Source organism: Camelina sativa, chromosome 12, assembly GCF_030686135.1.
Source record: "Camelina sativa cultivar CO46 ecotype springtype chromosome 12, ASM3068613v1".
In the NCBI taxonomy this organism is placed as follows: domain Eukaryota; kingdom Viridiplantae; phylum Streptophyta; class Magnoliopsida; order Brassicales; family Brassicaceae; genus Camelina; species Camelina sativa.
In genome coordinates this window covers 19256370-19537336 of record NC_141891.1, presented here as the reverse complement: position 1 = coordinate 19537336, position 280967 = coordinate 19256370, and the positions used below count along the sequence as shown (strand labels likewise).

At 35.9% G+C, this 280967-nt stretch overlaps 32 protein-coding genes, 5 long non-coding RNA genes, 4 other non-coding genes and 5 pseudogenes across 51 annotated transcripts in view; 28 read left to right on the top strand and 18 right to left on the bottom strand.

The window, feature by feature from the left end:
- The window catches only part of LOC104732191 (nuclear transcription factor Y subunit B-3), a 1045-nt gene extending 402 nt beyond the window's left edge, over window positions 1–643 (top strand). The window contains exon 1 of the mRNA XM_010451725.3: window positions 1–643. This exon is cut by the window's left edge and continues 402 nt beyond it. Within this exon, the coding sequence (XP_010450027.1) occupies window positions 88–561 (474 nt within the window). The 5' untranslated portion in view covers window positions 1–87 and the 3' untranslated portion in view covers window positions 562–643.
- A 22674-nt stretch (window positions 644–23317) lies between these two features.
- Window positions 23318–25482, bottom strand: LOC147930759 (uncharacterized). The gene is made up of 2 exons (XM_087477016.1): window positions 24703–25482; window positions 23318–24616 (listed from the first exon to the last, which is right to left on the bottom strand). The coding sequence occupies exons 1-2, from the start codon at window positions 25480–25482 to the stop codon at window positions 23318–23320; spliced, it is 2079 nt and encodes a 692-aa protein (XP_087333142.1).
- Window positions 25483–28045: 2563 nt separating this feature from the next.
- LOC104732189 (auxin-responsive protein IAA14-like) lies at window positions 28046–30319 on the bottom strand. The gene is made up of 5 exons (XM_010451724.3): window positions 29652–30319; window positions 29305–29534; window positions 28805–28940; window positions 28418–28479; window positions 28046–28308 (listed from the first exon to the last, which is right to left on the bottom strand). The coding sequence occupies exons 1-5, from the start codon at window positions 29861–29863 to the stop codon at window positions 28271–28273; spliced, it is 678 nt and encodes a 225-aa protein (XP_010450026.1). The 5' UTR covers window positions 29864–30319; the 3' UTR covers window positions 28046–28270.
- Window positions 30320–35029: 4710 nt separating this feature from the next.
- Window positions 35030–36335, top strand: LOC104732188 (peptidyl-prolyl cis-trans isomerase CYP21-2-like). The gene is made up of 6 exons (XM_019233607.2): window positions 35030–35110; window positions 35211–35273; window positions 35351–35420; window positions 35735–35782; window positions 35884–35907; window positions 36033–36335. The coding sequence occupies exons 1-6, from the start codon at window positions 35030–35032 to the stop codon at window positions 36203–36205; spliced, it is 459 nt and encodes a 152-aa protein (XP_019089152.1). The 3' UTR covers window positions 36206–36335.
- A 33863-nt stretch (window positions 36336–70198) lies between these two features.
- LOC104732187 (auxin-responsive protein IAA1) lies at window positions 70199–71190 on the top strand. The gene is made up of 2 exons (XM_010451722.3): window positions 70199–70579; window positions 70669–71190. The coding sequence occupies exons 1-2, from the start codon at window positions 70416–70418 to the stop codon at window positions 71015–71017; spliced, it is 513 nt and encodes a 170-aa protein (XP_010450024.1). The 5' UTR covers window positions 70199–70415; the 3' UTR covers window positions 71018–71190.
- Window positions 71191–71229: 39 nt separating this feature from the next.
- Window positions 71230–76010, top strand: LOC109124643 (acylamino-acid-releasing enzyme). The gene is made up of 19 exons (XM_010451721.3): window positions 71230–71346; window positions 71432–71565; window positions 71856–72037; window positions 72126–72429; window positions 72514–72738; window positions 72818–73015; window positions 73109–73180; window positions 73405–73543; window positions 73712–73863; window positions 73951–74033; window positions 74138–74256; window positions 74346–74424; window positions 74510–74690; window positions 74784–74844; window positions 74927–75049; window positions 75132–75323; window positions 75404–75472; window positions 75575–75651; window positions 75765–76010. The coding sequence occupies exons 2-19, from the start codon at window positions 71432–71434 to the stop codon at window positions 75829–75831; spliced, it is 2457 nt and encodes an 818-aa protein (XP_010450023.2). The 5' UTR covers window positions 71230–71346; the 3' UTR covers window positions 75832–76010.
- Window positions 76011–83669: 7659 nt separating this feature from the next.
- Window positions 83670–85359, bottom strand: LOC104732184 (CBL-interacting serine/threonine-protein kinase 4). Its single transcript, XM_010451720.3, has one exon. It carries the CDS (start codon window positions 85051–85053, stop codon window positions 83791–83793), a length of 1263 nt encoding a protein of 420 aa, XP_010450022.2. The 5' UTR covers window positions 85054–85359; the 3' UTR covers window positions 83670–83790.
- A 6246-nt stretch (window positions 85360–91605) lies between these two features.
- On the top strand, window positions 91606–92154 carry LOC147930758 (uncharacterized). Its single transcript, XM_087477015.1, has one exon. It carries the CDS (start codon window positions 91606–91608, stop codon window positions 92152–92154), a length of 549 nt encoding a protein of 182 aa, XP_087333141.1.
- Window positions 92155–96710: 4556 nt separating this feature from the next.
- LOC104732182 (transcription termination factor MTERF5, chloroplastic-like) lies at window positions 96711–101350 on the top strand. Of its 2 annotated transcripts, none has more exons than XM_010451718.3 (5): window positions 96711–99174; window positions 99380–99517; window positions 99609–99658; window positions 99749–99967; window positions 100072–101350. In XM_010451718.3, the coding sequence occupies exons 2-5, from the start codon at window positions 99447–99449 to the stop codon at window positions 101202–101204; spliced, it is 1473 nt and encodes a 490-aa protein (XP_010450020.1). In that variant the 5' UTR covers window positions 96711–99174; window positions 99380–99446; the 3' UTR covers window positions 101205–101350. The 2 variants fall into 2 exon arrangements, with proteins under 2 accessions (XP_010450020.1, XP_019089737.1); XM_019234192.2 differs by having other exon boundaries at window positions 99044–99174; window positions 99435–99517.
- LOC104732183 (uncharacterized) lies at window positions 96794–98810 on the top strand. The gene has a single exon (XM_010451719.3). The coding sequence runs from the start codon at window positions 96794–96796 to the stop codon at window positions 98324–98326; it is 1533 nt and encodes a 510-aa protein (XP_010450021.3). The 3' UTR covers window positions 98327–98810.
- Window positions 101351–101418: 68 nt separating the features above from the next.
- On the top strand, window positions 101419–102932 carry LOC109128201 (uncharacterized). Its single transcript, XM_019234193.2, has 2 exons — window positions 101419–101689; window positions 102586–102932. The coding sequence occupies exons 1-2, from the start codon at window positions 101561–101563 to the stop codon at window positions 102685–102687; spliced, it is 231 nt and encodes a 76-aa protein (XP_019089738.1). The 5' UTR covers window positions 101419–101560; the 3' UTR covers window positions 102688–102932.
- Window positions 102933–107434: 4502 nt separating this feature from the next.
- Window positions 107435–109296, bottom strand: LOC104732181 (uncharacterized). Its single transcript, XM_087479772.1, has 3 exons — window positions 108459–109296; window positions 108145–108334; window positions 107435–108059 (listed from the first exon to the last, which is right to left on the bottom strand). The coding sequence occupies exons 1-3, from the start codon at window positions 108828–108830 to the stop codon at window positions 107548–107550; spliced, it is 1074 nt and encodes a 357-aa protein (XP_087335898.1). The 5' UTR covers window positions 108831–109296; the 3' UTR covers window positions 107435–107547.
- A 3407-nt stretch (window positions 109297–112703) lies between these two features.
- Window positions 112704–113866, top strand: LOC147930757 (uncharacterized). Its single transcript, XR_015573617.1, has 3 exons — window positions 112704–112742; window positions 112880–113448; window positions 113551–113866. It is a non-coding gene; the product is annotated as an uncharacterized LOC147930757 (long non-coding RNA).
- Window positions 113867–117351: 3485 nt separating this feature from the next.
- Window positions 117352–125054, top strand: LOC104732179 (calmodulin-like protein 8). Of its 4 annotated transcripts, none has more exons than XR_015575440.1 (5): window positions 117373–117572; window positions 117683–117840; window positions 118239–118319; window positions 121071–121283; window positions 124727–125054. XR_015575440.1 is itself a non-coding variant. In XM_010451717.3 (4 exons), the coding sequence occupies exons 1-4, from the start codon at window positions 117494–117496 to the stop codon at window positions 124862–124864; spliced, it is 456 nt and encodes a 151-aa protein (XP_010450019.2). In that variant the 5' UTR covers window positions 117352–117493; the 3' UTR covers window positions 124865–125054. The 4 variants fall into 4 exon arrangements, 2 of the variants coding, with proteins under 2 accessions (XP_010450019.2, XP_087335919.1); XR_015575439.1 differs by having other exon boundaries at window positions 121071–121420; XM_010451717.3 differs by lacking the exon at window positions 121071–121283 and having other exon boundaries at window positions 117352–117572.
- Window positions 125055–127475: 2421 nt separating this feature from the next.
- On the bottom strand, window positions 127476–129779 carry LOC104732178 (uncharacterized). The gene is made up of 3 exons (XM_087478022.1): window positions 129464–129779; window positions 128779–129381; window positions 127476–128702 (listed from the first exon to the last, which is right to left on the bottom strand). Exons 1-3 carry the CDS (start codon window positions 129495–129497, stop codon window positions 127693–127695), a joined length of 1647 nt encoding a protein of 548 aa, XP_087334148.1. The 5' UTR covers window positions 129498–129779; the 3' UTR covers window positions 127476–127692.
- Window positions 129780–133770: 3991 nt separating this feature from the next.
- LOC147930756 (uncharacterized) lies at window positions 133771–135063 on the bottom strand. The gene is made up of 2 exons (XR_015573900.1): window positions 134807–135063; window positions 133771–134645 (listed from the first exon to the last, which is right to left on the bottom strand). It is a non-coding gene; the product is annotated as an uncharacterized LOC147930756 (long non-coding RNA).
- Window positions 135064–142754: 7691 nt separating this feature from the next.
- On the top strand, window positions 142755–144761 carry LOC147930755 (uncharacterized). Its single transcript, XM_087477014.1, has 5 exons — window positions 142755–142980; window positions 143059–143297; window positions 143885–144187; window positions 144322–144438; window positions 144549–144761. The coding sequence occupies exons 1-5, from the start codon at window positions 142755–142757 to the stop codon at window positions 144759–144761; spliced, it is 1098 nt and encodes a 365-aa protein (XP_087333140.1).
- Window positions 144762–155408: 10647 nt separating this feature from the next.
- Window positions 155409–156819, bottom strand: LOC147930754 (uncharacterized). The gene is made up of 2 exons (XR_015575548.1): window positions 156603–156819; window positions 155409–156435 (listed from the first exon to the last, which is right to left on the bottom strand). It is a non-coding gene; the product is annotated as an uncharacterized LOC147930754 (long non-coding RNA).
- A 289-nt stretch (window positions 156820–157108) lies between these two features.
- Window positions 157109–158657, bottom strand: LOC104732177 (DNA-directed RNA polymerase V subunit 7 pseudogene; annotated as a pseudogene). Its single transcript, XR_015573875.1, has 2 exons — window positions 158497–158657; window positions 157109–157835 (listed from the first exon to the last, which is right to left on the bottom strand). The product of XR_015573875.1 is annotated as a DNA-directed RNA polymerase V subunit 7 pseudogene (transcript).
- A 5107-nt stretch (window positions 158658–163764) lies between these two features.
- Window positions 163765–167044, top strand: LOC104733648 (putative chaperone protein ClpB2, chloroplastic). The gene is made up of 5 exons (XM_019233606.2): window positions 163765–164968; window positions 165073–165254; window positions 165357–165979; window positions 166071–166548; window positions 166646–167044. The coding sequence occupies exons 1-5, from the start codon at window positions 163768–163770 to the stop codon at window positions 166928–166930; spliced, it is 2769 nt and encodes a 922-aa protein (XP_019089151.2). The 5' UTR covers window positions 163765–163767; the 3' UTR covers window positions 166931–167044.
- Window positions 167045–167266: 222 nt separating this feature from the next.
- On the bottom strand, window positions 167267–169348 carry LOC104732176 (ATP-sulfurylase 3, chloroplastic). Its single transcript, XM_010451713.3, has 5 exons — window positions 168674–169348; window positions 168145–168550; window positions 167793–168053; window positions 167614–167700; window positions 167267–167523 (listed from the first exon to the last, which is right to left on the bottom strand). The coding sequence occupies exons 1-5, from the start codon at window positions 169177–169179 to the stop codon at window positions 167386–167388; spliced, it is 1398 nt and encodes a 465-aa protein (XP_010450015.1). The 5' UTR covers window positions 169180–169348; the 3' UTR covers window positions 167267–167385.
- Window positions 169349–180409: 11061 nt separating this feature from the next.
- LOC104733647 (putative F-box protein At5g42430 pseudogene) lies at window positions 180410–181815 on the top strand (annotated as a pseudogene).
- Window positions 181816–183302: 1487 nt separating this feature from the next.
- LOC104732175 (early light-induced protein 2, chloroplastic-like) lies at window positions 183303–184314 on the top strand. The gene is made up of 2 exons (XM_010451712.3): window positions 183303–183712; window positions 183887–184314. The coding sequence occupies exons 1-2, from the start codon at window positions 183476–183478 to the stop codon at window positions 184229–184231; spliced, it is 582 nt and encodes a 193-aa protein (XP_010450014.1). The 5' UTR covers window positions 183303–183475; the 3' UTR covers window positions 184232–184314.
- Window positions 184315–190678: 6364 nt separating this feature from the next.
- LOC104732174 (early light-induced protein 2, chloroplastic-like) lies at window positions 190679–191704 on the top strand. The gene is made up of 2 exons (XM_010451711.3): window positions 190679–191138; window positions 191261–191704. Exons 1-2 carry the CDS (start codon window positions 190911–190913, stop codon window positions 191603–191605), a joined length of 573 nt encoding a protein of 190 aa, XP_010450013.2. The 5' UTR covers window positions 190679–190910; the 3' UTR covers window positions 191606–191704.
- Window positions 191705–196655: 4951 nt separating this feature from the next.
- LOC104732173 (early light-induced protein 2, chloroplastic-like) lies at window positions 196656–198028 on the top strand. Its single transcript, XM_010451710.3, has 2 exons — window positions 196656–197360; window positions 197547–198028. The coding sequence occupies exons 1-2, from the start codon at window positions 197133–197135 to the stop codon at window positions 197889–197891; spliced, it is 573 nt and encodes a 190-aa protein (XP_010450012.1). The 5' UTR covers window positions 196656–197132; the 3' UTR covers window positions 197892–198028.
- Window positions 198029–204017: 5989 nt separating this feature from the next.
- LOC104732172 (early light-induced protein 2, chloroplastic) lies at window positions 204018–204977 on the top strand. The gene is made up of 2 exons (XM_010451709.3): window positions 204018–204358; window positions 204542–204977. The coding sequence occupies exons 1-2, from the start codon at window positions 204131–204133 to the stop codon at window positions 204884–204886; spliced, it is 573 nt and encodes a 190-aa protein (XP_010450011.1). The 5' UTR covers window positions 204018–204130; the 3' UTR covers window positions 204887–204977.
- A 1592-nt stretch (window positions 204978–206569) lies between these two features.
- Window positions 206570–207811, top strand: LOC104733646 (putative caffeoyl-CoA O-methyltransferase At1g67980; annotated as a pseudogene).
- A 1369-nt stretch (window positions 207812–209180) lies between these two features.
- LOC104789235 (uncharacterized) lies at window positions 209181–212269 on the top strand. Its single transcript, XR_015574069.1, has 2 exons — window positions 209181–211490; window positions 211669–212269. It is a non-coding gene; the product is annotated as an uncharacterized LOC104789235 (long non-coding RNA).
- Window positions 212270–219073: 6804 nt separating this feature from the next.
- On the top strand, window positions 219074–220213 carry LOC104732171 (early light-induced protein 2, chloroplastic-like). The gene is made up of 2 exons (XM_010451708.3): window positions 219074–219546; window positions 219733–220213. The coding sequence occupies exons 1-2, from the start codon at window positions 219319–219321 to the stop codon at window positions 220075–220077; spliced, it is 573 nt and encodes a 190-aa protein (XP_010450010.1). The 5' UTR covers window positions 219074–219318; the 3' UTR covers window positions 220078–220213.
- Window positions 220214–220734: 521 nt separating this feature from the next.
- Window positions 220735–223164, bottom strand: LOC104732170 (acireductone dioxygenase 3). Of its 2 annotated transcripts, XM_010451706.2 has the most exons (7): window positions 222795–223164; window positions 222332–222443; window positions 222140–222234; window positions 221566–221680; window positions 221362–221486; window positions 221207–221277; window positions 220735–221086 (listed from the first exon to the last, which is right to left on the bottom strand). In XM_010451706.2, the coding sequence occupies exons 1-7, from the start codon at window positions 222813–222815 to the stop codon at window positions 221023–221025; spliced, it is 603 nt and encodes a 200-aa protein (XP_010450008.1). In that variant the 5' UTR covers window positions 222816–223164; the 3' UTR covers window positions 220735–221022. The 2 variants fall into 2 exon arrangements, with proteins under 2 accessions (XP_010450008.1, XP_019089818.1); XM_019234273.2 differs by lacking the exon at window positions 220735–221086 and having other exon boundaries at window positions 221124–221277; window positions 222795–223002.
- Window positions 223165–223276: 112 nt separating this feature from the next.
- On the bottom strand, window positions 223277–226057 carry LOC104732169 (protein TIFY 4A-like). Of its 2 annotated transcripts, none has more exons than XM_010451705.3 (9): window positions 225726–226057; window positions 225507–225646; window positions 225226–225389; window positions 224737–224827; window positions 224560–224647; window positions 224148–224207; window positions 223916–223979; window positions 223663–223847; window positions 223277–223576 (listed from the first exon to the last, which is right to left on the bottom strand). In XM_010451705.3, the coding sequence occupies exons 1-9, from the start codon at window positions 225841–225843 to the stop codon at window positions 223569–223571; spliced, it is 918 nt and encodes a 305-aa protein (XP_010450007.1). In that variant the 5' UTR covers window positions 225844–226057; the 3' UTR covers window positions 223277–223568. The 2 variants fall into 2 exon arrangements, with proteins under 2 accessions (XP_010450007.1, XP_010450006.1); XM_010451704.3 differs by having other exon boundaries at window positions 223663–223850; window positions 225726–226053.
- Window positions 226058–226822: 765 nt separating this feature from the next.
- On the bottom strand, window positions 226823–228558 carry LOC104732167 (acireductone dioxygenase 2). Its single transcript, XM_087479912.1, has 7 exons — window positions 228510–228558; window positions 228041–228154; window positions 227864–227956; window positions 227530–227644; window positions 227321–227445; window positions 227170–227240; window positions 226823–227055 (listed from the first exon to the last, which is right to left on the bottom strand). Exons 1-7 carry the CDS (start codon window positions 228525–228527, stop codon window positions 227013–227015), a joined length of 579 nt encoding a protein of 192 aa, XP_087336038.1. The 5' UTR covers window positions 228528–228558; the 3' UTR covers window positions 226823–227012.
- A 201-nt stretch (window positions 228559–228759) lies between these two features.
- On the bottom strand, window positions 228760–231972 carry LOC104733643 (protein TIFY 4B). Of its 3 annotated transcripts, none has more exons than XM_087479909.1 (9): window positions 231610–231972; window positions 231295–231434; window positions 230995–231167; window positions 230393–230483; window positions 230206–230302; window positions 229780–229839; window positions 229488–229551; window positions 229198–229388; window positions 228760–229111 (listed from the first exon to the last, which is right to left on the bottom strand). In XM_087479909.1, the coding sequence occupies exons 1-9, from the start codon at window positions 231725–231727 to the stop codon at window positions 229104–229106; spliced, it is 942 nt and encodes a 313-aa protein (XP_087336035.1). In that variant the 5' UTR covers window positions 231728–231972; the 3' UTR covers window positions 228760–229103. The 3 variants fall into 3 exon arrangements, with proteins under 3 accessions (XP_087336035.1, XP_087336036.1, XP_087336037.1); XM_087479910.1 differs by having other exon boundaries at window positions 230393–230480; window positions 231610–231901; XM_087479911.1 differs by lacking the exons at window positions 228760–229111; window positions 229198–229388; window positions 229488–229551; window positions 229780–229839 and having other exon boundaries at window positions 230159–230302; window positions 231610–231901.
- Window positions 231973–237374: 5402 nt separating this feature from the next.
- LOC104723708 (EPIDERMAL PATTERNING FACTOR-like protein 4) lies at window positions 237375–238295 on the top strand. Its single transcript, XM_010442102.3, has 2 exons — window positions 237375–237691; window positions 237879–238295. Exons 1-2 carry the CDS (start codon window positions 237604–237606, stop codon window positions 238112–238114), a joined length of 324 nt encoding a protein of 107 aa, XP_010440404.2. The 5' UTR covers window positions 237375–237603; the 3' UTR covers window positions 238115–238295.
- A 3444-nt stretch (window positions 238296–241739) lies between these two features.
- Window positions 241740–242662, bottom strand: LOC104718189 (uncharacterized). Its single transcript, XR_015573621.1, has 2 exons — window positions 242343–242662; window positions 241740–242247 (listed from the first exon to the last, which is right to left on the bottom strand). It is a non-coding gene; the product is annotated as an uncharacterized LOC104718189 (long non-coding RNA).
- Window positions 242663–247154: 4492 nt separating this feature from the next.
- Window positions 247155–249401, top strand: LOC104732165 (protein LIFEGUARD 1). Its single transcript, XM_010451701.3, has 4 exons — window positions 247155–247803; window positions 248233–248346; window positions 248742–248899; window positions 248995–249401. The coding sequence occupies exons 1-4, from the start codon at window positions 247560–247562 to the stop codon at window positions 249196–249198; spliced, it is 720 nt and encodes a 239-aa protein (XP_010450003.2). The 5' UTR covers window positions 247155–247559; the 3' UTR covers window positions 249199–249401.
- Window positions 249402–249455: 54 nt separating this feature from the next.
- LOC104732164 (VAN3-binding protein-like) lies at window positions 249456–253566 on the bottom strand. Its single transcript, XM_087478200.1, has 7 exons — window positions 252979–253566; window positions 252523–252633; window positions 251518–251962; window positions 251005–251253; window positions 250878–250927; window positions 250456–250513; window positions 249456–250038 (listed from the first exon to the last, which is right to left on the bottom strand). Exons 1-7 carry the CDS (start codon window positions 253285–253287, stop codon window positions 249830–249832), a joined length of 1431 nt encoding a protein of 476 aa, XP_087334326.1. The 5' UTR covers window positions 253288–253566; the 3' UTR covers window positions 249456–249829.
- Window positions 253567–259353: 5787 nt separating this feature from the next.
- On the top strand, window positions 259354–260625 carry LOC109127966 (uncharacterized). Its single transcript, XM_087477013.1, has one exon. The coding sequence runs from the start codon at window positions 259354–259356 to the stop codon at window positions 260623–260625; it is 1272 nt and encodes a 423-aa protein (XP_087333139.1).
- Window positions 260626–264521: 3896 nt separating this feature from the next.
- On the top strand, window positions 264522–265665 carry LOC104732163 (uncharacterized; annotated as a pseudogene).
- Window positions 265666–267222: 1557 nt separating this feature from the next.
- LOC147930753 (small nucleolar RNA Z157/R69/R10) lies at window positions 267223–267326 on the top strand. Its single transcript, XR_015576956.1, has one exon. It is a non-coding gene; the product is annotated as a small nucleolar RNA Z157/R69/R10 (small nucleolar RNA).
- A 156-nt stretch (window positions 267327–267482) lies between these two features.
- On the top strand, window positions 267483–267566 carry LOC147930752 (small nucleolar RNA R11/Z151). The gene has a single exon (XR_015576975.1). It is a non-coding gene; the product is annotated as a small nucleolar RNA R11/Z151 (small nucleolar RNA).
- A 49-nt stretch (window positions 267567–267615) lies between these two features.
- On the top strand, window positions 267616–267714 carry LOC147930751 (small nucleolar RNA Z152/R70/R12). Its single transcript, XR_015576962.1, has one exon. It is a non-coding gene; the product is annotated as a small nucleolar RNA Z152/R70/R12 (small nucleolar RNA).
- A 67-nt stretch (window positions 267715–267781) lies between these two features.
- LOC147930750 (small nucleolar RNA snoR80) lies at window positions 267782–267908 on the top strand. The gene has a single exon (XR_015576946.1). It is a non-coding gene; the product is annotated as a small nucleolar RNA snoR80 (small nucleolar RNA).
- Window positions 267909–268261: 353 nt separating this feature from the next.
- Window positions 268262–270490, bottom strand: LOC104733642 (uncharacterized; annotated as a pseudogene).
- Window positions 270491–272139: 1649 nt separating this feature from the next.
- Window positions 272140–273943, bottom strand: LOC104732162 (uncharacterized). Of its 2 annotated transcripts, none has more exons than XM_010451697.3 (6): window positions 273655–273943; window positions 273145–273288; window positions 272966–273052; window positions 272639–272764; window positions 272458–272556; window positions 272140–272369 (listed from the first exon to the last, which is right to left on the bottom strand). In XM_010451697.3, the coding sequence occupies exons 1-6, from the start codon at window positions 273758–273760 to the stop codon at window positions 272278–272280; spliced, it is 654 nt and encodes a 217-aa protein (XP_010449999.1). In that variant the 5' UTR covers window positions 273761–273943; the 3' UTR covers window positions 272140–272277. The 2 variants fall into 2 exon arrangements, with proteins under 2 accessions (XP_010449999.1, XP_010450000.1); XM_010451698.3 differs by having other exon boundaries at window positions 272140–272366.
- A 6249-nt stretch (window positions 273944–280192) lies between these two features.
- Window positions 280193–280756, bottom strand: LOC147930749 (uncharacterized). The gene has a single exon (XM_087477012.1). The coding sequence runs from the start codon at window positions 280754–280756 to the stop codon at window positions 280193–280195; it is 564 nt and encodes a 187-aa protein (XP_087333138.1).
- Between the last annotated feature and the right edge of the window lie 211 nt (window positions 280757–280967).

The window sequence follows — 280967 nt, the reverse complement described above, 5'->3', positions numbered from 1 at the left end:
TCACGATACGATTATTATCCTCTCTGATCCAACGGACCCAAAACATCTATCTCTCTTTCTCCCACCCTTTTGTCTCCTCGATCTAAGATGGCGGATTCGGACAACGATTCAGGAGGACACAAGGACGGCGGGAATGCTTCGACGCGTGAGCAAGACAGGTTCCTACCGATCGCAAACGTTAGCAGGATCATGAAGAAAGCACTTCCGGCGAACGCAAAAATCTCCAAGGACGCTAAAGAAACGGTTCAAGAGTGTGTATCAGAGTTCATAAGTTTCATCACCGGTGAGGCTTCCGACAAGTGTCAGAGAGAGAAGAGGAAGACGATCAACGGAGATGATCTTCTCTGGGCGATGACTACGCTAGGGTTTGAGGACTACGTGGAACCTCTCAAGATCTATCTGCAAAAGTATAGGGAGGTTGAAGGCGAGAAGACGACTACAGCCGGGAGACAAGGCGATAAGGAAGGTGGAGGAGCTGGTGGAAGTGGAAGCGGAGGAGCTCCGATGTACGGTGGTGGCATGGTGACGATGGGGCATCAATTTTCTCATCATTTTTCTTAATTATTATTTTTTAATTGTAAAATGATAAAAGCAAACTATCATTTGTATTAATTAAATATATATAAGTTTAACTTTTAGTATATATTTATAGATTTTTTTAATGTAAGTAGGTCATTCAACACCCACTTAAAAAAAACTGATAACATTTAAATTTAACTATGATTGGGAAGCTTATGGTGGAATCAAGAGGAAACATCAAGTGAGATGAACATAGTTATTGGTTTGAGATTTTAATAGAGTTTTAATTAAAAACTTTAAATGATTTTAATAGAGTTTTAATTAAAAACTTTAAATGTTATGTAGAATATGTTGTTATTAGATCAAAATTTTGTTAAATTCTATTAAAGTTTAATGTTATTAGTTTGTGATTTGTAAAAAATTATTTAAAATCTCAACAAATTTGGGTTATTGGATTTAAAAGTTTTGTGTTATTCATTTAAAATCTCAACAAATTTGGGTTATTAGATTTAAAAGTTTTGTGTTATTCAATTAAACAAAAGAATCTAGGATTGTTAATGAATTCAATTATTATGTTATTAGTTTATAATTTTACACACTTTCTTTACAAAATAAAGTCATAAAAAGTATCACAAAAATACGGAGTAGGGTTTAGGGTTTAGGGAGTTTAGAACTATATAATACTTTACAAGATTTTAGATAACTAATCAACAAAACTATATAATACTCTCTAGCAATCTTTAAAAATATTTTATTTATTCATTTTTGATGATTTTGTTGAAATTTTCAAAATTATTTATAAATTAAAATCCAATAACACCCCTAAGGGTTAGGCATGCATAAGTTTTTTAAATGTTAAGTTGATTCTCAAACTGAAGTTATACTTACGTTTAAGTCAATTCTAAACTGAGGTTAGAATTATAAAAACCGACGGTAAAATTGTTTTTTGTACGTGACCATTCTCCTCTAACATTAACATATATATATAATGATATTTTTTTTTATATAAAATGAGTTATTTTCTAAATGGGTATTTGTTGGCCCAAGACTTTCAAAGTGAGTATTTCTATCCATACTCTCAGAATTAGGCTTTTTCAAAATGAAAACGACATTTTTACCCCTGTCCTGTGTCAGTTAGTTGTCCTGTGTCCTATGAAATCAAAAAGGTAATACAAGGCTGACATTTTACTAGACAAGCTAACAACTAACTGACACAGGACATGCTCTATTTCTTACACACTAAAAAGGCACTTTTACTAGACAAGCTTAACTTTAGATAGTCAAGTTGCACACCTAAAGCAAAAGGTTTAATCATGACTTGAGGTTTAATTAAAATCTTCAAAAAGGCTGAAGGCATGGGAGCTCTTAAAGCAGCTCGTAATATCACCGCACAATCGCCAATAGTTCCACCTAATTAAAACACCTACACAAACTCATGATTACGTTTATTATTGACATGGATCATAGAAATTTATATAATAATGATTTAGAGGTTTGAAGGGACTCTTGCCTTTGTCATGAGCATCAAGCATCAAGATGTTTCCTTTCTCTTTCTAATAGCTCCGAAAGAAGCATTAGGCTCGTGGTCATCAACTTTTCAGAGGTTTGCTGGGAGAATTGAACATGGATCCTTTACTGAAAGTGAGTATCATCGTGACATCAACCGGTGAGGTTTCGTCGGTTGTCCCAAGACGACCTTAAGGGCACTAGCCAAATCTTCTTTCTTTGCTTGTTTTTTTCAAGCGTGAGTGATTGGGAGAGGGAGAGAGAGAGAGACGAAGAAGAAGAACAAGCAAGTGAAAAAAGAAAAACCATTACCAGCTCCCAATGTTGTTCTCTCTGCAATCATCCTTCTCTCCCAATTTTGATTTCCCAGAAAATTATGTTGATTGAGGTATACCGTATGTCTATGCACTTCTATGTCTTAAAATCGTACAAAATTCTACCTCATACCCTAGGATTTGATTAATCATATTTTTCAACTAAAAAAACCAACAAAGTCTCCTAAAATCATTTAAAGTAGCATTCCAAAAAAAAGTTGTGATATTTTGAATAACATTATATTTTAAGTGAATTCTATAAATTATTGATTGAATAATAAGAGATTGTACATGATTTTATAGATATTCTAAATTGAATAACATAGGATTTTTAAAGATTTTTAAAAATCATTAATTGAATAACAAGTGATTTTAAAAATCCTCTAAAATCCTTTAAATTGTCAAGTTCAATACCTCCCTCTAAATCTGTAAGTATGGACAGAAAATTCTAATTCTACAATACTAATGGGAAAAAATGTCAATCTCGCAATTAACTCTATAAAAATATGTAAAATAATTTCTGTATTTTAATGGAAATCAGAATATGGGATGTTTACTATTATTAACTAAAACTTTGACCAATTTATTACGTGTGAGAAAAAAATATAGTCAAATACTAATCATTAATTAATTAACATGTTTTATGACCAAAAAAAAAACAGGCAAAAAATCAAACATATTTAAAGTATTTCTCAATTTACCATGTTGACTGCTGAGAATGAGATAAAGCTTTTTCAAACATTAAAAGTCTATAAATCGACAAAGACATACACATATATAATTAAGTAGTAATTTGCAATCTATACTCTGATCCCAAGTATACTCAGATTGATACAATACAATACAATGAATCTTGCGTTAAGCATTCTGTTTCTTATATTTGTTTCATGTTTTGGGTCGAATCAAGCTAGTACATGTCATAAAAACACTGTAGCTTTTCAAAACAACCTTTTTTCAAGTCAAAGTGTTCTAAAAGTCCATTGCAAATCCAGAAATGACGATTTAGGTGATCATTTTGTAAAATTTCAAGGTCCTTCATACAATTTTAGCTTTCATGATGGTGTTATCTTCACGACGATATTCAACTGTAACTTGTGGAAGGGAGCACATATGGAGTATCAAAAGAATTTTACTGCATATACAGGAGATCCTATTTATAGTTGTGGCGCGTTGTACACATGGGATGCACGAGACGATGCTATTTACTTGTCAAAAAATGGTAAGGCGGAGACACTTATGTATAGTTGGATTAAAGATTGATGGTCAAGATGCTAAATTCTTATTTCATCTAATAAACTATAATCATGTTGCGTTTTTGTGTGTTTAAATTGACAACATAATGGATCTTATCTATGTTTTCTTCTAACATCGGTTTATGAGTCATATGTACATATACAATTAGAAAAAACATACATGCACATTAGAAAACTATCTCAAACGTGTTCTTTTTGTTAACATGGCTGTGTTATATTCAACAACCAAATGTAGCATTTTAAACCACTAAAAGATTGTAACATGACTATAGAACGAAATGAGAAGAAATCTGAGACGAAATTATTAACTTCTGGTCTAGGATTTTGGTGATAATAGAAAAAAAAATCATAATTTGAGCATCGTTCTACATGAGTAGAAAGATAATCAAGAATCATTAAAGGGATCTCAAGATGGCTATTTGAAATTTAATCTCAATCTGCCACGATTTAAAATTTGCGTCAAAACATGTGGTTACAAGAAAAACTAAACGTAAAGGCATCTCCAACCCACCTCTATATTTGCTTTTTAACTCTATTTTAGAGCAAAATCTACTCCAATCCATCTCTATTTCTACCTCTATAATAGAGATCTCTATTTTTTCCTCTATATATAGATGAACTCTATTTTTTCCTCTATAATAGAGTTGAACTTTTTTATTTATAAAATGGTCCTTGAACTTTAACACTTTTATATTTATGATCAAAATAAATAAATTATATATTTAATGGTCCTTAAACTTTTAACACTTTATTATTTTATATGATGCAATGTAGTTCTTTTAATAAATGTGATATTTAAATAATATTTATGAATATTAAAAATTTAAATAATATCATCTATATTATTACTTTCACAGCATTTTTGAAAATAAGGCTTGAATTTCAAAGGTATTTACAACCAATGCCATTGCCATTAAAATAATTTTTAAAAAATAAAACAAAAAATCAAAATATGCAAAAAATGTATGTTAATTAAATATGCCCCTCCGACAAAAAAATAATTAAATATTCTCTTATCAATCCAGTATAATTTTCCTAAATTATCCCACTCTGAACCTAATTTTCTGCAAAACTAAACAAAATTTTCGTTTTTACTCTATATTCATTTCAGTCAATCATATTCAATTGCTTCAAATTTTTAAATTTAAAAGAAAATTCCTCCAGATTTTCCAGTCTTTAAAATAACATTACCAAATAAAATCCCTAAAAAATACATAAAACAAAAAAAATCTTAAATTCCTAAACAGTCAGATTTCTGTATAGCAATTAATTTTTATAAATGTTTTAAATATATTATTTAATAAACTTTAATAAATTTAAATTATTATGGGACGGGTTATGATCGATATTCTTATAAATTTAAAATGTCAATAATTCTTCGCTACGACCATCGGTATTTTATACTAAAAAGTAATAAATTTCTATACTAAAAAGTAATAAATTTCTAAAGTTATAATTTATATAGAAAATATAGGGCTGTGGTGTACCGTTAAAAGATGGTCCTTACAATTAATTCTATCGAGATTACGGATTTTAGCAAGGTATGTCTGCGGTTGGCGGGTTGTCCCAAAAACTACAAATATAAGATTAAAATAAATATATTATATATAAATATATTTTTACATAGTTATGTGTATATAATACGTAAAATATGTGATAATGTGAGGAAATTTAATTTATACCAATTACGATATTTACAAAATATCAATATTAGAGTTATTTTAAAGTTTCTTTATTTTTTCTTTGCCACTAAATTTTTTAAAAATAATTAATATAAAATTTAGGTTGAGAACATGCTTGGGCATAACTTTAATGATCATGATCTTAGCGGGTTGACCCGCTGCGGTCCAAGAAAAAAGAAATGTGGACCGACCTATTTGACACATCTATATACATGATTATTATAAACAAACTGGTACAACTTAATAATATAAGTGGATATTAATAAGTTTTGTAATGAATTCTGGCTCATCCTCCGAATATTTTTTATCTTGGATTGGTGAAATTAATTTATAACAAAAACAAATTATTGTATTGTATATGAACCGTAGATTAAATTGTAGAATTAACAATCAAAATACAATTATGCAATCTTAAATTTAAAATAAAACATAAAAAATTAACTAATAATTACAATTTGAAATTTAATGATTTTAGTAAAAAAAATAATGCCGCGGTGTACCGCGGGTTAAAATCTAGTAATTTTATAAAAGTTTCACAAATACTAAAATAAATGGGTTAGTTTGCAACTTTTATAAGTAAAAGGTATTAATACTAAAATAAAAAGGAATCTCTACGAAATATTCTTTTTTAGAGGAAAAAATAGAGGTATCCATTGGAACAAAAGTCATTTCTATTATAAAATTCCTCTATTTTAGAGGTAAAAATAGAGAAAACCATTGGAGATGGTCTAAGATACTGAATTTCTTTTTCCCTCAAACATGAGCTATAGTGAGGTTTTTTGTGTGTGTTTTTGTGTAGATATATGTACTCTAATATATATAATTCATAAATCGACACCAAATACAAGAAAATTATTGTTAACTTTTTGGTGTATATATACTTTTGATAAAGTATATACTTTTGATAAAAACATGTGGTGTTTGTTATAAACAAAAAGACAACTAAGCTCCTCATAAGGTAAGATTGCAATAAGAACTCAACTTCATCAAAAATAATTAATGATTAGTCAATTCGTACTTGAGTTCTTATGGTGTATCATTTTTTTATTAATAAATCGCACCATCTCTAGCATCCCATGTGTGTCACTCACCACAGTTAATATATAACTCTGCTGTTTATGCCGGGAACGATTGATGATACTCCATCCAATCACCCTTAAACAAATTACAATCAAATACTCTTTGGAAGATGATATTATCATTGAAACTAAGACCGTGAATGGAGAACACATAAGCGGGGCATTTTTTGATATTTTATCAATTCCGCAAAAATTTCACCATTCAACATAATTATTGTATTTGAACGTTTTTCAAAAAAAAAAAGAAAAAATCTGCAGAATTGACCACTGCACAAAGGCATGGACCGCTTTTCAAATGAAACAAGTATTTTATCCAGTGGATTTACAAAAACCGCACACAAGATATTACACTTTTTAATTAATATAACTAATATCTTATTATATAAACCTTGACGACAATATTACTTATTAACAAGATCGTGACACGTGTCAATTATATCATTCAGATGTTGACACATGTCAATTCATTATTAAAATTTTAAAAAATAAAAATATAAAAATTCAAAACCTAACCTAAAAAGGTTTTATATAAAAGTAAATAGATAAAATAAAACCTAAATTTATTTAAAAACTAATTATAATATAAAAAAAAATATATATATATATACATATACCATAAAATTCAAAATTATAATATTGTTTACTTATTTTAATTTTTAGTTGCTATATTACAAGAAAAAGATTACTTTTTATATAAGATAAAAAAATGATTGTGAAACTTATACAATTAGTTACTGTTTCTAAAAAAAATGTAAATACTCACTTTTACATAAAAAAAAAAGATTGTTGAAGTAAAAAAAAAAATTGATCGTCTCATATTTTTTTCACCAATCAAATAATTTATTCAAAAGACTGCTATTGTAATATATATGATAGGAGTATGTAAGATTAAACGTATGCGTTTTTGTAACTATAAAAATGTTAAAGTGAAAAGACATATAATAGGTTATTTAATGTGTTCATAAAGATAATATGTTGGTAGTAGTTAAGACTAAAGAGTATATTTTAATAATAAAATATATTTACGTGTACAAATAAACTTTTAGTGGTAATGTAGACAGTACATTTGTAAATGGTATACATAAGTGTATTATAGCAAAAAAAAAAAAACAACTATTTTCTATAACTAAAAGTTCATCTCTTTACTTTTTATACATTGTTTTTTACTTACAAAAATTATTAAATATATATTCTTTGTTAAATTTAATTTAATTTAAATACTTTTGAACTCATCAACAACTATTTTCTTTAACTAAAAGTGTATCTATTTTTTTTTTCAAACAAACAATAAAGTAAAAGGAATTTCTTCGGTAATTTGCCCAAGCCAGAGGGAAGGGGTTTACAAAAGAACTTCAGAGATAAGAGAATGCGAAACACGGGCAAGATAATTCGCCTTCAAATTTGTCGCATGCGGGATCCAAGAGATGGAGAATAGTGGAAAAAACTCCAACGAATTAAACTCATCAAGCAAGTTGAAGAAGGATGGCCAATATTCAGGGAAATGCATCATAGTGAGTAAACTCAACACGTATGCGCTCCATAGCCCACAACAACGCTTCTAACTCTGAATGTAGGGGGGAGGGGCTCTGTCTTAGACACTTGGCCCCCAACAATGAGGTTCGCTCCTCACCAACGCAACACTTCCAGCCCAATCCTGAATGCTCATTGGTTGCTTTCCAAGAACCATCAATTTGACAACAAGGTGAAGAAACATCCGAGGACGGAGATGGAGCCGACATGACCGCCGTAAAAGATAGCGCCTCTTTCCAAGCTAACTTATCGCCCAAAGCCTGAGCAATTATATAATTTGTCTCGATCTCTAAACTTTAATTTTTTTTTTATGGCCTTCCAGATTGCCCATAAAAATCATGGTAATTGAAGAAGTTGATCAGGATCACCCTGTACATCCCTCCAGAAAACAAAATCCAAATTTAAGTACACCGACTAATATGGAAAATCCCCTAATGAGACCGGAGTTAAAGATAAATCCTAAACTTCCCACGAGTGAGGAAAAAAAGTAATTAATAGTCTCAACTACAGAGTCGCACCTTTTACATCAGATATTTACATTGGACACTTCAGTGTATCTATTTACTTTTATAGATATTTTTTACTTACTAGAAATACTTACTTTATATTCTTTGATAAATTTTATTTTATTTTTAAAATTTTAAACCCGCACATCGGACGAGTTGATTAGTTTGTATTTATAAAGAAGAAAACAAAAATTTCTTCCTTTGATACACTGCACGGAACTGCCGGTCATGCTGCATTTCTCGCTCATGAAACGGAAGCGGAAACAGAAACGCTTGGAATCGCTCGAAGTCGTCTTGGAATCAGAGTTGGAAGCGTAATGGAAGCGAACGGATCAGAGTTGGAAGCGCCATTGATGTAGATCAGAAGCGTTGGTGGTACAGATCTGAGAAAGAAGACGAAGGTTTCAATAACCACTCTATTGGGCCTATTATTTGTTTAGTCATTTTTGGCCCAACTTAGCTTAGTGATATCTTGTACGGTTAATTTTAAGACAAGTCTAATGTAGTTTAAATTAAATCATAGTGGTCAATGTTAATGTAGTTTAAACAAATGTTACATACCACTAAATTGATTATTGATTTTCCTTTAAACGCATATTTTAAGACATGCACTTCAATTTTGTTGGAATGTATAAATTATGAATTGGATAGTTGTTTAAAATAATTTATTTAGTATGATTTTATGTTTGTTAAAATAATATATATATATATATATATATTCACACTTCCTAAATTAAACTTATTTGAACTAGTAACTGATTCAATAATAAATATGTATTATTAGAATTTAATTTTCAATAAATTTTGGTATTTTAAATTCAGAAATTAAAATATTTATTTATTAATATAAAATAAATGAAAATATATACTTATACTAGTTATTAATAAAATAATATGAAATCCGCAATGCCAATTGTTTTTCACCAATCAAACATTATCTTGTAAACTTATTTTGCATTAACCGCGCTTGTCCCGTAAATGCATTTGTCAAGCACAGACCACAGTTAAACCGTACCGCACTATCAAATCGTTTGTCCCATACTACTAAATCCGCAGGTACCATAAATAAATATGATGGACCTTCATAATTTACAAAATGGTCGCCTAAATCGTCGTTTTTGGGTTTGCTATGAACTTTAAGAACACTGAGACTTGAAAAGAGATTGTTGTGAAAAATTATGACTAATAGCTTCACTCAAACGAAAGTACAAGAAAAACAAAACAACTAGATAAACGAAAATGTTATTTACCATTCCAACTCAAAAGGGTTTTCTAGAGGTAATAATAATAGTCGTGAGGGTCCAAGTACTCGTGTATGTATACTTGCAAAAAACAAGATTAGCATATTTATAGATCATGGGTTTTTCACAGTGTTTGTCCCAAAAAAAAAAGGATTTCTCACAGCAAATGTTAACAGTAATTGCTCCGTATCCTCGCTAAATAAATGTTGGGCAAGCTGCCAAGAATTCAAGATGGAATCCAAAAGAACTTACAATTAATGCATTTAATTAAGAAAATCGGATTAGGCTGCGCTTAGTCAAGAAAATCAGATTAGGCTGCGGTTAGACGTGAGGCCAATATTTTTTATTATTACTAGATAAAAAAAAATGGGTCATTTATAATGGAGACATATTTTGTGTGAAAATTTGTTCATTTAACACACTTTGTGACTATTAAACATTTTTTGCTAACTTTCTACTGTTCACATTTTTTTTAGACCATTTTAGTCCCAAATATATTTTTCCACTTTTTGCCAATATCATCTCTCTCTTCCTTTTCTTCTTCCTCCTCATTAATTTTTTTTTATTTCTCTTTCTATTTATTCATGTCCAACTCGAAATTAGATCACCTCATATCTGATTTAGATGTATTGTTGTTGTTATTTCTCCATTTTTTTGTTAACAAAAAGAAAATTGCACTCATGCTTCCTTTTTTTGTTTTATACAATCTTCAGGAAAGAAGATCTAGAAGCTTTCCTTACATAATGTGAGTTCAATTCGTTTTCTGGGTTTTGTTTTGGATTTCAATTTCGTTTTTTGGATTTTGTTCATGTCTCCCCTTAATCCACAAAACCAATGATGTCCACGAAACACTGACCATATGGTTAGTTTACATGTAAATTGACCACGTGATGTACACGGGACAGTGACAATATGGTTAGTTTCTTTGTGGCATCAACAATCAATTCTCATATATTGTTTTTTTATGGGTTGCCTACGAGACAATGACCATATGGTTAGTTTACATGTAAATTGACATCGTGATGTCCAAGAGACAATGACCATATGATTATTGTCTTTATGCCATCAACAACCGATTCCTATATGTTATTTTTCTTACGGGTTATCCAAGAGACATTGATCATATGGTTAGTTTACATGTAAATTGACCACATGATGTCTACGAGACAATGACCATATGGTTAGTTTTTTTGTGCCATCAACAACCAATTCTCATATGTTACCTTTCTTAAAGGTCCTCGTGGAGAGAACAACACAAGTGAGAACGATAACAATAGAAGATGAATTGGAGATCTATGGTTTTCTCTTATTTTTATTTTTATTTTATAGTGAAATGTTTTTCTTAATATTTGGATTTAATATTTAATTAAGATTAAAAGAAAAAGAAAAAACTGGATTTCACATTGATTCGGCCTTTATCCAAGTCAAAGATTGGTATTTGGAGTCTGAAAATAAATTAGAAATATGAAAAAGGAGGTAAGGCGGCATGTGTGAGAATTATATCATGGAGGGAGGGAGATGAATAGAGTATATAGAGTTTCCAATTTTTTTGTGGTGAAGATGTTTCCGGGAGAAAGATAAAGAGATGATGAAGATGATGGATCTGAAAAATTAAGAAATTAGAAAAGAAAAGAAAGAAGAAGAAGATATTGCTGTTAATAAAAGAAAAAGAAAAAGAATTGTGAGGTTTGTTGAACGAGAGATATGGTTAGGATGATATTTTTGTTTTCTAATTGAGTATTATTGTGTGCATAAAAATTGGTTGTGAAAGAGGTGATTTAGTTAAAGGGTGTTTTAGACAATTCAACTTAAAAAAGTGTGATGTCAGCAAAAGTGTGCTACTATGATATTAAAGTTTCAAAAAGTGTGTGAGACTGCTGTTTTTTCTAAAAAGATTTGCGCAACACGACAGGGTACTTTTTACAAAATAATTTTGTTGCAATGAGTATGATTGGAAAAGATTTAAAGATTTGATATCTTGCATTTATTCATACTTTAATAATTTTTACTTTATTATATTATTACATATGTATATATTAGTAATTATATGTTATATATTTCTTTTACAAAAGAAATGTACTTATGTACATAGTTGTTTGTTTGGTGATATAATTTCACACATAGTTAGTTCAAATTCATATTATTCCATACTTTTTTTTTGTCAAAACACTTGCTTTTCATTCAAACAAATAAAAAACAAGTACACATACATGGAAGACGATCTCCAAAGTTTAAAACAATATAAAAGAAGGCATTCCCCAATCCCACAGAAGGTAAGATAAAGTTTATTGATTTCATATCCAAGAGAGCTATGAACCAATGGCTTGGAAGTTCATTGGCACCTGTGAGGTCATGGTGAATCGAGAGGTCATCCTCAAAAGCTTTGAAGGACAAGAGCTTGGTCACGGTCATAGGATATGGTGACGTTGATATGGTCACAGCCAGAGCGAGGTTCACTACCCAAGGTAGCAAGCAAGCAAGGATCCGGGTGACTATGTTATTGTAGTCTCTCGAGGGTTGCTTTGAAACCCAAAGCATAAGGATTGGATCAAATCGATAAAACGCAATAAAACTCCTTCGTATTGGATTCGACTAATGGGAGTGGTTGGATAAAGATGCTTGATATCATCAGATGAATAGCTTGGGTGATAATCGTCATTGAACATATCTAGTTCAAGACTATGTTTACCACTTTGGCTATAACGATTCAGAATACTTAAGACCATAAATCTGCAGAATTAAATAATCATGCTGCAAGTCCCTAAGATCGACTAAAGCCAGGGTTCTTTCATGATAAATGGATACACAGAGCAGCATTGGTGATACCTTTCTCCAATGGAGTCTACAGCCATTGAGAAGAGGAAGTCGACGCAGAGCTTGGTTTTGGCAGAGCATAAACGTTGAAATAACAGACCTGTGATTTGTCGTTTCAGAAATTAGGTAAAGGTTTATTGACTTGGGCCTTTGGACATTTGATGGGCCGAGACATAAAACTAGATCCACTAGGGAAAACCCTAGTTTCACTGTCGGAGGCCAGAGGAGAGGTTGGATGTGGCGGCTGACTGGAAGTTGCAAAAAGATTTGTGTTGCAGGGTACGATTCCGGTGAGTAGAAGAGCGATGGGGAATAGCGGAGGCCTTGGCTTGTCCACTGGGAAAAACCCTAGTTTCACAAGCACTTGCCAAATTAAGAGGTGAGTGTACTGACTGTGAGAACTGAAAACGAGTTTCTCTTTCCGAAGTGATTTGAATGTGGAGGAGCTTACCGCCGTTAAGTAGTTCCGAACTGAATTGAGAGAGTTTTTGAGTATTTGAATTTGTATTGCTTTTTTGGAAAAAATATCGGATCCCCCACAAGTCATACCCCCCTTACATATTTATACCGACCAATTTATTACCCAATCAATGCACAATTAATAGGGCACGATTTGAGCGGTCTAATTAATTCTCTTGAATGCGGGAATCTTTGACCGGGCCCGAGCTGCGAGCTGACCAGCGCGAAGCATCTCCGCGCTCTCTCCCTTTCTCCGGGCCTAATGGGCCGATCAGTAATACGCTCTTGGCCCATTAGAAAAGCCCGACCTAGGCCTTCTTGCCTATTGTCAGAGATGACAGATCATGGGTACAACAGTTGTCCCCCAAGTCTCCCGAGCTGAATAGTTCGGGGGACTTTTAACCTTCAAGCGATCAATTTCGGGAAACTGAATATTTCCCATATCTCCACGATTTGATCGTGGTAATGATGGGATTTGCCTTCCCAAACAAGCCTCGGGGCCCCACTAGGTGGCTTGTTAACTATAAGAGAGAGAGAAAACGGTGCGAGGCCTTTCACTTCCCCAGGTAATCATCACCCCCGGTTCCGTGTATAAAGGTAAACTCGACTTCTCTCTTTCACTCTTAATCCCCAATTGTGCTTGTGTTTTCCGTTCCCCGATTTTCTCTATTTTCCTCTGTGAACTTCTTTACTTTCGCCGGAGAATCCTCCACTCTTCCTTTATTTCTTGCTACTTTTACCGGAAAAGCATGTCTCCGCTGAAATCCTCATCGGGAAAAACCGCAAAACCCTTGATTCCGGGCGTTTTTGGCCCCCACCAGCCGTCGATTCTATCTGCGGAGAGCATAGCCGAGATTAGAGGATCCACCGGGATTCCGTCAAAGGTCGAGATCAGGTTCCCGGAGGCTCATGAGTCTCCGGAGAACCCCCCTCCAGGGTAGTGCTGCGCGTTCGAGATATTCTTCTCTGCGTGCGGTCTGTCATTCCCCCTTCCCGAACTCATTGTGAAGATGATGTTCGAACTGGGCTTCGCTCTTCCCCAGATGTGCCCCAACTTTGTTCGGACTGTCTTGTGCCTTCAAACTCTGGGGGAGGAGTTCAACTACCAGCTATCGTTGGCCGACTTCCTCGAGGTGTACACGGTGAAGACTGGTCGTACCAAAGGCACGCTTTACGTAAGCCCACTTGCCGGGCTAAAGGTCTTTGACGACCTGCCCGAGAAGGATGAAAAGTGGCGGAAGTCCTATTTCTTCTTCCCGGTTAACGAACTCACTTTCGGCCACCGCGTGAGTTCGCACGTATCAAAGTGGACTTCGAAAATCGGTAGAATGGAGTTCCTTGCTAGGTCCGAGTTAAGTGTTTACTTGACTTTCCGTCTCACCTTTTAACTGTTTCTTTTTCAGATCACTTCGAGCGCGGATTGCTTTGCCCCACATTCGCAGAGTTCTTCTCGAGGTTCTGCAGCCAGGGACAGATCGCTTGGGATTCTTATTCTTGCGAAAGGATCAGAGAGTCCACGGCGAGGCTCGGAAGGCGTTCTCTCGTTTGTTCCACCCCCTTGAGCGTTTTGGAGATGAATTACAGGGAAGAAAGGGCGTGCCGAATTGCCGAAAAAGAGGCAAAGAAACAGATGGTGATGGCCCTCGCCGAAGGCAAAGTTCGCATTTCTAACAAGAATTCCTCCGGCTCCTCCGTTCCCGAGGTGAGCGGGACTTCTGTGCCTCCAACTGGCTCTTCCGAGCTTGGTACATAATCAGCCAGGGCTCCTGGTGGCCCGCTGATTCCTCCCGTGATTGTCATTGCTGATTCTAGCGACGAGTCACGGGAGGTCGCTGCTTCCCCCCCAGCGCCGAAGAAAACCTCTGCTGAGGCCTCCTCTCAGCAAACTGATTCATCGAAGAAGAGGAAGGAGCCTGAGACCGCCTCCTCTTCTCGTGAAAAGGGGCGAGCCCGGACTGGCCCATTAGGGGATGAGCGAAGTAGGTCTAGCTCGAAAGACAGGGGTCCCTCCTCGGAGAGGAGATCTAAGGAGGCCCCACCGCCTAAAGACTTCGGAGACTCCTCTGGAAGAAACCCTTTGAAGGAACAACGCCCCTTCGCCCGAGGTAAATTTTTCTAAAATGCTCTTAATTTTATACCTTTGACTGTTCGACAGTTGATGACTGAAATGACTTGCTCAAAAATCTTTCAGTCCCCCCTGCTTCCCCAGCCGATCTAATGAGGAGCTACATTCGGCCCGGAGTTCGGATCCCGGCATTTGCTGACATGACCGAGGTCAATCGTGCGAACTTCTTCCGCTTTGCGGATAAAATCGGCGAGGTAAACATCCTTTGGTCTTTATTTCTGTTTCTTTCTATCATTTTATCCATTTTTGACGAGCTGAATTTTTCAGCTTATGATCGAGTTCAACTCCTCGGTGGTGTCTTACGAGGACCAGCTGTTCGTCTCCCTGTCCTCTTCCGAGGTGAACCTTCTTCAGGAGAGGATCGCTGACCTGGAAGCCCAGGTAAAAGAGTACGCCGGGCTAGAGGCTGAGAATGCTAGCACCGTAGCGAAAGCCGAACAAATCCGAGCGCGGATGAAGAAGGCTGAAATAGAGGTACTCGACCTCGGGGTTGCCAATGAAGACCTGCGAGACAAACTGAAGAAGGTGGGGGACCTTTACTTCGAAGCGGCGGAGGATGCGAAGGCGGCCAAGAACAGGTTGCACGAGATCGAGCTCCGCAATCAGCTACTCGAAGCTGGCAACAGCTGCGAGATTGAGAGGGTGCAAAGGGAGGAGAGTCAGGCAATGAGGCGGACTCTCCGTCCTCTGGTTGAGGAGGTGAGAGTCACCTTCGAAGAGAGGGAGAAGCTAGCTCCGCTTCAGGTCCGAGCTGCTGAGATTAGGGCGAACCGGATGCTGATCGAGGAAATCACCAGAGGAGAGATCCAAGACATTGAGGCCGAGATCGGACTCCTGAAAGCTGACGAAGAGGAGGCGGACGAGAAGGTTTCGAAGGTAACTCCTCGTGAGCTCGACCTCTCAGTATTCTCAAAGTAGGGAATCCGCTAAGCGTCACAATCGACGAATCCGGCACTAATCTCGGGCAAATGTCAAAGCAGGGAATGGACAATTTTCTGGCGAACACCAGGCCGGAAGAGGAGCTCGCAGAGATGGGCTTGGCTGTAACGCCCCCGAACCGTCCTAGGACCACGAAGGCCATCGGACAGCCACGGAACGCCACATGCAGAATTGCGCCGAGGTGGTCCGGCCGAGGGACGGAAGCTGCAGACTTCCCGACCGATCCTCCCTAGCACAATCCCACCCGCAACCGAGGTTACTTAGGCTTTTCAACCCTCGCGGCCTGGTGCGTTGTGTTAGCCCGGACAAGGCCGAGTATCATTTGCAACTTGCCATGTTTTCCTGAAAACCGTATATATATTACTTTAGTAAAATAATTCATCACAAACAAATTATTAAAGCAATATATATTTAGATAGTCGGAAAAATATATACATAACCATTTGTAAAATTATAGGGTTTTACAAGGAACACATGAAAACCCTATCCGGTACCCTAAAGTTTGCTCCGGCTCTAGACTCACTTAGGCTTCCCTGCAAAACCACAACAACGGAGACATGAGTAATCTAAGATTACTCAGTGAGTCTGGGTACCCCTTTATCCTAAACAGGATTCTATTTCCCCAACCCGACTACCCCGGCAAGCAAAGAAAACAGGCAAGTAATCAAAGCAACACAGCCAGAAGCAATAGCGGAAGCAAATAAAATTACCATCAAACAAGAGAGGTTAGATCAACGTGACTCGACTCAACGCTCTAACTCTCTATACGCAACATAGAACGACTAAAGCTCACTTTAGACTCTTCATCTATACACAACTCGCAAGGACAACTAGGATAAACAAGGAATACTTTAACTACCCTAAACTCCTTAAGCGAACAACCAAACAAGACATCTAGAATACGACAAGGAACGCTTGACATATCCCAGACTCTTTTCACCTCGCCATACGCAACATGCAAAGACGCCTAGCCATAAACAAGAGACACTTGATTACTCTAGACTCTCTACACCTAGGGCCCTTCGATAATCTGTTCCGTTCCATCTCCTTCTCCATGCCGAGACCACAAAGTTCTCCGGCATGATCCCACCTTTAGCTACATCGTCATGTAGCGGTCACGCTAGTAGCTAGCCAGCCGTGACAATGTCCTCGCGCGAGTGGTCGTCGGGAACTCACGCGCGACATACACTTTTGGAAACAGAAATATCGTCACACTTCTCTAGCTTAAGACTCAAGAAACGAATTCAAGAGACTAAGCTAAAATAAAACACATAACCCCAAATTCAAGCAATGATAAATCAAGCACGTTAGCATGAAATCAAGCAAGAATACAACATGCAATAATCAACAAGAAGCAAGAATATAAATCAAGCAACTTAAGATTATTTTACCGGCATGCAAACAATATAAGCCACTTGAGCGAAATTATGCTACAAGTCCTATTACACATGCAACCATTTAAGATTTACCCATTTAAATCTTAAGTCCAAATTAACATGCAGCCTAACCGATTTACTCATTTAAATCCTTAGATTTATTTGTGCATGTTCTAACCTCGATTAAAATTATGCAAAACAATGCAAATTATTTAATCGTTTATCACGCATGCAACCGGATTTTAACAAGAAAATATTCAAGTTAAACCAACTCTTTTTAGCATGCAACTCTAACCAAGTTTTAAGTCCCAAATTTACTTAAAACGCAACCGTATTTAACATGCATGGGGATTCAAGTTAGATGTGTTCCTACACCTTTCACTGAAATGAATCCTACTCGGCATGCAATCAATTTCAACCAAAGCTACATGCATCCATCCAACATGCACTATCTCAGACTCACCTTTCGCGTATCGACGATGACTGCACAGACTCACGGCACCACACGATCAGACGGTCCTCGCTTGACAATCCTCCACTCCTTCAACCGTTCCCGTTCTCGACTTACTTAGTCCAACCGCGTCTCTCTCTCAACGGCCTCTTCGACAGAGACTCCCTTCTCTTCGACAGCTTGATATCAACACTAACACCGTGTTTTCTCGATGCTCACCAGCTAACAGCTCCGCTCCTTCGTCTATAAATACTTCGACGGCAACTCTTTCTTTTACTCGATGATCTCTCTCTCTCGATGATCTCTCTTGTTCCTCTCTTGTCTTTGAGAGAAAGCAAAGCTTTATGCGTTTGAGTGTTGAGAGAAATGTGAGAAACTTTTGGTAATGAGTCTCCATTCCTCTATTTATAATGCTCGAATCCTCTTCCTTTCCTTAGTGCAAATCGACATGTGTCTTCTCCTTTTCTTGTTTATGCGACAAGTGCTTCTCCTTCCAATCAAAGCTCGCCAATCAGCCTCCTAATCCTTCTTTATTAGTGCATAAAACTCCTCCTTATTAGTGCATGTCTCCTCTTTTATTAGTGCATGTCTTCTAATCTCCACAAAATTTTATAAGGCAAATGTGTGACTTGGCTCCATGTTACCCACATTTTCTCCCTTGAATTACTTGGCAAATATTGATGAAACTTGGCTCAATGTGGTTCTCTTCTTCTCTCTAAGTCTTCTTGGTAGAAATTAGTGAGACTTGGCCACCTTAACACCACTTCTTCCTTAATCACCTTGATTAAGCTTAATCTTCCACTAACTTCCTTAATCTTCTTGAATTTTTAATTCTCCCACTAACTCCTTTCTTAATGTCGCATGACTTGGCCTAATTTGCTCCACTTCTTCTCCTTGGTGTAAAATTGCATGACTTGGCCTCCTTAAACACCACTTCTTCCTTGGGAATTAATTTCCCATTAATCCCACTAAGCTTTCTTGAAAAATTAATCTCCCACTTATCTTGATTCTTATTGGCCGAAATTTTGAGAAAATAATAATTTTTCCCAAAACACTCCATCTTTTGCCTAACACCTTCGATGTTTCCTTCCGGTATTCTTTGATGCTATCGGTCCTCCCGTCCATTGGTTAGTCGTTAACGTTCCTCTTGATAAGTTTTCTCAGCAACCTTTTTTCGACTCCTCGACTAATTTTTCTCGACTCCTCGATCATCCTTAGGGTCCTGGCCATACTCCCGGTCACTCCGTCTTGGTTTGGTCATTTTTTCAACTCCTGGCTTTTTCCTCGGACTTCTTCTGGTCGTTCTTCTTTGTTTTACATCTTCTTTCTTTTCAAGCCTTTTCTGGTCCATTCCCTTGATCTTTTATTTTGGGATTTTTACTCTTGGTGAGGGTCATTACATTGGCCCTATCCGAAGTGGCGTCTGATCCCGTTCTTCCTAATCCTTAGTAATCGTTTTGGGGTTGTTTTGGCACGGGTAGCCCCCCTGTTTGTAGTACTTATTTTCATACTTGTTTTGGAGTGTTTTGGTCGTGGTGACCACTCCAAATTTTTTTTTGTTTTGTTATCTTAAATGCGAACTTAATTTCCGCAATCTTTTGTTTTAAAAGATGATATGAGCAGGAATAGACACGAAGTAAGAACTTCGGCTAAGTAGTTTGAAAAGATGACACCCCAACATTAATAAGTAAAGTTGAGTACGAAGTGGATACTTCGGTTTAGATAAGAAACTAAGTTTTGACTTTACTAAGTAAAGTGGAGTACGAAGTAAGAACTTCGGTTTAGAGTTTTCGCAACGTTAAGCTTTAAAGTAAAGCTGAGTACGAAGTGAAAACTTCGGTTTAGACCTGCGAAGACGAACCTTGGCTTAAATGATATATGCGAAGTCAGACTTCGGCTTTTTTTTTTTTTTTTTGGGAAACCAGTATTAATAAAAAAAAGTTTAAGAAAACTTTAAATTTTATTAATATGGATAGCTGGATCCGAAGTGGGCTACCTACGTATCAAACTAAATCGTAGTTCGATACAAATAAATTAACTGTAAAAGAGTTTAAGGTGCAAAGAATTCCAAGACCTCGGGACTGGTTTTCCCTCTGAGTCCTCGAGCTGATAGACTCCGTTACAGACTTCGCGAGTAATTCGGTACGGTCCTTCCCAGTTAATTCCCAGCTTTCCTGCATTGAGCTCCTCGGTGTTCTCGTAAACTTTCCGGAGGACTAAGTCGCCAACTGCCAAGGATCTTCTTCGGATTTTGGAGTTATAGTATCGAGCTACTGCGTTATGGTAATTCTGGATCCGAACCAAGGCCTGGTCCCGACGCTCGTTGATTGTATCGAGAGTATCCTGTAGGAATTCTTCATTCTCCTCAGCTCGGAGCGGGTTTAGCAAGGTACGGATTCCGAGTACTGCTATATCGGCTGGGACTACGGCATCAACTCCGTAAACCAGGGAGAAAGGTGTCTCATTAGTGGCCCGACGAGGTGTTGTTCGGATCGCCCAGAGGACGCCCTAAAGTTCGTCCGGCCAGCGCCCCTTGCGAGCATCGAGCCGTTTCTTCAAGTTGGCAAGTATGACCTTATTCATCGCCTCGGCTTGCCCATTACCTTGTGGGTAACGAGGAGTTGACTTACTGAGTCGAATTTTCCACTTCGCGCAGAACTCTTCGAACTTCGAGGAGATGAACTGTGGACCATTGTCCGTGACGATTTCACACGGGACGCCATACCGATAGATTATGCTTTTAAGCACGAACTGCTCTACTTCGTCACTTGTTACTTTTGCATAGGCTGCCGCTTCTACCCACTTGGAGAAATAGTCGGTAAGAGCGAGCACGTACTGAACTCCTCCTGGTCCTCGATGTAATGGACCGATGATATCCATAGACCACCTCATGAATGGGTAAGGTGCGGACACCGAAGACAGGAGCTGGGCAGGTTGATGAATTGACGGGGCGTGCTTCTGACACTTCTCACAAGCTCGAGAATATCTTTCGCAGTCCGTGACCATGGTAGGCCAGAAGTAACCTTGCCTTTTGATTTTAAAAGCCAGAGTCCGATCTCCAGAGTGATTTCCATTGGGACCATCGTGAACAGCTCGCATTAGCATCGCAGGCTCACTACCAGCCACGCATGTTAGATACGGACCAGCTACACTTTGGTGTAGAAGTATTCCATTGTGAACGCAGTACCGCGCACTGACAACCTTGAGTTTCCTAGCTGCCCATTTGTCGGCTGGGAGTTCCCCTTTTTCCAAGTAAGCCCAGATCGGGCTCCGCCAGTCATCTGCCCCCCAGCTGTTAGAATTCGTGCCGCCCAAAGTAGCATGTGGGATAACAGCTTGATTGGCAACCGGTGAGCTTGCCGGTTCCGGAATTTGACTCGCGTCTAGCTCTGCCAGAGGTGGGTGAACATCCATTGGAGTAGGCATAACGGGGGCTGGGTCCTTTGGTGGCAAAGAGTCCGCAGACGTCTTGCCAGCTGCCTCCTCTGCGGCCAGCTGCTTTTTCATTGCCCTGGTGACGACGTTTGAGTTTTCTAGTCGAATGCTCGGATATTGGATAACTTCGACGGGGATAATCCTGGTCGTCGCGGGATCCGAAGTGGACGCCAAAGATGCTAAAGCGTCCGCAGCGGAGTTTTCACTTCGTGGGATCTTAGTGATTTCAAAATCCTCGAACTTAGTGACTAGTTCCCGAGCTGTGGACAAATAAGCCTCCATACGACCATCCTTTGTCTCGTACTCCCCCAAAAACTGGTTGGTGACCAGCTGTGAATCGCAGAAAGCTCGGAGTTTTCGGACACCAATCCCTACTGCGAGGCGTAAACCAGCAAGGAAGGATTCGTACTCGGCTTCATTGTTGGACGCACCGAAAGCCAAGCGAAATGACTGCTCGATCACTTCGCCTGTAAGGGAAGCGAGGCGGACCCCAATTCCTGCTCCCGACTTGGAAGAAACGCCGTCGACATACAACGTCCATGGGACTTCGACATTGTTGCTAACCGAAGAGGCTAGTGGGAGTTCGATCAAGAAATCAGCCAGCACTTGCGCCTTTGCACAAGTTCGAGTCCGGAACTCGATGTCGTATTCACTCAACTCAACAGACCATTTACCTAGCCTCCCGGACTGGCTCGGACTATGTAATACCGTCCGTAGTGGTTGCGTCGTCAGGATTATGATTGTATGGGACTGGAAGTAAGGCTGCAGTTTTCTTGCCAAAGTGACTACTGCTAGGGCCAATTTTTCCATCATAGGGTACCTGGACTCCGCCCCAGTAAATGACTTGATGATATAGAAAATTGGTCGCTGCTCCCCCCTTTCCTCACGAACCAAGACTCCGCTGACCGCACTGTCCGATACGGCGACGTAAAGAAAGAGCGGCTCACCGAACTCAGGCTTAGCCAAGACCGGTGATTCAGATAGATAGGCTTTAAGCTGAGCGAACGCCTCCTCGCATTTCACATCCCATAAGAAGTTTTTTCCCCCTTTCCGTAACAGCTGGTAGAAAGGGAGGCATTTGTCCGTAGATTGAGAAATGAAGCGGTTGAGAGCTGCGATCCGTCCGTTAAGATGTTGCACCTCGCGCAAGGTCCTAGGAGAACTCATAGACAGGAAAGCATTAATCTGCCTTGGGTTCGCTTCAATTCCTCTTTCTGTGACGATGTACCCCAGAAATTCCCCTGATGGGACTGCAAATGTGCATTTAGTGGGGTTAAGCTTCATCCCGAACTGATTCAGGATGTCGAAGCAGACTTTCAGATCAGCGAGATGCGAGCTAGCTTCCATTGATTTTACCAGCATGTCATCGATGTAGACTTCCATGGTCTTTCCGAGTTGATGCTCGAACATTCGATTCACCAGTCTCTGGTAAGTTGCTCCCGCATTTTTTAACCCAAAAGGCATCACCTTGTAGCAGTAAATCCCGCGGTCCGTAATGAATGCAGTCTTCTCCTGGTCGTCCGGGTTCATAAGGATTTGGTTGTAGCCAGAGAAAGCATCCATGAAAGAAATCAGCTCTTGACCCGAAGTGGACTCAACTAGCCGGTCGATATGCGGAAGTGGAAAGCTGTCTTTGGGGCACGCCTTATTCAGGTCGGTAAAATCAACGTAGACTCGTGACTTTCCATTCTTCTTTTTGACTACCACTGTGTTTGCGAGCCACTTAGGGTACTTTACTTCGCGTATCTGTCCTGCCTTCAGTAAACGTTCAACCTCTTTATTAACGATTTCAGCTCGCTCAGGACCCAGCTTCCTTCGCTTCTGCTTTACAGGTCGGAACGTAGGGTCCACATTCAGCTCGTGGGAGATAACTTCTGGACTGATACCGGGCATCTCGTCTACCGACCATGCGAAGGTGGCCATACTTTCTTTTAGGAAGGTTATCAGACTGGCACGGAGCTCGCTATCCAATCCCACTCCAATCTTGATTTCCTGATCCGGGAACTTATCATTGATGAAAATGGACTCAGTGAGGTCGCCTTTTAACTGCTTCCGAACTGGATTCTTCCGGACCTCAAGCTGTGGTTGCTATTGGATCAGGAGCTTGTGACTTGCAAGGTAACAGCTCCTTGCCGTCCTTTGGCTTCCTAGAACCTCCCGGACTCCGTGCGGGGTCAGAAATTTGACGCACTGATGGTACGTTGAGGCCACTGCCTTCTTCTGGTAGAGCCAGGGAGTTCCCAAAATAACATTATAGGCCGCAGGTCGGTCGAAAACCGTGAACTCCACCATTTTAACCACTCCTTGAGTGGACACCGGTAATGTAATCGTGCCCAAAGACATTGAAGTCTCGCTAGTGAACGAGACCAAAGGTGAGGGCGGTCCTACGATGTGTTCTTTCCCGATACCCATTCTAGTGAGCGTTTCGAGGAAAATCAAGTCTACCGAACTCCCAGTGTCAATTAGGATTCGGCAGACCTCGTGGTTCGCCACGTCAAGTGAAATGACGAGTGCGTCATCGTGCGGAGTGTCCAGCCCCTCAGTTTTCTTCTCGGAAAAAGAAATTTTAGGTAGATCGCTTGCTGCTACCTTAGCTCGCTTCGGCTGGGGGCTAGTGAGCTTCCGCTGATGGTCTTTGATCGCAGTGATGGAGTTCCGAAAGAGACGCGATCCCCCCATTATCACGTCGATTCTTTTCTTGGGGGTTTCATTGCCGTCGAACTGCTTCGGTTTTTTCGAAGGTGGAGCATCTTCGTCCACCTCGGGAGTCGATTTCTGCTCTAACTCCTCGATTGTTACGTTTGGCATTTCCCCCGCCACATACTTCTCTGCGAGGAGGTGCATCAGCTTCTTACAGTCACGAGTGGAATGACTGTTGGTTTTGTGGAGCTCGCAGTACGTGTCCTCATCTCGGACCCACTTGTTACTTGGGAGTACGCCACTCTTGGACCGCGGTGAGAATGGCGGTTTGGACGGTGAATTCTTCGGAGAATTCTTTTTAGGAGATTGAACGATTGCGAACGTGCTTGGCCCGGACTTCGGAGTCGTAGGCGGAGTCTTTTTGGCAAGCGCTTCGAATCGTGGTTTTCCTGTAGGCAGAGCGTTTTGCTTTTGCGCAGCGGCGATTTTGTCTTCTTCCGCGACTATCCAGTTCGAAGCTCGGTGTAATGCATCCTGAATGGTTGGGAACCGATTCGCGGACAGCTCTTCGCGGAAACGAGATTCATGCCAGAGGCCGTTCTTAAGCGCGGCCAGGGCGGTGGAGTCCGAGAGTCCTGGAATCTTGACCTGGATCTCCTTGAACTTTGTTATGTAAGACCGGAGAGACTCTCCAGCCTTTTGGTTTAAGTTCCAGAGTTGAGCATCTGCACCGCGGTTTCGATCAAGCTAGAATACTGCTTGACGAACGAAGTCGACAGCTCGGTGAAAATTGTTATGGAACCAGCTGCTAAAGACGCGAACCAAAGCAGTACCGGTCCGCAAAACGTCTCTGCGAACAGCTTGCAGTATCCAACGTCTGATTCATGGGGTTCGAGGTCCACCCGGCTAGCTGTCAGCAAGAAAGTCTTGAGATGATTGGTCGGATCTCCTTTTCCTTCGTAGCTCGAGAATTTAATTTTGCTAGTATCTCTGATGCGGACTCGGGCTATTTGATCGGAAAAAGGAGTTCGCCTTGATTCCTCGATTACTCGACAGATATCCGGAGCCGAAGTGGTTGCACTGTGCATCACAGACCGCATATCCCGGATTTCGCTCTGCATGCGGAAGATCTCGGGATTGGTAACATACCCCGGAGTCGGAGTGTTTCCATCTACAGGGAGAGGAAGACGGACTGGGACCTCGGAAGATCTGATGACGCCGGGCTGAACCGGAGTGTGACCATCGCCAACCAATGGTGGCGCTGTTTGCGTGTTGATTTGATGCGGGAACGAATCTCCCGGGGTGACATTTACTGCTGCCACCTGCGAGGTGGATGGTGGAGTTACACCGGAGAAATCCAAAGCACGTCGTCGTGGGTTTTGGTCAGAGGACAGGAGATCGACCCGATCAGCGTACGCGCGGTGGGAGGCTGAGAGGTCTGCTACGGTCGTCGTGACTTCCTCCAGACGAGCGGAGACTTGACCCTCCAAGCTGTCAAAACGTTCAGTAAGAGCGGCGGAGGCGGCTTGCTGACGGTCGGACTTCTCAGACAAGTCCTGCAGGAGCTTCTGGATCACCTCCAAGGATGCCTGATTGGGAGAGCTGGTTGCCATAGCGGTAGTTGTGTGGAGTGTGTTTGTGTATGAAATCGGAACTAATGAGAGTCAGGCGATAACTCCCCTCCTTCTAGCGCCAAATGTGAGAACTGAAAACGAGTTTCTCCTTCCGAAGTGATTTGAATGTGGAGGAGCTTACCGCCGTTAAGTAGTTCCGAACTGAATTGAGAGAGTTTTTGAGTATTTGAATTTGTATTGCTTTTTTGGAAAAAATATCGGATCCCCCACAAGTCATCCCCCCCTTACATATTTATACCGACCAATTTATTACCCAATCAATGCACAATTAATAGGGCACGATTTGAGCGGTCTAATTAATTCTCTTGAATGCGAGAATCTTTGACCAGGCCCGAGCTGCGAGCTGACCAGCGCGAAGCATCTCCACGCTCTCTCCCTTTCTCCGGGCCTAATGGGCCGATCAGTAATACGCTCTTGGCCCATTAGAAAAGCCCGACCTAGGCCTTCTTGCCTATTGTCCGAGATGACAGATCGTGGGTACAACACTGACTGCCCAAGATTGACGGAGAGATTAATGGTGCTATCAGCAGGAGCAGACGATGGCCGTGAAATGAATCAAAATCAGAAACTATGTCTACTGGGGAAAATCCTAGTTTCTCAAGCAATTGTCAATATGAAGGAAAAGTGCAGCGGCTACCCAAGCTATGTAGAGAGATTTGCTGCTGAGGAAATATCATCTTCGGTGAGTGAACAATCGGCAGGAGCAGACCATTGTCGAGGTTTGGTTCGGGAACATAGGTCAAGAGAGTTTCAAAAGGGTTAAACAAGGGAAAAAACTGGGGAAAGAAATTGCAAAACAGGAAACGAAAAGAAGTAGATCGGAGCATTAGCACCGCCAGCGTCGAAAAGCTTGGTCAGAAGAAAGTTCTAGAAAATCATACTTGGGAGCCTTTTTAGACTCTTTTTTTTTTGGCTATCCTTTCATGTTATTCCATACTTATTCAAATTAATATAATATGAAAACTAAAGTTTATGCAATAAGATAAGAAATTAATTTCTCATTTACGTACAAATTTTCATGTAACCATAATTCAAAAAATTTCTTGAAGAAAATCTAATTTTACGTTATCTTTTGCTTTTATGATACATAATTATATTGTTCTCTTTCTTTGGTTGCATCATTACAAATTTTGTGTTCAAGACCAAGTCTGATATCACAAAAGCATTAACCAAGTCGCCTTGCTCCAATGGTAAAGAGAGAAAAATTCCGTCACTTGGATTCACGTAATATTGGCCACGGAGCTTCGAAATTTAATATGGTTTTTCCCAACCCCAGGAAATTAGTCTTTGGGTCTAGCTAGAAAGCCTTTAGAATCACTACTGAGTTATAAAAAAAAAAATCACAATAGTGTTGATTTACTCGCAAATTTATGTCTGGATTTCTCCGTTTCAATCCAAATTTTCTTCAAATGGATTATTAGTTCCATTTTCTCCGTTTTTTTTTTTTGGTTAAAACGTTTTCATGTATAAAAAGGAAGATACTAAAACTAAAAGTAGGATAACGATTAACGAACATAGTAAAAACTAAGCTTACATTACGAAAACATAAGATAAGATAATTAAGAGTGATATGACTATATATAACCATATCAACCTGACCCATGGTCTCCATCGTTTCGACGTCCTTTATTGCTTTGTTCCTTCTTGGACTGTTATCCATTGCATCTCTCGAGCCTTCTTTGATGGATTAGGTTTTAGATAATCGGCCTCTTTAGGGCACTTCGACTGGACTTCACTTCGACAACGATAATGAATTTTCGGCTTCACCATGGAGCTTCCTAGCGTCTATCACTTCGACTACACTTCAGTTCAACCATAATGGACTTTTTCTGGGTTGAACCCAACTACCCAAGTGTCAGATCCAACAGAGCTGCAAAATTTTACGTTGCTACTCTTTTGTTCATGTCATTATCAGTTTATTGCACCTTAGTTCGCGGTTTACTATTTTCTTTACAATAAACCGATCAGGAATATGATAAATTTTCTTAATTGATATAAGAGAAATCATTTATAAATAAAAGAAGAACTATATATATAAAAAAAAGTTTCCTTATAATAGAGGAAAAAGGGTGCCACAAACATAATGGGGATGAATTGCAATACCCATGAACATGCACATGCTCTTGTTCCCTACTGCCTTCATGGGTCCTGAATTTAATAAATTCTTCCAACATAATTAGAGAATAAAAGAGTAAATTGTGTTACGATGTGGATCCTAAGTTTCACCATTAAAAAAAAAATTATAACATATTATGTTTTCCTTGTTTTTCCAATTTACTAGTGATAAAGGAATTCAAAGTATTTTTTCTTTTCTGTTTTTGTTTTAGTTGATAGAAAACAACCAAAAGAAAAAAATGAAATAAGAAAAAAATCTTTTGAAACAAAATATGATTAAATATCCAAATACTTTTAATAAAAAAATTTATAACTACTACAAATAACTGTTTTACCGCTTTGTTTCTATCTCCTTCTCCCCCCACATCGATATGATAGTCTAGGCCGATCGGTGTCCGATACGATTGCTTCCACCGATCAAACTGAATTTTCTTAAACTGATATGATTTCAACTTAAGAGATGAAACATAAACACATACATATTTAAACTTTTGACTTCTGATCAAATACCAATTTGTGACTTCTTTTTCGTAAGCAATTCTATTTCCCTATATACTCCTTAATATTAAAAATTACAAACACATATGATCACAACAATACAAAATATAAAAAAATCAAGAATCCATTATTGTCCTCTTTCTTTTTTTTTTGTTCAGGATCTGTTCTTGCACTTCTCCATTGCTCTTGGAGCTGAAACCCAATTGGGTAAAACAAAAGCAAGAACCATATATTGGATTTATGATTTTTTAAGGAAAAATATATATGACACTCAAAGAAACGAACAATGAACAAACCGTACCAAGGCCAATTGCTTCGGATCCTTTCATAATGCGCAAACGTTTGCACGACTCTACAAACATCCTGAAATCGATAATATGGGTTGGTGGCTAAAAATAGAAATCTATTGAAAGCAATATATAATTACAATAGTGAAAAGAAATTGATGTGCCAGCTACAAATGAGCTAACATATAAAATTTAAACATCTTCTTTCAGTTCTGTCCCATGCCAACTTGTGCGTATTTATAACACATGGATTTTGATTGTCCTTTGGTATTTTCTAATGATTAATATCAATAATAATGGTCTTATCAAGTTACGTTAGAGAATACTTCTTATATTTTGGATGGAAAATAATTATAAAGAGTAAGGCAACTATTGAAAGCAAGAGGATAAAGGAAACTCACGGCCAGGGGACATCACCAACGAGCATCCAGTCACCATCTTTGTCCTCGTAGCTTGGAACATACTCAGAGCTGTTCAACAGATCCATCACTTTACTCTCGTTCATGAAATCTATCATCCCTTGTGCTCCATAACTCTCTTTAATTAATCCATATCCAAAAGTTTATCATATTAGTTTAATAGCAAATAAATAGTACGACCTCACTGCCGACAGAAAAAAAAAAAAAATCAAGAGTATTGACTTCAACTGTTTGTATTTAAATATTTTGAGTTTACATGTAAATTTAGGTTTTAGAAAAACTTAAAATCAAATTCTTTATCAAATTTTTTTTTTTGTAAACTATTTTACAAAGTGTAAACGCTAAAACGTCATGTAAACGTTTAATTTCCGTTTGAAACTAACAATTTGTGTGTGTATGTAAGATGGTAAAATATAGACGTACATCGTAAACGCAAAAGCAAAAAATATAATAATCTAAGACCTATGTTTGTAAATGCGTACCCATGGTAAAGGAGCTGAACATTTTGGCCAAGGCATCAGAGAGATCCTTGTAGCTGTTGTACATCTTAAGGTCAACCTTCCGAAGATAAGGAGCTCCATCCATGGAAACCTTCACAAAGGCTACGGTTCCTCCAGCACTGCTCATTGCCTCATCCGTTTCGCCGTTCTTCTGATTAGCCATAACATTTTTACGGTAGTTCCTCACAGGTGGCCAACCCACCACTTGTGCTCTACATACAATATAACAAACATAGACCCAATAATGTTATCATGTATGCACAGATGTCGTTAAAAAGTACTTTTAGTCTTCTTTTGAGAAATCTTGTAAATGTCTTAACAGAACTTACTTAGCAGGAGGCTTAGAAGGGTCTTTGAGGAGAGTCTTCTCTTTAATAGATCCAGCAACATTGAGATCCCCATGTCCTTGTTTGTTAGATTGAAGATTGAGTTTGAGATCAACGGTCTCAGAGAAGCCTCTCTTATTTCCAACACCCGACTTGGCCACGGTTTCAGTGCCTCCGGGGAGCCCAAGGCAGAGCTCCGTTTCCTTAAGGTTCATTTCTTCTCTCTTTCTTTGTTTTTGTTTCTTTCTCTCGTTATCGCTTTCTCTCTCTCTATTTTCTTGTTGGAGGTGAAGTTTGATAAGAGGGGAACAAGAAAAGGGGAATGAGAGAAGAGTCGATGATATAAGGAAGTGAGAGAGACTATAGCCTATCGGCGGTAAAAAACAATCTGCGTTAACCCGAGATTAATTACTCTGACTTTCTGTAAGCAATCATTTAGTTGGAATAAAAACAAAGAACAATAACAATAGAGAGGAGTGGTGTATTGCGTATTTTATGTGCATATAAAAACCCAACATTTTCTTGATATGAGGATTCCCAACACGTGGCCTTCTCCTAGATGTTATTATAGTAGGTTTTAGTAAATCTCACCATTTCTTGTCAAAAAAACCTGAAAAGTCTAAATTACGAATAAATAGGTGATAGATGATTATTGCGCCAGAGCTAAGCGTAGTGTAATGGAATGATAAAAGACGACCTATTGAAAACTGGTTCACGTCGAAGACAAATAGACAATAATATATGTCGTGGTGATGATTTTTATGGGTTGTAAACTTGTAAATAAGTTTTTTTTTTTTTTTTTTTTGACATAGCATATTGATTGTCAGATGAAAATGGAAACCATAGATGGTGACAGTTGGGGTGTCAACAAATAAGTATCAATTCATGTTTCTGTATATTCAACAATATATATATATATATATGTATATAAATATTTAAAGGAAAAATATGCTATAATATGAATTCTTTAGGGTTAATTAACTAAATACCACAGTTTTGAAAAGTATTTAAGAGAATACCACAGCAACTTTTTTTATTAGGAAAATACCATAGGGCCCACGTTTTTTTTGGTGTAAAAAGACAAAATCACCCTTTTTAATTTTAGTGTAAAATTAAAAAGTCAAAGAGTTGGTGATATTTTTTAAAATAGCATGTCATTTCATTTTAATTTTAAAATATAAACCCTAACCATTTCATTTGTGAACCCAAACCGACATATATTTTCGTTTTAATTGTAAAATCGAAACCCTAACCATCTCATTTGTGAACCCAAACCGACGTATAAACCCTAACCATTTCATTTGTGAACCCAAACCGACATATATTTTTGTTCTAATTGTAAAATCTAAACCCTAACTATTTTATTTATGAAGCCAAACCGACATATATTTTCGTTCTAATTGTAAAATTTAAACCTTAACCATTTTATTTATGAACCCAAACCGATATATAATTTCGTTCTTAAAAAAAATAACATGATATTTAAACGAATAACTTGTAATATATGTAATGGGTATAAAAGTAATTGTAAATGGAGAGAGAGAAATACACTGTACATTTGTGGTAGTTTCTTAATTAGTTTTGATTCTTGTGGCATCTACTACATATACCCAATTCTTTACACATATTAACATCTGCATATATTATATACAATGTGATTGTAACAATAGAGAATAAAATACAATTGAAGGAACTATTTCTCATTAAATTAGTTAAACTAAATAAAAAATTAAAAAATGATTTATCAAGAAGGAACAATTTTCTTTTTGTCCGATCCAAATTAAGCAACTAAAAACAAATATGTATATCCTGTTTTGTAAGAAGTCAGATATATATAACCTCTGACTCTGAAGAACTCATCTAGATATTCAACAAAATATCTAATAGACTCATGTATATATTAATTAGATATTTACATTTGTATGAATTCTCCTTCTTGATAAATCATTTTTTATTTTTTATTTAGTTTAACTAATTTTAATGAGAAATAGTTCCTTCAATTGTATTTTATTCTCATTAAAATTGTGACCTTCTTGATAAGGAACTGTTTCTCATTTATTAGTCATCTTACAAAAATGATTTATCAAGAAGGAACTATCTATATATACATTTTGGAAACATTTATGAAATAAATCCTAGAGTTAGAACTTATTTATAATCATGTCATTAATAATAATTTTACAATTTTTTTTTGTTTTAATAATATCAAACTTGGAATCTAACTTAAGAAGAATTTCTCCTATTCATATTTCCAAAAGTATTGGACCAACACCCATTACCATTAAATATTTAATATTTAATTAATTCATTCTCTAAAAAAATGTTGATAATAACGTATTTTCATGTGTTTGAAAATCAAATGATTAAACTATTGATAATAACTTTAATTTTTCAAAAAAATTGGGGACCGAACTGACACAAATTGTTAAAAAAAAATTTACTTCTTCACCGAAGTGTTTTTCAGTAGCTAATATATTAATATATAGATTTTTGATCCCTACTAATAAGAAACAATGGATATAAATCAAACTTTACAAAAAACACTCCACCATTTTAATCGACTTGCACAACTATAAATACAAAAGTGTTAAATGATATAGAGATAAAACAGCCAAAATTACAAAGTCAAATTATAACTCATATAATTATAAAAATAGAATATATTATGTAATACTATTATCTCTACATTGTAAATGAAAAAGAAAAATCACAAAAAGGTATATTTGTTGACTAAATTAAATTTAATGAATAATAAAGATATCCACTACATGTAGAATATATTATGTATATAATAAATCACTACATGTAGATAATGGAAATTATACACTACATAATGTATTGATGTAAAACTATAGATTATAAAATACAAAATATATTATATACATATATAGTTAATAGAATAAAGAAATTTTATTTTATATTTCTAAACAAAAATATATAGTCTCGCGGTGTACTGCGGGTGAATATCTAGTTTCTTATTATATTTCGTGTTTACAGTTACACTTATCCATGACCTTTCGACTAAGATGACTCTGTTTTTCTTAGATAACTGAATTGTATAAACTGACGTATAACAAGTCTGACATTAAAAATGATTGATATCACTATAGTTTGTAAGTGTGAATATAATGGGATAACACATTCTTTTTTTTTTCTTCTAATAATATCTTTTAATCGATAAAATTTAATTAATAGCTAACTTTTATTACATGGGATTAGTTGATTTAATGAACTCGAATAATACAGGTTTAATCTTGCTAAATTAATTACAGTACACAATATAATTTTCATATATATTTCAATTTTTTTTATAAACAGATATATTTATTTTTTCAAAATTCTATAAATTAGTTTAGACTCGTCGTTTTATCATAATATACATAAATATGTATGAGAGAAATATATGTATATAGTTAGATATATATCTATATACGTAACAGAAAAAAATATTTGACGTAAATTTATCAATCTCAAAGATTCGTGAAATAAATATTTAGGTTCTAAAAAACATGTGTACTTCTATCAACATGTCTATTAATGTCTGTATTCACTTCTATGATTAATGCTTTTTCTTTTCTTTAATTGCCTACCAATTTGTTAAACGTTGCCTCCATTGGTCAACTGTTCACGTATCACATCACATGTATAATTGTATACAGCAAGTAATATTGGGTGGTAAAAATTCCATTAATTGTATTTGGTCAACATTATAATATGGTTAGTCGTATTTGGTCCTCAATGGCGTTCATATTAATTCCTATACTTTCGAAGTCAGCATCCGTTAAAGAGTTATGACCAACTAGTTTAATCCTAATAAATTAAGTAGTATAACAAATAATTAATGATGAAAACAATCTTTGTAAATATTTAACTTCAATTTGGACCATCTCCTCTCAACATCCTCCTTATTGTCCGTGAAATGATGAGGCAATTTTGGGAAAAATATGCTTGTTCAGTTGTCGATTAAATCATTATTAAAGTGCGTAGTTAATTTTAAAATAAACTTGTTTGCCGAACCTTCCAATCATGTGGTTCAAGTATAACCCACATGAACGTATAATATATCCGACGGAAAGGGCGGGTTAGTAACTATATTTATTTGCATGCTTAATTTACTTTTTTCTTAGTTTAGACGTATTATAGTCATATACCATATCATTGAATCTAAGTTAATCATTAGATACCAAAAAGGAGAATAAGAATAAATAAAAAATATAATGAGCCGTTTACAACTTATATAAAATTAAAGTGCACATGGATTATACTGGCGACCTCAAATACTATAACTAGACCACACCCATTGTTTTGTGGTCATCAGGGGATGATTATTATTTTGGAGATAAAATGATGATTACTTTTGTCTTCAGATTACCTTATATATAAAACTCTCAACGATACCTAACCTAACCTTTTTAATAACCCAATAATGGATACTTTGCTTAAACAATATCCAGCAAAAATTGATATTCCAATCTGTAGACAATATTAAAAGTAAACATATAACTAAGTATTAATAAATCAAGGTCATGTCAATTTAACATTATCGGTGTAAAAATATAATTTGGATTATGATCAGATTTAATGCTATGGTCAGATTAAATCTGATTATATATACTTCTTCTTTTTTTTTTGTCAGTAACATCAGTTATATGTGTTTTGGATCCATCAATTAATTGTGTCATCACTAGAAAAATCATGCACCATATTTCAGTTTAGCATTAATACTTAAGACCACATCGAATAAGTTAAACTACATTGGAGATCTCTGGTACAATTTGTGTAATTTGTTGTTTTTCGATTTACAGAAAAATTTAATAAACTTTTTGTCAAACACTAGGCTATGAGCTTTTCAAAAAAATGGAACTAATTTAATTACTGTTAAATTGATGAGACAATTCAACAAAGACATATATATTGCTTTTGTCTTTCCCTTCTTCTTTTTTTTTTTCTTTTGCTAACCAGAACAATCTAATTACCAAAACGATACTAACATTTGAAATCGTTAGGCCATCTTTATAGGGACATCTTTATGGGTGATCTTGGGCTTAAATTTAATCAAAATAATCTGAAATTGGGCTTAGATCAGAAAACATGTTCTTATTTCGGAACTGTTGTTGAGGGTGTTCTTCTGTCACGTGTCGCGGTATTGGGAAGAAATATTTGGGGGTCGAGAGTTTTATTTCGTTTCTTTTCTTTGGTTTCATCGAGCTATGGTTTACATTTCCAGAGTGAACAAAGAGCGATTTTTGTGCCGATCTCTTCGTAACCGTCGCCGCTGTCTCGTCTGTCTCCGGCGAAAAGCCTTTAATGGGGTTGCTGCAGATTCATTGGACTCAAATCCAAAACTAAGAAGCACGAACCTACTTTGATTCGTACGTATTATGGCGATTACGGCGACTAAATTGGTATCCCTCACTCTCTTATGGATCCTCGTCCTGTTCGTCACACTTGCTCTCATTCAGGTTAATTTGATATTCTTCTTTTTAGTAGTTTCTTGATCTGGGTAACTATGGATGACTTACGTTTGTGGCTTCAATGTTTCAATTTTGGCTTCTTAGATAAAAATTAACTGATGTTGCGGATCCTAATGTCAGTGAGCAGATTGTTGATGCTAAGATTAATCAGGTGAGGTTCAGAACCTTGTTTGGTCTGTAAAGGTTAGATTCAGGTTTTTCTAATTTGGGGTTTTTGAGATTTTTGAGGTGGGAGAGGATTTAGAAGGAGTAACTCACAAAGTTTACTTTGACATTCAGATCAATGGTTCACCAGCAGGTAAACAAGTTCCCATCTTTTTCTATTTTAATTTGGAGTTTGAATTTTTAAGGTTTGATTTTTATATGTGAATTTGGGTCTATTTGGTTGTTTTTGATGCAAATAGTTGATTGAGGATGTTTCAACTTCCGGAATTAGCTCGGTTGCTTGATCATATAAGTGGATGCATTGTGTAACATGAAAGTATTAGTCTTAGAATTAGATAGTGATGTAGCTTACGGTGGTACTGTAACTGTTGGTTTGTAGCTTTAGAAACTTTCTGCAGCTCATGCAAATAGAGTTTATTAGTAATATTTGGATCTTGTCATGTACAGGGCGCATTCTCATCGGTCTGTTTGGGAAGATAGTTCCTAAAACTGCAGGTAATTTTTTTTTAATATAGATTGACCAAACCCTTCACATTGTCTTGTCTACTTGTCCCTGAGTTGTTTCTTACTTACTGAATCCCTGGTTTCTTTCGCAGAGAATTTTCGAGCACTTTGCACGGGTAGCCAAGTAACCTTTTGTTTCCCCTTTAAAACTCCTGGCCTTAAGTTTTTCAATCATGCCTTCTTCTGAGTTCTGAGCCAAGAGACTCTTTAATTTGGTTTGATGTTTATCCTCCCGGTGCAGGAGAGAAAGGAGTTGGAAACATGGGGAAATCTCTTTATTTCAAAGGAAGCATCTTCCATAGGATCATTCCTGGCTTCATGATTCAGGGTGGAGATTTTACACGAGGCGATGGGCGAGGTGGAGAGTCCATCTATGGCGATAAGTTTATTTACAATGTTTTGTTGTTTCATTAATATTTGGTATTGTATTATGAATTTTATTGTATGTTTTATAAGTTTGAAATTTAAATGTTATAATTGTAATAAGTTTTATTGTAATATTATATACTAAATTTATTAGATTTTATAATTTTAATATGTTTAAGAATATTTTATTATTAAATCTAATGATCTTAACCATGTTCTCCCTATAACTAAATTTTTACCAAAAGTTCTTAACAAGTGATCTTAGATTATTTTCCTAATATATTTAACCTAAGAACACTAAAAAGTGTTATCCCTTTAAAGATGCCCTAGGTCGGAATTTATGTCATTTAATGCATGGAGTATGACCAAAAAACACTAATAGTATATAGTCCTTGACTGGTAACTCGATCTCCGACCTATATCCACAAGAAAACACATCTCGCATTGTCAAAGAACTATTGAACTGGATCCGGTGAAGATAGTGAGACAAGTCACATCCAATTGGGGAAGAAATAAACATACCAAACCCTCAAAGGCTATGTTTTTGCCTTGTCAACTTCTCTCAGTCCCCCATATGAACCCAGTGTATCTATCACTCCCACCATTCATTTTCTCTTTTATTTTATTGTTTTCTTTTTAGATTTCTAAAAACGTTTCGTTAGTTTTTTTTTTCTCTCTCTCTTGGAGCATCTTATTCGTTGGCCATCTTCCCAACCACAAATCCCTCTCTGCATAAACACCTTTCAATAGATGCAACAACATATGCACTTGTCCCTCGAATTAATGATCCTCATCAAATACTTTTGTTTTCTTCTTAATTGATTAGTAAATGCGTACGATTAATTGTCTCCATGCATATATGAATTGGGTTTTGTCTTTTGAATCTTATCTATTTCAAATTCTAAAAACTCGAAGCTGTATATATGGTGAACTTCTGTAGTTTGTGGATACTACTGAAGTGGATATAATATGATGACGTGGATCTATTTTTCAGTGTGGTAGGCTTCCGCTTGACTTTTAGCCACTTATATATGTTCTTGTGGTAGTTGGCATGTATATCGCATTTAGTTGATATAGCGTACTGTACAAATGTTATCCTTTTATTGTTTTACTTATGTCTAAGCAAATGTAATTCTTACAAAATATTTGTGTGACTCATCTATGCTTTTAGTTCCAAAAAGGGTAAAGGTGCGGAATTTGGGATGTATGTATACAAAAATATTACCCACACATTATCCAAAAATCGAAACGAAATATTTAAAATATTTTGTTTATACATTTATAAATCCCCCTAGGACACCAGAAAATATCTACACCTAAAGTCCCCTCTATAATATACAATACATTGCAAGATGATTTCAGCTTCATCAGATCATTTCTCCCCTCCTTCACTTTTACCAGGATTCCACGTACGTCCTTCATCAGATCATTTCTCTCTTCTTTCACTTTTACCAGGATTTCACATACGTCAAATGTGAGGGCACATTATCTTGCTCGTTTTTTGAGATTTTTAGTTTCAGAATTATCTTTTGTAAACTATTATCTTCCGGTTTGAACAACCAATCTTGGAGTTATCTTCTAGTTTTATTGTTTGGTTGACAAAAAAAAATATACAGTACATTGTTTGGTTTAGTTGGTTGAAGGTTTATTTATATAAAAATTCGCTATATGGTATAATTTAGAATTTGTGATATTTTGGTAGTTTTTAAAAACAAAATAGAAGTTAGCATCTTTTTTCCAGAATTTCTTTAAAAATCATATATCATAGATCTTTTTATATAGAATAAGCAACTTAAATAATTTAGTTTGTTTGTCCAAAAAAAAAATTTATAAGTTTTAGTAGCATGCATACACTAAAAAGTAAAAGGATGGATGTCATGGAGTTATAAAAATAAAATAAAAAATAAGAAATAAAAACAATTACTTCAAAATAATTTTGAAGTTAGTATTACAAATTTTGTTTGAAAAAACCCTATAATAATGATTCTATCTAACTAATAATTAGAAAAGGAAACACATACATATGTACAAGGTTTAGGCATGATTCTGCTGTTTTCTGTTTTTCAATATATAATTTATCTCGGAAAAAGAATTGCTCAAGTGTTTACGTATGTGCACCATTATATTCGACAGTTTTGTTTGCCACGTGGAATTTGGAAACCAACTGACAAGATTAGCCAAGGTTCAAAATACAAATCAAACCATTTTCATGCAACTAAACATAATAATTCGAACTGATCTTCAGCATCAATCGGCGCCATGAGGTTCTACAAAATTGCTATGCGTTAGACAAATAAATGAGAGGCATATATAAGTATAAGACCGAGAAAACACATATATTCTTGGATCCTTAGGCACACCTAGAAAATGTTATCAATGGTTTACCACAAGACACAAATGCATATATGGGGAGTCCAAATTCATGAAAACCTAGCATATCTTTTTTTTTTGTTTTTTTTCTTTGAACCTTTTACATCGATACCATTTTGAATTCACTAGAAGAATACATAATGGGAATGAAAAGGAGAGCATATATGAGAGTACAACAGCTGAGAGTTTATATAGATATATGTTTCCAAAAGAGCGTTCCCTTCAAATTGCAAGCTCAAGGTGGTGGACTTGAAACTTGAATAAAGCGGAACCACGTGCAAAAAGAATCCTCTAGTCTGATATGGACTGTAGGATTTCCGGTGGGTTGAGAATCAAGAGAGAAAAGCTTCCCTCGGATCGTTTGCCTGATTTTCCTCATGATAGCAGTTGAAGAATTGGAAGATGAATTGTGAATACGGAAGTTCCTCTCCTTCCAGATCTCATAGACAATCGTTTGTAACAGGAGTTTACAAATAATGTTAAGCTTTCTCGATGGAGACTGAACCCATAGAACCTAGCATATCTTTGTGAACGCATTACGCATAGTTCCTAAGTTCTATCTGCTTAAACGAAAACGTTAGACCACTTAAAATGGCGTTAGCAGCAAAAACAATCCACGAGGCACGAGGTACTAGCTAGTGGCTAAAATTCGAGAAACTGCCTATGAACTACAAAAATGAAGGAATGGTCAGAAAAATCCATCCTTTTCATGTTCTTAATAGTGACGAATAATATAAAATAAGATGACATGATAAGACATATAACATACCACTCGTAAATTTAGTACAAATAAATAAATGTTCAGTATAGTATTGATAAGGCAAGACTAGACAAGACGAGACAGGTCCAAACAAATTAGTGAATGATTGGTAGGACGAGATTTATGAGATGGTCCGGGTTATAATGATAAGCCATTTTCATGAACATATACGTGTTGTTTTAATATGATATGCAAATCTCTTGTGGTCTCTCCGGTGACCACAACAGATTTCATTTGACCATGTGATCTTCTATATAGCAATCAATTCACGTTTGGTATACAAAGCCCTTATATATGCCAAACAAAACAATTAATTCTTACGTCCACCAAAATTAGATTTCAAACCAAGGTTCCAACTAATTTCAAGACTAACGTCCATTAGGGTTCATAGTTCATAGTAAATTAGTTATCAGTTATCACGTATTGGAAGATAGGTTAGTAGAAAGAGATCGTATAAATATTCAAATTAATTCATTACTTGAAATGTTATTCTTCATCATCCGAGAAAAAATATCATAAAGGATGAATTCATTAAATAAAAAGTGGTTCGGATCCTTTATAATACCCGATTGCATCTCGTCTTCAATTGATACCCATAAAACAAAACGAGTACCTTGATATACCTGAAGCCAAACTAAACCCATAACGCCTTTAACATATACTATTTTCCTGTGTTTAATTGGATAGTTCAGGTGTTTTCAGGTAATTTGAGTTTATTTCGATACAACGTAAACCAAACCATAGTACTCCATAGATTTTACTTATCATTTTACTATTTCCATTCGATCACAGGGCCGGCTCAACTTTTTTTGGGACCTGGTACCCAATTTTTATTTTTTTCCCCAAAACTAAGGTTATAGTTGCAAAATTTCAAACTTAATGATCCTAAATTACAAAATATCTAAAATATAGGGCCTAAAACCTTGAAGAAAAAAATTAAAAATTCAGGAGACATGGTGCAAAAGCACCTCTTGCACTGGGTCAGCGCCGGCCCTGTTCGATCATATTCAGAGTTTTCAGGTATTTCGACTAATTTCGAGTAGTTTGAAACTTGGATAGATTCACATTAAAAATACTCGTACCAAACAATATTTGAAAAAACTATTGATTCATATGTCCGTTCCTCAAACATCTTCACCTAAAATTAAAGTATTAAATGATTTTTTCTTTACACATTTACATATTTTTCCTCTACCAATATTATTCCTCATCTTGGAAAAAATAATCTAATTTTAAAAAGTTATAATATGAAAGTATATATGAACAGACAAGAATATGACATTTCAATAAGTGAATATTAATGATAGATTAGCTACGAATTTATAAAGTTGATTTCGATTCTTATTATTTCCTTAGCAGAGATTAATATTTGTATTCAAATAAGTTCTTTTTCTAATAGCTGATATGTTTATTCAAAAAAATAGCTGATATGTAGCGACGTAATTACAACATCTGAAATGTTTAATCAATATGCTGCTACTCCGTCACATTATGCAATTGTACTAACAGTTATATTTATTGTTTAGCTAGTGATTCAGTTAATTAGAATCACCTGTTCCAATAATAAATATAGAACATCACCAATAGTGTTCTTGTAAGTGAAGTGAAGTCCTCATTTTGGACCACTTTTAAGTTTCTTGGATCTGAAATATGTGAATAGAAACAACGCATTAATTAATCATACTTACATCAAAGTTTATATTGTTGTTTTTCAATATTATTTAATAATTAAAAATTCCTTACAAAGTCAAATTTTATTTTTATATCCTAGTGGTTAAATTTCTATTATTTGAAGATTAGTGTAAAGTAATAAAAAGGATTATAATGCAGAGAATTATAAACAAGGTCCTACATACGTTACAAACCATTGACATAATTAAGAGAATCTGGCACTGATAATATGATTCTTATTGTTGGTGGAACCAGAGACATCATATCACATGGTTATAGGACCATGGTAGGGGCTGACCATAGATAGGCACCTCCCTTTGCTTAAACATGTTTCAACGTATTATATACTTCTTCAGATAAAATTTCATATATTTTTTAATGACCGTGCATGGTGTAAACCACAACTTACATTGTCAATTTATGTGGAAAACCTGATATAAACGAGAGCCGGCCCTTGACACAGGCAGGTGAAGCACATGCTTGTGACCTCTAAATATTATATTGAATATTCGGCCCATTTTTCTTAAAAACTTCATTGGTTACTAGTTACTACTGGTTGAAAGGTAGGAGAATAGTTGTAAGGGTGAAAGGTTCGAATCTTATCTACTCATTTTTGTGGTTTGCATGTTAAAAAAAAAAAAAATATTAGGGGGTGTTATTGGATTGAGGATTTTAATAGATTTTAATTAACTCAGGATATTAGTGGATTTAAAAGTCTAATGCATTTGTGTAGACTTTATAATGCATATAAGGTGGATTTGAAAGTCATTGATAATGTATTTTTGGTGACTGTTATGGATTTTTTAAAAAGTTATTGTTAGAAAAAAATATATATATATTCATAAACTGTGTTATACACCAAAATTATATTAAATTAATAACACCCAGACTTTTACACATGTCATAGAAAACTTGAATTAAACTGTATTTGTTTTCAATCCAGATTTTTGGTGTAATTAAAGAACCCAGATGTCATGAACCCAGAAAAAAAAATTAAAGAATACAAAAAAACACAGATCTGATGAATAAGTGTGATTATATACAAAGGGTTTGAGGAGGAAGAAACAGAGATTGAACCCAGAAAAAAAAGTGTGATTATATCATAAACCAAAAAAAAAGTTATAGATCATGAACCCAGAAAAAAAAGTTAAAGAACACAAAAAAAAAGTTCTCAAAAATAATACATATCTGATGAATAAGTGTGATTATATAAAAAGATTGAGAAAAAAAATCAAACAATAATATGTCAAATGCTAGAGATCCATCTAAAGAGAGGAAAAGAAAATGAAATGATTGAGAAAAGTGTGGTATTGTGTTTGTTCATATTTTAGAAGCAAAGTACGTTGAAATCCAAAATCACACAAAATCCAGTAGATATTGAATAACACTAGATTTTAATGGATTTTTAAAAATACCCAATTGAATAACACCTGATTCTTAAATACATCAAACTCCTTTAAAAACCACAATCCAATAACACCCCTTAGTGTATAATTGGCCCCAAAAAAAAAAGCTTGTGGCCTTAATATTTTTAGAGACGGCTAAACACATAACTAAGAAGTCATATATATGCAAATAAATATATAGATTCAAATTCTACTTTACAAATATACTTCAAAATAAACTTTGCTGTCTATATTCAATGTTACAAAGACATATGATTTTAATTTCATATGCGTTTATAAAACATGAGGAGTACTTTGACTAGACATGAAAGTACCTTCCAAAGAAATCTTAGACTCGTGAGTCGTGTTCAAGTTTGTAGCTCAATGCTCATAGTCATATAATATTGCTTCCCAATTTATAATGGATGTACAGTGTTTGAAAAACAGACACATTAGAAGAAGAAAACGAAATTAAAGAGAAACTCTTATAAATGTTTACGTCGATTTAGTATATTACATTTTACCCTGAAGAAAGAAAAAACTGATTTTGTCGATCATTCCAAACTGTACAAAATTCATACGGCCTTTTATAAAACTAATATGGCCCAATGCAAAAATCTAATATGGCCTTTTATCCTCTGTTTGTCCCAAAAAAAAAAAAATGTAAGATATACTATGTTAGCATTATTCCAAATACCTTACCTTTTGTTTTCGTTTCCGTATATTTTTTTCTTTTCTTTTCTGAAAAAAGGTTTTCTTTGTTTTACAGTTAAAATCAACTGAATTACAAATGTTAAACAGATCAAACTTCGTGCCCAATATACATGAGGATTAGGTCTACTTAGATGAACCCACAACATTTTTGTTGAAAACGTCTTTTAACAATTGTCCTTCTACTTGCCCTTGGGCAGTTGAGCCACATCAGTGAAATAAGAAAGACATACTTTTTTTTTGGTTAATGTTAAATTTATATCAATAAAAAAAGGTCTACATTGTACAATGGAAACCCAAGAACACACCAAACTCTAGAAAGAGAGAACAATGGAACAGTTTAAAGATAAATACTAAGCTTAAGCTAGATTTAAAATCTAGCGAGAGATACAACCAAAATAAAAATCAAGTAGAGAGTCAATAGAGAGATCCTCCGGCAAGAAGTAAATGAGACGAATGCGCATGATGCGGTCAATGAAAATCCTGGTGGCAAAGACGGATGTTTGTGATGCTGAGAAGATTCAGTGATTCCGCTCCTTCCAGATCAAAATTCAAGCTTCTCTTGCAAGATTCAGTAAATTACAACTTGCAAGAGAAGCTTGAGAATTTTGCTAGCACCCAACTCGTTGCCGCCAAAAACGTAGAAGGAGGGTTCGGTGATATACGCCCCGCGAGATCAACCCATATAGCCTTTGAATACTCGCACTCAAAGAATAAGTGGGCATGAGAGTCCAGATCCGACTCACAGAGGACACAAGATGAAGAGACATTCATTCCCCATGTCCTGAGTCTATCTCTGGTCGAGGACATATCTTGGTGGCTTACCATCGGTTTTCTGTCAGTTAAGTATCTATCTATGGATTATGGTAAATTATTTTAAGTACTCTTTTGACAAATTTAAAACTCTTGGAAATTCCGTCAGTTATTCCTCACTTTGAAACTTGTTTTCTTTTTAGTCTAAGCTAAAAGTGAAAATAGACCAGATTGACACAAAATTGAAAAAATATTGCTAGATTGACACCCTCCGTTATAGGAAAACTAGATTGACACAATGTTATGTTTAAATTACCAAAAGGCCAACTAAAACTGAAATAGGAAATAAAAAATATCAAATTAAATACTAAATAAAATCTAATAATACAAAAAACATAAAAACAAAACCCGACCCTCAATTATTTAACACAAGACAACATCAAATACCTTGTTATCCAGCATGTAATCCTCATATACCAATCCTCAATTATTTAATTCAAGAAAATAATAGAGAAATCGATTATGAACCCCAAAAGTAAAGAAAACATGATTAAATCCACATTGGAGAGGAGGAAAAAAGAATTTATCGAAAAATAAGATGAACCCAAAAGAGAAAACAATTTCAGTCGATATAGAGGGAGGGGAGGCATGATACAAAAGAGAAAAAATAAGGTAAACCCTAGATTCTCGCCATATATGGCAACTGCTACAAAAATCTGTCGCTTAACTTAAAAAAAAACTGTCACAAAAGGCACTAATAAATCTATCATTACCCTGAAAAAAATCTGTTATCAAACTCGAAATAATAGATTTTTCATTACAGATAACAAATCTGCTGTCACTATATCAACAAAAAACAAATATGTTATCATTGTATTCATATACAATAAATCTGTTATCAAGCAGCAAATTTTTTAGTAGGAAAAAAAAACTGTCATAACATAAGAAACTCTGCCATAACGTATATTGTGCATGTGGGTCAATATAGCAATTTTAAAAAGACTTTCGAAAATCTGTTACATAACATAAGAAACTCTGCCATAACGTATATTGTGCATGTGGGTCAATATAGCAATTTTAAAAAGACTTTCGAAAATCTGTTATCAAACAACAGATTTTTCCTTCAATCCAAAAATCAGTCATAACTTAAAAAAAATCTGTCATCACTAGATGTCAAACTAGCAATTATTTTTACGTTTATAAATCTGTCGCAATGTGACAGATTTTTTAAGTGAAAAATAAAACTGTTACAACAATCATAAAAAATCTGCCACAAAATTCCTAGAAATTTGACTAAAACAATGAAAATCTGTCATAACTTTATAAATAAGTCTATCGCGTTAAGAAAATCTGTTGTTCACAAAAAATCTGTCGTTACACACTTCAAATAAATCTGCCATAGAAAACAAATCTGCCGTCAAACTCTGCAAATTAATCTGTCATCTAAAATAAGTCTACCAAAAAAAAACTGCCATCGACAATAAATCTCCCACTTACAAATTAATCTGTCATTACTTGTATGGCAGACTTTTATAAAAAAACAAAAAAAAAACGAAATTACAGGAATTTTTAACCAAGGGTAATATTGACTTCTTTTTTTTTTCCTAACAAAGCAAAAAGGGTATTTTTAGTATGAAACTAACCTAACTGACCTTCAAATTTTAGGAGCTAATCTAACAATTAACTGCTCAAATTGGGTCAAACTAGTAATTTTCCCAAGCTAAAATGTCTACTTTTATTTCACTACATAAAGAAAATAAGAAATGTCGATAGTTTTTATACAAATGAAATGGGGCAAGAAAGAAAGAAAAAAACTTAAAAATGAAATGGTTGGCCATTTTCGATATACCGAAAGCACTACTTTATTCATAATCATTATAAAGCATATATACAACCTTTAAAAAATCTATTTGAGTGTTCGTTTTCCACATCTATATATCAGTTCATTCTTATTTATTCTAGGCCCGTGTCCACGCTTGAGTGCAAGTTTCTTTTTCATTATTGTTGTACTAATTTTATGTTACGTTGATATGTAAATTTTTGATATTTCTATTAATAGGCCAAATTCTTGAAAATCTGAATCTGAAGTTTTTCTTAAATTTTTAATTAGCCAGAAATGGTACATAAAAACAACAATCACTCAATTAATTTTCTTTCTATATATGTATCTGAAATCCAAAAGAGATGATGTTATAAAGACTTATGTTAAATTAGGGTTTACTATCGATTTCCAACTCAAAAAATCAATTGACAATGAGTGGGGAAATCCTAATTATATACTCCACTTGATAATTTCTCAAACTACCGATGTGGGATATATTATACTAGGGTTTATTGTCAAATAAGGCATTTTTTTGTTAAAATCTTTGAAATAAGGAATTTTTGTCCATGCTTATGGATTTAGGTACTTTTATCATTGCGAATTGTTTATTCTAACCCTGCGAAATGAGCCATCAATACTTTCTTCTCTTTCGACCAAAACACATCTTCTTCTCTTTCCTCTCCTGACCAAAACACTAAACATCTCCACTACCACCATTTCAGATGTCCTACGAATTCTTCAAAGAATTGGATTATTTGTGTTTTGAACAAAAAAAACTAAACCCTAAGGAAATTATGTCTAGCGAACCCAAGGGCAATCATTGTAAACACTAAAATCTAACCAAAACTTCCAACTTGTTTTCAAATCTAAACTACACTTGAAAATTACAATCTAACAAATCTTGAAAAAATCACAGCAGGAACTATTAATAATCATTTTAAGTGAGGCGACTAAAGCGTTTAACGTCGATTACGCGACCGTCAGGCCGAGCTCACCATCATTGTCATTGGGCAAACTATCGTCGTCAGTCATCACCAGATCTCATTTACAGTGTCGTCTTCTTCGTCTCGTCTCCTCGTCACCACCAGATCTCATCATCTTCACCGCCATTGTTCATTGGATTTTATCATCACCACCAGATCTCATCATCATCCACCACTTAACTTGGCACAAATCGTCGTTGGCATTCATATAAGACTAATTCGTTTGGAGCGATCATGTTTGTGCAGTCAGAAAGAAAAGATCGAAGCATATCTTTTCGTCGTTTCATACATTGGCGACTCAAGAGAAAAAAAACAGAGGTTACGTCGTTGTGTGATAGGTTGAGGATTCCCTTGGCGTTTATGAAGAAGAAAGTGAGAACGAGTGGCAGAAAGGCTAGGAAGTGGGAGAAGAAACAAGTCGAGTTGAAGAAAAGTGGCTGAAGGAAGCTAAGTGTGAAGAAGACTCGAGTTGAAGTAGAGGGTTCTCTATATTCAATACTTTGTCGTTTTAATTATGGAAGAGTATTTAAATGGTACCTAAGTTAGGGTTTCCTTATCTTACAACATTGATATCTTAATCAAAGTCTTCTTTCTCTTATCTGCCTCCTTCTAGCTTATCTCATCTAATATGGGTACTGTTCTTATTATCTCTTCTATTTATCTCATTTATTATCACTCTTACTTCTCTAGATAGGCTCTGTCTTATCATTTGGTGCTTCTTCATTGTAGAGACATGGCGGCTACTCCAAATACGCGTCAAGGCACACCTGAACTCAAGACACGCGTGGTACCTCATACACCACAATAAGCTAAAACGGCGGAGCAACGAGAAGTATGAGAACTCACACCTTGTCCGTACAATGCATCTTGTCCGTACAACCACCTCATTGGGCCGTCTGTACAACTTGGAGGCTTTACGAGTCCAGCCCTTGAAGAGGAGACACTAATGTCTCACAAAACATCTAGATCCTTCTCCTATGTAGCTGTTACGAGAATAAGCAAGTGGGAGGCTGCATAAGTCAAACGTTAGTCACATGTTGAGTTAAGGGAAGGATGTCGCTTTCAACTATGTAAATCGTGTATAGGATCTTGTAGGAATATGCTTATTCCCCTTGTCTATAATTAGGATGTAACTAGGATTCATTTTTGGTAAGAAGTAAGAATTCTTCTTCTACAGTTCTCTTAAAACTCTCTCTACACTCGTTTACATTTCAACTCTCTCTCTCTCTCTCATTCTATACACTCGATCTCTACACTTCCACTCTCTAAAACTTACATGGTATCAGAGCCTTGTTGCTCCTTATTCTAAAGACTACATTCATCACTTACTTCCGCTCTTTCTTCCCTTTCTCATTTCTGTTTCAACCTCAAAGAGTTTTCTCTTTAACTGTTGGGTAATAGCATTGACCGGTGGACAATTCTCCATGGAAGGCACCAAGACCTTGATTGTTCCAGTTACTCTCAAAGGAGAGAACTACTTGTTATGGGCGAGGACCACAAAGACGGCACTATGCGGCCGAGGGCTTTGGACCCATATTACCACGAGTGAGGCTCCCAAGGAAGAGCCTACCAAAGACGGCAAAGAAGTGGTCACAAGCGGTGAAGACAAATGGTTTCAAGAAGACCAAAGTGTGCTTGCTATCATCCAAAACTCCCTTGATGCTCCAATACTCGAAGCCCACTCATATTGTGAGACGGCCAAGGATCTATGGGACACATTGCAAAATGTGTTCGGTAACACCACCAATTTAAACCGAGTATTTGAGATCAAGAGGGCCATTAAAAACCTAAGCCAAGAAGACATGGAGTTCACCAAACACTTTGGAAAGTTTAGGTCTCTTTGGGCTGAGCTTGAGATGCTCAGGCCGGCTACTCTTGATCCGGCTATTTTGAACGAGAGGCGTGAGCAAGACAAGGTGTTCGGCCTCCTCCTCACACTGAATTCGTCTTACAATGACCTCATAAAACATATCTTGAGGTCAGACAAGCTTCCTAGTATAGATGACGTGTGTAGCCAGATTCAAAAGGAGCATGGCTCCATGGGGCTGTTTGGAAACAAAGGCGAACTTGTAACCGCAAATAAGGTGGAGGTAGCAGCTGGAAACAAAGGATACTACCGACACGATGACAAGAATCCTCCGGTATGTGACCATTCTAAAAAGCCTGGTCACTTCAAGAGTCGCTCCTAGATTCTTTACCCTCATCTTCGGGTCAACCGAGGCATGACCAATCTTGGAGGTCCAAAAGCTCACAAAGCGGCCATATTGGGGGAAGCGGTAACAACTGAAACAAACCACCGTGTTACTGAAGGGAACGGTACTGCACTAGCTTCATCCTCGGAGTTGGTAAAGAAATCAGACCTGGACGCCCTCAAGGAGGCTTCCGGTAACTCATTTCTTGCTTTAAAACCGGATAATCCTCTTATAGTCGATTCCAGTGCATCTCATCACATGATTAGTGATCCTAAGTTAATTAGTGACATTAAACCTGCCTTAGGGAATGTGATCATTGCTAATGGTGAAAAAGTACCGATTAAGGGAATAGGAAATTTAAAATTGTTTGATAAAGTATCTAAAGCTTTTTACATGCCTAGTTTTACCTCTAACCTTCTATCGGTTAAAAGGGCCACAACTGATTTAAATTACTATGCAATATTTGGTCCTAATGAAGTTTATTTTCAGGATATTGAGACCAGTCAAGTTCTTGGACAAGGAGGTTCCAAGGGTGACTTATATGTTCTTGAAGACTTAAATCTATCTTCCTCTAATGCATCTTGTTTTAGTTCAGTTTCTATTAAGGCAAACAATGCTATATGGCATGCTAGATTAGGACATTCTCATTCTCGTGCCTTAGAACTTATGTTTCCAACTATTTCTTTTAAAAACAATGAATGTGAGGCTTGTATTCTTGGTAAACATTGCAAAACTGTTTCCCAAAGTCTTTAACTATTTATGAGAATTGTTTTGATTTGGTTCATTCGGATGTGTGGACTTCTCCATGTTTGTCTAGAGAAAATCAAAAGTATTTTGTTACTCTTATTGATGAGAAGTCTAAATATACTTGGTTAACCCTTCTTCCTACTAAGGATAGGGTTCTTGAAGCATTTATTAGTTTTCAAAATTATGTGACTAACCATTACAATGCTAAGATTAAGATCTTAAGGTCGGACAATGGTGGTGAATACACTAGTTATGCCTTCAAACAGCACTTGACCAACCATGGAATCATTCACCAAACCAGCTGCCCTTACACCCCACAACAAAATGGTGTGGCCGAACAAAAGAATAGACATCTTATGGAAGTCGCTCGGTCTATGATGTTTCACACCAACGTTCCTCGGAGGTTTAGGGGAGACGCAGTTCTTGCCGCTTGCTATCTTATTAACCGTATTCCCACCAAGATTCTACAAGATGTCTCTCCGTTTGAGGTACTAAATAAAGAAAAACCTACATTCGATCACTTACGTGTATTTGGTTGTACTTGTTTCGTGTTGAGACCAGGTGAATTAGGCGACAAACTTGAGGCTAAAAGCACCAAAGCAATGTTCATTGGATATTCTACTACTCAAAAAGGGTATAAGTGCTATGATCATGAAGCTAAAAGAGTTCTAGTCTCTCGAGATGTGAAGTTCGTGGAATCTCAAGGATCTCAAGGATATTACAGCAGGAAAAATTGGGAAGACCTACGCGATCTACCAAACTCCACATCTAATCGGGCAACGAATCTCCGGATCATCCTCGAGCGACTAGCGGTCACAAACGATCGGGATGCCCATAATACACCTGAGCTAAACCCACCAGGAGAGTGTCAACCTACTATCGAAAGCAGCTCCAGGGAACCTGAACCTCAACCCGATCCAACAAATCAATCAAATGATGAAGAGCTCAACTCACACAACCTTGATGATGTGGATCATCCGGAAGAAACCATTGAATCGCATGACGATGAAGCTGAAGAAGATGATCCTGAGGACAATGATCATGAGGAGGTCATTCCACTAAGTCGTAGCCAACGCCTGGCCGTAACACCATTACGACGCAGCCAACGTATTGCTTCGCAGCACAATCGGGTTTACTACAAAAACATGGCCGTTGCACACCCTATTCAAGCCGTATGTACACTCGCCCATTTTCCTATGGAACACCAAGTCTTCCTTGGACAAATTGATAAGCATTGGGTTCCACAAACATATGATGAGACCAAGGACCACAAGGTTTGGAGAGATGCGGTTCATGCGGAGACCACGACCATGGAGAAAAACCACACTTGGGATGAGGCTGACCTACCGGAAGGCAAGAAGGCCGTCACATCACGATGGATCTTCACAATCAAGTACAAAAGTGATAACGAGATTGAACGTTACAAGGCCAGACTTGTGGCTCGAGGGTTTACACAAACGTATGGGGAGGACTATAAGGATATGTTTGTTCCGGTGGCCAAACTACACACAGTTCGAGTTTTCCTATCATTGGCCACTAACTTGGACTGGGATCTATGGCAAATGGACCTGAAGAACGCGTTCTTACAAGGAGAGCTTGAAGACGAGGTCTACATGAGGCCACCGCCCGGTCTAGAAGACACCATCGGTCCGGGAAAAGTATTTAAGCTCAACAAGGCTATATATGGTCTTAAGCAATCACCTCGAGCATGGTACCACAAACTGAGTACAACCTTGCTTGGAAAAGGCTTTCGAAAGTCAGAATCAGATCATACACTCTTCACACTACCAAGCGATAAAGGGACAACTGAGTATCACCTTGCTTGGATCGAAAGCTGTGTCCACACCACTTGAGGAGAACTACAAGACAGCCGGAAAGGGGGAGCATGAGGCAGCTCCATTCGAAGATGTCACTCGCTATCGACGTCTAGTAGGTAAACTTATATACCTAACTATTACTAGACCTGATAGTTGTTTTGCTTTGAACCAGGTGAGTCAACATATGCAAAACCCGACTAGACATCACTGGAACATGGTGAATCCCATCCTCAAGTACATCAAAGGATCACCAGGACAAGGCATATGGATGGGAAGGAATGAAAGCACCGAACTGGTAGGATATTGCGATGCTGACTATGCCGGAGACCGTGGGGATCGTCGTTCAACCACCGGATACTGCACATTCTTAGGAAGAAACCTAGTCATATGGAAAAGCAAGAAACAAAAGGTGGTCTCACTATCTAGTGCGGAGTCTGAGTATAGGGCCATGAGGAAGCTGACTACCGAGCTCATGTGGCTTAAAGCCTTATTGAAGGATCTTGGAGTCGAATCATCAAAACCTATCACTATGCACTGCGACAATGAGGCGGCCATCCATATAGCCACCAACTATGTATTCCACGGGAGAACAAAACATATCGAAGTCGATTGTCACAAGGTGCGAGAGCAGATTCAACTAGGTGTCACCCTTCCATGCCATACCGACAGCAAAGAACAACTAGCCGACATCCTTACAAAGGCAGGCAGTCCACAAGTGTGTGAGTATATTCATCCCAAGCTCGGCCTTAAAGATCTCACTAAGCCGTGAAGTTTCCCTACCATGGCACCTACACTCTTTCTCCCTTAAGTATAGTTTTTCCCAAGTGGTTTTCTATACTACGGGTTTTTTAATGAGGTAGGTGCTCGTGAGTCCAAGCTTGATGATCATACTCGATCAAGCTTGAGGGGGAGTATGAGAACTCACACCTTGTCTGTACAATGCATCTTGTCCGTACAACCACCTCATTGGGCCGTCCATACAACTTGGAGGCTTTACGAGTCCAGCCCTTGAAGAGGAGACACTAATGTCTCACAAAACATCTAGATCCTTCTCCTATGTAGCCGTTAAGAGAATAAGCAAGTGGGAGGCTGCATAAGTCAAACGTTAGTCACATGTTAAGTTAAGGGAAGGATGTCACTTTCAACTATGTAAATCGTGTATATGATCTTGTAGGAATATGCTTATTCCCCTTGTCTATAATTAGGATGTAACTAGGATTCATTTTTGGTAAGAAGTAAGAATTCTTCTTCTACACTTCTCTTAAAACTCTCTCTACACTCGTTTACATTTCAACTCTCTCTCTCTCGTTCTATACACTCGATCTCTACACTTCCACTCTCTAAAACTTACAAGAAGCTCGCCGTGACAAAGAGATGGCTTTGATGCGTGAGTCGATCCAAAATCTGAACAACATGATGCAGACGATGATGTTTGGCAACAAACGCAGCTCAATGGCCCCGATGTTTGCGAGCCCTGTCACAGGGGTTTTACCGCAGACTCCGGGAACAGCTTTGGGAAGCTGCGAGCAGATGCGACATGAGAGGGTTTTACCCTTGGCGACCCAGCGACCTTCCGATGGGTTGTTACCAGCTCCAACGGTGGCTCAACGAATAGAAGGGTTGTTTCCAGCTCCGATGGCAGTGCAGAAGACCGAGAGCTTACTTCTGGCTCCAACGGTGGCTCCAAGGTATGAAAACCCATTTCCCAGGGTTGAAACACCACGAAAACGGGTCGATCTACTCTTGTTTGAAGGCCAGAATCCGGATGATTGGCTTTTCCGGATGGAGAAGGGTTTTTCCATGAACCAAACACCTGAATATGAGAAGATTGATGAAGTTGTAGCTTGTCTAACGGGTTCCGGAATAACCTGGTGGGGAAACTCTCAGGGAAGGCTGAGAATCACTACCAGGATAAGTTTAAAGAAAGGTTCAAACCTAGTCGGGGCTGTTTGGCTTTGGATCGTTTGCTCACTATTAGACAACAAGGTTCAGTAGATAAGTATCGAGATCAGTTTGAGGAGTTATCGGTGGAGTTACCTCAGGTTACTGATGATGTTTTGGAGTCAGCATTTTTGCAGGGTTTGAAGAAGAGTTTGAGGGATCCAGTGCTTCGCAGTAGACCGGTGGACATGAATGCAATGGTTGATATGGCGCGAATGGTGGAGTTTCAGGAGAGTGAGAACTCAGGCTACCAAGTATGCTCCCAACCACGAACAACCGGGTCCACCTCCCACACCTACCAAGGACAGACTCCCAGGAAACCATTTGAGGTAAGTAAGACGGTGAGTAAACCTAACACAGGAAGTGGTTTTAATCCTTGCAGGCACTGTGGTGAAAGATGGTTCAGTGGCCATCGTTGTAAGCAGTAGCAGCTGAAATATTTGGAGGTTGATGAAGGGGATGGCCACAATGAAATGGTAATGGAGAGCTGGATATGGTGACAGAAACTCTCGGGTCAATGTCAGGCTTTGACGCAGAACAGTCAATGAGATTGCTGGGCAAGATGAAGGGTAGACAGGTTATGATCTTCATCGATTCTAGCGCTACAAGAAACTTCATTTCAGACAAACTAGTACAGGAGTTGGGATTGAAGGTTTCAGAAGATAGAAAGTTTGGTGTGCGAGTTGCTGGAGGTCAAATTCTCAGAGGTCAAGGGAAGTGTTCCGGTTTAACAGTGGACATTCAAGGGGAAGTTATCACGGAGGATTTCCTGTTGTTTGATCTGGGCCACACGGACGTAATACTTGGGTTCTCTTGGTTAGCAACTCTTGGAGATACGAGGACAAATTAGGGACTGCAGAAATTGAGCTGGCAGATTGGTAATATATGGGTAATCATTGTTGGGGATCCATCATTAAGCAAGTACCAAGTCTCTATTAACTCCATGGAGAGGATGGTCAGGAGGAAAGGAGAGGCCTACCTATTGGAGTTATCGTCCTTGTTTGAAAATGAACAACAACAACAACAACCGGTGGTGGAGTCGGCAATAAAGAAGTTGTTGGGAAGTTATCAAACAGTATTTCAAATGCCGCAGGGTCTTCCTCTGATCCGGAATCGGGAACATGCTATCACTCTCAAGGATGGAGCTTTACCAGTCAACTTACGACCCTACCGGTATTCTTTTGTGCAGAAAAATGAGATAGAAAAACTCATACAGGAGATGTTGATGGCTCAGATAATCCGACCAAGTGTTAGTCCTTATTCCAGTCCTGTACTTTTGGTCAAGAAGAAGGATGGAGGATGGCGATTCTGTGTTGACTATAGTGCCTTGAATACAGTAATAGTTTCTGACCGCTACCCCATTCCAGTCATTGAGGAGCTTCTGGATGAGTTAAATGGCGCAGTGGTGTTCTCAAAGCTGGACCTTAAGTCGGGTTACCATCAAATTCGAGTTAAGAGCGAGGATGTGGCTAAATTTGCTTTTAAAACGCATCAAGGATACTATGAGTTCTTGGTAATGCCTTTTGGACTCACTAATGCTCCTTCTACATTCCAAAGTGTCATGAACGATCTCTTCCGACCCTACCTTTGTCGGTTTGTGCTAGTATTTTTCGATGATATACTAGTCTACCGCCCGAGTTTGGAGATGCATGCGCAACATCTAGAGCTAGTCCTCCAGCTTTTGCAACAGCACCGGTTATATGCAAACTTAAAGAAATGCTCTTTTGGCCAAACCAATGTTTCATATTTGGGGCATGTGATTTCAAAGGAGGGAGTCGAGGCTGATCTAGAGAAAATCATAGCAATGGTGGACTGGCTTGAACCGCAGTCAATCATAGAATTAAGAGGGTTCCTCGGGTCAATGGGGTACTATCGTAGGTTTGTCAAGAACTATGGTCAGATTGCCCGACCTTTGACTGAACTTTTGAAGAAAAATGGATTCCTGTGGACACGTGCGGCAACTGACGCTATTCTAGCATTGAAGAAGGCAGTAACGTGTCTACCCGTGTTAGTGCTAGAGACTGATGCTTCAGGTGCTGGTATTGGGGCTGTGCTACCTCAAGACAAGCGGCTGGTGGCTTTCATCAGCCAAGCTTTCTCATTTCAAGGACGCATCAAATCAGTTTATGAGAGAGAGTTGCTGGCAATTGTTAAGGCAGTAACCAAATGGAAGCACTATTTGACCGGGAAGGAGTTTGTAGTCAAAAAGGATCAAAGAAGTTTAAGACATCTCCTGGAGCAGAAGGCAATCTTCACAGTTCAACAGAGATGGGCAGCTAAGTTGATCGGACTCAACTATAGGATAGAGTACAAACCGGGGGTTAAGAATAGGGTGGCAGACACCCTGTCTAAGCGTCCTCCTACTAAAATCTTACTTCAGTTGACCCTGGTGGCACCTCTAACCGTGGATAAGAACGAATTTGTGGAGCAGGTGAAACAAGATAAGGAGTTAGGAGAAATACTCGAAAGGTTGGAGAGGGGAGAAAAGGTAAAGGATGGGTATAGTTTGGAGAAAGACATGTTGATGAAAGAAGGGCGAGTAGTAGTGCCCTGCGGATCTGTTTTCATTCCCCGACTCCTTGCACAATTTCATTCCAGTGTTATCGGAGGCCATGAAGGAGCCTTAAAGGCTTTTAAATGCCTGAGTCAAGAGGTTTACTGGAAGGGAATGAGAAAGGATGTGGTCGAGTATATTACCAAATGTCAAGTCTGTCAAGAAAACAAGTATTCCACTCTATCTCCAGCAGGACTGCTAGCTCCTTTACCGATCCCGAAACAGGTATGGTCCGACATAAGCCTCGATTTTGTGGAGGGGTTGCCTAAGTCGAAGGGGTTTAATGCAATCCTAGTAGTGGTCGATAGGCTCTCTAAATATGGTCATTTTATCGGCCTCAAACACCCATTCACAACGAAAACAGTGGATGAAGCTTTCATCTGAGAAGTGGTTAAACTGCATGGATTTCTTGAGACAATGGTATCAGACCGAGACAGGGTGTTCCTGAGCAGCTTATGGAGTGAACTTTTCAAACTGCAAGGCTCTGCACTTCACAAAAGCACAGCCTACCATCCACAAACGGATGGTCAGACTGAAGTAGTTAACCGTTGTCTGGAAACTTTCCTTCGCTGTTTTATGAGTAGGAGACCAGCCTCTTGGGCACAATGGCTACCCTGGTATAATACTTCTTATCACACCTTTATCAAAAACACACCATTTTTTGCAGTTTATGGCAGGGATCCACCCAAGTTGTTGCATTATGGGGACGTTCCTACTGCTATTGCTCATGTCGAGGAACTGCTGAAAGATAGAGACAGCCTTTTGGCGGAGTTGTGAGAAAACTTGGAAATGGCACAACATGGATGCAAAGAGAAGTAAACAAGCATCACAAGGATGTGCAGTTCCAGATTGGATATTGGGTCTATCTCAAGTTGAGGCCATATCGCCAACAGTCTTTGGTTCGAAGAAGGAATGAGAAGCTAGCTCAACGTTACTTTGGACCATATCCGATTGAAGAGAAGGTGGGGGGAGTTGCTTACAGGCTGAAGCTGCCGGATCACAGTCAGATTCATCCAACATTCCATGTTTCTCAGTTGAAAGGAGCTGTTCCTAATTCTCACACAGCACCGGATTTACCATCCATCCTCACTCCTTCGCTAGAGTGGGCCACGGAACCGGAGACTTTCAAGGATATCTGATATATCATGGTTTTTAGGTGTTTTTAGCCATGATATAAGTCTTATCTATAGAGTCTTCTTGGTATTTTTAGAGTCTTTTGAGTCTTTATAGGATTTAGCATGCATGGGAGCATAATGGAGCTAAATAGGAGGATTTAGAGTATAATCAAGCATTGAGGCTGAGCTACAAAGTTGGGAGACGTGTTGAGAAGGATGCATCGATCGACACAGCATATACATCGATCGATGCTAGGCCAAAGTCGAAATCAGAAATTTTCCTCACAAGTTTTGAAGATTTACAAAGCTGCCCCAAAGTTTTCCCTATTTGCATCATTAGTCCCTGGACGTGTTTAGGAATATAAATAGGATTTTTGGGTCATTGTTTAGACCTAAGCTTTATTTTTCCCTGCAACTTTTGAGAGCAAAACCCTGTGAGAGATTTTTAGAGAGCTTTTGGAGAGAAGAATCAAGACTCCTTCAGAGAAGATTCAGAACTCCTTTTCTTCTCCCTTTAATCTCTTACTGCTATCTATTTTATTCATGATTTGTGTTCTGACAATTATGTCTGAGTAGATCTGCTTGTTAGGTTTAGGGTTTCTCATTAGGGATTTCATGGATTGTTAGATCTGTTTATTTAGGATTCATTATCTTTCTTGTTCTTCACCATAGGTTGTTCTTAATGCTAGATCTTTGATTAGTCATCTGGATTTAGATCTTAGGATTATTGACTGATATGAGAATATAATTGCTTTTCCTGATAAAACCTTTGGTGAGCAAAATTACTTTTTTACAAAGAGATTTGAATTAGTGATTTTGTGAACTTATCTAAACTTGATTTTATTGCTGGTTTTTAACTTGAATTTTGCAAAGAGATTTGGATTTTTGGGTTTTAAAACTTAGATAATATTTGCAGTGAGAACTGATTTATTTTACAATATTGTTTAGAGTTCAAGAACGGTGCTTAATTATTGAATCCTGCTTGCTTAATTAATTGATCTGATTTTCCATGATTTCCTGAGAATTTCTCTAAGTCTAGCGTTTATTCCTATTGATTTACAACTCTTTTATTTTCTGTTTAATCTTGCAATTTAATTATAATATTTCTGTTTAGCATAATTAAAAGATTATTAAATCTATTGTGTGAATCTAGAGTTTTTGTGGATTCGATCCCTAAGTACTACAACTGATCTCTTAATTTGAGAGAGTAGCTCAGGGTTAAATTTGAGCATATCAAATTTTGGCGCCGTTGCCAGGGACTCTTTTGATTTACCATTAGATTAAAGTCTTTGATTTTGTCTAGATTTTTATTTTTCTATTTTACTCACACGCTTTTGTTTCTTTTATCTTGTGTGTTTCAGGTACATGCCTAAACCTAGCACCAGGAAAAATCCTACTGGTCCAGTTGTGAAGCTTACAAACCAAGAGTTAGGACAACTAGAACGTGCAAACACAAAAGCAGCCAAGTCAGTGAAGATGGTCAAAACACTCATATTGAGACCTGATGAGGCTGGAGTTTTAAGGGATCAAGAGGGTCATGCGTACAACGAGCAAGGCCAAAAACTTGATGCGGATGGACGGGGTATTCAGGAAGAACTCGTCGTGGTTGAGGATGATGTACGTGGCGTCGAGCACGCAACGTCGGCAACGATTGACGCAACCAGGACGGCATCGATCGACGCAATGCTGGCATCGATCGATGTTATGCCAGAGCTGATGCGGAGAATGTTCAGAGGCGACGGGACAACAATAGAGAGCTTGTCAAGACTCTTGCGGACTTTAACAGGCCAGACTTATTCTATGAGAACCATTCCGCAATTGTCCCTCCTCCATTCCTAAGGAATGATTTTGAGCTGAAGCCTGCCTACTTTGCTCTTGTTGGCCAGAGACCATTCCAGAACTTGCCACATGAGAAGCCTCTAGACCATATTGAGCACTTTGAGGACATAGTCACAAGCATCAAGGCTAATGGAGTCACAGAGGACTATCTCTACTGCAAGCTTTTCCCCTACTCTCTTGCTGGGGAAGCTTCTCATTGGCTAAGGCAGCTCAAACCAGGATCTTTGACAACCTGGCATGACATCAAGGTGGCATTCTTGAACTACTTCTACGATGATGTGATGTCTGATGAGCTGAGGATCAAGCTCTCTACCTTTAGACAAGGACCAGCTGAATCTTACAAAGCTGCTTGGGTAAGGTTCAAAGCATACCAGAGAGACTGTCTACATCATGGGTTCTCAGAGGTGCAGCTGATTAGTATCTTCTTCAGCGGGATTGACTGGAGGTATCAGATGGCTATGGATGCTGCTAGTGATGGGAACTTCAAGAAAATGTACCCAGATGACGCTGAAAAGTTGATAGAAAGGCTAGCATCAAGCAACAGTACCAAGAATGCAGACTTAGAGCGGAAAAGAGCACATGAGGGCAATGGTTCAAATCAGTTTGCTGCGGTAAATGCTAAGTTGGATTCAGTGCACAATCTTCTTGTGGGAAAAAAGTCTGTCCATTTTGCTGAAGATGTTGAGACTTTTGAGCCGAAGCCAGAAATTATAGCAGAAGATGTCAACTATGTGTATGGAGCTGGGTATCAAAATCAGAGATTTGGTCAGAAGAATTCCTTCACAGGAAACCCAAACAACAACTTCACTAGGAACTATGGTTCTTCTTCTTACCAACCCCTCCCTCCAGAGAGCAAGATGGAATCAATGATTGGCCAGGTTTTGGAAGGTCAACAGAAGTTAACAGTAGACTTCAATGGGAAGATTGATTCTGTATACACTGAGCTGACTGGGAAGTTTGATGCATTAAATACTCATGTCAAGAAGCTAGAGAGTCATGTGATTCAGACTGTTGGGTCTGTTAAAAGACAAGAGGAATTTCTTTCTACAAGAACAGAGATGGATCCAAGGCATGCTTGTAATGCGATTTTTGTGAAGGAAGAAGACAACCATCCGGTAGCTGATGTTGCATCGACCGATACACAGGAGCATCGATCGATGCAATCTCAATCAAGCGTCGATCAACACAATGTCAGCATCGATCGACACCCCCCCCCCCCCCACAGAAAGCTACGGTTTCTGTTCCAGTTCAACCATCTGATTTAGAAAAAGCATACAAGCCTAAGGTTCCTTTTCCTAAGCCTAGGAGGTCTAAGCAGGAGATTAAAGAAGCTAGAAGCAAGGCTATGATGGATAAGGTAATGATTGAGATGCCATTAATTGATGCTGTCAAGTTTTCTCCTGGGATTAAGCGGTATGTCAAGAGAATGGTCACCAATGGTTTGAGTCCTGAAGAAGGAGCACTGCTTACAAAGGATGTAAGCTCAATTTTGTTGAAGCAGCCTCCACAGAGGAAGAAGGATAAGAAGCAGGAAGTGGTTGTCTCTAAGGAAGTAAGTGCAATGATTCAGAGTAGAATTGAAGAGAAGTTACCAGATCCTGGAAGTTTTGTGTTAGATTGCTCTATCTCCACAGGAAGGTTTTCTCACTCTCTTTGCGATCTTGGCTCTAGTATCAATTTAATGCCACATTCTGTTGCTGTGAGACTTGGGATGACGGATTTCAAGCCAACTAAGATCTCTCTTATCTTAGCTGATCGATCTAGAAGGATTCCTGAAGGTGTCTTAGAAGATGTTCCGATTAAGATTGGAGAATGCATGATTCTCACTAACTTTGTGGTGCTGGAATATGACAAAGAGCCTAGTGATCCTCTCATCTTAGGACGCTCATTCTTGGCTACAGCTGGTGCCATCATTGATGTTAAGAAAGGACACATATCTTTGAATGTGGATGATTTGGTCATGAATTTTGAGATGGACAAGCTGAGAAGAGCTCCCACTATTGATGGTCAGACATTTTTTGTGGAGATTGCTTCTGATGATGATTTGATCATAGAGCCTCATGGGGACATCACTGCTGGGTATGTCAAAGAGTTGGAGACTGTTGAGAAAGTGAGTAAGCAAGCTGTTGAGCTTGAAGATTGGAGTGGAGAATATCTAATCAGTACTAGAGATCATGATGAGGTTCTGATGCATGACAAGTTGCTGGTAGATGACGTTTTTGTGATGGAAACACAGAGGTTAGTTGCAGAATCGTTGAAGAAACACGAATTGCAGACCAAGCATCAATCGATGCAGCTGTTGCATCGATTGACACTCCTTCCAGAGACGGCTCGGACTTGTCCACAACCACATATTCTCGAGTTGGTTCTTTAGCTGCAAGTCCTAGACCAGTTGTCAAGCTGAAATCTCACCATTCCACAGTCCAAAACCTAGAGGTAAGGCCAAGGTATGCATCTACTTCACCTAAACCTTCTCCATTCATCAATAAGAATTTGAAAGGTACAAAAATTGTTGTGTAGTTAACCAAGCCACGAGATTATCGTAGAGCGCTTGTTTCTTCTATTGATGATTTTGCAGGACCTAAAAGGAAGCCACCCATACCTAAATCCCGCCCTGGTCCTGTTCCTCACATCCTTGGCAGACCTCATGCACTTAGAGCTTATACACCACCTTGGATGAAGAGGACATACTCTCGGAAGCATTCACTGCCATGTTCCGATCCACCGGATGCCTGAGATCCGACACAGTCAAGCTAATGACTGAAAACAAGCGCTTAGTGGGAGGCAACCCACTGGTAGGTTTTTTTGTTTTTCATTATTCTTTTGATTTTCATTTATTTTTATTTTATTTTATTCGCCAGACTCTTACTTGATAGCACTGGGGACAGTGTTGTTTAAGTCTGGGGGAGGCAGTTACTAACTACATTTTTGTTTTTGAAAAAAAAAATGGTTTTATTGAGTCAAAATTTTGTTGGGAATTCTATGATTCTTCTTTTTAGTGTACTGTCTTGGTTGATTAATGCTGCAGATTGAATCCACAAATCCGACTAATGAAAAATCCAATGGCTGACCAGTGAACCAAAGACATCCAAATTTCCAACAGAATCCATAAAAGCTTGAGGTAATTTATGTACTATTCTTTTTACCTCATCAAGGAGATTGATATTCATAGAGCTTGACTCCTTGTTCATACCTGACAAGTAAGACTTCAGAAAAGAAAATTTTGGTACTCCTCTCCCTTATTTAAGTTTAAAATATTTTTCCTGAGAGCTTTGTAAAGAAAAGGAGACTAAAAGATGAGATGATTTTGATCAGTTTAGAGGGTTAGGTAAATTACCTGTGATCCCATTATTCTACTCTTGAGTCAAATGATCACACAAAGCTTGGAAGCGAGGGGTAGGTAAATTACCAATGACCCCGGTATTCGCTTACACCTTTGAAAAGAAAAAAAAAATAATAAAAAAAGCAAAGCTCTAAGGAAGAATAAATAGAATATGTCTGGGGGAGAGAAAGAGTACCACATATGGTAAAAGATATGTCTTGCTTGTTATGGTATTGTACGGGAATGAGTCTAGAAGGTTCTTGATATTGATCAAATTGATGAGACTCACCGATGAAAGCTTTATGGAGGAAGTAGTGGAATTTGGTTTGAATTTGGGATGCTATGAAAGTCAACAGAGAAGTACATGGTGGTTCGATTTGGATTTATCTGCTAAGCATGTGGATTAAAGTTTGGATTATCATGGCATTACTTTAAAAAGAAAATGAGTTCCTGTGTTTTCAAACCTCTTTTCACAGGTCTAAGTTTATGTTTTGCTTGAGGCAAGCAAATGCTAAGTCTGGGGGAGTTGATATATCATGGTTTTTAGGTGTTTTTAGCCATGATATAAGTCTTATCTATAGAGTCTTCTTGGTATTTTTAGAGTCTTTTGAGTCTTTATAGGATTTAGCATGCATGGGAGCATAATGGAGCTAAATAGGAGGATTTGGAGTATAATCAAGCATTGAGGCTGAGCTACAAAATTGGGAGACGTGTTGAGAAGGATGCATCGATCGACACAGCATATGCATCGATCGATGCTAGGCCAAAGTCGAAATCGGAAGTTTTCCTCACAAGTTTTGAAGATTTACAAAGCTGCCCCAAAGTTTACCCTATTTGCATCATTAGTCCCTGGACGTGTTTAGGAATATAAATAGGATTTTTGGGTTATTGTTTAGACCTAAGCTTTATTTTTCCCTGCAACTTTTGAGAGCAAAACCCTGTGAGAGATTTTTTGAGAGCTTTTGGAGAGAAGAATCAAGACTCCTTCAGAGAAGATTCAGAACTCCTTTTCTTCTTCCTTTAATCTTTTAATGCTATCTATTTTATTCATGATTTGTGTTCTTACAATAATGTCTGAGTAGATCTGCTTGTTAGGTTTAGGGTTTCTCATTAGGGATTTCATGGATTGTTAGATCTGTTTATTTAGGATCTATTTTCTTTCTTGTTCTTCACCATAGGTTGTTATTAATGCTAGATCTTTGATTAGTCATCTGGATTTAGATCTTAGGATTATTGATTGATATGATAATATAATTGATTTTCCTGATAAAACCTTTGGTGAGCAAAATTACTTTTTACAAAGAGATTTGAATTAGTGATTTTGTGAACTTATCTAAAATTGATTTTATTGCTGGTTTTTAACTTGAATTTTGCAAAGAGATTTAGATTTTTGGATTTTAAAACTTAGATAATATTTGCAGTAAGAACTGATTTATTTTACAATTGTGTTTAGAGTTCAAGAACGGGGCTTAATTGTTGAATCCTGCTTGCTCAATTAATTGATCTAATTTTCCATGATTTCCTGAGAATTTCCCTAAGCCTAGCGTTTATTTCTATTGATTTACAACTCTAATATTTTCTGTTTAATCTTGCAATTTAATTATAATATTTCTGTTTAGCATAATTAAAAGATTATTAAATATATTGTGTAAATCTAGAGTTCTTGTGGATTCGATCCCTAAGTACTACAATTGATCTCTTAATTTGAGAGAGTAGCTCGGGGTTAAATTTGAGCATATCAATATCCGTAAAGGCATGGGGGAGAAGAGTGAAACTGAAGTTTTGGTGCAGTGGAAAGGATTGCCAGATTCAGAATCCACTTGGGAGCCTTTGACAATGCTAGTGAACCAATTTCCAGACTTTAACCTTGAGGACAAGGTTAGTCCACTTCGGGAGAGTATTGATAGGTTGAGGATTCCCTTGGCGTTTATGAAGAAGAAAGTGAGAACGAGTGGGAGAAAGGCTAGGAAGTGGGAGAAGAAACAAGTCGAGTTGAAGAAAAGTGGCTGAAGGAAGCTAAGTGTGAAGAAGACTCGAGTTGAAGTAGAGGGTTCTCTATATTCAATACTTTGTCGTTTTAATTATGGAAGATGTATTTAAATGGAACCTAAGTTAGAGTTTCCTTATCTTACAATATTGATATCTTAATCAAAGTCTTCTTTCTCTTATCTGCCTCCTTCTAGCTTATCTCATCTAATCTGGGTATTGTTCTTATTATCTCTTCTATTTATCTCTTCTAATTATCTCTTCTATTATCTCATCTATTGTCACTCTTACTTCTCGAGATAGGCTATGTCTTATCATTGTGACAGGGAAGAGACAATCAATTGTCTCAGGGGTAATTATGTCTTTTTAATATATGAGAAATACCTAAATCTATAAGTACAGGAAGAAAGCCCTATTTCTACAATACCCATGGAAAAAGTACCGATCTCATAATTAATTCATTACACTAGCATCCCCTCCCTCTTCACGCTCATGCATGATCATCTGAAACGTGAACATATGTGGTGATATATCATGATCTTATTCCTTCTAAATTTACAAAACTTTTATTTACTTTTGCATTGCAATTTAAATACAAACTATTTTGTTTAGCATAATCATAAAACTCTGCAATTTATTATTTGATTTTGAGTCTCTGTGGATTCGACCCCCAAATACTATAACTGCAAAGCTGTTAGTACTTGTAGGGTATTACAATTTGAGTTTATCATGTGGCAACAACATCCACGAGATGACCCAATAATCGGGTAGTTCTAGTATCATGTAAAATTGTTAAATTAGGGTGTATTGTAGGTTTCTAACGCAAAATCAATTGGTAATAAGTGGAGAGGCTCTAATCCTTTATATATCACTTGATAATTTATCTAACTACCGATGTGTGACGTATTACACTAAGAAATTCTATAGCAACGTAGTATAATATCCGTAGCAGTGCCATTAATGACTTAACACCACTTTCTTAAATGCAACTCATAGATCTCGTTCAAAGGATTGTCTTTGATAAAGTGAAAGACCAATAGTCTTGGTCAAGAAGATCCCTTGCGTTCACCTATTATTATTAACTAGGTTAGACCCGCGCGATGTCGCGGGATGTTATTCTATACATTTTGAAATACAAATGATATTCAAAGTATGATTATTAATTTTTTGAAGTTATATTAATCATGAAAATTATGGTTTACACAATGCTAAGATATAGAAATGAACCAAAAAAACCTACAATGGTTTGTCCTCCGTAGTATTTGTTATTACAATCATTTACTCGTATAATTGGCTTAACTCTGTTATATGCTATGTTTTTCTCTTATTATTATGGAGATATATTAGTGTAGTGTTATTTTGTGGTGTATTTTTTGTAGTTTACAAATTTAATCATCTAAGTTTATATAGATTGTGTTGTTGTTAAGTTATTATTTGTTTGTTTCCTTTTGTAAATTACCTATTCTTTTTTATAACAAGTCCACGTATGTCAAAGTAAATAGACATATTTTTACTTTAGTTTGGTTTTGTGTTATTATTTAAATATTATACTTATGTTAAACTGTATACAACATTTATAAGGATTATGTTAATTGTGAAAGTTATTTTAAAAGTTATAGATGATTTAGTTTTCTTAAATTAAAACATTTGGTTTTTGATCTTAAACATTGTTTAATTTATTACTGGTGTTCTTATATGTAAATTTTGAGAGGCAAAGAACCTTTGTTTTCACACGCCAAAATTCAAACATTGCAATCATCACAGTGAAAAAGAATCACATAGTAAATGCATTAGCAATAAGATAGATATATGAGAGTTTTTGTTTTATAATATGTAACTAATTTACTCTAGTTTGTATGCTTCAGAAAGAGAGTTTATCCTCCAATCACGCTTGAGAGATTACTCTAGTTTGGTTCATATCCCTTATATGTATAAGTTTTCTCACAAAAACAAAAAAATACTGACACGTTGCGCTCACAAAGCTCGAGAAATGATTTATTTATTTGTCCTCAGTTTTTAATAGTATTTCTATTTACATACCATTGTATATATTTTTTAAATGACACCCAAATTTAATTCTTTTATTTTCTTTATAACTTAATTGTATCACTTACTTACATTTCCATAAAATTTTAAGAACTTTTGATTCATATGGTGAGCTAATATAAAATTCATATTATGATAATTTTCATAAGTTAAATCTTAATTATTATACAAGAATTTTATATATTCAAACAAAACTAAAACATATATACTATACAAATAAATTTTAGATCCCAAATAATAATTTTACCAATAAATATTATAGATTTTGTATATATAAATTACTGTAAAATTATTTATTAACTATGTTATTCTGCACATGGTGCGGATTGTTATTTAGAATAAAATAAATTGCCAAAATGATGTTAGATTACAAATAATACGTAACCAAGATTTTTAAAAAACCTTGTGTCCCTTAATCGTCACCTTCCTCAGTTGCCATATACATGTTAATTTAGGTTTTTTTACTGTTTTTTTGGACACTATTGTAATTGGGCTGGACCCATAACAGAAATCAGAAAGAATAATGTGGAATAGAAAAAAATTATTATTGACAAAAATATTAAGTTGTATTAATCTTTATAATTTAATTGGCTAACTGTTTTAACTGATGTGTCAACTTCTCTTTCAACTAAAAAGCTGAGATGTCAACTCTGGAAAGAATCACATTTAGTTTTTATTGTATTGATAAGCCTTTGGGGTTTAGAGTTTCCTCGAAATTTTCAAGATGGTACATTGGCTTCTCGAGCTGCCCATAGAAGAGTTGGCAGTATACAAAACCGAGTATAGAAAAAGAGGTTTAAATATGACACGTGCATTTCTTAAGGTATGGTGTGTAGATGATTTGAATTATGACTTGGATGTTCGTGGCTAAGCTTTTTGTCCTTTCTATTATTTTATTTGGACCATACCTTTTCAATACATTCCAAATTTTTGCGAAGATATCACACGAGTGCAAAATGTACCTTATACATCTGTAACATGTCACATGCATAGTTTATAAACGAGTGCAAAACTACACACTTATGCTTCTATCTCAGTTCACACAACGAATTTGTGAGAAAGAAAATTTAAAACTAAAATTCTTTTATTATACTTTCTTGGTTTGAGAGTTTAAGTTTTTTCAAATTAGAATAACAGAAAACTATGAAGATAGTCTACATTTTAATTAATATAAAAGTAGTCTCTATTTAAATACTAAACTCCAAATATTAAACCTTAATTCCTAAATATTAATAACTAAACCATAAATTTAAGACATGACCTCTAAAACTTAATTAAACTTAACGTGTTAAACATGTTTAACTAACTTATTACTTTAGATGTTTGAAGGACCTTTTTCTCAACCACTCTTTCAATTCTTATCTACGAAGTACACAAGACAAGAACAAGTAAAAGAAGAGAGAACACGTAGGATGAATGAGAACCAAGTGAGTGCATTTCACATCAAAATTGAGAGAGCATTGGCATGTTCATTGTTTACCCAACGATCCTAAAACTGTCCACTGGTGAATCGTGTCCCATTCCTCTGACTTTTGCACGCTCTCAAGTATAACATATAGCATGTAATTTCCAAAAGAAAAAAAAAACTATCTACGCAATTTTTATTAATTACATTATATAACGATTTTGATTATGTTGTAAAAATGCTAATTCTTATACATTTTTGTCAGTTATTAATGCAAAGATAATTACAAGATATAGTACTAAAGTACTAACATAGCATATTAGCATTAGCATGCGTCCCACCATAAATAATGTAAGAATGCTAATGCTTATTGGAAAAATAACCCCATATATTGTGATGAATATTTTATGATTTATCCATGATATAATAGTTTTTGGTGTATAAACTTTTATTAGTCAACATAAACATCAAATTAAAGTGCATGCGGATTGTAAGTTAAATGGACATAGTTATACGTAATTCTGAGAAGAGTTTAATTGTATTACTTAGCCTTTTTTTCTTTTTCTTTTTTAAAGTAATTGTATTACCTTCCTTGACATACCACGTGAGCGTATCCCCAAAAATCTATTTATAAAATATTTGTTTTAATAGAAATTAGACGTGCCCAAACTAAAACAATATTTATCTCCTTTGTCCCACAAAAATTGATGTTTTGGAATATTTTTTTGTCCCACAAATATTGATGTTTTGTGAATTTCAAGAAGTAATCATTAAAAATATTTAAAATTTTGAATTTTTATTGGTTTAAAATTAAATAATATTTCTTTAGTAAAAAAAATATATTTAAACTCAATAATCATTGTTTTCTTAAAATGTGTAAAAGCTTATAAACATCAATTTTTTAGGTACAGAGGAAGTAGTTTTTTTTCTTTTGGAAAAGAAAGCAATAAACTATTTTCAACTAATTTTTCAGCACACACACACTTTAAACTTTAAAGTGATAAAAATATTGGTCTAAGTCATCGATGTAAATGAAACAAAAAATGGGTAAGACATTTAGATATAAAAATAATTTTTGTAGAAACTATATGATCTTATTAATATCATAAATTTATATTTCTATAAATTTACATATATATATATATATATAAGATATTACACTAATATTACACTATATTTTTCCTTAGAACTCATCACTAACACTAAATTTATTATATAAAACAATTGTAATCTTGTATATTCATACAATCATATTAGAGTATCATCTATACTTTTTTCATAAAAATATCAACTTCTGAAAATGCATTATTATCATTTTAGTAGTATTGTAAGCTGTTAAAATATACAACTCATATCATCCATTATAGATTTGAATTTTATGTATATCGTGTGTATAATTTAATTCATATATAATTTTTGTTATTTAACTTCAAACTATTTTTTGTAAATATTAAATTTTCAAATCCAAAACTACAAAAATATACAACACCCAAAACATACATTTTGTTTGTATCAAATTATGTAAACTCATATTTTGTAAAACAATTAAAACAAATCTTTCTATAAATTAATATAAAATATCATGATACTAATATTATTAGTTTTTAAAGATTTTACTAGATATATATATATATATATAATACTCCCTCTGTTCTAGTTTAACTGTCGTTTAAGGTTTTGCACACAAATTAAGGAAACTATTAAATTTTATGTTTTGCCCTTCATTAATATATTTTATAATTTTTTTCATTGGTTAAAACTTTAAAATAGCAGGGATAAGATTAGAATATTCATCAAACATCTGCATTGTAAATCTAAAACGATAACTAATATGAAACAAAAATTAAATCCTAGAACAACAACTAAACTAAAATGGAGGGAGTATATAATAATAATAATAATAACTAAAATAAAATAAACAGAAATATTTTTATTTGAGACGGCATATCACATGGCCTTACCATTCCTGATTATGTATCCATTTTCCACTACGAACACTCTTCACCCTTATCCACATGCATCTCCCTCCTCAATTTATTATTTATAGATCATAATTGTACAAACCTACTCATAAAAATAATACATGTCTACGAGAAAATAATTTATATTTTTGTAAAATTATATATATATATCTATTATATTAATCTTTATTAGATAAATCATTTTCACATTATTCAAAACTATTAATTCTTTGATAACCATTTGACCATTAATATTGTATCATCTACTATACCACATTGTCTTACCGGTGTTGTAATCTACAATTGTACTAGTTTTCTTTCCTATCCCATTATATATGCCCCAGAAGATTCATACTATCCAATATTCCAATCTAAAACTTTACAAAATATAAATTAGATATTTATTGAATCAAACCGAATTAACGAATAGTTGCGAAAACCAAAAACCTAGCGTGATCGTGTGGTATAGAGAGGTCAAGAAGTCATCTTTACCTTCTCTTTACTCGTTTGACCGTAAGAGAAAGAAACGGCTAGGATCTCGCGTACGCAACTGGCGGAGACAAATCATGACCGTTGAAAATAAGAAAGAAGCCGCGTCCAAAAATCTTCGTGTCCCACCTTTGTCCCCTTGCCTCTAGCTTGCCTCCTCATGCTCCCCGACAACGTCATAATTCCCATCTCTCTCTCTTCAACCCTAATTCCAAAGCAACTTCGTTATATAAATCTCTCTCTCTCTCTCACCATTTCACAAACACACAAAGCAAACTTCATCACATTTCAAGGATCTTATCCCAACCCCAAGAACAAGAGAAGAACAAGTAGATCAAGAGTTAAAGAAGAGATATTCTTTGTTGAAACAACAAGTGTAGTGAGATAATATGGCGTACGAAGAAGTCATGAATGGGCTTAACCTTAAGGACACCGAGCTTCGTTTGGGATTGCCCGGAACGGAAGAACAACAACTGGAAGTTTCTTGCGTCAGAAGCAACAAGCGCAAGAACAACGACACAAGAGAAGAATCTGCTCCTCCTCCTCCTTCCAAGTAAGTTGAGATCTGAAGTATTTTCATTTAAATCTCTTAATATAGGTCTCTCAGTGTACTAATGATGAATCTTGTTTTGTAAATTTCAGAACACAAATCGTAGGTTGGCCTCCAGTGAGATCTAACCGTAAGAACAACAACAAAAACGTTAGTTATGTGAAAGTAAGTGTGGACGGAGCTCCATATCTCCGTAAGATAGATCTCAAAATGTACAAAAACTATCCAGAGCTTCTCAAGGCACTCGAGAACATGTTCAAGTTCACAGTAGGTGAATACTCCGAGAGAGAAGGCTACAAAAAGGGATCTGGATTTGTACCGACTTATGAGGACAAGGATGGAGATTGGATGTTGGTCGGTGATGTTCCATGGGACATGTTCTCTTCATCTTGCCAAAAACTCAGAATCATGAAAGGATCTGAAGCTCCTTCTTCCTTATGATCCCTGCCCTTTTAGTTGGCTCTGGTCATCAAGTTTCCTACTTTAATTTTAGAGATCTTTTAGACATAAAAAAATGTAAAGAAAGAAAAAAGAGAAAGAGAGAGAGAGAGTTATGTACAATAGGGATACAAATACTATATAGCTTGTTAATTATGCAAGATCAGTTTTGATTATACAAATGCTCAAGATAAACCAAACATTATGCACAGATCTGTCTATGTGACTAATGAACCATTTACACATCAAACTCAAAGCTTCTAAAGATATATGCTGAAATGTTCTCTATACTATACTAACATTAACTAATAAAGTTTGGGACATAGTGAAAGGTATAAAATTTTGGATTAAGAAATGTGGGAAATAAAATGGATATTATCAACATCGAAAGTTTTGGACTTTTTTGTTTTAATATAGATGGCGAGAATCTTTACACACCCACCAATCAGTTGCTTCACCAAATTGGGGTTTGACTTGAGCTCTTCTCATCGTCATATTCGTCGCCTTCATTTCCGACCTACGTTCATCACTCTATCACCCACTCAATCGCCGTAAGCTCTTCTTCTTCTTCTTCTTCTCTTTCAATCTCTGTGTTTTTGTTTGTGTTGGCACGGATTTATGAATCATTGATGGTGTTGCTTTGATGGGTATCGTCTATTTGATCGTTTTCAATCCGAAAGTTCACTCCTTTGATTGTTTTATCGTATGTTCTGTTTAGACGGAATTTGCAGCAAATTTTATCTGTTACGAACTGGATAGGTTTGAAATTATAAATGATTAATCTGATTACTGGACTCGTTTTGCAATCATTTATTAGAGATTTATGAGATACTTGTTTCAGTTGCAAGAATTGGATTCGGAGATTTGTAGCCATGGATTCTTCTGGAACTGATTCGGCTAAAGAATTGCATGTTGGTTTGGATTCAACTACTGAGGAAGAGTATGCCACACAGTCAAAGCTACTTCAAGAGTTCATAAATATTCCCAGCATTGACAAAGCTTGGATTTTCAACTCTGATTCTGGTACTGACTTTAATATTCAAGTTGGGAATTTTGAAATCGAGATTTTGTCAAGTCTTTTGTTGAATTCACTTTGATGTTTTTACTGCAGGTCCTCAGGCAATGTTGGCCTTGAGTCAAGCTAACCTTTTGGCTAATAAAAGGAAGAAGTTTATGTTGTCGGGTCATATCTCGAAAGAAAGTAACCAATCTGTTAACTTTCACTGGGCGCCATTCCCCATCGAGATGACTGGTGCATCAGCTTTTATCCCATCTCCATCCGGTCTGAAGCTCCTTGTAATTCGAAACCCTGAAAACGAGTCTCCTACCAAATTTGAGATATGGAATTCGTCTCAGCTGGAGAAGGAGTTCCATATTCCACAGAAACTTCATGGCTCTGTATACGTTGACGGATGGTATGTCACCTTTTTTTTGGCTGATTTTTAAAGACAAGTTCTTTTAGAAGTATAAAAATTAGTAAGGCTTATATATGATTGTAGGTTTGAAGGGATCTCATGGAATTCAGATGAGACTCGTGTTGCATATGTTGCTGAGGAAGCATCTCGTCCAAAGCCTACATTTGATCATTTAGGTTATTACAAGAAAGGGAACTCGTTGGACAAGGATATTGGAAGCTGGAAAGGTGAAGGAGATTGGGAAGAGGAATGGGGAGAAGCATATGCCGGAAAAAGGCAGCCTGCACTATTTGTTATCGATGTTGACAGGTATTCCTCAATCTCTTCATAAGAAAAGAACATTTACTTATACTTTATCTGATGGTTGTTTCTCTTCTTCTATTAACAGTGGAGAGGTCAAGCCAATCAAAGGAATTCCTAGATCGATAAGTGTTGGACAGGTTGTTTGGAGTCCAAACAGTAATGGATCAGCTCAATATTTGGTTTTTGCTGGGTGGTTGGGAGATAAAAGAAAGTTAGGTATCAAGTACTGCTACAACAGACCTTGTGCCATATACGCAATTAAGTTCATACCGGGTGAACCGAAGTGAGTTGGTGACTTCTATAACTACTAAAAGACATCTTAATCATTCCTAATTTCCCATAACTACTATAGAGTTTATGTTTACTTGTGTTTCAGAGATGATGCAAACGGATTCCCTATACATAATTTGACTAAGAGCATAAGCAGCGGTTTTTGTCCTCGGTTCAGGTTTACATCTTATGAATATCTTTTTCCTTGCTTTTTAAGTTATGTATTTGCTAAGAGTATTTGTTTTCCTTGTTACCCTGTTTATAACTGAGCGTTCTTACTCAACTTTTGCTAAACATTTCCCTTATATATAGCGGTGTTGATTTGCAATGTTCGTTTTAGTTATGACCTGTTTTAACTTACAAACTTACTCTAGTCACCATACATTTTTCCTTCCCTCACAGCAAAGATGGCAAATTTCTTGTGTTTGTATCTGCAAAGACCGCTGTTGATTCTGGGGCGCATTGGGCAACCGAGTCACTTCACAGGATTGACTGGCCAAGTGATGGGAAACTTCCTGAGTCAACAAATATCATTGACGTGGTGAGGTTATCCGGAACGTTTTCTCTCTTTATAAGCCGATAAGAGCTTCAAATATTTTTGGGTTGACCACTTTTTGTTTGTTAGAAATGCATAACTCTTTCCACATGATCAAATTATTTAATTTGTTATATGTTATTTGATGATATTCACATATATATTATATTGCAGATTCAAGTTGTGAATTGTCCTGACGATGGTTGTTTCCCTGGGCTCTATGTTACTGGCCTTCTGAGTGACCCGTGGCTGTCAGATGGACATAGCCTTATGTTGTCTACCTACTGGCGCAGTTGTCGAGCTATACTCAGCGTAAATTTGCTAAGGTGACTGTTGAATTGATATGGAAAGTTTCAAAATTTCCTGCTGCTGCTGTGCTAACTGATGAAATATATATCTTGAGAATATTACAGCGGTGAAGTGTCACGTGCTAGCCCTGATGATTCAGATTATTCGTGGAGCGTTCTTGCTCTAGATGGTGATAATATTGTTGCTGGTAAAATATTTTGAGCAAGTTCTTAATCTCAGTTACTAGCTGAATTTTATCTTGGTGACGCACCAAACTTGTAACAACATTACGTTTTCTTTTTTTCTGACTAGTGTCTAGCAGTCCAGTGAGTGTTCCTGAAATCAAGTATGGAAAGAAAGTTGTCGATTCAGCTGGGAAGCATTCATGGCAGTGGTCGAATATCCAAAACCCGATCAGATGCTCTGAGAAGGTCAAAGCATATATTGCCGCCAGACCTTTTTGATTTGAACGATGTTAGGCTTTTTCCTCATATATATTTTTTTGTTTTAATTGCGGCAGGTTATGTCAGAGCTTTCATCTCTTCAGTTTAAAATTCTAAAAGTACCAATTAGTGATGATTCTGAAGGTCTTACAAAAGGTAATTTACACCTAATTTTGATTTTGACAAAAACTATTTGTTTTCTTGACTGTGGCCCTGAATACTCTGTTATTGTTTATGGCAGGGGCCAAAAACCCTATTGAAGCTATATATGTATCATCCTCCAAGTCTAAGGAGAATGGGAAATGTGATCCCTTAATTGCTGTTCTTCATGGAGGTCCTCATTCTGTTGCACCTTGCAGCTTCTCCAGGAATATGGCCTATCTCTCCTCAATTGGATACAGTCAGCTGATTGTAAATTACAGGTTTACTTACGAGAGCGTACAGCTCCAAATTCCACTAGTTCATCAACCTTTAAAAGATCCTAACTTGGTATTGGTGAATCATTTGAATTGAAGGGGTTCATTGGGATATGGGGAAGATGCTTTGCAGTCTCTACCTGGCAAAGTTGGATCGCAGGTATTTACTATATACGCCTGTAATGCCATTTTTCTTCTTTATTACCTGCATTCTGCTTAATGGATAAGCTTCTCTGACGCAGGACGTGAAAGATGTGCTCACGGCTGTAGATCATGCCATCAAATTGGGACTCGCAGACCCGTCTAAAATAACCGTGCTAGGTGGTTCTCATGGTGGGTTTTTGACCACTCACTTGATTGGCCAGGTACCACTGCAGTTACTTTACCTCAGAATTGATGGCACTGGATTAGTAATCATCATCCTTATACCAAACTTTTTTTCTGTAGGCACCGGATAAATTTGTGGCAGCAGCTGCAAGGAATCCTGTATGCAACTTAGCATCCATGGTTGGGATTACAGATATACCTGATTGGTGTTTCGTTGAAGCCTATGGGGACCAGACCCACTATACAGAAGCCCCCTCACCTGAAGATCTTTCTCGGTTTCATCAAATGTCTCCTATATCACACATCTCAAAGGTAAGACCAACCTTGTTTATCCGGTTCTTCAGGACGTTTGAAAACATTTAATGATTCTTCTTGTGTATTTACTTCTGCAGGTGAAAACACCTACATTGTTTCTTTTGGGAACTCAGGATCTCCGTGTTCCTATATCAAACGGATTTCAAGTAAGATCCTTTTTAGTTTTGGAAGAATCTTCAACTTGTTCAAGTTTGCAAACTCAAACTCGTTGGTAATGGTGTTTAATCTGGTGTTCTTGATTTGTATAGTACGTGAGGGCGTTGAAGGAGAAAGGAGTTGAGGTTAAAGTTCTAGTATTTCCCAATGACAATCATCCCCTAGACAGGTAAAAAACCAAAGCGTGCCAATTTTGTTATTCGTAGTTTAAACTTAAATCGTCTCTGTGTGAAAGTTTTGAATTTTGAAACATGTGTTTGCGTCTTGTGATTGATAATGCAGACCACAGACGGATTTTGAAAGCTTTCTCAACATTGCTGTCTGGTTCAACAAGTACTGCAAGCTGTGAACACCTGATATTTTCGAATACTAAGTTTGTATTCTTACAAAATCGGAATGGAAAGAGTCAAACTTTTAAAGAATAATCATTTGGTTTCACCAATCTTAGATTGCTTGCAGCAGCGACTTTATGGTTTCATGTCATAAACGTTGGAAAATAAAGTTGGTTTAAGAGGTTCTTTTGTGCAATGAAAACACATGAGGGAAGAAAAATAAACGGCAAAAAACTTTAAGGCTTTGATTTTGTTTACACACAATGCATGAGTTTGCAGAAACGGAAGGTTGCGGTTAGTAACGTACGGTATTGAACTCAACTGACTATAGCAGCCGGAAACGGATGTAATTGTATTATTGAGTGGCACTAGCATGTGTCATAACATATAAATAAACACGAATAACATAGTATTGTGATTAAATAATCAAATAATGTAATGCTTTCATCTTTGAAAAAATTATCAAGAAATGGGATGGAATACAAGGTACTTGTTCCAACTTGTAGAGTTTTCAGATTGATTCTTCTTCAATCTAAACGATATTTTTGCTGATGTCGAACCCAAAAGAACTCCTGATTACATATTCTTACGAACTATTATATGTGTATGTAATTATGTATATGTATACATATATATATACATTTTTTTAAAACTACTTTCATTTCATACTTTAAACCAAACAGGGTACCGGTTACAACAGGAGCGTCTCCTTAAGAGTAACACCTACAAAACAAAACACATACAACAACCGCACAGCACCAAACTACTACCAGAGCACATTATTCTGAAAAGTCCCAAACCATGTCACTAGTTCGGTATCTCCTGGAGGCCTTGAAACACGACCTGCTCCTTGAGTTCTTGAGAATGATTCAAGTCTGCTTTCTAATGATGAGTTTGATAGACATTCCGGAGGCCGTACGTGATGAAGCATTATGCAAGTCTTGAGTTCATTTCCTTCCAGAGAATGCATAGGCTAAACGAAGAATCATAGCCACATTCTTGTCTCTACAAGGACTCACTTCAACCATATTAAGCCATCCTGAAACAATATAGTAATAATATCTCCAAACTTCTGTAAGAAAACCACAATCAAAGAACTCATGTATGAGTTTGTCTCTCGTAGTTAACCTGTGTCTTGCCACACATATTCATACCAATCCACCGTTTTCCCTGAGGGATTTAAATATTCCCACCAGATTCTGGCCGTTGAGAACCTCTGTGAAGCTTCACTTTGTCCCACTTTCCATAAGTACAAATCATCCTCCCCATCCTCATGCAGGTTCACCACAGCATTTTTTTTTTTTTGACAGCATGTATATATACAAGTACAGTATTTATATAGAGAGTCATTTATATATACATAATTGTGTGTGTGTCAGTGTGTGTGTGTTTAATTTGGTAATCAAGTTGACATGAATATATGGTAGGGAAAATATATATTGTTATTTTACGTCAACAACATAAGATGCATCGTGAATTACATGTAAATATTCTGTTTTTGAATTAGCTTCAAGGATGATTAGAAACTTTGTAGTATATCCCTATTAATTCTTATTTTTGTATATTTATTTGTGTCAACAACATAAATAAAACTAAAACCATTACTTAGATAGATGTATTAGTTAATTACTATTACTTAAATATTTTAGTGATATTATGAGGCGAACGAGTGCGACAAAGAAGCTGACAAAAAATTACAAGAGAAAAATGCTTGAAGAGAAATTGACTAATGCTCAAAGCATCAGATACATGTATGAACATGACTAAAGTAAACTCATTCATATTTCATTCGCTATGTGAGAAATGAATGAATGTTAATGTTTTAGATTAGTAAACCAGATTATCATATTTAAAATCGGATTGAATCGTTGGGCTTTGTAAGCGTGGTAAAAAAGATAAGATAGTGACATTCATGATTTCGCTGAAAGTTTCTTTAAAGCACGATGGACTTGCTTTTATAAGTAAACCGAGCACCCATGGATGTTACATTTATACATTTCCTTTAATTGATGTTCAGACTTGGCAATTTTGTATTTAATATGGGGTACGATTAGGTCAAAACCTCAAGAAAAAAATATACTAACAAGATCTTACCATAGACGAATGAACTCTCTCTGAGATAAAAACATCATGGATGGTTGCCGAGACCAATTCATCTTATATAAACTAGCCGATTTTGGACTCTCTAGATCTTCTCCGGTTGATGGTGAATCTTCTGTATCAACAATCGTTGCAGGAAATACCTGGTTACTTAGACCCTGAGTGAGTAATCAATCAGTTATCTTAATCATAAAAAATTATGAAATGTAATATCTATAGTTAATATTTATTTTTAGGTACTATGGAACAAATTTGCTAAGTGAGAAGACTAATGTGTATAGCTTTGGGTAGTTTTATTAGAAATCATCACAAACCAGCTTGTGATTGACTCAAACCAGGTGAAAGCGCATATTACAGAATGGATTGGATTCATACTCATGGAAGGGGACATAAGGAATGTTATCAACCCAAAATGATGGGAGAATTCGATACAAACGGTGTTTCGAAAGCTGTGGAGTTGGCTTTGGCTTGTGTAAACCCTACCTTAAACCGTAGACCAACAATGACACATGTTGTGATGGACCTAAAAGAGTATTTGGACTCTGAAAATGCCAGGAAACAGGGGAGTCAAGAGATATATTCAAAAGATTCTATAGAATTAAGCTTCTCTCCTACTTCTAGACTCTCACCTGGACCGCGGTAAATTGAGAATAATCCATTGAATCCAATGATGTCTTATTGAATTTGAAGTCTTATAAACTTAATGATTGTTTAAAGAATCCATTGAAGTGTTTAGTTATCTGGAACTGAAAACACATTCTTTCTTTTTTTTTTGTCAACCATTGGGCCACAACTGGCCGGCCCATTAGCCAAATTCCTACATTCGTAGGAGCCGGGACTCGATCTCGGGTGTGATGGTGTCTTCTACAAATGGACTTACCTCCTGCCACTGCACTAAGATCACTTCACGAAAACACATTCTTTATGAATCTAGCAAGTGGTTTATTAGGTAACAAGAAATCGATATATGAAAGTACTCCACAAGGCACAAGGTTGACCTATACTTGTTTGATTTGCTTTGTTTTTGTTTAATTTATTTATGTGTTTTTAAAATGTTTAGTGGTCAGAAAGATTTCTCTTGAAATGATGATAGGAAAAGGAAATCATTTTTTTTTAATTTCATTTTTTTTAATTTCATTTTTTCACTTTCGTAGAGATATTATTAGATTTAGGATTCGACGTTATCCTTGCCGGTTAAATTATCCAAATAGAAGATGTTGGGTATAATTTTAACCATATAAATTATAATAGATAAATTGTATTGTAAATATGATAATTTTATATATAAGAAGAATTCTACATTCTCTAGAATATTGCATCAATACGGGTCATCACGACAAATGTGAGTCAATACAGGCCGTAACGACAAACGCCAAGCCAATACGAGCCATAACGACAAACGTCAAGCCAATACAGGATGTAGCTGGACTTTGGGGCCGACTCTGATTTGTTAGGATATTATCAAGAAGATATTTAACTTAATCTCGTGGAGAGAATATTTGGAACGACCTTATCTCATGAAGAGGCGGTTATCCAAATCCAAATATCATGAGTATTAGGATAAAGAGACTTCTCTATAACAAGATAGCGATATCGACATAACAGGGACGAAATCGAGAGCAAAACAAGAGACCTAAAGCAAAAGACACACAACTCAATTCTAACGCACGGGTTAAAGATTGATTCGTTATGCCTTAAATTCTTGTATTTGAGTTCGATACTTTGATCAATAAAAACAACTATTCAATATCTATTTCTTGTTTTCCATTGTCTCTAAACAAATCAATTATTTTTGTCCAAATAGAAGATTTATTAGAAGAAAAAAAAATAATATAATCACAATTATTCTATAATTATATACATCTTTCTAGAATGTAATGGATATTGTCACCACCACCCATAATAAAGTTATCTAGTACATCAAATTATATATTTCCTGAAAGATGTATAATTTGGCTAAAACAAATCTACAAATTTTCTCTATTGTAAATCAAATCAATTATTGTAATATATATATATATATATATATATATATATATAGAGTTGTAATTTTAGTTACATTATCAATTTTAGTCATAATCGCTGATTAAAAAAGGAGTTGGAAATAAACCGCCATGGCCACTTTCTTAATGTTTCTATAAATCCCCATCATCCTTCAGGTTGCTAGCTGCCACGTACAACACAAACTCAGATTCATCATGTTTGATTCATTGTTCTCTCGTTGATGGCGAACAACTTCCACATGCGAACAGTTGTTGCAACAGCTTCAACATCGTCTTAAGCTACTCATAAACAAGAAGCACGCATTAGCAAGAGTACGTTCGTACATCGTTATCTTTATCTGATTCAATGATAGCAATCAATAACAGTTGTGATTTATCGTCGTACATTTTCGTAACAAAATATGTTGTAATTTAAAATATATATATATATATATAGTTGCGTAGGTTCATTGTAGACATGTGTCTTTTCACCATATTTTTCATTTTATTTAATCACTACATTTTTTTTAAATAGTTGTGTCTATTCATTATTCATGTCTTTTGAACTCTATATAGATTTGTCTCTTCTTTAGTTACTAACAAATCATTGTTCGTTGAAACATGTTTTGTGTTTTATGTTAAATCAAAATAATTTAAAAATTAATATATTAATATCTAGTATCCAATGTTATTCTATAATCTAACTTAGAGATTTTAGAAATGATTATAGCAATATAAAATTTTAATTTTAAAATATAATTTAGAGTTGCGTCTATTTATCTTAACACTTGTAAAAATATGTATTTTATTTTTAGAAGTTGTGTATTTTTACTATAATTTTCTTTGATACATTTTCACTAAAGACTAAATATATTTTGTATTTATAATTATTTTATTATAAATTTACATTTACTCACTACAACCATTTGTTCGATATCTTCACTTAAGATCACTTTTTTAATATAGTTTTTTTACTAATAATATAAATATTAATAACTGTTATAATAGTTGCAATTTTTTTGTCATAATTCTTTATAAAATATCTTATATTTATAATACATTAACAATATTTTTGACAAGATTGCCTCGATTCAGTATACTGACTTTTCCCTGTATAATTTTTTTTTTGAGTTGTCTCTTTGCAAAATATTTTTTTATCATGAACAAAATTTTTGGTTTTCATTTTGATGGTTGTGTTTTTAACACTTTCTATTTAACATTTGTGTAGTTTTTTTTTTTGAGTTGTCTCTTTCCCAAAATATTTTTTTTATCATGAACAAAATTTTTGGTTTTCATTTTGATGGTTGTATTTTTCTAACACTTTATGTTTAATATTTGTGTAGTTTTAGTACTATTTATTATTTTCTTTTTTTTAGGATCATATACTCTTAAACTATTCTATTACTTTCAAATAAATATATAATATATAAGTTTAAATTTAATATTATTTTATTTTTTTTTCTTTAAAATTATTTCTCTTCGATATCACGGGGAGTCTGAGTCCTAATTATAATAGTTCGTAAATCTTTAAAACTCAGATGAAAAAAAAATTGTCGATATTTTTGGTGTCCGAAGGTTTGAAGTTTAGACTATTGGATGAAATAGCTAAGCAGTATGTTCACCGCTTAAAAGTTTTGAGGCATAAATATACATGTACCTGAGATTGATAAACAGGTAATGTTATTTATCTTGTTATTAGTGTAATAATTAAATATCACTAGATATTGTTTTTTCTTGGAATCACAATTAATTTTGTTGGACTAGTGTGTGTGGGTTTTTTTAGGTGAATAAAAAGGAAGAGAAGAAAGTAATGAATTCGGAATTGAATTGTTGTTCAGACAAGCAATTACCACACGAAGTTTATAAAATTTGCCTCAAGGATTACGAAGAAGAGATAAGAAAGGAAGATAAATTATTGGAGGATGATTATACTCAGATCTAGAGAGAGTAATGAAGAAGAGAGAAGAGCACCATCATCATCACTATTGGGTGAAATAGCTATGGAGTTTAGTCACCGTTTAGAAGCATTGAGATTTGAATATACACCTAAAATTGATAAACAGGTAATGTTATATTTCTTGTTATTGGTGTAATAAAAAGATCACTAGATATTTATTTTTTCTCTTTGAATCATAATTTTTTTAAACTGGTGTGTGTTTAGGTGGATAAAGAGGAAGAGAAGAGATTAATGGCTTTGAATAGTTGCTTTGGATAAGAATTCACCAGACGGAGTTTATAATTTCATCAGCAATTTTGAAGATATAAGAAAGGAAGAGAAGAGATTAATGGATTTGAATAGTTGCTTGGTTTGCAAGCAATCACCAGACGGAGTTTATAAATTCAGCCTCACGGATTTTGAAGAAGAGATAAGAAAGGAAGAGAGATCACTGGAAGATGATTATATAGAAGAGGCTCAAATGGGAGAAGATCAAAAAGTATTCAGATTCAAAGAAAGATGTGATCAAGAAAAAAAGAAGATCATCATCATCGTCTTTATCATCAATAAAAGAGCTTTGTGACATGGAGAGTATAACGTATTACAAGATGCCAAAAAGGACTCATCATAGAAGAAGAAGGTCATCAAAGAAGGAAGGACAAGAGGATAGACAAAAAGCAGTAACTAATCAACACGTTCATCATCCTGATTATGATCAGATGAAAATCATATTAAGGCCGTGAAGGCAAAAGAAGAGGAAGAACTACAAAGACTAGTTCAACCAAAGCTTCCTGATGAAGACCATATGGTAAATCAGATTAAGGCTGTGAAGGCAAAAGAAGAAGAACAATGAAGATTAGCTACTCCACACGTTCATCCTAAGCTTCCTGATTATGACCAACTTGTAACATATTTTACAGACCTTAAAAAATAACATTGCATGCGTTGTTAACAATTACGTCATACTCGAATTGTCATGAGTTTTGATTTGTTTTTGTAAAGATGTTCACATACTTATATAATACTTCTTTCTTTCTCTATTCAATTGTTTTGTTTTTTTAGATTCTTAACTTGATTACGTCAAGAAAGAAGTGTTGTATGTTTTTTTGAGATTCTTATATAGAACTTTTGTTATTACGATATACCTAGCATATATTTTTTGTAATTTTTGCGTTGTAAATTGCTTGGTAAAACAAATATGAATACATATATTCTTTTAGCAATTTCCATGACTATAATTATTTTAAACAATTTGTAATGCTAACATTTTTAATTTGTAATCTAGCATAACTCACATGTGAATAAATCTAGTAAATATTAAATAAGGGATTATTTGGCTACCAAAATGGATCCAAAAACACTTTTGATTTAAAACCGTTTAAATTCACACATAACCGTTTTAAAATTTGATAGTAACGATCAAACGTTTACGCGGGAAACCTAATCGAGCTTTCGTAATAAATTTTAACCATTTTACGAGGGAAAAATTATATGTTTGAAATTTGATCTTATATAATACAATTTTACGCGCGAATCTCAGTCAAACTCTCATAGTAATATTTTTAACCATTTTACATGAAAAAATTATATGTTTGAAGTTTGATATTATATATACAATTTTACGCTGGAACCCCAATCAAATTCTAATATTTTAACTAATTTACGTTAAAAAGTTATATGTTTGAAATTTGGTATTATATATACGATTTTAGACGGCAAACCCAATCAAGTTCTCATTATATCTTCGACTATTTTACGTTTGTCTCTTTGGTATCAATGGTATGGTAAGAAGAGAGGTGACACTCAAACTCAAAGTGACATAAAAAAAAAAAAAAAGTGAATCCACTAATCTTCATAATATTATATATAAACTGAACCTTGAAAGCAAAGCTAAAGTCATCTTTGAGATTTCTACACAAACTAAAGCTAAAAGATAACCAACTCTAGCTAAGATGACGTCAGTTGTGCCATGAGTGCACAATCTCCTCAAGCTCTACAATTAGCTCCGACCAATGAGACTCCTCCTCCTCCTCTTCACCTTCAGCCACCTTCACCTCCGCAATAACCAACCCCTCCGCCAGCTCCACCACCTCAACCACCACAGCCGTTCTTCCTTTTCCCAATCCAACCACCTTAGCCTCGTCCTTCTTCTCCACTCTAAACCCTAACTTTTCCCCTATCATCTCTGCCTTCTCCACCACTCCTTCCGCTGACACTTTCGCCGTAAACCTCTTCTCCTTCCTCTTCCTCCTCTCGAACAACCCCGAAAGATCCAATCCCGATGACAACGAGATCAAATCAAAGGCCGTAACAGCATCGCTCGACTTCGCCTCTTTCTCAAGAAACCGATCCAACTCAATCACGTTAGACTGAACCTCAAGAGACTTTTGAAACCAAGCCGTTTCAGTCACAGCTACGATACTCATCCTCGTCTCCGGATTCGGATCAAGCAACTTATAGATGATAGACCGAGCCGGTTTAGAGATCCAGCTCGGGAACCGGTACTCTCTTTTATGAATCTTCCGGTACATCGCAACAATGTTGGAATCATCAAAAGGCACATAACCTGCAAGAAGAACAAAGAGAAACACACCACACGACCACGCATCAGCTTTAGTTCCGTCGTAACCTCTCTGAGCAATCACTTCCGGCGCTGTGTAAGCCGGCGTACCACAAGCTGTATGAAGCAACCCGTTACAGCTACGGTGCTCCGGCAAAGCGGACAAACCGAAGTCGCAGACCTTGAGGTTCCCGTTCTTGTCCAAGAGGAGATTCTGCGGCTTCACGTCGCGATGAGCGATCCCGTCGCGGTGGCAGAAGCTAAGCGCGGAGGCGAGCTGCTGGAAGTAACGACGCGCCGCCGATTCGTTGAGTCGACCGAATCGGACGAGTTTGGTGAAGAGCTCGCCTCCGGCGGCGTATTCCACGACGAGGTAGATCTTGGATTTAGTGGCCATGACCTCGTGGATTTTGAGGACGTTCGGGTGGTTTTGGAGACGACGCATCGCTTCGATCTCTCGGATGATCCTCGGCTCCATAGCGGCGTCGATGGTTCTCTTCTTGTCGATGATTTTGATAGCTACGAGTTCGCCGGTGGAGATCGAACGAGCTACATGGACTTTTGCGAAGCTTCCGCTTCCGATTCGACGACCGAGTTCGTATTTTCCGAGAAGAACAGTCCCTGATGATTTCTCCGATGATTTTGAGGATGGAGATTCCATCGTTTATGGTGGTTGTTGCGGCGGAGATGCGCCGGAGATATTTTTTAAAAAAAAATTGAGAGGCTTCAAGGGACGGTTAAAGAGTGGTGTGGTGGAGACTGTTGTTTTTTCTTTTTATAGGGAAAGCAACAAATCACTTTTGATTATTTTTTTTATTTCCGAAACTACCCTTTCTTTCTTTTTATTCTTTTTTTTTTTTTCCTTTTGTTCTCACTTGTGTATATTTTTGATTAGTAATCTGAAATTGATTTTGATGGGAAATGTATTAGCGATGTAAACAGTAACATGATAAATGGGGTTTTTTTTGTTTCCTTTTATAATAGCATTAATAATTATACTGTTTTTTTGGAGTTTTTGACAGCTGTAATGGGTGAGGTATTAGTTTCAATTTTATGGTATTATTTTTAGAAAATTTTTCTATATTTAAATTCAGAAAGTTTTAAATTTTTATTTGAGCTAATATTTATAGATATAATTTTTTCTGTTTTTTTGTTATTAATTATGTACATATATGTATATGGCAAAAAAAAAGTTATCTATATATTGTCATTTATGTATCTAATTCAAATTTTGGTGAAAATACACATAAGGATGAGCTAATTAATACTTTTTACCTTTAATTAAACACAGCCAAAAACTATTTTCTAGTCTGCAAAAACATGTTAAACTCCTCAATGGTACCAATAATTATAATTCTTCTAACATCCATCTGCATCTGAAAAACAGACATTACCATACTGTGAGAAAAAAAAAACAACAAAAAATAATATAGAAAATGTTAGAGATGTGTTTGTTTGCTGTAAATATGGAATTGTCAAGGTTACCTTTTGTTGTGTATACTATAATTAATTACAGTAATATACTCTCTTTTTCGCTTACATTATTGTTTCCTGTATATTATATATATCATGTTGTTGCCGACATTGAACTATAAATACTTATATCAGTAGTTCGTTGATATATAATTTTTTGCTAATCCGCACGTGAAGAAATGTTTTCATAAAACTGTGAAGTTATTATATAGTCTGATGTAAGATGTAAAATTGTTATCATCAAAATCCCGTACGCTTCACAAGTCTTTTAAAGTCTAACAGATAATTAACTCTGAGAATTCGAAGACAAAACAAAAAAAAAATTAGTTATGATTCTCGCACTCTCGACTCTATACTAATCAAACTAATATTAGTGCACTAAATTAGTTTTTGCAATACAGCCGCTAAAATAGATTAAGGATTTTAAGACCGCAAGGCTTTTTCAGTTTGGACTCAAGATATATATTGGTAGTAAATAGTTTATAAAATAAATTAAAATCACAAAAAGATAGACCATAGTTTTTTTTTGCTTAATAGTATTATTTATTGGTCTATACGTGAAGATTAATTGTTAAATCTGAAGCCAATATTCAAAGTCGATAAATTTATTATTCAATTTTTTTTTTTCCGACAAAGTACATGATCAGCTTAAACAAACCAATTGAAAGAAAAATTGTTTACATGTAATTAGATGCGAATTTACACGAGCACTACGTGTTAGCTTATCCGCTTTATCATTGCGATCTGGGGATTAAGATGATAGAGAAGGAAAAAAATTCTTAATTGTCAGCTTTGATCTCATCCAAATAAGTTTTTAATGCAGGCCACTCAGAGTGCAAAAACACCATTTTCACCAAATCAGAACAGTCGGAAATTTACATTCAGTTGTAATAAACTTATCATTAATAGCAAATTTATATTCAGTTTTCCAAATTTGTACTCACAATTTATTGATCCTCTATTCTTCTTACAAATTGTTCATATCGAGTTTCGATAATTACAACTAGATATGAAGGAAAATAAGCTGGTTATATAAATAAACGTTTGGAAGACTTTCAAAATTTGTTGGATTCCTCAATTTTTTAAGAAATCTGCAAATGAATTTGCAAAAAGTTTGATTCCGAACTGGAAAAGCATGATTCTCATAGTAATCTGTACCTAGCTAGCTGTATTTCTTCCCATCTTTATCAGATTCTTGTAACTTTGTTATTCATTAATAAACGTTATTTAGATACCAACAAAAAAACGAAGAAGTAACTTGCCTTATCACATACGTTAAACGTTATAAACCAAGCTGTATTTTCTTAAGAATACATTGTAGAATATAAGTGAATAAATATTATAAGCATTATTCCCAAGAATAATGATTCAAAATTTACGAGCAAAATATCTCGTTGCTACTATTAATCATGCGTTATAGAGAAAAATAATATCAAACGGTCCGCATCGGTGGGACCTAAAACTCCTCAAGATATTCTCTAGTACATGCAGTTCGCGGTCAAGATTTTTCTACCTGATAGGTTAAAAAACACTTCATAGATTTTGTCTTAACCACTCAAATGATAAATGTATAATATAAAACTGATTTGTACAAAGGGTATTTAAGTCACATATAGATTCCAAAGGTCAAATTGAAACTGATCATTTGGTAACGGCTCTCTCCGCTCCTTCCTCGTGTGAGCAGCCTCAAAGGCTCACACCAACTCACCAACATGAGAGAAACTGTTTCAAGACAACAACAACACCTACCGTCAAGATTGTTTGATACTTGTCGATAGTCAGACAGATCAAAGGCTCTCACTACGCCATGTCATCGAATGTTATGGTGGATTCAAGACTCAATGTAACGGGAAATTAAAGTAGGCAACGAAGAAGGCATGCAAATTGACGTTTTAATTATTCTTTTTTTTTTTAGTGACTTTTTTGGATTTTTTCTTCCACTAAAGACTTGGCATATTCGTCCTTACTACAACGCACTTATATAAGTCCGTATTTAAAGAACTATTTCATCATGGAAAAAAGTTTTCTTATATTATTTTCAGTATACGGAATCTTATCATGATGTAGTCAAAAATATCTCAGAAATTGTATTATATTGAAAGCCTTTAAAAGAAAAAAAATGTATTATATTATTGATAGTGGAAATAGTAATATTGTTTGTATCATATAAATATGCTTTTATAGGTGAGGGTGAGTCACGTTGATTTTCATTTTGTGATTTTATAATGTAAATGGATGCACAAGATTCAACCTAGGTAAATAGTATCAAACAAAATATTTGTAACGCCAACCTATAAGGAGTTATGTGCAAAAAAAATTAATTGATGAATGTTAAACTTATCAGGCAAATTTGCGAAAAAGTCTATTTACACACGTTGAGTAAAAATAAAAATATTGTATAAAGTGTTGTTGGGACATGTTAATTTTGTCTCTCAGCCTAAAATCATCGTTAAAGTCTTAAAGAAGGTTTTCAAGTAGAGGTGTGTCTTGTTAGTGCAAAGCTTACTACTAGCATTCCAAAATAGAATTTTAACTAGGTAACAAAATTGTAAGAATTATTTTCTTTTAAATCAAAAAATATTTGTTCATTACAACTAAACATGTATTTGATAGTAATATTTTGTTTTGGTCAAAGTTAAGTAATTTATTTTAGTGTCGTCGTTATATAACCATTTAAATTTAAATATTTAAATCTAATTAATGAATGTTATAGAATATTGACCAAAACAAAACTTTATAAAATTTGATATAATGAATTAGGCCGAAGCACATGATTACTTGAAAGATAAAGAACCATTTTAATTAAAAACTTTGTTTTCTTTCAATGCATTTGTGGTTGTATGGTGTGTGTGTGTTGTTGTTGTTGTCCCATCTCAAATCATGTAGGTGGAGAAGGTGAAACGTAAGGCGCCAATGAAATGGTACGTTTAAATTATACGTTATAACATATGATTTGTCAATAAGATAATCAAAATCGATAATAAAATTTGTGATTATAATTTCATAAGACAAGTTAGGCGAGGCTGTTCATGGACATTTGGACATCTGGAGATGGCCACCCGAAAGTTGGGTTTTTCATTTAATTGGTGGGAAGCAATACAATCATATGCAGTTCAATGAGAATTGTCTATATGTTTTCATATGTAATAGGATGTCACAGACACAATGATTTCTTTATATACTAAAGAAAATTAGTTTCATCATATGTCTTAATAATAGAATATTAGTGAGACTTGACTATACATTAATTAATTAAAGATTTCAGAGAAACAATTATTCCTTATAAAATTAATAACATTATAATCGTATGTCTTAGCAGTATACTAATGAGACTTGACTATGAATTTTTATATGTATTTGGCCTATTTAAAACCAGTCACATACTATATACAGATTAATTCAATTACGATTATGGTTTTTTAGTAAAATCTTAAAGAACTTAAATCTTATTGAAACAAATATAAATACTAAAGAGAAGCAAGAGCCAAAAATAAAATAAAAAACGCTCTCAGGCACATTAACCGAAGTTTAGGATGAAGCTTATTGTCCAGATCTCATCCACCCCGGTCTCACCAATACAAACTGGTCAATAGCTTTATCCAACGGCTCCCCTCCCCTTATCTCTTCTTGAATGGCTGTTCTTCATGTTCTTCAAGCTGGATCCCAAACAACAACAACCACATTCAACAAGCATTCAAGCCTCTTCTAATCTGGTACTAACTTAATCTCACCCTTCATTTACTGCATATTACTAACCTGCTTAGAAACTTTTACTGCCTGGCTGTTTTTCTCAACTTTAAAACCGAAAACTTCTGCTTATCCCCTGTTACTTGGATCATGCTCTACTGCTGCCTTCTTTGAGCCCCACCACCCATGATGAACCGTATACCTCACCACATGAAAGGATAAGAGTTAGCAAATGATTATTCCCCTCCCCCTAGAAAGAGAATCAAAGCTCCAGAACTTGATATTCAGATCTGATACTAGAAAATGCACTCACCTTAATAGGAAGACTCTCTAACCCCGCGGGACATAGAATGTGGGCTATCTTCCCCTTTCTCCTCAACAGATGGAACTTGCACGGAAAAGCAACTGGTGCAGACCTAGGACAAGGCGTTTTCCAATTTAAGTTTGAACTCGAGGAAGACCTTCGTCAAGTCCTAGCCAACCGACCCTATCATTTTGACCAATGGATGGTCATAATACAACGTTGGGAACCAATCATCTCACCATCCTTCCCGTCCATGATACCTTTCTGGATTGAGGTACAAGGATTACCAAAACACTATTGGAAAAAAGAAATAGTACAATCTATTGGAGAAGCTCTGGGGAATATCCTAGACATGAACATCTCCACCACAAAGATCCAGCTAAAGGTTCTTATTAATGTCCTAGAGCCCATTACAAAAGAAACCATCATAGAGTTTCCGGATGGTAGTGAAGCCCTACTCTACCTAGAGTACAAAAACTTGAAAAACCATTGCACACACTGCCTGCGACTCTCTCATGACAAATACTACTGTCTTGGCTTGAAAGACCTTAGGAAAGCACCGCTGAGACAATCTAACAGAAAGCCACCTCGAGAACCCACTATCTCGGTCTCAAGGAACTACTATACACCTCAAGACAACTTCCTACCGCCTAAGCATCAAGGACCAACCCAGAGTCTCGAGAGAGCCCCTCTGCATCATCAAAGAACAGAAACTCGCAAACAAAATTATGAGCTTATGACACAACGCCCTACCTCCCCCTCTGACCAGAGATATCATCCCCGAGAACATAAAACTGGTTACAGGCAGCGTACTCATTCCCGAACACCTTCAAAGTCATACTCGAGAAGAGAGAGATACTTTTCGCAGAGACAGAGGAGCCCCCCTTTACCTCCTCCCCCAAACCGTAACCTCCAATGGAGAGAGAAATCAAACTCCTCGGCTGAACCCCAACGGGAACCCTCAGTCTCCTCGAGAGCGAGACACCCACCACTAGAGAGAGTTGCTGTGAGTCCGGAACCTCAAGCATCACCATCAGTTCCAAACCAAGCTCAAGCTACCTTACTAATCCAGGAAAACGAAGTACCCCTTCTAGAGCTCCCTTCTAGAGAACAAGTCCTGAGTGACTTACGTGAGGTAACAGTCCAATATATGGCCTGCCCAGACCCAACAGAGAGCGCAGTCAGACGTTTGAGGGTACTTCAGGGTGAAACGGAAAACTTAATGGAACAAACAGCTAACTCTATCATGGCTGCTAACCTGGCTAATGCATCTCTCATTAGTACGCCCACCCCTGCAACAAACCCTGATTTCCTTCACCTTGTTTCATCAGCGAGGGCCTCCTCCCCAAGAAAATCAACTGTAGGAGAAGCTAGCAAGAGAGGAAGGGGTAGACCACCTACACAAAAACAAAAGTTACAAGGAAACCAAGTGTTACTAGGGGCACGAACACAAAAAAGGAACTTCACAAGGAGCTCTCCAAGAAAAGAGACTGATCCAAAGGGAGACTCAAGGTCTGACAACTCAAAAACAGGAACTAAAAAAGCATCAAAGGCATCCTCGGGACCTAGCTTACCTCCCCCCAGAAACTTTCTAACCAATACGGATACGAATCAAGCTAGAGCCCAAACCAGGGAAAGTGAAGCCTCTCACACCTTGGTTCCTGCACAAGCACCACAAGTCAGACTCTTCCCAGCTAGTAGAAGGAAGAAGGCGGATTTTCAGAATTGGCCGACCCCTCTTCCTTAAGAATGGTAAGCTGGAACTATTATGGGCTGGGGAATCCCATAACAGTCCAACGTTTAAAGGACATAAAGAGGAAAGTATGTCCTGACCTTATATTCCTCATGGAGACCAAAAATCAATCAGAGAATGTGCTACAAACGTTACAATGGCTGGATTATCCATCTCATCACCTGATTCCTCCACACACACCAGGGGCAGGAGGCTTAGCTCTATTCTGGAAACAAACATTGGAACTTGAGATCATTAACTCTTGTCAAAACTTCATTGATACCAGAATAAAAGCTAAAGGAAGATATTTCTACGCTACCTTTGTATATGGCGAACCAGACAGGACCAAAAGGATAGAAGTCTGGAATAAACTGAAAGCACAAGCAACCTCTCGATCTGATCCCTGGTTTTTAACTGGTGATTTCAATGACATTATAAACAGTAATGAAAAATCAGGAGGACCACCCAGACCGGAAGGATCATTCACTGACCTGAGATCACTTATGTCCACATGTGATCTTTTTGATCTTCAACACACTGGTAATTTTCTGTCATGGAGAGGATAACGCCATTCCCACCTTGTTAGATGCAGACTGGACAGGGCAATGGCGAATAGTGAGTGGACTGTTGCCTACCCATCGGGAAGATGCGAATACCTCCGGTTTGAAGGCTCAGATCACCGACCAGTTGTCACATCCTTTGACCCTGTTAAGAGAAGAAGAAGAGGTTTGTTTAGGTATGATCGACGTCTAAAACATCTACCTGAGGATAAAAAACTTATCTTGGATGCATGGAATGTGCAACCAGATGCTGATGTGGAGATGAGATTGCACCACTGTCGCTCTGCGATCATTACCTGGACCAAAAAGCAACAACTTAACAGCCAACAAACCATCAATGACCTTAAGGAACAAATTGACGAAGTGATGTCTTCTGACTTGAGTCCCCAGAGCTTCCTAGAAGATTTGAACCAAAAGTTAACAGAGGCTTACCGTAAAGAGGAGGAGTTCTGGAAGCAAAGGAGCCACCAACTGTGGTTAACCCTTGGAGACAAAAACTCAGGGTACTTTCATGCTGCCACAAAAAACCGCAAAGCCATCAATAACATATCAGTACTTGAATCAGACCAAGGTCACCCTGTTTATGAAGAACAGGAAATTGCTGCCACTATTACCTCTTACTATCAGGACCTGTTTACCTCTGAAGAAGGACCTAGGAACAATGTAGTCAAGGAAGCAATCTCACCATGTGTCTCGATAGAAGCAAATGAGGAGCTCATCAAAATCCCATCTGCAGCTGAAATCAAATCTGCATGCTTCGACATTCACCCTGACAAAGCACCGGGGCCTGATGGTTTTTCTGCAAGTTTTTTCCAAACAAACTGGGACACAATCCACAACAAGATCATAACAGAAGTGCAAAACTTCTTCTCGTCTGGTTCGCTTCCCCTGCAAATCAATCACACTCACGGTAGATTGATCCCAAAGATCACCAATCCAAAACGAGTTGCGGACTACCGTCCCATAACTCTCTGCTCTGTTTTTTACAAAATAATTGCAAAGATCATTTCAAAACGCCTTCAACCAATCTTACAAACCTGTATCTCCTAAAACCAATCAGCTTTCGTACCGGGTCGAGCTATTACAGATAATATTCTCATTACCCACGAAGCTCTACACTACCTGAAATCATCTGCTGCAAAAGAAAAAGTTTACATGGCTGTGAAAACAGACATGAGCAAAGCCTATGATAAACTAGAGTGGAATTTTATAAGAGATGTTCTTACCAGACTGGGATTTCACTCACAATGGATAAACTGGGTTATGCAGTGCATTACAACGGTTTCCTACTCCTACCTGCTAAACGGTCAGGCAAAAGGAAAAGTTAAACCTACCCGTGGAATCAGGCAGGGTGATCCTTTATCCACGTATATTTTTATCCTCTGCAGTGAGGTTCTCTCAGGATTATATAATAAAGCACAACTACATGGAAAGTTACCTGGGATTCGTGTCTCAAGAGGCAGTCCAAGAGTGAATCATCTCCTCTTTGCTGATGATACTATGTTTTTCTGCAAGTCAAACAAGAATAGTGGTAAACAGCTAAAGAGTATTCTACAAAAATACACGACAGTATCAGGCCAAAAAATAAACTAAGACAAGTCCTCTATCACCTTTTCTTTTCCCATAAAACAAAGGCTGACATCAAGGAACGGGTCAAAGAAGAGCTTGGTATTTGCAAGATAGGAGGTCAGGGGAAATACCTGGGTTTACCTGAACTATTTGGGAGAAAGAAGAAGGACCTTTTCAGCATGATTGTGGACAGAGTTAAACAACAAGCACTGAGCTGGTCCTCCAGGTTTCTATCTTCGGCTGGCAAACTAACACTGTTAAAGTCTGTTCTCAGTGCAATACCGTCTTACACAATGTCGTGCTTCAAACTCCCAAACTCCCTCTGCAGCCGCCTCCAATCTGGTTTAACTTGATTCTAGTGGGATGAAAAACCTGATAAGAAGAAGATGTGTTGGATAGCTTGGGAGAAAATGACCAAATCCTCAAAGGATGGAGGTTTAGGGTTCCGGGACTTACAAGCTTTCAATGATGCTCTCCTAGCAAAGATCAGCTGGCGTATCCTCATCCAACCAAATTGTTTTCTAGCAAAGGTCCTCCTCGGGAAGTATTGCAAGTCCTCCTCGTTCCTGGAAAGTCAAGTTCCAAATCATGCCTCACACGGCTGGAGAAGTATTTGTATAGGATGAGACTTACTAAAAACACAAATTGGGAAGCTAGTGGGAACCGGGGAAAATGTACCTATTTGGCGGACCCCATGGCTCTCCCTGGATCACCCGGTAGCCCCTCTTGGTCCCCCCACAGAAGAAAACCAACACCTGAGAGTTGCGGATCTTCTCTTACGCAAACCATGGAGTGGAACATGCCAATGATCCGCAAAACCCTCCCATCGTATGAGGACCAGATACTCAAACTAAAACCAAGCAGAAAAGGGGGTTTAGATTCATGGGCCTAGCTTCCAACTCCTGATGGAAAGTACAGTGCAAAATCCGGTTATCATGAGGCCATACATCTGAAAAACTCGAGCAAATTACCAAACCTGCCAGTTAGTGATCAATCCCCAAACCACACCTTTACTTGGAAAAAAGAAATTTGGAACCAAAAGATCTCACCAAAGACTAAACTCTTGCTGTGGAAAGCATCTCAGAATGCACTCCCTGTAGGCACTAATCTGCAGAACAGAGGCATCAACCCAAATGCTTCATGCCCATATTGCCACCAACCTGAAACGACAGCCCACCTCTTCTTCCACTGTCCGTTTGCTGTATCTGTATGGAACCTAGCACCTTTCCAACGCAAGCTCACGATGGATACAATCACTAGTTTTAAATCGGGCCTGTCTGCCTCAAGTAAGCTTCTCTGTCTCCCACCGACTGGACTTGCACTAGGACCACTCTCACCTTGGATACTATGGACCATCTGGACAACCCGTAACCGCCTCATCTTCGACAAAACCACTCCTCAGCCCAAAGATGCCCTCTCTTTAGCCATCTCCCGCACTAGGGAATGGCAGGAAGCCCAATAGGCTCACCTGCAACAAAACCCCAATCAGACTCGATCTTTGGCCACGGAAGTGCGACCAACCTTGATATTATCGGACCAGATTACCTGCTTCACAGATGCATCCTGGAGGGAGAATGGACATGCAAGATGTGGCTGGATCTTCAAAGACCAATCGAATGATATCATCCTTCAAGGAACCACGGCTGCTACATCTACCCGATCCCCTCTGATGGCCGAAGCAATAGCAACTCTCACTGCGATGGGAGTTGCTATTGAATCGGGTTTCAAAAACGTCTTTTTTGCTTCATACTCGTTATAGCTTGTCCAAGCCATCAATCGGAAATCCTCCCCAAAGGAGCTCCATGGGATTCTATATGATTCCCAAAACCTTTGTTTTCAATTTGATTCGTGTAATTTTTCTTATGTCTCTCGAAAGCTCAATCACCAGGTTGATGCCCTCACAAAAAACGCTTTACTTTCCCTTTGTAATGAGTTGTTAGGTAAAGTTAATGAAATATTATGTTTGAAAAAAAAAATGGAAACAAGTATAAATATCGTATGAGAGTATTTTATAAATTATATAACACATATATATTGTCAGTGTCTTGCTTTGATTTAAAAGTTGGAGTCGTTTTCTCTAAAAATAGGCAAACAAATGAATTGAAATCGATGGTTGGACTTAGATTCTCTTATTTAATTCTGAAAGCTACATGGCCGTAGGAATGTTGCGCCTACTTGCCTTCACGGTGATGTATGCTCCATCATTATTAAGAGTCACAATTTAGTTAGTAATTTATTTTTTTGTCGATACTAACATCAAAATGAGACATTACAATATAATTAACTCGTCTCTCCGAGCCCTTTGGTCTATTGGTCTATTGGTCTGATAATAATATTTAAGCGTCGTAAATTCTAAACCCATATATTATTTTCTTTGTTAAACAATTCAAAATTCGTCATCATGGCAATGATTTTGAGTATAGGTTTATTGCATCACGGGCTCACGGCCAACTATTTTCTTTTAAAATTTGTTGTATCCAATCATGAGGTTGACATTTGCTTCTTTGTACTTGCTTTAGCTTGAATGAATGAACAGCAGCTAAATTAAACATTACATGTATTTACGTAAAAATGTTATCTGCATTTATTTAAGGTCTAAATCGTAACACATATATTGCAAAAAATGTTGGAAAAGTAGGAAAAAATGTTATGAAGAATCAGGAAAATTTTAAAGAATGGATTTAAAAGAAAAAAAACAACTACGAGGGATGGAGGATTCAATAAAACTTATAAATTTTGAGTATTTCTGATAATAAATTAATTTAAATAAAAGTATTTGTAATTTCAATATTCGAAATGGTTAGCAAAAAAAAATATAAACTACTTCAAAAAAATGTGAATTTGGAATGGGTTAATTTAATTAAATTACTTTATTACAGCAACAAAACGACAAAGGTCTGTGTCGTTTACAATCTATAATAAGCGCAGATAAAAGTCAAAATTAGAATCAAACCAAAACTTTAAAAGTCAAAATTAAAAAACCCTAAGATTTTGTTTCCGGCAAATCTCACAAAACAAAACAACGATGATGGTCTCTTCTCTCTCGTTTCTCCTTTAAGAATCGACTCTCAATCCAATGGAGAATGGAAACCGCATTGCTGCATCGAAACTGATTCGAGTCTCTCTACACGAAGTCGAGAACCAACTCGAACTATCACTACGCCAAGCCTTCGAGTCTCTCGAGCCGAAACTACGTCCACCGTTCTCCTTAGATATCCCAGACCCACAAGAGTATCTTGACCTCAATAAAGCCATCGTCTACGGAGTTTTATGCGAACCCGATTCATGTAAAACCCACATCAAGCACTTACACGCTCTCGTCACTGATGGGTATGCGCTTTTCACTAGTTTGCTTGTTGGAATCGTTGTTGAATTGTACGTTAAGCTTGTTGATTCCGCTAAGGTTCAGCTGGTTTGGGTAACGAAGGAGATGATCGATGTTTCGAGTGTTGGGATTGAGGATTTGATTGTGTCATTGCTGAGAAGAATCGGAACTGGGGATTATGGTGATCAGAATGTTTGGCTTTGTTCTGAATTAGTGGGTTTGTTTCTTGAGAAATGGGATTGTTTGCTTGATGATTTGCCCTTGGTGTTGACTAGTGCTCTGTATAGTTTTCTTCGTTTGTTAGCTGATCATTGTAGGGTTTTAGGCGTTGTGAAACTTGATTATGTGAAGAGGTTGGAGATTAGATTCTGTGTCAAAATGTTTAGAGAGCAGATGCATTTGTGTTTGAAGATTGGTAGGGATCTTGTCCGGTTGTTGCAGGATCTGTCTCATGTTTCTGAGTTCATGGAGATATGGAATGATTTGGTCACAAACAAATGCTCTGAGATATACCAGTTGAAGACTTCGAGTAGATACTTCCTTCTTCGAATCGCTCCTGAGATGGAAACCCAGTTAAGGTTTTTGCTTGGATATGTGAAACTGGGAAGCCATAAGCGGCATCAGATTTGGTTCTTGAAGAAGTTTCTTTTGGGTCCTGAGAAAGAAACGCTTTTGATCGACATAGTGCGGTTCATTTGCTGTGTTATTCACCCTACAAACGAAATCATTAGATCAGAGATCATGCCAAGATGGGCTATCATAGGTTGGCTTTTGGAACTGTGTAGGCAAAACCATCACATCGAGCGGAGTGTTAATCTGGCTCTGTTTTACGACTGGCTCTTTTTCGATGAAAGAATTGATAATATTATGAATGTTGAACCTGCTGCTCTCTTGATGGTATGGTCGATACCACAGTATCCACACATCACTCACTCGTTACTTGAGTTCTTACTTCATATTGTGGAAACTTATGACATAACCCGTCGGGATATGATTGTAAGAGGTTTGACATCAGCGTTTAGAGAGATTGAGCGAAAAGGAGTTATTCGGTCGCTGGATATATTCCTAACGAATCCTGCACTTGCGCCAGATTTGAAGAAGAAGCTAGCAAATCTGTTGTCATGTCATCAGGAGAAGGTTCCTGTGAATCTTCATCAACTTAGTGTTCCTTCTAAGCAAGCGTTTCTGTCTTCAGGTGCTAATTTAAAGGAATGCAGCACCAAAATGGTTGATACCCCTCATCAGGGGTTGGACAAGTTGGTTGAAAATGTAGCAAAACACTAGATCCCAGGTTGAACCATTTTCAAAGAGTTTATAAGACCTTCATGGTGAACAATACATAGCACTTTGTCTATGTTGCAAATCTTGCATCAAACTACAGCCGCAATCGACTCTCACTACTTATGATTCAAGACAGTCAGTACTTTAGGAGACAAACAATTGAACACCTTAAAGAGAACAAGAACAGAGGAACGGAGGTAGAAGAAGAAGAAGATGGTGAGACGTTAAGTTTATAAGCATTAAGTTGATCCTATCTCTCTAATGCCAGAACCGAATTTACAAGATGATGGAGAGCTCCACAAAGATGTTTATCTGTTTTAACAAATGTTCTAAAAACTCTTGGCTGATGATATCAGTGTTTAAAGCTGATTCTTTCCAGCAGTTCTCTAGACCTCTACATGTGGTCCAAGATGTTCAAAGGATGAGAGACACATGGTATTCGTAAAAACAAAACCTTGATGAATGAATGTTCATATGAACCGGCCAAGAAGGGAGTCTAGCAATCTACCATCTCAAGTTTAAAAGGTCATAAAAAATTATAGAATGAACACAGCTTTTAGTTTTGTTTTGACAGTCGTAACACAATATCTTTAGTCGATAAACCAATCAAAATCCTAGTATATGATGTTGACTTACGTAGGCCCAATGGGCCTTGAAAAAGTTACGAAATCTCGACGACCAATTGGAAGTTATTACCCTCGTCGTTCCTCCAATCATGTCGTCGTTTCAAAATCCCAGTTTCTTCTCACTGAAGAAGAAGCTCTTGCTGGGGAGTTCTTCAAGTTGTTTCCTCTTCAATCGGATTGTAATTTTGTCGGGAAAAGTTAACACCATCCACGATTCGCAACGAGGTGATTCGTCAATCTGATTTTGATTCCTCTCTCTGCCACAATTATGTTTCTCATCCTCTGCTAATGTTTACCATATCTAGTTCGCATCAAATCCCTAGGCATTAAGAATTTGCAACATAGTACTGTTTCATAGCTGGAAATTTTGTTGATGCTTGATTCCTATGCGTTAATTTGATTTAATTGCTTCGATTTCGATGCTCTACAGGTGTATTGAAAAGTTTGTGTTTTTAATGCTTCTTTGGTTTCACCAACTCCATTAGCAAGGAACAAGAATGCAAAGTCTTAGTCAACTTGGACCTTCGGAGATTTTCCTAGTAGCCAGAAGAGATCAACCCAGTACGAGGTTTGTTACTTCTGTGTTTTCTTCTATTTAATCTGGCTCGATACCGTCTGTACTGTAGTAACATTTCTGTTTGATTCTATAAATTTTACAGGGCACAGCTTTGGTTCACGGGAAGACTCTCTTTTCGACAAGAAACAAATGGTTAGTAAAATCAGAATGATACGTTAAAGAAGAATCTATCTTCTTTGTCCCAAACTTTTAAAAACAATAATGATGGGTTGTTTTCTTTAGGGGTTCGTTTAAAGAATAGAGTAGAGTTTAGTCCAAGACCTGTGCCTCCAAACCTGATTGCTGCAGAGAAAGAAGAAGCTAAAGCTGTTTTAACTCTATTCTTCAAGAAGCAAGGTCTTAGCAACAGTCTCTCCTCTCGGTTAATCAACAAGTCTGATCAATTCATTGACCATTTAGTCTCCAGGCTCCATTCTGTTCATAAAGCAAGATACCTCGTAGGTTCGATCTTTCTTCGTTTTAAACATTTTTTACTATGTATTGAGAGGAGCTCAGATGATGAACTTTAAAAGTGTGATTTATTTGATTGTTTTCAATTGTAACAGGAAGAGAGCTTACTACTCTTGAGATCCGAGACTCTCTTGAACCTTACCTTGAACAGCTTCATGAAGAACACGGTGATCTCCTCTCTGACCTTGTTGTGAGCTACCCAGATCCACCAGCTGAGCCTAGACCTCTTGCCTCATCTCCACTTCCGGTCTTACAACCTCGTGGTGACACAAATTCTGCTGCAGACACTCGGAAACTCAGAGCTGTGTCTCGAGTCAGTGAACTTGATCCAGAAGGTGCATTACGTCCTCAGACTCTTTACCTTCTTGACCTTGGTTTAAACCTAGAGCAGATCAAAACGATCACTCGCAAGTTCGCTGCTTTTCCTTATTACAGCCTTGATGGAAAAATCAAACCTGTCGTTGAGTTCCTTCTAGGCCTTGGAATTCCTAAATCAGACATCCCCACAATCTTATGCAAACGCCCACAGATATGCGGAATCAGCTTAACCGATAACCTCAAACCGACAATGGTCTTTCTCGAGACACTTGGCATTGATAAGACTCAATGGGCAAAGATCATTTCCCGTTTCCCAGCAATACTCACTTACAGCCGCCAGAAACTTACTTCAACTGTCGACTTCTTAACCCAAGCCGGTCTCACAGAAGAACAGATTGGGAAAATCCTAACCCGATGTCCTAACATCATGAGTTACAGTGTAGAAGACAAGCTCCGTCCAACAATGGAGTACTTTAGATCGCTCAACGTGGATGTTGCGGTTCTCCTTCATCGATGTCCGCAAACGTTTGGATTAAGCATAGAGTCGAATTTGAAGCCTGTAACAGAGTTCTTCCTTGAAAACGGTTATAGTTTAGATGAGATAGGGATCATGATCTCGAGATATGGAGCTTTGTACACATTCAGCTTGAAAGAGAATCTGATGCCGAAATGGGATTACTTTCAGACAATGGATTATCAGAATTCGGAGCTGGTGAAGTTCCCGCAGTTTTTTGGGTATAGTTTACGAGAGAGGATCAAGCCGAGATATGAGCTGGTGAAGAGAAGTGGAGTGAGACTGCTGTTGAACCAGGTTTTGTCGCTGTCGGGAGTAGAGTTCGAGAAAGTTGTTAAGAAGAAGATGATGAAACTTGCGTCTGTAAACAACGTAAGTAGTGGTGATTTGTTGTGAATGTTCTAGTTTTAGACTAATTAATTTGCCGGAGTTTAGGATGATCAATCAGTGAGTGACTTGACTCTCATAAGACCAAAACAACTCTTTTGTTGGGCCTTACTTGAATAGGCTCGCATATATATATTTCGTATTCACAACTCCAATTTTAAGAAATGTCCAAATTGACCCCAATTCTATCGCGAACCACTAATTTTAAGTCGGTTCATCGCTTCCGCGAATCCCAATTTTCTCTCGATCGATAAACCCTAAAAAGCTCATCACCGTTCAATCTGAATTTACATCGATCTTGATCTCTGGGCATTGTTGTTCCAAATTGATCTCTCTATCTCTCTCTCTCACTATCGGGAAAGAAAATGTCGTCTGTAGGAACATCGAAAGGGGTACTGGAGATCGTAAAGTTTGGTGTCTACGTCGCAGTTCCGATCGTCCTTATGTATACATTCGCCAACAACAGCACCAATATCAAGAAATTCATGGGCAATGTAATCATCATCTCACTCTCTCTGTTATCTTCTGATTCACGAAATGATCATCACTGACTTCGAATTTTTTTGGAAACTGATGCTTGTTGAGTTCTCTATTTGGCATATATTTTGATTAGGAAGTTTGTTTACTCTGGCATATATTGTTAGGAATTCTCAGAGCATGAGTCACTGTAGGAAAAATAGAGTTGTTACTACCAGAGGATCTCAGAAACATGTGTCGTGTCGTGTCGGTGATTCTGAATAAATATTTTCTAACTGAAGCTGTTTTTAAAACCTGTTTGTTTCAGTTAGGGCTTTTGATGCTTGGTTATTAAATTAACTTTGTTAAGTTGTTGTTGTACACTGTTAGGAACATAGATTGATTGGTTAGCTGTGAATAATTAGGAATCCTATCTCTCAACTTGGTAAACGCCATTGTTGCTTAAATCACTGTAACACTGAGAAATATGGTTTATAATCTCCTTGAATTGTCAATGATTCTTCATCGTAGTTTTCAATTTGCTTTCATTCGAAGTTTCGATGGTAGTTACTAGTTAGGGAGTTTTCTGGGTCTGACTCCATACAACAAACAGTCTGCGATGTTTCATTTGCCCCAGGTTGGCTAGTTTGCGAGTATTGTATCACCTTCGGGGTTTTGCTGAATAGTTAGGAAATGGTAAGTCTACAATGAGTATTTGTTGTTCTTGACTGATATATCAATCACGGATTGAGATCTTTAAAGCACTCACGATCTGATTTGTTTCCGTCTTAATGTTGAATGGTTCTACATCATAAGTCCTTTTGACTTCATTCAGAATTTTGCTAGTATTCTGGTTCTTTCCGGGTCTTACCAAAGCACAGTGTGCAATGGAGGCATTCCCTAATCTTCCAAATTTTGGCTATTTGTTGTGCAGCGTTCATATGTTGTCTATCCTGAAGAGGCACCTCGACCTCCTCCACCCGAGGAGCTAAGGGAGATGGCACGAGAGCTCGCCCGTAAGAAGAATCTCTCTTAAGAGTTGTGATCAGACGGGAAGGACTAAACAGAAGAGTTCGATGTTATCTGTAATAGTAAAATTGCTCAGCGTAGCAAACTGACATATAATAAGGTAATGTTATGTTGTTGATTCCTGTAAGATCAAAAAAATGGAATGTACAAGAAAAGCAATAATGACGAAGAGGTGGCATTTGTTTTGTTCAAGAACCTTGGTTACGTTTTGTGCTTAAATACACATAAATGGATACATCATTTGTAGTAAAATTACTGAATCAGAGATTCATAACTACAGTCTGATAAGTGTTTTGCTTTTGGGATCTTATTAGGGACATTCAGTTGTGTACCTTAGAAGAACTTTGAATATGAAGTACACGCACGATTTTAAATGAAACTTGTGTAAATTGTGTAATACTGTCTAACTTCACATAACCTTTACTATTAACACATTGGTGGACCATATTTTGGGCCTCGAAATTTAAAATAAAATAAAATAAACTAAAATGATATTAAAATTTAAATTATTAGAAAAAGTAATTTGAAAATAAGCTTTCTTCAAAAATTTCAAAGTTCTTTTACATTTTGAAAACGTTTTTTTTTTTTTACAACTAAACTTTGTATTAGACTGTTATTTCGTGAAAAATTCCTATTTGTATAATGAACTTTGTAAAGTGTCTATTTTCACAATATTCTAGTGAAAAAGTGCACATAATAATAGTATAGTGCTATAAAATTATAAAACTATAAATATCAGTATAATAAATAATTCCAAATTATCAACCAAATTCGTTCTACTTGCAAGATTTTTCTTTTGTATATTTCATTCTGAAATCAGGCCGAAATTATTAAATGTTAATGAGTTGTGTTTTGGGTCTCTAATTTTCAGCGAATGAAAATTCTAAAATTACGATAAAATTCAGCGAATAATTTTCTGAACTTTTAAAAAGAAAACTCCTATTTCTGTAAAAGATTTTGTTGTTCACAATTATTCTATAAAAGGCCTATTTTTGTATAAAACTCAATAAAATAGCTAGTTCTGAAAATATCACCCAAATCCATTGTATTTGGCTATTTGCAAGATTTTTCTTTGAATCCGCGTACTAAAGATTCTGACCTCTCGTTTTGGTACGTTTTTAATAAATTTAATTGTCAAAACTAATCTTCTATGAGTTTCTTATGGATAACCTCTAAATTATTTTAAATAGTGGTGTCATCATCTTTTCTTAGCTGTCACATGTTATTGCTTTTGCTTCTATTTCTATAACGGGTCATAGATTAGAGAAATTAATGATGCTTCTCAGCTTTAAATTACTTTCACATTCTATTTGTATACTTAATTGATTTATTTCTATATTGTTTGTTCTCTTAATCAGTTTATCCAAGCTGTCCGTCTTTGATTAACCCTTTTGGATAATCTAGCAAAATGTTTCAGTTAAGATAAGCCAAAACTAATCTTCTATGAGTTTCTTTTGGATAAACAGTCTTAATCAGTTTATCCAAGCTGACTTTAGGGCATCTCTAACTTCACTCTATTTTAGAGTCAAAACTCTTTTATAGAGCAACATTTACTTCAGATTGCTCTATGTATAAAGCAACTTTATTTTCACCTTTATTTTTTTTACACTAACTCATGTTTTATTATAGAGTTAATATATTTTAGAAGAAAAAAATAAAGATATACATTGGAAATAGTCTTAGTTATCTTCTCGTTAGAAAATTTCAAGTAGAAAAAATGTAGGTTTTGATGCATACCTAAGCAACACAATTTTTTTGTATATAGGATTTTTTTTTTTATGATTTACCTAAACCATTGTGTATTATTTTAATTTCAGAAACTCGTATCTGTTCTCAGTAGCTTTCATATTTACTAAATACTAATAAAGAGTTTAAACACGTAAGTGAAAAGAAAAAGGTTAAAAACAAAAGAACCAAAAGTCGTCAGTGTAACAAAACACAAGTTCTGTAAAAAGTCTTTGGCCTAGAAATCTCACATCTGTTTTACTTCTTGTTTCTATCATTTTGGATTAACAGTATTTATGAAGAAAAAGTTACTAGTTTTATTTACCTTTATTTACTTTATTAGAAGGAAAATATATACTACTAAAAAGAAGTATGGAAGAGAAAAAGAAAAAAAGAAATCAAAAGGAGGAAGGGACCACACTGGTCACCAAATATTCGGGGTCTAATCTCAATGCGGATAAGTCTCTCTGTATTTATGTGTTCTATAAATAGAGAAACATATATTTTTGTAATCTCAAAAAAAAAAAAGTTATTTATTGAAATCGACATTGTAATAATTGTATGCAGAAACTCACAAGTATAAATTATCTCTTAAAATATTTAATACTGCCAAAAAAAATTTTAGTGTTTTGGAAGGGAATGAATGTTTCACAATATAATCAGATATTTGACGAAATTGTGTAGAATTAATCATTTATATCTAAATATTTCATTACACATTTTTCATAAACAGCTGACTGCATCTTATTGAATTGTTAACCTTATTATTTTGTGGAATTAAATGAAAAATGAGAAGGCATGTCACATGCGAATAACAGAATAAGCCCATGACGATACGCCACACACAACTAATCACATTCCTTTTTTTTTTTTTGGACAAACTAATCACATTCATCTTTGGCTCTTTCTGTATTCTGAATTTTTGAGGGTCAATAATGTTAGTAAGACTTTAGGCATGTCAATGTAGATAGATAGGTCTCTTTACCATTAGCCATTAGGTTCGTCATCTTGCAGGTTGGTCCCCAAACATTAACACGCTCTATACGTAATCCCATCTCTCTCTCTCTCTTGCCTTAAATATATATACGTTTTACTCTACTCTTTTTAATTTAAATTGACTGAACACTCTAGAATATACTATTAATTATGTTTAGTTAACATAGCTTTTTTATCACTGAAAATTTATGTTAGTAGCTTATATTTCAACATTTTGGAAAGTAACCTCCATATGTCTAACGATTAAATATTAGTATCTCCATTGTGTATATAATACAGTACTATAAGATAATTCTGATTTGCAAATCATTATATCATGCATGTGTCAAAAGAGCCAAAGAGGTCCAATAAAATAATAACACTACTGTCACTAACACTATCACAAGTTGGCTGTGCGTAAATCTTTTATTCGTCTGACGACTATCTCACAAGTCACAAGGCAAAAAACTCAGGTGATAAAAAGCAAACAGACAATGAAACGAGTATCCTAACTGTTCATTCGAATGAGTGGGTGGAAGGTTGTTTTCCCAAGCCGATGGTTTTTGCTATATATCGTAAGTATTATTATGGTCTTTATTATTGAGTTATATACATTATTTTTGCTTCAGCCAAAGTATTTAGATATCCTTTTTTCTTGATGTAAAATGGTTTTGGTAGCGATCCCACAAGGGTGAATTAACTCCAAAATCCCGTCCTCAGTTTGGATTTGAATCTCTAAGTAACATCTAAAATATGAAGACTAATTACACGAACATCATCTATTGTATCTAGTATCTACATCTAAATGTTGTATTCGGATGCAAAAATGGGAAAAAAATATAAACTATAAACATTTTTCAAATTCACAAAATATATATCATAATTTGGTATCCTAATTGTATCAATCACACAACTGCCATAATGGTTCTTTTTAAATTTGTTATATTATAATGTGTAAGTTATATAACATCAAAAGAATATATAGTGTCTCATAATGGATTACAATGCCCCACAACAATGATTGTGATGCCATTACATATTGGTTTGGTTTAACCGTTTTCAAATCATAACACATCTTTACGGAAACAAAGTTAGGTCCATGTAAAAAGTTGGTCTCGGCTTCGACTAAAAATAAAGCAAACACACAAAAACTTCATCTTTCCATTTCAAAAGTCTAACAGAACATTACATTACGTCTTTATCGAACTAACCACTATTCTCTAATCTAGTTTTGATTTAGTCTAAAATAAGACAACTCCTCAATGTAAATGCAATAAAGGAAAAAAAAAGAATTTTTTTCTTGACCGTTTAAGAATAAGAAGGAAATATATATGCCTTTAAATCGTCACAAAATAGAATTGGATCATTTTTTGTATATTATGGTCCTAATCTATATTCAAGTTTGGATCTACCGTCTACGTTAGAACTACTCTATTTATGTATATGTAGCCAAATCCACCAAAATATTTATTTCACTGACATACGATATTAATCCAAAACGTCCTACAGAAAACATATATATATATATATATCTTTTTTTTCATAAAAGTAATGAAAAGAAAAGTAAAAAAAAATACAAAAGAGAATATTACACTGTTCAAGTGAACAGCTGTTACACTCCAAGATGATGCCACAGAGACTGTTTCTTTCTTCTCGAATGCTGCCGTCATCGGAAAAGATAATTAAAATATAAATTCTGATTACTACTTTTTTTTTTTTTTTCCTCCGATTACTACTTTATTAGTATCATCTTTACTACAGTATTTATTAAATTTTCTGACTTCCATAAATACGTTGTGGTAAATTTGAAGTTTAAAGTGATTAATAAAAAAACATGAGAAGTTTAAAGTTGTCATAAATCTTCTGTTCCTTTTGCGCCAACATATTTTTTAAACAGAAGTCGCAGTACAAATTTCAAGAAAAGTAATTAATAACCAAAACAGATTAGACTATTACCCGGGTAATATAATAATAATACGTCTCTGTTACTTTTACTGTGTTTTACATACCAAAACAGAAGTAGAAGTAGTAGTAAATGAGTAACTACTGTTATATTTTTGGGTAAAATATTGGGTAATCCTAATTTTATATATTTGTTTATATTCTGCAAATTTGTTTGTTTAATTCGAAAATTAGCAAAAACTAGAAAAATTCAAAATTCTAATTTTTAGGGTTTATCTTTGAACAGTAAAGCTAATCCCGTGACAACCTTCGCTTCTCTCTTCACCAGCTCTGCCACGTCATTATCATCATCATCCGTAATCATAATCATAGAAGAAGACTTCAACGGCGGCGGCGGCGGCGACAAGAGTTTCTCCTCAAAAACCAGCAGCTCCGGTTCAGCCACGGCGGTCGCGTCAGAAGTAACCGGCGACGGATCCTCGCCGTCGGAGGAGTTGTTTCGAGTGTAGGAAGATAGCCATTTAGCTCTCATGTAATCAGCTTTCCTCCATGGAGGGAAATGCATACCTTTCTTCTTCAAGCTCTGTTTCGCTGCTTCAGAAACCATTGACACGATCTGAAGAATCCGATCAGATTTTCCGACGAATATCAACGGCAGAGATTGAAGCAGCGCCTTGTAACCACTCGTCTGCCTTGCGATCTCGAACTCCGATCTAAAATCAACGTCGATTAGAATCCGTTCTCCGTTCACAATCACATCTATGTACTCATACTCACCTGAAACAAATCATCAATTAGATTAAAAAAAAACCAAAAAAAAAAAATCGAAGGTTGAAGAAGAAACCGGTTAAGGAGATTGTACCGGCCGGTATAGAGCGAGATTTATCCCATTTGGATTTACAAACCGAAGAATCGTAACCGAGAGATGAGAGTTCAACAACAACGATCTTTCTCAATTCATCTTTACGTTTGATTGATTTGTTCTTCTCTATAACCTTCACAGCTTCATTTAACAGAGTCTTCTCAACAACGCTCGCGCATGGAATCAAGCTCTGTAATAAATCAAATCAATACAGAGACTATGATGAACAGAACAAAGAGAGAGAGAGAGAGAGAGAGAGAGAGAGAGAGAGAGAGAGAGAGAGGTTTGAGTTTTTTTTTTTTTTTTAAATATACCTTGAAATGGTCATAAGCGTCGTTGAAAGAATCGACGAAACCATCATCGAACAAATCGAATTCGTCGTCAGAGCTATCGTTATAATTGTTCCCGTTGAAGCAATTACAACGATGATTGTTACGTCCGTTCTTAGTTTGCTTCTCGTTGTTCTCTTCCATGTAGCTTTGAACCATCTTCGCTAAGCTCGGCTCGAACTCTGTTCCATCGATTAGTAGCGATTTATCTGAGTTTGAGCTTCTTGTGAACGGTCGATCTAGTAGACGCTTGAGACGAGACTTGAGTACTGGTTTGCTTGGTGATTCAACTCGAGAAAAGTCTCTGTTCGCCGGAGAATCGTTGTTAATCGGTTGAATCTTCATCGGAAATGGCATTATCGATCTCAAAAGCAATTCGAATTTTCTCCAGATTTGGGGGAAAAGAGTCACAACAAAAAATCGCAAAATCTACTAAAATTTCTAAGCAACTGAGTAGAAGAACTAGAAGATATATGAGCTATACGATCTTCTGAAATCAGTGGAAAGAGAGAGAAAGAAGAAAAAAAAATCTAAGAAGACGGATCGGAGTTTTTACTTAACGCCGACGATTTTCACGGAAAACATGACGGCGATTGTCGGAAACAGCGTTACTAGAAACGGATACAGATGAAAAGGTAACCGGAGTATTCATTTTTCCGGCGATTGCAAGAAAAGGTTTTTTTTTTTTTTTTTTTTGGTTTTGGGGAAAGATTAAAAAGAATGAGATTGGTTGATTTTATAGGTGCAGAAGAGAGATGAGAGAGACGAAGCAGCTGAAGAGAGGGGAAAGAAGAATGCTGACTAGACGTGATGATGCCACGTCATATATTATTACGTGATAATCCCTATTATTTATATGGTTCAAAATAATTACTATTACGTGCTAGATTAAGAATTACAGTTTTAACCCTTCTTTAGTAGTGGGACGGTGTGGTTTGGCTTTTTACTGGTATTAGTAGTAATTGTTGTAGATTCTTCTTTTGGGAAAAAAAAAAAAAAACTGTCAGTGAAATTATTTGTAATGATGAAATAAATATTTACGGTTTTGTCCTCTCTCTCTATCTGTCCCATAGCTCCCACTACTGTGGCGTGGAAGATCGGGCATATCTTCCTCTCTCAGTAATCATCGGGATTTATTTTTTATTTTTATTTTTATTTTGACTTCTTGTGATTAAAAGGTTTAATTATGTTATAGTATAAAAAAAGTTAAAAATGTCGTCACATCGCAGGAAGACTAGTTGACGTTGTGCTAATAAGAGTGCACCACGTAGCGGGAGGAAGTTTGATACTGTATTTTTTTACTCCTCCGTTGTTGAACTTGAATGAACAATACTTGGGTTCACCCCTAGGGTAAACCTCTTCATTCACCTCCTTATAAAATAAGAAAAAAAAATCTGTATACATTATTATAAAGTTCAAAAACTTAAACCGCTCTTTAATAAACCCAAACCAACATATATAAAATCTAAACCCTAACCATATAATTTGTGAACCCAAACCGATATATAATTTCGTTCTACTTGTAAAATCTAAACCCTAACCATCTCATTTGTGAACCCAAACCGACATATAATTTCGTTCTAATTGTGAAATCTAAACCCTAACATCTCATTTGTGAATCCAAACCGACATATAATTTTGTTCTACTTGTAAATCTAAACCCTAATCATTTCATTTTTGAACTCAAACCGACATATAATTTCGTTCTAATTGTAAAATCTAAACCCTAACCACCTCATTTGTAAACCCAAACCGACATTTAATTTCGTTTTAATTGTAAAATTTAAATCATAACCACTTCATTTGTAAACCCAAACCGATATATAATTTTATTCTAATTTTAAAAATCTAAACCAATACAATATTTAACTTTTCTTAATTAAAAGTATACAGAATTTGTTTCCTTAATTTGGTTTGCTTTTTAATTTAATTTTGATTTATTTTTTAAATGAAATATTATATGGAAAATTCTGATTGGCTGAGAGAGGAGGGGGTGAATGGAGAGGTTCACCCCTAGGGGTGAACCTAAGTATTTTTCAACTTGAATTGTATATGAATCCCATCCCATACCAAACCCGATCATTTTAGTGAAAACCGTTGGTTTAATTTAGTAAACCGACGACAATTTTACCTCTACAATCGACCGAGCTCTAAATATTTTTGACCGTTTGATGATTTTGTTCAATAAATCAAAAAGTTAAAGTTAAAAAGGAAAACTTACAGAAATTAATGTAAAAAAAAATTAAAGAAAGTAAAAGTTAATGGCTAAATAAAATTAATGACACGTGTAGGAGGAAGCAAGTGGAATAGAAGAAGTAATAAAAGTTGAGGAGTCTTCGTTTGTACGCATGTCCGTAATTAACCCTGCCTGCTCGTTAATTTAAGGACACAACCAATTCCTACTTTTTTTATAGTAGTATGTTAGTAAATTTAAAACTATCAATTAGATTCATCATTTATTTTAACATCAACTAATATATATGTATATTTATATGGGATAATAACTCGAATAATAAGGACTATCCATTAGATTCATCACTTATTTTAACATCAACTAATATATATGTATATTTATATTGGATAAAAAAATCTTGAATAATAACGAATACACAACTTAAACTAAAATATTTTAGACATCAAAACTACACATTTTTGTGTTGTAAAAAAAACAATTACATTTTAATTTATATTTTAAAATCAGCAGTTCTTTTAACACAAACATATACATAGGTTTATTTGTTTCGGAATACAGTTTGAAACTTAACAAATACAACTCAAATTAAAAAATTTGTTATAAAAAATGACACCTTTTTTGTTTTGTACAAATCAAAAAATACACCTTAAATTTATTTTTATTTTCTTTTTAAAATCAGATAAAATGAATGAGATATATGAATAAATCATAAACATATAATCACAACCAAAATGGACAAGAATCAAATTCATGTTTAAATATTTCAGATAACTATATGGATACTTCTAATAATTTTTAAATAGTTTAGAATAAGTTTAATTTTTTGGCAAAACATCATAGCTATGTCAAAATATTATTTTAAATAATACTTTTACTCAACTTCATCGTATATTGATTAAACAACTATAAATCAATAGAAAAAATTATTAGATAATCTTATATCATCATATTATCATGTTAATTTTTGAAATTAATTTTCTAATTTTGCTTTGACATGTGTATTTATCTTGTTTTTTTCCTCAAATTTTAAAATGATCATTATAACGTTACTAACCCATTCATTTATGAATGTCTTTATTTCAAAACCCAATTTATAAAATATAAAATATTCCAACTGACATCAAATATTTTAAGGAAAAAACGTAAAACATGAAAATAATCTCATACATTATCAGTGACATTTATCATATCCATAATTTCTTTGTTCAACTCGTGAATTTATGAACAACCAAACCAATGCTCTTCTTTACTTCTCTTGGAAAATACTGAGACTATTCTGTACATTTTTTTTACTAACATTACTATAGTAACTGAAAAATTGGTACAAAATAGATAATATATATATATATATATACACTTAATTTTAGTATTTGTATGTTTTTTCGTGATGGTTTTTTTTATTTTATAGATTGATTGATGAGATTTTTTTCTTTTCAATCCATTATATGGCTTTTATCATTTATTGAAGTGAAAAAAGTATTTAAGCTTTAAAAGTTCAGTTCTACACTACTATTATTTTAAAATGATAAATCAACTATAACTATAGTTTTTTTTTTTTAAGATTTAGATATTTCTTTCTTAAAAGGGATTATTTTTCATAATGTCATTTTTTAGGTCACCATCTTTTTCAAAATTGTTATATTCCCAAAATTCTGTTAAAATTGCCATTTTTACCACTTCAAAACTAAACATTTGGAAATCTTTTTCATAAAGTACATACTTAATAACAAATACTATATCCAAATACTCTAATAGAACCAAATCAACCCAAACATCTTGTGTATAATTATGTTTTTGGACATAAAACAAATTGGAAAATTTAAAAGATTTTAAGAAAAATGACAAAATAAGCAAATCCAACAAAAAAAGTTATTTTCTCATAATTGATTCTCATTAAATTGTAGCTCACAAAAGTTTTTTTTTAACATATATTCCAAGGATTTGTCATTTGTCGGATCCGTGACTAATGATGGGCCAGGAATATCCGGCCCATATATAAACCAACTCTGTCAACATTTATATTCAGTACCACCGTTGGAAAACCATCGTTCCTCTCTCTCTTCCACCGCTCCTAGGTGATTTTCAACTAACAGTCTCTATCTCTCCGAATACTTATCTCATGACAGTTGATTGGAGAAGTTTTAAGTTCTAGATTAGAGAGACCTAACTGCGATTTTGTTTTGAGTCTGATGATATGATTTTATTTTTTAAGGTTGTACGATAACTAAATACGAGATGGTGCACGAGATGGCGTTGCAGGAGGTGAAAACTTTGGTGTGGTGGAACATTAACAGCTGTCCGATTCCTCCTGGTTATGATTCACGTGAGGTCGGTCCGAGGATAGTATCCGCTTTGAAGAAATCAAAAGTCTCTGGTCCTGTCACCATAACCGCCATTGGTAGACTAACGCACAACCCTAACGATGATGTCTTGCGAGACCTGTCTTCCACTGGAATTGCTCTTATACATGCGACAGGTTAAATCTTCTTCTGATCTCTTTTTAGTACCTTTTTTTTTATTTACACTACGGTTTCCATTGAACTCGTTGCTTCAATCGGATTTGTTTGAGTGGGTCGAGTTGAATCCAGCACCGGCTAATATAATGCTCATATCTGGTCCTAAGGAACTGGAATTCTTAGAACATACTCTTTATCGCCTAGATACTGAGGGATTCACAATTTTTCTGGCATATCCTCAACGCGAACCAGCTCCAGAGTGGCTCTGGAAGAGCTTTTTTTTCTGGGGTTTATAAAGAGTGGCTCTGAACAAGCTTACTAACAGGTGTTTTTTTCTTTACCTTCTCTCCCACACGCAGCTTTGAAATTAAATCAACCAGCAACGCGCTGTTTCTGAACTAGTTTTGTGTTTTTTTCTTTTCATCAGATGATATGGATTCAGGGTCTGCGGATGATAATAAACAGGAGACAACAAGGCTTGTTCTTCAGGACAAGTGCAGTGAAACAGGTGAATCTCCCTGGTCTTGCTCAAACTGCTCTTTTGCTGGCCAAAGCTTTGAAGATTTCAACACGCATCTCAAGAGTGACGACCATAACAAGCACCATCTCTGCTTCTAAAATTACGCATCCCTTTCCCTTTCCCACTTAGAATGAAAATATCTCTGATGTACATTTGGTTTGCAAGCAGGCTTTGGATGGTGAAGTTTAACCAATCATAAGTGATTAACTTGACCTGTGTTATCTATTAGTGGGTATCTCAAAGTGTAACGCATCATCGTTTTACACGGCTTAATCTTGTTGACTTAGCTGGATCTGAAAGGTAAAATCAGCAATGTAACTAAACTATGTTAGGAATCACTTGTGATAACCATCCACGACACATGTTTCAGCTAAAGTATTCTAGTTTGGCCTTAATCATATAAGTGTTTGTGTTTAAGCCGTTCGTGGATGGCTATCAAGTATTCAATTTCTCAAATTAAAACTTAACATGACATGTGTTAAATTGTAAGGTGTGACAAATGATAATAATTTATACTAATGAACATAAATTGTTGGCCCATTGATTCGCTTGCTACCTCTAATAGACATTATCTCTCCATCACTCTTGAATGAACTTGCCTCAACTTTTTTTTTTTGGTTTTGTGCATGATTTCATAAGTATTGATGTACCATTTTTTCTATTGCTTGCTTTTTTTATGACTCACCTCTGTATAATTAACTTTTATTTTGCTCGGTCCAAATGTTTGAAGTGCCTTTGATATGCCTCCATCTTCATGGATAGTGATTCTCCACAATCCAGCCTGGCCAATATTGTAATATGAAACAAAATCTCTTTCATCCAACAAAATGAAAATGTTGCCAGAAATCATAATCCGGCCTTCTTTCCATTTATCATTGAAAATTTTAAACACTATATTAGTTTAAAAATTATGTAGGACTGTATTAAATGGTTATATTAGACAATACTCCCTCTGTTCCTGATTAATCCATATTTTAGGATTTTCAAACATATTAGAAACTGACTTTAGTCGCATTATTTTTTTTGATTAACAAATTTCAACCAACAATTTTCAGTTTCTTTTTTGAAGTTTACAATTTGTCATTAATTACTTATTAAAAATATATAGAAAACCTAAAATTTGTTTTTTGTGCAACATTTTTGTTCTCTAGAAAATGGATTAATAAGGAATGGATGGAGTAGATTTTAGTGAGAAAAACATATTGTTTAATAGGACAAAATTATTTTAAAAAATGTACCTTGTCAATGCATCTATGTAAGTATTCTACCAAAAATAAAATGCGTCTACGTAACTGTAAAAGTTGAAAAAGACTTGGCCATGTTTTTCACTCTTCTTCGTATATGTGAAACACAGAACAAATGAAATATATCTTGATTATGGAGAAAAAGAGTAAATATATTTTGATTAATTATAAGGACCCCTTGCTAGACATCAAACCTCTGTTTGATCATCGAGGATTGGAGAAGAGTACCATCATATCAAGAAACTTGACGATCTGTTTTCCTCTTGCAGCGATGATGATATGTTAGAGCAGGTCTATAATTTGAGAGTAAATTTGAGTCCAAGTATTTAAGTAAATGTCTACATATGGCTATATATACGTACACTATTTGAATGTTAGATAGATGTTATTCTTAGGTTCAAAATATTTTATTGACAGTTACAAATTTGGAAATTATGGAATTTGGTGTCATAACTTTTGTAACATAAATATTTTCATTAGATTAAATACAGTTTAATGCCTGGTTATTGAAATTATAAAAACGCATCTCTCTTTAATGCATGGTGAAAGAAATTTGTAACCCACTACATGATATTAAATATAAAATTTCAATATATTTTCCATATAAGAAATAATCAAACTTAATGATGTAATTAATACTGTTTTAAATATGTCACTTACAATTGTGTAATGAAATAAATAGATAGAAAATCAAGAAAAGTCAACATATATCAAAATCTTCTTATATATATATGATTTTGAACATGACAACAATTCTGAAATACTCTTGACAGATCGATTTTATGTTGATATGTGCATTGATATTAAAGGAAAAGCTATTATTGTGTAATTTATACATTATTATGTAATTTATTATAATTTAATAGGAATTTAGTGGAACTGACTAACTTTATTGCCTACTCAATTAACAAAAAGAAAAAATATATGATTTTAAAATGTGTAATAATTAAAGTTTATAAAATTACATAAAGGCATAATCATAATCATATATTTAAACTATTTCATTTCTCATCCAAGATATGATTTTTATTATGATATTTTCTTTTATTATAAAATAGTGTGTATTTTTCACTTAAAAGGATGAAAGAAAAATTAAATAAAATGTAAGATAATTAACAGATGTATCAAATATCAGTTAATTTATTAGTAAATGTTAAAGAATATTAGATTTTGTATCAAATATATAATATGAGATCTTATTATAAAACAATCTGATTTTGTTTAACAAAAGAACTTAAGATATAAAAATGGATTTAAAAATTAATATATGTCAATTGTACCAACTGGATAAGAGAAGTAGGATTATTTGGAATTGAAAATGATATAAATTTGTTGAAAAAAAATTGAAATAAAAAATGACATGTGTCACTAAAAAAGAATGCAAAATGTTGCAATGTGAATAAGAGTTAGGAAAAACCTTCTCATATTATATAAGATATAAAAATGTTTTATATATCGTGTTTACGAACTTATAATGCAGACGATAAGGGTCAATATATTGATCAGCGTAGCATACATGCATTTTCCCTATTGTTAGAATACCAGATTCAATGCAAGTCTCTCCTAAAATCTTTCTTAGCAATGATTTCCCGATTACGATCTTTTAGCAGTAGCTAGATATTCTTATTAATTATGATATATGACATGGAAAACTATTTAAATCCGATTTATAAAAAGAGTCACAATTTCACAATCATTCAACTAAAAGTATAAAACACCACTTATTTCGATTTTCTACGTTCACTTCAGTCTGGATCTGTAATAAGTTATAATCCTAGAAAAGGTCATTGTATTAATTTTAAAAATGAAATGATTCTTTCAATATTTATTTAATCATGCTTCGTTAATAAACGACGTATCATTTTGTGGGGTCCTATGGATTTCACAAAGATCATGCTGGCCAAGTTAAGGTTCATAGGTTCATAGGCTCATAGCAGTTTTGTGATGCTTTCAAGTTTCACCCCTGGGGACCGTACTCGAGTTGATGTGGACACTCAGGAGCCTGGGAAATGTTCAAATTGCCCCTAATGTAAAAATGTTGAACAGTAATTAAGATGGCCGTTGATGCCATTACACAATCTAGGGAGTAGCCAAGATTTTTATATTAAAAATATAGAATCAGGCGTATATTTTATAAGAAAAAAAAAATTATAAGAAGAATGATTGGTGGACCAAATTTTGTGCCCATATTTAAACAAATTGTCCGGACAAACGTACAGACTACAGAGGATGCCTAGACGATTAAGAACTAGATGATTTTTAAACTAATCTTGTATATGCGATTTAAATTTTAAGTAACAGGCGACAATTCATATTATATGCGATTGGGTCATCCGGTCATGTGATCAGAATTAAATTCTTCAGTTCAGTAGTGCTAGAAAACAAACAATTTAAATTGTACTTGTCATTCAAATTAAAATAATATGATGACTCAATAAAAGGCTCTAAAGTAGTTGAAAAGTACATGAGTCCAATGTACAAAAAGGTCTTGTCACGAGTCTCACGACTCTACAAATAGACCACAAATCAGAGTACTTCAAACATTGAGCTCCCTCCTCTCTCTCTCTTTTTCTCTTTCTCCCTAAACAAAATTCTCAGAAAACAATATGGAAGAGACAGCACTGACAAAAGATCAGATCACTGAGTTCAAAGAAGCCTTTTGTCTCTTCGACAGAGACGGCGACGGTTCTATCTCTTTTTCTCTAACATGTTCATAAATAATATACTTAAGAAGAGATATATATATGTGTTGTGTGACATTTTTACTTATCATTTTTTTTTTTGGAATCTAATAGGTTGTATAACGGTGGAAGAACTTGCAACGGTGATCCGTTCTTTGGATCAGAATCCCACAGAACAAGAACTTCAAGAAATCATCACTGAGATTGACTCTGATGGCAATGGTACCATTGAATTTGCTGAGTTTCTCAACCTCATGGCCAAGAAACTTCAGGTTCCTCTCTCTCTTGATCTCTTTATGTATTACATGCTAAATAGTTTTCTTTAGAAATATACACTTTTACAATTAGTTACATCAAATGAACTATATATTGTTTTTTTTTAGAGACAAAAGAAAAAAGAAAAAACTATAAATTGTTTTTAAATCGTTGCCTCATTCGTTACACTTATGTCTTCTAAGTTGCTAACTTTTTTTACAATTAAGGAGATTTTCAATTTTGTATATATCACAGCAAGTTTTTCTTTCTTACTATGTTTTTACTTGTTCTCTACAGAGAAAAAAAGATTTGTTGTAAAGATCTGTGTTTATATTCTAAACAAAGACATTGTTTATATTATATTACAATTAGTTGTGTAATGTTAATTTGTTGTCGTGATCATGTGATGATATAGGAAAATGATGTTGAGGAAGAGCTGAAAGAAGCTTTCAAAGTCTTTGACAAAGACCAAAATGGTTACATCTCTGCCAGCGAGGTCTCTGACTTTTACTCCTTTTTTTTTCGCTCTTTTTAAATTTATTTATAGTTTGGTATATATCATATACTTAGATGTCTATATTATATATATGCTTGACTTATTAAAAAACTTATGCGGAGAAAAGAACTTATAATATAACAAATTAGTTCGATGCACAGGAATACTGGATTGCGTTTTTGTACAACGTTCTCCAATAATACCATGTACGGTCTAAAACTGTGTTTTTATTTGCTTATAAATGATTAGAGCTATAGTTCTATATATTTTCGTGTCTCCTAAATCCTTCCTAAATTGAGTTGTCGAATTTAAATACGGTACATGAACCAATTTCATAAATGTCTTCTCTGCTTAAATGGTTTATGCTCTATAAAGTGTCAAATCCAGGCTAAGCATAACAATAATGGTATTTGTATAGAAACCACTTGATATCAATTAATTCTGCATTAACTAGAAAAACGAGAAATCCAGCTAAAACACACTTTGATATATTTAGAATCAATATGACAAAAATCAGACAACAAAGCCAGACAATCTTCCAATTTAAAGAGATCCATAGTTGTTGTCTCATTTATGTTCTAAACATTTTTTTAACAAGACATGGCTATTTATTTATTTCGTTTTATCTTTTTCGAAAGTCTGTTTTCCAATCGTGAAGACTTAGAGCTAGCTGGCATTGTGAATCTATTAGAGATGAACAGGAGGAACAAAAAAAAAAAACAATTAATAGAAAGTAGTTAGATAGATTAATGATCAACAGGTCAATTAAAACATAATGTGTACTCCACCACGATCTAGTGGTGTCGTTGTAACACTTCAGGATCGAATCCACAGAGACCAAACAATTGCACTAAGAAATTATCAAGATCAAATATAGCTAAGACAATGGAAAAGTTTGTGAATCAAGTAACTATCTAAAAACAGAAAAGTAAACAAGTGTTTTTAAAGCAATAGAGAAATATTGGGCGCAAGGAATCTTTAGGGTTTATGATCACAAATTTAGATGATTAGATAGGGATGCATTAGACACCGTTCTAGAACTCAAATCACTGTTGTAAAGCTAACCTACTGTCGCAGCATTAGTTTTCTATGCAAGGAATTGAATGAATCCTAAACCGTCGTTTGAATCTAAACAATCCTAGCAAGCAATAAGTTCAAGTTTGATTTGTTCACAAGGTGCCCCAACTTCAACTGTCGTTGGCTGAGGATCACCTTGCTCACCTATGTTCTTTCAAGTAATTCAACAACACTTTTGATGCCTAGATGAATTAAACCTATGATCTTAATCTAGGTGATCAGTCTAGCTTAAGCATTAAGAATAACAATAGATGAAGAACAACAAAATCAATCCCTAATCTAACAAACCTAGCATCAATTAATCATATAAACCCTTCTGAAACCCTAAACCCAATTGAGAAACTACTCAGACATGGAGAAGCAGAAACAGCAAATCAATAATGAAGATAACATAATTGAATTGCAAAAGAATAGAAAATAGGGTTTAGAAATCTTCTCCAAAGTGTCAAGAAGGATTAGAGATCTTCTCCCTTTGCTCTCAATACAAAATAGTCTCAGAAAAATAAAGCTTATGTCTCTGGAGGCCGTGCCTCTAACTTAAATATCAAAATAAAACCCTAAAAGTCGGTTTAAAACAAAAAAGGAAAACTTGCGTCGGGGACTGGATTGGTCGATCTCGAAAGGATCAGTCGATCCGGAATGTATTTCTGCTCTCATTCCATCTGCCTTCTAGCTCGATCAGTCTTCAACCAATTGGCTCCAAATGCATGTTTTCATCCCCAAAACGCTCAGATTCCTTCCAAAGTCACCTAGGACCTGTAAAGACTCACAAAAGACTAAAAGGACTCTAAAAGCACACTTGGACCTAGGAAAAGACTCAAAACAATCCTAAAAACTATGGTTAAAACCCTATAAAATGCAGACACATCAATTCCCCCGGACTTGAATCTTTGCTTGTCCTCAAGCAAGAACAGACAAAAACTCAAGAACAAAGAAAAGGTTTGAAAGTGGAAACTCACATATTCTTGGGAACTTTTTCTTTGCACTCTTCATCACATCAAACTGAGAACTACTTTTTGTACCTTGCCCATGATTAGGATCAACACTCCCTACTCTGAACTCCACAGCCTTAGAGAACATTTAGTCTCCCCATCGTTGTCTCTCTACATCAGATTAGTAAAAAGGTGCGGTCTTACCATGGGAGTATCGATCATTGAACTTCTTCTTTGCACTCTTCATCACATCAAACTGAGAACTACTTTTTGTACCTTGCCCATGATTAGGATCAACACTCCCTACTCTGAACTCCACAGCCTTAGAGAACATTTAGTCTCCCCATCGTTGTCTCTCTACATCAGATTAGTAAAAAGTGGAAACTCACATATTCTTGGGAACTTCTTCTTTGCACTCTTCATCACATCAAACTGAGAACTACTTTTTGTACCTTGCCCATGATTAGGATCAACACTCCCTACTCTGAACTCCACAGTCTTAGAGAACATTTAGTCTCCCCATCGTTGTCTCTCTACATCAGATTAGTAAAAAGGTGCGGTCTTACCATGGGAGTATCGATCATTGAACTGTTGACTCCTTCAACCTCTTATCACCCAAGACCTCCTCTTATGCTCCCTTTCCTCTCTCTTTTCTCACTTCCAAAAGATTGATTTCTCCCTAATTTTCTAGGGTATCATTTTTTATTTATTTATCAATCCTTTGCTCTTTTCTTGTGGACAGGTTTCCATGAGTTCCGAAAGATGCACGGGTTTACGCACAACCCTCGGTTCACTTCTTTTATTACCTATATCCTCTTCTTCTTATATTTTTCTTTTCTCTTTTTTTTTACTGAGTACTGAAGGGAAGAGAGAGGGGAAGCATACTTTGTGAGGAGATGCACGTCTTGTAAGGCTTGAAGGGAGGAGTATTGTCCGATGTATACCAAGCCCCAAGGTAAGAAATTAAATCCGGTTAAGTCCTGTTAAAGCTAGAGACAACTTCTGGTTCAACTTAGTGTTCTCCTTGGCGAGTGTCTTTTGGGGCGTGTTGAGACTGCTCATGTTCATTCCAAGCTTCATTCCAAATCAGAGGTACAAAAGCAATCATAAGAGTGTTAGTTCAAAGCAAAAGATTCTTGGAAATGATCATAGTTTCCCATTTTGTTTTTTTTTGTTTTTTTAGACTCGACAAACTGACTCAAATAAAAGAAAAATCAAAGGAAATAACCACAGAAAACGACATTAGTAACTTGGAGACAGCCCTCCCCCGGACTTACTTCACACCGTCCCGGTGTGAAAGCAAAGCCAAGAAAAGAATGAATCCGACAAAGAAAATAAGAAAAATGAAAAAGAAAAAGAAAGGAAAAGAAACAAAAACCGGTGATCTCGCATCTGGTGGTGGAGTGGTGTTGGCAAGGGTGGGGACTACCGGTCTCAGGGTGGGATCGACCGATCTGCAACATTATTGAACTTAGAGACACCCGCAGAAAACCACCGGGATCAGTCGATCTTTAAGGAAGATCGATCGATCCGAAGCGCCTGGAACAAAAATATTCGCATCTTCTGCGTTTGGAACCTGTTCCTGAAAACACTTAACAGCAGACGTGATTTCACCGTAATAAATCCTAAAAACAAAACCAAAATCCTAAGATAAATAAAAATAAAAGGGTAAGCCAGCACAAATCCCATGGGTTGCCTCCCATAAGCGCTTGTTTAAGGTCTATAGCTTGACCACTCAACACAAAATGTTAATCATGTGTATCAAAAGGCTGAGCCAATGGACCTTTAGTCCTTCTCTTGTTAATGCAATAAACAATATGTGTCAAGTAACACACAATTATCCATGGCAAAACAATAAAATTCACATCTAGGAAGTTTACTACAAATGTAGCATATACTTTGAAATATTCCTTGATGGTTGGATGCTCATGAGGTTTAATGCATTTAATGGAAAAATAAAGTCAATTTCAGGTTCAAACGAGGTTTTCACAAAATAATTAACTTCATCCCCATTAATTTCATAGAACACAATATCCTCATTCATATAATCCACCTCAGGATCCTTTGTTTCATGCAAAATTGTATCAATATCAAGAACACACCCTAGGTAAGATTCTTCAAGAAGAGAGCTAGATACATCAGGCATTGAAAACTCAAACTCGAGATCATGAACATTCAAAGCACAATGATATTCAATATCAAAACATATTTCATGATAATCCCTAGCAAGTTTTTCTGCTCTTAAGATGTCTAGACGTTGAGACTCACATATCAAATCATAGCATTCATCAATAAGCAATGGAGTATCCAAACTAGAAGTTACATCTTCAATGCATGGCATGTGAATATCCTCAAAATCATAAATTTCAAGGGTGGAAACGAATGTACCTTCTATTTGGCTTGGTGGAACCCAATATATTACCTTTTCACAAGCATGAGCTTCCCTAATCTCTGTGAAAGTGGGCTCCCTCCCTTCAAGTACTGCTCGATGTGAGATGAGATTCAACCGGATCATTGCTGCTAAGTTCCTCCTTGTCGTTGTTGGATGCTCCATGTAAAGCTCATCCAACTTAACTTTTTGATCCGGTGTAAGAACACTCTCATCAACCAGTGGCTCCACATAAGGCTCATCTAAAATGTCTTCATCAAATGTGATCTCCTCTTCCTGTGGCCAGTCATCGTAATCCATGGCCCCAAAAACATTTTTCATTTTTTTTTATCTACAAAAAGAGAAAATAAAAATAATTAGTAAAAACAAAAATAAAATCTTAGACTATACTCAATTCTAAAATCTCAAAGGCAATCATTTTGGTCCCCGGCAATGGCGCCAAATTGATCAACAGGTCAATTAAAACCTAATGTGTACTCCACCACGATCTAGTGGTGTCGTTGTAACACTTCAGGATCGAATCCACAGAGACCAAACAATTGCACTAAGAAATTATCAAGATCAAATATAGCTAAGACAATGGAAAAGTTTGTGAATCAAGTAACTATCTAAAAACAGAAAAGTAAACAAGTGTTTTTAAGGCAATAGAGAAATATTGGGCGCAAGGAATCTTTAGGGTTTATGATCACAAATTTAGATGATTAGATAGGGATGCATTAGACACCGTTCTAGAACTCAAATCACTGTTGTAAAGCTAACCTACTGTCGCAGCATTAGTTTTCTATGCAAGGAATTGAATGAATCCTAAACCGTCGTTTGAATCTAAACAATCCTAGCAAGCAATAAGTTCAAGTTTGATTTGTTCACAAGGTGCCCCAACTTCACTGTCGTTGGCTGAGGATCACCTTGCTCACCTATGTTCTTTCAAGTAATTCAACAACACTTTTGATGCCTAGATGAATTAAACCTATGATCTTAATCTAGGTGATCAGTCTAGCTTAAGCATTAAGAACAACAATAGATGAAGAACAACAAGATCAATCCCTAATCTAACAAACCTAGCATCAATTAATCATATAAACCCTTCTGAAACCCTAAACCCAATTGAGAAACTACTCAGACATGGAGAAGCAGAAACAGCAAATCAATAATGAAGATAACATAATTGAATTGCAAAAGAATAGAAAATAGGGTTTAGAAATCTTCTCCAAAGTGTCAAGAAGGATTAGAGATCTTCTCCCTTTGCTCTCAATACAAAATAGTCTCAGAAAAATAAAGCTTATGTCTCTGGAGGCCGTGCCTCTAACTTAAATATCAAAATAAAACCCTAAAAGTCGGTTTAAAACAAAAAAGGAAAACTTGCGTCGGGGACTGGATTGGTCGATCTCGAAAGGATCAGTCGATCCGGAATGTATTTCTGCTCTCATTCCATCTGCCTTCTAGCTCGATCAGTCTTCAACCAATTGGCTCCAAATGCATGTTTTCATCCCCAAAACGCTCAGATTCCTTCCAAAGTCACCTAGGACCTGTAAAGACTCACAAAAGACTAAAAGGACTCTAAAAGCACACTTGGACCTAGGAAAAGACTCAAAACAATCCTAAAAACTATGGTTAAAACCCTATAAAATGCAGACACATCAATTAAAATGTGTATGATTCTATTGGTGCATTGGACAGGAGGGCACATGTTTTACCTAGTTTAATTAGATATCAACACATTAATCAACATCCTCAAAGTTACATTAATGCGTATACTTTTTTATATGCAAGCACATTTTTGCATGCACAGATAAACTATCTAAGTATTAAAAAAAAATCAAACTCAGGCCAAAACCAGCTGATTTCTTTTGTGTTCATGATTTTTCTTAATAGATCAGAAAATAATATTCATGTTAGGCTTGACCGAGCCCTACCGCTCTGATTGATACGCGTAGTTTTGATTTATTCTTGGTCGATCGATGGTGCCGCATTTGAGATATATATTAATGTGAAAAGTTGTGTTATTGCAGTTAAGTCATGTAATGATAAATCTAGGGGAAAAGCTAACAGATGAAGAAGTTGAACAAATGATCAAGGAGGCAGATTTGGATGGTGATGGCCAAGTCAATTATGATGAATTCGTCAAGATGATGATCAACATTGGTTGATCTCTTTTTCTTTATTCTCTTAATTATATAAGCCAATGATCCTTAAATAATTACCATGTTAGTTTTTTTTCTTCATTTTTTTCGTCAAAGTGATTTAGTTACCATGTTGGTTTGTTACTCCTTCGTGTTCTATCTCAACAAATTACATTATTCTACATTCAATGAAAATTTTCTGATCCAGTTTTTGTTACATCTCTTATTGAAGCTGTTACTATACCTTTTTCTGTTCTATTTTAGAAATCTAATTAGCAAATTTTTCTCCTTCTCTCACATCTTTGATATACTAATAAAAATAAAATCAAATAATTTTATGATAGACTAATTTATAAATATAGAATATGTTCTAATATATGAAAACACATAATATTCAATAATAATATATGTTCTATCAATTTGTTTTTTTTTTAAATCATCGTTTTGAAGTAAAATATATATCACTTATATATCCTCAAATACTTTAAATTAGCATTTAAATATTTTACATGTTATACAGTTTGGCTGTCTTTAAAACGTAGATACTAAAAAAAACAATTAAACAAAAATTGACCATAACTTACTTTATCAATACAATTGAATAATGTGGTGGATATGCTACTATTGAATAATGTGGTGGACTCATGGAAATAGTTCAATTCGTCTCTTCAATGCGTAATATTTTTTATTTTGTATTTTTGCCAAATTGTATTATAATTATAATTATATAATAATTTTCAAGAGTTTTGTACAAAAAAAACTTTTTTGTATTATTTACTTCCAAAAATACAAATTAATCATACAAAGTCAGAAAATAAGCAATATAAGTCTTATACATACTCTTTTAAATGATTTCACGGTGATTGATTTGCATTTTTTGTAGAGATGGAGGGTTAAATTGCAAAAATGACGATTTCCCTAATTTTCAATTTTGATTAAAAATTACAATTTAATTAGTCAATAATTTAATAAAATTCATATTTTAGTTGATTAGATTAAATTTAATTAGTTAATAAATTCATTTTGTATTACTTACTATTGTCATAGATGTAAAATTTTGCATTAACACTTTAAAAATTTGTTTAAGTTATATAAACTTATTTTGCATCAGTTATGATTGATACAAAATTTCAAATAAGTGATACAAATTGATGTTATTTATGTGAGATGAAGTTGTATATCGGAAATCAAGATACAAACAAGAAGACTATGAAGGAGTGAATGAGGTAGCATCCACATGATCCTACAAGGCTACATAAGACACATATTGAGTGATTGTGGATCTAAGAATATAATGCTACTTTCCAGTGATGCAGATTTTTCTATACTCTTAAATTTTGTGAATGAAAATGATATAAGATTTTTCTAGTCCAGAATATCTTAAAAAGAAGTACATACATCTTAAAAAAACTTAAACTTTTGGCAGAAATTCGGTTTTTAATTGATAATTGCAATATTTTTTTAAAAAAATATTAGATTTTTGGAATCAACTTCCCAAAAATTGGATTTCGTATACCAAAATCAATTGAAGTACGTAATTCATAATACCTAATATTTTTCTTATGGAAGATCTTTAAAAGAAACAGATTTTAAAACTGTACTCCTAAAAATCAATCCTCCATATCTTCTAGCTAAAATTCTCTCCACCAGATATATTATACTTATGTCACAAAAATACAAAAAATCATTATCTTCCTATTCTTCTTCTCACTTGAAAATTCTACATCCAAATCTTTTAAGTTTTACTCGCTACATATTCTTCTTTTGTTTTGTCTTGCTGTAATTATTTTCTTTGTTGCTACTCGATTATCTCTCAAACGAAAATTATAGCCTTGAATGGTAGTAGTTTTTGGCATGATTTTTTAGTTTTTTTTTTCAAAAATCATTTAACTAGCCAATCAAACTATATAAAAAAATAGTTTCCGTCAAATATAAAAGAAAACTACTTTGAGAGTTTTGAGATATTTTCTAATTTAAAAACAATTTAAAATCTCTTAACCATACATGGCTTTGCGTAATCTTACTCTAAGGGGGTGTTATTGGAGAGGTAATTTATAAATCCATATGGAATTGTAAATTCTAGAAATCAAAATACATGGATTTTGAAATAACATGTTTTATCCTTGGATTTGAATCCTTCTATTTTACACTTTCAAATCCATTCAAATCCATTTAAAACATAATGTGGATTCTGAAATCCAAAAACAAATCATTGAATGAATAACATGAGATTTTAACAAGTATTTGTAAATCATGGAATCATCATTTTGATAAGTATTTTAAAATCAATGATTGAATAACACATGATTTTTGTCTGGATTTCCAAATTCATTAAAATCATAGAACCAATAACCCTCTCTAAGAGAATTTGTCCCCAATTTCCAGAATTTTTTTGGTGAGAAATATGAAGTTTTCGAGTTCCTCTCTCTCTCTTTTTCTTCGTTCTTTACACACAATATAATTTTCTTGTTTAGTTCAATTACTTCTATTTTTTTATCAACAAAGAAATGCAATGGTTGAGTTTTGAAACCAAATTGCCAATAGTTGCATTGTTATTTTCGTCTTATTTATTTCTTGCGCTATTCAATGAAAAGTCATGTTGACTTTGCTGTCAGTCAGAGGAAATAAAAGTTGGGAGTGTTTTAAAAATTTATTTATTACTTAAAAATATGCATGTAAAATAGTACAGTAAAAATTAAAATTAAAGGCAGTAAAACTTTACCGAAACCCCTCAAAAAGAAAAGCCCATCTCAAAGTATACAGAACACCAAATCCACACGTTCACTTGTTTCCTCCAATTTCTCAAAACAATAATTAAAAAAAAAAAAAACCCATCAAATCACAAAATAATTTGTTTAATTCATGGCAGTGGTGCAACAAAGGCATGTTCCTAAGAGCGAAGATTTGCTCCGTTTTCTGACTATGCCTTTCATAGAACCCGATGAAGTTTTATTGTCCACCAAGTTATCTTCTGAGCCCTTGGTTTCTTTGAAGCTATCATTGTGTTTTTTCAACGACCCTAGAGACATGTCGATGCCTCTTGATTTCACAGACTCACTTCTCTTCAGCATCACAGTTTTCTCTTCCACGTCGATTGTTGCCTCGTATATCTCAGTCTTGTCCTCACAGATCAATGGAGTTTTCTCTGTTAATTCATCGCTTCTTGCTTCGATTCTTCGGTCATGACCGAAGCTAGGAGCTCGCATCTCAAGTCTAGCTTCTTCATTGCTTTCAGTAGTTTCTTGCGCTTTGTTGCTTTCTACGCAAGAAATGAGCAGAGTCTCAGATGTGTTAGCTTTCTCTAAACCCATCTTGTTTCTTGAAGGGAACGCAACCTCTGAAACTAACTGTTGAACCAGCGAATCCCCGATACTTCTACTATTCTGGCTCACAGGGAGCGATCTGCATCGCGACATACGTTTTAGGCTTGAATCTCTTTTGTCCTTGTCTTCCATATAAACTCCAAGACCGGTCTCTTGAATAGCATTTGACTCTTGTGGACCAAGTTGACTGTTAGAGATCGCCTTATTGACTTTTCCTTCATCATGAACAGCACGATAGTCGAGATTCAGAATCTCCTGTGGCTCGCTTTCAGGAAACCCTTCCCTTCCTGTTCTGTTTTCCATACCAGTCTCTTGATCAAGCTTTGCAACTTCCTCTGAATGAACAATTTCGTCCAGAGACTCATTCACCATGTTTTCTTCAGTTCCAACAGTTTCAAAAAAGCTTGCAGATTCAAAGACCATCTCATCAATCACACAGAGCTTCTCTTCAATATCAGACTCTCTCGAATTACTCACAACACTTTGAGTTCCAATCACAGAAAACTCTTCCACTTCTGTCGCCTGACTCACAGTTTCAAAACCTGTTCAGGAATAGAGAGAAAATTGCATTAGGTTAAGTTTCGAATATGAAGAGAAGAGAGAAAAATTAAGATCGACCTTCAGCAACTGATGTTTGTTTCTGGAGCTTCTCATCGGTTTCCATTACCAAGCTCTCCAAGCCACTCTGGTCTATCTCTTCTTTGAAATTCTTTACTTTCGATTCATCGACTGAGTCCTTGCTATGTGGTTCTGTTTCTTCAACACCATCAGACAAGCTCTCTTTCTCTTCATCTCCATCTCCATCTTTTACTTCACCTGCAAGAAACAACTGATCTTGTCTGGTATCTACGGAAATAGAGTCCAACTGAGACATTCCATCGGTTTCTAGCTTTGAGCTCTCTTTCTCTTTATCTACATCTTTGTCTTCTCCTGAAATAAACAACTGATCTTGTACGGTCTCTACGGAAACAGAGTCCAAAGGAGACATTACTTTGGTTTCAAGCTTTGAGCTGCCGATCTTTTTATCTCCATCCTTACCTTCACCTGCAAGAAACACTTGATCTTGCGTTTCTACGGAAACAGAGTCCAACAGAGACATTCTCTTGGTTTCTAGCTTTATGCTCTCCTTCTCTTCATCTCCATGTTTACCTTCACCTGCAAGAAACACCTGATCTTGCGTAGTCTCTTTGGAAACAGATCCTAGCTTTGGGCTTTCTTCTTCTGCAATTACACAGACATAATATTAAGTGAGAATACTAATAATACAAATACACATCAAAAAAAAGAAGATTTGCTGGTTTACCTGTTAAAATGGCGGTTGCGTTGGTATTGCCCATATCATTTCCTTTGTTCAACTTGCAATAAATCAAGATCTCTGGATAAATCTGAGAAATTGAAACAGAGAGCAATAAGAGGCGATTTTAGCTGAACGGAGGGTTCCGAGTACTGTTTGTGTCTGCTGGATTAAAGCATGTTTGGTGTTTTATTGAATTCTGTTATAAATTAGTTAAATGCTTATTAGTTGGCGTCACTTTGTTAGGACCCTACGCAACATTATGAGACCATATGATATGTAAATGTTTCATACAAAACCGTAAGGACAATTCTATTTCTAAGTTGGAGGCACAATACATCTAATATTGGACCATTTTAAAGTGAGAGGGCCAACCACTAAATTGAGAATTTTAGCTATAACTTTAGTGTTTCAAGAACTCACTAAATGTCTACATAAATTTGTGAAACAAAACACTTGATTTGTATCTACGAAAAATTTCGACTTGTATGAAACAATGAATATTATGATAGAGATGAGATATCTCTATAAATCAGAGTTAAAAATTAAAAGATAGATAAATATATAGTAAGAAAAAATATCACTAAAAAATTCAATTTTCATCTCATTCTATGAATAATCAAGTAAAACCTTTGGACCTGAAGATATAATATATGTCCATCTCATTTACAATATAACTAAACAGTTTTCGAATATCAAAAGCCAAAAGGTGTGGGTGTAGTTTTGTAAATTGTCTCTATAATTTGAAAAAAAAAAGTCATATTTTTCGCATTTTTGGTTTTTGTATTTTTTTTTCCCAATCCACAACACGCACAATATTTTATAGATTCTAGATATTTTGTTGTTTTCTTTTTGTGAATCATCAAATACCATTTTTTTTTTTTGGAAAAACAAATCATCAAATACCATTTAAAACCCACAATTATTGGTATTTTTCATTGTCACATCAAATTGAACTCGATGAAATTTTCCAAGTAATATATACTTTGTCTTTGTAAATGAACAAGAGGTAGATTCTAGAGTTTTTATATATTTACGAGTTCTATGGCCCAACCATTCATTTTTTTTTCTGAAAAACGAATTATTCCAACCATTCTTTAGCCCTTGGAGTTGGAATACATAATTTTTGTTAATGATTACATGTTTGGTGAGCTATGTTCATCCCTTTTTAAGTGAGGAAATTATTCATAAATATATAGTTCTAATATTTTTGATAAGAAAACTCTTATGGATCGGAGCCAATGGACCTCTCATCTTTAATAAATTTTCTTCTCTAACTTTTATCTTGGTTTATATAATTTAAATGATTTGAGCTACAAAATAGCCAATAATCAGCTTTCAACTTTTGAAAGCATTCTCTTTTCTTTTACGTTTAATTTAAACAAAAGAGGTCTTTTTTTTTTGCTGGAATTCCTCAAACCAATCCTTTTTGTAATACTTAATCTTAGAAAATATATTTAAGTAGTAAGATAAAAAAAGTATTGCATAGACATCATTTGAATTAGTTCACATTCGATTATTGGCTAGCATTTAGAGTGAGTTCGGCTGTTTCATCATGTGATGATTACAACAAATTGGTTCTTTCTTTTATTATTTTTTTCGAACTTTTTGAAGTCATTTTCATTTTCTATTTCAGTAGTATATAATTTGAAATTTGACCACTCTTAATTGTTATTTTTTATGCAGACACTGTTGAAAGTTGAAACTATAGTCTTTTGATGAAACCGGAGATGGAAGGTGTCTTAATGGTTATGAATAATCCAAATATAAGCTCTTGTTTGAAGCTGTTGAAGATGAGCTCAATGAGATACCTAGCATCGCTCCACTTTGAAGATACAAGATATATACCAAACCGATTTAACTTCTTATATCCTATGCTTATATATATAGATATCAATATATGTAATGTATAAACGACGACTATGTATAGAGAGATATTGGCTTAATTTGATTAACTTTGGTTAGAGATCTTTCTTGTTGATGACTTCTGGTTGAAGTTTGGTTGGAGTTATATGTCCTTTTATAACTACTCGAGTTCTTTAGTGGCAAATCTTGTCTGTTTAAAATTTGGCAGCTAACAAGAAAAAGTAATCACAGAAATCATTTTGAGTATTATAAACACAAGCATATTATGATATGACCAAAAAATATATGTTGAACAAACTCGAAATCCAAACGATGTCTCTATTCTTTTAATCACAGAAATTGAAACTTCGTACGCTACACCCACTTCGTTGCAATTCTAACCGTAGTCTCAACCTGAATCCAAGACATCTTCTCATTCACAAAGATAATATGAATTCCAGCATCTTCATGTATAAGAGAGGTAAACATTCTCAATAGGACCACGCCTCAGCTACCTATATATGCAATTATGTAGCTGGAGAACGGAAAACAAACCTGAGCGATTAAGAAGAAATAATCTTATCTATTCCTCTTTATGGTATGCAAGAAGCATATGAGAACAGCAGGAACATAAGAGAGAAACAAGACGCACAGTCCGGAGGGATCGGAAGAAAGATCCCGGCCAAGAACGAATATTAACCAATCCCGTGCCATCCACGAAACCAAAACATTGAATCTATTTGGGGGTTTAGAGACCTGCCAAGCAAGCGCACCTGTCAAGGCAAAGGTCATATACGTGTGTTTCTTTTCAGTATCAAGATGGATCAACGAGAGTCGATCAAATATTGTTTTTACACGTTTACGCTCATATAATTAAGGGAATTAGACCTGCCAAGCAAGCGCACCTGGCATGGCAAAGGTTAGATACATTCCTTTCCTTTTACTCTATGAAGATAGAATGGAAGCCCAAACAAAAACCTAAGCAAGTGTTAAATCTATGGGGATAGATTCAAGATATCAACGAGATTTGATAGTTAAGAGCATCAACGAGAGTTAGTTGATTAGGATCAACGAGGGTTGACCACTGGATCGTATCAACGAGGGTTGAACATTGGAGGATCAACGATGGTTGATTAGAATCAACGAGAGCTGATCACTGAAGTATCAACGAGGGTTGATCACAGGAGTATCAACGAGGGTTGATCACAGGAGAATCAACGAGAGTTGATCACAGGAGTATCGACGAGGGTTGTTTAGAATCAACGAGGGTTGATCACAGGAGTATGAACGAGGGTTGATAGGATGTTGTGTTTCAGTGTTTGTCGCAGTACGCTCATAATAATCCCTACAAGATATGTATAAGACCGGAAAGATTGAGAAACCCTAGGTATATGAAAGAAGAAAAGAAGAAGAAGAAAAAAAGCCTAGATACATAACTAGAACCACATACCTCGATGACAAGCCAAACCCTAACAAGAAGATGATCGGTCAGACAAGGAGCTTCGAAGGATAATCTGCAGAAGCTACAAAAAAAAAAAAAAAAATCTACACAAGAACTTACTTAGTCATAATTAGAAACCAGACTCACACGAAAATACCATGATCCATCCTTTTTACATTACAAGGTAACACACCGAATTCTTACTGTTGATCAGCAATGTTTGATTTGATATAGATCATGGTATTTTCGATGAAGAGGATCAACTAGCTAGATCTGATATATGAAGAGGATATAGATCATCGACCACATATAGAGGGAGCAAAAACCATAATCCCAAATTGGTTTCAGATTGAGGAGAGATCCTACGGTTGTTATTAAGTGTTAATTAATCGACGGTGCAGATCAAACACAATTAGGAAAGGCGGTGAAAAAACCACAAAACAAAAGTCGGTTAAGAAAATCTCATGCTCTTGAGATTGGTTCGGTTAACTTTGGTTAGATATATCATCTTATCAATCCGGTTTAGCGTTGGGTCCCATTCGAATATGAGCTTTTTCATAAGAAAATTCAATACCAATATAGTAGACACAGAAACTTCTAGGTTCTTCTCTGAAACGAACATCTCTAGATCATGTGCAACGTAAGATCAAATGTTCTCTCTTTATTTAAGAATCTGGATCACAATCTATAAATGCGTAGTAGGCTAAAACTAAAATTATAGCCAGCATTTTGATTAGTTCAATTAGATACCCAGCATCGCTCCACTTGGAAGATACAAGATACAAAGACCAATCAACTTCTTATATATTTTTCTAATATTCTTAGTTATATATATGTAATGTATAAACCACGAATATATAGAGATTGGTTTCGTTAACTTGGTTACAGATAGTTCTTGTTGATGACTTCTGGTTATATATTATAATATGCATATTGTAATTGAAGTTTTATGTCCTTTTTATAAAACTACGTACTCGGGTATATATGTCTTTAATGGGCGCCTAATCTGGTCTGTTTGAAATTTGGTAGCTAGCCAGAAAAAAGTAATCATAGAAATCATTTGAGTATTACAAGCACAAGCATATGACGATATGACCAAAAAAACAATATGTTGAAATTTTAAAATCCAAACGATAGTTTTCCTTGAATCAGTGGAAATTGAACTTGGTACGCTATTACATCCACTTCGTTCCAATCACCACAACTTGAATCCTAGACATCTTCTCATTCACAAAGATCATATTCCAGCATCTTCAAGTATGAGAGATGAGAGGTAAACATTCTCTCCATAAAAATTGATCCATGATTCTGACACGAACTAGAGCTATCTATGCAATTATGTAGCTGGAGAAGGAAAAAAAAAAGCAGGAAAATACGAGAGACACACAGTATGCATCCCCTTCTTTTTCAGTTTGGAAGCCCAAACAAGAAAGTAAATTTATGGAGATAGATTTAAGTTCCTTCTTTTTAAAAACTCAACGAGGGACGTTGATTAGAATCAACAGAGTTGATGGTGAGAGGGTCAACGAGGGTTGATGGTGAGATCAACGAGTGTTGATGATGAGATCAAGAAGAGTACTTGATCGTGAGAGCATCAACGAGAGTTGATGGTGAGATCAACGAGTGTTGATGATGTGATCAAGAAGAGTACTTGATCGTGAGAGCATCAACGAGTGTTGATCGTTAAAGCATCAACGATAGTTGATTAGGCTCAACGAGTGTTGATGATGAGATCAACGAGATCAGTTGATCGTTAAAGCATCAACGAGTATTGATGATGTTGATCGTTAAAGTATCAACGAGTATTGATGATGAGATCAAGGGTTGATCTTTAAAGCATCGACGAGAGTTGATATCACTTATCAGACGTTGCGTTTGTCCCAGCACGGTCATATATATTGATCCCTACAAGAATACGAAACAGATTGAGTCAATTTTACAAGATATATATGCAGAAGACCCGAGATATTTAGAAACAGAGTAACAACGAAACAGAGAAACCCTAGTCTACGCATGTAAGGAAAAATATAATAAAAACTCCTAGACATAGAAGATAACGTATATACCTTGATGACAAGTCGAACCCTAACAAGAAGAACATCGACTTCTGGTTGTTAATCAACGAGGGTTGATCATGGAGATCAACGAGGGTTGTAACAACGAGAGTTGATTAGATATAGATCAACGAGCGAGGGTTGATAATGGAGATCAACGAACGAGGGTTGATATGAAGATCAACGAGAGTTGACAACGAAGATCAACAACGAGAGTTGATTAGATATAGATCAACGAGGGTTGACAATGAGGATCAACGAGAGTTGATGAATTAGATGATGTTTAATTTGTCACAATATATAGAGAGAGCAAACCCCATAATCCTAGATTCCTAGTTGGTTTATGATTCAGGAAAGATCCTACGGTTGTTATTTATTCTAATCTTAAGTAGTCCACGGTGCAGATGAAACACAATGAGGAAAAGTCGGTTAAAAAGACATAACAAAAGTCGGTTAATATAATACAACTTAATCTAGATTGGTTCGGTTATCTTTGGTTAGATACTATTTCTTATCAATCCGGTATGACCTTGATCACGAAAGAGGAATGCAAAAAAACTCTAACAATATCAAATACCTTAATTAAACCAGCCTTAAATATTTCGAGGTCAGCGAGCTTAAATTTAAAACCCAAAATCGAGCTCAAACACTTTATCAAACAAGACAACAACCCATGAGGAAATTTGAGATTGACAAACGGTTCATCACTTATGTAAGCTAGAAGACCATACTTTTCACACATTTATTTTTACAAAACATCAAACATTCTCAGCATCAAATACAATAACACACCGAACCAAACTCTACTACTAAGACAAACATAACACTTCAAACATAAACAAACATAACACTTCAAACATATAAATAAGCTACATGTTCATCCCAAACACAAACTCAAACAAAACCTAACAACAACAAATGAAAGCTAACAAAAGTACCATATCTTTTCAAGAAGAGAATCCAACCGTTGTCTCCACTTCACCTAAACCACTCTTCACCATTCAACCGCTATATACAGTTGATGATAACCTCGCACAAAACATGACAAAAGAGTCAATATTAATCACATAATTACTTATACAAAACATAAAACTAAAACATTCTATTCCTAATAAGAACAACACACGGGTTCACTCTACAATCTATAACAAAACAGACAAACATAAGATAACAAGAACATCAAAATCTACTAATTCTTAAAAAAAAATAGCAGACAATATCTCGATTAAAACCTGAACCCGATAACCCTCCAACAAATCTCAAAATCAACTAAACATCAAACTAATCTCATAATCTATGCCTAATAAGTCAAATCGACAGAAAACATTTACCAATCTAACAATCAATCAATTAATCCGAAACCCTAACTATTATAGACCACTTGAGATGAATTTCAAATACATACAATAAATCGGAAAGGAGAAGACAAACCTTCTATCTCCGATTCGTTAGCCAGTGGACCTCGCCATTTCCTGTAGGCCATCAGAAGAATCTCCGCCGTCGTTGTCCCACTAAAAGGAACCTCTGCCGTCATTTGCCGTGAGAACCGAACCGTCAACTCTTTATAATGCCGATCTGGAAGCCATCGCCTCCGGGTGACCAACAATCCTCCAGTTTAAGCCAGAAAAATCAAAGGAATCGACGTGAATCCATTGATTTTTCCGACTCGAGATGAATCACATCTTCAATCGCCGTTTGCATGCGAGAGAGAAGAGAGAGAGACAGTCGGGAAAAAAGAAAGAAGAAATGGGAAAGAAAAAAAAACGTTTTTATATTTTTGATCCCACCTATCAGAGGAAGCTACGTAGCGTTCTTAAGCCGTTGCTGAAATTGCTTCCCACAGCAACGATTCTCGCATTCGTGGACCCATAATTAGGTTTTATTATATTGTTTTGGGACCCAAATACATGAATACCCATGAGAGTACCCATGAGTGGAGATGCTCTAAGAACTTAGAAGGGACTAAAACCCCTTTAATGGTGGTGGGTCAATATGTTCATCCCTTTTTAAGTGAGGAAATTATTCATAAATATATATATATATAGTTCTAATATTGATAAGAAAACTCTTATGATGAGCCAAGGGACCTCTCATCTCTAATAATTTTTTTTCTCTAACTTTTATCTTGGATTACATAATTTAAATGATTTGAGCTACAAAATAGCCAATAAACAGCTTTCAACTTTTGAAAGCATTCTCTCTTCTTTTGCGTTTAATTTAAACATGAGAGAGGTCTTCTTTTCTTGTTTTTTTTTGCTGGAATACCTCAAACCAATCCTTTCTGTAATACTTAATCTTAGAAAATAAATTTAAGTAGTAAGATTAATAAAAGTATTGTATGGACATCATTTGAATTAGTTCACATTGAATTATTGGTTAGCATTTAGAGTGAGTTCGGCTGTTTCATCATGTAATGATTACAACAAATTGGTTCTTTCTTTATATATTTAATTATTTCTCTCAAACTTTTTTCAAGTCATTTTCATTTTTTACATCAATAGTATATAATTTGAAATTGCCCACTCTTATTAATTGTTTTTTATGCAGACACTATTGAAACTAGTCTTTTGATGAAACCGGAGATGGAAGATGTCTTAATGGTTATGACTAGTCCAAATATAAGCTCTTGTTTGAACCTGTTGAAGATGAATAGCCTAATGAGATACCCAACATTGCTCCACTTTGAAGATTCAAGATATATACCAAACCAATTTAACTTCTTATATCATATTCTTAACTATATATATATATATATAATGTATAAATTGTTGGGTTAAGCTTGAAGAGAGCTTAAAGTTATCCTAAACCTATTTGGGAATTAAGTTTCTTGAGGGATAAGGACTTGAATTGTTTAGGAATTATCTAAACATATATTTCCAAATAGGATTAGGACTAAGAGGTTTTCTGGTGTTATAAATATGGTTGCAATTGCGTTGCAAAACATATGAGTTTTTGAGAGGTTAAGATTGAGAGATTGTTTGAGAGTTTAAAGTTTTTGAGTTATTTATCTTTAAGCTAATAAGAGAGTTATTCTTAAACAGTCTTTGTTCTTACATCTTTGCTAAAACTATATTTGGTATCAGAGCAAGTAAAGAAGATCAGGAATCTGTGAGAAAGAGAAAAGATGACAGGAGACGGAAGTATGGATACTAAGGACAAGCAACATGCAGTCACAGGAGATAAACCAAAAGAAGGAGGAGCCCCGTCCTCAATCTCATGTCCTATGCTCAGTTCAAGTAACTACAGGTTTGGGCGATAAAGATGAGCTATGTGCTTAAGGTCAACAAGGTCTGGAAGGTGATTGAAGCTGAGTCATCCAATGGTGATAAGAACAATCTGGCCATAGCTTTGATTCTGCAATCTATACCAGAGGCACTGATTCTGCAGGTTGGAGGTTTGAATATAGCAAAGAAGGTCTGGGATACAATTCAAACTCGACATGTAGGAGCTGAGAGGGTCAAAGAGGCTCGGCTACAAATCTTGATGGCCGAATTTGACAGGCTCAAGATGAAGGAAACTGAGAAGATTGATGACTTTGCTGAGAAGATTTCTCAGATTTCTTTGAAAACTGCCTCTCTCGGATAAACCATAGAAGAATCAAAACTTGTTAAAAATTTTTTGAAGAGTCTCCCAAGGAAGAAGTTTATACATATGGTTGCTTCACTTGAACAAGTATTAGACCTTAATACTGTAAGTTTCGAGGACATTGTTGGTAGGCTAAAGGCTTACGAGGAACACATCTCTGAGGAAGAAGATGCCGAAGAAGACCAAAGCAAGCTGATGTATACTAACTTTGAACCACAAAGTCGTGATTACAGCGAAGACTATAGAGGAAGAGGACGTGGTGGAAGAAATTTCAGAGGACACGGACGAGGCCGTAATAGTTGGAAAAGATCCGTCGTAGGTCACCTGCTTCCGATTTGACAAAGTAGGTCACTTTGCTTCACAATGCCCAGATAGGTTGCTTAAACTTGGTATAGCATAACATAAGGAGATTGAACATAAGGACACAGAAGAAGCAGATCACCTCATGATGCATGAGGTTGTTTATTTAAACAAAGCACGCTGCATGCTGAGTAAGTTTGAAGCAAATACAGTTGGAAGTAATGTGTGGTTTCTTGACAATGGTGCAAGTAATCATATGATCGGATATCAGAGATACTTTGATACGCTTGATCATTCAGTTACGGGAAAGAGAAAAGATGACAGGAGACGGAAGTATGGATACTAAGGACAAGCAACTTGCGGTCACAGGAGATAAACCAAAAGAAGTAGGAGCCTCGTCCTCAATCTCATGTCCTATGCTCAGCTCAACTAACTACAGGTTTGGGCGATAAAGATGAGCTATGTGCTTAAGGTCAACAAGGTCTGGAAGGTGATTGAAGCTGAGTCAACCAATGGTGATAAGAACAATTTGGCCATAGCTTTGATCCTGCAATCTATACCAGAGGCACTGATTCTGCAGGTTGGAGGTTTGAATATAGCAAAGAAGGTCTGGGATACAATTCAAACTCGACATGTAGGAACTGAGAGGGTCAAAGAGGCTCGGCTACAAATCTTGATGGCCGAATTTGACAGGCTCAAGATGAAGGAAACTGAGAAGATTGATGACTTTGCTGAGAAGATTTCTTAGATTTCTTTGAAAACTGCCTCTCTCGGATAAACCATAGAAGAATCAAAACTTGTTAAAAAGTTTTTGAAGAGTCTCCCAAGGAAGAAGTTTATACATATGGTTGCTTCACTTGAACAAGTATTAGACCTTAATACTGTAAGTTTCGAGGACATTGTTGGTAGGCTAAAGGCTTACGAGGAACACATCTCTGAGGAAGAAGATGCCGAAGAAGACCAAAGCAAGCTGATGTATACTAACTTTGAACCACAAAGTCGTGATTACAGCGAAGACTATAGAGGAAGAGGACGTGGTGGAAGAAATTTCAGAGGACGCGGACGTGGCCGTAATAGTTGGAGAGATCCGTCGTAGGTCACCTGCTTCCGATTTGACAAAGTAAGTCACTTTGCTTCACAATGCCCAGATAGGTTGCTTAAACTTGGTATAGCAGAACATAAGAAGATTGAACATAAGGACACAGAAGAAGCAGATCAGCTCATGATGCATGAGGTTGTTTATTTAAACGAAGAACGCTGCATGCTGAGTAAGTTTGAAGCAAATACAGTTGGAAGTAATGTGTGGTTTCTTGACAATGGTGCAAGTAATCATATGATCGGATATCAGAGATACTTTGATACGCTTGATCATTCAGTTACAGGAAAGAGAAAAGATGACAGGAGACGGAAGTATGGATACTAAGGACAAGCAACTTGCAGTCACAGGAGATAAACCAAAAGAAGGAGGAGCCTCTTCCTCAATCTCATGTCCTATGCTCAGCTCAACTAACTACAGGTTTGGGCGATAAAGATGAGCTATGTGCTTAAGGTCAACAAGGTCTGGAAGGTGATTGAAGCTGAGTCATCCAATGGTGATAAGAACAATCTGGCCATAGCTTTGATCCTGCAATCTATACCAGAGGCACTGATTCTGCAGGTTGGAGGTTTGAATATAGCAAAGAAGGTCTGGGATACAATTCAAACTCGACATGTAGGAACTGAGAGGGTCAAAGAGGCTCGGCTACAAATCTTGATGGCCGAATTTGACAGGCTCAAGATGAAGGAAACTGAGAAGATTGATGACTTTGCTGAGAAGATTTCTCAGATTTCTTTGAAAACTGCCTCTCTCGGATAAACCTTAGAAGAATCAAAACTTGTTAAAAAGTTTTTGAAGAGTCTCCCAAGGAAGAAGTTTATACATATGGTTGCTTCACTTGAACAAGTATTAGACCTTAATACTGTAAGTTTCGAGGACATTGTTGGTAGGCTAAAGGTTTACGAGGAACACATCTCTGAGGAAGAAGATGCCGAAGAAGACCAAAGCAAGCTGATGTATACTAACTTTGAACCACAAAGTCGTGATTACAGCGAAGACTATAGAGGAAGAGGACGTGGTGGAAGAAATTTCAGAGGACGCGGACGTGGCCGTAATAGTTGGAGAGATCCGTCGTAGGTCACCTGCTTCCGATGTGACAAAGTAGGTCACTTCGCTTCACAATGCCCAGATAGGTTGCTTAAACTTGGTATAGCAGAACATAAGGAGATTGAACATAAGGACACAGAAGAAGCAGATCACCTCATGATGCATGAGGTTGTTTATTTAAATGAAGAACGCTGCATGCCGAGTAAGTTTGAAGCAAATATAGTTGGGAGTAATGTGTGGTTTCTTGACAATGGTGCAAGTAATCATATGATCGGATATCAGAGATACTTTGATACGCTTGATCATTCAGTTACAGGAAAGAGAAAAGATGACAGGAGACGGAAGTATGGATACTAAGGACAAGCAACTTGCAGTCACAGGAGATAAACCAAAAGAAGGAGGAGCCTCTTCCTCAATCTCATGTCCTATGCTCAGCTCAACTAACTACAGGTTTGGGCGATAAAGATGAGCTATGTGCTTAAGGTCAACAAGGTCTGGAAGGTGATTGAAGCTGAGTCATCCAATGGTGATAAGAACAATCTGGCCATAGCTTTGATCCTGCAATCTATACCAGAGGCACTGATTCTGCAGGTTGGAGGTTTGAATATAGCAAAGAAGGTCTGGGATACAATTCAAACTCGACATGTAGGAACTGAGAGGGTCAAAGAGGCTCGGCTACAAATCTTGATGGCCGAATTTGACAGGCTCAAGATGAAGGAAACTGAGAAGATTGATGACTTTGCTGAGAAGATTTCTCAGATTTCTTTGAAAACTGCCTCTCTCGGATAAACCATAGAAGAATCAAAACTTGTTAAAAAGTTTTTGAAGAGTCTCCCAAGGAAGAAGTTTATACATATGGTTGCTTCACTTGAACAAGTATTAGACCTTAATACTGTAAGTTTCGAGGACATTGTTGGTAGGCTAAAGGCTTACGAGGAACACATCTCTGAGGAAGAAGATGCCGAAGAAGACCAAAGCAAGCTGATGTATAATAACTTTGAACCACAAAGTCGTGATTACAGCGAAGACTATAGAGGAAGAGGACGTGGTGGAAGAAATTTTAGAGGACGCGGACGTGGCCGTAATAGTTGGAGAGATCCGTCGTAGGTCACCTGCTTCCGATGTGACAAAGTAGGTCACTTCGCTTCACAATGCCTAGATAGGTTGCTTAAACTTGGTATAGCAGAACATAAGGAGATTGAACATAAGGACACAGAAGAAGCAGATCACCTTATGATGCATGAGGTTGTTTATTTAAACGAAGAACGCTGCATGCCGAGTAAGTTTGAAGCAAATATAGTTGGGAGTAATGTGTGGTTTCTTGACAATGGTGCAAGTAATCATATGATCGGATATCAGAGATACTTTGATACGCTTGATCATTCAGTTACAGGAAAGAGAAAAGATGACAGGAGACCGAAGTATGGATACTAAGGACAAGCAACTTGCGGTCACAGGAGATAAACCAAAAGAAGGAGGAGCCTCTTCCTCAATCTCATGTCCTATGCTCAGCTCAACTAACTACAGGTTTGGGCGATAAAGATGAGCTATGTGCTTAAGGTCAACAAGGTCTGGAAGGTGATTGAAGCTGAGTCATCCAATGGTGATAAGAACAATCTGGCCATAGCTTTGATCCTGCAATCTATACCAGAGGCACTGATTCTGCAGGTTGGAGGTTTGAATATAGCAAAGAAGGTCTGGGATACAATTCAAACTCGACATGTAGGAGCTGAGAGGGTCAAAAAGGCTCGGCTACAAATCTTGATGGCCGAATTTGACAGGCTCAAGATGAAGGAAACTGAGAAGATTGATGACTTTGCTGAGAAGGTTTCTCAGATTTCTTTGAAAACTGCCTCTCTCGGATAAACCATAGAAGAATCAAAACTTGTTAAAAAGTTTTTGAAGAGTCTCCCAAGGAAGAAGTTTATACATATGGTTGCTTCACTTGAACAAGTATTAGACCTTAATACTGTAAGTTTCGAGGACATTGTTGGTAGGCTAAAGGCTTACGAGGAACACATCTCTGAGGAAGAAGATGCCGAAGAAGACCAAAGCAAGCTGATGTATACTAACTTTGAACCACAAAGTCGTGATTACAGCGAAGACTATAGAGGAAGAGGACGTGGTGGAAGAAATTTCAGAGGACGCGGACGTGGCCGTAATAGTTGGAGAGATCCGTCGTAGGTCACCTGCTTCCGATTTGACAAAGTAAGTCACTTTGCTTCACAATGCCCAGATAGGTTGCTTAAACTTGGTATAGCAGAACATAAGAAGATTGAACATAAGGACACAGAAGAAGCAGATCAGCTCATGATGCATGAGGTTGTTTATTTAAACGAAGAACGCTGCATGCTGAGTAAGTTTGAAGCAAATACAGTTGGAAGTAATGTGTGGTTTCTTGACAATGGTACAAGTAATCATATGATCGGATATCAGAGATACTTTGATACGCTTGATCATTCAGTTACAGGAAAGGTAAGATTCTGAGAGGACTCGAAGATTGATATCAAAGGAAAAGGGACAATTGCATTCATTGATTCATATGGGAAGCTAAGAGTAATGTCAGAAGTGTACTTTATCCCCAATCTAAGAACCAATATCATAAGCCTAGGACATGCTACAAAGGCTGGTTGTGAAGTACGATTGAAAGGAGAACATCTTACAATGTGCGACCAAGAAGGAAACTTGCTAGTAAAAAACAGAGAGAACCAAGAATCGGTTGTATAAGGTGAACATGGGAGTAACGAACAATGCTTGTTTGAATCTCACGGCTGCAAGTGAATCAAGTAAGTGGCATGCTAGAATGGGACACATTAACTATGCTACCTTGTCGAGTATGTTCACTAGTGAACAGGTGATTGGTGGTCCGAAGAAATCTCTTGCAAAAGAGATTTGTGGTTCATGTTGCTTGGAAAACAACCTACGCGGGTGTTTCCTAGTGCGACTGCTTTTCGAGCAACAAAGAAGCTGGAACTAATACACAGAGATCTTTGTGGTCTCATAACACCATCTACAAGTGCTGGAAATAGATATATCTTTGTTCTTATTGATGATTATTCTAGATACATGTGGACTGTTCTACTAAAAGAGAAAGCGAGGCACTACAGAAGTTTAAGAGGTTCAAAGCTATGGTTGAAAAGGAAACAGAAGAAAGGATACAAACATTTATAACTGATAGAGGAGGAGAGTTTGTATCTCTTGAGTTTAATGCCTTTTGTGAAGACTCTGGAATCACTCGACATTTGACAGCTCCTTATACTCCGCAGCAGAATGAAGTGGTGGAACGACGCAACAGGACACTCATGGAAATGACGAGAAGCATTATAAAGCACATGAAGATGCCAAACTACTTGTGGGGAGAAGCTGTAAGACACTCCACTTACTGCTAAACAGAGTCGTGACAAGATCACTTAAGGATCAAACTCCATATGAATGCTACCGAGGAAGAAAACCATCAGTTGGACATGTAAGAGTATTCGGATGTATTGCGTATGCCAAGACAGAGAGAGCACATTTGAAGAAATTAGATGATAGATCTCGAGTTCTTGTCCATCTAGGAACTGAACCGGGTTCCAAGGCTTATCGGTTGCTTGATGCAGAAACAAGGAAGATTATTGTTAGTCGTGATGTTGTTTTTGACGAAAACAAAGGCTGGAATTGGAGTAGGAACAACCCTAGTGATGGAGAAGATAAGAACTTTGAGTTCACAATTGATGGCATAAGCAGTCTCATCAAGGAAAGAGTACAAACGGCGAGTCACCTAAGCAATCTACTGTTAAAATTAACTCTGATAGTGAGGAAACCAGAGAGGATGAGCAAACTGGTGAAACTTCTTTTTGGTATCTCAAGTTCTTTTTGAGGGCTCTTTCTTCATGGTATCCCATCAAGGAAGTGTCTACTGTTCTTCTTGGGGAAGCCTTGACTAAAGTGTTGGTTTGAAGTCTATCTCCTGATTCTTTATTCCATTCACAAGAAAAGGAATCCCAGGTGATCTGGCCACCACAGAGTCTTACAAACTATTCTGTGAAAGTGGCAGAGAGTTGGCCGCTGTTGAATTGCGCTAAAAAAAACAAATTACAGAACCTTAATAGTTCCAAAAGAAGACAGTACTACGACTTGAATTCTACGGTATATTACCAATTTTTTTAGCCCAGTTCGGGACAACTAGCCTCGGTAGATCCCTATAAGTGAGCTTGTTTACGGGAAAGATGAAAAAAGATTTGCGGCACTTCTCATTTTGTTTTTCTGGTAAGTCGTCGAAGACCTTAAAATAATTCAGCAGGCTGAAGTAAAACATTTTTTTCGTCCGAATCGATTTGACCGTATACATACGAAGGTGGTTGGGCAACATTAGGAGATACATGTGTTCTTCCGAGGAGGTCGTGGATAAATCCAAAAATAACCAAGAAAAAGAATTCCAGGCGAAAAGGCCCCCACAAAGTCTTACAACATATTCTTTGAAAGTGCCGCTGTCGAATTGCGCTAAAAAACAAATTATAAAACCTTAACAGTTCCAAAAGAAGACAGTACTACGACTTGAATTCTACGGTATATTACCAATTTTTGAGGCCCAGTTCGGGACAAATTGCCCCGGTAGATCCCTATAAGTGAGCTCGTTAAAGGGAAAAATGAAAAAAGATTTGAGCCACTTCTCGTTTTTTTTTTCTAGTAAGTCGTAGAAGACCTTAAAATCACGCAGCAGGCAGAAGTAAAATGTCTCTTTCGTCCATATTGATTTGACCGTATAGATATGAAGGTGGTTGGGCAACTTTAGGAGATACCAGTGTTCTTCAGCTAGGGTTCGGATGCAGATAACAGCTTGAACAAAAGGGAACATATGTGTTATTGCGAACCCTAGTTCTTGCATCAACTTCACTAGGAGCTCCGGGAGAGAGAAGTACATGTCACACCTCAAGGAAAACGATCTCGAAGGTGCAGCAATGTCCCAAGGAGGATTCTCCGGTGACTGATTAGCTTCTTGGAAGCGGATGGTCACGCCAGGAGGAAGGCCACAGGAGGCCCAAATCGTATTGGTATCCATCTCAGAAATAATGGACGGCGGAAGCAGACTAAATACCCTGAGAATTGTTGAAGCAGAAGATTTCAAGGTTTGTTTCGGTGCCGACATCGAGGGCAAGAGAGCCGATGAGTATGAGGGTGAATGACGGAAGTTTTGAAAGTGCATCAGAGCTCTGAAAGTTACAGGAGCTTGCGGAGTGTCTCAGAGCGCTGATATGCTGACGTGGTAGTTGAGCTGACGTGGAAGAAGATTATGGGAGTCGTGATAAGGAGCGTGAGAAGAAAAGAAGAGGAAGATCAAGATATACACGAGAAGATTGAGAGTATATTTGATCGAGAGGATTAGGGAGGATATTTCTTAGGATAAGGAATATTTCCTTTTAGTTAGGGATTCACAAAGATCTAGGTTAGAGATCATTTGTGAAGGGTTTAAAAGGACGAGGGCTGGCCGCAAAAAGAGTTAGCACTCGTGGGATAAGTTTGAGAGATTTGTAAACCTTCGAGCAAACAAAAAGAGCTTTGAAGGTGAGTGTGTTTTACTCTTTTAGATCTACACAGGGTGTTGTGTTAGATAGACAAGAGAGTAGGCTTAGATTCATAACTTGTAAAAAGGGAGTTTTATAAGTTTGAATAAAAGCGTTTGCTTGGCGCGTTTCCAAGCGATTTAAGTGATTGTCATTCTCTATACCTTTACAATTGGTATCAGAGCAAGCACCTGATAAAAAGTTCTGATATCCTTTTTCAACAGGTGAGATCTTGCGGCAAGGGTATGGAGAAATCACTGGATTTTGTTGCGGTTCAATCACCATTGAAACTCGATCCTGAGTGCTTTGTTTTTTGGAAAGTGTCGATCAAGCAGGCCATCTCAAGCATTGACATGGAAGCTTGGTTTGCGGTGGAAGATGGTTGGTCTCATCCGACGGAGAAAAATGAGAAGGGAGACTTGGTGCTTAAGCACAGGAAGAAATGGACGGCCGAAGAAAAAGCGGAGTCCAAACATAACTCACAGGCTCTATCAGTTATCTTCAAGTCTTTGCCTAGGGACATTTTCAATCAAGTTCAAGGATGTGACGCGGCCAAGGAAGCATGGGACATTCTGGTAGTCACGTTTGAAGGCACAAGTAGGGTCAAACGTACAAGGTTGGACAATCTTGCTTCGGATTTTGAAAACTTGCACATGACAGAGACTGAGTCAGTTGCTGAGTATAGCAGTCGTCTGAGTGGTATTGCACAAGAAGCTGTAGTTCTGGGTAAACGCTACAAGGACAAGAAGCTGGTGAAGAAATTTCTCAGAAGTTTGCCAGACAAGTTTCAACCACACAGGTCTGCTATTGATGTTTCACTGAATTCTGATGAGCTCAAGTACAATCAAGTAGTTGGGATGATGCAGGCATTTGAGATACAGCTGAAGAAGAAGGAAAAGATAAATGAGAAATCATTTGCTCTCAAAGCCATTGAGGAACAGAAGATTGCAGAGTCTCAGGAAGTTGCAGATGAAGAAAAAGTCGGCTTGCTGGTTAAGAAATACTTCCGCAAGATGGAAAGAGGTCAGCGGAAGGGAACATCACCGGTCTTGAAATCCGATACTGATAAGGAAATCAGAAAGGGTGACAAGCAAGAACGACAGTGTGCTGAATGCGAGGGTTTTGGACATTACAAGTCTGAATGCCCAAACAACAAACGGAAGAATTCCTTGCAATGCTATGGATGTAAGGGCTACGGTCACACCAAGTTTGATTGTCCTTCACGAGAAAACAAGCAGAAGTCTTACATCACTTGGAGTGAAAGCGACTCAGATGAAGAGGTCGGCAAAGGAGAGGTTCTTAACAGCTTCCTTGCACTGCTGGGTGTTATTGAGGAAGATGAAGAAGATGATGTGGTGCTGGAAATCAAAGACGTGGATGAGAAGGTGAATTCTGATTCAGAAGGGGAAGAGGCAGATTTGTCAGTAGAAGATCAGATAGAGCTTCTCATCAAGACGGTGGTTCAGAAGACACAGGACAACACACAGTTAACCTCTGAGAGAGATACCTTACAGCTTCATGTTGCCATGATCTCTAAAGAATTAAGTGAAGAGAAGGCTAAGACTCTACGACTTGAGAAGCAGTTAGACGAACAGCTGAAGAATATCAGGATGCTGAATAAAGGAACCAAAGATCTCGATACACTGCTGAGCACTGGAAGATCCAGCAATCTGAAGTGGGGTCTGGGTTACCAAGGAACAAACACCAACCCAACCACTAAATTTGTCAAAGGAGTGGAATCTGCACCAGAACAGAAGGAGAGGAATTTCTCTCAAACGACTAGGAGGTGTGATCAGGCTCCTGTGAATCCGAATTCAAGAAATCCAAGGATGGTTGCGTTTCCTAAGGTAAATACTAGGCCGCCATATGTCTCTAGTGGGTTTCTGCAGACATCTCGAAGACCTGTTCAGCGTAGTAGACGGAGAGGATGTTGGTATTGTGGGCATCTAACTCACTATAAAGCCCAATGCTATCAGTTTCAGAATCGTGTTATGCAACGCTGTGCGTTTTATCCAGCTGTCAGGAGAAACACACAGGAGTATGTCAGGAAAGATGATCTCTACTGTCATGTGGCTTTCACAGCAGAAAAGACAGAGGCTGATCAGGCCAAGTGGTATTTTGACAGTGGTTGCTCCAGGCATATGACAGGTGCCCGTGATAATCTATCACATCTAGAAGGTGTTGCTGGAGGAAGAGTTACTTTCGGTGATGGAGGGAAGGGTACGATCCGAGGAAAAGGAACAACTGGTGGTGAGTCTCAACCACATCTTAAAGATGTCTTCCTGGTTGAAGGGTTGAAGGCCAATCTGATAAGTATCAGTCAGTTGTGTGATGAAGGTCTGGATGTCACTTTCACCAAGAAGGGGTGCAAGGCTGTGGATCAACAAGGGTCAATACAACTTAGAGGCAGGAGGTCTGGTAACAACTGTTACATGTGGAAATCATCAATACAGTGTTTTAACACAACTGCTGAGTTGGATACAGAACTGTGGCATCAGAAGCTTGGTCATCTCAACATTCGCACAATGATGAAACTGGCTAATCAAGAGGTTGTGCGTGGAATTCCTAAGCTGAAAAGTGATCCACATTTCATATGTGGTCCGTGCAACAAAGGCAAGCAAATCAAGACGTCTCATGGGCCTGTGACTGATATTCGCACAAGTCATGCACTTCAGTTGGTACATATGGATCTGATGGGTCCTATTCAAGTTCAGAGTATTTCTGGGCGACGGTTCATCTTTGTCATGGTGGACGATTTCACTCGCTACACCTGGGTGCGATTTCTTCGTGAAAAAGCTGATGCTCTTGAATGTTTTCGCATTCTTGCCCTGCAGATTAAAAGTGAAAAATATTCAATCCAGGCTATCAGGAGTGATCATGGAGGAGAATTTCAGAATGACAAGTTTGATCAATTCTACGGAAATCAGGGCATTGTTCATCAGTACTCTGCTCCGAGAACCCCAGAGCAGAATGGTGTAGTTGAACGAAAGAACAGAACACTCCAAGAAATGGCTAGAGCTATGCTGCATGGGAATCAAGTGCCACATCGGTTTTGGGATGAAGCTGTCAACACTGCTTGCTACATTATCAATCGTGTGTATGTTCGACCAGGGACCAGCAAGACTCCTTATGAGTTATGGAAAGGAAAGCCTCCAACTGTAAGCTACTTTCATGTGTTTGGTTGTCTATGCTACATTCTGAATGACAAGGATCAGTTGGGTAAATTTGACTCGAAGAGTGATGAAGGGATCTTTCTTGGTTACTCCGGACACAGCACTGCTTTTCGTGTCTACAACAAACGCACAAGATCAGTTCAAGAAACAGTAAATGTTGTCTTTGATGATACTTCGTTTCAACGAATTGATATGGTGCCTGTTCTCTCTGACAAGGATCTGGTAACTGATGATGAGAAGTCTGAGCAAGCCTCTGAGAGTTTTAGTGATCATACTGGTACCAGTCCCGGACTGTCACCAGACGAGCTTCCTCCATCTTCTCAGGTTCATCGGAATCACTCCTCAGGTGATGTTATCGGTGCGATTCAGGGGGGTAGAGTTACCAGGGGCAAACAAATTGACTTTGCTCAACTGGCCGGAAGGAAACAGAAGACTGCAGTTCCGGACACTGTCACTCAGGACTCTGAAATTGTTCAATTCGCCTGTTTTGTTTCCACTATGGAACCAAAGAATCACAAAGAGGCTCTTCGAGATGAGTTCTGGGTTGCTGCAATGCAAGATGAGCTGGAACAATTTGAGCGCAGCGATGTGTGGGAACTCACTAAACGGCCAGCTAATGTCAATATAGTGGGAACGAAGTGGATCTTCAAGAATAAGAGTGATGCCAGTGGATGCATTGTGAGAAATAAAGCAAGACTTGTGGCCCAAGGTTACTCTCAAGTCGAAGGAGTTGACTTTGATGAAACCTTTGCTCCGGTAGCGAGGCTAGAATCCATCAGGTTCATGTTTGGAATGGCATGTGCTCTTAAGTTTACTTTACATCAGATGGATGTGAAAAGTGCATTTCTGAATGGGATTCTACAAGAAGAAGTGTTTGTAGAACAACCAAAAGGCTTTGAGAACCCACAACATCCTGAGCATGTGTATCGTCTGAAGAAAGCGCTATATGGTCTCAAGCAGGCTCCAAGAGCATGGTATGAGAGGTTAACAACATTTCTTCTGGATCAAGGATATGTTCGTGGAAGTGTAGACAAGACACTGTTTGTTCTCAACAACAACAAGGCCTTGATGTTTGTTCAGATCTATGTGGACGACATTATTTTTGGTTCTACCTGTCAATCTCTGGTGCAAAGGTTCGTGAAGAACATGTCACAGGAGTTTGAGATGAGTATGGTGGGAGAGCTGAAATACTTCTTGGGTCTGCAAGTAGAACAATCAGCTGATGGGATCTTTGTGTCTCAAAGCACCTATGCTAAAGAATTGGTTCAGCGATTTGGTTTAGGGAAGAGTAAAGAATCCAAGGTACCTATGGGGGTCAATGACAAGCTTTCAAAAGATGAGGAAGGAGAGGATGTGGATGAAAGACTATACAGAGGTATGATTGGGAGCTTGCTTTACCTGACAGTAAGTAGGCCTGACATTTGTCTGTCAGTAGGGATTTGTGCACGGTACCAGGCCAAGCCCAAGCTGTCACACCTGCTAGCAGTCAAGAAGATCACTAAGGATACCAACACCAGTCTGAGCGGGTATTGCGATGCTGATTGGGCAGGTTCTGTGGATGATCGCCGAAGTACTAGTGGAGGATGCTTCTTTATGGGCAACAATCTAATTTCATGGCACAGCAAGAAGCAGAACAGTGTCTCACTGTCAACCGCTGAGGCAGAATACATTGCCTTGGGCAGTTGTTGTACACAGCTCCTGTGGATGCGTCAAATGTCCTCTGACTATGGTATGGATTCTGACACTTTGTTAATTCATTGTGATAATTTGAGTGCTATAAACATCTCTAAGAATCCTGTCCAGCATTCTAGAACAAAACACATAGATATTAGACACCACTTTGTTCGTGAACTTGTTGAGGCGAAACTGATTGAGATAGACCATGTGAGCACTGATTTTCAATTGGCTGATTTGTTTACTAAGCCTCTGGATTTCAACAGATTCATAAATCTGAGGAAGTCTATTGGTGTCTGTGAACTCTAACTATTTTTCTGAGTTGTGTTGGTCTAAGACAGGAACTGGAACTAGAACAGATCATAGAAATCCTGGAATATATAGAAGATCAACATCTGAAGAAGTGTGGGAAATAGCTGCCTGTCATGCCGGTCTATCCATCCTGTTAAACGTTGTCATGATTAAGGAGGTCAAAGAGCTGTGAAGAGACATGCACAATCATTCGAAGGTTTCACAACCTAAGAAATGATGAGTTCCAAATCAGTGGCTGACGCAATCTAATGATGTCACTGAAGCTCAAGATGCTGAAACAGTCATCATAAGGCTGTTTGATATAAAAAAAAAAAAATAAAAAAAAAAATAAAAAAAAAAAGGTGCTCTTCAAAGAGATGAACTCCAGCTGCCTTAATATGTTGGGATGGATTGTAGACTAAAGGCATGCCAGTGTGAAAGACTACCCACATGCAACAGTCCTCTGATCTTCGAAAATTCAAGAGGTTGTGATAGTTTCTGGTGAAGGTTCTGAACAAGTGGCTGATACGACAAAGGTCTGGTTAGTGTTCTGCACTGTTTAATGTTGAGTAATAAAAAAAAAAAAAAAAAAAAAAACAAAATATTTAATGCTCATGTGTGTTTAATTCTCGTTCAGGGTCCCTCATGAATCTATCATTAGTGGCTGTGTGTATCTGTGTGTTTGGTTCATGAATCTGTTAATTAGGACTGAAAAAGGAAGAAGAGTGAGATTTATTGCATGAATATTAACTGTGATTGATTGAATTAACGATTAAATGCAGTCAAATGAGGAAATAGATGCAGTGTACACTAATGTTTAATTAAGTGGTTTTAGGAAATCCTTAATGTTTTGGGCCGAGTTTGGGCAGCCCACTGAAACACACGGAGGTGTATAAAAAGGAGCAGCTAGGGTTTTGGCGTTTTCCTCATCACCCTTGAGATTTCAATCCTGTGTCGATTAATCTTCTGCTCAAATCTCTTCTTCTCTGTTCGATCAACGCTCTATCAACGATGAAGTCCATCTTTAGTGGTTTCCACTATGACTCTAGCTCAGATGAGGAGCTTCACACCCCACCGTCCTCGTTGCCTCCGCCCACTCCACTGGCTCCGATCGATCCCGCGACTGCCATGGTGGTTTACCAGCCTGAGGAGGAGTCCGTAGCTGCATCTTCGCCTCGGGTGAATCAAGTTCCCTCGCCCTCTCACGGGAACCAAGAAACTTGCGACTCTTCGTCTTCTCCGCCGAAAGAGGTGACGTCTCAATTTCCGGTCGTCGATCTCACTGGTGATGTCCCCATTCCCAAGGTGTCGAACCAGGGAATCTCGTCTCGTCTGCGTAAGAGACAATCAGCTGCGGATACAGATGGTCATGAATCCAAGCGTCCGTCTCTTCGTAAGGACAAGGGTGTGTCCTCCTCACGCGGTGCATCGTCTAAGGACTTTGACACAAAACGGTTCATATCTGCTGAGGCTGCTCGACGGTATGGTTTCTTCACCTCTCGAACCATTGCTGCTGAGGTTAGCTATACTCAGGGAGTAGGTGTTTCTACTAGGGAGTTGCTTGAGCAAGTTGGTCTGTCAAAAACGGTCACCCAAATTGTTCCCTATGATTCTGAGATTGTTTATGAGTTCTGGGCGAATCTTCCTACAGTCAAGGTTGAAGGAAACTCAGTTGATGTGCTTGTCGGAGATTGGATGTACGAGTTTTCTCCCAGCCGCATCAATGCTCTGTTTGGTCTTCAATCAGTTGATATTCGTGAGCAAAAACTACAGACGGCTGCAATCCTGGAGGAGGATCTCGCACTCTTTTTGTCTGGTGGTCAAGTGAAGACTTGCAAGCAGCTTGTATCAACGGCGATTAAGGACCCAGTGATCAAGGATCTGAATAAGATTTGCTGCAGCAACTGGTCTCCCACGGTGAATACAGGGTACATATCCGCGAACAGAGCCATGGTGATCTACATGATCATGCATCGTATTCTCTTTGATTTTGGGAGAATGATCTACGAACAGATCATACAGTTGGGTCTGCAAGCTCAGTCAGGATTTCGTCTACCTTTTCCAAGCCTTATCCATCAGCTCCTTGCAGCACAACGCCCTGTCCCGAGTCTTCAGCAACAAGACGTGAAAAAGACAAAGGGGAAGCAGACTGTGTCGCGTTCCACTGAAAAGACTGTTCGTAGGGGTTCATCTGCAGAGCGCAAAGCCATCCGGTTGGCGATCAAGATTCTGCAAGATGCCTTGGACGCTGGTAAGTTGTTTCTCACTTTGATATTTGCTCCAGTTTCTAGTTTAGTTTCTTGGTATTTTTGGCTAAACTGTGCCAAACAAGCAGGGGGAGATGAGTCTGATTCAGAGGTCTGAGGGGGAGGTTCTCCCCTGTTTAAAACTTAGACTTGTTGTTATTTTGTTTCTGTTTTGGTTTTGAACAATTTATTTTAACAAGTCTTTGTCGGTTAACCGTCGTGTGTTGATTGCTGGAATATTTTGCTAGTATGGTTGTGTTCTTGTCTTGGCTGTGTTTGTCTGTGCATTTTCAGGTTTGATGCTGCGGTTGCTTGTGTGGCAAGATTCAGTCAAAAAGGGGGAGATTGAAAGTGCATCAGAGCTCTGAAAGTGACAGGAGCTTGCGGAGTGTCTCAGAGCGCTGATATGCTGACGTGGTAGTTGAGCTGACGTGGAAGAAGATTATGGGAGTCGTGATAAGGAGCGTGAGAAGAAAGGAAGAGGAAGATCAAGATATACACGAGAAGATTGAGAGTATATTTGATCGAGAGGATTAGGGAGGATATTTCTTAGGATAAGGAATATTTTCTTTTAGTTAGGGATTCACAAAGATCTAGGTTAGAGATCATTTGTGAAGGGTTTAAAAGGACGAGGGCTGGCCGCAAAAAGAGTTAGCACTCGTGGGATAAGTTTGAGAGATTTGTAAACCTTCGAGCAAACAAAAAGAGCTTTGAAGGTGAGTGTGTTTTACTCTTTTAGATCTACACAGGGTGTTGTGTTAGATAGACAAGAGAGTAGGCTTAGATTCATAACTTGTAAAAAGGAAGTTTTATAAGTTTGAATAAAAGCGTTTGCTTGGCGCGTTTCCAAGCGATTTAAGTGATTGTCATTCTCTATACCTTTACAAGTTTGCCTTTATCGTCGAAGCCAAAAAAAACAAAAACAAAAACAAGAGAATGAACAAAGAAACATTTTTAAACAAGAGGTGTAGAAGAGGGAGGAGAGTTTACCTTTTGAAAAGCGAAGATGTAGTGGGCAATGACGTCGTTGGGAACCTAAAAGGTCAAAGACTTCCCCCTCTCTTATAATTACGAGCATTAGGTCAGTCTAAGCGGGCTAGTCTATTTGAAAAGATAAATCTCATCATTAATTTAATCAAATCAAGATATTCGAGGATATTTTGTTTCTCGAGATACGCTAAAGAGAATATCAAAAGTCTCTCGAACTAGTCACTTCGCGAGACTGGGAGGTAAATTGTTGGTACTCAAATCGGTATACTAATTTGGATTGGAACAAGGCTTCATGGCCCATTACGGCCCAGGACCCGTTTGGGAAGGCGGCTCAGAAGAGAGAGGTGAACTCAAGCTCACGAGGTAAAATGAGTGCGGAGTTTGCCAACGGAGTCAAACCGGGAAGGGCGTAACGCATGAGATCAAGATTAATGCAGAGTTAATGAGGATCGCGAAGATTGAGGAGCGATCATCGTGCAACATTTCGGGTAAATATGTGTAATGTATAAACAACGCATATATAGAGATTGTTCAATTAGATACCCAGCGTCGCTCCACTTGGAAGATACAAGATACCAAGACCAATCAACTTGTTATATATTTGACTAATATTCTTAATTATATATATATATATATGTAATGTCTAAACCACGAATATATAGAGATTGGTTTCGTTAAAGATATTTCTTGTTGATGAAATCTAGTTATATATTATATACATATTGTATTTGAAGTTTTATGTCCTTTTCTAGAAAAAGTAATCATAGAAATCATTTGAGTATTACAAACACAAGCATATGACGATATGACCAAAAAAACAATATGTTGCGATCCAGGAAAAGAATGTATATTAACAATACCTTGCGATCCACGAAACCAAACTTTGAATCTTTGTCTTTATTAATAGGGATTCTAGACCTGCCAAGCAAGCGCACCTGTCATGGCAAAGGTCGTATGCATCCCCTTCTTTTTCAGTTTGGAAGCCCAGACAAGAAAGTAAATCTATGGAGATAGATTCAAGTTCCTTCGTTTTAAAAACTCAACGAGGGACGTTGATTAGAATCAACAGAGGTGATGGTTAGAGGGTCAACGAGAGTTGATGGTGAGAGGGTCAACGAGAGTACTTGAACAGATACACCACTTATACCTGTAGGCTCACATATTATTTAGGGTCTTAGACTTGCCAAGCAAGCGCAACTGTCATGGCAAAAGTCAAATAAAACCCCACCCAATGCATGAACCTTGCTTCTTTTATCAACGAGGATTGATTAGAATCAACGAGAGTTGATGATGAGATCAACGAGTGTTGATCTTTAAAGCATCAACGATAGTTGATTAGGATCAACGAGTGTTGATGATGAGATCAACGAGAGTTGATCGATAACGCATCAACGAGAGTTGATAGGTAAAGCATCAACGAGTGTTGATATTAGAGCATCAACGAGAGTTGTTGATGATGAGATCAACGAGATTTGATCGTTACAGCATCAACGATAGTTGATATTAGAGCATCAACGAGAGTCGTTGATGATGAGATCAACGAGATTTGATCGTTACAGCATCAACGATAGTTGATATTAGAGCATCAACGAGAGTCGTTGATGATGAGATCAACAGTTGATCTCGTTAATGCATCAACGAGAGTCGTTGATAACATATGTTGTGTTTGTCCCAGCACGGTCATATATATTGATCCCTACAAGAATACGAATCAGATTGAGTCAATTTTACAAGATATATATGTATATGCACAAGACCCGAGATATTTAGAAACAGAGTAACAACGAAACAGAGAAACCCTAGTCTACGCATGTAAGGAAAAATATAATAAAAACTCCTAGACATAGAAGATAACGTATATACCTTGATGACAAGCCGAACCCTAACAAGAAGAACATCGACTTCTGGTTGTTAATCAACGAGGGTTGACAACGAAGATCAACAACGAGAGTTGATTAGATATAGATCAACAAGGTTTGATAATGGAGATCAACGAGGGTTGACAACCAAGATCAACAACGAGAGTTGATTAGATATATAGATCAACGAGGGTTGACAATGAGGATCAACGAGGGTTGATGAATTAGACGATGTTATTCGTCACAATATATATAGAGAGAGCAAACCCCATAATCCTAGTTGATTCAGGAAAGATCCTATGGTTGTTATTTATTCTCATGTTAAGTAATCCACGGTACAGATGAAACTCAATGACGAAAAGTCGGTAAAAACTAAAAAAGACATAACAAAAGTCGGTTAATATAATACAACTTAATCTACATTGGTTCGGTTATCTTTGGTTAGATAGTATATTTCTTATCAATCCGGTTTGACCTCGATCACAAAACAGGAAAGCAAAAATCACTATCTATATCAAACACTAGCGATATTTCTCTTGCAGGTGGAGAAGATGATTACATTCACAGATCAATGTTTTCATTTTTTGGTACGACTTGAGAGAGTAACCAACACACATTTCACTAAAAGATTGAGTTATATAGACATGAGAGATTGCCCAAAACCCCCCACCACATGAAGAAATGATAACAGATCACTCTTCAAAGATTGGTCCAAGATAGTCACCTTCCAAGCTAGCCAACGCCTGAAACTCTCTCTCTGCCTCCATCCACTTCGTCCCAAGCACCACGACCCTCACTGTAGCCTCAACCTGGATCCTAGACATCTTATCATTCATGAAGATCGGGTTTTCTCCTGGGATGTACTTGTAATCCGGCATCTTCCTGTATGAGAGGTAAACATTCTCGATAGGACCACACCTCATGAACACACCGTGCTTCAACACCTTGTGCACCACACCGTGAATTATCTCTCCTTTAAAGATCTTGAAAGTCATTCCGCTGAACATTACCGGGAACAGAACTTCACCCGTGTGCTCCCTGATTTTGCCTTCTCCAATCTTGTCCAGTGCTGTGACTGCCACGTAGTAGCCAAGCTCCTTGGTTGCTTTCTTGGAAGCAAATGCGTCTAGTAACTGGACTAGTATAGCCCTCTTTAGAATCAGCCCTTTTGCGTCCATGTTTTCAGCTGGAATCATCATGTTCCACGGTAACTGGACTTTGAGAAACATTGTCCAACCTTCAAAACAAAAACCAAAAAAATGTCAAACAGCTATGTGAAGGAACATCGATATACCTATCATCATTGATCCAGAGACTAGATTTACACTTAAACTATCATCACATAACATTCTTCTTCTCAAATGAAAGAACAGAGAAAGAAAAAGATAGTAGACAGAGACTTCTAGGTTCTTCTCTGAAACGAACATCTATGTTTACGAATCATCATCAGCAACCTATGATCAAATGTTCTGTCTCTATCTAAGAATCTGGATCACAATCTATAAATGCACCAGCAACGTACCAATTCCACCTGTCTACAGTACTCAGAGCATAAAATCAGAAACCGATTTCACATTATACCTATACCAAGACTAACAAAATGATTTTAAAAATGTGAGCTTTTGACTGAAAAAAAAAAACTTCAGTCAGGCATTTAAACAAACAGTGCGCAGGCATGTAAGTAACCAAGGGAGAATCATCAAAAATTCCATCAAAAGCTAACAACTTTACAAGAAATGAAAAGACCCACAACAGCTTTGAGTTTGCATTTTACGATTTAGTGCTCAAACCATTATTTCTTCCACATTTTATCTAGCAACCTACAACGTTTTAGACCCTATAGACTGAAAATGTCTGAGAACTTAGTTGAGAAAATCGGAAGAATAAAGAACGCATACCTTTGATTTAGATTCCGAAGGTCAGAAACGAAAGCGAGAATCGAGCAATAGAGAGAGTGAGACTGATTTTGAAGTATCAAAAGAAAGCGAGGCGACAGAGAGAGAGAGAGACGAGACAAGACGCTCTCAACTCTTAAGAGACTTCAATATTTTGGTTGTTTACAAGTTAATGGGCTATTATTGCCCATTACGTTTTTGACAATTAACTCATATAAAGGCCCATTACTATTGACCCATTAATATGCAATTTTTTCACCTAAACGTAACGTTTAAAATCAAATGAGATATTTTTTTGTTTTTCTCATTGGCAGAGTAAATATTAGGATGATTGACCTTTGATTTCTAGACTGAACTATCTCAATAGGTTAACTAGCGCATGCTTGTATCTTAGGTGATAGATTTGTGCAATTATTATAATCTGGCTTTTTAACAATTGGGTTGCAAATTAATTATATTTTATTTAAACTAGGATGTTGGCCCGTGCGTTACCGCACGGAAAAGTGAAAACTTGAAATGATTAACATTGTTAATTTCATATTTCGAGTAAAAAATTTTTGGTAATTTTTTTACTGTATAATATAAAACACATAAATAATGACTAAGATGAATTAACTAAATTAGTTAAATAAAATATTTGTTATATATATATATAAAAATGAAAAATCGATTCAGTGACAATAAGAGAATAATGTTAAAGATATATAAATCTAGGTTTACTGAATTATACTCAGATAATCAATTTTGAAAGATATTCACATAGAATAAAAATTAAATCATTATTCTATCGAAATTTATAACAATAATAAAGGTATAAAACAAAAAGGTGCGATTTTTGAAACATAGAGGTGTGAAAAAAATATGAAAGAATTAATAGGTGCGATTTTTGAAAGATGGGGATACAACGAAGAGATGCAAAAATATGAAAATAAAGACATGTGAAACAAAAATGTGTGAAACAAAAAGATATAAAAACTAACAAGTGCAAACATTGAAATCAAGGGGTACAACGAAGAAACATAATTGTTGGATCAAAATACTGAAACTTTATATAAATAAAGAGGTGTAAAACAAAAAGATATGAAAACTAACGGGTGCCTACAAGAAAAGTTGGGGATGCAACGAAGAAACACAATTGTTGGATCGAGTTTTTGAAACTTTTGAGATCATTAACAAAGGGTGAGATCATTAATAATACTTAAATAACAAAAACTCTTTTCAAAATCCATAAAAATCTGTAGATATATAAAAACAAAAAGATGTGAAAACAAAGAGGTGTGAAACAAAAGTGTGAAACAAAAAGGGTTGAAAAATAACAAGTGCAACCATTGAAAGCTAGGGGTACAACAAAGAAACACAATTGCTGGATCAAAACATTGCAACTTTATATAAACAAAGAAGTGTAAATCAAAAAGGTGTGAAAACTAACGGGTGCTAACATAGAAAGCTGAAGGTGCAACGAAGAAACACAATTGTTGGACTGAAACTTTGCAACTTTTGAGATCATTAACAAAGGGTGAGATCATTAATCATACTCAAAGAACAAAAACTATTTTCAAAGTCCACAAAAATATGTATATATATAAAAACAAAGAGTGTGAAAACAGAGATGTGTGAAACAAAAAGGTGCAAAAACTAACAAGTGCAACCATTGAAAGCTAGGGGTAAAACGAAGAAACACAATTTTTGGATCAAAACATTGCAACTTTATATAAACAAAGAGGTGTAAAACAAAAGGGTGTGAAAACTAATGGGTACCAACATGGAAAGCTGGGGGTGCAACGAAGAAACACAATTATTGGACCAAAACTTTGCAACTTTGAGATCATTAACAAAGGGTGAGATCATTAATAATACTCAAAGAACAAAAACTCTTTTCAAAATCCGTAAAAATCTATATATATATATATAAACAAAGAGTGTGAAAACAAAGAGGTGTGAAACAAAAAGGTGTGAAACAAAAAGGTGTGAAAACTAACAAGTGCAACCATTGAAAGCTAGAGGTACGACGAAGAAACACAATTGTTGGATCAAAACATTGCAACTTTATATAAACAAAGAGGTGTAAAACAAAAGGGTGTGAAAACTAACGGGTGCCAACATGGAAAGCTGGGGGTGCAACGATGAAACACAATTGTTGGACCAAAACATTGCAACTTTTGAGATCATTAACAAAGGGTTTAATAGGTGTGATTTTTAAAAGATGGGGGTACGACGAAGAAACATGATTATTGGAAAAAAACTTGCAACTGTTGGGATCATAAATAATTTTAAACCGTTTGATGAGATAATAGAAACAATCTCATCCGTTAGATTAAAGTTGGCCCCCAAAAGTGGGTTTGCTATTATATAGAGAAAACAAAGAGTGTGAAAACAAAAAGGTGTGAAACAAAAAGGTGCGAAAACTAATAAGTACAACCATTGAAAGCTAGGGGTACAACGATGAAATACAATTGTTGGATCAAAACATTGCAACTTTATATAAACAAAGAGGTGTAAAACAAAAGGGTGTGAAAACTAATGGGTGCCAACATGGAAAGTTGGGGGTGCAGCGAAGAAACACAATTTTTGGACCAAAACTTTGCAACTTTGAGATCATTAACAAAGGGTGAGATCATTAGTAATACTCAAAGAAGAAAAACTCTTTTCAAAGTCCATAAAATTCTGTATATATATAAAAACAAAGAGGTGTGAAACAAAAATGTGCGAAAACTAACAAGTGCAACCATTAAAAGCTAGGGGTACAACGAAGAAAGACAATTGTTATATCAAAACATTGCAACTTTATATAAACAAAGAGGTGTAAAACAAAAAGGTGTGAAAATTAACGGATGCCAACATGGAAAGTTGGGGGTGCAACGAAGAAACGCAATTGTTAGACCGAAACATTACAACTTTTGAGATCATTAACAAATGGTTTAATAGGTGCGATTTTTAAAAGATGGGGGTACGACGAAGAAACAAGATTATTGGAAAAAAAATTAAGAGAGAGAGAGAGAGAGACAAAGCGGAGAGCTCTTATGGAGAACTTTAGCTCTGTAGTGGTGAGTAGTTTATTTCCGTATATCAACCATATATTAGGAATTGAATTCCCACTTATGTCTATGAATCGGTACCATCATGTTCTTCAATAAACGACAGCGAAAACGAAGTCGATGTGGTGAAACAAGTGATAATAATATCTCACCTTTTGATGTTCTCTTCTTTGAGTTAAACACTAATTTTATATATTTCTTGTTTTTTTTTTTTTTTTTGGCAGATTCCAGATCACTCTAAAAGTGACTGTTATACATTACGTTTTTTAAAAGTTGTATATACAAATTAGAAAGTCATCAAAGACTAAATAAGTTACCTTTAGTAGATCTTTTCTTTCTAACTTGACTTGTCATTTGGTCTTGTTTACGCTTTCTAGAATTTGATTTTGTGTTGTCATAAGTATGTCTGGCTTTTTCTTCGGCACTCTCTATTTCCATGTTCATTTGTAATATTTCTATATATTATCAAAATGTTTGAAACCCAGAAAGTATAAGAAATTATAATTCAACTAAATTTTTTAAAAACTGTATTTACAAAAAATATAAACTAACCTGAATCATGAACATCTAATGGACATCCTACAAAAAAAAAATTAACATTTATACCATGTTTGTTAGAAAAAATAAATAGGTTTTTCCAGAAAGTCAAAAAATTTACACATTGAGAATCAAAAACATTAGCCATGCAAAAAATATGGCACACGTACTTAATAACATTAGCCATGCAAAAACATGAAAACCGGAAAGGCTAAAAATTTTGAAGAGACTAAAGTTAACAAAACTAAGATTAATGTATGAACTTAATAGTGTCGACTAACAGTAATAATAATCTAACAGAGAAACACTACAGGTCATTCGCAGAAAAAAATTAAATTACCTTGAATTAGAGATTGATGCTTGAAAGTTAAAAAACACTTCAATAATACAATTCTTTAATACTCAGAAAACAATTTTTCAAAACTTGTTTATGTAGTCAAGAAAAGTTTATATATAATAAACAAAGAGGTGTAAAACATAGAGGTGTGAAAATGTAAAGGTGTAAAAATTAATAGATGTGAAACAGGGAGGTACAACAAAGAGGTGTAACACATAGAGGTGTGAAATTAAAAGGTGTTAAAATTAATGGATGTGATTTTTGAAACCAGGAGGTACAACAAAGAGATGCAAAGACTAAGAGGTGTGATTTAAAAGGTGTAAAAATGTATGGATGTGATTTTTGAAACCAGGAGGTACAACAAAGAGATGCAAAGACTAAGAGGTGTGATTTAAAAGGTGTAAAAATGTATGGATGTGATTTTTGAAACCAGGAGGTACAACAAAGAGATGCAAAGACTAAGATGTGTGATTTTTGAAAGATGGGGGTGCGACGAAAAGACACGATTAATAATTTTAAACTGTTGGATTAAAACTGGAATCAATCTCATCCGTTGGATTAAAAATTGACACAAAAAAGTGGGTTTGCTATTATATATAGATTAATTCCAAAAGACGAAATAAATTCACAAATATATATTATATATGTATTGTTTCCTGTCAAATTGATTAATTTTTATTAAACATATTTGATTAATATCTATGTAACAACAATTAATCATATTTTATGGAAAACTATTTTCTGTTTCTTGTAAAAAAATTAATTTCCCTGTTTCTTTACATAAATTCACGAACTAATCATTTTTATGTAAATTAATTCAAAACAAACGAAATAAATTTCCAAAAAGAATTTGATGTAAAGAATCGGAAAAATTACTAATTGCCAAGGTAGGGAGACTAGTTTCAGAATACTCCGTATATATAGTTCTCACTTCTCAGCGACTCAGCGGGAGTTTGATTATTTTCTTTTTAGAAGAAAGTTTTATTTCCTATATTTCTTTCACAAAATAAATAATATTTTACATTGGATTTAGGGTTTCATATTCAAGTTACCTCCTTAACCAAATACGATTTGGATACTCGGAGAGCTTCTCAGAATATAAGAAATCACAATCCACAAAATCTTGGACAGATAAGGTAACTTGATTCAAGTTTCTTGTATAAATTATATTCAACAACGCGATGCTTGCTTACGATGTGGGTGAAGTGAGAGATCAAAATTAGTTTAGGGTTTATCTCTGCTTTCTAAAAGGGTCTGTTCAAGTTTAGGGTTTATTTCTATTGTTTCTGTTTGATTATATTATAGTGATCAGGTTTTGGTTTATTGTCTGTCTTGCACTGGTTTAGAGAGGAAGACGTACGATCGATGATGAATGCTACAAAATTTAACCCCAAGGTCCAGGTTATACTTCCAAAAGTTCTGGCGCTTGCCCAAAGATTGTCGCATGTCCAAGTAACACCTCTGCATCTCGGAGCTACTTTGATTGTTGACCGGACTGGTGTTTTCTATCGAGCAATCACGAGTGCAGGTGGATGCGATACCTCGGCTCAGTCAGCTGTGAAAGTGATCAACCAAGCCTTAAACAACCTCCCAAAGCAGGCTCCTCCTACACCAGTACCAAACAGAGCCATTCCTCAAAATCCAGCTGGTGTTAACATAGCCATAGCCCAGCAGATAGTACAGAATCTTACCTTACCAGCTCCATCCATTATTCCTCAAAATAATTCAAGTCTTGTTACGGTCTTAACTCGTGCACAGAAGAAGACCAATGCGGGAGAAGAGGATTTGGTGATTAGTCTTCTTGAAGATTCTCAAATCAGGGATTTGTTGCAAAACGCTGGTTTTGTGCCAGAGAAGGTCAAGTCTGAGGTGGAGAAGCTTCGTGGGGAAGTAATCCTCAAGGCTTTGAAGACTTATGGGACAGATTTGGTTGAGCAAGCAGGTAAGCTTGATCCTGTGATTGGCCGAGACAAGGAGATTAGAAGAGTTGTTGGGATTCTCTCAAGGAGAACCAAGAACAACCCGGTGCTAATCGGTGAGCCAGGTGTTGGCAAAACTGCTGTCGTTGAAGGTTTGGCTCAGAGGATTTTGAAAGGAGACGTGCCTATCAATCTTACTGATGTAAAGCTCATTGCCTTGGACATGGGCGCATTGGTTGCTGGAACAACACTCCGCGGACAATTCGAAGAAAGATTGAAGTCTGTCTTGAAAGCAGTTGAAGACGCTCAAGGCAAAGTTGTTCTCTTTATCGATGAGATCCACATGGCTCTTGGTGCAGGCAAAGCAGGTGGTACCACGGATGCTTCTAATTTACTTAAACCTATGTTAGCAAGAGGTCAGCTTCGTTGCATTGGAGCTACTACCCTTGAGGAATACCGAAGACACGTTGAGAAAGATGCTGCATTCGAGAGAAGGTTCCAGCAAGTGTTTGTAGCTGAGCCTAGTGTCCCTGAAACTATCAGTATTCTTCGAGGGCTTAAAGAAAAATATGAAGGACACCATGGTGTTCGTATTCAAGACAGAGCTCTTGTTGTTGCTGCTCAGTTGTCTGCCCGCTACATCACTGGTCCGTTGCGCTATCTTTTTATTTTAAATATGTGTTTGTTGTATGACATGATGATTCTTTTCTTTTGGCTGATATGTGTTCTGTTCTGTTCTGTATATGCTTAGGTCGACATTTACCGGATAAGGCAATTGATTTGGTTGATGAGTCTTGTGCACATGTAAGAGTTCAGCTTGATAGTCAACCAGAAGAAATTGATAACCTTGAAAGAAAAGGGATGCAACTAGAGATAGAAGTTCATGCTCTCGAAAAGGAGAACGACAAAGCTAGCGAAGCTCGTCTAGTCGAGGTGATCACATTCAAAACATATTCTTTATCTATATATAAGAATAATGCATTGTAACTGTTGTTTAAGTTTATATACGAGCTTCTTTGATTTGTTGTTCTGCAGGTGCGGAAAGAGCTTGATGACTTGAGGGACAAGCTTGAGCCTCTTACAATAAAATACAAAAAAGAGAAAATGATAATTAATGAAACTCGGAGGCTTAAACAGAGACGAGATGAGCTCATGATTGCTCTACAAGAGGCTGAGAGACGATATGACCTTCCTAAAGCTGCTGATCTAAGATATGGTGCAATTGAGGAAGTTGTATCCGCAATAGCGAAATTAGAAGAGAATGCTAAAGATAACGTGATGCTTACGGAAACTGTTGGGCCAGACAATATTGCAGAGGTAGTGAGCCGATGGACTGGGATTCCAGTGACTAAACTTGACCAGAACGAGAAGAAGAGACTACTTTCTCTTGCAGATAGGTTGCACGAGAGAGTTGTTGGACAAGACGAAGCCGTGAAAGTTGTGGCTGCGGCAATTTTAAGGTCGAGGGTTGGGCTAGGAAGGCCACAACAACCGTCTGGTTCTTTTCTCTTCCTCGGTCCAACTGGTGTTGGCAAAACTGAGCTGGCTAAGGCTCTTGCTGAGCAACTCTTTGACGATGAAAACCTAATAGTTAGGCTTGATATGTCGGAGTATCATGAAAAATACTCTGTTAATAAACTTATAGGGGCACCACCTGGGTACGTAGTGCTTAACTCAAAGTCTCTTATTACGTGTTTTGTAATTGATGGTATAATGGAAAATCACATGATAGTACACTTTCTTTTCTAGGTACATTGGTCATGACGAAGGTGGACAACTAACTGAACCCGTAAGGAGACGACCTTTCTGTGTTGTACTTTTTGATGAAGTTGAAAAGGCCAATGTTACCGTATTCAACACGCTACTTCAAGTGCTAGACGATGGGAGATTAACGGATTCGCATGGGAGGACAGTCGATTTTAAAAACACAATTATCATAATGACTTCTAACCTTGGGGCTGAACACCTTATTTCAGGGCTTACAGGTGAAGTGGCAATGCAAGAGGCTCGAGACAGCGCAATGAAGGAGGTGAAAAACTATTTCAGGCCAGAGCTGTTAAACAGATTGGATGAGATAGTGATGTTTGATCCTATGTCCCACGAGCATTTGAGAAAAATCGTTCAACTCCAAATGAAGAATGTTGCTAATCGGCTTGCTGAGAAAGGTGTATCAATGTCTGTCACAAATGATGCATTGGACTACGTTTTAGCAGCCAGTTACGACTCGGTAAATGTCCTTTTCCTTATCCACTTGAAAAGTATGTTGTGCTTGAGGTTTTAGATTTGTTGTTGTATCACTTAATATTGTATGATTATTATTGTAGGTGTATGGTGCTAGGCCCATTAGGAGATGGCTAGAGAGGAAAGTGGTCACAGATATGTCTATGATGATTGTGCGAGAAGAAATCGATGACGACTCCATTGTGTGCGTTGATGTAAATGAGGCTAAAACTGATCTTGTCTACCGAGTAGATAAGCATGTGGAAGTGAAGACTGAGCCAACGTCAGATGTTGTGAGTCATTCACGGAATAAGAGGGGAAGTAATAACGAAGGTAACATCGTGACTCTAACCAAAAGAATTAAAAATGAAGTCATAGTGTTAGATTGAAGAACGATGAAGGATTGAAAGTTAGATTCATATTGCTTTTACGCTCTGTTTTTTTTTTTTCTTCTTTTTTGGTTTATATGTACTATAATAATATAACTCGACACTATAATGAAATATCTTTCTATAAACTACCATGTAAGGTTTGCCTCCTCTTATAATTTAGCTACATTCACTACTGCCTCTGAACTCTCTTTGAACATTGGTTTTAAACTATGAGCAATTCTACTTTCTTATGTTGGCAACTCTCTAACTTATATAAAGCTTGCTTTTAATAAGATATCTAAAATCGGTATATCTCAAAATTTCAACACCATTGCTCATATAAGCTTTTCCAAATCTTACCAAAAGACGGATTAATCATTATGTTGAGATCTTAAAGAAACTATAATGTTATTACTTTACTAAAACAGAACAAAACAAAACATACAAAAAAAAAAGAATGTGTTTAGTCTGTCTTAGACCGGAATCTTTTCTGGGAGTCTGGTATTTCCGGTTAGAGTCAAACTGTCATAGTAATCCACAAGCACTTTCCAGCCTCCAGGGCACATAAATCCATCAGGAGGGTTTTCTCTGTTCTTGGCCAATGCTCTCATCTAGTAAAACAACACCAAATTAAGCTTTCATCAGGAACTGAGTACTCTGGTTAGATTATAATATGTCCCAATGGGTCTGAGAAGTTGTACCTTAGTGCCAGAAATGAACAAGAAATCCTGAGCTCTCTTGGGATCAAAGAAAGCCATCTTGCCTTGTGTCTTATCGTAGGCAGCAACCTAAAACCATTTGAAAACCAGAAATTAGAACTCGAAGAGACTAGAACTTTGAAGGAGATACCAAGGTTTGAGTATGTGGTTAATATGTATACCCTGAAAGGAAGAATGTTAAGTCGTTCGAGTCCAGGAGCCATGCTTAGTACTTTCTTCCCGTGATCAGCATCATACAGGTCACGTTTCTCTACAGGGTGACCCATTCCAGCCGGATCTCTACCCACAATGTAGAAGTTAGCACCAGCATTGATCCTAGCCTTTGCGTGCCACTGCACTTCAGTTGGACCAGCATAGAGCATTGGAGATGGGAATATAGACACCACAGTCGTCTCTGGATCAAGAACACCGTCCTCTAGCACCTAATTTAGTCATGAGAAACAATTTTAGCATCTCCTATAAAGAAGTAGGAAACAACACAAATAAGAGACTTTACTTGCTGCATTTACAAACCTTCTCGTGCTGTTTCATTCGCCAGCTGAGAGGAACATCATCCGCTTTTGTAAACCCTCCCAACGGATGTAACAAAAGAATAGGGTTTTTGTAACCCATCTCAAGAAGTCTCCTACGAGTATCAGTCATAAGAAGAGCATGTCCGTTATGAACCGGGTTCCTAAGCTGGAACGCAAACACAGCATCAGCGCCACGTTTCTCTAGCTCATTACGCAGTTCCAACGGCGAAAGCCTGAAACGGTCAAGCCCATCGTTGTACTTAACAGGTTCCAAAACCTCAAGATCACCACCAATGAGCCAGTTCCCAGCATTGGTTATCGCCTCTTCTACGTAAGGCAAACCAGGCGCAGTGGTTCCCCAAGTTCTCGCTATCCGTTCTTCTTTCGGATGTTTATAAATCTCAATACTGATAACAAAACACAGACACATTACTACTCTGTGACCAACATAACTACCAGAAAAAAAAAATCCAAACTTTGATTCCTCAAAACCTATGGAAACTTTGAAAAGCCAATGAATTGAGACTTACTCGTTGAGAATAGCGATAGGGTTATCATCAGAATCAACAAGAGAGACTCGTTTCGATTCACCAATCAGAGCTTTCTGCTCATCATCAATAGCAAGAACAATAGGCACAGACATGTTAACGACGGATCCATCATCGAGATTGAGCAAATTGAAATGAAGGGTTTGGAGGAACTCAGATTCCCTCATGAACCCTCGAAGCGGACTTGCCCAACCTTCACTCAATACGTGCATCCACTGTAGATCAATCTCCGTCAATCTCACTCTCGGCAAATCCGCCGCTTCGTGTTTCTTCTCTCTCCGTCGCGGCTCTGATACGACAAGATCCACGAGCTTCCCACCATCTGGCTCGATAAGCCCAGCTCGTACGCGTGATGTTCTTAGGCTGCGGTTTCTCGAATTCGAAGGGAATGAAACTGATGTGGTGATTGAATCGGATTTGTGGGGTTTGGTGAGTGGTTGAGAGATGAAAGATGTTGATTTAGGGAAGACGGTAGAGATGGAAGACATTGAAGGAGAGAATCAAAACACACAATAGCGAAGCTTTAAGCTTTTACTTACTCTAATGGAGGAGATCAGGAGAATGAGAGAATCTTTGATAAAAAAAAAATTGAATTTTGAAGTGGAAGATGAAGTGTGAGTGGGGCTTTTATAGATCAAAGTGATTAGTTTAAGGGCCGTCTTGCAAAATGAACCTAGACACATGTTTTTTCTTTTTTTTTTCTTTCTTTTTTTTTTTTTCAACAAGAAAATTAGCTCGAGCCAATTTGGTGGGAAATCGTTTACAAACAAAATGTGGTACGGACTTACACGCGCTTGGCGTGCTAAAGAGTCCGCCCTAACATTAGCATTACAAGGTACATAAATTAAAGAAAAAGAAGAGAACTCCTTCCTGTCCATCTTTATGTCGTCTAGATAAGGTGCAAAGGCCGGCTATTCTTGAGGAGAAGACACCATCTTCACCAGATCGGAACAGTCCGTGAGAAAAGTCACCTCCCGAAAATCATGCCCAATCATACACCGCATGGCCCACTGAAATGCTTCAACTTCAGCATGTAGCAGGGAAAGACTGCGCCTGTAATTGGTAGCTCCGAGCAGAGGGGACTCTTGCTGTACAGAAGTACAACACCATCCTGCACCTTAAAAAACATCGGACTCTTTCCAAGAACCGTCAACAAAACATCGATACCCCGAAAAAACCGAAGGAAGAGAAGGAGGACCCCCTCGAGACGGCCGAGCAGAGAGGGAAGTAGGGGACGGACCCACCAAATCCCCCTCCTCCGTCTGGGCCAGAAGCCAAGATGACGCCTCCCCTTCGGCCAATCTTACCACCTCATCAGGGTGTTCCGTTCGATTTTCAAAAACCTTGGCATTGCGTGCTTTCCAAATATACCACATAAGCCACGGGAAAAAATCAATCTGTGAACCCGGATTATTCCGCCCTAGAAAATGATCTACATTAGCATAAACCGATTCTGTCGGGAAGTTCTGCGGACCCACCGGTACATGAGCCAGAGCCCAGGCCTGACGTGCATGGGGACAAAGGAAAAGAACATGGTTAATAGTTTCTTCCTCTGCCCCGCACCGCGAACAACCAACATCACAGGCAACACCATGCCGTTTCAGGTTCGCCGAAACAGAAATACAACCAGTAAGAGCTTGCCACATGAAATGTTTCAATTTAGGTGGACACCGCACTTGCCAGAGCCCGGCAAGGAGAATGGTGATATCCGGCCCCGACCCAACAGCTTTAAAGAAACTGGGGACACCCAGCCGCGCTGTATCATACCCTGATTTAACCGTATATTTACCAGACTTTGTAAAATGCCATCCCAAGGAATCCGCTTGCGGACAACTACTTAAAGGAAGGGCCTGAATCAAAGAAACATCCACAGGATCAAAATGTTCGAGAAGCCGATCCCGTCGCCAAGTGCGCGTAGCAGGATCAATAAAGTGAGATAAGGATAAATTAGGATCTGCAGGAGACCCGTTTTGTAATGCTGGTCTTGGGGATTGGGCTGGAATCCAGGGATCTGACCATATATCAATGGTATCTCCCGATCCAACCCGTTTAATAAGTCCTAGATTCACCAAAGAGCGAGCAGAGACAATACTCCTCCATCCATAGGAAGGGGAGTATGAACGCAACGGTTCCATCGGAGTAGAGTTCCGATAATACCGACTTTTAAAACCCCTGGCAAATAGAGAGTCCGGGAACTCAATCAGCCGCCATAACTGTTTAGCCAATAACGCCGTGTTAAAATCATCAACATTTCAAAAACCCAAACCACCTAACTGTTTGCTACTGCAGAGCTTGTCCTAGGCTAACCAATGCATACCCTCCTCCTGACCCGAAGAGCTCCACCAAAAATTAGCAACTGCAGTTGTCAGTTTGGATGTGATTGTTTTCGGTAAACGATAACAAGACATCACAAAACTCGGGACAGCAGTCGCAACCGACTTAACCATAACCTCTTTACCCCCTTTTGATAACAATCGAGCCGTCCAACCAGTTGTACGGCTCTTGTTTTTTCTTTTGTTCTATAAAATATATATAAATAATTAAGACCACGTTCTTTATTTTTATTTTATTTATAAAATACTGTATTAATATTTCTGGTAACCCGAGATTTTTTAAATAGAAAAAACAATTAACAAGTTTATTACTTAGTGTAATTAATTACAAGATTATAATTCTAATTCATAAATGATGTTAACATATAAACTCTGAACAATTGTAAATGTAAAATTGTCTTAGAATCATGTATTGCAACAATTTTATTTTAGTTTTTTTTCAATATTTTTGAGACACATTATGTTAAGATTGGTTTTAAAATGTTGATATCCATTTTTACAACTTATAATGCTTGATCAATTATATATTTTGAACAGTGCATATTCCTTTTAACATTACATTCTTATAGTATCATCCGTTATGCAACCATAACATAATCCAACCAAAAAAAAATCATTTAGAAATTTATATATCCAATACAAAATGATATTAGGCTTAAGCTTAATCATTTAGAAATCTTTCGTTTAAGTTATGGTTTTAGTTACTTTTTACGTTTTATAACGTACAAGGAGGATTCAGAGACATCTGAAACACTAAACTGAAGGAAACATTTATTTATTTGGCAACACAAAACAATAGTTTTCATATTAATTAAATTCACACAAGAGTTCAAGTTAGGACCGATGCTATGCTAGAATCGAATTTTATCCAAGAATACGGCAAGGTTCGACGAGCACTATGCTCATGACTCATGACGACAGTATCAACTAGGCAAATAAATGAATGCCCCTTTAACCAAAAAAAAAAAAAAAAAACTAGGCAAATAAATATTATTGGACCATGGTCCATATGACATCACCTATATTCTTTCTCTCTCTTTTTTTTTCTTTTTTTTTTCTCAGCGACCAATATTTTATTAATCCCCTCTAATTATTTTTCTTCATTAGATAATCGTACTCTGAGTTTGTGAAAGTATCATAAGAAAAAAAATACTATAAAATGCAGGCTTAAGAAAGTGTATGTATCCTTTATATATTAATAAAGAAGTACTTTCACAAACAAAAACTGAAGTGTCACGTTCACAGAGTTCATGTACCTTTTTTAATAAATATCTTTACTTTTCATTATTATTTAAACAATACTTGACTTCACCCTTAGGGGTAAACCTCTTCATTCATCCCTTTCTAAAATAAGAAAATAAAATATATATACATTATTATAAAATAAAAAAATTTAAACCATTCTTTTATAAACCCAAACCGATATATAATCTCATTCTAATTGTAAAATCTAAATTCTAACCATCTCATTTTGTAAACCCAAACCGACATATAATTTTATTCTAATTGTAAAATCAAACCCTAAATATCCATTTGTAAACTCTAACCGACATATAATTTTGTTCTAATTGTAAAATCTAAACCCTAACCATCTCATTTGTAAACCCAAATCGACATATAATATTGTTCTAATCGTAAAATCCAAATCCTAACTAACTCATTTGTAAACCCAAACCAACATATAATTTCGTTCAAATTATAAAATCTAAACCCTAACCATCTCATTTGTAAACCCAAACTGACATATAATTATGTTCTAATTGTAAAATCTAAAACATAACCCCCTCATTTTTAACCCAAACTGACATATAATTTTGTTTTAATTGTAAAATCTAAACTCTAACCATTTCATTTGTAAACCCAAACTGACATATAATTTTGTTTTAATTGTAAAATCTTAACTCTAATCATCTTATTTGTAAACCCAAACCGACATATAATTTTGTTCTAGTTTTAGAATCTAAACCAAGCCAATATTTAACTTTCCTTAATTAAAAGTATACAAAATTTGTTTTCTTAATTTGTTTTGCATTTTAATTTAATTTTGATTCATTTTAAAAATGAAATATTAGATAGAAGATTCTGATTGGTGGAGAGGAGGGAGGTGAACAAAAAGGTTCACCCCTAAGTATTTTTCTTATTTGAACATAAATATGCTACCAAATTATTATGACCCAATATTTTTTTCTATCAATTTTTAAAAATAAAAGATTTAATCAACTATTAAATCTGAAAATGTATTTAATTATCATTTTTATAACCTATTTACTTATCCTACTATATTAATTGGGAAGTACAAATATGAATCTAACCTTATAATGTGTAAAAAATTACATTCACCTGCCACTAGAAAAATTTAATTAATTAATTTATCTTTATTAATTATTAATAAACAAAAAAAATTGTTGACAGATATAATTAAATTAAATCTACAAAGGTAAATAAAATCTATTCGAATCTAAACTAGTTCATACTTGAAATGAAAAAAAATATTATTAAAAATTATCAGCTAAGATTTGAAAAATCTAATCGAATAAAATCTACAACTACAAATTTTATCAACATTTTTTACCAGCATGGATTAAATTTTTTATCAAAAATCTAATCAAATAAAATCTATATCAGTTCCGTTTAACATCTTAGATTTTAAAAATTAATAAATAACATAATAAAAAAAATAAATTATTACAAATTTTCATCAAAAAAAAATTCAGCCCGCGGTTTTCCGCGGATTAGTACCTAGTTAAAAGTAAATTATATTTCAAAAACAAGAAAAATAACATAATAACAAAAATAAATTATTACAAATTTTCATCAAAAAAAATTTCAGCCCGCGGTTTTTCGCGGATTAGTACCTAGTTAAAAGTAGATTATATTTCAAAAACAAGAAAACAAAAATTATTCATTTATTTATCACTTTTTCACTTTCTCATTGCATTTTTAAACTTAGGATTAGTTTAAATTAAATCGATTAGTTTTAAAATATTATTTTATCTATTTAATGGTATAGTGATATAGATAATAATGTGAAACATAAAATATGTGAATTTGACTTTTAGAAACACAAAAAGACATCAAAAGTTTCTACACCACCTTAAATTTTCCAAGTTAAAATATTTCACGGATGAAACGTATTTTACAGAAAATAAACTCAAATTTGAATAAACGAAAAAACTTTACTTACAAATTTTGTTTTGTACAAACAAATCTTAAATCTCAAATAATAATTTTACTCATAATATTTTATTTAAATCGATTTATATGTGCGGGTTGGTACCTAGTACATTTTGTATTTGTAATACCTAATTTTTGCATTTTGTCAACTCATTTATGGAGCTCATCACTTTTGAGTTTTGACCTGACTTTATCTTGACATGAAGCCACCAGGTAACTTTATCTGATTCTTTGTTTCCTTTTTGACGGCCAACTTGTAAGTAGTTTACTCTTTTGCGATCTTTCCAAAGGTCAATAATATGATTAATACGACAATAATTTATATGCTCCATCTTACTTCATATATATATATATATATACACATAGAGATGACTCAGTTGACTCGGTTTCTTGGTGGGAATATCTGATGGCTCACATTCACATTCAACATGTGCAAATAATAAATCAGAGAGTCCACCTACCCTCCTCATTCACTCATATAACGACAACTGACAAAAAAAAAACAGAGATACGTAATAACTTGAAGAATAATATTACTTCAAAGTTTAAACTAAGAGTGTGGAAACATATTTTCAAAATGACATTTCAAAATGACAGTTTACAACACCTTTGTTTATATATAACGCACAGTTATATATAGTGTTATACAACATTATATATTATTTATATGTCACTATAGAGGTTTAGAACATGTCCCAAGAAAGTAGATGCATCACCAAAAGACAAAAAAGGCATCGGGAGTAAATCAAAGAGTCACTTCTTCCTTTTGACGTAAACCATGAATCTATGGACATATGGTTTAGGTGTTATAATTTTGTCAATTTGTAGAGAAATTCATGAAAGTTTGTTTGTAAAAAAATAAAATTTTATATATGAACAAAAAAGTTTATAAACAAAGAAGATTAGAGTTTTGTTCACTATCAAATGGAAGATAATTGAAGAAAACTGTGGAAATTGGTTTAGAAAAATATAGAGAGACTAAGAGGAAGGTAATTTTCATATTCTAATATTTAGAAGTTGTCAGAAATAAAATTAAATGATTTTTTTATTAAAAAAATTGTAGAATTATATTCAAGAAATTGAAGAGCTAACATAAAAGAAAATGTCTATCTTAATTATATCTATTAAAAAGTTAGCCAAGATCTTTTCGAGATTGAGATGATAATTGAGAAGCTTAAGTATGAATATATCTAAATACTTAAGCTTTTTTTTTGAATGAATGTAAAATTTATTCACCAAAAAACTCTTTGTTACAAAATATGCATTATTAGATCAAACTTTCATCTGGAATATATTTTTAGAAGTTTTAGACAAGAATGTTTAAATTTCTCAAAACAAAGTTGTTCATGCATGTATCTAATAATTCAATTACAAAATGAGACAACCTATATGAAGTATTAACAAAATCATCGTCGAAATTATATTTTTCAAGATTTCCAGGATAAACTCTACACCAAAAAACAAATTAATAGCAAAATTGTTAAAAAAAACGTAAGCTATAAGCCGTGCTATAATATGGTAAACTAGAATTTGTACCCGCGCAAGCGCGGGATTTTAATTTAAATATTTTTATAAGAATATAGAAATTCTTGAGCTCGAATATAATCATTCAAAGTTTTGAGGGTAAATTTTTATAAATATATGTCATGTGGTAATATTAGGAAAAATAAACGACATTGATGACTACTTCAAGATCTTTTATCGTTAAGAGAGTTTATTTCTTATTCATATATTTCATTAAAAACATTTTTTAAAGGCTTTGATATTGATCGATTGTTGATCTAATTGTATATATTATTTATGATTAGATGTTGATACTAACATAACATTATTCCGTATAAATTTGAATATACCGAATCTCATGAATATTGCTTAAAGATAAAATATATAATCATATCGTTATAACATCTTTACCGAGCTTGCTTTACCCATCAAAATAATTGCAACGTACCATAAACGACCAATTCATGAAAGTGCATATCGTATCCCACTTTCCATGATTATATGGCCAAACTGTTAAACCCGACTTGGAATCTAATAATCTATTTAATAATGTATGTCATTTATTTTTCTACAAACTCATTCGTTTCATACAATTAATGAGATGTCAGAGATTTTAATTTAGTCATGTGTGATTGTGTATTCCCTATTATCTTTTCAAGTTTTACTAATTCATTTTCAAACACTTTTAACTTTAATTCTTTCGTCATTATTGATGATGCACTCCTTTTGACATCTATTTTTTTCTACCTTCTATTGGATCACACATAACACATAATAGACTGTAAACTGATTTTCAAGATATATTATAACTTTTTCTCTTTAATTACCATCTTTCAATACTTAAATTTGGATTAGAAGTATTTGATTCAATTAACGAAACATCAAATTTTTTGATCATGTTATAAAATAATATTTCACTTTTAATTTTATTTTTCCTGTTTAAAATTGTATAAATACAAATACAGATTTTTTTTATTCTTCCATAATTTTAAATTTTACTTCCATTCTACAACTCAATAATACACAATTACATAATTTTTTTATTCTACCATAAATTTAAAATTTACTTCCATTCTAAAACTTAATAATACATTTATAATTTTTAATTATGATCAGTTTAATAGACAATTTTAATTATATTATTACCAATAATAAAAAATTATAGTATTGTTTTCTTATTTTAGCATTTTATTTATTTTACTAATTATATTTTTTTATTTAAACTTTCTATCAATTAAATTAACATAAATATGCGTTAAATGAATATTTTAAATTTATTTTAAAGTAAAAAAGAATTGCTTAGGTGATATATAATTACAAGATCAATAGAGATTCTAATCATAGTTCTTGTCTTCTTGCTAAGAAAATATTTTATTTGTCTATTATAATTATGTGTCTTAACCATATGATGCATGTATATGTAAAAGAACTAAGCGTAAACGATACATGAAAAGTTAGGTACGAATAGGTAATAATATTATTCCAAATTCAGTGTTTTACTTCATATATATCGGGTAGATGCTCTATTCTTTTCTTTCGTTTTTTATTTTTTATGGTTAAATAATAAAATAGAGTTTCGTTCATACCGCTGAACTTTGGATGAAATATTATCAGGTTGAATCCACAGGATTTAAAAGTAGTGTTGGACCTACAGATTTTGGATGAAATAGTGATGAGCCTACAGACTTTGGATTAAATCTAGTAGATCAGTTTGTCATTTGTATAATTGTTTAAAGGCTTTATTAAAATCTGTAAGGCCCACAAAAATTAAAGAGAATGTGGCTGACATATATAGCACCAGGAGTGAACTTTATATATATAGATGATCTTTATGCTTTTAAACCAAAATCAAATTAAACCAAAGCAAACCAATAAATGCCCTAGGTCCCGAACTCTATATAATGGAGTGTCTCCGTCTGATCAACAAAATACAACGATCATGAATAGTGAAAAAACTATCGATTCCATCCCCATTGATCTCTTTCACGAGATCTTCTTGAGATTGCCTACAAAGTTAGCCGGGAGGTGTCGTTGCGTTTCAAAGCAATGGGCGTCCATACTTGGCAATCAAGATTTCACCGAGCTGTTCCTGACCAGGTCTTCGACTCGTCCACGTCTCTTATTCGCCTCCAAACGAGCCAACGATGAATGGCTTTTCTTCTCGTAGCCTCAGCCTCAGAATACATACTGGACGGTATGCCATCTTTCTTCAGTTGATAAACTATAAAGGTAAATTAGGTGAGATTATATGTTGAAGTTGAAGTATGAAAATGAGAACTATTATTGTGAACGGCGTACCCGTGAGTTATGTATGTGGGTTCTAGAAGATGTCGAGAAACAAGAATGGTCGGAATGTGTCTTCCCTTTTCCGGGTGATGGATTCTGCAAACGTCTTTCCGTTGTTGGGATGACTGCTACAAGTGAAATTGTTTTGTGGGAGACCTCGTCATATAAGTCTTATGTTATCTACTTCAGTCCCGAGAGGATCGGAACACTTTCCAAAATGTTATCTTCGGAGGTGGTGGACCTAATTGTGGTAGGGTTTATGCCTTTGTAGATCATATAGATGATCTTAGTGTTAACGATACAAAGCAACTCAAGTCAAGCATCTATGATCTTAGGATCTCAGAAGCGTTTAAGAAAATTAACAAATTTGATGCTTTGTGTCATTTAGATGATGATTTATAATACACATGTGTCAAAACGTGATTACTTCCTTGCTCCTCAAGTCAGCTAGAAAAGCTCTCGTTTTGATACAAGTTGTACTCTCTCTAGCTATGTAAACATCAATTTATCAAAGAAATTATTAAGAAACCAAGTTTTTATTCAAGTCAGAGCCATGGCTGAAATCGTCTGTATTTAACTCTCTCTATCTTGCGTGCGAGTGTGACACTTTTCATTTACAGGTTTCGTGTGTGCTTTTACTCTTCTTTTTTTTGGTTAGCACTTTGGTCTCGGGTAATTGTGTTACACGTTACTTGGGACTTGGGAGTAAACTAAATGTGTTAGCAAATTAAGATTATATACTATTCGTGAAGCTTATAGTTTTATTATATCGTTTTTTTCGCCTTGAGTATCCTCAAGGTTTTTGATTTTCCTTTCAGGACTTCAAGAACTCTAGCTGTATAACCTGGACCTACAACCAATTTCATAGAACATTCTTGTTTATCTATCTGCTGGACTCCCGAACTCTCGGATACCCCTTGCTTAGATAATGTTATAGAATAGTGAAGTGGAGGAAGATCCAATGTCCCTTTACCCATAAGCCTTTTGGTAAAGGGATATGCATCTATGGGGTTTTGTATTTTACTTAGGAAATCCAAGTGGTGAAAGTTCTGATGTGGTAGTTTGCTTTGATGTTATGCCTATGATAGTCCATGGGATTATAGTTTATGGTGTTCCTGTGAGTTACATCTGTGGGTTCTAGAGGATTTCGACAAACAGGGATGGTCTAAACATGTCTATCCTCTTCCGGAGAATGAAAATCTCAATCGTCTTGATGTTGTTGGGATGACTGCTACAGGTGAAATTGTTTTGTTCCGAGGCCGCGAGATCTAAGCCTAATGTAATTTTCTACTTCAATCCTGAGAGGAACAGTTTCCATCATGTTGGAAATCAAGGTGTTGGAGCTGACCGTGGTTATGTTTATATCTTTGTAGACCATGTCGATGATCTTAGTCTTAACGATAAGCATCTCAAGTCAAGCATCTTTGATATTAGCAACATTGGATCGTTTGACAACAATAACAAATTTGATGCTTTGTGTCGTTTAGATGATGATTATAATATATAGGTTTCCAAACTTGATTGCTTCCCTTGCTCCTCAAGTTAAGAGAAAAATCTCTCTATTTTCTATTAGTAGTTGTATATATTCTCTCTCTGTAAACATTAAGTTATCAAAAAGGTTCTTAATAAATCAAGTTTTTATTCAAGAAGTTGTCTCAGCTATTTTTGCATGTGAGAGAGAGAGTAAAGAAAAAATATGTGACAGGTCTGTGTGAGCTTTATCAATCTGTTACGGTCTCTGACTCTCTCATGCTATTTTTTAATGTGAAAAATATGTGACAGGATTGTGTGAGCTTTATCAGTCTGTTACGGTCTCTCATGCTAGATGGAATCAAACAAATAGTTTGAAGCTGGATCTAGACAAGGGATATTCTTGAGGAAATATATGAGATTGTGGACTTCTTACTAATTTTTCTATCACACATCAAAGATTAGTTAATAAGTTGTTCCGGGATTCAAATTTCAAAGGTTACAAGATCATCTACCATTCTTTTCATCGAGAATATTTCTTCAGGGTCTATACTAGCAAATGTTTTTTATATACTTTAGAACCTTTTAACATCAATCATACTTTGCCAGCTACTGGTTATGCTAAAACAATCTTATTTCTTTTTCACACCCCTCCTCTTCCACGGCATGCTCCTACGAAAAATTCCATTTTTAAAGGCTGATTTGTAATGCACAGCTTCGTTGTTGATTATGCTGATTGAGGTAAAAGAAACATCAGTATCACAACTCCCACTTAAAGAGATTATTATACCAGAGAGGAGACCATCATTTGAGAATACTTAAGTGGTTAAAAAGCCCATGTTTCTTGGGCTTTAGGTTAGTTCAGACCCTGAAAATTTCCTTATATAATAAACCTAGAGTCTCTGCGATTTGTGATTTCTCCGCTCGAATTCGATAAAAGGTACAACGACGATCATGAATAGAGAAGAAAACTCAGATTCCATCCCTAATGATATCATTCTTGAGATACTCTCCAGGTTGCCTATAAATTCAATCGAGAGGTTTCGTTGCGTGTCAAAGCTATGGGGATCCATGCTTCACAAGCCATATTTCAACGAGTTATTCTTGACCAGGTCCTTGGCTCGTCCACGTCTCTTAATTGGGGTCCGGCAACACCGTGAGTGGAGCTTCTTCTTGGCGCCTCAGCCTCATAATCATTATGGGAAGCCTTTGTCTCTTGTAGTAGCAGCCGATTTTCATATCAAGTGCTCCTTAGACAATAGCCTCGCTATGTGTAGATATGCCTCTGGTTTGCTCTATTTCCCAAGTTTGCAGCTCTCGTGTAAGGATGAGGATGGAGCGGGTGTCATATGTAACCCTATAACGGGACAGTTTGAGATCTTACATCGTTTGAGATTAGGAACTGGCCATCGTCGTACCTGTGTCCAAAGAGGTCCCATCACGTCCAGAGACCATAGTGGTGGCCTTATAGGGTTTGATCCAATTGGGGGGCAATTCAAGGTATTGTCCATGAACAATACAGTTAACAATAAAATGGCTCGTTATATCCTGACATTAGGAACTGAAAAAGAGAGATGGAGGAAGATCCAATGTCCCTATAACGAGGATGATCGGAATGGAGGGGTATGCATCAATGGAATTTTGTATTTCACAGTGTACGACTGTGATACTCGATCACATCTTATAGCTTGTTTCGATGTTAGGTTTGAGAAGTTTAAGTTTCTAGATATATGCTGCCAATATGGTTTGTGTACTACACTGATAAACTATGAGGGTAAATTAGGTGTGATTAAGTGGAAGTGTGCTGAGGATGGTGGATTTCCCCTAGAATTATGTATGTGGGTTCTAGAGGATCTCGAGAAACAGGAATGGTCGAAATTTGCCTACACTTTGAAGGCTGACAATAAAGTTGTTCAGGTTGACGACTACAATCTTTCTGTTGTTGGGGTGACTGCTTCAGGTGACATTGTTTTGATCAAGGAAACTGCATTCAAACCTTTTTATGTTTTCTACTTCAATCCCGAAAGGAACCATCTTCTTAGTGTTGAAATCCAAGGTCTTGGAGAAGACCATGATTGGAGTAAGTATCATGCAGTTTGCGCTTTTGTAGACTATGTGGAGGATCTTCAGTTTAATATTATGCAGGCAACATCTCTAAACCCACTAGAACAGAATCATAGACCCAGGAGCACATCCACATTATCTAGAGAAGATCTTCAAGTGAGGACCGTTTCTCAGCTGGGACAAGATCGTCGTACGTTGGATTCATTTCAAAAATGACAACAGTCTCTATAGTATCATTCTAAACGCAATATAGATGGAATTATAATCCAATCCATCTCAGAAAAGAAGAGAACACATACACATTATTAAAAAATGTTTATATGGATACAATACAATGTCTCCGGCTCCAAATAGTCAAGATAGTGCAAGCAAACCAAAATAACGATCCTAAGTGCTAGAACTTATAACAAGTGATTAAATTTATCCATCTCACTGCTCTAGTATTAATCGTAGTATTCATCAGAAGACTACCGATGCGGTGATGCCTCTATACCATGATCACAATTTACAAGTTTATCAGTTTATGTACTCTAAAGAACAATCTCAAAGAACAAAGTGCATGATGTGGATACCCCCAGAGTATATATATATATAAGTTAAAACTTATGCAACATGCACACAAAAGCTTATGCAAGGTCATGAGAACTTTATGGGACAACAAAGGTTGTCATACAAGCTTTGTTAAAAAAAAAATGGCAAGACCAGAAGAATGCTTTTGTGCTGCTCTTTTTCTCTCGTTCTTATTATTTTTTGAACACGAGTGGGCTTATGGGCTTCGGGGACTTATTGTTGGCCTTTCAATGACCTTATGAGAGAATTAATCGGAGTCTACAAGTAATGGTCAGAGTCTTTTTCGTATTTGAAATTCAACATGTAAATAATTTACGTGATAAGTAATGAAGTATATCTCTCCTCTATGCAAAAGGTAGTATATACTAAGATTTTTAGCAAATACCACATTTTATATATTGATGTAAATATGTGTATTCTTTGTTACCTTTCCAGTGCGTATAATATATGGGAACGTAGGAGAATTGGGCACGCAGCCATGAATGAGACACAGAGAGGATCAAAAGGAGTCAGCATGGGTCTGCTATAATGAAGTTAAGTAAGTTCCAATACAAAATGAGATCGACTGCGACTTCTCTCTACCAGAATAAAAAATCGCCCAAGTGAATGAAATATTCCGAGCCGTTAATTAACTTTGTCTCTAATATTTTGAGACAAATCTTTTTTTTGTTTACGTACGTTTTGTTACCAAACCCACTTGGCATTGGCCAATCAGAATAAGACAAGGAAGATATGTCTCTGTGTGTGCTGAAAGAAGGCACGTCATCAGTTTACTTGCACTTTTTCAACTAGACGTGGCTCCTTTGAGATCTCACCTCACTTTCCTCTCGTTTTAAATTCTTGGCTACTACGTGTTTATGTGTCTAGCTTTCAACTCAAGTTCCTGATATATTAATTCTTTTTTTTTTTACATTTCAACGATTTTAAATGGAATAGTTCTAAATTTACCTTTTAATCTAATTCGATTTCGTTTTACAGATAAACATTACTAATGAATTTGTAGTCGTTACAATTAAGATGGAAAAAAATCTCAAAAGTTTGAAAACATTATTACTGAGGAATCATTGCAATTTTTAGTTTTTTTTTCTTTTCTTTTCTTTTATTATATTTGTTTCTACTTATTACTCTACTACACACCACAAACACGGAACATAAAGTAAGTAATTTTATTATCCCATAAATCAATAAAGATAAACAAAGACATAAAATTCAGAAAATACTAGACCTGTCATTCACATTTCACCTACTCTATAAATAAAGAGATGATCTTGAGTTACACCACAAACCAACTCCAATCTCAATCCTCAAGTCTTTGTTAATTCAACTCCTCTCACTACTTCATTCTTATTGGATCCTTAAAAATTTTGAAAACCCTCTTCAGGAAATGGCAACGGCGTCGTTCAACATGCAGTCAGTGTTCGCCGCTCCTTCCGGTGGATTGACTTCACGCAACATGAGAAACACAAACCAACTCTTATTCAAGAGGAATGCTCCGGTTGGAGTCAGGTGCATGGCTCAGGGTGATCCTATCAAGGAAGACCCTTCCGTGCCCTCGACCTCGACCTCCGCCGCTCAACCGCAAATGCCACCGTCTCCTCCTCCACCAGTTAGCAAGCCTAAGGTATGATCCAAGGATCAAATTCATTAATATATATCATTAAATTTCGATTATTTAATTGCGACTTTGCGATAACATAGTCTTGTAATCATGTTAAGCTCGAAGTGTACCCGTATAATGCATGTAGTTGATAAATGAAAAATATTTGTGAGTTAAATAATTTGTTATCTTGGTTAGGTGAGTACCAAGTTTGGAGATTTGCTAGCATTCAGCGGTCCAGCGCCCGAGAGGATCAACGGGAGACTAGCCATGGTTGGATTCGTGGCTGCCATTGCGGTGGAGTTGTCCAAGGGAGAGAACGTGTTTGCTCAGATCTCCGACGGTGGCGTTGGGTGGTTTCTTGGAACATCGGCGTTGCTGACGTTGGCATCGATGGTTCCATTGTTCAAAGGAATAAGGGCGGAGGCAAAGTCAAAAGGGTTCATGACGTCAGACGCTGAGCTATGGAACGGTCGTTTCGCGATGCTCGGCCTTGTTGCTCTCGCCTTCACTGAATACGTCACTGGTGGGACTCTCGTCTAAGTCTTTTTTGCTCTAGTTTAAGGGAATATCATATTTTGAGAACTGTAACGCATAGATTAAAATTTATTATAAGATTTTTAAAAGCGAAGTGTTGACACGGATTAAAATTTATTTGAACTGAGAATTAGGCTAATACACTACTAGTGCATTAGAATCAGTCAGTAAACTTCGTATAATTTTTGGGTCAAGTAAAAGGGTTAAAACGAAATTGAGAATTGAGAGCTAGAAAATGACAATAACAGAAGGTACCTTCAAAGTAGTTTTTGGGTCGATACCAAAGAAGGAATAGAGAGAAAATAGTCATGGAGTACTTTAGATATCTATTCTCCTCGTTACATGTGAGCGATTCCAACACGTCTTTCGGGATATTCTCACGGTGGTTATACTTTACTAAGGAAGTTAATGAAGAGGAAGTTAAATAAGTCTTATTCTTTTTGATCCATAAAAGGTTTCATGACCGGCTGGCCGTTTGGGATAACACCTTTGTTTTTCTAACGTTATTGGAGAATAAGTAAAGCTGATTTTATTAAGATGGTGAATAAATTTTTTAGCTGTGGAATTGTTGATGAAAAACTAAATGAAACTAACATATATATATGTCTTATCCCAAAAAGAGAAACCCGTAAAATCATTTTGGACCAATTTGCCTTTGTAATGTGAATTCTAAAATGATCTCGTACGTTTACACATAAATAGGAGCTAATATCCAAAACATAATCTGCTTTTGTGGCAGGAAAGCTAATTTATGATATACTATAATTTGTATCCGCGCAAGCGCGGGATTTTAATTTAAATATTTTTATATTAATATAATTTTTTGAGCTCGAATATAATCATTCAAAGTTTTGAGGGTAAATCTTTTTAAATATATGTCATGTGGTAATATTAAGAAAAATAAACGACATTGATGACTACTTCAAGATCTTTTATCATTAAGAGAGTTTATTTCTTATTCAGATATTTTATTAAAAATATTTTTTAAAGGCTTTGATGTTGATCGATTGTTGATCTAATTATATATATTATTTATGATTAGATGTTGATACTAATATAACATTATTCCGTATAAATTTGAATATACCAAATCTCATGAATATTGCTTAAAAGTAAAATATAATATTATATCGTTATAACATTTTTACCGAGCTTGCTTTACCCATCGAAATAATTGCAACGTACCATACACGACCAATTCATGAAAGTGCATATCTTATCCCACTTTCCATGATTATATGGCCAAACTGATAAACCCGACTTGGAATCTAATAATCTATTTAATAATGTATGTCATTTATTTTTCTACAAACTCATTCGTTTCACACAATTAATGAGATGTCAGAGATTTTAATTTAGTCATGTGTGATTGTGTATTCCCTATTATCTTTTCAAGTTTTACTAATTCATTTTCAAACATTTTAAATTTTAATTCTTTCGTCATTATTGATGATGCACTCTTTTTGACATCTACTTTTTTCCACCTTCTATTGGATCACACATAACTATTAGACTGTAAAATGATTTTCAAGATATATTATAACTATTTTCTCTTTAATTACTATCTTTCAATACTTAAATTTGGATTAGAAGCATTTGATTCAATTAACAAAACATCAAATTTTTTTCCTTTTTGATCATGTTATAAAATAATATTTCACTTTTATTTTTTTTTCTTGTTTAAAATTTTATAAATACAATTACTGAATTTTTTTATTCTTCCATAATTTTAAATTTTACTTCCATTCTACAACTCTATAATACACAATTACATAATTTTTTTATTCTATCATAAATTTAAAATTTACTTCCATTCTAAAACTCAATAATACATTTATAATTTTAATTATGATCAGTTTAATAGACAATTTTAATTATATTATTACCACTAATAAAAAATTATAGTATTGTTTTCTTATTTTAATATTTTATTTATTTTACTAATTATATTTTTATTTAAACTTTCTATTAGTTATAATTAACATAAATATGGGCTAAATGAATATTTTAAATTTCTTTTAAAGTAAAAAAAATTGCTTAGGTGATATATAATTACAAGATCAATGGAGATTCTAACCATAGTTCTTGTCTTCTTGCTAAGAAAATATTTTATTTGTCTCTTATAATTATTTGTCTTAACCATATGATGCACGTATATGTAAAAGAACTAAGCATAAATGATACATGAAAAGTTAGGTACGAATAGGTAATAATATTATTCCAAATTCAGTGTTTTACTTCATATATATCGGGTAGATGCTCTATTCTTTTCTTTCATTTTTTTTTTATGATTGAATAATAAAATAAAGTTTCATTCACACTGCTGAACTTTGGATGAAATATTATCAGGTTGAATCCACATGATTTAAAAGTAGGGCTGGGCCTACAGATTTTAGATGAAATAGTGTTGGGTCTACAGACTTTGGATTAAATCTAGTGGATCAGTTTATCATTTGTATAATTGTTTAAAGTCTTTATTAAAATCTGTAAGGCCCACAAAAATTAAAGAGGATGTGGCTGACGTGGCAGTACCAGAAATGAGTAAAGTGAACTTTATATATATAGATTCTCATTAGAAAGAATTATTCAAATGTTAACCAAAAATTGTTTTATTCCTCATATCTAACAATCTTCTAAAAATTGCTCAAACGTTTAGTGCCCTGGGTTAATTACAATTTATCCTTTGAGTTTAGTTTTTCGATTTTGATTAAAAAAAAAAAAAAAAATACACATCAACAAATTAAAATACATATCATTTTGGATTTTCCATGTCACAACCCGAAAAAAAACTTAACGGTGAGTTATAGTATTTACAGGAAGACGAAAGGTCTCCTCGATTCATATAACGGCTGAGTTATAATGTTTTGTGGCTGAGTTATCACAAGATATAATATGAAAGCAAACAGTTGATTTATATTACTTGACGGCTGAGTTATAGTATTTACGGGAAAACGAAAGGTCTCGTCGATTCTTATGACGGCTGAGTTATAATGTTTTGTGGCTAACGGCTGAGTTATAGTATTTATGGGAAAACGAAAGGTCTCGTCGATTCTTATGACGGCTGAGTTATAATGTTTTATGGTTGAGTTATCACAAGGAATAATCTGAAAGCGGAAAACGAGAGGTCTCGTCGATTAATATGACAGCTGAGTTATAATGCTTGATGCCTGAGTTATTGCACAAAATAAAACAAATGTATTACAATAATACTGCATCGGACAAGTTTTCGCATCGTGCCCAACTTGTTTACATCGAGAGCATGCGTTTAGCTCATGGCTAAACGCGTCCGATCCGTAGTTTTCAAGAACAAGCTCCACAAGCTTGTCGTGTGTTGTGCCTCCATCTATCTGCACAACTATACATCCTCTATCGTCGGTGTTAAATACATATCTATGTTTCTTTACCCAATTACCGGAAACAACTAGTACCAGAACTGGATCCATGAAAGAAAATGAAGAACAAAGTGAAGAAGAAGTAGAAGAACAAGGTGAAGAAGAAGGTGAAGAAGAAAGTGAAGAAGAAGTAGAAGAACAAGGTAAAAACCATGTAAGAACAAGAGTCGAAGGAACGACGTTTCGTATTTCCGGAGAAGAAAGATGATGACATGGAATGCTGCCATGGATGATGCGTCTGACATGGCAAGTCAGCCATCAAACAAATAATAACTCAGCCTAAATAAAACTCAGCCATCAAACAAATTATAACTCAGTCACAACAGTACAGTAATTAAAAAGCAAAAAAATGGCAGCCAAAATCAGTCGCTTCATAACTGAAAATATGTAACTCAGCCGTATCGTTTAATAAGTCAGCCGTAACTGAATAATATTCTAGTAATTAATCTTTCGCTACTAAGTCAGCCGTGAAATGGCCGAGTTGTACGATAAGTCAGTCTATCACGGCTAAGTATAGTTTTTAACCATAACTCAGCCGTAACTACATCTCATAAGTCAGCCGTTTTTCATAACTCAGCCACCCAGAAAAATTTAATTCAGCCGTGTCGTAGTTATAACTCAGCCAAAATTTTGACAACTCAACCATCGGGTGAAAACTCAGCCGTAAGGACGGCTGACTTAGAGCATAACTCAGCCAGATTTTAATAAGTCAGTCGTAACGCTTGGCTGAGTTATGCTCTAAGTCAGCCGTCCGCTCTTACTCAAATGTTTTCTCCATAAATCAGCCGCAACATACTTATAACTCAGCCGTCATTACCTCTGTAACGCGTTACGGCTGAGTTATTTAATAGACGTCAGCGATTTCTAACGTGGCGTCTCATGTGGCAATGGTATTTTTGTAATTACTTTTTTCCGGTAACATAAAACAAGGGCTCGCTGGGTATTTTGAAAATACCCTAAATATTCTAGTAATAAAATCTTTTTTTGTAGATTCTGGTAATATTACCTAAAATGTATAACATGTAAGTAAATCTCCCTTCTCATTACTCAAAAAAACTTTCATGTTCTCTGATTTAACCAAGCCAATCAAAAAAAAAATTATGGCGATTAAAATGGATATTAGTAAAACATATGATTGAGTGTAGTGGGATTTACTTAGAATTTTGATGGAAAAAAATGGGATATGATCAACTATAGGTGGGGTGGATTATGAACTGTATTATTTTCGTCTCCTATCGACTACTGATCAATGGATACCCAAAAGGAAGGATTAAACCAACTTGTGGAATCCGTTAAAGGGATCTAATTTTCCGTATTTATTTATACTATGTACGGAGGTCCTAATTGTCATGATTAGGAGGGTCGAGGGAGAGGGAACATATTTCGGACGCAAGCTCACAAGTTTCTCACTTATTTTTCGCTGACGAGTGTCTCTTTTTTTTGCATAGCGGATGCTCAGCAAAGCAAGAAAGTAATCCACTCTTATAGCAAAGTGTCTCGATAAGGAAATATTTTTTTCAAATCATCCATCATGTTTGGAAATGAGGTCCCGCCCTATATGCGACAAGATATCAAACCTATAGTACGAATATCACAAGAAGGAGGTATGAGGACACTTGGGTCTCCCTATGAAAATTCATGGGTCAAACCTGGAAATCTCTGCATTTATGAGAGATAGACTGCATAAGAGGGTTAGTTTATGGTCCTCAATATTCTTATCCATGGGAGGAGAGAAAATTTTGATAAAACCAATGACAGAAGACCCTTTACAACATATGTAATGTCATGCTTTCTTTTATCAAAAGTTACATGCTCCAAGTTAAGTAGTATGATTGCAGATTTTTGGTGAAGCAATAAAGCAGATAGTAAAAAGTTACATTGGATTTCATGGGAACTGATTTGTATTTGATTTTTGAAAGACAAACTAAGCTTTAAACAATGGTAGAATTTATTGTCTTTCTGGCAAAGCAGCTGTGGAGGCTGTTAAAATTTCCAGACTCTTTCTTTAGCCGAGTTCTCAAATGAATATACTTTAGAGATAGTAGTTCATTTGAAATAAAAGTATCAAAGCGGTCTCGAGGAGTACGTTGGCGGCATATAACATATGAAATTCAAAAAACTATAAATTCAGGTTTCAACTTTCAACACGTGTATCTGGACCGATCTATTAATCCCGCATATTCCATCTCGCTAACCAAGTTCACACACATAATAGTATTTTTAACAACAACAAAAAAAGTTATGGTCACAGGTTTTTTACGTACGTATTTGAAATACATCATGTAAGTGATATGTAGTTTTATTGATGTAAATATGTGTATTTCTTATTTACCGTTCCAATGCGTAATATAAGGGGACGTAGGAGAATTGGGCACGCAGGCCGCAGCCATCAGCCATGTATGGGAAACAGAAAGGATCTAAAGGAGTCGGCATGGGTTTGCCATAATGAAATCAAGTAAGTTCCAATACGAAGCGAAAGCGACTACGACTGCGACTCCCCAGTGAATGAAATATTCCGAACCAGCCAACTTAGTTTCTAATATTTGACAAATCTTTTTCTGTTTACGTGTCTTGCATTGGCCAACCACAAAAATACAAGGAAGATATGTCTCTGTACGTGATAAAAGAAGGCACGTCATCAGCTTATTTGCAATTTTTCAACTAGACGTGGTTCCTTTGAGATCTCAACTCACTCTCTCGTTTTAAAATTCTTGGCTACGACGTGTCTTTGTGTTTAGCGTCCAACTCATATTCCTGATATATTAATTCTTTTTTTTTTACATTTTCAACGATTTCCGATGATTAAATTTCGTTTTTTAATAATTTAATTAGATTTCGTTTTACAAATAAAACATTGACCAATGAATTTGTTAGTCGTTACAATAAAGATGGAAAAAAATCTCATAAGATTGAAAACACTATTACTGATCAGAAATCATTTTCTTCCCAAAAGAGTAAAGTTTGCAACTTTTAGTTTTTTTTTTTCTTTTCTTTTATTATATTTGTTTCTACTAATATTATTACTCTACTACACACCACAAACACAAAACATAAAAATAAGTAATCTTGGTGGTATCCCATACATAAATAAAGATAAATCTATACATGTAATTCAGGAAAATACTGGACCTATCATTCACATTTCACCCACTCTATAAATAAAGAGATGATCTTTGAGTTACACCAAAAACCAACTCCAATCTCAATCCTAAAGTCTTTTAGAGTTAATTTCAATTCCTCTTACTACTTCCAATCTCCTTCGATCCTTAGCGTTTTAAAAAACCTATTCAGAAATGGCAACGGCGTCGTTCAACATGCAGTCAGTGTTCGCCTCTCCTTCCGGTGGATTGAGTTCACGCAACATCAGAAAGACAAGCCAACTCTTCTTCAAGAGAAATGCTCCGGTTGGAGTCAGGTGCATGGCTCAGGGAGATCCTATCAAGGAAGACTCTTCCGTGCCCTCGACCTCGGCCGCTCAACCGCAAATGCCACCATCTCCTCCTCCAGTTAGCAAGCCTAAGGTATATAACTATATATGAACTAATTGAGATTTTGTGTTAGTTTAGTCTCCTCCTCCAGTATAATGCATGTTGTTGATATATATAAAAGATTTGTGAGTTGAATGATTTGGTTTCTTGTTTAGGTGAGTACGAAGTTTAGAGATTTACTAGCATTCAGCGGTCCAGCGCCCGAGAGGATCAACGGGAGACTAGCCATGGTTGGGTTCGTGGCTGCCATTGCGGTGGAGCTGTCGAAGGGAGAGAACGTGTTCGCTCAGATCTCCGACGGTGGCGTCGGGTGGTTTCTTGGAACAACGGCGTTGCTGACGTTGGCATCGATGGTTCCATTGTTTAAAGGAATAAGGGCGGAGGCAAAGTCAAAAGGGTTCATGACGTCAGACGCTGAGCTATGGAACGGTCGTTTCGCGATGCTCGGCCTTGTTGCTCTCGCCTTCACTGAATACGTCACTGGTGGGACTCTCGTCTAAGTCTTTTTTGCTCTACTTTAAGGGAATATCATATTTTGAGAACTGTAACGCATAGATTAAAATTTATTATAAGATTTTTAAAAGCGAAATTTATTTGAACTGAGAATCAGGCTAATACACTACTAATGCATCAGCATCAGTCAGTAAACTTCGTATAATTTTTGGGTCTAGTAAAACGAAATTGAGAATTGAGAGCTGGAAAGTGACAATAACAGAGTGTACCTTCAAAGTAGTTTTTTTTTTCTTTTTTTTTGGGTCGATACCGAAGAAGAAATAGAGAAAATAGTCATGGAGTACTTTAGATATCTATTCTCCTCCTTTAATTTGAGCGACTCCAACACGTCTTTCGGGATATTGTCACGACGGTTACTTTACTAAGGAAATTAATGAAGAGGAAGTCAAATGAGTCTTACTCTTCTTGATCCATAAAAAGTTTATGAATGAATTTGATGACAGCTTTGTTTTTCTAACGTTTTTTTGAAGAATAATTAAGGCTGATTTAATTAAGATGGTGAATAAATTGTTCTCTCTGGGATATCTAATAAAAACCTAAATGAAACCAACATATCTCTTATCCCAAAAGAAGATAAACCCCGTAAAATCATTTTCGACCAATTAACCTTTGTAACGTGAGTTCTAAATTTCTTAGAATTTTGATGGAAAAATGGGATCTGATCAACAATGGGTGGATGCACTGTATTACTTCTGTCTCCTATCGATTAGTGATCCGTGGCCAAAACGAAGGATTAAATTAACTTGTGGGATCCGATAAGAGGATCCAGTTTCTCTGTATTTATTTATACTATGTATGAAGGTTCTAATTGTCAGGATATGAGGGCCGAAGGAGAGAGAATTATCCATGAATTACGTATTTCGAACACAAGCTCTCGGTTTCTCACTTATTGTTCGGAGACGAGTATCTTTTTTTTTTGCATAGTGGATGCTCAACAAAGCAAGAAAAAAATTGATGTAATCCGTTCTTATGGCGAAGTGTCAAGTAAGAAAATTTATTTTTTCAAATCATCTGCTATGTTTAGAAATGAAGACTCGTTCCATATGCAACAAGAGATCAAATCTATAGTAAGAATATCACAAAAAGGAAATATGGGGACATACTTGGATCTTCCTATGAATATTTATGGGTCAAACGTGAAGGTCTTTGTATTTATGAGAGATCGACTACATAAGAGGATAAATTTCTAGCCTCAAAATTCTAATCCAAGAGAAGAAAGAAAGTCTTGATAAAATCAATGGCGCAAGCGCCCTTTCGACATATGCAATGTCGTGCTTTATTTTACTAAAAGCCATATGCTCCAGGTTGAGTAATGTGATTACGGATTTCTAATAAAACAATAAAGCATATAGTACAAGGTTACATTAGATCTTATGGGAGCAGATTTGTATTCAACTTTCGGAAGGCAAACTAGGCTTTAGAAAATTAGAAAACTTTTATCTTGTAATTCTCACAAAACAGATATGGAGGCTATTAAGATTCACAGACTCTTTCTTTAGTCAAGTTCTCAAAGGAAGATATTTCCTATACAGTAATTCACTTAAGATACAAGTATCAAATCGGTATTCATATGGCTGGAAGAGTATGTTGGCGGTATAACCGGTTCTAAATTATGAAATTCGTAAAAACTATAAGCTGGAGTTTCAAACACGTATATCTGGCCCGATCTATGAATTCCAGATATTCTTTTTCGCTAACCAAATTCACACAAACAATAGTAATTTTCAACAAAAGCAAAAAAAGAAGTTATGGTCATAGGTAGGGATGTTAATTTGGGTAAGTTACGCTCTACCGCCGTTACGCTCTACCGGCGTCGGAAAGAGATGAAAAGGGAGGCGACTCGGTTATCGTGCCTGAGAGAGAAAATTAGGGCGAACACTTCTTCCCTTGAATGAGTACCTTACTAAGGATATTACTAAAGAAAGTCAAACGAGCCTTATTCTCCCTCAACACGTATATTTGGACCAGAACCATAGATTTCGGATATTTCCCCCCCTCCCCCCCCCCCTCTTCCTTGAAAGAAATTATTCTCATCGAGAGACGGATATTTATGAGCCCTCCTAACAAAGCCTGGTAATTATACCATCAAGTTTGGATATGAAGCCGAGAGAGCTTTTTCTCGTCTGATTTGCGATCTCCCTTTTCGGAGACTTATTGTTACGACACTGAAGGCACAAGCATAAAAATTGAGAATTACACAAAAGTTGAATCATTTCGTATGACAAATCGTGATTGGATGTTTGGTAACATGCCAATTTTTACATTATCATTATATTGGTAGATAAGTACAAATTGTCCTAGATGTGGAGTGCAGGAGAATTACACGAAAGTTGAATCATTTCGTATGACAAATCGTGATTGGATGTTTGGTAACATGCCAATTTTTACATTATCATTATATTGGTAGATAAGTACAAATTGTCCTAGATGTGGAGTGCAGGAGGAATTATAAACCATATGCTCTTTGAATCCCCTTCCCCCCCCCCCCCCCCAACTAGAAAAGTGTGGGATTTATCGACGATCTCTTCCCCTCCTACGGGTTACGGTGTTTTCATCATCTTCTCTATGTAGTAATCATGATTTTATGTATGGACGAGGTTAAAACTATGGTGCACTTGAGCAAAGCTTACGGATTTCCCATGGCTGATGTGGTATAATTGAAAAGAAATGAACAAGAATGTTTTCAAAATACTTATTAGTCTTCGTAAGATACATTGGAGAAAGTTATCCAAGAAGAAGAAGTTTGTAGGAGAGCTAGTAAAAGAAACATAGTACATGTGGTATTAGAAGCTAGCGAAAATACGGCCCTAATTCCACAAGATTCCATAAGATTCTCTTGATTGTTTTATAGATGGATCTTAACATAATAAGGAAAAAGGAGCGGACATGGTTGAATTGTGTCTATCGGTGATAGGATATTGCACCTTGAGCTGAAAGGTTTGCTTAGAAGCTTTCTTCATTACACACTGTTCCCACCCTTGTTTGGGCATGCAATGGAGTGTATGTTGGCCTTGAATATGTATAAAGCTTTTTTTAGTACAGATTGTTTAAACCTCCTTGCGATAATATCTAATATCAAAGATTGCTTACATTTACATCAGAACTGAAATAATTTAGGCATTTAAGATATCGATTTGCTGATTTTAATATTTGATACATTTTTGGAGAGGATAATGTCGATAAAATTGTGAAATGTGAAAGAACATGTTTGTTTTTCTTATGTCAACTCGTCAATAGGCAATAATTAGTTTTTTTCGAAAAGAGTTTTTCCCAATCAATAAGTATATGGGATTTGAATGTCATTAGAAAAAAAAAAGAGTAAGCCTTGGTCTACCATAATAAAGTTAAGTAAGACCAACTCCAGCAGCAGTAACCCTGCAACGTTTCTTTAAAAAAAAAATCAATTATGTTTTATTAATAGTAACCATTAAAAATGACATCTGTCTACTTTTTTGGAGAAATGTTTCTTTTATCAGCAATCAAAGGAGTGATTTTCTTCTTTTTTCTTTCTCTCTCATTATTATATTAATTTTTAATTATCAACTCTCTTAATTAACACCTTCCAGTTGAAGTGCCCTAAGTTCCAATACCAAACAAGAGAGAAAAGGGTAAATTTCAACTCGTACTATTTCAAAAGTGTAAATTCCTAGCCAAACAACAGATTCGTGCGTATTTTAGCCTAAACTCTTACATAATTCAAATTTACTACCTAGACTTCGAATCATTAAATGTATCTCTACATTGACTCAAACAGTGTTAGTCAACCGTTAAATGTTTTGATCAATTTGACACGTAAACGATGATGTGTCAAGGTCATTACACTCGAAACTTTAAAACGACCTCGTTTGCAATTAAGATCTTTCCTTCAATTTAAAATACGTCGTTTTAACTTTTCATTGCAAACGACGTTGTTTGCAATTAAGATCTTTCTCCCAATTCAAAACATGTCGTTTTAACCTGAAACAAATCTCCCGACTGAATAAATTTTTTTACGTGATAAGTAAGCCGTTAACTCGTTTTAAATATTTTTACGTGATATTTGAAGCCGTTAACTCGTTTTAAATATTTTGATACAAATTTTTTTTTTCTTTCTTCTACGTGTTTTTACCAAACTAAAACCACTTGGCATTGGAGTCTACAAGTGCTTTACGTCTTCACGACTCACGTAAATACTATTCTTCTTGAACTCAAAAGTCTCAAATACATAGTTCACACAAGTAATGGTCACAATTTTTTTTACGTACGTATTTGATGCAACATATAAATAATTTACGTGAAAAGTATTTCCTCTATTTTACAAAGTGTGTCATTTTAGAAATATTTTTTTATTTCACAAAAAATGTTATTTTACAATTCAGATGTGTTTTCTATATTAAATTTTGTAATTTACCCTTTAACCCAAATCTTATTTTCATTGAATTTAAACTATTTCTGTAAATTGGACAAATATATATAATCTATATTTTTTAAATTTATGTGAATTGTGTCAAAATGACACACTTTATAAAATAAAAAGAATATATTTTATTTCTGTGTTGTTTCTTATTTACCGTTCCAATGCGTAATATAAGGGAACGTAGGAGAATTGGGCACGCAGCCATGAATGGGGAACAGAAAGGATCAAAAGGAGTCAGCATGGGTCTGCGGCGTCTGCCATAATGAAGTTAAGTAATTTCCAATACGAGACGAGATTGACTGCGACTTCTCGCTACCAGAAACAAAATCTCCCAAGTGAAATGAAGTTGAGCCGTTAACTTTGTTTCTAAATATTTTGAGACAAGCTTTAGTATTCTTTACGTGTTTTACCAAACGCACTTGGCGTTGGCCAATCAAAAAAATACAAGAGTCAAGGAAGATATGTCTCTCTGTGTGATGAAAGAAGGCACGTCATCAGTTTACTTACACTTTTTCAACTAGACGTGGCTCCTTTGAGATCTCACCTCACTCTCTCGTTTTAAAATTCTTGGCTACTACGTTTTTTTGTGTCTAGCGTTGAATTCTCAAATTCCTGATATTTTAATTCTTTTTCACATTTTCAACGATTTCAAGTGAAATAATCTAATTTACTTTTATAATCTTCAATGACCAATGAATTTGTTTAGTTGTTACAAGAAAGATGGAAAAAATCTCATAAGTTTGAAAAAACATTTATACTGAGGAATCATTTTCTTCCCAAAAGAGTGAAAGTTTACGATTTTAGTTAATTTCTTTTCTATTATGATATTTGTTTCTACTTATTATAGTCTACTACACACCACAAACACAAAACATAAAATAAGTAATCTTAGTAATAGTATCCCATAACTAAATCAATAAAGATAAACAAAGACATATATTTCAGAAAATACTAGACCTATCATTCAAATTTCACCTACTCTATAAATAAAGAGATGATCTTTGAGTAACAACACAGACCAACTCCATCTCAATCCTCAAGTCTTTAGAGTTAATTCAATTCCTCTCACTACTTCAATCTTCTTGCGATCTTTAGCGTTTTAAAAACCCTACTCAAAAATGGCAACGGCGTCGTTCAACATGCAGTCAGTGTTGGCCGCTCCTTCCGGTGGATTGAGTACACGCAACATCAGAAACACAAAGCAACTCTTCTTCAAAAGGAATGCTCCGGTTGGAGTCAGGTGCATGGCTCAGGGAGATCCTATCAAGGAAGACTCTTCCGTGCCCTCGACCTCGGCCGCCCAACCGCAAATGCCACCATCTCCTCCTCCAGTTAGCAAGCCAAAGGTATATATACAACTATATTTGATCTAGTGGTCGAAGTCATTAATATAAACATCATTAGAATTTGATTATGTAATTACGACTTTGCGTTAGCATAGTCTTGTAATCATTTTAAGCTCAAAGTGTTCTTGAATGATTTTTGATTAAAATCAAAGATTTGTGAGTTGAAGGATTTGGTTTCTTGTTTAGGTGAGTACCAAGTTTAGAGATTTACTAGCATTCAGCGGTCCAGCACCCGAGAGGATCAACGGGAGACTAGCCATGGTTGGGTTCGTGGCTGCCATCGCGGTGGAGCTTTCAAAGGGAGAGAACGTGTTCGCTCAGATCTCCGACGGTGGCGTCGGGTGGTTTCTTGGAACAACGGCGTTGCTGACGTTGGCATCGATGGTTCCCTTGTTCAAAGGAATAAGGGCGGAGGCAAAGTCAAAAGGGCTCATGACGTCTGACGCTGAGCTATGGAACGGTCGTTTCGCGATGCTCGGCCTAGTTGCCTTGGCCTTCACTGAATACGTCACCGGCGGGACTCTCGTCTAAGTCTTTTTTGCTCCAGTTTCAGTTTAAAGAAAATCATATTTTGAGAATTGTAACGCATAGTTAGATATTTTTATAAGATTTTTTAAAAGCTTCCAAGTGTTGACAACTTGACATGAATCAAAATTTATTTGAACTGAGTATTAGGCTAATACACTTTTGGTATACGGTGAAACAGAATCAGTCAGTAAACTTCGTATAATTTTTGGTAACACCATATTAAAAAGATTTGACCAAAAAATATCATTTTTATGGGTCAAGTTAAAAAGTTTAAAACGAAATTGAATATTGAGAGATGGAAAATGACAATAGAGTGTACGTTCAAGTCGTTTTATTTTACTCTTGGGTCGATATCAAAGAAGGTATAGAGAAAGTAGCAGTGGAGTATTTTAGTAATCTATTCTCTTTTTAATTGCGAACAACCCCGATACGATTCTTTCGGCCTTCCATGAATGAGTACCTTACTAAGAAAATTATCTAAGATCTGAATCCAAACAATGTTCAATAACGAAATAGGATAACAGCTTTGTTCTTCCAATGTTTTTGGGGAACAATTAAGACTGTATCACTAAGATGGTGAATACTTTATTTAGCTATGGGATATTTTATGGAAAACTAAATGAAACAAACGTATATGTATCCTGAAAAGAGATAAACCCCGTGAAATGTGTAGGTTTTTGACCAATTAGCCTTTGTAATGTGAGTTATAAAGTGATCTAAAAAATTTTGAGCTTGTGCATGCATTAAAAAACTTTTACCAGAACTAATATCTGAGACACAATCTGCCTTTGTGGCAAGAAAACAAATTACGGATCATGTTTTTATTGCTTAAGAAAACTTCCACGCTCTTCAATCTAACCAAGTCAATTGGAAGAAATTTATAGCAATTAAAATGGATAAGAGTAAAACATATGATTGAGTGAAATTTTCTTAGTGCCTTGATGAAAAATATAGAGTTTGATCAGTGATGGATGGGTTGGATTATGCAATGTATTACCTTAATCTCCTATCAAATGTTGATCAATGGAGACCCAACATGACGAATTAGACCAACTTGTGAGATTCGTCAATGGAACCCAATTTCCCTGTATTTATTTATACTATGTACATAGGCCCTAATTTCTCGGATTAGGAAGCCCGAGGGAGAGGATTGATCCAAGGATTATGTACCTCAAATGTAAGCCCATGAGTTTCCCACTTATTGTTCACTGACAACAATATATATATATATATATTTTTTATTTTTATTTTGCAAAGCGGATACTCAACAAAGCAAAAAAATAATCGATTTAATCTGCTCTTATGGCGAAGTTTCCGATCAGGAAATTATTTTTTCTAAATCATCCATTGTGTTTGCAAATGAGATCCCGCCCATATGCGAGAAGAGATCAAATCTATAATAGCAATATCACAAAAGGAGGTATGTGTCATGAGAAGATTCATGTGTTAAAAGTAGAGGTCTCTGAATTTGTGAGAGAGAAACTACATAAGAGGGTAACTTATGGAGGAAAGGAAGTTTTGATAAAACCAATGGAGCAAGCCTTTCCGACATATGTAATGTCGTGTTTTTATTTACCAAAACCCATATGCTCCAAGTTGGTAGTAATAAAGTAGATAGTAAAGGGTGACATTGGGTCTCATGGGAGCAGATTTGTATTCAACTTTTGGAAGGCATACTAGGCTTTAGAACATTGGAAGAGTTTTATCTTGTCCTTCTCGTAAAGTAGTTATGGAGGCTATTAAAATTCCCTGACTCCCTCTTTAGCCGAGTTCTCAAAGGAAGATACTACATATATAGTACTTCACTTGAGATAAAAGTATCAAATCGGTCTTCATATGGCTGGAGGAGTATGTTGGCGGCGTAACATGTTCTAAGTTATGAAATCTGTAAAACTATAAACTCGGTATCTGGACTGACCCATGAATCTCAGATATTCCAACTCGCTCATCAAAAAGACTATCTAATGATAGAAATCCATTTATCTATGTTAATACCTTGATTGATTTTGATACAAAAAGGTGGAAAATGGATCATCACCAAGAACTCTTCCTCCCTCCCCTGGAAGAAAAATTCTTTATTTCATGGACCCTAACGATGTCTGGTAATTATATCGTCAAGTCTGGATACAGAGCCGTGAGAATTATCTCTCGCCTGATTTGTGACCTCTCTTTTGAGAGACCTACTGTTACAATATGAAGACACAAGCATGAAAGTTGAAAACTACACACGAAAGCTGAATCATTTTGTGTTGTAAAGTATGATTGGATGTTTGGCAACATGTCAACAGTATATTATCCGGTATATTGGTAGAGATAAAAATTTTCCTAGATGTGGACCTGGAAAAACTATAAACCATATGTTCTTTGAATGTCCCCCCCCCCCCCCTAGCTAGACAAGTGTGAGCTCTATCGACCATCATCGGGTGATGTGCTATATTTGGAAGGTAAGGAACAAGAAAGTTTCGAAAATACATATGAGTCTGTGTAAGATATATTGGAAAAAGCTACACAAGAAGAAGAAAATTAAAAGAGAGCCAATAATAGAGACATAGTACATGTGGTATAAGAAACTGGCGAACATGCAGCCCTAATTAGGCAAGATTCTCTTGTTTTCTTTATAGATGGATCTTAACATAATAAGGAGTAAATGTAGGAGCATGGTTGGATTGTTCCTATTAGTCCTGGACGTTCGAGTTAACCGGATTGTTCGGGTCGGGTTATTCGGTTTAAGAAAAATTCGGTTTTACAAAAATCTCACCGAATAAACCCGAACTAAAATTCGGCTCGGGTCGGTTCCGAAGTCAGTTTATTCGGGTCGGTTTAAGGGATTTAAATCTATTCCGAAAATAAAACCGACTTTTTCTATTTCGGTTTATTTAAACCGAAAAACTACCTAAATAAATATTATGGGCTTAATATAACAAATTTACATTTACAAACCAATTTATTAATGGACCTAACAAAGATTTTGGGCTGCTTTACATTCTCAAACCCATCAAAAATTAGGGTTTACACAACTACAAGACAAAAAAAAAAAAAAACAACTGAAGACCAATCGATATTGCCGTAAGAGCGTTGCCGTCAACGATATCGATCTTCTGATAAGCTTCTCAATTACGTCTAAAAATTCAACTAAACCTATGATGGTCTACTCTCCTTGCCGTTACTTTCTTCCAAACCACCAGATCTATAAACATAACCAATCACAAAATATCAAAAGACTCTGATTTCAACAAGGAAGAACTTCTTATGGAGCACCACCTTAACGAGAGAGAGAGAAAAAGAGAGAGAGAGAGGATGAGAGGAAGATAAAGAAACGAAGTAGAGAGAAGTTGAAGAAAAAGAGAAGAAGGGCGAAGGAGAGAGAGGAGATCGTTTCTCACGACAGAAGGGGAATTAATTTAGGGTTTTTGTGTATTTATATGGTGTCTCTTTAAACCGAAAAACCCGATCGGTTTTGGTGTGCCGAACCGAGAAAACCGAAGACCAAATTCAATTAAGAATTCCGCTGATCGGTTTAGAACAGGAAATCGGTTTACAACCGAAAACCGAAATCGTCGGTTTATTCAGTTCGGTTTAAACGGTTTCTACCGATTGCTCAGGGTTAGTTTCTATCGGTGATAGGATTTTGCACCTTGGACTGAATGGTTTGTGTATAAGTCTTTCTCCATGACATATTGATTTGGATATCTTTATTTGGGCAATGGAGTGTGTGTTTACCTTGGATATAGATAAAGCTCTTTTTGGTACGGATTGTTACGATGGTAGGCCAATTTTGCGTATAAGTCTCTCTTTGATGATGTCTTATATAGAAGATTGGCCTACCATTCCTTACGATGATGTCTTATATTGAAGATTGGCCTACCATTACATTAGAATTAATGTTTTTAGACACTTTAGAGAACGATTTGTTTACTTTCATTTTCGATATATCTCTCGAGGTGATAATATATGTGACGATAACTTTGCGAAATATGCAAAGATGTGAAGTTTCTGTTTTTTTCATGTAAATTCGTTGATAGCCAATTAGTTTTTTTTATCAAAGAGAGTTTTTCCAAATTTATAAGTATATGAAATTTGAATGTCAATTAAAAAAAAAAAGTGAACCTCATCGACTGCAACTTCTCTCTACCAGAAACAAATCTCCCGAGTGAATATTCTGAGCCGTTAACTAGTTTTAAATATTTTGAGACAGTCCTGGTTTTCTTTCTTTTATGTGTTTTTACCAAACCCACTTGGCATTGGAGTCTACGAGTGCCTTACTTCCTCACGACTCACGTAAACACTGTTTGTCTTGAACTCAAAAGTCTCAAATACATAGTTCACACAAGTAATGGTCACAGTTTTTTTTACGTGCGAATTTGAAATACAACATGTAAATAATTATCCTCTATGATAAGTACTACAAAAAAACATGCATTTTGAGACTATAGTTTGTGACTCTTTTGTTTGTCACAAATAATTGTAACGTTTTTAGGACGAATTTATGACTAATATACTACTACACAAACAATAGTGGCAAAACAGTCACAAAATTACGGCGGACAATTGTAGTCTCCAAATTGTCTCATATTTGTGACTATCCTAAGACTATTAATTGACTATATCATTATAGTCCTAAAATAGTCACAATTTGTGACGAATTAGAGACGCTTGTTTTAATCAAAAGTTTTAGTCACAAAAATGGTCCCACATTTGCTACTTGTTTGTGACTTCTAGTGCCTTCACTATACCAATTTTTACTCGTTAAATTAAGTGGTCTTTTTTATAATTCTAACGAGTGATTGCAGAAATCAAATGTTTTCTTAAGGCTTTAAATTTTTATGGTTAACTCATAAAATAGCATCACAAAAGGGTCACATTTTGAGACTATTTTATTAATCATTTAGGACATTTATGTGATTACATTGCTACTGATATCTGTGATTGTGACGAATTTGCTTTTTTTTACCAACGTCTGATAATTGTTTATGTATATTCAACAATAATGACTTATAAAATTTGCTAAAGTATTAAATCTTCCATAAGAATGAACTACTTCAGACACTGAATTATTATTATATCAAAAAGAAATCTAATTTCTAATGTTTAAGAAAAAATATTTGCAACTTACATAACATATTAACATGTATAAATATTACATGTGATTTCCATGTATTGTTTGTGATTGTTTTGTAATTTTTAACTTTAAGTTTGTGATTCATAATAGGGTCATAAAACAGTTACACTTTGCGACTATTGTACTAATACGGTCACATATTTACGACTAATTTGCCACCATTTTGCTACTAACACCTGAGATTGTGACGATTTTGCTATTGTACTAATACGGTCACATAAGGTCACATATTTATTGATGTAAATATGTGTGTGTTTCTTATATACCGTTCCAATGCGTAATATAAGGGAACGTAGGAGAATTGGGCACGCAGCCATGAATGAGAAACAGAAAGGATCAAAAGGAGTCAGCATGGGTCTGCCAATACGAAACGAGATCGACTGCGACTTCACTCTACCAGAAACAAAATCTCCCGAGTGAAATGAAGTGCTTTGAGACAATCAATTTTTTCTTTACGTGTTTTTACCAAACCCACTTGGCGTTAGCCAATCAGAAAATACAAGGAAGATATGTATCTGTGTGTGATTGAAAGAAGGCACGTCATCGGTTTACTTGCACTTTTTCAACTAGACGTGGCTCCTTTGAGATCTCACCTCACTCTCTCGTTTTAAAATTCTTGACTACTACGATATATTATTTTTTCACATTTTAATTTCAACGATTTCAAGTGAAATAATTTAATAATCTACAATGACCAATGGATTTGTTTAGTTGTTACAAACTTGCAATAAATTAAGAGGGAAAAAATCTCATAAGTTTGAAAAAACATTTTTACTGAGGAATCATTTTCTTCCCAAAAGAGTGGAAGTTTAATTTACAATTTAGTTTAATTCTTTTCTTTTATGATATTTGTTTCTACTTATTACTCGATCTACTACACACCACAGACACAAAACATAAAATAAGCAATCTTAGTATCCGAATAAATCAATGAAGATAAACAAAGACATAAAATTCAAAAAATACTATACCTATCATTCACATTTCACCTAGATCTATAAATAAAGAGATGGTCTCTGAGTTACACCACAAACCAACTCCATCTCAATCCTCAAAGTCTTTAGAGTTAATTTAATTCTTCTCACTACTTCAATCTTAAGCGTTTTAAAAACCCTATTCAGAAATGGCAACAGCGTCGTTCAACATGCAGTCAGTGTTCGCCGCTCCTTCCGGTGGATTGAGTACACGCAACATCAGAAACACAAAGCAACTCTTCTTCAAGAGGAATGCTCCAGTTGGAGTCAGGTGCATGGCTCAGGGAGATCCTATCAAGGAAGACTCTTCCGTGCCCTCGACCTCGGCCGCTCAACCGCAAATGCCACCATCTCCTCCTCAAGCTAGCAAGCCTAAGGTACTATATATGATCTAATGGTCGAAGCCATTAATATATAAATATATCATTAGAATTTGATTATGTAATTGAGATTTTGTGTTAGTTTAGTCTTGTATTTAGTTCAAAGTGAACCCGTATAATGCATGTTGTTGATATATATATATAAGATTTGTGAGTTTAATGATTTGTTTTCTTGTTTAGATGAGTACGAAGTTTAGAGATTTACTAGCATTCAGCGGTCCAGCGCCCGAGAGGATCAACGGGAGACTAGCCATGATTGGATTCGTGGCTGCCATTGCGGTAGAATTGTCCAAGGGAGAGAACGTGTTTGCTCAGATCTCCGACGGTGGCGTCGGGTGGTTTCTGGGAACAACGGCGTTGCTGACGTTGGCATCGCTGGTTCCGTTGTTCAAAGGAATAAGAGCGGAGGCAAAGTCAAAAGGGTTCATGACGTCAGACGCTGAGCTATGGAACGGTCGTTTCGCGATGCTCGGCCTAGTTGCCTTGGCCTTCACTGAGTACGTCACCGGTGGGACTCTCGTCTAAGGCTTTTTTGCTCTCTAGTTTAAGGGAACATCATACATGGAGAATTGTAACGCATAGTTTGATATTTTTATAAGAACTTTTAAAATTCTAAGTGTTGACATGAATCAAAATTAATTTGAACTAGGATTTAAGCTAATACACTTCTGGTGTACTAACCAGTGCATCAGAATCAACTAATAAACTTCGTATTATTTTTGGTAACATGATATTAAAAATATTTGACCACAAAATAGTCATTTTTATGGGCCGAGTTAAAAAGTGAACGAAATTGAGAATTCTGAGCTGGAAAATGACAATAATAGAATGTACCTTCAAAGTCTTTTTTTATAATGTAAAATTGTGAAATGTGAAAGAACATGTTTGTTTTTCTTATGTCAACTCGTCAATAGGCAATAATTAGTTTTTTTCGAAAAGAGTTTTTTCCAATTAATAAGTATATGGGATTTGAATGTCATTAGAAAAAAAAAAGAGTAAGCCTTGGTCTACCATCTAATATATTAAAGGAGAAGTCGAGAGAGCTCACAGCCATTCTCACAAAAAATTACGTCGTTTACCCTTAATGAAAATACCCTTGAAAAATTTTCGGACAAGCTTTTGTTCTTTATTTAGGTTGCTGAAACGCACCACATTTATCCTCAGACTTAAGATTACTAGTTTGCCATTAATGAGATTCAAAACTGGACCTTTTTACCCTTTTTCTATGTTTTAATTTTTTTAAAATAAATAAAAAACGAAAATTAAAAATAAAAAACGGAAATTGTTTTACAAAATTGGAAATCTAATATATTTATATGTAATATCTCTCTTTAGAAAAATGGAAGATAAATATTAGAATATATTACGAATATTCGTTTAGAGAAAATTTCTGTTTTTAAAAATATTAAAATGGTAAAGATAATTATGACGTTTTCCTTCTAAGCTATATATATATATATATAGAGGCTCAGCCAAAACAGTAGAAGTCGGATTCATTAAGCTAAACATATAGTTTTGAGAGTATAATTTTTTGTATTATTTTGGTTCTAATGAATCAACTTTTACTATTGTATGATTTTGATTTTTTATTATTTGTGTTGATGTACTATTGATATGCTTTGGTGCTTTGCATGAATTAAATTTCATGCTGTTATAAATTTTAATTATTATGTTGAATCATATCAAAAATTTTACTTATTTTGTACTGTTTGTTTGTGTTTTAGGTCTACCTGTCATGGACCATGGGTGTTTATTTTTATATCAAAAACAAGATTGGACGAATGAGTTTATGAAGCAAGCGGAAAAATCAAATCGGTAAAGTAATTATGTTTATTTTCTTTTTGTTTTTTTTTGGTTGTGATTATTATTTAGTTTTATTTTCTTGGTTAAACATGTTTTTTTCTACAAACAAAGGAGCAAAGACAATTTTTGGTAATATATCTTGGTCCTTTATATGGTTCATCAGATTCTAATTTTTGTATTTATATTTTTAGTGGTTGTTTGAAAGTCAAGATCAAGCAATCATAGACTTTGTCTATGGTTTCTCCATCTTTTAAAACATTTATGTTGTATTATTTTTTATATTTTGTTTTGTAATTTAGTAATTTGAAATAAACTCTTATATGTAACCTAATACATATTTTTTTGCTTCAGTTGAATTCATGGACGATCATTGCTCATAATTGTGGATCTACAAAATTGAATATAATGAAATTCAGGTATTAGTCTTTATTAACCTGAATCCTTTATTTTAAAAAATAATATTGATGCTAATATTTTTTTCTAATAGTTATAGTTGCAGAAAAACTATGGTGGGTTTCATGAAAAATTTATGATAATTTCTAAAAATTTGGATTTACATATTTTTACAAATAGATTTAAATTATAATTTTGTTTATTTTTTTGAATAATAATATAATATGTATGTCTAATAAATTTTTTTCTCTTAAATTAATAGAAAGAATAAGAAATTGTAATTATAATTCTGTTTGTTTTGGAAAATAGTATAATTTTTGTGTCTAATATATTATTTACTCTTCTTGAATAATTTTGTCCCATTGTACGTTCATGTTCTTGGTTTTATGAGCTCTGAACGCATAAAAAATTGTTCGTTGCTCAGAAAAATTTCTAATAGTTATATTAATATTGTGAGCTTGGTGTTTTCACGGGTTATTCGTTGCTCACGATGGCTCTTGCATTGCCTCATGATGGACATGTATGTACCCAACATTACTCCTTGATTTACTCAAAATCAAATAAGCGAAAATGATAGGGCTAGCTAACATCTATGACTCACATATTACTGCAATAGACATCGACAAAGAAGCTTACGAGGTGGTCTAGAGTTGATCACAAGATCAATTTCATCCAATCTGATGTTTTCAGGCTTTAGACAAGTTGTTGACCGTATGTAATCCATTAGTATTAGCAGTCATTTTTTATTATTATTATATATCACCCATTTTCTTTCTTTTCTTTTGGCATATTCTTTTAATCTGATGACATTGGTTTATGAATGATGATGGGGCATATATAGGAGAATCCAAAACCGGAGTTTGATTTCGCATTTATTGACGCTCATAAACCGAACTATCCCAACATGCACAATAGACTAATGAAGCAATTGAAGGTAGGAGGAATCATAGTGTTTGATAACACTTTGTGGTTTGGGTTTGTGGCAGAGGAGAAAGAAGAAAGCGTGCCAGAGCATATGAGGGAGAACAGAACAGAATATCCATTATGGAATTGAACAAGCGGCTTGCTGCTGACCCTCGCATCGAGCTCTCTCAAGTCTCCATTGGTGATGGTGTCACTCTCTGTAGACGCCTTGCATGATTGATTATATATATGAGACCAATCAAAATACCAAATGTTCTTAGTTTGACTTGCTTGGGATTTGGATCGTCGAGTGATTCTTGTGATGTGATTTGATCAGTACCTTACGTTGCAGTTTTTATGTATATGATCGTGCATGCATTTATTTAAATCATATATCATATCTCAGAAACCCCAATATGCAAACGAAATTACGAATAATCACACAAAGAGCGAGCGTAGTACGAAGAGTAACAAACAAACAAGGAATTAGAGGTATACACAACAAATAAGGTGATGTTAAATTAGATATTTTGTATCAATTATCAATAAGTAATTTAAATTAGTATTATTTAGTTTTTGATACAGTTTAATTGATGTTTTTTTCGAGGTGTTACTCGACGTACTAGCTCTTTGTGTATTAAATCCAATCCATACTACTGTATGTAGATATATCTTTACTTACATTACCATAAGCTATAAATTTTGAATTCGTGTTTTGATTTGCATATAGCTTAGGCTTTTTTATTCACATGATCATGCAGAGCCGTCACTATAGCTTTGTTATACATATGGATTCTATTCAGGGAAAATAAATGCTAGAATCTATTGTAAGTATTTCTTTCAAGAAAACTTCTATTTTCTAAAATGTTAAATTTCTATAGATAATTATGACGATTTGAACTGATAATCTCGAGAGGATATACTACAAATATCCATTTAATTTGAAGATATAACACAATCTTTTGTGATCCCGACAAAATCTCATAGGATTGTCGCAAATCTCCCAAAAAAAACCATGTTTTTTCCGGCTGGATACACTATCACCAAAAGGAGGAACAAATACTCTAAATAAGACAAAAGGTTCTAACAATTATAATTAGGTGGATGAACAAATAAAACAATTAAAAATGAATGTATATTGAAAATACAAACGAGTAATTTTAAAGAATAATTCTTCTTTCACTTTTAAAAGTAACATTTTTTTAAAAAACGAATGATTTTTTTTTAAACGAAAATTAAAAAATCGCATTAAAATAATCGTATCCCATTTAAAATTATTAAAAAATGGAAGATAAATACTAAAATCTTTTGTAAATATTTTTTTTTGAAAAAATTCTATTTTTAGAAATGTGAAATTTCTATGAATAATTATGAAGGTTTGACTTGGATACTAAGCTATCAATATATAGGCGCTCAATCACAACATTATAAATCAGCTTTGTTAGGCTTAAACATTTGGTCGCGTATGCTCGCGGATAACTCTCCTAACTATATTACTTTATGTTTATATTAGAAAAATTACTTCCGTTCCTTATTATTGAAGATTAAATTATAGTTTTTCTTTTGGTTAATTATTTTCCATTTACATTTTTGTTCGAATCCTTTTTAGTCTTATAATTAATTTACTTTTTGGTTTATTAAATTAGTTGAACTATTATTTAAAAATATATATGCCCATACAAGCTTATAAAAGAATTGAATTAGTGATATATTTGACCATAAAAAAAATTTAGACAATCCAAATTATCTTTGTAAGCTTTTTCTTACATTCAAGGGAATACGGATTCGTCACCTTCAAGGACGAGAAATCCATGAGGGATGCTATTGAAGAGATGAACGGGAAATATCTTGCTGGCCGCACCATCACTGTGAATGAGGCTCAGTCAAGAGGAAGCGGCGGCGGTGGAGGAGGCCGTGGTGGTTACCGTATCGGCGGTGGTTACAAGAGACGTAGCGGTGGTTAGGTATCTGGTGGAGGCGGCGGTGGCCGATGTGGACACGGTGGTCGTCATGAAGGCGGTAGCGGTTGTTGGTAATAATTGAGTTTAGGCTTATGTTATTTTATATAAGTATATTATTAAGTGTGTTGTAAAGTCAAATGTTATGTGTAAACCGTGACGTGTTACAAAGCGTTGTTAGTGTAGGAAGTTGCAACGGTTGTTTTTGTCTTTAGGAAAACTACATAAAGTGGATGTTTTCTTATTGTAAAAGTTGTCGAGAATAATTGAGAAGTTTTTCACTTTTTCATTCTCTGTTTTTTCTCTACCATGCTCTGTATTTGAAGCAATGGCTTCTGGTGTAATACAAGAGCAGAACTTCAACATGGTATCAGAGCTTTATTGATTCAAGGGCCAGTGGGAAGCACAAAGAGAAACATAACAAAACCTGCAAAAAAGTTCAACCAAAAACAAAGATCACGGCAGCATCATTCAGCAAGTGATTCTTATGTTTGAAGGAGAAATGATGAAATCGGGTGTGGATTAAGAGGAAGGCCATCTTAATCAAGAGATAATTGTGGTCATTGGTGAAGACAATGTTCCGAACAAATTGACGCAATCCTACGCGTCATGCGAAGGGGTGCGCAATTGAAAAAAAACAGAGGAAGCATCAACGGAGGCGTTTACGACTCTGCCAAGCACATGGCAATCATGTATTTTCATGGAATTAGGTTACATATGATGGTGTGTTCATTGCTCGGCCCAAAAGAGAGGATTCTGGCTTTAAACCAGAATATGGCAAAATGTGGTGTAGCCACCGCTGTTGAAAGCAAAACAAAGCTTATTAGTAGAAAGTGGTGTGGAGTCTGTGAGAAAGATGTTCACAAGGAGAAGCTTCCTGTTGAATAAAACAGAGCAAGGCTCAGTGGCAAAAAGTGGTAGTTGAGTTTGTGAGGAAGACTACAACACGGAGGTAGTCACCTGTTTAAAAAAAAGGCAAAGCTACTCAACAAAAATAAGAGTTCATGGTGAAGACAAACTGATTAGCAAACGTCGTCGGTTTAAAAGAAGTAACCGATGATGACGTGGAGAAGATTCACTTGTACAACGTCAAGGAGACGTTATGGTGATCAATGGAAGACACCAAGCACAAGCACAAAAAGAGGATGCTTACCTCGAAGAAAAATGGAGCATAAGCCGGTTGAGAAGATAACCGAAGAAGACATGAAAAAGATTCACGCAAGAGATGTCACACAGACGTGAATGTGATGGTGATCAAAAGAAGACACCAAGCAAGAAAGGAAAAAGCTTACCTAAGAGAGAAAAGGGAGAAGCAGCCAGTTACAAAAAAGGGAGAAGAAGAAAGCTCATCTAAAGAAAAGTGAGCGGAAGAAGGTTGCAAGAACAACAACAAAGACATGATGGAAGATCATGGGACAGACGTAATGAAAGAGGTCATGGAGAATTCAAACACAACGTGAAAGAGGTCAAAGGAAATTTGAAACAAAAATAGAATGAATGAGTAGAAGAATCGAAGTGTGGGAAGCATTCGATCAAGAGGGAGGCAAGATGCCACTCTACGCTTTTGAAGACCAAAGTTGTGACGAATTAAAAAAGAAACGTAGTGAAGAGCAAAACTCAATTAAGAGGGACTGTTGTAAAGTCAAATGTTATGTGTAAAACGTGAAATGTTACAAAGCGTTGTTAGTGTAGGAAGTTGCAACGGTTGCTTTGTGTCTTTAGGAAAACTACATAAGGTGGATGTTTTCTTATTTTATAAGTTTGTCAAGAATAATTGAGAAGTTTTTCACTTTTTCATTCTCTGTTTTTTCTCTACCATGCTCTGTATTTGAAGCAATGGCTTCTGGTGTAATACAAGAGCAGAACTTCAACAGCGGTTACGGAGGAGGTGATGGTGGCCGATGTGGATACGGTGGTCGTCGTGAAGGCGGTAGCGGTTATGGAGGAGGTGATGGTGGCTACGGAGGAAGTGATGGTGGCCGATGTGGATACGGTGGTTGTCGTGAAGGCGGTAGCGGTTACGGAGGAGGTGATGGTGGCTACAGAGAAAGCGGTGATGGTGGCAGTGGCTGGTAATATAAGATAGTGTGGTTTGGTGCTGCTCTGTGTTTGGTTTAGATTTGGTTATGTGTCACCCTTTTGGTTTGGTTTGATTCTAGGTTTAGGGTTTAGGGTTTAGGGTTTTTTACAAAGTCGTCTTCGATTGGTTTTTTGCTGATTTGTGTGATTCTCTTTGATTTTTGTTTACAGATCATTAACGATCGTGAGACTGGAAGGTCAAGGGGATTCAGATTTGTCACCTTCAAGGACGAGAAATCCATGACGGGTGTTATTGAAGATATAAACGGGAAAGAGCTTGATGGCCGTACCATCATTGTGAATGAGGCTCAGTCCTAAGGAAGCGGCGGTGGTGGAGGAGGCCGTGGTGGCGGCAGTGGTGGTTACCATAGTGGTGGTGGTTACGAGAGACGTAGCGGTGGTTACGGATCTGGTGGAGGCGGCAGTGGCCGAGGTGGATACGGTGGTGACCGTGAAGGCGGTAGCGATTATGGAGGAGGTGATGGTGGCTACAGAGGAAGCGGTGACGGTGGCAGTGGCTGGTAATTGAAGATAGTGTGGTTTGGTGCTGCTCTGTGCTTGGTTTAGATTTGGTTTGTTGGTTGCTAATTGAGTTTCAGAGCTGCAACATTTAAGTCGTGACGTTTTGGTTTGTGACGTTTCATCCAAGAGTCACAAGTTCTAAGAGACACAACTCATTATGATGTAGTGTCTGTTTGTTTTCTATATAAAACAGTTCTGTTGTTGATGTATGTAACAAGTTTTAGTTGATCGAAGTTTATATTTGTTCTTATCTTCAAAAAGAGACAAAGGTCTCTTACTCTGTTTTATTATTCTCTTCTCTCAAAATTAGAATATGGTATCAGAACTTATGTTGGTCTTGGAGCCTGTCCAAGCAAAACAAAAATAAGAAAAATTCTGCTGCAAGAAGAAGAGAAAGATGGAGACAACAAACCAAGGGTGAGAAGAAAAGAAGATCAAAATAGGAAAAGATGGTGGTGATAAGAGAGAGTACTATCAACCTTCACAAACAGCACCATTATTTTCACAAGTAGTACATGAAGCTCCAAAGGGATGAAGGAGATAAAAAATCTTCTCAAAAAGGCAATGGAGACCATAGATGTGGAGATGAAATTGTGAATGGAGAGTTCTGAAACTTTGTTCAACAATGTCTTGGTATATCACAAGGATGCAAAGAAGACATCACTCGATGAAGTTGAGAATCAGAAGATTTCTTCAACGGAACCAGACGGAGAAGCCACTGTTTGAAGAAACAGAGTATGACGAATTAGCAAAAAGTGGTGTTGAGTTTGAAAGAAAGACGTCAACACAGAGAAGCTGCCTGTTGGATGAACAGAGCAAGACCACTCAGGAAAGGAGACGTGATGGTGTTCAAAGAGTGATACCAAACAATAAAGGAGGATGCTTATCTCATAGAAAAAATGGAGCAAAGGAGGATGCTTACCTCAGAAAAGAAAATGGAGCACTTTATGCTGATCAAAAGGAGACACCAAGCACTAAAGGAGGATGCTTACCTCAGAGAAAAATGGAGCATAAACCGGTTGATAAGATAATCGAAGAAGATATGAAAACGTTTCACGCACGAGACGTCATAGAGACGTGAATGTGATGGTGATCAAAGTAAGTCATCAAGCAAGAAAGGAGCTGCTTACGTAAGAGAGAAAAGGGAGAAGCAGCCAGTTGCGAAAGGCAATAAGAAAATAGTTCACTTAGAGAATAAAGAGTGGAAGAAGGTTGCAAGATCAGCCGATGAAGATCACGGAAAACACGTGACGTAACTCACATGGTGAACATTTGAAGGATACTTGGAGAAGGTTTGCAGATAACAAAAAAAAAAGTGAAAAAAAAAACCAAAGGTTCCAACGTGAGAAATCGTCTATTTGTACAAAACAGAAGAAGGCTTCTTAGCAAAAAAGGTGTGATGTTTTTGAGAAAGAAATTCACACGGTGCAACAGCCTGTTTGAAAGAAAAAGAGTCAGCTCTAACCAGATGGAGTTATGGAGAAGAGATGTCATTAATTACCTGGAAACAGAGAAGTTCATTAAGCACAATAAGGTTTGAAAAATGTTAAAGCAAGATTGGAGTTAGCGGGAAACTCAATTAAAGGGGAGTGTTGGTTGATACTACTTTGTGTTCTTATTATTTTAATAAACGTTTAAGTCGTGACGTTTTGGTTTGTGACGTTTGATCCAAGAGTCACAAGTTCTAAGAGACACAACTCATTATGATGTAGTGTCTGTTTGTTTTCTATATAAAACAGATTTGTTGTTGATGTATGTAACAAGTTTCAGTTAATTGAAGTTTAAATTTGTTCTTATCTTCTAAAAGAGACAAAGGTCTCTTACTCTGTTTTGTTATTCTCTTCTCTCAAAATTATAACATGGTTATGTGTCACCCCTTTGGCTTGGTTTAAGAAGTCGTCTTTGTCTAGAACGAAATGTTAATTTGCATGTTGTTCACTAAAATTATAAGTTTCCCCCTAAACCAGACTTGACGTTTTTCTTTTCCGATCAAAAATAATTTACTCGGTTGACTTACAATTAAGTTGACCGTATAGCATATCATCTTCATACCCATGTTTTGAAAATATTTCAAATAAATCAGTAATAAGTAACATACGTAACCAAATTAAAATATGGAACTATCAGCCGATCAAGCTTTATATAATTGATCGGAGAACGTTGGTTGCACGATTTCAACCCTAACACATTATATATTTTTCTACATTTCCAAAGTGGAAAGTGATGATTACATCCCAAGGAAATTTTCAAATGTCTCTATTAACAAATGTGTGGAGGCTTATCGAATGTATACAATCTACATTTCCAGTTGGAAAGAAAGCAGATCAGAAAATAGTAGAACTATCGAGGCCTTTGGTTGCCAAATTTCATATTAATCCGAAATATTCATATCCCATTTAAAATTTTTAAAAATTGAAAATAAATATTATAATATATTGTAAATATTTGTTTCAAAAAATTTTATATTTTTGAAAATATTAAATTCCTATAGATAATTATGAAAGTTTGACTTCGATAGAAGGAACTAAAAAAACTCAAGAAGATATACTACAAATATCTATTTAAGTTGAAGATATGGCACAATTTTCTATAATCCCGAAAAAATCTCATAAGGTTGCTACAAAACTCCATCACTAAAAGGATGAACAAAGACTCTAAATAAGATAGAAGATCCTGACAATTATAATTAGGAGGAGGATCAAAGAACACAAATTAGAAAAAAGAAACTAATGAAAATAAACACGAATTATTTTTTTTAAAACAAAAATTAGAAAAAAAAAATGGAAATCAAATATTCATATCCCATTTACCATTTTAAAAAAATGAAAAAAATACTATGATCTATTATAAATATTTGTTTCGAGAAAATTTCTATTTTCAAAATTGTTATCAATATAGAGGCGCTCAGTCACAACATTCGATTCTAATGAATCGAATTTACTATTATGTGATTTTGATAGTTTATCTATGATGAGATGCTATTGATATGCTTTACTGTTTTCATGAATTGAATTTCTAACTGTATTTATAATTTTAAAATATTATTATTTTTTAAACTGATTTTAGCATGAATTTAAACCTATTTTTATTGCAGTCATACCTCAATATAATGTCCACGAATGGTAAGTTATCTCATGCTAACCTACAAATATTTTAAATTAATTTTGTTAATTACATTTGGTCGCGAATGCTCGCGGGTAACTCCCCTAACTATATTACTTTATATTTATATTAGAAAATTTATTTATGTTTCTTATTATTGAAAATTAAATCATAGTGTCTCTTTTGGTCAATTTTTTCCATTTACATTTTTGTTGGAATTCTTTTTAGTCTTATAATTAATTTAATTTTTGGTTTGTTAAATTAGTTAAACTATTTTGTGAAAATAAATTTACCCACAAAAACGTATAAATGTAGAAAAATATATTTACCCACAAAAAAAATTTAGATAACAATTATTTAAAAAAAGTTTTTGCCCGTACAAGTGTGCGGGAAACTCCCTAGTAATAAAGTTAAGTAAGACCAACTCCAGCAGCAGTAATCCTGCAATGTTTCTTTGAAAAAAAAATCAATTATGTTTTATTAATAGTAACCATTAAAAATGACATCTGTCTACTTTTTTGGAGAAATGTTTCTTTTATCAGCAATCAAAGGAGCGATTTTCTTCTTTTTTCTCTCTCTCATTATTATATTAATTTTTAATTATCAACTCTCTTAATTAACACCTTCCAGTCGAAGTGTCCTAAGTTCCAATACTAAGCAAGAGAGAAAAGGGTAAATTTCAACTCGTACTATTTCAAAAGTGTAAATTCCTAGCCAAGCAACAGATTCGTGTGTTTTTTAACCTAAACTCTTACATAATTCAAATTTACTACCTAGACTTCGAATCGTTAAATGTATTTCTACATTGACTCAAACAGTGTTAGTCAACCGTTAAATGTTTTGATCAATTTGACATGTAAGCAATGATGTGTCAAGGTCATTAGACTCGAACCTTAAAACGACGTCGTTTGCAATTAAAATCTTTCCTCCAATTTAAAACACGTCGTTTTAACTTTTCATTGCAAACGACGTTGTTTGCAATTAAGATCTTTCCTCCAATTCAAAACATATCGTTTTAAACTGAAACAAATCTCCCGACTGAATAAATTTTTTTACGTGATAAGTAAGCCGTTAACTCGTTTTAAATATTTTACGTGATATTCTAAGCCGTTAACTCGTTTAAAATATTTTACGTGATGTGTCCGGTTGCGACCGGTGCCGTGAGAGGGCTCTAAGTTCTCTCTGTCTGATTCCATTTGTGCACTTGAAGTAATCGGAGATCTTGTTTCGGCCCTGTTTCTCGCGGCGAGTGTTGAAGGTCCACCGTGCGTGTCGGCCGTTTTCGGTGGTTGGAGTTCTTGCTCTCTGCCTCTATTGCCTGTAGACAGCAATAGACCAAGGCGGAGGCTCGTTTTCCTTCCCTAGCGTCTCGCATCTCAAGCGGCGGAGCAAAATTTTGTTTTGTAGATCTACTTGCAGATCTCCTTTTTCCTGGCGTTTCTGGTGGCGGGGCTGTGGTTTCGCTTCTCCACCTACCTAGGATTCGCATTTTCCAAGTCTTCTCTTGGACTAACCGTTGCGCTTCGACTCGTGTCTACCCGAGGTTGTGGGCTGCTCTCTGACGGGAATATCCGCTTCGAGGACGGCTAATCCCAGTAGCCAGTTGCTTCTGTCCACTCCGTGCGTGTCGAATCGGGTGTTTGGACTAATGATTCGAGTGGTTTTCAGTGGCTCTGTCGAGTCTGAACCAGCCTAGCTGGTGGTGTTCTTGAGTCATTGAAGCCTCGGCCTCTCTTTCGTCTCTCCTTCACTCAGGTTTAGGGCATGGCTACTGTTTGTTTCAATTTCAAGTTTTCTGTGTTAACAAGCCTTGACTTTTGGGAGAAGCACTTCTCTGTTGGCATCTTCTGCTCGTGGACAGTGGTAGGATTATTAGGAGAGTGTTTCCTCGTGGCAGGTCAAGTTCTTTTGTCTTTACGGATGCTCTTTTGTTCTCTCGTGTGGCTGCTGTAGTGTTTGATTTGATGATGATTTAGTTATCGGTGGTAACTAGCTTTCTTCACCATTTGAGAACGTTACATGCATACCAAGACTTTTGGTTTCGGTCAAGGCCTGGTTTTGTTGTGGTTTGCTTTTGTTGTTGTCTCAAGGTAGAAGTTTGCTATGCTCTGCGTGATGCCTCATGCTTGCGTTAAGATTGTGCTATAGAGGAGCTAGTAAGGCTAATGGCTTTTGGTGTGGTGGTGAATTGATTTTATTCTTGCTCTGCGCTAGCCGACTTCGGGGAATGAACTTGGTAGAGGGAGCACACACTGTTAGCATAATTTGGCTTGTGAGGTTTCGGTCAGGGAAAGCTCATGGATTTGATTGAAGAATCACTCACATTTTGAGGGGAGAGAATGTGAGCCATGATTTGGAGTTCTTTAATTACCGTTGACATCTCGGTCTCGGGCCTCCTTTGAAAGTCTTCTAGAGCTAAGTGTCTTCTGCAACTCCGGCGGTCACAATTTGCAGTCACCCTTCTCTTTTTGCAACACATCTAGGAAGAACAACAAAATCGTCATCGCTTCATTTTACTCTCGTAGTTCTTTCGCTATGGTTGAGTAGATGGACCGAAAACTTTGGTTACTTTCTTATGCTTCCATGTTTTTATCTTTTTTGCCATGGGACCATTAACTTAGGTCTATAATCATCGATTGTAAACCTTAACTGTTTTTCATTTTAATGAAATATTTACATTCTTAGCAAAAAAGAACTCGTTTTAAATATTTTTACGTGATATTTGAAGCCGTTAACTCGTTTTAAATATTTTGATACAAATTTTTTTTTTCTTTCTTCTACGTGTTTTTACCAAACTAAAACCACTTGGCATTGGAGTCTACAAGTGCTTTACGTCTTCACGACTCACGTAAATACTATTCTTCTTGAACTCAAAAGTCTCAAATACATAGTTCACACAAGTAATGGTCACAATTTTTTTTACGTACGTATTTGATGCAACATATAAATAATTTACGTGAAAAGTATTTCCTCTATTTTACAAAGTGTGTCATTTTAGAAATATTTTTTTATTTCACAAAAAATGTTATTTTACAATTCAGATGTGTTTTCTATATTAAATTTTGTAATTTACCCTTTAACCCAAATCTTATTTTCATTGAATTTAAACTATTTCTGTAAATTGGACAAATATATATAATCTATATTTTTTAAATTTATGTGAATTGTGTCAAAATGACACACTTTATAAAATAAAAAGAATATATTTTATTTCTGTGTTGTTTCTTATTTACCGTTCCAATGCGTAATATAAGGGAACGTAGGAGAATTGGGCACGCAGCCATGAATGGGGAACAGAAAGGATCAAAAGGAGTCAGCATGGGTCTGCGGCGTCTGCCATAATGAAGTTAAGTAATTTCCAATACGAGACGAGATTGACTGCGACTTCTCGCTACCAGAAACAAAATCTCCCAAGTGAAATGAAGTTGAGCCGTTAACTTTGTTTCTAAATATTTTGAGACAAGCTTTAGTATTCTTTACGTGTTTTACCAAACGCACTTGGCGTTGGCCAATCAAAAAAATACAAGAGTCAAGGAAGATATGTCTCTCTGTGTGATGAAAGAAGGCACGTCATCAGTTTACTTACACTTTTTCAACTAGACGTGGCTCCTTTGAGATCTCACCTCACTCTCTCGTTTTAAAATTCTTGGCTACTACGTTTTTTTGTGTCTAGCGTTGAATTCTCAAATTCCTGATATTTTAATTCTTTTTCACATTTTCAACGATTTCAAGTGAAATAATCTAATTTACTTTTATAATCTTCAATGACCAATGAATTTGTTTAGTTGTTACAAGAAAGATGGAAAAAATCTCATAAGTTTGAAAAAACATTTATACTGAGGAATCATTTTCTTCCCAAAAGAGTGAAAGTTTACGATTTTAGTTAATTTCTTTTCTATTATGATATTTGTTTCTACTTATTATAGTCTACTACACACCACAAACACAAAACATAAAATAAGTAATCTTAGTAATAGTATCCCATAACTAAATCAATAAAGATAAACAAAGACATATATTTCAGAAAATACTAGACCTATCATTCAAATTTCACCTACTCTATAAATAAAGAGATGATCTTTGAGTAACAACACAGACCAACTCCATCTCAATCCTCAAGTCTTTAGAGTTAATTCAATTCCTCTCACTACTTCAATCTTCTTGCGATCTTTAGCGTTTTAAAAACCCTACTCAAAAATGGCAACGGCGTCGTTCAACATGCAGTCAGTGTTGGCCGCTCCTTCCGGTGGATTGAGTACACGCAACATCAGAAACACAAAGCAACTCTTCTTCAAAAGGAATGCTCCGGTTGGAGTCAGGTGCATGGCTCAGGGAGATCCTATCAAGGAAGACTCTTCCGTGCCCTCGACCTCGGCCGCCCAACCGCAAATGCCACCATCTCCTCCTCCAGTTAGCAAGCCAAAGGTATATATACAACTATATTTGATCTAGTGGTCGAAGTCATTAATATAAACATCATTAGAATTTGATTATGTAATTACGACTTTGCGTTAGCATAGTCTTGTAATCATTTTAAGCTCAAAGTGTTCTTGAATGATTTTTGATTAAAATCAAAGATTTGTGAGTTGAAGGATTTGGTTTCTTGTTTAGGTGAGTACCAAGTTTAGAGATTTACTAGCATTCAGCGGTCCAGCACCCGAGAGGATCAACGGGAGACTAGCCATGGTTGGGTTCGTGGCTGCCATCGCGGTGGAGCTTTCAAAGGGAGAGAACGTGTTCGCTCAGATCTCCGACGGTGGCGTCGGGTGGTTTCTTGGAACAACGGCGTTGCTGACGTTGGCATCGATGGTTCCCTTGTTCAAAGGAATAAGGGCGGAGGCAAAGTCAAAAGGGCTCATGACGTCTGACGCTGAGCTATGGAACGGTCGTTTCGCGATGCTCGGCCTAGTTGCCTTGGCCTTCACTGAATACGTCACCGGCGGGACTCTCGTCTAAGTCTTTTTTGCTCTAGTTTAAGGGAATATCATATTTTGAGAACGATATGTACATGTAACGCATAGTTTGATGATATTTACTATGTTTCTAAAAAGCTTTTGACATGAATCAAAAAAAATATTTATTGGCTCTAAAATTACAAGAGAATGAGACGGACGCAAGACTGAGAACTAGTCTAATACCATTACACAAAGGCTCATACAACCAAATTGGAAATAAATCGTATACATAAGGTTGCTTGTTTGTCACACAGGTCGTCTTTGGCTCGTCTCCTTCCGCGATACGCACCTGGTAGTATCCCGCCCGGCCGTAGATCCAACTTCGAGAAGTATCTCGCGCGGGCGAAGAAGTCTGCAATAAAAGTGGATACTTGTTTTTGATAGTTAGGTTACCTTGTTGAGCGCCCGATAATCAATGCATACATGATATAATCGGGAAAAAAATTGACAAAAAAATAGTGATCTTCATGGGTCGAGTTGAAAAGATTAAAACGGAATTGCGAATTGGGAGCTGGAAAATGACATTAAGAGATAAAAAAAACTAATTGATCATTTTCGATCATTAAGAGTTGAAATATTGGATCCTAAAGGGTCATAGTGTAGCTTCAAAGTAGTTCTATCATTTTTAGTTTTGAGGTATACTGTCAACATGAACATCTGCCGACTCTCATCCATTTATTGCAGAACATATAGACGACATAAAGGTAGTAAGTTATAAGTTAACAAACCATGAAACCTTACAACAACACCAAAGCCACACGAAAGAAAGTGTCTTCAAGGAGACAACATCTAAACACATACATATCCAACATTGAGACATATGTCTCTCTTTATTGTATACATATCCAACATGAGACAGATGTCTCTCTTTATTGTACGCTTAGTTTATAAAAATCTGATGCGTAAGACATGAGAGAGACATATATCGATGTAATCAATATGATGCCTACGCTGACGCGTCAATGGCACCGCCTCCGTTCGCCTTCACGAAGTTATCGATGTACTCTTTCCTGTAAAATAGCCGTTTCAAGTTTCAATATCCATAAAACAGTTTTCTTGTTTATTTGCTTGAATGAACGATTACAGAGTAAGCTTTTGATGAAACAAAAGGGGCAAACAGGACAGTGTACCTTGCAGGGAGATGGTCGTGTGGGCGATTGTATGGTGTCCAAACCGGTTCACCCACAAAAAGCCGCATTGCCTGTTTAACAAGATGTTTCAGTTTCTTAAACAAGCAAAAGTATATGTATATGATAAAATTAACCAAGGGAAGCTAATATTCAACCTTGATATAGTTGTCTGAATCCGTGGTGAAGCGATGATATATTCCAGCAGGCAAAACTATCATACCACCTTTCTTTACCCATACTCTAATCCAAGCCTCATTGTGATCTCTCACATCAAAGTACCCTTTATTCCAAGGAAATATAAACATGACGCTAATATCGAATTGAAGTTTTCAAGTAAAGCAGTCAATACAAGTACTTACCACTTCCTGCAACGCAGTAACGGATCTCTTCATCAGTGTGCAAATGTTCTTCAAAAAAGCTCTTTACTTTCCCTTCATAGTTTGGAAGCTTTTCCGGGCATACCTCACAAAAGTCCTGAAATTTAAACAGTTTTCAATCGTCAAACCAAGACTCGAGCAGATAAATATACACACACAAACAAAAACGTTTGGGAATCATCAAGTTATTAACATAAAAAAAAAACTTTAAGCTCGGAAAGTGTAACAGAGAAGGAAACGGGTTGTTTAATCTCCCTTGGATAGCTAATGTTAGCGGAAGAAGGACCAGAGAGAATTGATAGTTAATGACAAACAAATAGCAAATCTTAAAATCTACCAAGAAACAGTATAAAGCCATTTTTCACTACTTGCTCTCTAACGAAGTCAATAACTGCTATATTCGGCTACATTCATCCCTTGGCTAGTTATAAATAAGGTTTAAGCCATTGAATGTATTGAAATGTCTAAGACAGCACTTGGTTGAAACAGACGAGCTAGCAATTCAAGTCCAACGGATAACAAAACAAAGATATATATAAAGAAAAAGGTGACATACCGTGTAAGAGTAACCGCGAGATTGGCGGATCTTTTTCAGTTCTTCATCGGTTTCATAGTTATCAGCATCAAGTCTCCAGCTAAGCACTCCAAGCTCTGTACACTCAAAACATTACACATAAATAAATAAAAAGCAAACAACAGTAAAAAAAAACATTACAGAGAGAACAAGAATGAAGAGAAACACAAAAACCTGCAAGTTTGTCCAAAGATACAAACTCCTTAGGATCTTTGTGGTGAGGAAGTCTCTGATCCTCATGGCTATCATCCATATACCATGCCTGGATCACTTCTTCTCTTCCATCCTAAGCAATAACACACACAACAACAACAACAATATGTGAATCAAGAAAACATCAATCTGATGGTCATCACATCAAAATCAGTGGGCTGAAAACCCCACTAATTCAATATGATTAGCCACTGTATAACAACTTCAACACACTAACAGAGAAAATGTTCTAAATCAAATCAAATTTCGATACGTTACAAGTAACAATCGAGATAAGGCAAGCAAAGTAAATACTATATGAGCCAAAACATCAAACCCGAACCTAATGGGACAATCGGCGAATCCATGTTTTGATGGGGGAAAATTTCCGACGAGGGATTGAGAAATTCAGAATTCAGAAAATAGAGTAGAGATTTACGATTACCTTAACAACTTCTTCACCCATGGTTGAACTTGTATTCTTCTTCTTCTTCTTCTTCTTCTTCTTCGTTATGCCTTTTTTTATCGTCTTCAAATCCACGCGATTAATAATGACCTCTCCTTTTCAAAAAGAAAATGAATGCTAAAAGACTAAACTACCCTCCATTCGGCAGCGTGCGCTCGTGCGGCGAGGGTAACGCCGCCTCCCTCCACTCCACACATAGATCCGTTTCAGACTACTATTAGTAAGTTACGTTACGTTTTTTGAGAGAGGTGCAAGTAAATTAGAAAAATTATAGTTTGGCATAGTGTTTTATGCGTTAGAATCATCCATGTCAACTCATATAACAATTGTTTAATCTTTGACGACAATCAACAGGTATTGTTAAAAAGTTCAATGATGATAAAGTGAAAATTAATGGTTTAGAAATGGTCAAAAGAAGAAGGTTTGGACCGTTTGGTAAAGAAGAAGTCAAAGCTAAACAGTTTGGCGAAAAAAGTCTTGTCGTTAAAAAAGACGGCATTTACACATTACTAACAAGAAAAATGAATGCCCTTCTTTCATTTTCCCTCTCTTGCCTCTTGTTTCTCTCTAGTCCCCCGCAAAAAAGAATCAGAAACAAGAACTTACCACTAACCTACGAAGCTACACAAAAACTATAGACCAAAAATTATGAGTGCGACATGGAAACGCAAAGAAGCCCATCTGAAGACAAGGTTCTTCATATGTCAAACCTTACCAATGCTATTAATAGCATCTCCACGTTTTGGCATCTTGTTAAATATCTGTAAGCCAAAACAGATGAGAGTTTTTGAGTCAAATCATCCAAAACTATTGGGAACAAAGCTTGCCTTATGATTTGTCTTCTTACCTTCACTGTTTAGATCAACTGATAGATTGGGACTTTTTGTTTGGTTCTCAGGTGACTGGCTCTGCAGTGGAGATCTTGTGCGGCCAAAGTTTTGTGAATATGCAGCATTCATTCGTGGCTGACGATTTAGAAACAGTTCCAAGCTAGAAGACGCAACTCCTGGAGACTTTCTGGCCTTAAGGAATCTTCTGCACATAAACAAAACGTATCAGTTTTTAGCGGTTTTGGAATTAAGTTTAAATATATAAAGCACCTGTCCTTCCGCTTTTCACGATATCTTTGCAACGAGACCTTTCTGTTCGCCTGACCCTCCATATCTGAATAACGACCCCAAAAAAAACATATGAACAAAGGATAAATATAAGATGTAGGTTATCCGCCTCCTAGTTAACAATATTAACATAGCATTGCACAGGTGACAGCAGTGTCGATCAAAATTTACTCTCAGATTCATTAAGAAATATGAACACTCTTTGTAATTGTACCAGAATCGCGAGAAGAATTCGCCCTCTCAAGACCAGTTTGGGGGAGTTTCACCATCTTCTCTGCAATAGGAATTCAAATTTTCAATTTAACGATTGACTAGTTTAAACTCGATTGACAACAAAGAAAGTGAAATCACTATCACAAAAAGGTGCAATGCATATTCATATACAAGCTAGTATAGCACCACACAGCATTTAGAGATGCTTTCTTTGGTCAAATGCCTCCTTTCAAAATTGGACAAAACAAAAGCAGTGTTTGGCAACAAGAGAAAATTAAAGAAGAACTACTGCATCACAAAAGCTGGTCCATTAACTTTTCCAGTTTGATGATATACTAAACAAAATCATTTCAAGTTTGAATCATCTATCTATCAACTAAAAAAGCAAATCAGACACTTTAGCAAAAGCTTACCTTTACTCATGGGCGTACTACTAGAAGAAAAGATACCATTTGCAGGCAAATCAATTGGATTGGCTGCAAAGTGCATGAGTGACTGGGCCTGTAAACCAATATACAGGATGAATGATCAAAATCTACCCCATCAAAACTTCTATATTCAGGCTAGACAGAATAATGTGATTCATTCACCTTTTCAGATGGTACTCCATCATACACATTCACTTTTCCACTATAGAATATCGTCATTTGCCCAACTAGTGCACTTGTTTTAGCTGGACTTCTGATGCAACATTACAAATACTTGTTTAAATAGCATTGGAGTGGTTAATTTACTTATATAATAACATATTACATGATAACGAAAAAAGCCTTAGTAACTGAACTTTTTTGTTAACAAGGCATGTTATCAGTTCAAGTCACATCATTCCCATGTCACCAAATTCCACAGAAACTAGCACAGAACCAAGAAGATATGGAAACACTAACTAAAGATACAGAGGAAAACCACAATGAACTCACTTTAAATCACATGAACTGGTTGAAAACGTGTGATGCTAAACCCTAAATACTGTCAAACCAATCCACCATCAAAGCCACGAACCATAAACTTATGTGACTCTTTTGACACAAGGAAGTAGAAAGAAATCACATTGATTCAAAAGAACCAAAAATGTAAACCTGGGAGTAACAACAGTCTTGTAGGTATCTTTCTCAACTGAACCACCAGAGAACTCAGCTGATCTTGGAGAATCCCTTCTATGGCACGGACCATCATCTTCTGGAAAAGGATTCTTTCCACAAGGTTCGAGCTCGTTGCTTAGCTCAGTCGAGGTTGTTGTGACCTAAGGATCCACAAGTACACACAGAGCAACAAACAATTTCCCCTAAATCAGCACCAACTAAGTAACGATTCTAAGCGAAACAGGAAGCCAAAATTAGGGTAAAAATAGAAAGCTCACAGGAGGCGGATTTGGCGGCTGAGAAACGAGGATCTTACGGAGGATTCCGGCGCCGGAATCGTCGCCGGGCTCATAGAGAGCTTTAAGTGATAAAACTTGCTGGATCGCCTGAGATTTGTTCCACGAAGGCCTGCGCATTCCTGTTTCAACACGTGTCAGTCCAAAAAGCTCATCGGCTTACAAAAATTCCGAGAAGGTACAAAGGTAGAAGAAGAAGACCTTTCTCTTTGAGGAATTTGCGGCAGTCTTCGCGAGTGAGCTGAGAAATGTCTTCTTCAGTCAACAGTTTCAGAGGCTTCGCGAGTATAGACTTCGCTGTAGACACTCCGACATCCATCTCCTCCTCTTCTTCACCGGAGTTCCGACGAGAAGAGCAGTGGCGTTTCAGTAATAATTGGGAGGGTTTGGGGGCAAAATTAGGAAGAAAAAGAGAGAGAGAGAGAGAGAGACTTGAATGAAAAAGAGAGAGTGAGGTCGAATAGTATTCTATGGGCTTAGAAATTTGGGGGAATGGTTTCTGGAGCAGGGGAGCTCCCTAGACTGCCACGTATGATTTTCTGTCTCTCATTCTTTATTTTTATGTAATCCCCTAATCATGGCTGCTCCTAATTATGTATACTTCTTTTTTAATCCCTATTTTTTTCTTTTTTTTCTTTCAACTATACTTGTAAATTGTAATCCATTAAAAAAGTAGGAGATTATAATATAATTTACTCTGCAATGTTATGATTTATTATAGAAATTAGAAAACAGAGGAAAAAACGTAAAAAGGAATTAGACTTTTAGTTATATACTCCCTCCGTTTCAAAATATAAGATGTTTTGGAGAAGTTTGTTGTTTCATAATATAGGATGCTTTCAAATTTCAATGCAACTTTTAGATTAGTTTAGTATTTTATATTATGCAGTATTGTTTCTGATTGGTTGAACTTGTTAAAAGTAAAGACTTCTTAATCTGCGTGCTTTGCTTAAAACATCCTATATTTTGAAACGGAGGGAATATAATTCATTCACCTATGTCCTTTTCAAACCTCATTCCACGATACGAGTTTTTTTTTTCGGAGTCGAAGATGAAATGTGTTTCTTCACATCGCCTTAGAACCGTGATTTGGAGTAAACCAAAGACATGGAGAGCCACAGACAAGAACGGTTACACGATACACACGCAACTAGTGCCTTACGATATAGGTTCCTCATTTAGGATATTATTGCACATACTAGAGCCAACTATTTATTTATTTATTTAGTTGCAACAACCACAAAGAAACGTAGGAAAACAATGATCCCACTATATAGTCCTTGCGTATACGACAAAGATGGTATAAGAGATCCATATCATAGAGGGGAGTGTAATTAAAGTTTACAACAACTCAAGCATACCAAAGCCAGCATTCTACACAGGTATACATAATAAATATCCAATAATTGAGAGGAAAGCCTCTCTTTATTCTTTAAAGACCTTGTTTATAGATTCTTCAATTCATAAAGCAAGAAAGAGAGACCCTCCCTAAGCGGAGGCGTTGATCACAAAGTTATCGACATATTCTTTCCTGTAAATCATCAGAATGTCTTCCTTGATTACATATCGCATTGTTGGCACAAGATAACAAACAGAAGGTATGAATTTGATGAGACAACAAGGGAAAATCAGGAAATCATCATACCTTGCAGGAAGATGGTCGTGTGGGCGATTGTATGGTGTCCACACCGGTTCACCCACGAAAAGCCGCATTGCCTGTTTAACAAGATGTTTCGATTTCTTAAACAAGCAAAAAAGTATATGATAAAATCAACCAAGGGAAGCTAATAGTGAACCTCGATATAGTTTTCTGAGTCCACGGTGAAGCGATGATATATTCCAGCGGGTAAAACAATCATACCCCCCTTCTTCACCCACACTCTAATCCAAGCTTCATTGCGATCCCTCACATCAAAGTATCCTTTAGGCCAAAGAAAAAGCACATTGACGACTATATACATAGATCAACTATTTTAAAGTTAAGCAGACAATAAAAAGTACCAACCACTTCCTCCAACGCAGTAACGGATCTCTTCATCAGTGTGCAAATGTTCTTCGAAAAAGCTCTTTACTTTTGCTTCGTAGTTTGGAAGCTTTGCCGGGCATACCTCACAAAAGTCCTGGAATTTAAACACTTTTCTGTCGTCATCAAACCAAGACATTAAAATGTTTGCAAACTATCAACTGATTTTTCATAAATGTTTCCTTTCAGTTAAGTATTGAGTAAACCCACATAGAGTTAGAACGAGAGTTGGTCAAGAGTAAAACATCTAGCATTCAAGTCTAATAATTGGATAGTAAACAATAAGAAAGAACATCATCAAATAAAGGTCACAAACCGTGTAAGAGTAACCACGAGATTGACGGATCTTTTTCAAATCCTCATCAGTTTCATAGTTATCAGCATCAAGTCTCCAGCTTAATACTCCGAGCTCTGCACACTCAAACAATACATGTGAATAAAAATTACAATAGGAAGCATCACAGAGAGCACAACGTTAGAATTGAAGACACACGCCTGCAAGTTTGTCCAGAGATACAAACTCCTTAGGATCTTTGTGGTGAGGAAGTCTCTGATCCTCATCGCTATCATCCATGTACCATGCCTGAATCACTTCTTCTCTTTGATCCTTCACAAACACACAACAAAGATGACATCATTTTTTGTTTTATGGTAATAACCAAAAAGAAAACACATCCAAATGGGGAAAAAAATGTTCAGGCATTACAAAATCTGATTATTCAACAATGATTAAACTTCGATAATTAGAGAAATCATCATCTATTTGCAAGACCCGAGATGATGCCTAAATGAATTAGTGATGATGATGATGATGATTCGAAAATAGCTGAAACGAATCGAATCACAAACCCGAAACTAAACGGAAACCAATCAGCGATTTCATGATTGCATCGCGGAAAATTGAAAACTATCGATCCTCATAACCAAATCAGAAAGCAAAAGAGAAGAAGATAGAAACATACCTTCACCGCTTCACCCATCGTCTTCTCCGCTATGCCCCCTTCGTCTTCAAAACCACGCGATGATTACTCAATTCAGGATATCGTTTTCAAAAACAATTAAAAAAACAAAAACAAAAAACTAAACTGAAAAGACGAAACTACCCCTATTTTATCGGTCAACCACAGAGAGAGATGCTTTTCCGATCATTATAAAACAAAAACAGTTGTGTTGATCTCACATGTTTTAAAAATAAATTATCTCATACACACATCACAAAGAAGTTTGTGTTGATTAGAAAACCTCTAAGATTGGTATCATCATCAATAAGGTCTCTCTCATTATAAGACAGCATTTACATAATACAAACCGCCACATTCTCCTCTCGTCTCTAACCTACTCAAAACTACATACCATACCAAAAAAGATGGGATACACAAGCCGTAAAACAAAAAAACCAGACGCTGATCCAGCTCAAATCTTAAGCCAATGTTTCTTCCACAATGAACGAGAACATTCACTGTTTGCTTTTTGTACTTGGCAAATTTGACAAAAAGAACAGTATTGAGCTTTACAGCTCGCCTTGTGACCCGGAATCTCTCACCTCCAGTTTTTTGTTAAAGATCTAGAAAACAAACGACAAGAATGTTTTGAGGGGAAACCAATGGGAACCATTCAAACCAATGCTTTTTTCAGGGATTTTATTCATACCTTCACTGTTTAGATCGCTGTTTAAATCAACTGAGAGATTGGAACTTTTTGTCTGATTTTCAGGTGACTCGCGAAGCCCTGTGCCGCTAAGGTTTTGTGAATATACAGCGTTCATCCGTGGCTGACGATTCAGAAACATCTCCAAGCTGGATGATGCAACTCCTGGAGCCTTTTTGGTTTTAGAGAATCTTCTGCTCATAAAGAAAGGTTAATCATTATTCAGCCATTTTTGGAATAAGCGCAAGTATGTACACAACATTATAGCAACAACTATTGTTTCTTTAAAGCACCTGTCCTTCCGCTTATCAAGATATCTTTGCAATGACACTTTTCTATTCGCCTGACCCTCCACATCTTCAAAAATACCAACAAGACACCATGAATGATTGTTATATTTAACAGAATTTTCAGGTCATATATCACACAGAACAAGCAAGGAAGTCTATCTGCCTTTAAGTAAACACTATTAGCATTGCATGTAGAGGTGAAGAGGTAGACCAAATTTCCCTCTCAGGTGTTTTAAGCATCATTAATATAACAGGTTTCTATATCTTTATAAGGTAATATGAGCATTGTTTGTACCAGAATCACGAGAAGCAGTTGCCTTTTCAAGACCATATTGGGGAAGCTCAACCATCTTCTCTGCAAAACCAGATCAGAATTTCAGATGCTTTTGAACAAGATTGATCATCCGAAATCAAAATCACAAAAAGGTACAAGAGCATCTGCATATTCTACACAAGCTTAGCTAGTATGGGTAGCAGCACCATACAGCATTTAGAAATGCTTCTTTTATTTAACCATGCCAAATTTGGAAAAAAAAAATGAAAGCCATGTTTGTAAAATATATACATATAGAGAAAAAGATCTACTCTAACTTTAAGAAAACCTTGAGATGCAGTTCCATTCACATTTTGCAATTAGATCATACAAAACAAAATCATTTAAAGTGTGAAATCATCTATCTGTTAACTGAAAAGCGGATTAGACACTTTAGCAAAAGCTTACCTTTACTCATGGGCTTCGAAATCATTCTACTAGAAGCAAAAATACCATTTTCAGGCAAATCAATTGGATTGGCTGCAAAGTGCATGATAGACCGCGCCTGCAAACCAATGTACAGGATGCATCATCAAAAACATGCCATCAAAGTTTATTCCTTTTCAGGCTGGACAGAATAATGTTGTTCATTTACCTTTTCAGGTGGTACTCCATCATATACATTCACTTTACCACTATAGAATATCGTCATTTGCCCAACCAGCGGACTTGTTTCAGCCGGGCTTCTGATGCAACATTAAAGACAAGTGTTAAAAAAAAAAAAAACTTGTTTGAACAACAGTGAAGTAGTAAATCGTTTATATAACAACAAGCACATACTGGCAACAAGCTTCCGTACATTGACAACCACTGAAACTCTAGTTACTAAAAATAAATCATTGCAGAATTCACAAATAATATCGACCAATGGGGTTAGTAACTGAACTTTTTGTTGACTAGCAATGATCACATCAAGTCATACCAAATCCCCCTATCGATAGTCCTTCCTTTCACCAAAAAGTACCAGAAGAGTAGAACGAAACCAAGAAGATCTGGAAACACCAACTATAGATGCAGGATAAAGCCTCTATCTGACTCTTTTAACCTAATCACTCTTATACATGATCCATATAGAAACTCTCTTTTTCTAAGGGTGTGATATCAAAACCAAATACTTCCTCCTAAGATCACAAAGCGATTATAGCTATTCTCTGTGATAAACAACATTCAAAGAGCATTATAGAGTAAAATGTAAACCTGGGGGAAACTGTCTTTAAGCTATCTTTCTCAACTGCATAACGAGGAGAACCACCAGAAAACTCAGCTGATCTTGGAGAATCCCTTCTATGGCACGGACCTTCATCTTCTGGAAAACGATTTTTGCCACAAGGTTCCAGCTCGTTGCTTAGCTCAGTCGACGTTTCTGTGACCTAAGGGATCCACAAGCAGGTACACACAATTTCCCTAAAATCAGCACCAACTAAGTAACGATTATAACCGAAACAAGGAAGCAAAATTGAAGTAAGCGAATATCAAATTAGAATATAGAAAGCTCACAGGAGGCGGATTTGGCGGCTGAGAAACGAGGATCTTACGGAGGATTCCGGCGCCGGAATCGTCACCGGGCTCATAGAGAGCTTTAAGTGATAAAACTTGCTGGATCGCTTGAGATTTGTTCCACGAAGGCCTGCGCATTCCTGTTTCGACACGTGTCAGCCGCCATTCTCGTAAGGAGAGAAGGAAAAGAAAAATAAACTCCGAGAGAATAGAGAAATTCAAAAATTGACTAAAGCAAAGCACACAAAAAAAAAATATATATCCGAGACCAAGATCCTCCCGGAGAAGACAATAAGACCGGAGAAGAAAAAAGACCTTTCTCTTTGAGGAATTTGCGGCAATCTTCGCGAGTGAGCTGAGAAATGTCCTCTTCAGTCAACAGTTTCAGAGGCTTCGCGAGTATAGACTTCGCCGGAGACACTCCGACATCCATCTCCTCCTCCTTCTCAGATTCCGGCCAAACGGCCTCACCGGATCCCCCCCAACAGCGAGAGAGCAGTAGCGTTTTCGTAATAATCGGAGGGTTTGAGGGCAAAATTAAAAAGAGCGAGCGAGAGAGAGAGAGAGAGAGAAAAGAGAAAGAGAGTGAAGAAGTAATAGAAGGAAGGGCTTCAATTTTAGGGGAATGGTTTTTTTTTTCCTTTTCTTTTTTTTTTTTTTGAGCAGGAAGCTCCCTAGACTGCCACGTAAGCATCCTACTAGTCTCACTATATTATAGCTTTTTTTTTTTTTGGTAATGCCCAGGGGATTAATCCCCTGTAATTTATTGAAAAAAAAACGAAAACAAAAGACTAAGTACGGAGGAGTCTTGGAAACACAGTTCCTTGAGCATCCTCGTTTACAAACAACATCATACTTGACGGACACAACTCTAAAAATTGAAAACCTACAGGTAAAGTATACGCATAGCGAGTTAAACCATCCGCCAGACGGTTCGCCTCTCTATACACATGGGAAATACGGACTATCCAGTCCCTCGATAAAAAGCCATGGCACAGACGTACCAGGAAGGCCAGAGGGTGAGAGTTCTCCACCCCTGACTGTAAAAAACCCACCACCAGCTCAGAATCTACCTCCAACTCTAACCTAGTGATTTTCTTCCCCCAAGCAATGTAGAGCCCGTAGTAAACCCCCCCACAACTCTGCCAACACCGCCGAACAGACCCCAATATTCAACACAAATCCGCCACACCAATCACCTCTCGCATCTCGTAGGGCTCACTATATTATAGCTTAATCATACCTTGGCTAACCTTGTGCTCATTAATTATTTTTTATTATAAGGTAGAAACAGTTTACGTTAATTCATAAAATAATATAGCATTAGTGCAAAGAAAACATGACAAGAAAACTTATTTTAATTGTTGTTCAAAAAAAAAAAAAAAACTTATTTTAATTAAGAGTATATTTTTTTGTTTTTGTTTATTAGTGAGTGGATATCAATTTGCATGGGACATTTGGATTATTAATAACTAATTATTTCTATAAATAGATCAGAGTTATTCTAAAAGTTGAAAATATATCTTTTGGTTTTTTTGTTTGTATACTACTTTAGTCGATTCTCTTTGAACAATGAAAATAGCTATCTTTGACGATTTTCTTTTGTTTGGTTTAATTTATATATTCTTTACCATTATTAAATTTGTGGAAGATGATGATCAATCAGGTACTTAACATAATTCGGATAAAGATTTATTCTGGTTATACTCTAAATAAGAGTCAAATAATAACAACGAAAATAAAAATATGATTCAGATTTGTAGGCCAGATTTTCAAATCTCTTTATAGCTTATCTATGCTCTACTCGATGGGACTTGGTTATTGCGACATGTGATCTGGCAGCCCGGTTTGTCAGCTTGGTTCGGTAGAGGCAATGGTATTAATACTGTTAATTAAGGTCGCTTACTTGCTTGTGCTAACCATCGATCGGATAAGCTTTGAGGAAGTGTTACATTGGAAAATGGAAAGTTTATGTGTAGTGTAGAGGTTGTGAATGTCTTGAGACGGTTTGAGACAAAAGAGTTTATGAGAGAGCCTCGGGCATTGCCACACTTTTCAAAATTTTACATACGCAGTGTTTAAGACAATTATTGTTCTTAAACATCACCCAGTAATTAAACACCAAAAAAATAATCAATTCTACTACTAGTACTAGTTGATAACCTATTTTTGATGGCTTAACATATATATATATATGAGATTATGAGGTACGTAGATCATTTAGATACATGTAAATGGAAATTTATCTCCACGTAAAAAAAAATAAAGACTAGTCATTTTCGGAAGTGAATACCAAAACGATTGAAAAATACATGAGAGTAAATAAATTGACAAGACGAAGGAGGAGAAATATACATTTTTCACATGAGTCTGACCAATATCGATTCACCCATATCAACCTTGCTTGGTCTGCGTGACAATACATCACCTTCGCATTATCCAACCCCTTGTCTATTTGTAATTAAAAAATTTACATAGTATTATATGCTCATTGTAATTATTTAAAAAGTACTATATATTAAGGTCCGTTCCAAATCCAGTATTATATATTTTAGTTAAACTGACTATTTATAAACTGCTAGATGTATGATACATATTGTTATTTTAACAAAAAAAAAAAATGATACATATTGTTATTTTAACAAAAAATGATACATATTGGTATACTCGTAATTGGCAAAATAACCATGCATGATTAGGAAAACAGTAAAAACAAAAATTATATAGGTTCCTCATCCATTACCTTCTAGGTTAAAAATGAATAGATAAGCAAACATATTATTATTTCCACCAAAAAAAAAAAGCAAACATATTATTATTATTGTACCATTGTATCGTTCATGTGATATTGCAACTTTTTCTTTTTAGATAGACTATGACATTTCGAATAATGATCGTCCCCAATCTTTTTGGACAAAAGATTAGAACGTGTAAACATTTTTTTCTGTTTCGAACTTTGACTTCACAAACGTATTTCATCTCTCTCCAGATACAGTAATTAAGACTCGATATTTGGACCCGGTAACACTAGTGTTTGCAATACCCCCTCTAGCCGGTTGAATCAACAACAATATATAAAAACCAATTTTTCAGTTGGCTATTAAGTTGTAAATCGTGAATACTCGACATAAAGAACGGTTTAGAATTTGCGAGTAGTGGAAGAAATAAGTTAAAGAAGAGGGAAACAAAAATAAATAAATATATATATATATATATAGGAAGAGTCGTTATCGAAGAAATGGATCCAAGTTGGTACCATGCCTTTCAATCTCTGGAGGATTGCATATATCTAGCTACCATTTCTATCAATACCACCACTCACCAAACCCTACTCTATTTCCTTTTATTAAAAGCGTTTTCAATTATACATATATTGGTGAACTTTTTCCTTTAATATATTTGTCTTTCTCGGTTTTTCTCAAGTGTGTTGTCGTCTCAATTGTTTATTGATCTCTCAAGATCTTGGGATTAAGGCGAATTAAGTAGAGATTTAGAATCATATCATTGAATCCTAACAAACTTAATGGTTTACCTTTCACATTCTCACACATTCTTAAATCAAAATATGATTTATGACACACCAACATAAAATTACTCTTATACATTTTCAGGCTTTTGGAGAAAAATATCTAAAACGAAGAACTATGTGGAATATAACTAGTATTAAAAAAAAATTCCTTTGAAGCTATTGGCAATGTTAAAATGAGTTCCTCATAAATTAGCTGTCATAAAAAAACAAACTAATTAAAGTTATTTACTATAGAGGGTAAAACTCTCTCTTAATATATTTTTTTCTTTTTCTTTTTGTAAGGGCATCTTTATAGGGGAAACTATTTTAGGTGTTTTTAGAGTAAAAATATTATAAAAATAATGTAAGATCAGTAGTTAAGATCTTTTGTTAAAAAGTTAGTTATTGGGAGAACATGTTTAAGATCATAAGATTTAATAATATAATATTCTTAAACATATTACAATTATAAAAACTTATAAAATAACATTTAAATTGCAAACTTATAAAACTTTTACTAAAATTCAAAATATAATATCAAATTTTTATGAAACAACACAAACATTAAAGATAAAAAAAAAACATATTACTTAATTAAAGTACACAAACATTTTATTTAATTAATATATAGTTTAATGTCCAAATTTATTCCATATATTCTCAATCAAATCCTCTTTTAATTTGTGAAAAATTGTTTGCAAAAAATTGTATCCATTCACAGCTTGCCACGTCAGCTTAGAACTGAGCCAAGATCGGTTCTACATCAAGAACTAAAAAAAGTGTTCTAAGCCACTATTCATTATTTTCTATTTTTTTGGGCTAAGAACACCCCTCATGTTCTCCCTATAAAGATGGCCTAACTGCTAAGATTTCCATATAAATATCATCTACATAATCGAGTACAAGGAATATGAAAACTACTATCCCAATATACAAACAAGAAAATAGTTTTTTAAATATATTATAAAGAAAAAGATGAATAGTGATTGAGGAAGCGTACAGGTTATGTTTGTGCAGAGAGAGGGGTCGCGAGTGCGTGGGTCGGGTACAGAGGATGAGTCAGTGAGTCAGGACCTGTTTCCCCCTCTTTGTAAGGACACTCATTTAACATCCTTTAATGGACCTCATCTTATCATAGGCCCATTTACATATTTCAGGTTTATTTCTTGGGCCTCATTTATGGTTCTCACGATTTGAACTATAGCTGATGGTGACAACAATCGAACGACCACATAAACAACCCAACCGTATATACATACTGTCTTTTTGTGGACAAATCTTTTATTTTTTTTTGATATAATGGATTGTCTCAAATAATTATTCCGATCAACAGCATAAAACAATCTCTCATGATCAAACCATTAAAAGAAGTAAAGCAGCAACAACAACCCATGTTCCACGTACTGACATTGCATACACATAGTCAAAGAGTTATCAATAATTTGGACTTTATCAAAAAGATTTACGAAACCATACTAGTCAGCTTTGATATCTTGGTTTTCAGATCTTATTTTATTTTATTGTTGCTTATATTTGTTTTACCCAAATTGTTGACAACAAATAGATTAATTGAATCGTATTTTTTTGTTTTATTGTTGCTTATATTTGTCTGAACCCAAATTGTTGACAACAAATAGATTAATTGAATCGTATTTTTATATAGATTACTCAAGATTGTAATATTGTCTTACATGTAACCATAGTCGGTCGGATCGTCTACGGGAATCACACGTACTGCGCATGCTTCCGATTTGTTGTTAGTCTTATGATGGTTCGAAGGTGTTGCAAGAGTGGTTAATGAATCCTAACAAAACTAGTACTTACTAGATCCTACATCCTAGTAGTAAAGATTTGAAAGATAATTTTCACTCCGAATTTATCTATATCGCATATAAATGAAAAAATGATCATATATCAAATCCGGATTCGTGTGCATGTTCTACGTATATCCGGATGCGATCATGCTAGAAGAGTCAAGACCCCTACACGATATGACAAAACAAATAGGAGAAACGTGACACAAATTATATATATATTGGGTTTATTCAAAAAGCTGAAACAAAAGAAAAAGAAACACGAGAGATACATATATATCAAAAGTATATTAAAAATGAAATAATTATTAAAAAATGTAGGACTGAAACCTAAAAAGAAAAAGAAACATCAAAAGGTTGCAGAAAAAAAAAAAAAAAAAAAAGAAACATGAAAAGAAAAACCTGACCAGAAATATCCATAAAGCCCAACCTATTTATTTTGCCTACAGTTTGAGTGAGCTCCCACTCATTTAGTAGCTCAACTATTAAATTACATGTCATAATAGTAATTTAAGAACCTTTATATTTTGTTTAAAGCTTCATTTTTTCAGAATATATTCTTGTTTTGAGTTATCTTTAAATTCATTTATTTAATGGGTTAACATTAAGTGATCACTCACTAAAGTGTAATAATTGGAAGATAAATGTATATAGTACTAGTATAAAAGGAGAAAAATACAGTCAAATAGTAGAAAGAAGAAACAAAAAAACAAAAAAAAGAGTTAGCAGTTTGAATTTAATATTTGGATTCCAAATCCAAAGCTCATGGGTCTATTCTACTGTTCACAGTCTCTCACACACACACTCTCTCTATCTAAGCTTCTTTTTTGACTTAAGACCAAAATGAATAACCCCAAACCCCAAACTCACAAACATAAACCCATAAAAATCTCTCTTGGCACACAGAAAAGTAAAACACACAAGTTTTCACCACAAACACTTGTCTCTCTGCTAACGTGCGCGCATCCTCGCCGGTTCTAGACTAATATGGGCGCCTTCCGTCGCCGCCGTCGTCGCTTTCTTTTAGCTGCACTCGCCGCATTTGCTCTCCTCCACCTCTTCTCAGTCTCCGCCGGTAAGAACCCAACAAAAATATTATAATTTCTTGATTTTCTAAAAGAGATCTCTTACTAAATTTTGGTTTGATTTTTTTTTTTTTTTTAAAAGCTATGTTTATATACTCCAATGGGTTATTATGTTTTTGATGTGTAAAAATGGTGAGCGAGTTAACTCGGTGGTTGTTAAATTTAATTATTAACCAGATGGTGGATGGATTGGTCGTCAGAGACCCGGGTCTGGATTACCGGGTGGGTTCATGGGGGATAATAAGCGGTTTGGAGGTCCGGGTTCATCACCACCGACGTGTAGAGCGAAGTGTAAGGGATGTCAGCCGTGTAAACCGGTTCACGTACCGATTCAACCCGGTTTGAGCATGCCTTTGGAGTATTACCCTGAAGCTTGGCGGTGCAAGTGTGGCAGCAAGCTTTTCATGCCCTAATTAAGTTTGATCAATTAGTATTAAACAATTCAGAAGGAGGAAACAAGAAAAAAAAAACATCCTTTTAATTCTTTTTTTTTTTTTTTTTTTTTTTTAGTTCCTCATTTCTTGTGCTTGTCTGATTAATTATTGTAATGAAAAACTATATGTTAATATAAAAAGAAAAAATTGGTCATGTGAAGAGATTGAGGACTTTGGGAGAAAGCAAAAAACTTTGGGGGGTTGGGGGTGATATTACCGAGAAAGAGAGAGAGAGAGTACTCATCCTTTTTCACTCTAATGACACTTGCTTCATTGTTGAACCAATTAGTATTGCAGATGTCTTTCATTTAGGTGGTGTTTCTTATCTTCTCTTTGTAAAAAAAAATTAGTTTGCAACAATTATTAATAGCTTAGATTGTAATTTAGGTAGTGTAGAACTTGTGAGAAGATCAAAAATGTCATACACATATATAACAAATCTTTTGTAACCAGTAGCATGACAAAGGTTTTAGACATATAACTAGTGAAACAGCTGAATATTCTACTATGTGAACGAAAAAAAAAAACTGAATATCCTAATCGAAAATACTAACAAAATATGATATTTGTTAATAATTATAAAACATTTTCAAAATGGTTTACCCCTACTAAATTAGTGATGTTTTTTTAATAGTTGTATTTTTTTTGATACATATACAATGAATATCTAGCGAAAATCACTTTTTACAAAAAAAATATTTTGAAGGGTAAAATTAAAAATGAAAAATGTGGAATATATAGAAATGGTAAAGAAAACCAATCACAAAAGATTAAAATAATATAAATGAAAAAAAAAAATGTTGAAATATTTTTTAGACAGTTCACTTAATCATTTTTTTCCTTTCAAATCTTTTGAAACTACCTTGGGGTGAATTATTTGAAAAAAATCCGCCAAAAAACAATTGTGTAATGATGAGTTTAAATTTGTTGTGTTTCCATATAGTGTTATCAGTAAAATCAGTGATTTGCCCCCTTATTTTCACGCAAATCCCTCTTTGCAAAACAAAACCTACTACTACTACTACTACTAAGGTACTTTATTTGTCTGCTTATGCATGTTTGTTTGGACCCATAGGTTTTGTCCCTCGACAGCTAATGTAGTTTTCATTATTGCTCTTTGATGATAGTAGTAATTTTTTTATAAGTTCATCAACATAAATCATGATTAATATTTATCGTACTTGCACGTGTAAGTTTACAGCAGGACCATTTTATTTAAAAATAAAAATAAAAATGAAATTGTTATTATAGAAACGAATGTAAAAAGTAGTAAAAGCATTTATGGTTTGGAGTTTTTCCCATTTTCACTACAAAGCCGCATCTGTACTCGTGTCGTACTGCATACTCTGTTCCTTACATATAAGTTTGCAATATCTGAATTAATTTATCTCTTTCTCTTTTATTTTATTTTTCCTTATGAGATGCACCAATAAATTCTACTTTTGATTTTAGTATTTGGAAAAGCATCGACTGGTCTCACATTTAAACCTACAATTTTAGTTTTTGAAGATAGAGAGGAAATACAGAACTTGGTCTTTTATTTGCCTATAAAAAGATATGCAAATTATTATGCTTTGTAGATGCCTAAGTAAAAAGCGTTATAGTTACTTACAACAATCATTGTATAAGTTGGAGAATGATTATTTCTAATACTCTAGACTCTAGACTTGTAGAGATGTTATTAGAAGCTGGTTTTACGTATAGATTATGGAACAACGTGTAATTCTTGGAGTTGAACGAAACACGACTTTGGTCCTAGTTGGACAAGTCATGGTTATAAATTTATGTAGAGATATAACATAAAAGGTGAGCATTATTTTCATTATGAGCTTTGAAAAATTGGAAACACGTAACTCATTTGCTAACTTCTAACCACTGTCCTATATTGGTCGTGTGGGCCATTTTGTACTCGACCCAAACGTTGACTAATAATGGTATAATAATACTAATATGTGACAACTGCAATAATAACAACTGCATGGTGATGATGTTGTATCAAAACGAACAACTTTTAAGATTTTACAATTTTCACTCTCTTTTCTTTTTTTGTTGGTGGTTTCGATTTTATTGATGCTCCTTTATTATTCCTTAATTTTATATGATGTTACCTTCTACGTGAGAAGAAAAAACATTAGGGAGCTATTACCGTGCTTTGTAGAGGTGTATGTTTCTAAATCAGCTGCTTGTTTTTCACATTTTTATTCAAAAAGAAAAAAACACAGACACACACATCAATTATTTACGCGTTTACAGCAGCATGTTTTTGTCAGTTTTGACCAAATTTGGTTATATGGCAAAGAAGTCTAAAAGGCAATGCAAAGAGATGAAAAAATGAGAGCTTTCAAGAAGCTACGTATCTTCGTTGTCTTGTATACAAGTATGTTATATAAAAAAGATGCTATACCTTCTATTTATTATTTGAAATATTACATTTGTTATCCATGAATCATATACTTTATACTTTGAGCTTATAGACGTTAGATTTTTTAAAAGTGACTAAGCAGTCTAAGCTAGTACCAGACACTTTCTTAAGCAACTGACGTATAATTGGAAATTTACGGACGTTAATATAGTTCATCAAACAAGCAAAAAAAGAAAGCATTTTAACGTAAAGAAAAAGCAACTAATTAGTGTGTTTATACGAAACTGTAAATAGTCAATAATGTCAAAAGGGGTCGGGAAAAAAAAGCAATAATCAAAAGAGTTTTTACAGAGAAGAGACTGATGTGATGGGTTTGGTTGGGTTGGTGGTGGACTGTACAGACATATAGCTTCCACTTTTTCCCGTAAATTATTTTCACTCTTTTTTTTGAGAATAACTTTGTTTGTCCATGCGCCGAGGAATATATATTTTATTGTTCATACTAAAAATGCTTTAGTTAAGGTATGCATACTAAAATTGCTTTTTGGGTTCATTAAAAGTTTGAATGTTATGACTTTGATTGGTAACATAATTAAGGATGGCAATCGTGTTCGTTTGGTTACCTACCAACTAGATGATCGGGTAAAATGGGCGAACTAGTTTTAAGTTTTCTTCATGGCCTGGATACAAAAAAAGTTTCTTCAATGTTTTGAACTAATAAAATCCAAAGCTGAACCATAAAGAGGGAAAATATTGACATGTTCCGTTCAAATTAATTAAAATCCGCCAAGACCCTTTCTCCATTTAAGCCTTAACTGTGTAAGTAGAGTAGTTGTTGCATCACTAGTAAAAATTGATCATATAGTTAGGAGAATTTCTGTAGGTATTATGTGTTTTTTTAGCAAAAAAATATTTGTTACAATTTTGCGATAAAATAAATTAGTAACTATTTGGTTGTAGCAAATTTTTTTATTATCACAAATTGTAGCAAATTGCTACAAGTTAGATACTAGTTAATATGTAGCAATAGCTACTATTTGTGATCTACTAATGTAGCTATTAGTAACACAAAGCCTCTAAAATATGTGTAACAATTAGCTTCAAGAAGGCACAAAATGCTTGTAGTTAACTTGTAACAGTTAGCTACACAGTTAAATACTAATTAATACCACATTTGTGTATTTAATAAAAAATTTATTTGTATTTAATTATAAATTTAGTAGATTTTTGGATAAATTGAAATATTAAAAATATTATGTTTTATTATTTTGTTTGAAATCATAATACAAAAAGATATATTACATAGTAAATATACAAATAAAATAATTAAATAAAAATTACACAAATGTATTTGGGTTGTATTTTTGGTTTCCTAATGAGCTTTTTGTTTTATATCCAGCTAAAAAAAAAATTACAAAAAAGGGTCAAAATGTCTTCTTCTTCTATCATCAAGCTTCCACCATTAATGGATATTTGCTGAAACTGACAATATCAATGTGCGAATAGTATGAATATCTACAGAAACTGATAATACAAGTTTCATTGATCTGTCTATGTTCTGATTTACGTTCTTAAGACAAAAGATACTAATGCATAAACTAGAGCAATCCAAATACTGCCTAAATAGATAATCAATTGGATTATCTACTCTCGTAAGTAGTATTGCATCTGAGTCGACGAAAGCGAGTAACCATCAAATCTAGTTTTTGTTGTAGATCGAGAATGATAGAAGAGACAAAGGGTAATCTTCCTGCAAAAGAGCAAAACAACCGAAACAAATCAACCCGAAGATGACATAATCACTAAATCATTGCAAAATAAAGAACACCCAATTATATATTTTACCTTCTATGTTAATTCTTAATTTTGACCTCACCAATTTGATTTGGATCGATGCATGTGACGATTAAGAGGGGATTTATAGATGGATGAAACTGAAAATCAAGACTTCAAGGGATTGAAACTGAGGGGAATTCAGACTAAGAGGGATCGAGAGTGAAAAAGAGACAAACAAATTTGGATCTGTCTTTGAGGGTTGCTAATCGAGTTTGAGAGAGATAGAACGAAGAGAGAAGATAGAGCAAAAAAAAAAGGTTAAATTTGTGTCTGTTAGATTTATTTTAATCAACGGTCCATATTAGAAAGAACGTGATCCTTACTTTAACAGTCTAGCCAATGAAATAACAAAGAGATGTTATTAATGTCCCTTGAATTCACTCTGATCCTACGGTTTGAGAATATGCCATGTCATCTATCTGAGTGATGTCTTCCCATTGGCTCACGTTTAATGTATATTTTCTTATTCCATTTTAATCACTTTTTCTTAATTTATAATGTTTTAAAATACTATAATTAAATGGAAAATATGTTATAATAATGAGAATATGATCATAATATTTTTTAAACAAATATTTTAATTTATATTTCAATTTTTTATTAAAAAACTACAAAACACAATGTAAACTATTGATGAGATGATTTTATAATCCTAGTTTTACTTTTAGTCTGATGGTATATCAAAAATTAAATGATACTATAATACATGATTTTAAAAATTAAATGATATTATAATACATGATTTTTGTAGTAAATGATATTTATCTTATATTTGTAGATAGTTTTGCAACTTGTTTGATTAGACAATCACTACCATATTGCTGCTACATATGTATTTAGAGCAAAATAAAAAAGTTTTTGTCACACAAGCATCACTCTGTAGCTAAATTGTAGTTAAATTGCGACGATCATTTTCTGAATGGTATTGCTACGCGTTAAAATTGTCGCAACAGTTACTAACAATTCATAGCAAAAGTATTATACTATTAATCTATTTTTTTATAATTATTTTCAAAATATTTATTACATCTTGCGACTCATGTTGTGGGTAATGACGCTACAATATGGTGCGTCACAAATTATGTAACAATTTTATTACAAAATATTTTGGTAACTATCTGTCACTATTTATACACGTTTTCTCACAAAATAGCTACAAAATAAATTACTTCATATATTGTAACAAATTTGTTACATTATGTAGCTATATTTTGCTACAATTATTTCAGTAACAGATACCCGTAACTATTTAAACGATTTTTACTAGTGTTGATAGAACATACTTTTAACTAATTCTATTTGTAACTTGCATCATCTGTTAGATCAAAACTAATTGATGATAAATAAATTCGTAAGTTTTAAAATTAATATACAAAATTTTGAAAAATATTTAATAGTAGTTTTTGAAATATTTTTTTTGGTAAATTTAAGAATATTAATCAAAAATATTTAGTAATTGGAGTTAGAAATAGTACTCCCTCCCATTTTTATTAGTTATTATTCTAGAGCTTTTCATAAAAATTAAGAAATTAGATAAATATTATATTATATCCTCGTTTGACTATTAGAATTTTTTTTTAAAAAAAATTCATTTAGTAAGGGACAAATGAAATAATTTTATACTAAAAATCACATTGGAAAACAAAAACAACAACTAAAATAAAACAAAAAATTAAGCCCGATAACTATTTTAAAACAAAGAAAGTGATAAATAATCTTTGAAAGCAAATGTGTTTTATAACAAGTATATTAAAATTAAAAGATACTGTAGTAGTATATATTAGTAAGAGAAAGATATAGACTTATCAAATTAAGCATTAGCAACAATTACTTTCTAATTAAAAACATATTAAGATATTGTATTTATCTTCTTCTTTTTCATTTAATTTAGCCAATCATTCCCCATTCAAACGAAGGAGCTACTATAAGTTTAGCGCCGTCAAACCCAATAGTTTTTGATTAAAAACGCTTAACCAATAAACAAAGCAACCAAGAAAAAATAACAAAATATAACTATGAAATACATAGGTTTTTTTTCTCGAGCGCCGCTCTCCTCTCCCAACAGAAAAACCCTAGACACTTTTTTCAGATCTGAGACCGGGAAGTCACTCTAGTGGTTAGCACTTCTCGCCGATGCCGTGAGTGGCTTCCCCTTTCGTTTTGTGCTGTAGTTTTTTTGGTTCTGCAATTCGTCATTCTCTTGTAGTTCGTTGGAGAAGAGTTTACTCTGATAGAATTGGTAGATATTTACAGCGAAGGTGTTTAGATCCGTCGGTGGTCATCTTCTCCAGAGAGGGTTGTTGTTGGGTGTCCGAGATCTGTAGATCTGGCGGGTGCTCTGTTTTTTTTGGTGGATTTCGAGATGGGGTTTTCGTGAATCCATGGCCATGGTCTCGCCTGTTTCTGTTGTCCGGTAAGCCGGTCTTTTGGCCGTTCTTCTTCGACGTTTTGCTAGAGTTAGATGGAATCGCTTTATTTGGTTGTTATTAGTGGTAGATTTATGGTGGTCCTTAGTAGTATCGAGCAGATTTGGTAGCTTTCGTTTGGGAGGTTTCGACTCCTTGCTAGGCAGAGGGTTCGTTTTGCTTGAATGTGATGGTAGAATCTTAAGTTTGTCGAGTCCTTTCTTCTTCTTGTTGTGCTTAGTGGGTGATAGCTTTCTCCTTTTTCGTCGGTTTCGTTTTTGAGATTGGTGTTTCTTCGAGAAGTTAAGCCTCGCTCCTCGCGTTTTGAAGACTTCTTTTTTGACGTTCATGGGCGTGTCAACGTCGTCGTCACGACATCCTTGGTAAATCTCATTCGTTTGTGCGTTAGAAGAAGAGGTTCTTTGCTTTCTTAGTTCTATTGTTTCCCTTAAAGTTTTGTAGCCGGTTGCTTTTGCTTTTAGATTAAGGTTGTTGTCCCCTTTCGATTTTGTTTTCAAATGTTGTTGTTATGTATGATTTTACATAGTTTCCGGGGAAATCTTGTTTTCCTCCGGCCTTTGTCTCTGGGGACATTCTTGTAGTCCGCCGGCTTAAGCCTTCCCTCTTTTGGGTGTAGTATTCTACCTTGTATTCTACCTTGGTTTGGAACCAAGTTTATCAATAACAACGTCAGTTGACAAAAAAACTACGAAATATACCAATTCTCTAATAACAGACTTAAAACCACACAAATTTTTGACTTTTTTTTACTACCTACACAAACTTGTTAATAAACCTTGACCAACAACAGCCACACGAATTATTAAAATCGAAGACGCTATATTCACAAGTAGCATTGTGTGAAAAGGGAAAAGAAATTGTTGTCCTCTGAACTTCTAACATATTCTGGTTATGATCCAGATGAATGCTTAACAGTGAACTTCTAACAGTGAAGTGATGAGCCAACAATATCTAGCAATTAAACAACAATATTTATTTTCAACACAGAAAAAAAGGCAATAATCACAATCTCACGAGAAGCCATAAAAGGAATAAAAATGAGAAGCATATATACACATGTGGATGTCGTTAGTGTTATTAATTTGCTTTAGGAATCATAAATAAGATATTAATGGTAATAGTAAATGTGGTGACTTTTGAAAAAGAACTGAAAATGAGAAGTGCATTGTCAAATCTATCGCATCAAACGATACTTTTTTCATATAGTTTTAGATAAACATCAGAGAACAGTCTTTGAGTAGGTTCATAGACACCTCCTACACTTGGAAACTTCAATTAATTCTTCTCTACCCCACTTTTTATTATTTTATCAATTTCTTCATACAAACAAATGTATAAAAGTTCATAAATTCCTGGTAAGTTGTAACTCTTCTAACCCAATGGGCTTTTGGTTGTATGTTGGAGTATTCCCTAGTTTCCAATGAACTTCAATTCGCCTTAATAGTTTATAGGTTCGGCCCTCTCGTTCTACTATTGTTGGAGTCCGGAGATGGTTCGACTTAGTTGATTACTACACAATACACACAGTCATAGACTCATAGTTTCCATTGATGTCTTGTTTAGTAGCATCTTCATCCATTGATTTTTACCATTTCTTCATATTTAGATATCTTAAAAACTCTTGATAGTAGTTGGCATTTTAATAACCTCCATCTCCATCTTGGGTCATGGTAACCCATATAGATTTTATTTTTCAAAACCTAGATATATAGTACAGTTTAATAAATTTCTAGCCCTATATAAATCTTACCATCTTGGATCATGAGTTGTTATATGTACCTCGTCTAGTATGTTGATAATCTTTATTTTTTAGGTTCACAACTGATTATTTGTTTATCTAATTTTCTCAATTAAGTCCATTTCCTATATTAATCTAATATTCTCAAACTTATGGCCCATATATATATATATATTTTTTCTTGATCAATTAGTCAGATTCTAACACTTTTTAGACCATTTAGATAATCTTACGACTTTGAGCAGTGACAATATGATTGGTTTGTTGGAATAAACAAAAAAAGACGAATTGTTTCACTGTATTGAATGTCTCTTTCTTGTTTTAAAGTATATTTTGGAGTTATAGACTAGTGAGCTTTCTAAATTTCTTAAAATCATACATTAGATACACTTCATCAACTCAACTAGATGGTCATTTTCTTAGTCTTAGATAACTAAGATAAGCATGTATATCTTAAAAGAAAAAAAAAAAACAAACACACGTAATTAGTAGTTTGTTAACAATTATAGAAGTTAGGTAACAAGTGTAATGTCATTATGTAGCATGTTAGCATTGGTAGGTATCACTAATGAGACTGCATTACCAATATAAGTAGTAAATCTCTATAAACAGTACAACAAGCTTTAATATGTACACTCTGGTTCCTTTTCCATTCCCATGCAAAAGAATATATAAACGACAAAACCCACACAACCAGCACTATGCTACGTGGCGTATTATGATTGGTTTGTCTGGAGAAAGCAAATAAACAGACAGAGCAGTGTTTGCAGAAACACACATAATTTCCCGGCAATGCAATGTTTGGTTACGCAGTCACCCGGGAAAAAAACGCGTCCGATAGTATTCCACCTGGCGGAATTTAATTGGTTAGTTAGTGTAACAACAATGACGGAACAGTAACACAAGCATTACCTCTCCACTTTTCAATTTTCCCCAGTCACTTCACTTTCTTGGTAGTTTCCTAAGAAACTCTCTCAAAAACCTCATTTACTTCTCTTCATCTTCTTCTTCCCTCAGAGCTTTGGTTTTGTGAGATTTCAACAAACACACAAAAAAAAAAAAATGGCGAAATCTGACATTGAAACTGGTGGTAGTGGTAACGAGGGGCTGTATCCAAACATGAAAGAGAGCTCGGAGCTTCGTTGGGCTTTCATAAGGAAAGTGTACACCATCTTGTCTCTTCAGCTTCTCCTCACCGTCGGTGTCTCCGCCGTGTTCTTCTTCGTCCGTCCGATTCCTGTCTTCATCACCGAGACTACCACTGGACTCGTCGTCTTCTTCGTCATCCTCCTCCTTCCTCTCTTCCGTTACGTCTCCTTTTTTCATATATTTCTCTTGTTGATCTTTTGATTTCATGCTTAGTTAGGGTTGTTTTAGCTCTGTTGGGTTAAGTCTTACCTACATTTCATCATCGTTCGTCGCTTAGGGCTTTTGAGTTACTTGTTCGATTCACCGAAAAAGAAAAGCTTTAGGATTTAGATCCATGTAGTAGTGTTCGTTCACTTTGCTACTATTGTGTTTCGTTGATTCTTTGTTAAGATGACTTATTAGATCCATGTACTTTTCATGACTTAGGGGCTATACTTGTTTCGCTGATGTAGTGATGTTGTATACCTTACTCTCTTCTGCTTGATTCATCGCTTGAAAGCTACTGTTTTTGTTTATAGAGTGTGTTTTGGAAGTTTCACTGAGTGATTTGGATTTTGATGAGGTTTGTTTATTGATGTGTTTGTAGTGCTGTGGCCTCTGTTGGCTTTTGAGAAGAAGCATCCCATTAACTGCATTGTCCTGGCCATCTTCACTCTCTCCATTTCCTTCGCTGTTGGGATTTGCTGCTCTCTCTCCAAAGGTAATGGATGGATACAGAGATATCATACTTGCTCTGCTTCTTCTAGTGTTGATTGTCTTATTTTGCCTTGGACTGTTCTCTGTTTGAAATAGTCAACCTAACTCTGGACAACAAGTTCATTGTGGATATAGTGTTGCATCTAGATCTTTGTTTCATATGTAGTCTTGGTATGATCTGTGAATAGCTAGGTAGTACTGTTTTCAAAATCATAATAGTTGAAATTTAGTAACTTGTTGGTTTAAACATTGTGAATCATTAAAAAGAGGAACAGCGTAAGAAGAGGTGATTCTTGCTTTTGTCAAGAAACTTATTAACTTTACCTCTGTTTCTATAACAAAAGAACAATGCGATTTGATTGATGGTTAGAATCTAATTCAAGTCTTGTGAAAACACAGGGAAGATTGTTATGGAGGCTGCAATTCTCACAGCTGCGATGGTCTTTGGGCTGACGATCTACACCTTCTGGGCAGTAAAGAGAGGCCATGATTTCTCCTTCCTTGGACCATTCCTCTTTGGTTCACTCCTCATTATCCTTGTCTTCACTCTGCTCCAGGTACTACCAGAACCAACTAACTCTCCAATCTATTCATAGTCTTGGGAGTATTGAGATATATTACTATTACAAGCTAACCGATGAAATGAATGCAGATCTACTACCCTCTCGGGAAGCTAACATCGATGATATTCAGCGGTGTAGCATCAATCGTGTTCTGCGGATACATCATCTTTGACACAGACCAGCTGATCAAGAAACTCAACTACGACGAGTATATCATTGCTGCGATCCGTCTTTACCTGGACGTCATGAATCTCTTCCTCAATCTCCTTGGCATCATGAGCAACGGCCAGTAGTGACATGTGGTTTCATCTTCTCTGATGGTGTCGTTACTATCCTACTAATTCTAGACATAGATTTATCGAGTATTAAGAAGACAAATATTATAGTGTTTTACTGCTTGATAAAGTTTTTAACAATACCAAAACATTCTTTATAAGCAGTTATAAGTATAACATGTGAGAAACGATCCTTTGATGATATATTTGTTTTCTTGTGACTTGTGAGTTGGATAAGCTCAGCTTCTTTGCATAATGGATAGTTCCAACAATAATGGGACAAAAAAGAAGCATATTTGATGTTCCCAACAAATATGAAAATGGACCCATTCATTTTTTTAAAATATTTATCTATTACTTCAACTTTGTTTTTTTATACAAAAGAACACCACCAACAACAAAAAAATTATTAATCTAAGAAACATAAAAATCACAGATCATCCCACCCCACCCCACTAAGTTTTGTTTACCCCAAATCCTTACTCACCTTTGTGTTGAAATCTTGACTGGTAGGTCCATTTCATACTATACCCAACCCAAAAAACCATTACCTTAAAAGAACCCCCTAGAATTTCAGATTGACCCCATAAGTTAAAAAAAAAAACTCACACTTACTTAAACCAAGCAGGCCATTGAACGGTTTTATTCACTACATCCTAAACTTCCTCTCAGCAGCAAGAACAAGAAGCCTTGATACACCTTGTGTCCACATTTCGTACTCCCTTTGGCTCTTGACCTCAAATTCCACATCACCTCGCAGAACCGTCTTCAAACCAAAGTATCTCAGATCATCTCCTCCCTCTAGCAAATGTCGTCCGGGCCAGGCCGGGACATTCTTGATTACTTCAAGCACAATGTCTGTTACAAAATTGGGAATATTAGTAAAATAATTAGTGAAAGAGTCTTCAAGTTCACATTCAAAAGAAAGACAAAAAAGTAAAAGATTGAGGGGATTTGATCCTCTATAGTTTACTTTAGTCACATATACACTTTTGCTTTTTTCCTTTTTTAGTCTCGAATCCCCAAATCCAAAGCAGACCCACATCAAAGTTTTGAATTCTCTTTACCAGGGTTCACATATAATTGACTCATTGACAGTAGATAGTGACAAAAAGTGCAGCTTTCAATATCAAACTACAATCGATTAGAAGAATCATTTTTAATGTCTTTGAAGGAATTAGAGAAATCTTTAACCACTCTAATCAGGTTTTAAACGTTTGTAGTTAAGGAAAGAGGTGTTATACTTGTATGTAATAGAAGTAAATGATATCTTACTTTTTTTCTTCTTGGTGAAGGTTCCTCCAACATGCCTGCTCTTCATCTTTAACATTACCTGTAAGTTCAATAGATCAAAACAATGAATAACAAATAAGCGATTTGATTCTCTAAGAGATGCTTAAGCAAAGACAAAAGTGGATCCCATGACTTCATTTTCAGCATCATTGTCATAACAGTACTTTTTTTTTTAGCTTTAGTTTTTGTTTCTACTTTCTCTTCTTTTTCTGCCGTTTGAAATTTCTCTTTTCTCATCTTTTTGTGTGTTTCATATAACAAAGTTTACATCCATGTGAAGTAACTAAAGATTCCCCACTGATTCACAAATAATTTGGCTCTCTTTAATCTTTTTCATCAGATCAACGATCATATCTAAAGTGAACCGAAACTCGAGGCACCATAAGGGAAACAAAAATCTTTACCTGATTCGTTTTGTTGATGTAAACAGACACTATTTTCCAGTGGAGATCACCTGCAAAAGTCACACAACATTAGACAAAAGATCTAGAACTAAAGTGTAAAATGTACATAATACTGAACTTTTGTTACCTTTGCGAGTGCGTTTGAGGAGTTCGCAACCTCTAGCGAGCCATTCTCGGCTGCAAGTTCCCAAGAAATTCTCCTGTTGTACAAGTTCACCACTGTGACTACTGCTTGAGCTTCCATTGCTACCATTAACATTGTTGTTGCTGCATCCTCCAGTAGAAGTAGTGAGTCCTTTGTCCATTGGAATCACTGATGCAATGTTCCACACTTCCTTCATTGCCCTCGCCTTCAATGTCTGCACTCCTCTTAAAGCTACACCAAAAATACACAATCATGTAACCCAAATTTAACTATGATTCCTTCATAAAGTTCCAATTTTTAGCCAATCCCTAGATCAATTCTATCATTTCCTTCATCAAAATCAGAACTTTAGCAGACACCATCACACCTAAAATCAAATAATTCGATTTCTCTATCAAGTTCCAACTTTTGAGTCAATCAAATCCCTAAATCAATTGCATCAAAATCAAAACTTTTTCACAAACCATTAACAGAGTTTGGAGTTACTAAACAAACCTGTAGCTGCTCCAGCAGTGAGAGTCATGATATCTCCAGCAGAACGAACATTAACAGCAGAGCTAACAACAGAGGCCAAATACTCTCTCTCAGCTCCCATAACTTCAGCAGCCTCCACACACTGAGCAGCCACAAGGGTCGCAGCAGAAGCAACCGCCATGTCGGTTTTAGCCATCTGCTCATCCTTTCCGCAGCTAGAAGACGCAGCAGTAGCTGCTGCAATGGCAGCGACAGCTGCAGCCACGCCAGCAACAGAGACAGCAGCGTGAATCTGAGCGTTGTGAGCCCGAGTCTCCTCTTTCTTCTTCTCCCTCCGATCCTTAAGCCAACGTCCCACCGTCTTGGACTGTGTCGCTGTGACCGTTATAGTCCCCGGAGTAGTCGCCGTTGAACGGAACTGAGAGTTTATATTGTTCAGTGAATTGTTATTCGCTCTGCAAAATTGCTGCATTTCAAGAAACGAAAAAAAGATTAAAAATTCGAGACTTTTAATTTAAAGATTCGCCAGAAATGGATAAACAAAAGAGTGAAGCAAAATCTAAAAAAGGGAAAAAATATTTAAGAAGAAGAGTGGTGAACAAGAAAAAGACAAAATCAAATCAAGTAAAGGAGATTGCTTTAGACCAAAGTGTAGTCACTAAAATAATACTTAAATAAAAAAAAAACCAATCTTGAGCATATTCGTTAATGGGTTTAAGGAATTAGTTTTGGAACAAACAATCGAAATTAGTATAAAATTGAAATGAAATGATGAGTAATCATCGGAAACAGTAGTGGGAGAAAGACATGATCTCTGGGTATGGTTGGATAAAGAGAAAGGTTATAGTGAAGATTCTTTTTTTGATTTTCACTGTCTCTCATTGTGTACCCAAAAATGTCAGTGACGCAGTCGAAAACATTTACATAGAGAGAACCACCAAAAAAAAGAAAACGCAGAAACCCAAAATACATGCTTTAGAATAGTCACAAAACCCAAATTAAAAGGTTATGAAAAAACTAAGAAACCTTAATGTCGTCGGATTCGGGAGGAGACACAGGAGGACTGTCGGTCAATGAACCGTTGAGTGGACCACTACTATGTGATAGCCGACCAGATGTTCTTGGTGACACTTCTTGCTGCCAACACAAAAAAAAAAAAAAAAAAAAAAAAAAAGTTAAAGGATGAGACAAAAGTAGAATGAAGAAGAGATGATGATGACAAATCCATGAACTTGTGATTATGTTACTAGGGTCCCCAGAAAGCGAGTGTGTAGCTAAAAATCATAACTTTTTTTTTTTTTTGTTGATTAATAATTATAATTATTGCGCGTGAATATTTTCACTTCATTAAGATTTATGAAACATATGATTTGCTAAAAATTGAAACTTTAATTAGTATGAAAATTTGGCAGTATCTTTGAGAATGCTTAGTTTTGTCCGCAAATGCTCTGTTTTTATCTGAAACAGAGGAAACAGACTTACAGAGTGAGACAAGATACGATCCATGACCATTTGAGAAGTTTCCGAACAAGCAAAGGAGAAAGGGTTCCCGGATACAAGTCCGATGTCCTCGCCGTCGACGTCTCCGGTGGGGATGGGTTCTTCTGCTTCTTCTTCTTCTTCTTCGGTTTTGGAGAGGAGGATCTGAGGATTAGGTGGTGTTAAAGCCTTGGAGACTTCGAGAGCAGAGACGCTCCATGAACGAGCTAGGAACTCCATAGGCTCGAGTGGTGTCTCCGGTGGACGGTAAACCGGGTCGGGTCTCCATGTCGAAACCATGGGTTTTTCCATTTTTTCAGAGAGAGAAAGAGAGAGAGAGAGTGTGATGAGTGAATAGAGAGATAAAAAGAGAGAGAGAGAGAGAGAGAGAGAGAGAGAGAGAGAGTGATGTTGTGGGGAGGGGAGAGTTTTGATGGAAGTGAAAGGTTGTCAATGGGGGGCGATGCGATTTATAGAGTGACAAGTGACACCGAAGCTGTATTTTCTCATCAGTACTCTTCTCTCTGCTTTTTCCTTCTCTTCCGTTTTTTTTTTCTTTCCTGCTTTTTCATATTCTCTCTCTTCTGCCTCAAAAAGAAAATTAAAAATTACCCATTATTATTACTTTTTTAAATTATCAAATTATACACCAGTATATGTTTTTTTTTTTTTTCTGTTTTCTTTTTTATTAAAGTTTTTTCACTGGTGTTTTTGATATTCCTAAAAAAGAAAGAACTGGTTAAAATTAAAATTTTCTATGGTTGAAACAGACTTGCAAACAAAAGATAAATGTTTTACTCTTTTTGATATAAAATACAGCTTTATAAAATATCTATCTTTTTTTTATAAGTCTGTTTCAAACCTTGAAAATTAATAACCAATTCGACATAAATATTTATCGTAAAAACAAGGCAACTATAATGTTTCATGTTGTACTCTCTTTTTTTTTTTTTTTTTTTGGCAATTGTTGTATTGCTCTATTTGGAATACACGAAATCAGTATACATATGGTTCAAATGTTTCGAAAATTTTGCCACGTTTCATTGGAAGAACTGTTGCTTTGTCTGCAAATCGAATGCAGAACAGTTCTATACTGTTAACTGTTTGAGTTTATAATCCAATGATTTTTTTTTTTTTTTTTAATTGGCCTGGGTTGTAATGACAAGGATAATTCATAGATAATAAATTAATAACCCGACCGAAAAGATAAGGGGCTAAATGAAAGAGACTTATAAATAGAAATGCACAGATTTTTAATTGGATTTGATAAGTGTGTTTGAGGGTTTTATTAGTATAGAGGACATAAATGAGAAGTCAGAAGAGTGACCTCTCACACTATCTCGTATCTTTCACGAGTAAACCTACGAAAGGCATGGAAGAGAAGGTCTCTCCGTCGATCGATCTTGATCTATCAAGTATCAACTAACTACTTCGAGTAAATTATTAATTATTCGATCGACTGATATTTTTTTCTAGCTAGACTTTGATTTTGGTTGTTAGCATGCATCTTGGCAATAAAAGTAACATGTAAACAAGTTTGAGTTAAACAACAATCCCATGTTATCTATGTTACGTTATGGTTCGTACGTCACTCAGCTCGTTATAGTTCTTCTATACATGAACCATAAGCTCATATCTTTTTTTTTTTTTTCTTTTTTTTTTTTACTCAAGCAAAACTGTTACAAGCACAAACATGGTTAACGTTAATTCAAACACCATTTCACTAAGTATAGGGATGGATTTTTTTTTTTTTTACCGGGCTAGATCTTGAGCCGAAACTCGAAATTAATTTTAGAAGCCTATATATAAAAAAAAAACTGGATATTTTCTCCTTTTAAGAGTATATATATACTTTAAACCAAACAATTTTCGTAGATTGGTGAAACTCGTTCTTTGGTCTTGCAAGGGGTAAAAACATGTCACACATATCATGAATTTACTTTTTCAACACATCATATACTAGTCATGTATAGTGGTGTCATAGCCTCATATGAAGACTGTATTAATATGGTTCAGTCCATAATTATCTCATTGGCAATCAAAGTAAGCACATACATGAACTTAGATTCTGAAGTATCTCGATTAGTTATTATGCTTGGACTTCGAAGTAATATATATAGCTAACCTGAGATTATTAAGATGATAGTATATATTAGTATAGTTGTGCACAATAAGGAATTTCGTATTTCTAGAATTACCAATACGTAGTAATTACACAAATAGAAACACCTGGATGATTACAAAAGTCTAAGAGTAAATAAAGTTGGACAAACTGAAGTTCTTTAAAGTGAGTAAACACAAACTAAGGGAAAATACTAGTAAAAAGAAAAAGCTAAATTTTAAAACGGTACGTGGTGTTGGACTGGAAAACTACACTCCACTCCAACTTATTTGTACGTTAGATTAGATTCTCAAATATCTGATCGTCTTCTCTACTTCTATGCACACAAAAAGTGAATGCGTCCGTACATTCAGTTTCACAATATTCATGTCAAATGCACCCTCGTTTCCCAATCTAATTACTCTTTGTATATTATGCATCTTCATAGTTTTCTCCTTTGATAGGATTGCAAAACTCAAATACTTTTTGTATATTTAACACAAAATGGTATATATGGATTATAAATGGTGATTTTTACCACTATAAATGGTGGTACAAAGTTGGATTATATATAACTATATAAGTGATAAAGAAGATATAATATATATATATACATATATTATATGGAACAATTACAGATTTAGGCATTTTTTGCCAGATTCTTATGGATTTAGGACTTATCATCCATACTTACAGAATTAGGCATTTTAATTTACATAATATGACGAAATTGCCCTTGAAAACTATTATATCTATTTCACGATTCTCTCTCGTCTTAGATCTCTGCGAACTTGCCGTCGCCGACCACCGTTAAATGGTCAGATCTCTTTGTCGATCCACGTCTTGCTGACCGCCGGAAATTTCGATATGTATAAAGGCATCAATTATCTCATCTTTCTCTGCAGGTTTCTTGTTTGATACATGAAAAATTGAAAGGGATTTTGATTACATTAATGTTTATGATTTGGATCCCTTGGGTTCACTAGATACTATCTCCTTAGGGTTTAGATTTCTTAATCCACAACAAAGTAGATTAATTAAACATGAATTTATTGAGTCAGAGAAGCTATAGTTTTGGTTGAGAGAGGTTTTGTCTTTCAAAAGCTAAATAATTGGTGTTAAACGTGATGGAGATGGTGCTGATGGGAAGGGGAGAAGCCATGGTTTTTATCAGGAGAGGAAGCGAATGATTTGATCGGAGGAAAAAAAATAATTATTGTTGTTCGGTGAAGAAGACAAAGAAGAGACGGTGAAGAAGACGAAGAAGAGATAGGGGCAAAACTGATTTTTTACCACTCCAAAAATACCTAAATATGAGAGTATGGACTATAGTCCCTAAATTCAAAGATTTGGCCCAATAAAGCCCTAAATCTATAAATATCCCTATATTATATAGAACCATTTACTCTTTCGATAGAATTGCAAAAATCATTTAGTTTTTGTATATTTAACAAAAAATGGTGTATATGAAATTATGAATTATAAGTGGTGATGTATTTCCACTAAATGGTGGTACAAAGTTGGATAATATATAGGTGATAAAGAAGATATATAAAATATATATTTTTGGTGGGTTTAGGTTAGAGATTGATGTCTTTTGTTTAAGGATCTCCACCAATGTTAATACATTAGTGACAGCTAAGTTTTCTCTACAGATTCCGATAGTTATATGTGAGTTTTGAATTCGGGCTACTTGTGATCTTATTAGCAAAGAGTGTGACTGGAGGTGTATCGTAGAGAACAAAAAGGATCGCCTCAGTCAGGAGAATTTGGTCCCCCATCTTGATATGGAACAGACACACTCACTCGGCTGTTAGCAGGACTGTTCTGATTTCATGCGTTTGTGATTGTTGTTATTACGATCTCTGATTTCAACTACTTTGTTTGGTACTACTACTACTCTTTTTCTTTATCAGATATTTTGTATTATATTTATTTAATATGTATCATCATATAACCATTCATTGCAGATTTTTTTTGGATTTTGTTTTGATTAATTCAACACTAGACCCTCTATATATCTCTCTCCTAAACCTTACTAGTTACTAGTATTAATTAAATCTATGGAGAGAAGAACAAAAAAGTGGTTCCGAGGAATCCATGGGAAATGTAGCTGAAGCTCATGATTTCTTATGGTCCCTCTTAATGACCACTACCATTTTACTAATCTTTTTCCCTTTCTTTTTCTATTTATATATATTTACAATATAAACACATAATAAGCATATCTAATCAGTATTCAAAAGAAACATATACAGTATTTATATAACTTACTGATAAATATACAGAAAGAAAAAGTTTAATTTTGTGGTTAATCTGTTATATCTTACTGATAACATAGATTCTAATAGTACTATATTACTACAATTATGAATATGTATATATAGTATATAATATACACACTTCGCATTGATATCTTTAGTGACACATATATAGAAACGTTTGATATGAATTTAATAGACGTGACAATAAATACAAGAGGCCATTGGGCACTAGAGAATGATAGAGAAATTTAATATATTTGTGCCTATGCGGATGGGTGGATGTGTTGGGACTCCACAATAATCTCTATCTTCAGCATCATTAAAGTTTGACACCATGCATTCCTACCTATTTTATATGCCCAGAGTCCAGGCCCCGATTTTAAACGTTTTCATTCCTTTAGACGTGCAGATCTTTTCGCAAATAGATGCATACTTTCATTATCTTTTATCAGTATGTCATCTCTATCAAACATAGGGGATAAAGAATATGCCATTCGTTCACATCTTTATGTTTTGAAAATGTGATTCCGTTAACTACAAATTTGTCCCCAAAAAAAAGTAGATTAATTAGATTAATTAGTCTTCTTCAATCTCGTAATTTAAGAGAGGTGGGCGCGTGAGTTCTACTCGCGGCTCTCTCCTCTCTCCTCCTTTCTCTTCTTCTGATCACGACTCCGTGCACCGAGTGAAAGTTCCTCCGGCGATTCCGGCGTTGAGGAGGAATTAATGGTCCATGGCGCTTCATCCGTAGTCCATTACACTTACCGGCGAGGTCACCAGATCGAAATCAAGGGAGTTTGTGGCGAGGAGACGCTTCCGCAGGACGATTCCGGTAAGAGCTCTACCGGCGGCGTGGCTTTGCGGTTAGAAGAAGGTAGTTCTCGGCGAGGAATGAGAAAGATACGGCGGTTAGATCTGAACGGCTGGAGACGCAGGAGGTTTTGTCACGGCCAGTGGTTTGACGGGGGAGATCTACTGCCGGAAAGGCAAGACTAAGCCACCGTCGATGGCTGTTTAGATCTACTCCCTACTGCTCTATCTCTATTAGATTGAATCATGGCTTCCGGATTGATAGATCGGTTTCTTCTTCCTTCTCTTCACAACTCTACGGTGGCGGGATGGTGATGGTCCTGTGTCACCGTCTCTGTTTGACTCCCGTCTTCCTGGCTCGCCGGTGGTCCTGGGCCGACGAGTATCCGCAACTTAGTGGAAAGGCGGCTGCACTAGGGTTCTCCTTTGCAGATTAGGGTTTCTAGCTCAAACCGGTTAGCTACCAGTTTAGTTTGGTATACCCGGGTCAATTTTGGTCTTTGTTATCTGGTTTGGTGTGTTGTAATCGGACTGGGCCCTAAGCGGATAATTGTATGGGCCTATTCCGGAAATAGCCCATTGGGCATATATGTTTATAAATTGAAAGCCTTTAAAAAAAAAAAAAAAGTAGATTAATTACAATTTGATTTTCTAAATGTTTTAACTGTCAAAAATAATGGAATCACATTTTCGAAATACCATTCATATCCACATAGTGCATATGACCAAACTTGTTCACGAGCAAACAATATTTAAGATGTAGAACTAAATTTACAAGAAATCTATAGTTTGAATGGTAACACTTTTTTGTTTGAATGATCTATTAACAAATCAATAAACGGAATATTAACATTTCGTTTTGAATTACTTAACTGAAGTTGATAAATTTTGTATAATTAAAAATAATCCACTATTAGACGTTTGCGTCGCCTTTTTTAATTTTGTTCAAAGAACCTATTTCCATCTAATAAAAACATTATCCTCCCAGGTACAACTATCAAGGACACTCCCCCAACCTCACCTTCCGATGCCGGTGAAGCTATTGCTCGCCGGCGTCGGGACCAAACCGTTTCCTTTCCTACTCAGCTCTTCTCTGGCCCCTTTTGTTTGTTTTACTTCAAGTTTTTTCTTCAATTTTTCCCCTTTTTAAAACTTTATATAACCCTAATAAAAATCTCTCCCGATCCAAACCATGACCATCGAATGCTTCCGCCGTGCTACCACTCACCGGAGAGTCTCTCTTCGCAAATCTCGGGAAGCCAGTCGACCCATCCCTCTCTACGGCAATCTATTGAGAATCTAGGGTTTTCCCCAGTGGACCTAGATCTCGTCGTCGAACTAAACCGAAGGCACCAGTTGTTCCCACCGCTCTGTCACTCACCGGAGATGCTTCCTTCTCTGTTTTTCCCGGGCAACTGTCACAGTCTCTGTTCATCTTGTCAATCGGTTCAAAATCTAGGATTTTCCCCAGTGGACCTAGACATTAATGACGACCTCTGCCGCGGCCACCAACAACCCCCGCCGAGCTCTCATTCACCGGAGAACATCCATGCACCGCAGCCATCTCCGCTAAACTCGGGCGGCCGACAGAACCAACTCCCATGGTGCTTCTCTCTTGGGATCCTAGGGTTTTCCCTAGTGGATTTAGGGTCCAATATAAGCCCATTAGCCCAAAAACGGTATGCACTAATATGCTCTTCTCGAGAAGGGAAAAGTAAAAAGTCGAGACTCTCTGTATCACCCCTCATGTCGTACCAGTGTCAAGCTATGTCTGCGTGCCCTCTACTCAATGGTCGAAGACTCCATCGGAGAAAGGTAATCACATTGCTGCTCTGGCTGTTCATGAATTGTGATCGGAACCTGGCTTTAGTTGATTCTAAGGGATCAAATTTGGTTTTTAAAAGCATTCTCGTGTATGGTCTTTGCTCCTTGACTGTCTCTAGCAAAAGTGGTATGTTGTATCTTGAACGCCTTATGTTCATTAACGGCTACCAATCAAGCTGGTCATCTGATGATTTACAGCATCGTACCCCAACCTCCTCCCTCACATGGATTCAAGCTGCAACTCCTGATTTTCCTCAGAATGATCCAAACCCTATGCTTTGGATGTTAAAGCAACCCCTATCTGACTACAACAACATAGTCACCCGATTCCTTGCCGTGTTGTTACTGCGGATACTCTTCGTCCCGGTGAACACCAACACATTGAATCATCTCTCAACGTCACAGTGTCTAATGACGACCATGACAACTAATCTGTCCTTTGAAGCTTTTGAGGATGGACTCTCGATTTCCATGATCTCTCATGTGCCTTTAGGCTCCCAAGCCTTTGGTCTCATAGCTCTCTTGGATCCAAAATCGATGAACTCTTGTTTACTTCTTTTTGGCATTGGGGATTGCCGTGTTATTGTAATGTCTCAAACTTTAGCAAGTTGCTCATTCTCTGTACTGATACTAGTGTTTCATATTGAATGAATGAAGACAATTGTTTGACAAAAAAAAAAAAAAGACGTTTGGCGTCATGTTGATATAATTTTTGCAGCGAATTCAACGATTTTTTTTTTCCCTTCTATTGGTTCCTATATAGATGCAATACCAAATTGTAAAGAAAAATTCTTGGTTTCACCCATAAAGGGTGAATCTCTTTTATTCACCCCCTTAATTAACCAATCAAAATACAACAAAACGCCATGTCATATCATATTGTTAAAATAATCAAAATTAAAAAAAAATAAAAACAAAACATTTTTTTTTTTGATCAAACAAAGAATTTTCATTCAAATTAATCCCCAACAGGAGATGAATTCTTACAACATGAATCACGATAAATAAAAAGAGCTAGGGATAGGAGTTCCATGAGCTTAATAAAGGAAGTAACAAACTGAAACAGTGCTACAATATTTGATAGTCCATTGAAACCGAAGTGGATTCGTATTTGAAGGCTGGCTTCATGAGATCATCCACCAATGGGTGGTCAAAGGCGGCTCTAGCAGACAATGCAGTTGAGCTTGTAGGAAGATGTTCCATGGAGGGAACATTTAAGAGGGTTGTCACCAACAGGAGGGGGTTCAATAACATGGGATCAAAGATTTTTAGGCTTTTAGGAACTAATCTTGTGATTATAGACGAAGCTAAACCTAGGAAACGCATGGAATGGGATTCAAAGCATAACGAAGCAGGTGGGTCATCCCTCACATGGCAATGTAGGTAAATGAAATCCACACAGAGCTTGTACATGGTTTGTTCCATGAGAAAATCAGCAGGCCCAAGCTTTCGGTCTAAAGGCGGTGGGTGATGCAAGGGATGAGATGGTTTCAGCATAGGATTCAAACAAGCTGTCAGATCAGAAGAAACAATAATCGGGGATCGCTGGGATTGGGAAACAAAGCGTAACAAAGCAGGTGGGTCATCCCTCATATGGCAATGGAGGTAAATGAGTTCCACACAAAGCTTGTAATCGGTTTGGTCCTAGAGAAAAATAACAGACCCAAGCTTTCTATCTAATGGCGGTAGGTGGGACAAGGAGTCGGAGTATGTAGGAAAAGGATTCAAGCAAACTGTCAGGGCAGATTCGTAGTTATGATTATACAAAACATGCATCCGGACAGAGCTAGTAAAATGATCTCGACAATCAATACTATCAAGCCACTCTATGGAAACCAATGCTCTGCTACCGAGGGTTTCCTCGTCTTGACCAAGCAAAGATAATCGGTACTAAAGAAATGAAACTTGACTTAAATCTTTCAAATCCAGAACTAGGTATAGAGGATCTAACGCTAGTCATATATTGTCGAGGGCGGTTCAGGGAATTAAATCGTTCAAGAGGCATTGATCAAGCAAAATTCAGCAGCAGGGATTCAAGGTATTTAATCGAAAGTTTCCAAAGGAAAAGCAATCGTATAGAGGTTGAGTGCACAGACCTGGGCTTTAAACGATGAGCATAAGGATCAATGGTTTTGGTATTGGGCCGGAGGATGGTTATTGGGCCTGATGGAGAAAGTAGGTCCATTAACAGGAACCCTAGATTCTCATCGGCTGAGAGAGAGATGGCGATGGAAAGGCGGCTTACAGGCGAGAAGATGTTCCGATTGGAACCACTAGACGCCGGTGGGGACATGGTCGGCGGAAGGAGCAGGGTAAATCTCACCATCTCGGTTTCTCACGGACTTGATCTTCTTCTCCAGAGAAAGACAACACCGTACATCATCGTCCTACACACCGGACGGGAAGAATCAGTCGAGTCGAGAAGTATTTCAGATCTGGCCTTTAGGCTCTTCGACGAGGGAGAGAGGGATTGAGGATGATTCAGAGGGATTTGAATTGATTGAGGCATGCACCAACAAAGAAATAAAAGCGAGAAAGAAAAACAAGTGACGGCGAAGAAAGAAACAGAGACCCAATGCCGGCAAGCCGGAGCTATACCGGCGTCGGAGCAAGAAAAAATTGGAAACTTCTCGATAATTGGGCCTGAGAGAGTTTTTGGGTAGTAACACAGTGGGGAGCTTTCAAAACAAAACAATTTAAAGAAACAAATTCTGTAGATTTTTTAATAAGGAAATTATGTCGGTTGGTTTATAAAGGAATGATTAGAGTGTAGTTTTTACAAGTAAACAAAATTATATGTCGGTTTGGGTTTACAAAATAGTGATTAGGATTTAGATTTTACAATCAAACGAAATTATATGTCGGTTTAGATTTACAAAATAGTTGTTAGGGTTTAGATTTTATAATTAAACGAAATTATATGTCGGTTTGGGTTTACAAAAGAGTGGTTAGGATTTAGGGTTTTAGGGTTTAGATTTTATAATTAAACTAAATTATATGTCGGTTTGGGTTTACAAAAGAGTGGTTAGGGTTTAGAGTTTAGATTTTATAATCAAAGAAATTTATATGTCGGTTTGGGTTTATAAAATAGTGGTTATGGTTTAGATTTTACGATTAAAGAAAATTATATGTCAGTTTGGGTTTATAAAAGAGTGGTTAGGGTTTAGATATTACAATTAAACAAAATTATATTTCAATTTAGTTTTATAAAAGAGTGATTAGGGTTTAATTATACAATTAAACATAATTATATGTCGGTTTGGATTTATAAAAATGTAACTTGGATTTAGATGTTATAATTAAAAAGTATAATATAATGTTTATAATTAAAATTAAATTATATACAGATTTTGTTTTTTTAATTGATAATTTATTTTTTTAATTAAGAGGAGGTGAATAAGAGAAGTTCACCCCTAAGACTGGCTGAACCCAAAAATTGTCCAATTGTTAAACAACCAACATAGACACATATTGATATTTAAATATCACACTTTTATCAAAACAAGAAAATGTTATTTGTTCTATTAGAAATAATAGATTATTTACATATTTGTTTTAGCAATTAACATAGAATAGTTATCATTTTTGTTCACTTTAGCACTTTGTAATTAATAAAAACCTGATTAACTTAACCTAAAAATAATACTGTAGTGTCAAATGAATGATACGGCAATAATGACGGTCAACGCCACTGAAGAAAAGAAAGGAAAAAGACCAATATAGATTCCTTCTTTGGTCTTCTTCACCAGCACAAACGCATATTGTACTTACCGATTGGGCCAACAGAAAATTAAAATAAAATAACAGTTTGTTTATTCTTTTAAGTTAAGGAAAACAAAATAATCGTATTTATTAAATGACATCAGTTTCTTGTTACATATGCAGGTCCGTACTATATTTTGAAGGTCTAAAACAATGTGGATAAACTATGGCATTTCGATATTTTCCATACATTTTAAACTTTATACATTTTGATACAATATATTTATTATATATATAATATACTATACAGTATATGAAAAGGGTTCAAACTTAGTGAAACCAAGACACCAAGAACTCTTCGCTAAACTTAAGTTATAAACTAGCGGTTTAACAAACTTTACTCCTTGCTGAAAAAACAAAAAAACAAACTTTACTCCTCTAGTATCAGTAGACATATTATGTCTGACCGATTAATAGAAACTTTTTACGCCTACAAGGAAATCAGAAATATAATAGAAACTTTTAAAGGAAATATTGTTTTGTTATTATATTAAACTTTTTGTTTGTTACCCGATTGTTTGTTATTATTACTAGCAGCCACGAGATGGTCAGACTGGTTTTCTTATGATTTTTCCCATTAGTCAAGTAGTATCCAGGGTGTAATGGAGATGATCCCCAGAGGAAATTTTGGGGAAGAAAAATATCCAAAAGATGGGAAACTTGGTGAGCAAGTCATATCCTTCTGTATTAGTGCAGACTTGGTGACCAAGTCATATCCTTCTGTATTAATGGATAGGGTTTTAGGAGGAGAAGATCACCAATTCTTCAATTAGGGCTGTTTTCTTTCTTTTCTTAATTCTCTTCCTTTCCGTTAAGAACATAATTCATGTCTTTGCTTCTCAATCAGCCCTCGAAGCTCTGCTTTCGAAGACCTGTGTTGGTGAGATCCTCTCCTCATCTCTCTAATGCCCTCTCATCGTTGATGTTGCAAAGTCACTGTCATGCTTGCTTATGTCTTGATCTGCGCTGATCCATGTAAAGTTCCCGGAAAAGTCATCATTAGGAGTTCTGGTCATCGTTATCACACTCCAGGCAATTCTTTTGAAGAGTTGGTTAGAAAGTTGGATGAGGAATATGAAAAGGATGACAAGTTACGTAGAGATTTGTATACGGAAATGGGAACGATGGGACCATCCAATGGATGGCTACCTACTTTGAAGGACGGCGTGTTGAGTCTCCGAGAAGTAAATATAAACAGTGTCACAGATCCAAAACGCATTTTGCTGCCTCCTCTTGTAACTCTGCCTTATTGCCAAACCCAATATATCACCAACGTGGCCATGTCTTCGTCTTTCCCTGAAGTAGAGGACTGTGTTGTGGCTGTCAAGTTCTTGGGTCCTCAGCTCAGCTTTTGCAGACCGGCTCAAAGCAACTCCGAGTGGGTCAACGTCCGAATGACAGACCCACATGCTTCTTCTCCTCCCCTGTCATGTATTCCAAGAAAGATGACATGTTTCGCATAGCCGGCTCTGGAGGCCACCTCACCGGATCATGGGATCTCCACAACCCTAGCAACAACCCAAAGTTGCAGAGCTTGCGGTTTCAAAACCTTCCCAAGCTGTCCGAGACAAAACGAGACCTTTTGGATTCGTGCTCCACAAGCGAACACTTGGTGGAGTCAGTAACCACCGGTGAAACTTTCATGGTTAAGTTGTACAGGAAGACCGCAGAGATCGTCGAAGGTGTTCCGAGAAGGAAAACAGAAGCAATAATGGTGTTCATGCTAGACGAAGAAGGAAACGCTGTTTACACTCAAGACATCGGAGATCAAAGCATTTTCCTCACAAATTCTGAAGCTTTCTGTGTCCCTTCTTCGAGCTCCAATTCCTGCATTCGTCGATCTAACACGGTCGAATTCTTCAATGTCGACGAACATGTCAGATTTTTTAGGCTGGCAGAGCAAAAGTGGGATTGGTAGAGGCACTACTCCATCTCAAAAAAATAAAAATAAAAAATAGTTTGGAATTGAGTTCAGAGTCTAGAGTCTTTCAAACATAAAATCTATTTTTTTTTTTTTATATAATCTCTGTGAGACTGATATATATATATAACCTTGCAGAAACGAACTTTACTATATAATCTCTCATGAGTCTCCCAACTAATTTTATGTTTAAAACAATATCAAACCTATCTTCTTTAATGCAAAGATCATACTTCAAAGTGATTGATATACAGAAGAAGTTGTACATTTGTATTCATATGAAACATATACAAGTATGATTTAAGTAAATGTGTATAAAACAGAAAACCTTGATTATTTATACGTAATTTATTGCCGTCGTCACAGACATTGCAAATCGTATAGCCAAGAGTTGATCACAGTACGGTATCTTTCACCAACCCACTCCTCCATAAACTACACAACATTGAAGGAGAGCTTCTCTGCTTTAGGCTACTTAGTGGTAATATATACATATGCATAATCAAATCGGGATTGTTTTGATTAACTCACTTAAATCGGTTAAATGTTTGGTTCACCAGTTCCATCGCATTCTACACCAGTTCAAAATATTTCATGTTCCCTAAAAAATCTAAAATCTCAAAGAGTATTTCCCTTTGGTCAATTGTTTTATGAGACTCGCACAGTAGACAGACGACACTTGAGTTGAGAATCTGAACAAATCTCACTAGCAACAAAAACATTATTTTAAGGACAAAAGATAAAAGCCAAGAAGGTAAATAAAACTGTCAGTTAACAAATATAAAGCCTGTGCGGTCTATTCCGTTATAAGAGTAGACTGCAAAAACTACTTAGGAAAGCTTGTTACAGACAGAGAGCTATGATTAATTGGGATCCCTTAGGTAAATGTTGTAGAAACGAGCCATGATCAAGAACAAGTAAGAAGACAAGTTCTCCAAAATCGCTGTGGTTTCAGTTTTTTTTTTACCTCTTCCTTCACTGTATAATTTGCTTCACCCTTATCTGTCTCTGTCCTCCTTTATCCATGAGCAACCTCTGCTGTCATTACCATTTAAAAAAAAGAAGAAAAACGTAACACTTCTCCAAACACTTTCAAGTCAAAATCAATCACCAATTATCTCTAAACTATTCCAAATCATCAGCCTAATCTCTCAATTCAAGCTAAGTCGAGTGATGGATAGAACTAGTTTAACAGATTTTTTACTCGCCTTCGTTTTAAAATCATCACAATTTGATTGGGCCAGCTAATATGGCCCATGTCGTTTAATTGGGCTACAAACAAAACAAAAAAAAAAAAAACCTAAATAAACTGGCAGCCGCCGAGGGAAACCTTAATTCTCAGATGCGTTTTCTTTGTGTTGTTTGTGTATATATAATGATGGTTTCGTCTTCTGCAAAATCGTAGCATCTTTCTCTCTCTCTCTCTTTGTATGAAATCTGAATTTGTGATTCTAGATATTATAGATTTTTCACTCTGTTCGTTTCTGTTTATAATGAACTGGTGGTGATTTATAGTGTTTTTGTTATATGTTTATGAATGGGTGTTGGAAGGAAGGGGGTAATGATATGATATGGTGATGACAAAAGTGTATTTTATGGACTAGAGTTTCAGATCTGGGATTCTTCTCCCAGTAGTTGAAGATTAACCCTTGGCTGTCTGAATATTATTATTAGCCCCCCCCCCCCCCCCCCCCCCTCTTTCTTTCATACCAAAATCTTTATCCTTTTTTTTTTATAAAATCCATTATTGAATAAAGTTTTGTTTTGAAGGGTTTTTGGTTTGGATTGGATGTGTTTATTCATGTTTTTTGTTTGGAGTATGAAAAAGCTTATGATGATAAAAAAACAATTATCTTAGCGGATTTCAGTGAGGATCTATGATCTGACTTTGTTACACACACTGAGGCTTTTTCTTTTATTGCCCTGTTTTGGTTTAGTTATGTTATTGTTTTGATGATGATGCAATGATGAGAGAAAAGCACGAAGAGTGTGAGAAGAGCAGTGGGTTATACCGTGAGCTCTCCTTAATTAAACGACTTCTCCTTCCACTGAGCATTTTCCTTTATTTTGTTTTTTTTCCCAATCGATTGAAAGTTTGTTTGTGTTATTATTCTGGCGTCCATTACCAATTCTGAGGGATAAATACAATTCCTTCAGGTATAATGGCTTGTGACGCTATAGTTGTTGTGGTATATCCTGATCATCTTGCCTTTTCCTCTGCTTTTTGATCCTGGAAATGCCTCGTACATTTTATATCAATCACATTGGGGTTTTGTTTTCTGTTTTTTTTTTGTTTATCCTGGAAATCTGTTGAACTATTGAACTAACATCGATTAACAGTCAATTGTTATATGTAACTGAATACTGCAACCATTGTGCTAGTACTCGAGTTCAAAAGTGGTGAACCTGTTGTTGGTTTTGTTGTTGTCGAGGACTATAACAATGGATAGTGACCAAAGAGTCTAATATTGATGAGACATCATTATGTTTATTGTATGGTTTTTCGTTTTCGAAGAACGACATTTCTTTGGAAGCTGCAAGATCCTTTCAATAGCAAACTCAAAAAACACCTATTCAAAATACATCGAAGGAAATCAAACACGTAATGCAAATGAAGTTGTGAAAGAAATATAAAAAAGACATATCTAAACAAAGATCTCTTGCTTCACATACTTTGTTACATTTGTGCGCTTGAACGATTTATCTTTACTCCAATCGAGAGACATCTTGATCTAGACCTAAGTCTCGTAAAATTAAAAATACGGTAGCAACCATGCAATGAAAGGAGCAATGATGTGCATATGCATCTGGTGTTCCAAGCCTCTTCAAGATGAGAGGGTACATGCAACGCGACTTACAATTCATGCAAAATGGGCGAGACATACTATCATTGACGATAACCTCATTTGGTATGCCAGAAACCGCTATTGTGCTTCTTGGCATGAGCCCTGACAAGTCTCCTATCACACACTTTATATGCAAACTAGCTTGCTGATCTCTACAAGTGTAAAACCATATATTTGGATCGGTTTCTTTCTCACAAATGTCACACCAACATTTCCCACTTACCTTGTCGCCATAGCAAAGTGAGAGAAGATGACTGTCAACTCTATGCTTTACAACTTGTGGTAAAGTGGCGCAGTCGAAGCCCAATGAAAATCCACAACCCTTTTCAATGCAAGAGAGCGCAGGATATGTCAACTTGTTGCAAGCATTGCATTGTATCCTTCCTTTTGCTCCAGTGTGATCTATAAAGGATGATCGGGATGACTTGGATGGAAAAATGGCTCAGAAATTGAACCGCACAAAGCATCTAACGTCTTCTCCCCATACTGATATTTGAAACCATTGGATGGTTTATTACAAGCTCGACAGCCAAAGAAATTGGTCGTGCTTGTTATTAAAGTAAGTCGTTCATTGTGTAGCACATGCCATTTCCTTCTAGGAAGTTCAGCACACTTCTGGTGGAGAAGGAAACAACAGTCGATACAACCATAATAAAAGGATTGAAGACAAATGGGATGGGTGCAAGCACTGCACCGCTTGTTTTCCTCGCAGAGAAGACCATTAACGTGGAGTCTAAGGTAATGCTCTTAGTGGCTAAAATGTTGTATTGTATTGTCATCTATTACCACATATGGCTCTATGTCTTCTATCTCCTCAGGTACTCCTTCGAGTTCTTTCCCGTTCCACACATCTCTTCTAGTAGCACATTTCGAATGAACAACATAACAAGGACACCGCTGACAAACATAACCTCCCCAAATCCAATCCACTTTATGGCGACAAATTCCACATGTAGAGTTCACAACACCAACAACAGAAGTGCGAGAAACACGGTGATCATGCCTATTGATGTTTATGATGCGTGGAAGGGCAAGACAATGTTGGTGGATCATGAAATTGCATTGAACACATATGTAAGGGCTTCGATCTCCCTTGAGTCCGCAAGCGTTACATGTAAAAGAATCTGAGTCTTGGGAGAAGGGTGAGTTGGTGATCATGCGCTTTCACCTCCAGAACAGATTGTGGTAGTGGATGAAAGACACAACGTATATCCAAAGTGAAGTTACACGACGAACAGTGATAAAAAGAATCATCATCAATCTTAATATCGCAAAGACGACACTTTTCATCAGAATACTCCGGTGATCGACCCGTGAGAAGCTTAAGAGGGTGCAAGGGGTGGTGAGAGTGGTTTACCTCTAATGGGAGTTTCAACTCGGATGAGTCCCATACGCAAGCCACATGGAAGGCTAAATCACATTCATGACACTTGTAAGCGAAACTATCATGACCAGTCTTCCCACATGTTGCAGCACAGTAAAACTTGGTCCGCTCCTTGAGAAGGGTGAGCTTGTGGTCATGCATCCCAGAAAATTCAACAACCAATGGTGGTGGGTACCTAACACAGTATATATCCACGTCGAAGTCACAGATCTCACAGTGGTAGCATAGATTCTCAATACTCCTTTCACATAAATCACATATATTATGTGGTTTGCTTTGAAGCATAAGAGGATGAATGGAGTGGCATGGATGTTCGATAGATCGAGGGGACTCGCCGCATTTCTTGTGGACGAAGAAATCACAGCTTTTGCAATAGTAGCCATCACTGATAGCTTCCAAGCGTCCACAACAATCACCTTTCTTCAGATTATTCCAAGGCATCATGATATGGTGGTGGATATGTGGGAAATACACTCCATCTTGAATTTCCATAGTCGTCTACTTTGATATTGCGAAGAAGAAAAAAAACAGTTGGATCTGAAATCTCAAAGCTTCAAGTCTCACGTACTCTCTCTTAAAAGTCTCCGTTATTCTGAAAGATGCTTCCGTTATGCTCTTAAAAGTTTAATGTCAGATGTTTGGTGTTTTTTCTTCCTTTTATTAGCAATAGAATAATTAGTTTGCTGATGGTTGGATGAGAGTGACAATATAACTAATGTGGAAAAGAAAAAATTTACCAAAATTCACTAGTTGACTATTGAGTGTTCCAAATACTTTTAAATCTTGAACTTTAAAATTTCTCAAAACGTTGATTTTATAAATATCAAATATAATAATAGTACAACTAGGTACTAACCCGCGGAAAACCGCGGGCTAAACTTTTTTTTACTAAAAATTTGTAATAAATTTAATTTGTTATTATGTTATTTATAATAGTTTGTGATTAAAAATTCGGTTTGTTTATATTAAAATTTTTGTATTTTAAAAATATTTATTGGAAAACCTGTCAATAAAACACTTTCATGTAATGAATAAAATTGTTTAAACCTTTATCAATTAAACGCAATTCTTGCTATAGTTGTGAAGTAAGTAAAAATATATAACTAACATGTAAAAAAACAATTAAATATAGCTATTAAAGGTTCTGAAAAACCTCTTTGAATAAGCATTTTCAAGCATTGAATATATTTAAATTTTAACTTAATTTTATTTTCCTAAAGAACAGTGTGGCTAAAAAAAATATAACTTTTTTTAAATAGATAAGATACTATATCTATATCTTTTATTTTTTTATTTATTGATGTTTAAAATCTAAGCCGTTAAACGGAACTGTTATATATTTTACGATTAGATTTTTGAGAAAAAAATTAATTCGTGCTGGAAATGTTTTTTGATAAAATTTGTGGTTATATATATTTTATTCGATTAGATTTTTAGAATCTTAGCTGTTATTTTTTTAAAAAAAATATGAATTAGTTCTGATTCTAATATATTTTTTTTTACACAATTTATTTTATTTTATGTTTACCCAATTTTCGTTTTTAATTAATTATATTTACTTAATTAATTAATTAATCTTAATTAAGTTTTTCTAATGGCAATTGAATGTAATTTTTTACACATTTTAAGGTTAGTTTCATATTTGTACTTCCCAATTAATATAGTAGGACTAGATTAGGACCCGTGCTAAAGCATAGATTGAAATTTCTTTTATTTATATTATAATTTTAGAATAAAATATAATTTATATGATTGTTTTTAAAAGTTTTTTGGATAAAATATTATGCAATAAAATCATATGCTAAATATGATGACTTAAAAAAATATTTATTTTTTAAGTTTTATATTGTTAATTTTGTAATTTATGTATGAGAAATAGTTATATTTGTTGTTTGTTTTTATTTTAATTTTTGAACATGTTTGGTGAAAGTTTTTTAATATAACCCGTGCTTAGGTAAAATTTTATTTTCAACTGCACAATAAAATCTTGAAAATCACGATTAAGTGTGATAAATTGCCAAAATTTTATTTTTTTAACGTTTAACAATATATTTTTATACCTAAAAATATATATTTTGTAACAATACATGGAATACTAAAGATTTTATTTTATAAATTGTATAAATCATTGAAATATTCTCTTTAAGAAGATTCTTTGGAATATTCTTAAGTGTATTCATATAGCCCACAGATTGACCAAATTAATCTCTAATTCTTTTTTGTGAACCAACCTATATTTAATTTATAATCTATTTTGTAACCAACTTATAAAAATTATATAGTCTATAAAAAAAGTTATGTACTTCCGTTTTATTATATAGGAGATACCCATGAGCAACATCTATAATAAAGGATTTGTACACAAAATTTGAAACCTAAAGTAATAGAGATCAAACGTAGAGAAGCCTCCATGGTGCTAGAGAGACACAGAGCAGAAAAGTTATCCACCACAAGGATGATCCTCTTAGATTCAATCCAGCTGCTGCAATTAAGACAAAGTTCAACTTCTTTAATACTTAAGAGATCTTAATCAAAAAAGATTGACGCAAGCGTTTTCAAGAGTTACAAACCTTGATTCTTGCTGCTATCAGGCAGAGCAGGTGGAGAAGACGATGATGATGAGTTTGACAAAGGAATATCAAGATTCAAACAGTCCATTCCAAGTGCACCTTTCCAAACAACAAAAAACCCGATTAAGTTCTTTGGTTTTTTCTTCAATCAATAAGAATACTATAAAACTGTTCTTCTTACAGTTCTTAAAGCAAGGAAATGTTGTGATGTTCATGAGATTTTGGTAACCATCACGGCAATCACAGCTGTATGCAAACGCAGTTGTCTTGTTGCACGACCCTCCTCCACAATCCACCCAATGGCAAGCTATACAAATCGAGTAAGCAAATGAGTTTAGAGACCCAACGTTTGTTCCCTACTAGTTTTTTATTAGGAGGACCTTCTAAAGGACGTGTGCCTCAAGGTCTCAGGTTTCGAGTCTCTATGCTTGGGAAGGAGTAATATCAACCCTAATCTGATCAGGCCTAAAGAAAGAATGAGACGAGAGAAGTACAGATTAATTATTACCGTCGAAAAATGAAGTATTGTTGTCTTTGGGAGGCGTTTTGGGCTGTGCTGGAGAAGCTGCTTCACCGCATGTTAGATCAAAGCTACCTAAATTGATGAATATGTATACTTTGTTAGTTATGTTCTCTATATGATCAAAAACCAAACTAAACCAGTGATCAAGACAGAGAGGGTTTTACAGTTGGGGGCGATGCAAGGTAGAAACTTGAGGTTATGATCAAACTGCTTCCAACCATCTTCACACTCACATTCATACATAAAAGTTGTGTTCGAAGATGCTTTGCATTTCCCTTTTCCACATTCCACTTCATTGCATACATTATCTGTTTATTTTTTCCCCCACAATAATTACATCAACCAACTTTAAGAATAAGTCACAATGTATTAAATTCGAAATTTGAGAATGACCCTTCAAACAAGATCACTTTTTAGTTACTACTCATAAAGATACTTTACTTCTGTCACACAAAAAATAAAGTCTGTCTGGTTCAAATCCCGGCGGGAGTTAAACCCTAATTATCTGAACAGAATCACACTTACATGCCTAAACTAAAACTAGAGGAACTTAACTAAAAAATTTTAACAAAATTACGGAATCTAGATTTGGATTAAATGATTCCACCAATATCCAAATTTGAGCAAGAAAAAAAAACCAGAACAAAGTGAGGAAGAGGGGAAGAGAGACAAACCAAACATAGGAGCGAGAAGAGGAGATAAGAAATCGCAAGTGACTGTCTTCTGGTAGATGAGAAGTAAACCTGCAACAAGACAGAGTTTGTTCCTAAGACAAGCCATGAATGAATCCTGTGTCTGTCTTCTTCTCCGTTAATTTTGAAAAACACCAAATCAAGAAAACGAAAGATCGTTCTATTGGACTCTGTTTAAATTGGTTGAGGATTTGGTAAAATGTGTAAGGTGGTGATGTAAAGTAAATAGTGATGTCGACCGACCGACTTGGCCTTAATATTTTCCTGAGTTAGGTATTAGTTGATCGATGAGATCCAATAAATGCGTATAAAATTCTCTTTTTCTTTCTTTTTCAAGGGTCAACATGATTAATCAATTAATCTTGAAAAATATAATCACTCTTATTGGAGCAAATAAAATAAAAAGAATAATCATTCGTATCATATTTTTCTTTCTAAATATATGCCATTGATTCAATTCAAAAAGAAAAAGAAAATGCCACTGATATTGAAGTTTTTTTTCATATAACATAGCAATTGTGTTTACTTATTGAAGTTCTTCTTCTCCCAAGCATGTGTAAAACTGCCTAAAGTATCATCCCAAAAGGAGCAAAATTTCCCATCACCTACCACACAAACTAAAGGAGCTACTTCCTCATTAAAAAAAAACAAAACTGTTGGGGAAAAAATTTCAAAAACTTTTTATTTATTTATTATAGCCATGTGATACTTAAAAATTAGAAACAAAGTGTTTAAGCAACATGTTAATATAAATAAAATGTATAAGTTCAACTTGATCGTAATATTTTGTATTATTTTTTTGAACCCCATATTTATTAGTATACCTCAAAACTTGCACGTCTAGGTGGTTATCCCGTGAAACAGCATGTCAAACATGCTCAACTAGTTTATAAATACACCGTCCATTTTATCAGGTAGAAAGGCAAAAAAAAGTCAAGTCATCGGTCGATCAAACACGCTAATGTATTAAATATCACAACTTCAAGCAGTCGCCATTCTAAAGCAAAATAGTGTTTATATTTTTTTGAATAGTTATTACTTATTAGTCAATTTTGTAATGTAACAAACAACCTATCAATTATCATCAATTTATCATTTTCCCCACATGAAAGGATTTTTGCTATTCTTATTTATTTTTTTATTTTTTAATATTTATTTTTCCCCACAAACGTTAGATGATTAGATCCTTCAAAATGAAAGCAGGATTAGCCCATCATTTTATAAATCTACACTACTATACAAATTAATTGATAAGTTATTGGGCCTTCCATAAGTTAAGTTCATATTGTGTCACAAAGATAAGTATTGTCCGTTTTTTTTCTACCATGTGAACTGGTGAAGTGATCTTATCCATAACCTCAAGAACGAGCAAGAATCCATTGTGAAGGGAGGACCCTTCATGCTTTTTCTCTTGGCCATTCATGTCTTCTTTTTGTGTGGAGCTTGTTGTGGAGATGAGAGTCACGGTGGAACAATCAAGCCACATTTCTTGGTGAACTGATCAAATCTTGGTGATACTGGAAACAGTGGCGGGTTATAAAAATATTTTTCCATAACGAAAATTGATTGGTTTAGCTGACTATAGTAATGGGCCAAATAGCTATTAGGACCTTGGGCTTCATACGTCAATGCTTCCTCCGCCATTTATAAATTTAACATATACACACTTTACCTAACACTTCTAAAGATCCAAATGTAGCAGAAATAAACAATTCGAAAATGGTGTTTACGTCAATCAAAATAAAGTTGAAACAGTGGGATAGCTGCTAGGTTTTAATTTAAAAGAAGAAGCTGCTAGGTTTTAATATGTTATTGAAAAAGTTGGATTGTTAAAAGAACCGGAAATAGAAGTAAAAAAAAAAAAAAAAAAAATAGAAGTAGAAGTAGAAGTAATAAGAAGAAGCTATAATACAAGCCTACAACTGTACGCAGAAAAAAATCGACATGATCCGAGAGTTTCGATATGCACACATTTGATCTATAATTTATAAACCAAATAGTAGTAACTCTAAAAAAATTGACAGCTCATCCAGTTTAGTAAACATTTAATACGAAGAAATTAAGTGGTTATGTGGTCCATGCATGTGTCTCGATACTAACACGTAAATGGAATTTGGTTTCATTCATACCTATGTTTCTGTATCCTCATATAAGTATCACCTATCTTTTTTATTTTCTAAATTATTAATGAATGGAGTACATGTATAAAATATAATACATATCGATGTCGTCGCCGAGTTGTTGATTTGGATCTAACACAGTAAACATTCGATTAAGGGTTTTTATTTAATCTTTTGCACAATGTTGCTAAAGTATTAAATATTTTGGGTTATTATGTTTTTTAACAAAGGTTTTTGTCAATCAACAACATGAAACAAAAACGAATAATATGTGCATATATATAGTATATATTTAGATAGGCCGACCTTGAAACCACCATGAACAGAAAAAGACTGAATGTTGTATGTCATTGATGGAGCTCTTACACATACATATATACCAATACAATCTTGAAGAATAAGCTAAGCGTAAATGCATTACAGACAATATCAATCAAGGATATGTACAGCTTTATTAGCATAAATAGAGATATCATCTTTCCTAAAATGGTGTGTCGAGAATCTCTCCAATACCCTCTCTCAAGTTAGAGCAGGATTGGTTAAAATACCCAACTTGCCAATAATATCTTCGAATTCGAGACGGCCCAATGTTTTGGTGAAGACATCAGCCAGTTGCGAGGCTGATCGAAGGAAACACAGACGTATAAACTTTGCTTTTGCCGCATCATGAACATTATGACAATCAAGCTCGACGTGTTTAGTACGTTCATGAAACATTGGATTTGTAGCAATGTGAATAGCTGCTTTGCTGTCACAATGTAGATCGATAAGTTCCTTGTGCATGACGCCTAAGTCTTCCAGTAAACCTTTGAGCCATTTAAGTTTGCATAACGTCAGCGACATGCTGCGATACTCTGACTCCGCTGAAGACATAGAGACAACGTTTTGCTTCTTTGTACGCCATGACAAAGGAGAGGTGCCAAGAGAGATAAACCACCCTGTTAGCGAGCGGCGATTAACAGGACAACCCGCCCAATCGGCATCACACCAACCAGTTAACGTCATATTATCATCATAGGATAAGAGAATTCCTTGTCCTGGGGATCCATTTAAGTAACGCACAACGCGTAACGCTGCTTCCCAATGAGCTTGCGTCGGCCGCTGCATAAATTGGGACAAGATATGAACAGAATATGTGAGATCAGGTCGGGTGGCAAGGAGATATATTAAACGACCCACCAAGCGATGGTAGCGTTCTGATTCCGGAAGAAGAGGACTGGTAACGCGACCAAGACTGTGTTGATGTTCCATAGGAAACGTCTCTGGCGTACTGTCCAAAAGACCTGCTTCCTTTAGAATATCCAATGCATATTTTCTTTGATTTAAGAAGATCCCATCATCTCTCCTTGCTACTTCAATGCCTAAAAAATATTTCAGGGCACCAAGATCCTTCATATGAAAACAGGAACTGAAATACTCTTTAAATTCAGAGATTGCATCCAAACAACTGCTTGTGATGACCAAGTCGTCTACATAGACCAGAACATAGATGCAAACATTCCCCCTTTGTAACGTGAAGAGAGAGTAGTCACGGTAGGACTGCTTGAAACCATACTTGAGCAAGGCAGTGTGGAGCTTTTCAAACCAACAACGCAGGGCTTGACGGAGACCATAGAGAGATTTTTGCAACCGACATACCAGATTACGTTCACCATTCTCTGGTCGAAATCCTGGAGGTAGCTTCATATAAATCTCTTCATTCAGATCACCGTGTAAGAAGGCGTTGTGCACATCCATATGATGTAAAGACCAACGGCGAGCTGCTGTAACTTTGAGTGTGGCACGAATCGTTGTCATCTTGACAACTGGTGCGAATGTTTTAGAGTAATCGACACCTTCCTTCTGATTGTTTCCTAGAACCACCAATCTCGCTTTATAGCGCTCAATGGTACCATCAGCCAGATATTTTATTCGGTATACCCATTTAGAGCCTAAAACTTTCTTACCAGGAGGTAGCTCCGTGATGTCCCATGTATGATTAATCCCATGAGCATCGATTTCTGTCCCCATTGCAGCAGTCCATCGTTTATCAGTGACGGCTTCAAGAAATGTTGTGGGTTCAACTCCGGAAGTAATGGCCATAAGAAACACACGATGTTGGGGAGAGAAATCCTCACATTCCAAGATATCAAAAATCAGAAAAGGACAAGCAGGCTCGGACAGTATCGGACCAGCTTGGACTGTGCGAATAACAAAGTCTTTTAATATAATAGAGGGCTGTTTCTGCCGCTTTCCACGGCCAAGGTCCTCGAGAACAGCTTGATCGATTTCAGGAGAACCCTCCCTGTCGTCGGAATCGGAGGCTTCGACCATGTGGTGACTATCGGGAGAGGAGAACGATAATGAGGTATCTACTGGGCTTAGAGAAGGCCCAATAGGATTTGATGGAGATGACGATGAGAGAGGCCCATTTTAAGAGGATGGGTCCAAAGAAGGAACAGGCCCAATAGGTTGATCAATCCGTTCTTCGTCATCAACATCCGCTATAAGCGATGGAGGATTGTGCGCAGAAACAGAGTCGTCAACTACATCCGGCGTGTGCGACGATGGCGAAGGGAGAATCCAATCACCGTCTAAATCAACGTCCACCTCTGGAGCATTGTGTATGTCAGTATATGAAGGGAACACATCTTCAACGAAAACGACATCACGAGAAACAAATATTTGTTCAGTTTGAAGATTGAAGAGTCTTCCTACTGTGAGAACCAAATTTGTCACCTCCACGGCACTGATTGTGCGCATAGGCGAGACACCCGAAGACTTTGAGGTTGCGTACGCTGGAGCAGTCCCATACAAGAGCTCATAAGGTGTTTTGCCTTGTAATAAAGGAGATGGTGTTCGATTGATGAGGTGAGCTGCAGTGAGAACACTTTCTCCCCAGAATTTGACCACTAAATTCGAGTGAAACAACAATGCTCTGGCGACATTTAACAAATGATAGTGCTTCCGCTCAACGCGACCGTTCTGCTGCGGTGTGCCGACACAGGACATTTGGTGAAGGATTCCTTGATCAGCAAACATGTCTTGCATACACACAAACTCAGTGCCATTATCACTTCTAACTGTTCAAATTTTCTTATCAAATTGCCTTAACACCATTTTGAGAAAATTCTGAAACAGAGGCTTGACTTGAGCCTTATCACGCATTAGATACACCCAAGTACAACGTGAGAAGTCATCAATGATGGTGAGAAAATAATGATAATTACATGTACTAGAAGAGCAATATGGTCCCCAGACATCCAAGTGTATCTAATCAAATATCCTCAACGCTTTATTATTACTGGAATGAAACGAATCTCGAGTTTGTTTGGCTTGCAAACATACATCACAAGATGAAAAATCAGAAACACGTTTACTAATAACGGGAAGCAAATCAAAGACTCCATTAGATGGATGGCCTAGCCGTTGATGCCATGTATGCTCAGCTCCATCCTTATTCGTATGAAAAGCATTAAGAACCCCAATGCGTCAAAAGAAGTAGAGACCCTCTCGCAACTCACCGGCGCCAATCAACATCCTCGTTGTACGATCCTGTAACACACACTAGATGTTAGCAACTTGCATCACTCAATCGCAATCCTTTATGGGTTGTGGCACATAGATGAGATTACACTGCAACTGAGGAACTAACAACACATTTTGTAATGAAAAACCATCATCAAAGCAAACTGTCCCTTTCTTTTCTGTTGCAGTCTCATGTCCATCAGGAAGACCAATTTTACAAGATAAAATTGTAGTTATATCATTGAGAAAAGTGGAACTACTCGTCATATGATTAGAAGCTCCAGTATCAAGAACCCAATCAAGAGAATCAGGCTTACCACTTAGTCGATTCGAAGGTGCCTTGGTTTGTTTCTCGAGAAGATGCATCAAAGTTTTCCACTGTTTGTTGTTAAGACTAGTGAACCCATTCCGAGAAGCTTCACTGCTTTGATCTTCAGGTCTGATTACGCAGGTTGCATTAGCCCATGTCATGCTGCTTTGTCCACGACCACGAGCAGACTTCCCTCCTCTCTCACCCACCACTGAGGATAACCGACCAGTTGAAAGCATGCCTCCTTGGTATGCCCACAAAACTTGCAATGGGAGCACAGAAGTTTGCTTTTGTCTTCTATTACCTCAGGGGTGCGAAAGGTTTGTACAGCAAAAGCTGCGACTTGCCTGGCTTGTTCCTCACGATTTCGTAACACAGTACAAACACGTTCTACATATTTGACTTTGGAATACACTTAATTCAAGTTGGACAAAGGCTCGCTGCTGATTATTGTTGTAGAAAGTCCACCAAAGACTGCGTCATCAAGTCCAAGCAGAAACTGGTGCACTTTATCCTCCTCCATTTTTTTCTCCAAACGAGTACGAAGATCACACGAACACCCACTGCACTGACACATTGGTGATTAGTCGTAGTTGGACAAATCCTCCCATAGCATCTGCAATTTTCCGAAATACTCAATAAGACTCATGCCTTGTTGTGGACAATTGGCTAACTCAGCCTTGATCTCTTGAATTCTGGGTCTGTTTCCTTCAGAGAAACGATCTTTGATTTCACGCCATAGTTCTTTTGGATCGTCTTTGTTGCCAAGAGTCCTTCTCACCTTCTGCTCAATGGTGTTGAGAATCCACAATGCTATCATGGAGTTGACCGATACCCAGTCCTCATACTCTGGTGCCTCCTCTTTTTGTTTCACCACTGTCCCATCGACATAACCGAACTTCTTCTTCACGCGCAAAGCAGATCTGATTGCTTGCGCCCATTCATCAAAGTTGTCACCGGTGAACTGCACTTGAGCAATTATTCCACCAGGATTTTCAGTAGCAGAGAGTTGATATGTCGAGTTGGTTTTACCGACATCAGACTCATTCCTCACAGTTTCACTGTTCCCAATTTGTTCACTCATCGTTTGTTTTGCCGTGTTGGCTCTGATACCATGAACAGGAAGAGACTGAATGTTGTATGTCATTGATGGGGCTCTTACACATACATATATACCAATACAATCTTGAAGAATAAGCTAAGCGTAAATGCCTAATTACAGACAATATCAATCAAGGATATGTACAACTTTATTAGCATAAATGGAGATATCATCTTTCCTAAAGTGGTGTATCGAGAATCTCTCCAATACACCAAAAAGAAAAACTCGAAATTGAATACTACATTGTACATCAAGA

What these genes read in the sequence shown, in the direction of transcription:
- LOC147930759 (XM_087477016.1), bottom strand. Translation starts at nt 25,482, where the DNA reads ATGGCAACCAGCTCTCCCAATCAGGCATCCTTGGAGGTGATCCAGAAG. An exon ending in CAGAGACGTTTTGCGGACCG is followed by an intron (nt 24,617 to 24,702) that starts GTACTGCTTTGG and finishes GCAGTATTCTAG; the next exon opens with CTTGATCGAAACCGCGGTGC.
- LOC104732189 (XM_010451724.3), bottom strand. Translation starts at nt 29,863, where the DNA reads ATGAACCTTAAGGAAACGGAGCTCTGCCTTGGGCTCCCCGGAGGCACT. An exon ending in GTTCAGCTCCTTTACCATGG is followed by an intron (nt 28,941 to 29,304) that starts GTACGCATTTAC and finishes GATTAATTAAAG; the next exon opens with AGAGTTATGGAGCACAAGGG. An exon ending in GTTGGTGATGTCCCCTGGCC is followed by an intron (nt 28,480 to 28,804) that starts GTGAGTTTCCTT and finishes TATCGATTTCAG; the next exon opens with GATGTTTGTAGAGTCGTGCA.
- LOC104732188 (XM_019233607.2), top strand. Translation starts at nt 35,030, where the DNA reads ATGGCGATTACGGCGACTAAATTGGTATCCCTCACTCTCTTATGGATC. An exon ending in GATCAATGGTTCACCAGCAG is followed by an intron (nt 35,421 to 35,734) that starts GTAAACAAGTTC and finishes TGTCATGTACAG; the next exon opens with GGCGCATTCTCATCGGTCTG. An exon ending in GATAGTTCCTAAAACTGCAG is followed by an intron (nt 35,783 to 35,883) that starts GTAATTTTTTTT and finishes TTTCTTTCGCAG; the next exon opens with AGAATTTTCGAGCACTTTGC.
- LOC104732187 (XM_010451722.3), top strand. Translation starts at nt 70,416, where the DNA reads ATGGCGTACGAAGAAGTCATGAATGGGCTTAACCTTAAGGACACCGAG. An exon ending in GCTCCTCCTCCTCCTTCCAA is followed by an intron (nt 70,580 to 70,668) that starts GTAAGTTGAGAT and finishes TGTAAATTTCAG; the next exon opens with AACACAAATCGTAGGTTGGC.
- LOC109124643 (XM_010451721.3), top strand. Translation starts at nt 71,432, where the DNA reads ATGGCGAGAATCTTTACACACCCACCAATCAGTTGCTTCACCAAATTG. An exon ending in TGGTGATAATATTGTTGCTG is followed by an intron (nt 74,034 to 74,137) that starts GTAAAATATTTT and finishes TTTTCTGACTAG; the next exon opens with TGTCTAGCAGTCCAGTGAGT. An exon ending in CGATCAGATGCTCTGAGAAG is followed by an intron (nt 74,257 to 74,345) that starts GTCAAAGCATAT and finishes TAATTGCGGCAG; the next exon opens with GTTATGTCAGAGCTTTCATC.
- LOC104732184 (XM_010451720.3), bottom strand. Translation starts at nt 85,053, where the DNA reads ATGGAATCTCCATCCTCAAAATCATCGGAGAAATCATCAGGGACTGTT.
- LOC147930758 (XM_087477015.1), top strand. Translation starts at nt 91,606, where the DNA reads ATGGTAAGCTGGAACTATTATGGGCTGGGGAATCCCATAACAGTCCAA.
- LOC104732183 (XM_010451719.3), top strand. Translation starts at nt 96,794, where the DNA reads ATGGAGAATGGAAACCGCATTGCTGCATCGAAACTGATTCGAGTCTCT.
- LOC104732182 (XM_010451718.3), top strand. Translation starts at nt 99,447, where the DNA reads ATGCAAAGTCTTAGTCAACTTGGACCTTCGGAGATTTTCCTAGTAGCC. An exon ending in AGAGATCAACCCAGTACGAG is followed by an intron (nt 99,518 to 99,608) that starts GTTTGTTACTTC and finishes TAAATTTTACAG; the next exon opens with GGCACAGCTTTGGTTCACGG. An exon ending in TAAAGCAAGATACCTCGTAG is followed by an intron (nt 99,968 to 100,071) that starts GTTCGATCTTTC and finishes CAATTGTAACAG; the next exon opens with GAAGAGAGCTTACTACTCTT.
- LOC109128201 (XM_019234193.2), top strand. Translation starts at nt 101,561, where the DNA reads ATGTCGTCTGTAGGAACATCGAAAGGGGTACTGGAGATCGTAAAGTTT. An exon ending in TCAAGAAATTCATGGGCAAT is followed by an intron (nt 101,690 to 102,585) that starts GTAATCATCATC and finishes TTTGTTGTGCAG; the next exon opens with CGTTCATATGTTGTCTATCC.
- LOC104732181 (XM_087479772.1), bottom strand. Translation starts at nt 108,830, where the DNA reads ATGCCATTTCCGATGAAGATTCAACCGATTAACAACGATTCTCCGGCG. An exon ending in ACGCTTATGACCATTTCAAG is followed by an intron (nt 108,335 to 108,458) that starts GTATATTTAAAA and finishes GATTTATTACAG; the next exon opens with AGCTTGATTCCATGCGCGAG. An exon ending in ATCTCGCTCTATACCGGCCG is followed by an intron (nt 108,060 to 108,144) that starts GTACAATCTCCT and finishes GATTTGTTTCAG; the next exon opens with GTGAGTATGAGTACATAGAT.
- LOC104732179 (XM_010451717.3), top strand. Translation starts at nt 117,494, where the DNA reads ATGGAAGAGACAGCACTGACAAAAGATCAGATCACTGAGTTCAAAGAA. An exon ending in CTTCGACAGAGACGGCGACG is followed by an intron (nt 117,573 to 117,682) that starts GTTCTATCTCTT and finishes GGAATCTAATAG; the next exon opens with GTTGTATAACGGTGGAAGAA. An exon ending in GTTACATCTCTGCCAGCGAG is followed by an intron (nt 118,320 to 124,726) that starts GTCTCTGACTTT and finishes GTGTTATTGCAG; the next exon opens with TTAAGTCATGTAATGATAAA.
- LOC104732178 (XM_087478022.1), bottom strand. Translation starts at nt 129,497, where the DNA reads ATGGGCAATACCAACGCAACCGCCATTTTAACAG. An exon ending in CGCAACCGCCATTTTAACAG is followed by an intron (nt 129,382 to 129,463) that starts GTAAACCAGCAA and finishes GTGTAATTGCAG; the next exon opens with AAGAAGAAAGCCCAAAGCTA. An exon ending in ACAAACATCAGTTGCTGAAG is followed by an intron (nt 128,703 to 128,778) that starts GTCGATCTTAAT and finishes ATTCCTGAACAG; the next exon opens with GTTTTGAAACTGTGAGTCAG.
- LOC147930755 (XM_087477014.1), top strand. Translation starts at nt 142,755, where the DNA reads ATGGTTGCTTCACTTGAACAAGTATTAGACCTTAATACTGTAAGTTTC. An exon ending in ACTACTTGTGGGGAGAAGCT is followed by an intron (nt 144,188 to 144,321) that starts GTAAGACACTCC and finishes GCGTATGCCAAG; the next exon opens with ACAGAGAGAGCACATTTGAA. An exon ending in CAGAAACAAGGAAGATTATT is followed by an intron (nt 144,439 to 144,548) that starts GTTAGTCGTGAT and finishes TGGCATAAGCAG; the next exon opens with TCTCATCAAGGAAAGAGTAC.
- LOC104733648 (XM_019233606.2), top strand. Translation starts at nt 163,768, where the DNA reads ATGATGAATGCTACAAAATTTAACCCCAAGGTCCAGGTTATACTTCCA. An exon ending in GCGAAGCTCGTCTAGTCGAG is followed by an intron (nt 165,255 to 165,356) that starts GTGATCACATTC and finishes GTTGTTCTGCAG; the next exon opens with GTGCGGAAAGAGCTTGATGA. An exon ending in CTTATAGGGGCACCACCTGG is followed by an intron (nt 165,980 to 166,070) that starts GTACGTAGTGCT and finishes TTTCTTTTCTAG; the next exon opens with GTACATTGGTCATGACGAAG.
- LOC104732176 (XM_010451713.3), bottom strand. Translation starts at nt 169,179, where the DNA reads ATGTCTTCCATCTCTACCGTCTTCCCTAAATCAACATCTTTCATCTCT. An exon ending in GAATGAAACAGCACGAGAAG is followed by an intron (nt 168,054 to 168,144) that starts GTTTGTAAATGC and finishes TGACTAAATTAG; the next exon opens with GTGCTAGAGGACGGTGTTCT. An exon ending in TGTTCATTTCTGGCACTAAG is followed by an intron (nt 167,524 to 167,613) that starts GTACAACTTCTC and finishes TTGTTTTACTAG; the next exon opens with ATGAGAGCATTGGCCAAGAA.
- LOC104732175 (XM_010451712.3), top strand. Translation starts at nt 183,476, where the DNA reads ATGGCAACGGCGTCGTTCAACATGCAGTCAGTGTTCGCCGCTCCTTCC. An exon ending in CACCAGTTAGCAAGCCTAAG is followed by an intron (nt 183,713 to 183,886) that starts GTATGATCCAAG and finishes TATCTTGGTTAG; the next exon opens with GTGAGTACCAAGTTTGGAGA.
- LOC104732174 (XM_010451711.3), top strand. Translation starts at nt 190,911, where the DNA reads ATGGCAACGGCGTCGTTCAACATGCAGTCAGTGTTCGCCTCTCCTTCC. An exon ending in CTCCAGTTAGCAAGCCTAAG is followed by an intron (nt 191,139 to 191,260) that starts GTATATAACTAT and finishes TTTCTTGTTTAG; the next exon opens with GTGAGTACGAAGTTTAGAGA.
- LOC104732173 (XM_010451710.3), top strand. Translation starts at nt 197,133, where the DNA reads ATGGCAACGGCGTCGTTCAACATGCAGTCAGTGTTGGCCGCTCCTTCC. An exon ending in CTCCAGTTAGCAAGCCAAAG is followed by an intron (nt 197,361 to 197,546) that starts GTATATATACAA and finishes TTTCTTGTTTAG; the next exon opens with GTGAGTACCAAGTTTAGAGA.
- LOC104732172 (XM_010451709.3), top strand. Translation starts at nt 204,131, where the DNA reads ATGGCAACAGCGTCGTTCAACATGCAGTCAGTGTTCGCCGCTCCTTCC. An exon ending in CTCAAGCTAGCAAGCCTAAG is followed by an intron (nt 204,359 to 204,541) that starts GTACTATATATG and finishes TTTCTTGTTTAG; the next exon opens with ATGAGTACGAAGTTTAGAGA.
- LOC104732171 (XM_010451708.3), top strand. Translation starts at nt 219,319, where the DNA reads ATGGCAACGGCGTCGTTCAACATGCAGTCAGTGTTGGCCGCTCCTTCC. An exon ending in CTCCAGTTAGCAAGCCAAAG is followed by an intron (nt 219,547 to 219,732) that starts GTATATATACAA and finishes TTTCTTGTTTAG; the next exon opens with GTGAGTACCAAGTTTAGAGA.
- LOC104732170 (XM_019234273.2), bottom strand. Translation starts at nt 222,815, where the DNA reads ATGGGTGAAGAAGTTGTTAAG. An exon ending in TGGGTGAAGAAGTTGTTAAG is followed by an intron (nt 222,444 to 222,794) that starts GTAATCGTAAAT and finishes GTTATTGCTTAG; the next exon opens with GATGGAAGAGAAGAAGTGAT. An exon ending in ATCTTTGGACAAACTTGCAG is followed by an intron (nt 222,235 to 222,331) that starts GTTTTTGTGTTT and finishes TTGAGTGTACAG; the next exon opens with AGCTTGGAGTGCTTAGCTGG.
- LOC104732169 (XM_010451704.3), bottom strand. Translation starts at nt 225,843, where the DNA reads ATGGATGTCGGAGTGTCTACAGCGAAGTCTATACTCGCGAAGCCTCTG. An exon ending in ATGGAGTACCATCTGAAAAG is followed by an intron (nt 224,648 to 224,736) that starts GTGAATGAATCA and finishes ATTGGTTTACAG; the next exon opens with GCCCAGTCACTCATGCACTT. An exon ending in CGTGAAAAGCGGAAGGACAG is followed by an intron (nt 223,851 to 223,915) that starts GTGCTTTATATA and finishes GTTTATGTGCAG; the next exon opens with AAGATTCCTTAAGGCCAGAA.
- LOC104732167 (XM_087479912.1), bottom strand. An exon ending in CTCGTGGTTACTCTTACACG is followed by an intron (nt 227,645 to 227,863) that starts GTTTGTGACCTT and finishes TTTAAATTCCAG; the next exon opens with GACTTTTGTGAGGTATGCCC. An exon ending in TTACTGCGTTGGAGGAAGTG is followed by an intron (nt 227,446 to 227,529) that starts GTTGGTACTTTT and finishes TTTGGCCTAAAG; the next exon opens with GATACTTTGATGTGAGGGAT.
- LOC104733643 (XM_087479909.1), bottom strand. Translation starts at nt 231,727, where the DNA reads ATGGATGTCGGAGTGTCTCCGGCGAAGTCTATACTCGCGAAGCCTCTG. An exon ending in AGCCGCCAAATCCGCCTCCT is followed by an intron (nt 231,168 to 231,294) that starts GTGAGCTTTCTA and finishes TGGATCCCTTAG; the next exon opens with GTCACAGAAACGTCGACTGA. An exon ending in ATGGAGTACCACCTGAAAAG is followed by an intron (nt 230,303 to 230,392) that starts GTAAATGAACAA and finishes ATTGGTTTGCAG; the next exon opens with GCGCGGTCTATCATGCACTT.
- LOC104723708 (XM_010442102.3), top strand. Translation starts at nt 237,604, where the DNA reads ATGGGCGCCTTCCGTCGCCGCCGTCGTCGCTTTCTTTTAGCTGCACTC. An exon ending in CCTCTTCTCAGTCTCCGCCG is followed by an intron (nt 237,692 to 237,878) that starts GTAAGAACCCAA and finishes ATTATTAACCAG; the next exon opens with ATGGTGGATGGATTGGTCGT.
- LOC104732165 (XM_010451701.3), top strand. Translation starts at nt 247,560, where the DNA reads ATGGCGAAATCTGACATTGAAACTGGTGGTAGTGGTAACGAGGGGCTG. An exon ending in CCTCCTCCTTCCTCTCTTCC is followed by an intron (nt 247,804 to 248,232) that starts GTTACGTCTCCT and finishes ATGTGTTTGTAG; the next exon opens with TGCTGTGGCCTCTGTTGGCT. An exon ending in TTGTCTTCACTCTGCTCCAG is followed by an intron (nt 248,900 to 248,994) that starts GTACTACCAGAA and finishes AAATGAATGCAG; the next exon opens with ATCTACTACCCTCTCGGGAA.
- LOC104732164 (XM_087478200.1), bottom strand. Translation starts at nt 253,287, where the DNA reads ATGGAAAAACCCATGGTTTCGACATGGAGACCCGACCCGGTTTACCGT. An exon ending in CACTGCTGGAGCAGCTACAG is followed by an intron (nt 251,254 to 251,517) that starts GTTTGTTTAGTA and finishes TTTTTGGTGTAG; the next exon opens with CTTTAAGAGGAGTGCAGACA. An exon ending in CTTCACCAAGAAGAAAAAAA is followed by an intron (nt 250,039 to 250,455) that starts GTAAGATATCAT and finishes ATTTTGTAACAG; the next exon opens with ACATTGTGCTTGAAGTAATC.
- LOC109127966 (XM_087477013.1), top strand. Translation starts at nt 259,354, where the DNA reads ATGCTTCCGCCGTGCTACCACTCACCGGAGAGTCTCTCTTCGCAAATC.
- LOC104732162 (XM_010451697.3), bottom strand. Translation starts at nt 273,760, where the DNA reads ATGGCTTGTCTTAGGAACAAACTCTGTCTTGTTGCAGGTTTACTTCTC. An exon ending in ACCTTGCATCGCCCCCAACT is followed by an intron (nt 273,053 to 273,144) that starts GTAAAACCCTCT and finishes TCATCAATTTAG; the next exon opens with GTAGCTTTGATCTAACATGC. An exon ending in TGATAGCAGCAAGAATCAAG is followed by an intron (nt 272,370 to 272,457) that starts GTTTGTAACTCT and finishes TCTTAATTGCAG; the next exon opens with CAGCTGGATTGAATCTAAGA.
- LOC147930749 (XM_087477012.1), bottom strand. Translation starts at nt 280,756, where the DNA reads ATGACATACAACATTCAGTCTCTTCCTGTTCATGGTATCAGAGCCAAC.